Source organism: Candoia aspera, chromosome 4 (assembly GCF_035149785.1).
Source record: "Candoia aspera isolate rCanAsp1 chromosome 4, rCanAsp1.hap2, whole genome shotgun sequence".
NCBI classification, from domain to species: domain Eukaryota; kingdom Metazoa; phylum Chordata; class Lepidosauria; order Squamata; family Boidae; genus Candoia; species Candoia aspera.
Genome location: NC_086156.1, coordinates 2,774,569 through 3,061,726, shown reverse-complemented (window position 1 = coordinate 3,061,726; position 287,158 = coordinate 2,774,569). Strand labels below are relative to the sequence as shown.

Here is a 287,158-nt window from a genome sequence, read left to right as displayed (position 1 = left end):
ATAGAAAAGAAAGGAAAAAAAATAAGAATATAGTAAAAAGAAAGAAAAGAAATATATAAAGAAACGACTTCCCCCTTCATCACAGCAAGTATAAGCAATTTAGCAAGATGATTAAAAGTTAAAGGAAGGAATTTAAAGTTGGTTTATTTGATCAAGGTTAAAATAGATACCTTGTTATCTCTGGTGACCCTTAATGGACTTTTGCTGATCAAGACTGAAACAACAAGGCTTTAAGGATTTAGAAGCTAAGAAATGGGATATGGGAAGAAGAGATCATTTGTTCTATTTTAAGAGAAAGTGATAAGCTACTAAAATTGTTTATACTTGAAGAGACACAAACATTTCCAAAATTATTACCTTATGACTAGCATCTATTGGTGTCTTTGTGATTGTGATTGTTTTTCTTGTTGTTAGGGTAGAATTTTTAATGGGTTTAATCTGGCTTTCATATAATATTCCTCTTTTTAACCTTCATCCCCACTGTCCTTTGGGTTGACTACTTTGGGGTCTCCAAGAGATGCCCCAAAGAGATAAAAAATAATGTGCATGCTTCAGAAATTATAAATAACAAATACAAGGCGCAGCACCATATTAAAGCAGCCACATCTTTTGGGGGTACTCCCTCCTGACTCTGAAAAAAGATGTGGCTGCTTTAAGGACCACATTAAACAAGCTGCTTCTTTAAGGCAGTATTTCTCAACCTCAGCAACTTTAAGATGGGTGTGTCAGCTCCCAGAATCCCCCAGCCAGCGAGAAACACTCCTTCAAGGTGAGACATTAAAGATATGACTCCAAGGATCCACATTAGATGTGTGGCTTCTTTACACCAGTAAGTTACTTTGAAGACAGAACTGTTTTAAGGAGCCACATTAATGACCCAGTTGCTTTAAGCAGCTGCAGTAGAGATGTTGCTGCTTTAATGAGTTGAGTCTCTGGAACAGCAATATCCTATTTCTGATTTATGTGGAAGCCTTAAAAAAAAAAGAGGCAGCTCCTTTAAAGGGGTGCTGCTCTCGTACCCTCCCTCCCCACTTTCTAAGGCAACTTCTCAAAATCAGCTTTGGCAATTTCCTTCAGACAGTTAAATTCCATGCTCCTGCATCATCAGGTTTACTGGCAGGGTTACTGTCCAAAAGGGAGTGATCGGAATAAGATACCTCTTTCTGTCTTTAAGAAACAATGAATCCAAACTATTTTTGAATGTCACAGACAGGTCAGTTGGTGCTGAGATTTCCTCAAAAAGATCCCTCTGTATTTGCTTTGTTCAGAGATAGTTTATTCATCCTTCAGGCAAACACCTCTGAATTGACCATTTGGAAAAAAAAAGGGGGGGGGGATGAATTGAAGACAGAGGAAAGAGTGAACAAGCCAGCAATGAATCAGAGCAATGGATGTACCACTGGCCAATGAATACATTCATTCTCAAACTTAGCCCATTCACCAATCATTGGTTTCCAAGGCAAACACGATGAATTTCATCTCAGAGGTTATACTCAGGTTTGGGCCAGACTTACTGTATTAAACTAAGGGTCCTTTTAACCTACATATGCTTGTCACTTCTTAGGAGCATTTTCTGTCCCTTGCAAGGGCACATTGTTTGAGAATGTAGTCCCTTCATTAGGATTTTTAAGATGCATTTATTGCATTTATTTATATAGCCATTGATGTAATGTGCTTTATATAAGGTGTCCTCGGCCAACACATCCTAAAGAGGGCTATACATTACAGAAATCAGTAAAAATACCCCCTCCCCAAATATTAAAAGAATAGAGCATGATATTCAGGGCTGGGTGAGGCTTACATCAATTTTTTTAAAGCAAATTTTATTGTAAACTGCCCAGGCCACTTCGGCTATTGAGCAGTTTAAATTTTTAAGCAAACTAGGCAACCCGTGCCCCGCTGGGTCATCGTTTCAGAGATATTCCCTTACCAGATTCTTCAATGCCTTCAACAATGGCAGAGCTTCTAATGTCCTGCCTTCCCTGGGAAAGTTCTTAAAAATTCAGGGAGATATCCAGGGATGGATCTGCCTTGAAAATAGCCCCTGTCATTCCTACTGAACTGCATCGCCCACTCAGACATCAGGGGTTGACCACAGGAAATGTCTGATATAATAAAATGTTTTATGATAATTTTTATGTTATAAAATGTTTTATAAAATTTGCCAAATTTCAATTTCATGGGAGTCATGGGTCCTGGATTTTGGATGCATTCTGTAGGTTACCCATTTGAGGTACCTTGGTTCAAAAAATGTTGCTTGCTGGCTGGGGAATTCTGGGAGTTGAAGTCCACATATCTTGACGTTTGCTAAGGTTGAGAAACCCTGGCACAGAGCATTGTCTTCCAAACTTGGCAACTTTAAGATGGGTGGACTTCAACCCTTGAGACTGGCTCAGAAGATAATGAGCAGGGAATGCAAGTTCATGATTATTTATTTGTTTATGATATTTATATGGCCACCCAACTCAAATGACAACCACATTGGGGGGGGGGAGGGGGGAATTATTCCAGAGGCCAGAGTTGCTGCAACAAAGATATAGCCTGTGCATGGCTGCTATATCATTTTCCTACCCAAGTATAAAGAGAGCTCCAGGGGTGTCCTCAAGATATATTCCAAAAAGCCAAGATGGTGGAGCTTCAATCACGCTGTTGTGGCCACCCTGCCTACACCTCTGGGGAGCACCAAACCAAGTTAATGAGATTACCAGTACAAGAACATCTGTCGCCAGCTGTCTTTGCTCTGTTTCTTAACTGAAAAGCTCCCTCGGGCATCCTAGTCCCACAATGGCCTGAATTCAAAGTCCAGATTCAGCTCATAATAAGCGCACTGTTGACCAATCAGCTCTAGGTTGCACTGAAGGTTCTCAGATGACAATGTCTCAATTCCCCTTTAGAGGAGCTTCAAGAGGTCAACCCATACCTTCTTGCTAGTTCTGAGGAAGTCATCCTGGGGCCAAATTCAACCCAGGGAACTGGAGATCTTCTGTGGAAATGGGGCCTGTTTTCCTCCAGGTCTCTCTATAGCAGGAACCCAATGCCCAAGTTTTTGGAGAAGGACAATGTTGGCCATCAGCTCTGACAGCCCCTAGATGGAGATTCAGTTCTTGGTGGGATGGATTTTGAATCTCCACCTTGTCAGTGCACAGAGGTGTTGGCAGGGGAGGGTCAAAAAAGTCAAGATGGCAGCTGTGACCATACAGGCCCCACCCCTGTCTTGCAATTTAATAAAGGGGAAGGTTCTTCATTTGCTGTGGAGTGTCTGTTGCTTTCCTGGCCAATTAGTAGTTAAATGAATCTCAGTGTTTAAGAAAGAAAGAAAGAAATGGAACTTTCTCCCATTTCTCTTTCTCTCATGCATCCCTCTTTTCAAGACATAATTAAGTGAGAAATGAGAGTTTCCTTTCTTTGGTATTTCTTAATGAATCTCACTTTTACTCCATTACATGTCAGCTGGCATTTACTGATAGCTGGATGAAGCCTGTTTTCTGTCTCCAAGACAGCTGTGTTATGCATACATTTCCTCTTAAAAACAAACCTGCTGCTTAACCATTTGGCTTTCTTTTCGCACTCTGCATATACTCAGGAGCATATCCTACAGCAGTGTTTCTCAACCTGGGCAACCTGAAGATGGGTGGACTTCAACTCCCAGAATTCCCCAGCCAGCCATGCTGAGAAACTCTGTCCTACAGTATATCAAGGATTCCTGCAAAATGCAAGTCCCCAACAGCTCATCTGTGTATTTCAGAAGGCAAAAACCTGAATTTCCAAAAAATCTAGACTTCAAGCCATGATCTATATCCTTCCCGTCTCACAATGTATATATCGACTTGTTTAGATTTTAAATTGCCTTCTGATTGGGTGGGGGGCAGTTTAGAAATGGGACAGCACTGAAGTTACTTACCTCTGCGCTGCAGTTTAGAACCCCTCTTTCGTCCAGCGAACACTGCTATTGTTGACCTGAGAGCAAAGATATTTCTGAAAGTCAAATACCCATGACGGGAATATGAAAGAGAGAGTGCAGTGGGGTGGGGAGCGGGAGAGGGCATATTTGACCCGGCTTAAATATATGGAAGGGTTTGGAAAGCACCCGAAATTATATATATATATATATATATATATATATATTCTATACCCAAACACACCCGCCCCCAAAACCCTGATTAAAAGCACATTGTCTCGAAGGCACTGGTGGGTGGGGATATCCGGACTGATTTATAAATAATGAAGGGTAGTTTAATGCAGCTGTTCTTGGATTGTGCAAGATGATCGAGGGAACCCTTGGCTCCTGTAACATCCATCTTGCTCCGGGGATGCCATGCATTCAAAGCTGGGGGCCTGAGCCTCGGTGTGAAATTGCTGGGCAGAACCCATCTCTGGTTATCTCCATTTGGCCCTGCAGAAGCCACTAGGCTGAAGGGAACAAACCAGCATCCTCAGTGGACACAGCTGTGTGGCTGGTCCAGAAAATGCCGTTCATTTTGCTAAAGGCCTTTTTCTCCCAGGAGGGGGGCCATCATTATAATGAGTAGAATTAGAATCAAATGTGCTGGCAAAAGTTTGCACACTTCTCTTTTCTTTCTTCTGTGCAATTTGCGGGCTACCCGTTTTCTGTTTTGGATTTTGGAATATCACCCATGGATACAAAGAAAAGTGTGGGGGGGTAGAGATCGCCTCAGTGACAGCCAAGGGGGTCTGCAGGGGGAGGTCAAAAAAGCCGAGATGGTGGCCACAAGTGGACAATCGAAGCCCTGCCCCTTTTAAAAAACTGCGTTGCAACAGCCATCTTGACTTTCCCACAAACAACCCAGTGGCAGCAAAACCGGGTTTTGGATGGGGGGAAGCTGACATAGGAAAACCAAAATAAATTCTGTTTAGTCCCATATTCTATCTAACAAGTCTTGCCATCCTTGCATTTTATCAAGATTACAAACCTAGCTTTTGAAAATGCATTTCTCTTCTGGGCCAATCTTTTTTGAGCCGAGCCTCTACGGTTAGCTTGCATGCCAATGCCTATAATCCTTAGCTGGTAACTAGGTGGGCTCTGGATTATGGGAATTTAAGTCTGACTTGGTGGGAGAGGACCAGGTTCAGGAAGGCTAGTATGGAAAATGCATTGTGATACGCCAACATCAAGGCAAAGAGCCCAATTATTCCCAATTTTACAAAACCACATTTATCTGGGTGTTAGTTGCTAGAGAGCCATCAATAGTGCTGGAGAACCACCAGCCATCAATAGATGCATAGAGATAAAGCACATTTACACACCATTCAAAAAGACAATAAAAAAGCTAAGAAAGAAACAAAAATACATCTTCTCCAGCAGCCGACACCCAGATAAGCAGGAATTAACACCAGACAAACAATCAAGCAGGGAAAAATACCCCGCCCAAGGAACTACCAAGGAGACAAACAATCAAGCGGACAAACAATACCCCACTCAAGGAATTACCAAGGAGACAATACTGGTGGGGCAACTTACCCTATATCAACAGGGAGCAAACCCCACACTCCCTCGCACGGATGATGTTACCGAGTGGGGTAATGCAACGTCTGCAAGCCAACAACCAAGCTCAGAGAGCACCAAGGACTTCAACCCTGAGCTACAGAGATTCTGTTCTATTGAAAACACGAGAGGTCCTAGGCATTCTTTATTAATAGATCAGGATGTCAGTAAGGCTCCCAGATATGGGCTGTAAACATCTACTTCACCACTAGATGGCAACAAAGAGGTACATAAAACATTATGTCCTAGCTGCCCTCTAGTGGTCATCCAGATATTGCAGCCGATATATGGTAGCCCTAATGTGTCAGGTCTTGTGTGGTGGGTAGCCTGGAGACAATTTGAGCTGGACCACAGAAAAACTCTATTAGAAATGCCATTTGCTGGGCACCGACTCCAATTCAGGGTTAGTACTTTTCTCTTACCCAAGCATCTCCCAGGGCCATCATTAGATCTCCCAGGCCAATTGTTTCTACTTGGGCAATTTCCAGATGTGTGGTCTTCAACTCCCAGAATCCCCTAGCCAGCATGATTCTTGCTGAGACTTCTGGGAGTTGAAATTTGTGCCAAGGTTGGGAAATAACACACTAACTAACTTTTTCAGCAACCAGTTTCAGGGGCCCCGAGTCAGTTGGGAAGGTTATCAGGTCAACCACAATTCTTGCTTTTAGGGGCAAATTTTTGGATGGTTTCCTGACTCTATGCTGGGTGGTGTATTAGAATGACCTTGGCACCTGCTCTACTGTTTTGGTCCTTGAGCCAAACTGATCTCTGTTCCTGTTTGACAATTCAGTTCTTCCCCTCTGGCTGTTCATGCTTGTCTGGAACTTCCCACCACCTTTTTCTGGAGTTACTGGTTGTTCTTGGGGAAACCATGACCCAGGATGGGCGGGGGGGTGGGGATCTTCTGAAGTGAACCTTCTCATCTAAGAAGTTGAGGGACATGCAAAACTCTCTGAGAACACCACTCAGAAATTTGGATGGATTCTAAGTCCCAGGTGTCAAAAGATCTCAATGTCTTCTTGGAAGGAAGTCTCTGAAAGCTATTTGCTGTCAGCTCCTAAGTCGAATTCTGCAAGAACGATGGATTTCACATTTTTGTTTTGGTTTTTGTTTAAATGGCCTGCTTTGCTCTATTTTCTTCTCCAACTTCCACTTTGTGAGGAACAGTTTGGCCAAGACTGGAAGTCTTTCTCCCAACATCGGCTGTTGAATGAGATGGCCTTCTTGCTCCAAACCAAGGGTTCAGTGAAGTTCATTTCCTTCCTACCAGGTCATGCTTTAGCAGCCACGCAGCAGAGTCCTTACTGCAACCTCCTTAGCCCAGCATTTCCCAATTTTGCACACAAGTTTTGTGAAACGATCCCAAAACATAAACATGTTGCTAATGAGGGTTAATAAACTGTTGAAAGCCATTGCCTGTTATGTCATCTGCTAATGGACGACATCTGGTTCTTTCCTCCTAAAAATTATGAAGAGCATGGAAGAAAAGTGCAGAAGCAGTAACAGCTAATGTGAAACTCTGGATGGAGGGGTGGGTGTGAGGTCAGAAGTGTGTGTGTGTGTGTGTTTGTGTGTTGAGGGGGAGTAGTTTTAAAACTGTCCTCATCTGTAAGGCCAGAAGGAGAAGGGTGGAGAATCTTACTTGGAATGGGACTCTCCTGCCCCTGCCAACCCCCCAGCTTCTGATGAAAAGGCAGAAATTGTCCTTCAACCCTTTTGCATTTCTCCAAAGTTTCCTTTTTAAAAGAAGAACAGGAAAAAGGAAGGGGAGGAGAAGAATCTGAACGTTTAATGCAGGAGATTCCATCTCCTACCTTTTTAAAAAAAATGTACCGTATATTAAGAATTTGTTCCCAGTTTCCCTTCGATTTGGGCAATTTTATTGTGTTAGGGATCTCCTTGAACATACAGGAGGAAGGAACAGTGGGGGTGCTAATGTATGAATTAAGATCATTTCAGACGGGACAGCAGAGGGTACACGTTAACTAGCCCATAGGTTCAAAAATCATCTAGCAATCACTGAGGGGTGTTTCTATGTGGAAGCGATTTTTCCACATTTGCTGATGCACAGCAGTGGGGAACAATGTGGAATGTGGAGATGTCCTCACTCTTCATTTTTGAAGGCATCTTATGGTCAAGAGGAGCTGTTTTCAGTGCTTGGAGCAGTGTTTCTCAACCTTGGCAACCTTAAGATATGTGGACTTCAGCTCCCAGAATTCTTCCACCGGCATGTGTGGACTTCAGCTCCCAGAATTCCCTAGCCAGAAATGCATGGACTTCAATTCCCAGAATTCTGGGAAATCACTGGCTGGGGAATTCTGGGAGTTGAAGTCCACGCCTGCTGGTGGAAGAACTCTGGGAACTGAAGTCCACGCATCTTCAAGTTGCCAAGTTTGAGAAACACTGGCTTGGAAACGTCCCCTCTTTTCAGACCTAATATAGGAAGAATATAAGACATATCTCTCTATTTCTGAGGTGGATCCCTCTGTCTCTATCGCTGCCTCCCAAAGGAAGCAAAATTAACCAAGTTAATTTTGCAGTTAAGGTAACTTCCACTTTGATAGTATGATGTGATTTTTTTTCACACACCGATGGGAAATTCTCCACCCAGCACATGTTCCATTACACCATTGCATGTGTCAGACATGTTGACAGCTGCAACCTGACCCAAACTCCTGAACAGCTGGGCCCACTGCATGCATCGCCAGCATTTGGGCAACCTGAGATAAAACTGCCTACAGCTGAAAGATTCCTCACAGTTCACCAACACTGTTAATACCCTCCAAATGACTGCAGACTTGGCAGGCCTCCAATGAAGGCTTGGTTCCCCCAGAAGAGACTTCCTGTTAAAATATCCAGGGGAAGGTCAGCATGAGCAAGCTGTCCATCTCTGAAGCCCTGGAAACTAGTAGGCCCCCTCTGCTGATTCTAACATGAGGCACGTATGTGTTCAACGGCAAGTTGAAGGACACAACCTATCTCTAAATTCCAGTTCAGGTTGGACTTCTCTTGTTCAGCTGCAAGATCAGACCTTGGCTCCCTTTGAATCCAAGGTCCATTAGTATCCACAAAGAGTGCTAAAAATTACTTTTGGAATAAAAATGAAGCAGGATAGAAAGAACATCGATGCTTTTGAACTTTGGGGTTGGAGAAGACTCCTGAGAATACCGTGGACAGCTAAGAAAACAAATCAAGGGATTAGTGAAGAAATCAACCCAGAGTTCTCACTTGAGGCACAAAGGACCAGGCTCAAATTATCCCACTTTGGACACATTATGGGAAGACCCAGCCCTCTGGAGAAGGCTCTGATGCTGGGAAAGGTGATGGGGGTACTGCTGGAAGACCTGAAGGACCAGGTTGGAGGCAGATCAACCTGCAGAAAATCTACGTGGTTGCTAGAGTTGACACCAAGTAGTACATTTACGACGCTTTACATTGATTGACACCATTATCAGTCAATCAGTGCAAAGACCCAGCTCCCTTGAGAAATCCATAGTGCTGGGGAGAGTGGAAGGGAAGGGAAGGAGAGGACAACCAGCAGCAAGGTGGAGGGACTCAGTTACAGTGGCCATGGATTTCCAAAAGGAGAATGTCTGGCTACTCAGGCTGGTGGAACTCAAACCTTCTCCTGATTTTTACAAAATAAATTTTAATTATTGTATACAGTGTTAATTATTGTCTATAATAATTCATGCTCAAATACTAAAATCTGAATATATACAGTAACATAATAGCACAACCTTCATAAGCGTACCAAAAGAGGATAATTTATTACTGCACTAATGCCACATAAAAATGACTAATAAATTACAAAACTAACACAAATATCTCCCATAATTTGCCACGGGCTATTAGGAAATGGATACTCTCACCCTGGCTCCTTCAAAAAGCCAAAACTTTTAACCATATATCAAAAAGGTTATCCTTACAATGAATATTTCTAAATATCTAAATACCAAAGCCAGTGTCCATGCCTTCTGATACCACCACATAATTTTTGCTTGTGACCTGGACTTTCTCTGGAGACAGGTCACCAGTTTTGACAACCTGGAGTTGGTCAGCGTGGTTCTTGAGGGACCTGGAGATGACTCAGTTTGGCTGGTGGGTGAAACTCATTAAAGATGCTGTAGTGTACTTTTTGGCAGGTCTCCTGTTCTGCAGGATCCAGGACCAACATAAATTGGATGTGAAAATATTCTCGAACCTGAGGAAGGGTGTTGCTTTCCAAACAACCACAAGGTCGTATTTGGGACAGTAGCTCATGTGGCCAAGGTCTCCTTCAAGAACAAGAATGTAGAAGCAAATGTTATTCAGAGTTCCGCTCAGCTTTCCAAGCTAAACATGGTGGGATCAAGCCAACATGTAGATGGGAAACCTCCAAGGAAAAGCCATTTGGAAGTTGTATTCATCATTTTGGATCCACAGCAATATCAATAACCATCATGGTGGTGTTAAATCAAGAATCCTGTTGTATGATATGGGAAATGTTATTAAATGAGCTCATTTGCTCTTGACATAAGGTCTGCTGTGAATCTATGAACCATCTCCTTAGTTCAATGACTCTCCTTGGATTGTCTTCATAAAAAGCCTTGGCATTCCTTGGAAGTGTCGTGAGGTTCCTCAGTCAGACTCCACAGAAGCTAAATATCCTCAGCAGCAGGTCACATAAAAGTTTGGGGCCTCTTCCAGAGCTCAGTTATGTTGTTAGTATACTGGGAACACATCTTATAATATCTCCCAAATTCTTCCTTGGAAGATAGAGCTTCACCTTGATAATAGGAGAAATGTGGAACTCGAAAAGGATCCCTATTTTAGCCTGTTGTGCTGCGTATTACACACTCCTGAAGACTGAACATTAATTTTGGCTGAATAACCTCAACTGCATATCCCCTGTATTATGTATGTTGCTCAGAATATCTGGAACAATTTTTGGGGACACAGGAAGTTGAGTTCACATGGAGACCAGCATCACTTCTGAGAAGGAAGGCGCTGGAGCATTTATACTTCCAATCCTTTTTTGTCTATCTGTACGAGGTCCAAAGCATTTGGAGCTGTATAGAAGGCCACAGCACTGATAACTGGAATCCAAACCAAGAAAAGGAAATTAGTGATTTTTTTTTTCTGTTAAGACTCATGCAGACTCAAGCAATCATTACTGTCCCATCATCTGAATCAGTGTTTCTCAACCTTGGCTTCTGGGAAATTGAATGCTGGCTGAGGAATTCTGGGAGTTGAAGTCCACACGTGCTGGTGGAAGAATTCTGGGAGTTGAAGTCCACGCATCTTGAAGTTGCCAAGGTTGAGAACCACTGCCCTACACTCGGCATGTCTGTTTTATCACGAAGTTCACCTTATGTTCTTTTGATGTATACAACTCCAGTTATTCTAAAGTTGCATAGGATTTTAGAAGTCATCTAGCCCAGCTTCTTCCTTAATGGAGGATCCACTTAAACATCCTTGACAGATGACCATCTAGCCTCTCTCTGAAGACCTCACCACTTCATGGAGCAGCCTGTTCCACCAGCTGGCAGCTCATAGAAAATTATTCCTGATGCCTCGTCTGAACCCCCTTCCTTGTAGACTCAACCCAACTGATTCTGTTCATAGGCCAATAAGGAATAAGCCCATTCCCTCATCTGTGTCATAACCTTTCCGATATTTGAACACTGCTACCACGACTCCCCTTAGCTAAGCCCCAAACCAATTGGTTGAAACTGCAAGGAAATAGATGTCAGGCTGTCACATGAACCTATGACCTCTCCTTCACCAGAGGTTTGAAATGCTGGAGTGCCACCTGTTGGAGATGCTCTAGTGGAGCCTGGGCAGAGGTAGGTCAAACTAGATGACCTCCAAGTTCCTGGCCAACTCTGGAATTCTGGTCTTGAATAAGGCAGCTTCCTCTGTTCTTTGACTTAAGCCAGGGCCACCTGGAGAAGTGCCTGGTTGAGGAGAAGACCGCTCCAGAGGGCTGTTTGGAGGAAGGAGGAGAACAGGAAAGGAGCATCTAAGCTTCAGTCGAGAAGGATAATGAATAAGGAAGGTGATGGTGTTGCTTGGCTGCAGAGTGCTGTGAGGTCAGGCTGATGTCAGGTGGGCAGGTGATCACTTTTTCCAGCTTAGCTCAAACGCCAGAGGCCGAAATGATGTTTGCTTTCCCCCCCTTGCTCCGAAAATGCCAGCGAGGGAAAGAGGGGGAAGAAATCTCAGCCGGGCATCGTGTCTGCACAGCTCCCCATGACCCATTCAGGATGAAGAAAACCGGTGGCCTTCATGTTCCATAGGAAGGATTCAGTATGAGGACTCTCCAGGGATGGAGACACCACCACACACACACACACACACCACACACATGCATGCACACACACACACACAAGTGTCTCTTTCCTTCACCAATCTACCAAACAGGCATTTTGGGCATGACGGCGGGCAGGAATAAATGACTCCCAGGTCCTTGAGAAATGCAGGGGCATCCGTTTCGCGTTTAATTAATCCCATGATGATTTTTAAAATCAAAACCAATTGGAAAAAATGAAAACCAAAGACCAGCACCACCTCCTCAGAGTTTCATAAATCTTTCACAAACGAATGTTCCTTGCTTGAACCCACGTGGTGGGAGATGCAGAATGGTGCTGATGCGATATCTCAGCAAAACAGCCGAACTGATTCGTTCCATCTCGCTGCCAGTCTATCCATATATAAAATTAAAAGGGCTGTCTCATTTTTCTGTTCAATCTGGACCCTTATTGATGTAGGCCACCTGGTCATAAACCCTTCACTGGGTAGCCTTACAAGTCCAATGATAGAGATGGTGATAGGTAGACAGGTAGACAGACAGACAGACAGACAGACATAGACCTATCAAAAAAAGGGATGGATGGATGGATGGATGGATATATGGATGGATAAACAGATAATGGATGGATGGATGATTGAAAGATAGATAGATGATAGATAGATAGATAGATAGATAGATAGATAGATAGATAGATGGATGGATGGATGGATGGATGGATAAACAGATAATGGATGGATGGATGGATGGATGGATGATTGAAAGATAGATAGATGATAGATGATAGATAGATAGATAGATAGATAGATAGATAGATAGATAGATAGATAGATAGATGGATGGATGGATGGATGGATGGATGGATGGATGGATGGATAAATGGATGGATATATGGATGGATAAACAGATAATGGATGGATGGATGGATGATTGAAAGATAGATAGATGATAGATGATAGATGATAGATGATAGATAGATAGATAGATAGATGGATGGATGGATGGATGGATGGATGGATGGATGGATGGATAAATGGATGGATATATGGATGGATAAACAGATGATGGATGGATGGATGATTGAAAGATAGATAGATGATAGATAGATAGATAGATAGATAGATAGATAGATAGATAGATGGATGGATGGATGGATGGATGGATGGATGGATGGATAAATGGATGGATATATGGATGGATAAACAGATGATGGATGGATGGATGATTGAAAGATAGATAGATGATAGATAGATAGATAGATAGATAGATAGATAGATAGATAGATGGATGGATGGATGCATTTCAACCTGTTTATCCATCCATCCATCCCACTAAGGCAGCCCCACATACCACGCATGGCGGTCGTCCACAGACAAGGTGACCAAAGCATTCGTGTATCAAGAAATAAACTAATTGGGGTCTGGAGATCACATGACTCATTGTACGGGGTGAAATTTGAAAAGCACATTGTTGTCAATCCTGTATTGCCCTCAGCCTGTGATCTTGAAAATAAAGATTGGTTGAAAAATATTGCAATTGAGAACCAATCTTTCCGATGCTGGAAAAAGTAATTCCATATACATGTAGACCTAAGTTCTTTCCCTTTTTCCTTTTTCCTCCCTCCCTTCCTTCTCTCTTCCCTCCCTCCCTCCCTATTGGAAAATGTTCTACATTACTTCTTGATTGAAGCAACTTAGCAGCATCTGTTCAAGTATGTATTTATGTATTTACGTGTGTCTGTGTGTATACTGTATGTATGTGTGTATGTACGCATATATACACATGTATGTATACACACACACACACACACACACATACCTATTCTATGTTAGGATTAAGTTTTATTAAGGCCAATAAAACTTAATCTTAGCACCTTTCTTAGAGCCCCCCCCCCCGCCCTTATCTCCGACAATTCCTCCTCCCTCCCTCCCTAACTCCCTTTGCTTTGCTTTGGGCCACCCCTTTGCAAAGCAATTTTAGGTACGAAGCCATTTGTCCTTCGAGACAATCCTCCAAGGTGGGCTGATGGGCCCGAGGTTTATTGGTGCCTCCCCGCCCGGGCAGCCGGGAAGGCGGGCGGGGAGGAGAGCGATAAATTCCTGGAAATATGGAATTCCTGCTTCTGGCAGAAAGAAGAGGCCGGTTGGTGTCGTTCGCCCAGAAGGATGTATTTTAAACTAAGGAACTGAACCTGGTGGATCGGCACCTCCGCCTTCCTTTCCTCCCCATCAGCCCCATCATGGGACGAAGGGAAGACGAGAGAGCTGTCCAATGCGATGTCTGAATTGGATTTATTTTTACTGGCTCTTACAATTCTTATTTTCCCCTCTCCGCTGCCATTCATTCATAGGAGAACCAGCTCATTATCCCAATTAGCTGCACTTTTTCGATCCTCTGAATATACCGCATCAAGATTTATAGCTCTCCTCTCCCGCTGGGAGGAACGCGAGAGTGTCTCTTGCACGCCAGGGTTATCCTGGGGGTGTGTGTGGGTGTAGGGAAGCGATTGACTCCTTTGTTATGTCTGGCCTCTGCTGGGCCAAGACCCCGGCGGTGTTTGGCGACGGCTTGTGCCACCTGGAGAAGGGGGAGAGAGAACAGTTGAGCATGTGATTGCAAGGAAGATCCTCTTGACCCGTGCCTTTGGTCTCTAGCAGGCCTGGTTCTTGGAGGGGAGGTGGCAGGGCATGGGGAGGAAAGGCCGAGCCAAGCACAAGTTCTCCTCCTGCGTTCCTCCCACCTCCATCCTCCTAGGTGTTGACTGCCTGGCTCTGAATTTTAGATGGTCAACTCCACAGGGCAGGACCTCTGGGCTTCTCATCGTTCTTGGCCAGGTGCAGTGGGAATGGTAAGTAGAGGCAACTGGTGCTACAGCTGGGGGGAGAAGGAGTTGTGGCTCATGGGCTAGGCAGTGAAAACAAGGAGACAGAAGCCAGGTATGGAAAGAGGTGGAAACAGGAAGGCTGCATATGGGAGGAGGAGGAGGAGGAGATAGACGAAGAGAAGGAGGAGAAGGAGAAGGAGAACGAGAAGAAGATAGACAAGAAGAAGATAGATGTGATGGAGGAGGTGGGGGGGGGAGAAACTAAGTCCGGCAAACATTGAAGGACCTGGAATAGTTTAAACCTGAAGAAGAAATGCTAAAGGGAGGGAGACATGACAGCCCTCATCAAATACCTGAAATGATGTCACGCTAAAGAAGGTCCTGGCCTGTTCTCTCTTGTTCCAAGGTGCAGGACAGGAATAAGAGATTGCATTTACAGGAAGGCAGATTGCCACTGAACGTTAGGAAAGACTCCCTAATGTTAAGAGCAATTAACAATGAAACCAATGAGCCAGGGCGGTGGCGGGGTCCCCTTCACTGGATGTCTTCAAGCAGAGGCTGAACAACCATCTCATGGGGGTGCTTTAATTCCCATGAGATGTGGTGCTGGCAAAGGGTTGGACCAATTCATGGGAGTCATGGCTCTAAGCCTCTAATGGCTCTTAGCCTCTGAAGGCCATCAACTGGGAGACGTCTGGTGGGCCTCCTGGTGCAGTTGGTTGGCCACTGTGAAAACAGACAGGTGCAGTGTTTCTCAGCCTAGGCAACTTTAAGCTGTATGGACTTCAAAGCCTAGAATTCCCCAGCCAGCGCATGCTGGGTGTTGAAGTCCACACAGCTTAAAGTTGCCAAGGTTGAGAAACACTGGACTGGTGGATTAGATGGGCCAGGGCTCTGATCCAGCAGGGCATTATTTATGTTCTTACGCTTATGTTCTTATGTAATTGGGATTCTGTACTGGGCAAGGGGTTGACCTAGATGGCCTCAGTGACCCCTTTTTGCAGAATGAGTCTATAAGAAAGGAAGAGAAGGAGAAACCGAAGGAGAAGAAAGAGAGATCCTTTACATCCAGTTCCTGGACTCATCACGCAAAAATAAATGTTGTGCTTAAGTACGAGAGGCAGGTATGTTGGAATACAACTTCCATTACAAATCAAAATCAGTGGATGTGCTGAGTGGGAAATGTTGAAGTTCAGTTCCTCTGCAGGGCACCAGGTTAGAAAAAGTTCAGGTTTGCTCAGAGGTGCCTGGTAGAGTAATTAAGGCATGGGAAGATAATCTTCTAAACTCCTCTTCCCGTTTTTTTTGGGAGGGGGGTGGACTTTTTTATTGATATTAGATGAGCTGAACCCGAAGCACCAAATCTCCCTTTTGCCTAACTGGTTCTGCAAACCCAGCCTTTTCTGTAATGAAAAGGAGGTTCAAAGGTTTGAATGACCCCAGCAGTTGTCTTAGAGGGCTCATCCACGTTGTTTAGACAGCTTGGAAAAAGGTCAGAATGGGAGACCAGAGCTAAGAACGCAATGTCCAGTCCAGGAGCAACCAATCTGAGCTCATAAGATTGAGTGCAAGGACCACATGATGATCATGATGGAGGCCTCCCATCGACTGCTGATGGAAACAGGAAATGGGGCCAGACAGGTAGGCCTACATAGATCCAGGGAGGTAATTTTGATGTTCCTGATAGAGGGTCGCTCTGAGAAAGGAGTTCCATATTTACAGCACAGACATCTGAACCCTGTTCCCCAAGAGAAAAATATTACTGCAATGTCTGCATTCCCAATCATCTCCATTTTCATCCCCTGGATGATTTTAACTGTAGACTCTTGGTAATAAGGGGAGACATAAGGCAGCTTAAGTGTGGGCTGAATCATGCCCATTATCAAATGCATTCGGGTCAAGGCCCCCAAGGAACCCTAGTCTGGGATCTTTCGGTTGTAAAACAAAATTGCAATAATATCCTGGTGTTTTGGAAGGCAATGATAGGGTATAAATGATTGGGGACCAGTAGATATCCAAGGCTTCCTCTGAACCAGAGCTGTTTGCCAAGAACTGTGGAATTTTATTACCGTGGGGCCAAACTCAGAGGGTGTTTGACTCGGGGGTAAAACATATGGTTTGTATGGAGAAGCATGTACGTTTAACCCAGAAGTAAAAACTGGATTAAGCGGGAAGAGGTTTTTCCTTGAGTTGTGCTGTGCAAACACTTACTTACTCAACCCAGTTTTCTGGCTTCATGTGACACCAACTCCCAGAATTCCCTTGCTGGCTGGGGAATTCTGGAAGTTGTAGTCCACCCGTCTTAAAGTGGCCAAGGTTGAGAAATCCTGCCTTAAACCATGACTTCACTACACATGCCGGAGGTTAAAATGTGGTTCACTGTGCCTAGCAAATACAGCCACTCAATTAGTCTTGAGATAAGATAAGCTCAAAGATGTGCAATCGGAGGGCAATTTCATTCACCTACTTGTTTGTTTAACCAATTTATATAGCCAGCCATCTACCCGAGGGGTTGGGCTGAATAGGCTTTTAAGGCCCTCCCCACATCTTTGACTCCGGCATCCCCCTAGCATCAGGTGCCACATCATGTGATGCTTTTAGATATCATATATTTTGGGCTGCCAAATGCAAGGTGCCAAAGATTGGGGTGCCCCGCTATAGCAAACTCAGTTCTCCAAACCTGTTTCACCCTGTTCTTCTACAGTCTAAGGAACAGCTAGATTTTTATTTATTCATTTTTTTCTTTCATTCAGGGATCAATCTGGAGCAAAGGGTACAGGCTTAAGTGTTGTATGCCACCCAGAGTCACTTTTCTGTGGGATGGGTGGCTATACAAATTTGATAGATAGATGATAGATAGATAGATAGATAGATAGATAGATAGATAGATAGATAGATAGATAATAGACAAATAAAGAGCCATATTGGAAAGCAGGCTTTATCTGGCCTCCGATTGCCACCGTAAAAATAATAGCTCACATACCCCACCATAAATGAAAGATCCACCCACCCCCATCATCTTCCCCTGGAGCTGACAAATCCATTGGCTTGGATCCCTCTCTTCCTAAAGGTAGTTCTCATTTAACGACCACAAATGGAACTGGAATTTTGGTTGCTGAGTGAAGTGGTCATTAAGTGAATCCGACCTGATTTTACGACCATTTTTGTGGCAGTCATTAAGTGAATCCCTGCAGGTGTTAAGCAAACCACATGGTCATTAAGTGAATCACATGGTTTCCCCATTGATTCTGTTTGCCAAAGCCGGCCAAGAAGGTCAAAAATGGCGATCATGTGACCACTGGATGCTGTGACGGTCATAAATGAGAACCAGTTGCCAAGCGCCCAAATCATGATCATGTGACCACAGGGATGCTGCAATGGTTGTAAGTGTGAGAACCAGTCGTAAGTCATGTTTTTCAACACTGTTGTAAGTCCAAACCGTCACTAAACAAATGGTTGTTAAGTGAGGACTACCTGTACTCGATTCCCCGAGAGGTTTCTACCACATCTTCCATTTCCCCTGATTTTCTCCCCTGGCCTCCAAATTGTGCATGGAAAAAGCTGGTGGAGAAAGAGACTGTCTTGAATATCAGCAAGCCCTTTGTCGTCTCCACTTTGGCCCCAGGGAAAAGCCTGGGGCAAGCAGGAGACTCTGTCATCTTCCTAATGGTCTGCCATCACCATTTCTCGTGAGGGCGTTTGGGGAGCAACCCTCTTCACGTCAAGGCTCCTACGAGGAGCTGATGGGGACGGTTGGACGCTCCGTGCCTTTCCCGTGTGTTCCCATCCTGCGCCAGCCAGCCCTTTTGCCAGCAGCAGGAAAGCCCCAAGATAAGGGAGCATTCATCACCCTCCCGCTGTGTTATTCCATGGAAAAACAATAGGTTACATTTAAGGGAGTCCTGCCAAGGAGACTCCCTTGCCTGGAAAGTTTTCCATTTGCTCGAAAGGTTTAGCACCTCTCCCTGTCGTCAAAAATCGGGAAGACCCCGGTCACACCTTTCCAGACCAACCCATCGCAGCAAAAGGCGTTGTAAGCTTTGCAATGTCTTGCACCGGCCCGGCCCTTTCGCACGCCTGCGTTGAGGTGAGCCTGGATTTGGGGATTCTCAGACTGATCCTTTCCCCTGACTTTTCGGACCCCGGTAGATCTTTTGGCCTTCGTTTCTCCATTCGTTGATTTATTAAGTCCTCACACTTCTCTGCAGCTGAATTAGAAACAATTCCTGCAATGAACTGTTAACATTTGTTAACCATTATAAAATACAGGAACACTCCCCAAATAATCCTGAATCAGCAGTAAAAATAGTGTATGGCAGAGAAAGAGAGAGAGAGAGAGTGCAGTGTTTCTCAACCTTGGCTAGTTTAAGTTCCCAGAATTCCCCAGCTAGCAACTCCTCCCTTCCTCCCTTCCTCTCTTTCTCCTTCCTTCCTTCCCTCCCTCCCTCCCTCTGTCTCTTTCTCCTTCCTCCTTCCTCCTTCCTTCCTTCCTTCCTCTTTCTCCCTCCTTCCCTTCCCTTCCTTTCCCTTCCCTCTTCTGCATCCCTTTCCTCCCTCCCTCCCTCCCTCTCTCCCTTTCTCTTTCTCTCTTTCCTATTCCTTTTCCTTCCTTCCCTTCCTTCCTACCTACTTTTCTCTTTCTTTCCCTTCCTTCCTTCCCTCCCTCCCTCCCTCCCTCCCTCCCTCCCTCCCTCCCTCCTTCCTTCTTTTCTCTCTCCCTTTCCTTTCCTTTCAAGAGCCACTGGAGAGTTGGTGGCAGATTGATACCACTGGGGACATCTAACTGGAAATGACACAATATGTATTTGATTTCTAGCAGCCCAATCTTGTGGATACCATTTGTTTGTTTCGTAGACTACGTTCCTATGGCGATCATTATTTTTTCCCTAAAAAATTAGCCGAAAGAGTATGATTAAGTTCCACTCTGTTGCCATGGTTATTAATAATAATGAAGTGATCATTACTGCACACAGAGCTTTCCATGCACAAGCCCAGTGTTTGTTTCGAAAATAAGGACAGGGCAGGGAACAGGATTTTTCAAATAGCGTGTGAGGACTGCGCATGTGTGTCTGTGCGCGCACGTGTGTGTAACACATTTGTCCTTTGCAGAATTCATTCCTGTAACTGGTTTACAGCCAGGGCACAGACAAGGTGGCGCTGATTAGCTTTTGCACAAGTAAATCCATCAATGGGTAACTGGGTTCAATATTAGCCTGGGTCACTTTCCTCTCTCTCTGACTGTGTTCACCTCGAAATCGATTTATGAAGCTGCGTTAATCCCAAGTTTCTGCTTGAGGCTCCAATGATCAACAGCTGTGTGGAACGTGGCCCTTTAAATCTGGTTTAAAAATAGCTTTTAGCAGCCTATGGTTCTGGGTTGTAGGAAACTCTGATGTTCGGAAGGGAGGAAAAAGGACCTTTGTTGTGGTTGGCAGAAGGGAAGCAGGAGAGGTGTAACCCTCGAGGTCTCAAGGACTCCTTGGCGTTTATCAGGATAATTCTCGATCTGAAGCCTGGAAACTCAGTGGAGGGGTGAGTTATGGACCCGTCCCAAACGTGCTCGGTGCGAGCTTCGCACAGTGTTATTCCTCCACTCTAAAAACCCATTTTGACATCAGGTTGAATGCTTCAGTGTGAATGACTGATATTTGGGGAAAGTTGAGGCTCCCTGGGAAGAAACGTTGCTGTTATCCTCGATTCCTCTCCTTGATGTGACAAAGGGAACAGCAACAACCACAGCTGCATTTGCACAATATCTTTCACTGGCTTTGGCATTTTTGTAGCTTGGTGCAGTGTTTCTTAACCTCAACAACATCAAGATGTGTGGACTTCAGCTCCCAGAATCCCCCAGCCAGCCTGCATGGACTTCAACTCCCAGAATCCCTCCGCCAGCTTGCATGGACTTCAACTCCCAGAATCCCCCAGCCAGCCTGCATGGACTTCGACTCCCAGAATCCCCCAGCCAGCCTGCATGGACTTCAACTCCCAGAATCCCCCAGCCAGCATGCTGGCTAGGGAATTCTGGGAGTTGAAGTCCACACATCTGAAAGTTTTTGAGGTTGAGAAACACTGCTTAGTGGATTGGTGAATCCAGGCTATTTGGCTTGTTCAAACCCTGAAAAAGGGTTAAATCAGTAACTTGATTAAGCTGATTATGCAGACAGAGCCAAAGTTGTATTTTTAAAAAAAATTGTGCTGAACTAATTTACAAAAGAAAAATATACACACAGGCAAGAGAGTTCATGAAGTATTGTATTTTCAATACAATAATCATAAGAATTAAAAAAGGGGGGAAAGACAAAAAGGGGGTTGACAAATGATGTTAGAAACAGACCCAAATTTTGACAATATTGGTCAAAAGGCTTCTTCCTTAGCCCTTTGTCACAACAAAAACAAACAAAAAAATTAATTCAAAAGTTGAGAGAGAACCTATATCGAGAATCTATTGCTGCAAACAGATGTGGAATTCTCTGTCTAGTGCAGCAAAATAACTCTTTTCTCCAGCCCCAGTGCCTGAAAAATCCATAATTCTTGATGCTTTGACCAATTCCAAATACTCAAGAAGGAGATGTGCATCTTGAAGAAGCAAGTGATTGATCCCAAATTATATGAAGAAATCTACTAATCTCAATTCAAAATGGGAATAGAAGGACAAGACCAAACTATATGAGCTAATATTTCAACTCCTGAGTTTTTCGTTAACAGCAAAATGACTGTAACCAACTCTCACTCAACATTCTCTGAGGCATCCAGTGTACACAAAGCACTTGTGTTGTGGTTTGTGTTGAGAGTCATAAAGTATCCTAAGCTGGTAGTAATATCACAGCTACTCACCCTCAGTTGCCTTTGACCCAGTGAGCATGTCTAAGCCTGTAAAGAACCTCATGGATTCTTGTGGTCCTCCAGACACTGCTGAGGATTCCATTCTACATTTTCCAACATTTTCATCAGGACCAGGAATGGTGGATCTCTGATGTCCAGGGATCAGTTCTCCACCTCTTACCCTGTAATAGCCATTTCAGCAAGTAGTCATCACCAGATCTTGCACCCAAACAATATGCATGCAAGATGCACCAGTTGAAGGAAAACGTCCTCTTGTCTTGAATGTTCTACTAACTGGTGTAACTGGATGACCTTGAATTCCTATGTAACAGCCAGCTGATAGGGATGACGGAGCCTTTTTCCTCTCCACTTTGTTCATACCATCTGTGCAAGGCTTAATAAGCTTCGAAGAGTTCCCCTCCTCCCATAAGGTTTATATTTCCTTTTCAAATCCCCTCTCCCAAGGTCAAAGAGATAGAGAGCAGTGTGGACTGGGAAGATGAGGAATAGGAACTAGCCAGAAGGAGAATGTTCTCTGGAGAGCTGCTGTGGGATGGGGAGATATTCAACTGCATTTGGCATAGCTACGCCCTGTGGTCTTTTCCATCATCCTCAGAAGACTGAAAAGAAGAAAGAGAGAGCCAGGAGCAAGGAGCTGGGGTGCTCTGGGATGACGGGGTGAAGAAAAGTCGCAAGGTTTTGGAAAGACGCTATGAGGTTGAGAAGCAGCAGAGATCCACAGATGAGCTACAGGTAGAAGCAAGGCCAGGGTTGAACACAGAGAAAGAGGCAGGTTGGACTCCTGGCATCATCTCTTCCTCCATCTGAGAAGCCAGGTGACAGGTAAATTGGGCAAACAGAGAGTCATATTAAGAGAGAGAGAAGAGTAATTTCAGAATATGAGATGATCTGAGAATTCCCCCCCCCCTTTTTTTCTTTTGCAGATTCCAAGATAATTTGACCTAAATGCTCTAGGGCCAATGTGCAGGTCACAGCTTAGGTTTTCATCAGTTTTCATCCTTCCTAAGGGTTCCCAAGTGATCCTTTCTTCAAAAAAATATTTTAAAAGTTTAAAGATCTTGCTTTAAGAGAAAATATATTCAGGAATATATTTTGAGAAAAGATACTATATATGAAATCCTCCTTGCATCCTCCATCTTTCTCCTTCTCCTTGTCTATCCTCCTCCTCCTTGTCTATTTTTTCCTTCTGCCCCTCCTCCTCTTTGTCTATCTTCTCCTCCTCCTCCCCCCTTCCCCTCCTTGTCTATTTTCTCCTGCTTCTTTCCCTCCTTTGTCTATCTTCTCCTCCTCCTCCCCCCTTCCCCTCCTTGTCTATTTTCTCCTGCTTCTTTCCCTCCTTTGTCTATCTTCTCCTTCTCCTTCTCCTCCTCCTCCTCTCTCCTTCTCCTTCTTCTTCTTCTTCTCCTCCTCCTCCTCCTCTCTCCTTCTCCTTCTCCTTCTCCTCCTCTCTCCTTCTCCTTCTCCTTCTCCTTCTCCTCCTCTCCTCCTTCTTCTCCTTCTCCTTCTCTCTCCTTCTCCTTCTCCTTCTCCTCCTCCTCTTCCTCCTGCTCCTCCTTCTCCTCCTCCTCCTCCTTCTCCTTCTCCTCCTCCTCCTCCTCTCTCCTTCTCCTTCTCCTTCTCCTCCTCTCTCCTTCTCCTTCTCCTTCTCCTCCTCTTCCTCTTCCTCCTGCTCCTCCTTCTCCTTCTCTCTCCTCCTCCTCCTCCCAAATGCACAAATTGCACAATCTCATGTTGGCCTACCCTAGCATCTTGTGTACACTCAAGCTTCGAAATGGGACCCCTGCAACATTCCAGGTGGAGAAACTAACATGGATCAGAAAGGGCCTGATTTGTCCCAGCGCTAGGCCCAACCATAGAGTGTTGAATAGCACATGGACTTAATTTGGAGAGAGACACCATTGCGCTCTTTTTTCAGAATGCGACTTAGGAGAGAAAAAACTAGGGTGGAACTTGAAAGCTGTATCCTAGAATTGATGGGTTCTGTTGAATCCAAATTGTTCAACTCAATACATTCACAGACTGAAAGAGGTCCAAATCCTCATTTGCTGATGCTCCTCCAAGATCCAAAGGTATATTTACTCAAGAGCAAAACAAGAGTAAGAGAGAGAGAGAGAATATTAGCCATCCTGCTTGTCCTCCGCTCCCCAGTCATGGAACACCTAATGCACAAAGTGTGACAGGGTTGTGGTATATCCTTGGCAAAATGAAAGATGACTGAAGGGGGTGAATATGTTTAACTTTGAGAAGACTAGTGATATGGTAAACCTCTTCCTTAGGGTGGAAAAGCTAGTCTACAGAAGGTTAAGATCTGGTCTTCAGTGCTCCAGAGTTCAGAAGAGGAAATAATGGGTTTAAGTTACAGAAAGGAAGATTCTGATGGAGAGTTAGAAGAAATGTCCTCCAGTATTAGTAAAAGCAGTTCAGCCGTGGGACCAAAGAGGTAGAGAGGAGATGGGTTCCCCTGCACTGAGACGCTGAAGCAGAGGCTAGATATTCATCCCTCTGGGATCCTTTGATTTCAGTTCGGGGACTGGATATGGGGTTGACGTAGGTGGCCTCAATGGAGCCTTCCAACTTCAGGATTCTAGACGCAGTGACAAATTGGAGTAAGGTCAGAGGAGGGCTACCAAGATGCGAAGGGTCTGGAAACCAATCCCTACAAGGAATGGTTCAAGGATCTGGATCTGGTTAACCTACAGAAGAGAATAAGAGGAGATAGGATAGCAATCCTCAAACATCTGAAGGTCGTCCTACAGAAGAAAGAGTGGAGTTATTTTCTGTTGCGCCAAAGGACAGGTCCAGAACTAAGGAGTGAAAATGTCAAGGAAGGAGGTTCAGGCTAGATATCACTAGGAACTTCCTGGCTCCAAGTTGTTAATCAGTGGAACAAGCTGCCACGAGAAGTGTGAGGACCACTTCGGAGGTCCTCAAACTGAGACTGAATGCTCATCGGTCAGAAGTACACCACTGGATCCTGCAGTGAGCAAGTGGTTGGACTGCTTGACCTCCAGAACACCTCTCAACCTGATGATTCTATGAAATCTGTGTTGCCTTTTCCTTTTCAACCTGTTTTCCCCAGAATAAGAACACAGCATGGTTCTTCTCATTTTGGAACATCTTTCTATAGCTAGCTTGGTCCTGCTGGCTACGAATCCTAGAAGCTGGAATCCCAAGACCCTTGTGGAAAGCAAATTGATGGCTGTTAAATGATGGATGCCAGGAGCCATGATTCTGTTCCGCAAATCCTCTCCCACCCTCCCACCAGCCAGAATATTCCCCAGTTCACCTCCTGGGAATGAAGTGTGAATTTTGGTGGGTGGGACACACCCTGTAACTCAGGCTATTTCCTGGAATAAACTTAAAATAAACTTCCACTTAAGGAATTGCAAGCTGTGGAGGATTTCTTCCCTTCAAGTGAGTCGGGTGTGCAAAGCAGTGTCTGTTTTTCTCCCTCGCTCTCAGACACCGTCTACAAATGATGAGATTATTAGAAATGTGATCCGTTCTCTTGGTCTCCGAGCTGGTGGCAAAGCACTCCGTCCAAGAGGGAGAAACATTTGCGGTGTTTTGCATGCCCGGGAGGGGGGACGTCTTCGGAGCAACATCTGGCACGGTTACGGGGAGTGGGAAGAGCAAGCAATGTGTTCCCAGACCTGCTTGGAGGGGTGGGGGGGAGAGAACGGGGACAAAGCCTGTGGCTTACTGAATTCCACCCAGTTCCTTTCTGGGCCCTTCCCAAAGCGTGCTGAGAAAGCCAAGCCAAGCCAAGCCAAATCAATGCTTGTGAGAGCCTGCACTCTTTCCTGCAGTTTGGGAAGGGGAATTTTCTTTTGGGGAAAGTGTCAATGGAGGCTGTAGAAAGCATTAAGGTGCAAGGAAAAAAATCAGGAGGCCTTGGGCAGAGAAGGACCATCTTCTCCTCTGCTCCCTTGGAAGGAGGGGGTCTCTTATGGGACGGTGGTGGTGGGGGGAAATTGCAGGCAGAGTGAGCGAGATAAGGTGTCCGTCTAAGGCTGAGGATAAGCAGGCTGATCTAGAGAAGGACCCATGGTCACAGGGAAGCGAGTAAGCCGCACACAGATGTGCACAGATGCATGGCGTTTTGCCCTGAGCAGATGGCTACATGGACCTCTTATCTCCAGGCCTTCAGCAGATCTTCTTGAGCAATGTCCAGGATTCTCTGGACAAACAGGGGCCTTGGGGAGTTATCACCAAATACCCTTACGAGTATTTCCCCTGGAAAGCAGAGGACGAACACTGCTTTTGACAAGAAGGCAAGGGATCCTTGCAAGAGAAGCCATAGGTGGAAGCTCAGCAGAGGGAGATCCAACCTGGAAACAAGGAGGATATGCAGAGATTAACACCAGAATTAACACCAGATGAACAATCAAACAGTACATTATACCTCAATCAAGGAACTGTTAACTCAGGCAATCAACGTTGCCTAGTCTGGCAATGAAATGTCTGCAAGAAAACAACAAGGCTCAGGGGGCACCGAGGACTCCAAAGGAGGAATTTCCTGACAGAACTATTAAGCAGCTTGCCTCCTGGAGTTGTGGGTGCTCCATCACCGGAGGTTTTCAAGAAAAGATTGGACAACCTTTTGTCCTAGATGGTATAAAGACTCCTGCCTTGAGCAGGGGGTTGGACTAGAACAGGGTTCCTCAACCTTGGCAACTTTAAGCTGTGTGGACTTCAAGTCCCAGAATTGCTGGCTAGGGAATTCTGGGAGTTGAAGTCCACACAGCTTAAAGTTGCCAAGTTCAAAAAACACTGCTTTAGACCGATCGTTTCTTCCTTAGGGGGGGTCTCAGGGGCTCAAGCCTATCCCTATGTTGGATGTTCTCATCGTCTTCATGTGACATCTACCACTGTTGAAATATGTTCTGATACAGGACAAAGCTGGCTGGGGAATTCTGGGAGTTGAAGTCTGCAGAGCTTAGAGTTGCCAAGGTTGAGGAACCCTGGGCTAGCAGACCTCCAAGGCCCCTTCCAACCCTATGGTTCTATGATTGATTCCATGATTCCATGATTCCATGATTATCTTTAGGACTCCCATGTGGTGGCATCCAATATCCCGAGAAAGACTGGGGATTCATTGCTGCTGGCTGAGATCGGGGAGCACGGCAAAAAGAGAACAGAAGATAAAATGCAGGGTGTCTTTCCTACTGGGAAGGTGGCTGTTTAGGACAGCCATAAAGTTTAAAACTTTGGCCCAAAATTGAGTGGGGTGAAAAAGAAGGGACACTGGTCTAATTTAATTGGTTGGAATTTGTGGGGGAGAACCATCCCAGGCATCTTCTGTTTTCAGTTTTCTCCTATCAGTTTCTCCTACCCGGTAGCAATTATTTTTTTCATTTTTCCACACCGCACCCTTGCGAGGTAGGCTTGTCAGAGGTAGAGTGATGGGTCCGAAGTCAGCCAGAGAGCTTCCCTTGCTGAGGGTGGAATTCAGGTCTCCCTAGTCCCAGTCGGAAGCTCCAAATGCTACATTATGATGCTGTGTGTTTTATTATTTCCTCTGAGCGTTGAATCAGGGCTGTAAGCTGTCCTGAGCTTTATTCGACCCTAAATTAGCCAGTTATCCTTCCCTGAAAAATACAGTGAGAGAGTTTGTTAAGAAACCAGAAAACCATATTAAACCTGGAACTGAAACCATGTTGTGGATGGAATACCTGCCTGAGTGCCTGAAAGGTGTGGAAAAGCATACAGGATTCACGTTTTCCAATCCGTGTGTCAACTGGAATAGAGAGCTTTTTTCAATACTCACAGGGTATCCATGGGCAGGGTGTCAAAGTCATGCGATTGCAACCACCATCTTGACTTTTTTAACACCCCCCCCCCTCCATGGATGTCCCTGTAGTAGTCACCTCTTGGGGAAGTTTTTGGATTCTGCCCTGAGCCAGAGGTTGGACGGGATGACCTCAAGGGTCCCTTCCAACTTTATTCTTCTGTGAGGAAATGGCATTGCTGCTCAGAAATGATTGCTCTGGGTGTGACAGATCTTTCCACAACACGGTTGCTTGGCCTAACCGCTCACCCCAACTTCTGGAGGGAATAAATCGGTTTTTCCACCTGTAGGAGGGAAGCCTCTGAGATGCTGTCCTAGGATGGATCTGGGGAAGATCGTAAAAGTTTGCAGTCACCAGGATATTTCCTGTTCTGCAAGCCCTTCACCCAATATATTTTATGCCAGTGCTGACCCTCCATAACTACGGTGACCATCCGCCCTACATTCCACCTAAAAGACAGTCCTTTATTTCAGAAAGCTGCCCTTTCAATTCATTTAATTCAATTCTTTATTTCCTTGGTTTGGATCTTGAATTTTCTTTTGTAAAGCAAAGTTACAAACTTTTTTTCCCCCCCCCTTATGAACCTCTTTCAGATTTGCCCATTTTTCCGGGTTGTCCTTCATTTTTTCCAGGAAAATAGGGTCACTGTCTCCATAAATCACTTTGTATGCAGTGAACCAGGCTGGGGATGAGATGCGCCCTTGTTCAACCACCCACGTGGAGGCCCAGCCACGGGCCCCACAGGTCTGCCCTGTCTTCCACGGCCAGCAGAGAGAGGGGGAGAGGCCATCATTTGCTGGAAGAACCATCTTCTTGGGGGGAGCAATAAGATGGCCCAGAGAGTGGTGTGACTGATTCAAGCTGAGGACCACCCCAGACCTTTGCAAGGGTGTTAAATGGCTTTCCATGGTGGAACAAGCAAAGCCCACCCACTTCCCAGGGTTGGGGTCATCCCACAAATCTGGAGAAGGGCAAGGGTAAAGTTGTTCCGTGGAGAATCCACTCTTTGCGAAAGAGCCTTGGGTGTCAAAAGTCCTGAGTCAGCTTTGGAGAAAGGGAAGGAGGAGGAGGAGGAGGAGGAGGAGGAGGAGGAGGAGGAGGAACGAAGCAGCTGCTGCCACTGCCAGGAAACCCCAAAATGGACCAAGAATGATTAAACTCAGCAGAACTGAAGAATTTGTTTGGGTGGAACAAAAGAGCTGCTTCTTCTTGTTCTTCCTCCTCCTCCCTACCTCAGATCTGGTTCTCCATTTGTGACCCTTCTTTCATCCCACCGTTGGATCTCTCCATAATTATCTGCCACGCCTCACAAGAAGCAATAAGTTTCAGGGCGGATTCTGAGGGATCTACTTTCCGCTGCGCCAGATCAGTCCTACCTCAGGACTTGGCCGGCAGGCCTAAGTTAAGCCGGTAAGGGCAGAGCTCCAGACTGCACCTCTTTTAACCCTGAGCTAGCCGTACTTCCCACCCCCACTCCATCTGTTGCTTGATGGAGTTGTGGAAAAGAGGTCCAGGCAGATGGCCCAACCTTGCACTCAACGACTCCACCTCTTCTTGTTTTCTTCCTCGGGATTGGTCAAAGGGTATTAGATAATGGCTGATGGGGGCTCATCCAAACTCTTTTCTTCTGAACAGGAAGGGGAAGAACTTCATTCCCCACTGGGCCCACTCCAGGGCCAGCGACAGATTGCCAGCCCATCTCCTTGCAATGCCCTACTTCACAAGCATCCCGGAGGTGCAATGTGTTAGGCTTAAAAACTTATCGGCACAAACAAGCACTCTCGAAGGAAATGGCCAGGAGTGCAACATCCTGCTGAGGAAAATTGTGCTTGTGGTGGCTCTGAAAGGTTGACCCCATGCTTGTTGACTTGGAAGGAAGCCCTTCAGAGTTCACTAACCTGGAGGTTGTTATGATTTTTCATCTCTTATACAAGCACTAATGAACATGTTGGGTTTGGGAAGATCATACGGTTCTGGCCGCATCCATTTTCTTTTCATAACCATCTCCTTCAGCTTGGGGCCTTCAATGTTTAGGGACAACATTTCCTAGAATTCCAAGCCAGATGGCTGTGGGCCACACCGTTTGGGAATTCTGGGTATCATCATCCCAGGACATCTGGAATTTCTGCTTGGGAGAGGATGCCTTGCATTCTGGTGGAGATGCACCAAATCTTTCTTAGGAGAACGTGCTTCTCCGGTGGGATGCTTTGCAGCTTAAAGGTAAAGGTAAAGGTTTCCCTTGACGTAAAGTCCAGTCGTGTCCGACTCTAGGGGGCGGTGCTCATCTCCGTTTCAAAGCCTTGGAGCCGGCGTTGTCCATAGGGCACAGCTTGCGGCCTGCAAAAACGTCGAGCAGAGCTCTCTTCTGGGGAAACAGAAATCACCCACCAACGTTAGTTCTTCCTGGGAGGCAAATCAGTTCTCACAACTGAGAGGCATTGAAAAACACAAGTGATCCCCGGGGAAAATCTTACATTCATTATGAGAAAGTCCTGTTCCCTCACTGCATCTACAGTTTTAGATGGTCCTGCAGAAACAGGACCCAGGAACTGTCTACTGGTTCTTGTGAGCAGGGGCCAACTCATCGGATCGGCCTTCACTAAGGTTGCTTTGCTGCATTTCTATTTAAATTCTGATGAATTCAGCATATACCTAAACATTTGGCAGAAAGAGTTATTTTGTGCCAGGTTACAGATCTGAAGGTGAAAGAGCCCTTGGGGCACATAAGGACACATGTGGAAGGATGCATACGGGCCCATGCACGCCAAAGGATTGTTTACGATGAATCTGAAACCCTGCACGGGGCTCTTATTTACAGATTTTAAGCAAATCTGTGCTTTCCTCCTTTTTAATGACTTTTTCTGCCCCGCCCCCCGCCGCATCCCCCTGCAATTCACAGATGTACAAATATTTTTAGAAAGGGCGGGGGGGCACTTTTGGCTTGTCAGTGGCATGTCAGGAGCAGCATTCCAGGAAGTGGGCAAAATTAAACTAATTGCAATGCAATTTAAATCAAATCGACTACACTCTACTAATATGACTACCTTCCCCCTCCCATTATTTCATTATTGCTCTATTCTGTCCTATTAACAATTACAATTTGTTGGTAGATTTTGGACAGAGCCCAATCTCTGGGGTGGGGTGGGTATGTGGAAAGCTGCAACCTATCACTGGATTGTCTCTGCACACTTATATTTTAAAGCCTTTCAGTTATGGTCTTCCATAACTTTCCACTCTGTTGTACCATAACCTTTGGGATCAGCGTGTGCCTTTGTTTTTATTTTTCCCCTTTTATTCATTTGCAGCTGGGGTGCCTCTTGCTTTCATCTTTCCGAGATGAAATTTAAACTCTGGACTAAAATGACAAGGAAGGAGGTTCAGTTAGACATGAAGAAATTGCTGGAGACTTTCAAACAGAGGCTAGAACAGTGCTTCTGAACCTTGGCCACTTGTGTGGACTTCACCTCCCAGAATTCCCCAGCCAGCTTTGTCCTGTATCAGAAGAATCACATATTTCAACAGCGGCAGATGTCACATGAAGACGATGAGAACATCCAACATTGGGACCTTCTAGCCCAATGTTTCTTCACCTTTAAGCTGTGTGGACTTCAAGTCCCAGAATTCAACTTCCCCAGCCAGCAATTCTGGGACTTGAAGTCCACACAGCTTAAAGTGGCCAAGGTTGAGAGGCACTGCTCTAGCTGAGTGTTTTCTTGCATTTCCTCAAAACCTTCTGCTGGATCAGAACTTGGCATTCAGCTCTCAAAGGTTACTTGAAGTCCACACAGCTTAAAGTTGCTAAGATTGAGAAACATTGGGCTAGAAGGCCAACTCTCAGAATTCTGGGAGTTGAAGTCCACACTTCTTAAAGTTGCCGAGTTTGAAAAACACTGTTTTAGACCGATCGTTTCTTCCTTAAGGGGGTCTCACTGGCTCAAGCCTATCCCAATGCTGGATGTTCTCATCGTCTTCCCGTGACATCTACCACTGTTGAAATATGTGATTCTTCTGATAGGTAAAGGTAAAGGTTTCCCTTGCAATGAAGTCCAGTCGTGTCCGAATCTAGTGGGCGGCGCTCATCTCCGTCTCAAAGCCGAAGAGCCGGCGTTCGTCTGAAGACACTTCCTCTGTGGTCATGTGGCCGGCATGATCTGGAAACTACTTGGTGACAGGAGAATTAGAAGCTTCGTTCTCCCTGTGGATGGCAGATCTCTTTACATTTCTTTCCCTTCCTCTGCATTTTGATTGGAGTTGTGCAAGGGAGGTCAAAAAAGTCAAGATGGCAGCCACCACCATGCGAGGGAAGCCCTACGCTGCGTGTTAAAAAGTGGCAGGGTTCTTCACATTGAGAAAATCATGATGCGCAATTTTTTTGACCCCCTCTCTGCAAACACTCCTGGAGTTGTGGAATGCCTGCTGGAATTTTTTGCTGAGATCTGGCGCATCAAAACTGTTTGAACCACACACACTTTTATGTTTTATTTGCTTGCCAGTGATGCTGTAAATTCCACTTTGGAGGGTTTTGAAATTCCTTGGCTTTGTAGAGCTGAATTTTTTTCTCTTGGCCTATGACTGAATGCAGACCATGTCTCCATTGCTGATCTTTGCTCCTATTAATTAAATTTGGTTTGATTTAGCCATATATCCAGCTTATAGGCTACCTGGATTTGCCCAAAGGCCTGGATCCAGCCCTAATTCCCAATTATCTTAATGAGCCAGCTGGTCCCAGCCCTTCCCACATTCACCAAGCCCCCTCCTTGTCCTGCTCTCCTCTTTAAGTAGCAGGAAACGAGAAAGGGAAACAGGGTGGAACTTGGCAGTGACTGAAGTCCAGAGCCCTGGAAAATGAGGATGAGGTCACTGAACAAACCTGATCTCCTCCTGGCCCAATCTGGATTAATTTGTTTGGATACATGTTCTATATCCAAGGAGGTCCTCGCTTTCCCCATCCACTACAGAGAGAGATGTCTGTGCATTGAGCTGCAGGTTCTCAGTTTTGGCGCAGTTGCTTCCGATTATTCTATTGTTTTAATCCTACCTAGAATGGATTTGTTGTAAGCCGTTCAGCGTGTCCAAGATTGGAGCAACATATAAATGGGGGGAAGGGAAGGGAAGGGTCAGCCCTTCAAGGTAGACCAGCCTAGGACACCGATGCCATGTAGGTCGCGACTACTTTCATTGTAAAGCTATAATAACAGAATCTTGCAAGTCAGAATGTGCTTTCCCTCCCTCTATCTTTGTGTGAACTAGGAGGGGCTTGGCTGAGATGCGTACTCACACGGCATTCTTGGCCTGGCCTCAAGCTCCTTTTATCTGCCTGGTGCCTTCGTAGTGGCTCTTCCTCCTGTCCTTCAAGGCCATTCCCTATGCCCTTTATGGGAGGGGAGGGGAGGGGAGGGAGGGAGGAAGTTGGTGTTGACCCTTAGTGACCACATAGATAGAACTTTAAAGGAAGGAGGGAGGGAGGGAGCTATGAGATAGCCATCAGTCCTAATCCACGTAGCTATGAAGATGTGATGATCCATCATTTCTCCTGCCTGTCACCACCATCCATGTGCCGAAGCCAAACAGTTCTCTCACTCCAGTTTTCCTGAGGCTTTCACCATCTTTCATGCTCCATCTCAGGGGTTTTCACTGCTCCCCTTTCATTTTCTGCAACTCAAATCCCGTTTTTAGCCCAGAATGTCACCCAGGTGGCCCATCTGCCCGAGTTCATTCAGCCAAAGTGTTCATCCCCCCCTCCACTTCTTTCCTTGCTTCGGCCTTCCCACTTGGGGAGCACCTGTTCTTGGAATAATATTAAAACCCACATCTTGTTCCCAGGCCTCTCCTGTCCCCCTCCGCTCTGAGTCAGCTGGTGAACACCTGAATTAGTGAAAACATTGTGGTTGGTATTGGCCACATTTATTTCCTCTTCTGGGCTATGGAGCAGTTGGTTACTTCATTTGAGAGCTGAAACATCCTCTTTAGCTGGACTCAGACAAGAACACCTTTCATAGGCTGCCTAGGAGGTAAGAAACATCCGTGGAGAAGAACCTGCACTTGCTGATGTTTCTTGAGTAACTCTCCTACAGCTCTTTCAGTGCCCTGATAAGGAAGCAAGGAAGGAGCTGTTGGAAGGAATGACGTTGTCTTCTTCCATTCCTCCTTTGCAAAAATTTGTCCGCTTGCACAAACCAGCTTTATGTCCCTGGAATATAGGATGGAACAAACGTGTGATTGATGAGGGCCTCCTGCAAGTAAACGAATACATATTCAAAAAAAACATAGTGTGAATCAAAACCCAGCATCTTAGGGAGTTGGGTGGCCTTCTAAATCAATCAATCAATCAAATTTATCTTCTTTGGGTAGATCTTCCCTAAGCAATATCCCACGTTCCTCTACTTCAACACTTTTTGATCATTTACATTGACATCTCAAATAAGCAAGGACTTTTGTTGCTTTCCACCTATTGTCTGGAAGCTATAGCTCAGCATTTCCCAACCGTGACATTTCCAGATGTGTGGACTTCAACTCCCAGAATTCTGCAGCCAGCATGGCCATTGATGGGAATTCTGAGAGCTGAAGAACGCACACCTGGAAGTTGCCAAGACTGGCACACGCTGCTTTAGCTGGATAGATGAAGCTCAACAGAGTGTAGTGAGAAGGCATGACGGTGCTGATGCTCAATCTTCTGGAGAAGGTTCCTTGTCTGTGACAAATGGAGTGGCATCTGTTCCCATGAGAACACACACAGAGCTTGAGTAAGCTCTTGGATTCTGAAGGTGGGGCATTGCACAGGGTTGTCTTCCATGGATGTTCTTCTCAAAATTGCTTCTTTTTGCCCACCTGTCCTTTATGTGTGTTGTGGAGCTCTGATCATACCCTCACAGCTGCCATCTTGACTTTCTGGACCACACCTTGTGGACACCCCTGAAGCCACGATTGGTTGGCCTGACATTTTTTTAACTAAACATGAAGTTTGCAAGATCTTATGGTTGGGTTCACAGTGGGAGAAGATGACATAGGCCTAGATGTAAAGAAGTTCTTCTTTTCATTTGGCCACAAATATATATCTGTTTATAAATACATTTCTTACTTTCATATCCCCCCTTTTTTAGGAAACAGTAAAATAAATGATGAAATGATGGTCATTTGTTTTCTTGGAGTAGATGATTTCTTGGAGAAAAATCCATCTATATGGTCACTAGGAGTAAAAAACAACTTGGTGGCACGTAATCAGTCATAATCAAAACAAATAACATCAAAATAAAGTTATTATCATTATTTATTATTGATTGATTGATTGATTGATTTTTATCCCACCTTTATTGTTTTTATAAATAACTTCAAGGCGGCAAACATACCTAATACTCCTTCCTCCTCCTATTTTCCCACAACAACAACCCTGTGAGGTGGGTTGGGCTGAGAGAGAGGGACTGGCCCCAAATCCTACAGTGGGATTCCATGGTCACAGATACACTTGAACCTGGGTCTCTCTGATCCTGGTATGAGACTCGAACCACTATCCCATGCTGGCTCATATTTTGGGAAGTATCTCAACTTCACCTTTCATCAACCTGGCCAGATTAAGCCGGGGTGTTCCAGTTTCCCTATTCCGTTAGAAGGCTGGTAAACACATTATGCCTAACTGCCTTTCTCCAACTAGTGCCTATCAGGTACGTTGAGCCATATGTTGGGTAATTATGGGGTTGAAGCTTACCATACCCCATGGGCACCACTTTGGAGGAAATTAAGCTGCCTGAATTTTGAGAAGGAGCTCTGGAGCTGAACTGTCTACTGGAACGTGGTCCTTTTGATTCCTTCAGTCTTTCAGTGAACCTCTCCAGATGTTCCATTGTCTACCCACATTCTCCGTCCCTGTTTCCTAGCTCTATCCTGGTCCCATTCATGGTAGTCCATCTCTACTCTGCACTTGATTCCATCCTTGCTTTGACCTTCTCTTCTCTCACCTCCCACTTCCTGATTCTCTTCCCGATTCCAGCTGGATCTGGAACCTAAGGTCTCCCGCATTCTCGTCCAAGCTAACCGCCCCTAAATAAAACCATTTCCCAGGGCACTGTCCATTTCCAGTGTGTACACTGGAGCAGCTTCAGACTTTTTCACTTTGAAGAAGGATGCAGTAAGGTCTCCTCCAACAGATGCCCAGTCATTTTACTAGGGAAACATGCCCTGTTTCCCTGTTGACAGCCTGAGATCCTACCCTGGTCCGATGAACCATCTATTTCCATTCTTGGAAGGTGGAAAGGTTGACCTCCTTCCTTTCCATGGAAGTTCCCACCTCGACGTTTCTCACACAGCACAGCTTGCCCTCCAGGCAAGAGGAAAGGAGGAGTCGGTCTTTCTGTTTGACTTCCCTGAGGTTTGTTTTGGCTTTTTAAGCGAGAAGTTGGATGCTCCATCCAGACCCTGTCATTCGGGGACTTGCCACCCCTGCAAAGTTGCTAAGCCAAACTGAAACCTTTCAGGCAAAAGTGTGTGGATTCCAATCTGGAAAAGTTTCCAGCACGAAACTCCAATTAGAAGGAGTGAGCAAAACAGGAAGAGCATTTAGGTGTGAATACTGGCAATTCCACTGTCCTGATACGATAACTCATGGAAGAAACAAGACTTTAATGCACTGCCCTTGGTGGAGACCATGGTTCCCACCCATTTCTTATTAAGGTGGTCATTCTTTTCTATTTGGAGTAACTTACTACTAGGAGTAATTTACTACTAGGAGCAATTTACTACTAGGAGTAGTGCATTAATGCCTTACTGCGAGGGATTCATTCGTTATTATTCTAGACTTAGCAGTATTGGAGCTGAATGGCTGAGCAAATAAATCTCTAAAACGAATAAAAATAAGCATTAGTATCTGCTAGAAATTGTAAAAAAAACATGGAAGAAGAAAAGCAGTCTCCCAAAGAGAGGAACGTGTGTGTTACTTATGTTACTATGGTTACTGTATGTGTTAGTTAAAGTTTTGTATTACTAAGGTCACACATTTTGCTGCATTTCACACCCCAGTTTTCCCTGATGAGTATAGCGTGTTGCACAAAGTCGGCCAATGTTAGTCTTTCGCCAAAGGGCCTTTTACTAAAGGGAGGAAAAAATAGGATAATAAGAATCAAGCGACCCCATACTTCCCATCGGTGCTAAGCAATGGCTGGATTCACCCACCTTCCTAAGCCATGATGGGATTTGCCTGAATTCTGGTGATGCAAATTGTGTACACCTGGCTGTTTGGGTTTGGAAAGCATGGTTTACGGTTGAGCAAGTCGTGACCTTCCCGAGTGTAGTTTACTCAATCAGCCTGGTTCAACAAAATCTGGTTCAACAAAAGCTTAGCATGTAGTGTGAGAAAGGCCACGGTACAGAACAGTGTTTCTCAAACTTGGCCACTTTAAGAGGGGTGGACTTCAACTCCCAGAATTCCCCAGCCAGCATGGCTGGCTGGGGAATTCTGGGAGTTGAAGTCCACCCCTCTTAAAGTGGCCAAGTTTGAGAAACACTGGTATTGAAGATGATCGTGATGCAACTCTGTCTCAAAATCATAGAAAATGCTTGGAGGTCATCTAGTCCACCCTGCCGCCTAGTACAGGAATCCATCACAACAGCATCCTCCAGAGATGGTCCTCCAGCCTCTGTTTAAACACCTCCTGGCAGTCTTTTTTCAGGGCCGAATAGCTCTCTCCACCAGGATCTCCTCCCTGCTCTCCAACCCAGACTTACTTCCTTGTCATTTAAGCCCATTGTTTCTTGTCCTGCTGAAGAGCAGACATCCTCTGTCTAACTTGCGGTCTGGCAGCTCCTCGAAGCCATCGTCTGCGTGGGCAAAACTTCAGGTCATTTTCAGCTGATCCAAGCCACCTTTGCAAAGTACTCTACAGGCAGTCCTCACTTAATGAGCATCCATTTCGTGACAGTCCAGAATTACAACGGTGCTGAAAAAAACGACTTACAACCGGTCTTCATACTTACAGTTGTCACAGCGTCCCTGTGGTCATGTGATCATGATTCGGGGGATTGGCAACCCGTTTGCATTTATGACCATTACAGCATCCCACAGTCATGTGATCACCATTTTTGACTTTCCCAGCCAGCTTCTGGCAAGCCAAATCAATGGGGAACTGCGTGATTTGCTTAACGACCATGAGGGTTGCTTAATACCCACAGTGATTCGCTTAACAACCACCACAAAAAAGGTCATAAAATCGGGTTGTATTCACTTAATGACCGCTTCGCCTAGCAACTGAAATTCTGGTCCCAATTGTGGTCGTTAAGTGAGGACTACCTGTATTTGCAGCCCTCCGAAAGAGGCATCAGCAGAACCATGTTCAAGGGCTACTCAGTGTCCCAGTCATTTGCGTATGCTCCTGCTTAGCTCTGAACAAAATCCATGAGTCTCCTCTCTGGTGGGAAGACTGTGACCCTGTGCCCAGCATGAACTCCGTGAGCCAAAGGCTACTGTCAAAATTTGGGCTTTGCAAGCAAGTTGGCCCCAGCTGTTGGGCCAGTCAGCTACGAACCTATTAGCAGAAGCTGGTTTCTCCTTCCAGTTGCCTGGTGAGGCTCCGAAGGGGAAATTCTGTCCTGCAATGACTTCACCCTAGGGGAGCCTTGGCGAGCCCCTTGATGGAAAAGCAGTTTTGGCACCAGTCTTGGCAGAAGGCTGCTGCGCTGTGCCAGGACAGCTCCAGCCGCCGATATGGAGAGGATCTGTGTGAAATTGGATCCCCGGTTCTCGCAACTGGAGTGAAAAGAGGACAGCTCGCAACTACGTGGGGTGGAATCAGCTGCAGCCAAGGGTGTCGTGATGCTAGACTTAGGTGGCCCGGGGAGCAGAGCGGTGGGATCTGAGAGGAAGCTGGCTTGCTAGCCCTGGGTAGCATTTACTCACGTGATTGTGCATCTAACAGACAGCGATGAGGACAAGGTGACCTGTTGCCCAGGTGAAGGCCATGCCTGATCGAGAAACTTTGATAGCCTCAAATTGCTGAGGAGGACCTCAGTGATCTTCAGGCTTTGACTGAGTCCAGGAATCCAGAAACCTTGGAATCCAGAAACAGTTGCTAAGCATCCAGAATCATCCACCATGCAACCCCAAGTGCAGTGTTTCTCAACCTTGGCAACTTTAAGGTATGTGGACTTCAGGTCCCAGAATTGCAGCATCCTGGGGCCACACAATCGCCATTTGCCACCTTCCCAGCCAGCTTCCGACAAGCAAAGTCAATTACAGAAGCTGGATTTGCTTAATGACCACATGACTTGCTTAATGACTGCAGCAAAAAGGTCGTAAAATCAGACATGACTCACTTAATGACCACCTCATGTAGTGATAGAAGTTCCTGTCCCAACTGTGGTGGTAAGTCGAGGACTACCTGTAGAATGCTGTGATCCTGCTTTCCCCCTTTTGACAAAGCCATTGGATCCTGGGTCACCAGGGCTGCATCTAACCTGAGGACTGCCAGTTGCTGACCTTTGCCTTGGATTCAATGGCAAAAGCACGGAGACACCTGAAACCATTGTGAAGCATGCGTGATGCACATAAGAAAGGAGCTGGGCCTTGATTGCATGGGCTGATGGGTGTTAGAGTTGAACACCTTCTGGAAGGTCAATTTTTCCCATCCTTCCTTGACACATCAACACAATTCTGGTTGAGCCATTGTGTCCTACCAGGAATGCCCAGGAATGCCACTGCACTGGCATGGTCATGACCACCCCTCTTTTGTGGGAGGTCTTGGAAATACCATTCTTGCCTAAAGTGACATTTTCCTTGATGCCTGATGCCATTGTTTGCCACATTCTTGTTGGTCTTCTGGCTGTTTTCCAGAACATCCATTTCAACATAATAATTACGGTTTCTTTCGAGCCTGGGTTGATCTGCGCCAGATCATACCTCCCATTAAGAATCTGTCCCTTTATATGATAGTCTTTTGCACCACTAAGTGTATCCAATTCCATTAAAAAAGAAAAAGTTCTGGACCAGCTTCCCGTAATGCAGAATCCATATTTATAGTCTTCTTCTTCCACAGGGTTGGCGCTCAACCCTGGCACATCTCGCACTAACAAATAAACATTGAGGTGTTGTTGAACGAGTGATCAAAGCCTGTGTGTGGCCATGGCTGTAAGAGTTTCCATTGCCTCTTGACACGATGGGTTGAGTGTAGTTCCTTGAATAATGGGGTGTTGGTGGAGAGACAGTGATTAAGAGAAAGAGAGGGAGATGAATGGAAACTAGGGTCCAACCAACCCACCACCAAATGTTTAGGTTAATTACATCGCAAAGAAAAATAAATGCCAATCATTAGAACAGATGCCCTCCTTGCAGCCTAGGTTCTGGCTAATGGGCCTGTTGTTACGCTGCTCACTTTCCACATGCATGTTTGACACTTGGAAACAACAAAAAGGGCCCAGACATTGGACCACCAATGCAAAATGCACCCCTCCTGGTTCCATGTCTCCAAAGCAACTGTTCAGGCGGTGGGTTGTTTCTTCAGCACAGGCTATGAGACATGGTCAACGGGCAAATTTAAGGGACACCAGATAGGTCAAATAATTCTTCCACCCAAGGGGCCTACTCCACTCTATTAAAGAGTAGGTGCTGGGACAGAAATAGCTTAGCCATTTTATTCTTCCATCCTTCGGTAACATCTCTTGGAGACTAACGTGCTGTATATGGAGCTGGCCCTGGAGGAACCCTGAGAGAACTTAATTCCAAAGTATAATATGAAATGCAAGTTTGAGGCCTGAGTGAGTTTGGTAGTTAAGCATGGTTAGCCTAGTTAGTACTTGGATAGGAGAATCCTAGGAAATCCCACAGCCATAATATAGGCAGGGCAGTGATGACGACATCTGGAAGAAAGTGACAAACGATTTCTTCGTCTGTATTGTTGCCCAGAGAACAACCTGGACATCTCTGTGAAGTCATCTGGAGTTGAGTTTCACTCAAAAAATCTTGACCTTGCCCACAAATTATCACAAGTGCATCTGTTGCTACCCTACATGTCTCAATCATAGAATCATGGAATCGTGGAATCATAGGTTGTAAGGGACCTTGGAGGTCTTCTAGTCCCACCCCCTGCCCAAGGCAGGAGTCCTCCTGATACCATCTCAGACAAATGGTTGTCCCATCTTTCTTTGAAAACTTCCAGCGATGGAGCACCCACCACTCGGGGGGCCAGCTGTTCCCCCGCTTCATAGTTCCCCCAGTCAGGAAATTCCTCCTCGTTTCCGGGCTGGGTCTCCCTCTCAGGAGCTTCCACCCATGGTTTCTTGTCCCACCCTCAGGTGCCTTGGAGAATAAATCGATGCCCTCTTCCCTGGGCAGCCCTTCAAGCATGGGAAGACGGCCACCAGGACTCCCCTCCGTCTTCTCTCCGTTAAGCTAAACACACCCAGTTCCTTTAGCCGTTCCTCGTAGGATTGAGCCTCCAGACCCCTGACCCTCTTCGCTGCTCTTCTCTGCACTCTTTCTGGGACCTCGGCATCTTTTCTGCATTGGGGTGACCAGAGCTGGACGCAGGATTCCAAGTGTGGCCTCACCAGTGTGGCATAGAGCGGTACCATCACTTCCTGTGACCTTGATACTGCCCCTCTGTTGATGCAGCCCAGGACTGCGTTGGCTTTTTCGGCTGCCGCAGCACACGGCTGGCTGATGCGTAGGCCGTGGTCCACCAGGACACCCAGGTCCCCCTCGTAGGCACTGCTGTTGGGCCAGGCACTGCCCATCTTGTACTTGTCTCAAAATGTTTTATCCCATCTCTCCCCCTCCTTATGCATCTCAGGGATTCATGTCTAGTGAAACAACTGAATGAAATATGGTGTTCTTGTCCTTATTTGGTGATTGGGCCAAGTGAAGGATGTATGTAGGTGCCCTGCCCTCCCATGTACCATCCTCTCTGCATCAATCTGCATTAGCTGGCTGGGGAATTCTGGGAGTTGAAGTCCATACATCTTGAAGTTGCAAAAGTTGAGAAATGCTGTCCTATACTGTCTTCTCTTTCTTCCAAAGTAAGGAAGGAGTTACCGTTTTCAGAGTTGCTTCCAAGGGGGAATTCCTCCTAGGTGGCCTATTTCTTTCAGCACTTCATTACTGGCAAGGCAGCCAAAGCAGTCGTGTGAATAGTCTTGTCTGCCATTTTAGTCCTTCTCCAGGGATCTCCAGCCACCCCAGCTTCCCTCACCTCTATTCCATCTCAGGGAAGGCCCTTCCCATGAAGCTTTCTCAGGAGAGGTTCAACCCTGACACCTGAGCTTGAGAGAACATCACTTTCAAAAAATCTGAAAGGAAGTGGTGTGTGGTGGCCTTCTGGTGCATCTCAGGAAGTCCTTGTGTCATTCCAGGTCACCGCATTACAGGCAAAACTAATATTCTGCAGGTAACAAGGTGTCCTTGGAGACCACCACAACTTCTCCAGAACATGGAAAAGAGGGAAGAAGATGGTTTGTGGGTAGACCTCCAAAGGAAGGAAGTATTCCTCGTGGGTGTTATATGGCTCTGGAGTTCAACGGAAGGTGGCTCATGGGAAGCAAACATGGATTTAACTGCATCTAGTTAATCCTTGCTTGCTCTGACGATCACATAAAAGAATAAAAAGAATGGATAGGCAGGGGAAAGGCCTTCTATTAACACACAGCAATTTACACTTCCATCCAGATCGTAATTCTTGGCTTGTATGCCTCCACACCCCAGGATTTATGACTGAGAGTCCCAATGTGGTCGAGAAAAGGCATGGCACTGGGACTTTGTGGTGGAACGGGCTGATGTTAGAAAAAACAAAACATGAGTTTAATTTATGGGAAGGGTTCTTGGACAGGAATTCCAGGCCACATACAGCTCCCTTCTACTGCGCAAAAAAACCTTGCAAATCATTCTGTCTCTCACTCCCATTCAGAGTATGATTTGGAAGCTTTCTACATCTTTCCCAATTCTGTTACTGACAGTAGTAAAGTCTCGTTGATGGAAAGAAACGGTTGGGGTGGGGTTCGTTATGGGGGCATCTCTGGGAGGGGGTCAAAAAAGTCAAGGTGGCAGCCGCAGTCATGCAGTCAAAGCCACACCCCTTTTTGACATGGCCATAACTGTCCAGAGTTTATTGTAACCTCCCAGTGTCCCCTGATCGGAGGAGACGGCCGGGGACAAATTGACTAAATAAATAAATAAATAAAATAATTCATACTAACTAATCAATTATGATTCTTTAAATAAATATGCAATATAGTCAACCTTAGGTTTTGTCCTAGCCCAAGCTATTAAAATTTTAGAATGCATATTTAATATTTTAGAATGCAGCAAAAAGTTTTGCACTTATGACTGATGGTGCCTTTCAAAAGAGGGATGTGTGGCCCATCCCCAATATATTTTGACAGGACAGTGTTCAGTTGTAGCTCTGAAGTGGAATTGTTGCTGAAAAACGTAGGTTCTTCTATGACGCTTCCTGGAATGACCATGCAGCCTGCAATATTATATGGTTACATGGTTATTCCAGGAAGCATTAAAAACCTTTCTGCAAAAAAATCAGAAAGCTGCTTTAAATAGACCAGGTTGGGGGCTTTTTAAAGTCCAAGCCAAACTGGACGTGACCTTTAGCCATTCTGTATATTTTTTTAAAAGGAAATGGAATCCTTCCAGGACTATTGTGAATATAATTTTGAGAGGGGAAAAACTACTAATTATACTGCACTTAGGGATGCAGTGGTGCTGCGGGTTAAACCGCTGAGCTGCTGAGCTTGCCGATTGGAAGGTCGGTGGTTCGAATCCGCGTGACGGGGTGAGCTCCTGTGGCTAGTCCCAGCTCCTGCCAACCTAGCAGTTCGAAAACATGCAAATGTGAGTCGATTAATAGGTAATTGGCGGGCGGGCAACGGCGTTCCGTTTAGTCATGCCGGCCACATGACCACGGAGGAAGTGTCTACGGACAAACGCCGGCTCTTCGTCTTTGAAACGGAGATGAGCACCACCCCCTAGAGTTGGACACGACTTGACTTCATGTCAAGGGAAACCTTTACCTTTACCTACACTGCATTTGCAAATAAGATGCGTCCTGCTATGGCTTTCTGTTGGGGAATTTTTTCAGATCTGCTTCCAGGAGAATTTATGGCAAATATTTTTGACATAGCTACTCGCAGACAAAATATTCTTCATCGCTTGCTGAGATTTTGGATAAAAAGTTAGTGGCTCTGAAAGGTGGACTTTTCTCTGCAGTGAATGTACTACAGGATATTGCTCCAGTACCGTTTCTATAAGGGCAAACTCTCTGTTCCCTTTCAGAAATACTTATTTTCCATTGATCTCTATGGGAGGAAAAGATCAAGCTGTAGTTTACAAAAGGGGTTTAGAGCTGAAAGTCCCAGGGCCAGACCTTGTCAGTCTCCTGGCAGACACTTGCCACGTTGAGAACCTTTTCTGCATCCTAGAGGGAAGCCACCATAGATGGTTGATCCCCCTATTTCAGTCCAAGAAGGCCATCCTCTCTAATTCCCAACATAGTTCAAATCTGACCTGAGTTCGGTTCTTCTCACCTTTCCTGCAGCTAAATGGATTTCTGGCCTTGTGCTTTTCACCCTTGCCGCCAGGCAATTGTTGGTTGTTGACCAAATGGGCATTGCTGCCCTGAGGAACTTCGCATAGGTCCTGCATGGCTGCCCCCGTTCTGTATTTTCAGGATGTGGAGAAGGAGGAAGGATAAAATACAAGGCAAATCACCCCGGGGAAATGCCATTTCATTGCAATGAGCTTCAAATGCAAATTCAACGAAATTACATGCAGGTTGTTTTGTTTATTTGTTGGCTTGCTTGTTTGTGTTTGCTGACCCTGCCAGATTGTCTTCTTGGGCAGTTTGGAGGCCTCTTGTAATGGGCAGTAGGAATAACCCAGAGGAACAGGAGGAAGAACCCCAGCCAAGGCAACAGTCAGATAAAAGAAACCCGAGTCCGGGGCAGAGCTATAATCTGAAAAAGCATCTAAGATACGACCCTCCCTAGTTCTCACAAAGATAGAGGGAGGGAGGGGGGCAGCACATTCAGACCTGCCAGATTCTGTTACTGTAACCTTATAATAAAGTAGTATTAGCATTCATAACTCTGGTGTCCTACTCTGGTCTACCTTGAAGGGCTGACAGCCATCTCCTGACGTATCATTTCAAGTCAACTGCATCCCTAGGCCAAAATTATTTATTTATTTAATTAATATCCCGTCTTTGTTATTTTTATAAATCACTCAAGACGGGGAACATACCTAGTACTCCTTCCTCCTCCTATTTTCCCTACAGCAACAACCCTGTGAGGTGGGCTGGGCTGAGGGAGAGCGACTGGCCCTAGGTTGGCCCACCCAGCCGGCTTTCATGCCTAAGGCGGGACTAGAACTCTCCTACCACGCCTGATTGGCTCTTGGGCTGGGAGAGAGCGACTGGCCCTAGGTTGGCCCACCCAGCCGGCTTTCGTGCCTAAGGCAGGACTAGAACTCACCGTCTCCTGGTTTCTAGCCCGTTGCCTTAACCACTAGACCAAACTGGCTCAGCTGGTATGCCGCACACCTGTGTTTAGGATGCAAGGCACAGTAGCAAGGTGGAAGAAGCCACGATCCATCAGCTTTCACCGTGCTCCCCAATGAAATTCCTTACCGCATTCCAAGAAAATAACTGGCTATGATTCCTGCATGCGAACCGTCCAGCCTCCCCTGTCTGCTTATCTCAAAACATCCCCTTTGCTCTTTCTCAGGTCATCCCTCTGCGGAAGATAACCCAAAGGGAAAATGTCAGTTGAGGCGAACACTGGGTGTGTCGGCGTTGACACAACCCTCGCGTTGCCCCTCCCTGCTGGTGAGAAAAAGGCCTATCAGCGTGCCTCCAGATGTCTCGGTGGAAAGCGACACCCTACAGATAGCCGTTGTCTTTGTTGGCGTCCGGATAGGGCTGCTCCCTGGGAGTTCTTGGAAGAGAACGAGGGCCAGGAGAGGCGTTTGGCTCCAAGGTTGACCCCACTGAACTCCGGCAAATATTTTTGATCCTGGGAGAGGTCGACCCGAGGATCCGACGACCTAGGAGGGCTCAGCTGAGGCCACGGGGCAGAGCCAAGCCGCAGATCGGTTGGCAGGATTTCAAGGCTGTTTTCAAGCCCTGTGCGGAGGGCCAAGATATCCCGGCATGGCTGCGGGTGGGACATCTCTCCATGTTGCTGGGAAGCATCCTCGGTTCAGGCAGGGCAGAAGGAGAATTTCCAGTCTCAGCTACTGGAAGGCGTGGCAGGAGGTGGGGTGGGGTGGGAGTTAGAAGACAGCAAGGACCCCACAACTTTATTGGGGGGGGGAGGGTTGCCTTTGAGGCAGAAAAGCCAGAGGTAAGGCTGATTTCTTTCTTCTTTTCAACTTCACATCGTGGGCAAACACTGAGCACCCCCGATCACTGAAGTCTGCGCCACCCTAACCCACAGTTAAGCAGGATTTTCTGAACGAATTGTATGGCCCCAGCTCAGGAAATGTGCTGAAGCATCCAATCGTTTGGTATATTTTGCAGCCATTTTGGCTCTGAGCAAAGAAAAGGTGGAGGGTTTCGGCTCAAACGTGAGGGTTTCAGTGGCAGAGGAGGCCCAGCGGTCATCTTCCACCTGTGGTCTCAATTTAGGGGGCTGCAGGTGGGACCCTGAGGAGCTTTGAGCTCATGGAGGGGAACACCTGAGGGATTCCATCTGTTCGCCAGGGCAGTGCTTAGAACAGTGTTTCTCAACCTCGGCAGCTTGAAGATGTGTGGACTTCAACTCCCAGAATTCCTTGGCTGGGGAATTCTGGGAGTTGAAGTCCACACATCTTCAAGCTGCCGAGGTTGAGAAACACTGGTTTAGAAGGTTGGATCATGACCAGGAGCCTCAGATTCAGATCTACCTGTGGGAACCTTGAGCTAACCACTCCTTCTCTCAGGATTGAAGACAATGTAGGCACTGACATCAACCATAAGTGGAAAAAGTTTGAAAAATCAAACTTCCCTCAAGTTGTTCTGGATTTCTGGTGACTAGAACATATATACAGTACATATCAACACAAGTAAATGTGTCCATGCACTTTTCTTGACTGCAAGAAGGAAATGACTCGTTCTCACTTTCTTCCATGATGGTTCCCCCTCCACCCCAAATGGCTCAGTCTAGCCCGTGATTTCTTGGGTGGTCTCCCATCCAAGTAGTAGCCAGATCCAACCCTGCTTAGCTTTCCTAGTTCAAGCCAAGGGTAGTTCGATGGTGCTGGATTGCTGGCCAGCGTGGGTAGAAATTGATGTCTGCAGACTTCATGGGACACATCTGGGTAGTTTTTTTGAAAATGATACAGAATTGGATTGCTGAGGCCACCTTCTGAGAGGTTTCATTGACTTCCCTGTCTAACCTAGTACGCTGGAATTTTCTGGTGGTCCCTCATCCAAGTATTAATTCCTTCTAATCCGCTGTAGCTTTTTGGAACTGAGGGCTGTATACATACAGGAACACCTCCTCCTTTTCCCTCATTTTTGCCAAGCATCATCACGTTTTGTACCCCATCATCAGCTTACAGCACATGCCCAAAGTATATGAGTTCCTATTCCTGATCACGGCCTCAAGAGAGCAGACCATATTATTTGGGCCAGAACTATCATGGAGTAATTGTTCTTGCAATCCTTGGTACTCTTAGGAACCATCTTCAGCTCCAGGATCCAGTGCTGTTCCATCAGACCTTAAGAGTTTGAATGTTAAGACTACTACTTCTGGCGAGGACCAGTATTTCCATTTTGGGTCTGGTGATTGTAGCATTCCCATCCCCCCACTTTTTTCCTATTGTTATTGTTTATATTGCTAGTTTTAATTGTTTTTAATCTAAATTTATAAAGATGGGGATTATACACCACTCTGAATCTGCTTCTCCTGGAGCCCCTTATAAACCACATAACTGTAGGGTAAATAAACACAAAGCCACTTATCTTAGTTCTGTGTGTCTCAATCTCCAGCTTTTGCAGCTGTCCATTACCACTGAAAAGACCATTGTTTTAAGCATTCTATTTATCCTAACTAACCAAATATTATTCCCCCCAAAATCTCTGTTGAAAAGAAATGCCCTGCACATGTGGCCAGTTCTTTGCATCTGGAGAGCGACGATATAGCAATATCTTGGCGGTACCAGATCTTATTTCACCAAAGGGACCACTCACCCACAGGCTGATATTTCATTCTCCTTGGCAGGGGACATTGTCTTATGTTTGTGACATCACAGAGGGTTGCCAGGGGAACCAGTGATGATGACACAGAGGGAGAATTAACACCTATGGATGCAAAGCTTGGGGTGGACATGACTAATGGCAGAAAGACCCACTTTGGGCCCACATCGCTAGGGAACATTTCTGGACAGGAAAAGGCCTTGCAAGGTAAATGGGGATTTTTACACGGAAATATTATGCTTGGACAGTGAACAAAAGTGTGCATTTGAATAATAGAACTAGAAATGTCAGAGCAAGAACAGCTGTAGGTCAGGAAGGGTGTTTCTCCCCTGTGCAAGGGCCGAGCCAAAAGGGATGATGATCACTTCTGCCGTGCATGCAAGAGAAACCTCCTGCAGGCTTTGAGAGTCTTAACTACTTTATATCAGGAGCGTTTCTTCGAGGCCAGGTTCAAAACAGCAGCGGTACCAAATCTGATCACCTCCCTTGCCCCAATGTCCAGCTTTATGTTGATAGGGTTGGCCCACTAGCAGAGAAAGTTAGATGAAAATCTAGTTTGCTGAGATCATGGATTGCACTCGGTTGTACCTTCCCAGATCCTTGGGCTGATGCTGGGGATAGGCAACCAGGGGGTGGGATTTCTTCCAAACTTGTCCCGTTCCCATCAGCAGAGCCTTCTCTTCATCCATGCAGTGGCAGCATTGAGAAAAGGGCTGCCACCCTGGAGAACTTGACAGAATGGGGCCAACGGGAAATTTTAGCCTCCCCACAGTGGTGAAACAACTTGCTTGCATGTGTGAAAGAGGAATCAGGCCTATCTTTGATGTATTTATTCACCTGTGTCTCTCTCTGCGCTGGTGAAAGCTTCGATCTCCAAGGTTACTTCTTCAAACCGAATCCTTCCAGGTGGTTTACGTCACATAAATGTTCAGAATAAAAACTGAGGAACTAATGAAAAGAGACAAGGAACAGCTGAGCCAATACTAAATAATGCTAGAGAATGGGAAGGGGCTGTCTGAGCAGAGCCCCCCCCTACCCCCCCCTTTTTTTTGGACAGGAATGGAAATGAAAGTCATCTCAGAAACAGCCTGTCTGGATTCTGCTTGCAGGAAAGCCCTCTGCTTTCTTCACAGATGGCTTCCAACGTCAAACAGCTCTTGCCATTAAAAACTTTTGAAGTGAAAAGTAAAATGATCTCAGTGTGATCCCAGCAAACAGGAAGGTACCAGCATGTATTTACGATGCCACTGAAAATTAAACATTTACAACTGGAAATTACTCAGCTAAGTGGTAGTCAGATGCAGGGCCATGGTGAAGAACTCCAGGGAAGTTCATGAGAAGTTTGTGAAGATCCTCAGCCATAGATCAAAACTTTGCTGAATCCATTTGCCTGCTTCTGAGAAATTAAGCCATGGAATGCTGCTAGGTGTGGGGACTGAGTTGCAAGGAACATCCCTGAAATATCAACCGCTGGCAAGGAAGAGTGAAACAGCATGCTCACTTTCTTCTCTTTGCCAACAAGATGCCCAAGGACTCTTGGTTGGCCACCATGGGACACAGAACGCTGGACCAGAGGAGGCCTTGGCTTGACCGAGGAGCGATCTTCTTAAGTTCTGATTTTTTTAATCGTATGGCTAGCAGTTTGGTGTTCATGCTGCTTTTTTTCTTGCTGGGAAATCCTTGTGGGGTCCAGCAGCCAGATGTGTGGACTATTTAGCCGTGACAAGTCACGTTGCCCGGGGTGCACCACGAGGAGGCTGGTCCACATTGCACTGAGTTGGGCTGAGAGAGAGTGACTGGCCCAAGATCAGCCAGCCGGCTTCATGCCTCAGGCGGGACTAGAACTCTCCTGCCATGCCTGATTGGCTCTTGGGCTGAGAGGGAGGGACTGGCCCAAGGTCACCCAGCCGGCTTTCATGCCTAAGGTGGGACTGGAACTCACGGACTCCTGGTTTCTAGCCCAGTGCCTTCACCACTAGACCAGACTGGCTCTCTTAAGTTCTGATGACCATGTGCCACCATTAAGAAGAGTGAACGGACTGGGACAGCTGGGTTTTGAGTGACGGTCCTGCAATGCCTGACTCGCCAAGCACTTGGACATTTTTCCTTGTGCTGAAATTCCACACTGGTGATGTCGCGCTAAGGCAACGAAGGAGGCTGAGCTCACTGGTGTGACTCAACGGCTGTGAATGTTGCAGCACCAGTGTGGCCAGAGAGGGCTGATGAGGGTCAGGAGGGAGCAACAGAAGCTACTAGAATCCATGTTCAGTTTTGGCTCAAGGGCAGTGCCAGCGGTCAGTCTTGGTGGGGTGGAAACTGGCCGGTGAGGCGCAGGCAGAGGTGGTGAAAGGCGCATGAGTCCTGATGGTGGGAGCATGGGGTTCACCAAGAGGTCAGAACAGTCAGTGACTGTTTCTTGAGGCAGCGAGCAAGGGGCTCTGCATGCCGCCCAGCTCACCAAGAGGGTGAAAAACTTTTTTTTAGAGACTTGTGCCCAACCTTCGACACGGTTTGGAGTTGAAATTTCCACCTAGGAGAGGCTGCTACCCCTGGTTATCCAGCTTCCTTGCATAAAGCAAGCTGGAAAACCTCTTTGCCCAATCAAAAAATCAATGCATTATTTATTTACCTTAATTGGACCAGCGTTTCCCAATCTGCTTGAGCGCCCATCCTATGAAACACTCTCCCTCTGGATATCAGGATGGCCCCACACCCGGTGGCCTTTTATAAGGCCCTAAAGATCTGGTCCTGTGCCCCGGCCCATTTTTTCGGGGGGCACTAGTGATTATTTATCTATTTATTTGTTTATTCAATTTAGAGAGCCAGCCATCTCCCATTCGTGACTCTGGGTGGCTTACAATTAAAATACAAGCAGTGCCAAAAGAAAAAACATGAAAAAATAGAACAGCCATGCCCATAATACAAAAATTAAAAACAATTAAACAAAGAAAAGCCAGACCATACGATCACTGGGAGACCCCTTCCATTCAAGAACAGCACAGCCATTTTATGGGCTCCACACCGTTATGGGGTATGCTTGATACACAGGAGCTGGCTAACCAAAATGCAGATTTCTCTTTTAGTGAAGAGAGGTACAAGTGGAAACCTGTCGGCCTCGCGAGGTAAACCAGGCAGGAATCACAACCAGATGAGCTAATTCTACTTTATTGCAAGGCTAAATTGACAGCATCTTGCAACTCTGAAAGTACAGATCTCCCGCCGTCTCCTTTACAGCCCAAGAAACTAGGGAGGGTCCCTCCTGAGCCTCTTTCTCCACCCGTTATGCAGCTGTGGGCTCTGCCGTCTCTTATCTGACCCTTCCCTTGGCAGTATCTCTTCGCCCCATCTCCCGAGGTCTTTCCCACATACCATTACAATTATGGAGAGGGCTGGAAGCCAGATGACGTTCACGTTTGAAAATGGTAGGGCAGGTTGGCCAAGATGACACCCAGGCCCTAGACAAATAGGACTAGCCATGGTTGAAAAGGCAGTCAGGGTTGCTCCATTCTCAGGAGGGAGGGAGGCTGTTGTCCATTGTCAGCCTTCCCAGGTAGACCAGACAGGAAACACGCCCAGATGAGCTAATTCTACTTTATTGCAAGGCTAAATTGACAGCATCTTGCAAGTCTGAAAGTATAATTCTACCCCCCCACCCCTTCTCCTTTACAGCCCAAGAAACTAGGGAGGGTCCCTTCTGAGCCTCTTGCCCCACCCATTATACAGCTGTGGGCTATTCCCTGATCACTCCCTTGGCAGCATCTCCTCGCCCTGTCTCCCAAGGTCTTTCCCACATACCATCACAAAACTCTTAGGTAAACCTGGTTGGTTCTGAAACATTAACAAGAGCTAGACCTCCTAAGTGGGAGATGATCAGGAAATCCTGAGGTTATAGGTGAGGTTGGAAAACTGAACAAAATACCATTCTTTCATCAGATGTGTTCAAAGAGCAGCTTGGACATTCATTGACGTGAGATGCCTTCAGATGGATCCAGTCACTTATGGGGCCCCTTCTCACTCTATGAGTCTCTGCTTCTATAAAGTCACCCTGAATCAAGGGTGACTTAAGCTTAGCTACATCACAGCCCTGAGCCAGACTTGACTAATGTTGAAAATTAAACAAGATGGGACTTTGGATGGGAGATCACCAAGATAGGCCTTGTTTCTTGAGCGAGAGGACACAGCAGATGGTTATTTTTCCGACCCTTTGGTTGAGTTTGAGAAAATGATGGAGGTGGGCACAGTAATCACCTTAGATCTTCTGATTTGGAGAAGAAGATTTCATGCAATTTCTGATTTGCTCTGAAATTTGAGAGCTGAATGACAAGTTCTGATCCAGCAGAAGGTTTTGAGGAAACGCAAGAAAGCACTCAGCTTCTCAACCTTGGCAACTTTAAGCTGTGTGGACTTCAACTCCCAGAATTCCCCAGCCAGCATGGCTGGCTGGGGAATTCTGGGAGTTGAAGTCCACACAGCTTAAAGTTGCCAAGGTTGAGAAACACTGAGCTAGAGAGTCAACATTTCTCAGGAAGAGGGACTGGGACTTGCCCGTTCTTGAGCATTTGGTTCTCCGGTTGAAGTCCATCTATGTTACTTGGCAAGCCAGTTCCAGAATCAGACTGACTGCCTGTGGCTGAAGCAGTTTGCCAATGCAACTCAACAGTCCACTAAAACACCTATAGTAAAGCACCTTCCTCATAAAACCTCGGAGCCTAAATTGATCCAGATTTTGTAAGGAGCAGGGAGGAAAGAACAGAAGCAAGCAAGCCGAGCAGACAAGCCAAGCAAATCCAAACACAATTTGGCTGTTTGCAACATCCCGGCTTATTTTTCCTATTGGATATTTCCACTGGCGCAGAAAGTAATTGGCGGGCCTCTCCTGGGATCCACTTTGAAAGAAATGGAGCATTTCAAAACGGCCTCGTTTGCTTCCCACTGAAAGCAACAGGCCCGGCCCCCCTCCGTTTGGATCGTGCCCCGGCCGGAGCTGCCCTGTCGATGGGACTGTAAACTTTTCCCCACGAAATGAGCTCATCGTGAACTCGCTGCTACGGCACTGAAACCAACAAAAACAAGCTTGTGCTTTAATTTCCCTGAACCACGGTGGGGCGATTTCCAAAATGCCAGAAGCAGCAACGTGTGAAATAAGATCAGGCGAGAAGAAGATCCGAGTTAGCCTTGTCTGAATGGAGAAACGGGGATTGGATGTGAAGCCAGTGGTAACCAGGAGCTGAGGAGGACACGTTGCAGCCCCAGAGCTGCAGTTTGGTACAATGTAGACAAAAAACACAACCAAAAGCAGCTTCCAGAAGACCAGGCCACGCCAGGTGCAAGATCTCTGGTCCCTCTGCTGAGCACGTTAGCTGGGCTGATGCCAAGAAAACCGAGCCAGAAGTGATGTGGGATCACCACTGGCCATCAAACGTCCAGAGAAGGTCCTGAGCCCAAGGCTCCATTAGCTAGACTCCAGCATTTTCATTCCTGCACCATTACAAGGAGCACAGGAAGCCGCTTCAGTCCAAGCTCTACCAGCATCAAAGTCAGTATTTTCTTTGTTGATTGACAGCAACTTTTCTGAGCTTCGGACTTCCTGAGGCTGGGACTAAACCTTTTCCGTACAAAGCAGGGTCGGGTCCCACCAGCTCTTCAGCAGAGAAGGTGAACAGAATGGTGGAAACAGTCGTGCAAAAAGCCCAACTTTTTGCACGGGCATTGTGACCTTCCTACGGAAGGGGCGTAGCTTGCAACACAATGATGCAACGGCATGACAGTAGTCTTGTCGTCCGGAGGGAAGCAGGAAGATTCTGCAGATGCTGGTGACCCACCAGCCCATCAGGCGCTCACCAGCCTCCTTGGGTCTTTCCTACGCCTCAGCAAAGGTTGGACTAGACGGGGGTTGGACTAGAAGACCTTCAAGGTCCCTTCCAACCATATGATTCTATGACCGGGAGATCAAATGTGAAGCTGCATGAATTGAATGACCAAGTCAAATCAATCACAGCCTCACACTGTTGGAAAGATTTGCCAACTTCGCACCTGCGGCTTTTTGGGAGCCTGGACTGGCCACTCAAATCAAAACCGCTTGAGATGATGTTGCGAGTTGAGGTTCTGGATTTTGACATTTTAGACCAGTGTTTCGCAACCTCAGCAACTTCAAGATGTGTGGACTTCGACTCCCAGAATTCCCCAGCCAGCCATGGGAGTCGAAGTCCACACATCTTGAAGTTGCTGAGGTTGAGGAACCCTGTGTTAGACTGTGGCACCCTTCCACATGAAATCATTTTGATGATTTGAATTGGAGGCTGGTTCCAAATGGGATTGAGGGTGATTTGTACCCCCATATTAGCTCTGCCACAGATGCCAAATACTACGTAGATCCACAGTGGGGTCAAGGGAGGTAAATTTGCCCACAGTTGCTAGGAGTAAATTTAATAGATAATAATGATGCTGCATAGTGGACTTTATCACACAAAAGGCACAGCTTGTAGAACCAAAAGTCTATTTCTTTCCAAGCACAATTCTTAGAGTTCTCTTTAGCAAGATTTATTGTGATGAAACTTACAAGCATTCTAGCAACTGACCCATCTTCAGCCATCCAGAGTCCCTTTCTTGTCAGATGGGTGGCTATACAAATATGATCAATCAATCAATCCATCAATCCATCAATCGAACCAATCTATCAAAGGCAGAGACGTCTTGACTCTCTTTCCCACAGCCTTACAGGGCACAGGAAGAGAGGAGGGGTTTTCCCTGATAATGTGGAAGGCTGCAGCTGGTTATTGACGTATTGGTCCCTCGAACCCAAATCAGGAAATAGAGAAATGATTGAATAGAAATTCCCAGCAGTCAAAGAAAATGACTTTGGTGCCTTCCATGGAAGTGTGGACTAACACAACGGAGCCTCAACAGAAAAGAAAGAGCAGGAAGTGCAGATGTGAACAAATAATTCCCTGAGTATTTGATATTAATGGGGAGAAATGTCAAAAGAATCTGGTCTTTCCAAAATCTGATGCACTTTTCCTGGACTAACACAGAGATTCAATTACAATTAACCTTTGGATTTCATACAAGTTTGGGAAAATGTCCTTTTTGAAAGGTATGTTTCAAGATAAAATTCTATTTATCTGCGCCAACTTTGCGAGGCATTCAAAAATCCATATGACAAGCAGTTGTTTTGTGCTGATTTTTTGAACAGTTGCAGACGAATGCAGAACACTTTTATGCAAGCAAAATGAACATTGACCAAAACTAGACTAATTCACCTGTTTCTACCCTTAGCTCATTAATTCTTTCTTGGCAGGGCCCTTGGGGACATAGATCCACCCTATTCTTGGTGGGTCGTGATGGGAATTGTAGTTTTTCAAAAGGTTGAACTCTTGATCTCCCTTTCTGCTCAAGGGACATATGAATAGTGATTACAGGTCAGTGTAATATCTGTATTTGGTTGGGGGGATTACAGAAATTTGGATCATGAAAATATAAAAAATATGAATTGAAGGGACTTTCAAGGTCATCTAGTCCAACCCCCAGTCAGTGCAGGAATCCACAAATTATCCCCAGCAGGTGACTATCCATTCTCCATTTGAAAACCTCAAGTAAGAGGGAATGTACCAATATTTGCATCAGACTGTTCCTCTTTTTAGATGCCTTTTCCGTTAAGATACTCCTCAAAGATCAAAAATTCCTAGTGACACTTTGGAACAAATTGGCTCGATCCAGTTGGGGTAAAGCAACAACGTGCCTTCAAATACGGCCCCTTCTGAGTTGAATCTGACCGGCGTGATTTTGGGGTGCTGGCTTAGAGCACAAATGGGGGGCATGAGTTGCCCACTATTGGACTAAACTCAAGTGGGAAGAGAGCAGTTTTAGGCTGAAGGAGACCCGATGCCTTCCCTTTCAGCACTGATTGGAAAGATGAGAATCTGGTTGAGATCTTTCTCCTTCCTCCCCGGAAGAAAATGTGAAGGAGGACGCACAACTTGCTGCAGATCGACAGCCGTATCTCTGAAGTCCAGAGAAATCCTTAGGAAAGATGCTTCCTAGTTGCTGCATTACCTTAATAAGTTCAGTGGGGAATTTTCAGAGCCCAAATCTGCTAGCAGAGATTTTTGTTTTTCCACGTCGGCCTGACCGTTTTACCCTAAGATGGTGCCTCACCGCAAGAGCGAATCAGAGCTTCACCACTTTTCCTGTTTTCTCCTTCGACAGGCCTGAGGCGGGTCTCAGCAGTTTTGGCATCCATTCCAGCGCAGAGATCTTTCTGTCTGTCTGCTCAACTTTCCTTTTAGGCTTACCCGTTGCCCGTGGAAAACTTCTCTGGTTATTCCTACTGGCCAAGTCAAATGTTTTTGGGGGTTCTCTTAACCACAGTAGCTGGAGAGAGAGACAGAGGGAAAAAACCCTCCCTTTAAACAGGGGAAAAAACAACAACCAGCCATCCCTGTTGACGGTAATCGGAAAAGTCTTGGAACACGTCGTTCTGCAGCTCCCCCTACTAGGCCCGTTGATAGTACAGGTAGTCCTCGACTTATGACCATTCATTTAGCAACCATCTGAAGTTACAACGGTGCTGGGAAAAGTGACTTACAACCAGTCCTCGCACTTACGACTGTCGCAGTTTCCCCACAATCACATGATCAAGATTTGGGCACTTGGCAACCAGCTTGTATTTATGATGGTTGCAGCATCCAGGGGTCACATGATCGCCATTTGCAACCTTCTCAGCTGGCTTCTGACAAGCAAAGTCAATGTGGGAAGATGGATTCACTTAATGACCATGTGATTCACTTATCAATCATGGTGATTTGCTTAACAACCGCAGCAAAAAAGGTCATAAAATTGGGTGTGACTCACTTAATGACCGCTTTGCTTAGTGACAGAAGTTCTGGTCCTAATTGGGGTTGTAAGTCGAGAACTACTTGTAGCTACTGTCACCTTGTAACAAGATGGAAATGACTAGAGTGGTGTTTCTCGACCTTGGCAGCTTGAAGATGTGTGGACTTCCACTCCCAGAATTCCCTAGCCAGCAAAGCTGGCTAGGGAATTCTGGGAATGGAAGTCCACACATCTTCAAGCTGCCAAGGTCGAGAAACACTGGACTAGAGGCTTTCCATGTCCACAATGTACTTCTTGTCCATGCTTAGGGAAAGGGTGAGTCATCCCTCAGCTCCTGAGAAGACCTACAGATGCTTCCAACTGTTGCCAGGGGACACTAAGACAGTCCCGCTTACCGGCCTCTTCTCAGCGAAAACAACCCTGAGTCTTATCGTGCCTCCACTCCAAACATTTCTGCGCCATTTTCTGAGTTATAGCTGCTGCAGGGCTAAATAGGTTTGCGTGGAGTTGGATCCTTCTACTTAAACCTTCCCTTAAATTTGGGCTTCCATCCCATCCTCCTCACGTTCCTCTTGACATCCCAGTCTGCAGGTTCATCTTTCCATAAAATCATTAACCTGGAGAAATGTGGTGGGGGGAGAGACCTTTTTCATTGCACTGATGATGTGACCTAGTTGGGTCAGGACCATCTGCAAGCAAACCATGGAGCTCAGAGAACACCAAGGAACCCACCTTCTTCATTGCGTAGTAAGGTGGGGTGCCCCATGGACCTGCGGTCGGGTTCACCCCTTTTGTGGGGTTCTGGACAGCAATTCTGTACGTTGTGAGTGGGCTGTATATCATCACAAGGACATAGGGAGATAAATGTGGGTTCATCAACAACGTATATTACCACCATCCAGTGAAAATATGATTCTTTTTTTTTTTAAAGAATTTGATTAAGTTTCGAGACAAGAATACAAGCTACGAAAAAACAAAACAAAAAAGAAAAAAGAAAAAAAAGAACTAAAAAGGTGTGCAAACACAAGAGAATGTTTTTTTCTTTTCAAAAACACAGAAAGATGTGACTTCCGACTTTTAACAGCAAGGATATACAAACATTTCCATAAGCAATCTCTCACTCTATATTAAACCAAACCCACATTATTTCTATAAGTCATTTCACTTTAGCGCGTTATAAAAATCACCAAGTACAGTCACTCCCCCCCCTTATATTAAAATAAAGGGGAAAAAATCATACAGACCCCCTAAACAACTTTTACCCCCCCTCCAAAAAAAGATAACACGCGTGTAATTATTCCCTTCCTACTTCTATACATTCCTGTATAGTTACATTTCTTTATGTGCTTTTTAGTTTGATTCTCATTATAGCAGACAGAAATGTATAGAATAGTAACAAAAATACATTTCGTGACACGGATGCCAAGTTTGTACTATCTGAAATGATCACAATGGGAAAAGAAGAGACGTACATATGTTATACGGCTTTGGGGCCTTCCTTCCTTACGATTCTTTAGGAATATAAACAGATGTGCCTTTGAATACGGTGATTCGCCTTTTGCTTGTGTTCCTGTTTCGGGAAGGGAGAATTACAACCCTGATTGGGTGAGATGGTGCCACAAACATGGAACAAAACTGTCCAGGTCTGAACCGTCAGCATCTACACCAGACTAAGCTTTTTCACCGCAAGAAGCATCATATTCCAGCTCCGGGTTTCTCAACCTTGGCAACCTGAAGATGTGTGGACTCCGACTCCCAGAATTCCCCAGCCAGCACGCTGGGGAACAAGAGCGGCCTCTGCATCACAGCCTCAGCCGAAATTTATCGTGGTTGCTCAGCAGTTATTGTTTTATTTCTTTCCCTTCTTTTTGCCAACTTGCAACAAGAGATACTGAAAAATTGCCCTCTGAAACTACGCTTCTGTCCTTAAATTAAGGAAATAAGATTCCTTTTGTTCCGTGGGATGTACCTCCAAAACGACTGCAGCTTTCTTGGAAAGAATTGGAAAGAGAGAAAAAGAGGGGAGGGGAGGTGGAAAGATGATGATGATGATGATGATGATGATGATGATGATGATGATGATGATAGGATAGATAGAGATGGATGACAGATGACAAGACAGATGAGAGAGAGAAAGGAAGGGAGGGAGGAAGGAAGGAAGGAGGAAGGGAAAGGAAGATGGAACAAAAGCTGGGTGGAAAGAAACTTGGTCATAATAGCATGCCCTAAATTTTCTGGGTAAGGGATAAATATCACACTAGCAGTAGCTTTTGATAAGCAGTGGAAAGCACTGATAGTTTCAACTTGGTAACCTGAGATGGTGGAGCTGTGAGGATTTCACTTGGCTGCTCGTTGGACAAGCCCGGTGGGTGTGAAATCTGTGTTTTGGTTCCCCTGCCCTCCTGATAACGCAGAAGGAGGCGACAGCGCATCAAAGGCTGAGGCAGAGAGGCATCCCAGTGCTCGTGATGCCCTTTGTCCCATTGACTCCTGCGACAACTCTCTCTTGCCTTGTTGCGCTCCTCCAACACACTTAACCCTAAATCCAGGGTAAGAAAGCACAGTTTCTGTGAGCTTATCACCTGTGTCTTCCAAAGAACTAAAACCAGCAATGATGGAACGAAATATCCTGATTCACGCAACATGCAAAGAGGACGGGTGGGTTCCAGAGCACACTGATTCCCGAATTGCGCACTGCTTGTTTGCTAAAACCAGGGTGCATATCTAGCCAATGAATGAATATCTTTTACCAAGGTGGTGGGGGGGGGGAGCCATTTAGAAGACACATCTTGTGTGTCCTTTTTTAAAATTTATGCTGAACCTTTCTTTAAAAGCTTTCATTTTTATTATTATTCGTTTTTGTATTATAGAAAAACTAAGTTACGATACAGCTGTTTTACTACTATATAGAAGGCCTTATATTTAAGGAAGAAACCTAGCTTAGGATATGAAAAACTATATGGTAAAAAAGAAGAAAAAGCATCCTACTTTCATCATGTTTCTGAAGGAACAAGAATCGGGGTAGCCAAGGAGTAGTTCACCCAATCTTTTTCATCACTGTGGCGCCGATTCATCTTCTCTTCGATGTGGGTTATTTCCAGTGATCAGGAGAGAGAATTGTCAAGGTCAAGTTTCATTCCAGTGAAGATTGTCCTCTTGTTCAGAAAAGATACCTATGGAGTGTGGCTGATACCCCAACATCTTCCTTGGTTCCTGTGGACAGATCTTTTATTCTCTTAAGCTTCAGCAGATGGCAGAATCTGCTATTTCTCCCTTGGCTTGGGATCTAAGCAGGGTTAGGCCTGGATGTGAAGCCACCACAGAACCTCAAGGATATACAGTAGACCAGGTTGGGTCCATACCTCAGAAGAAGGCAGTTGCAATGACAAACTACAGATAGAAGCAATTGCTGAGAAAGCTGCCTGGTTTTGCCCATCAAGATGCCAAGAGTTGAATGCACCTCCAAGGAGACATGACCCTTACTCGTCCTTGTTAGGAGAAATCTGGTAGCCCTTTTCCCAACTAATAGATTTTATTAAAAGGCATCAGCTGCGGCTCCATCAGACACATAAAGGAGCTAGACCGACATAGGATTTAACTTGGGGTGGGGAGGAAGAAAGAAGGGGAAGGCAGGTTGGTTAGGAATGACGTTGTTTTGTCTGCATTGAAAACAAGTTTTGTTTGCATAGAAAATGATATCCATATCTGTGCCAGTTTCTTTGAACGTTTTAGGAAGGCCCACTCAATCTGGCTAAACTTGGTGCTTCTCATTGTAGATGTTGTAGGAGAACCATCATCCCACTTTAAACCCTACATCAGTCTGGCCCATGCTGGCTGGGGAATTCTAGGAATTGAAGTCCACCCATCTTCAGGTTGCCAAGGTTGAGAAACACTGGGCTAGCCCTTCTATGCATCTGATGGATGCACCTCACAAAAGGTGATGCCTCTTAATAAAATGTGTTAGTCAGAAAAGGGGTGACCAGGCGACTTCTGATTCTTTGCCATCAAAGGCAAACACAGCTTTCCTCCCACCTTGTCCCTGTTAGACGTTCTGGAAAAAATGGTTCTCTGCATCGTTCTTCAGAACATACCCTGGGATTACAAACCCAGAGCTTTCTCAGTGGTATTCTAGATTTCTATCACGCCATAAGCTGACCTGGAGTTTTGCTTTTGCCAGAGATAAAAGCCACTGAGCCCATTGAGAGCCCCATATGTTTGTTTGTTTGTTGTTCAAATTTCTATTACTGCCCATCTCCCCCCCAAAAAGGGGTACTCTGGGCAGTTGGGGGGGGAATGTTGGGCTCCATTAGGGACCCAAAGGGGTTGTTGGGCTCCATAAACTGGTAGTCCTCAATTAATGACCACAGTTGGGACCGGAATTTTGGTTGCTAAGTGAAGAGATCATTAAGCGAATCCAATCTGATTTTATGACCTTTTTTGCAGTGGTCATTAAGCAAATCACTGTGGGTGTTAAGCGAACCACGTGGTTGTTAAGCAAATCACGCAGTTCCCCATTGATTTTGCTTGCCAGAAGCTGGCCAGGAAGATCAAAACCAGCAATCACGTGACCATGTGATAAATGTGATGGTGGTAAATGTGAACCAGTTGCCAAGCACCCAAAATGATCATGTGACTTCAGGGAATGCTGAAATGGTCATAAGTGTGAGGACTGGTCATAAGTCATTTTCCCCAGCACTGTCGTAAGTCCAAACTGTCACTAAATGAATGGCTGTTCATTGAGGACTACCTGTATTATTCCTTCCTCTTTGATGCTTGGCATGATCCTGCTAAGAGCTACTGGCCATGAAATCTCTTTTTATGTAATTAATTGACCTTATCAATGACTTCATCATTGCCACTAGAGAGAGAAATCATGGATATTTACTTTTTGAGTCTTATATATTACACACACACACAGAGGAGGCATTAATTGAATGGTGCTATACTTATTATTGATGGATTCTGTGTATATTTTTCTGTTTTGGTTGCCATGGCCATGTCTGAAGCACGAGGTGAATACATAAAATACGGGCCTGCCCAAAAGTCCCCACCCCCCACCCCTCTGGAGGTTCATCGCTTGCTTCAAACCCTGTCTAAATGTTCTGGGTCCGGAGGACTCTCCTTAATTTTTTCCTTGGACAAATCTTCCAAAGAAATCAGATGCCGGCCGTTAAACCAGGTGAACTACAGAGGGATTTACTCTCTGCGGAGACCCTGCCTTTCCTTCTAAATGTCTGGCAGGTATTTGCTGGCACAGCCAGTGAGGAATTGGCGTCTACCTGGTTTGAAATGTTCCTTCTTCGCTGCTGGAAGTGCTCTGGACCACAACAGGGGAATCTGTTTGGTTAACATGGCAACAGCGTGGCCCACCAACGCGGCAAAAAGATTAAAATAAAGAAAGCGGAGTGGCAGGCAGGGAACGAACAGGCAGGCAGCTCCAGAGGGTTCAACACGTCGTGCAAAGTTGTGTCCTCAAAATGCAACCCTACCTGCAAGTAAGCAAAGTTACCAAAGTGGCAATGTTGCCAACCACGATTGTAAAACAAATACCTTGAAGTATGCTCTTCCTTCCTTTTTGTCATTTCGCTATATATTCATTGCATTTAATTCTGAAGGAAAGTCAAGTAATTACAAGCACTGTAACGTTAACATTCAAAACCGTAATTAATATTGATGGAATGCCCACTTTTTTCTTTTCTTTCCTCTTTTTTCTGCATTTACTACTCCAAGGCACTTCCATAATAGAGTATCAGGAATTTAAGCATATTCTATAAATACCATTGTATCAAAATAGCATATGGTACTAAAACCGAGAAGATGGAACAATAGATGGTTTATATGGTTAGTTTTAATAATATGCTAAGGGATTGAGCTAGTTCAATTATTAACATTTTATGGATACACTTTTAGTTTCTACAAAGTCAAGTTCCCAGCTTGATGCAGATCAAGCTGAGATTCCACCGATTGATGTTGGATATGTATTTGTTTATTTATGTATTTATTTATATTTTGAATTTTGTTACTGCCCATTTCACTCAAAGAACAACTCTGGGTGGTTTACAATAAAACTAAAAATAAATACTAATTAAAATACAATAAAAACTACAATGTAAAATGTAGAATGTAGAATGTAGAATGTAAAATGTAAAATCCAAGATGGAAATATTAAACCCTGCAAGGCTGCAAATTGGATTCCAAAAAGCAAATTCAGATTGGAGTGCACAAGCGGGCAAAACTTAGCATCTGTTTGCCATGCTTGGAAGTGTGCACTTGCAAGCAAAAATGCTGATAAATGCTACATTCACAGCCCTGTGCAATCCAAAGCACCTTCTGAAATCCACCGAAGCAGTACACGGCCCTAGTGGGTTTTTCTAGGGCAGTGATTCCTAAACCTTTTGCTCTCTGGACCCCTTCCCACTTTCAAAAATGACGGAGGGCCCCCAAAGAGCTTTTGTTTGTCTGCTGTATTGATTGATATTCACCATATTAAAAATTAAAATGGATGCCTTTGTAGGATAGTTATTGACTCATGGAAAAATAACAATATTGAACCCATTAGATGTCAACCTCGACAAAGTATTTTTCACGCAGTAGCCCTCTATTTTTTAACAAATAAAAAATAATAATGAGAAGAGTGACGTTGGTTTAAAGTTTTGCAAATATCTTCAATATCTGGCAAAGGGTTTTGATTTCGCAGACCCTTGAGAGGGTTTGGGGGAACCCCAGGGGCCCTCGGACCCCACTTTAAGGAAGGCTGTTCTAGGGAATTCCATTGCAGCCCTCAAAGTAAAAAGGACTTCCTATTGGTTTGCAGGTAGAAACGGTGATGCGTTCTCTCCTTCCCACATCACAGGACCGGTATGTCTTCCTTCTGCAGGGCAAACACCTGGGACTCTGTCAGGAGTGCAGATTACAGATCCCTGTTTACTTACTGGGCCAGTCTGCATATATATTAATCAGCTGGTTCAATATTGTGGTTCTGTGGTCACGCATACTTGGCAAAGGGGCTGTTGACCTAGTTTGCCACCACGGCTTTATAACCGCCCTCCCATTCAGCTCCTTCAGACAAAAGTTAGCTCCCTCTGGAAAGGTCTCACTTCAAGGCGCTGGAGCTCAAGCAAAAACTGCTTTCTATAGGCTAAAACGGGTGCAAAGCTCGAATTCAGGACCGAGACTGCTGAGGCCGAGAGCTAAATCAAGCATGCATTTGAGAAAATAATTCCAGCTCTGCCAAATAAATAAATAAATAAACAGAAACCATCCAGCACAGTCATTATCTTCAATTTTTTTAAAGATTTGCCCCCATTACACTATTGGTCCATCCAACATTTTTCTTCCATCTGCATCTGTAGAAATTCAATGAGGAAAGGGAATAGCAAATCTTTGCCCTCTGAATTTTTCGCCAGGCTGTTTTGTCCACCCCGTGGATTGTAAGAGGGGGAAAACATGCACAAAGTGCTGTGGTCACCCCCTCAGACCCATCCTCCTGGGGCCCTTGCCCCTTTGTTCTCAGATCTCTCAAAAGTTTTGCAAAGTGGCCTGAAAGGCAGTTCTAGCTGACGTCAGCCAAGCTCAAAAAGCTAAGCAGGGTCAAAGCTGGTTAGTGCTTGGATGGGAGACTACTAGGAGTCCCAAAACCATATGCTAGGCTGGGATGTGCAAAAAGTTTGGAAGTTTGGAAGTTAAGAAGGAGCTGGTTCCTACTTGGATGGGAGACCACCAGGAAATAGAGGCTAGCTGAAGAAACAGCTAGAGGGGAAGTTGAAGAAACAGCTCAGGAGAAGGTGAGGTGAAACCAGCTCTCTATCACAGCCACAGAAGCAACGTTGGTGTCCTTGGCATCACCACAAACTGAGTTTGAAACAGGAGAGAAGCCAACCCAATGGCTTCCAGGTTAGCAGTAAACCACATTCTCCACATACCCACAACCAGGAAGCATGTGTAGAGTGTGCAGGGCAGCCACACAGCACCCAAAGATTTGCTCTCTGCACCTCTAAGCAACAGACAGTTGTACCGGCATCCTTCCTGGGCCTCCTGGTAGGGCCAGCTCGGCAGGAGGGAGAAATCGCAGCAAGTACTGAGTGCTGTTAGAGGGAAGGCATTTCTCAGTTCTTGATGTTGGGCCAGCAAATCTGTTGCCCCCGGACGTATCTGACCATCTGGGGAATTCAGAGCGTCCATGGTTTGCCAGGGATTGGAAACAAGAGGCAGGTGGAGAAATCGGTCTCCCCTTTTCTACTGTTCTCGTTCAGCTTGCTAGAGAATTTCTTTCAAAGGAAGAGGGGTTTGGTGAAATTCTCCCAGGTGGAATGCAAAGGCCCTGCACCTATGTAGTGATAAGGAGGCTGAAGGGTGTATGGCAATCTTCTGCCATTTATGATAGTGCTCTGCACCCTCCCTGGCTTCCCCTCCCTCCAGGCTCTGCACCCTCCCTGGCTTCCCCTCCCTCCAGGCTCTGCACCCTCCCTGGCTTCCCCTCCCTCCAGGCTCTGCACCCTCCTTGGCTTCCCCTCCCTCCAGGCTCTGCACCCTCCCTGGCTTCCCTTCCCTCCAGGCTCTGCACCCTCCCTGCCTTCCCCTCCCTCCAGGGCTCTGCACCCTCCCTGCCTTCCCTCCCCTTCAGGGCTCTGCACCCTCCCTGCCTTCCCCTTCCCTCCAGGGCTCTGCACCCTCCCTGGCTTCCCCTCCCTCCAGGCTCTGCACCCTCCCTGGCTTCCCCTCCCTCCAGGCTCTGCACCCTCCCTGGCTTCCCCTCCCTCCAGGCTCTGCACCCTCCTTGGCTTCCCCTCCCTCCAGGCTCTGCACCCTCCCTGGCTTCCCTTCCCTCCAGGCTCTGCACCCTCCCTGCCTTCCCCTCCCTCCAGGGCTCTGCACCCTCCCTGCCTTCCCTCCCCTTCAGGGCTCTGCACCCTCCCTGCCTTCCCCTTCCCTCCAGGGCTCTGCACCCTCCCTGCCTTCCCCTCCCTCCAGGGCTCTGCACCCTCCCTGCCTTCCCTCCCCTTCAGGGCTCTGCACCCTCCCTGGCTTCCCTTCCCTCCAGGCTCTGCACCCTCCCTGCCTTCCCTCCCCTCCAGGGCTCTGCACCCTCCCTGCCTTCCCCTCCCTCCAGGGCTCTGCACCCTCCCTGGGCTCTCATGCCTCCATTTAATCCTGAGATGTCTAGCTGGAGAAGAATGCGACAGCATCCTGCCTGTCTACTCCTTCCACAACCCAGGTCAAGATCTGTCACTTAGTTTGCAGGGAATACTCAGATGCTCCCAGGAAGATGGTCGCTTAAGGCCAGCCAAAGGGTGATAGGTGATTGCATAAGGTGTAGTACCTGCCTAGCTTTGAACATCCCTGGAAGCGTTTCTTCAGAGGAACCACCACCAATCCCCTGGGCTGATTCCGAAAAGAATGGTTCCTATGTCGTTCACGCCATCCATCTCCCCAATCTCAAAAACCCAAATCCACCTACATCCATTACTTGCAGGATGGGCAATGACCCTTTTGTTCTGCCACCCTGGGCTACCGTCCCAAGATCTGGAGTAAACAAGGGCCTCCCGTGGATTGCAACACCCCAGCAGTCTTCCTGTGTCCCACCATGAACCCAGACAGGAAATTCTGGCCCTCTATCTTCAGCCCTAATTAAGCACGCAGCCCAGAGACCCCGTTCACCCCCAGGAAGTGGGAGGTTTCAGTGGCTGTTCTGGTCTCTGTCAACAGACATGATGGGGTCACTTGTGGCGGAAGGCTGAAGTGGCTTCTTCAGCCTGCAAGCTTCCAGAGCCAAGATAATGGTATTTTAGGGACTCCTGCCAAAGATTAGCTGCTTAATCAATGCAACTTCGTCCTGACAAGCGAAAGCTGCCATGCTCTGGGCCCTGGGTGTTTTTGGCTGCTCTTTCTCTCGATGACGGATGGGGACCTGTCAAGACCAGCTCCACCAGGAATGGAAGCCTTGTTTTCAGCCTGAAGACCGAGGAGTTGTGGCTGAGAAGGACCTTCCTGGAAGACAAGTATCAGGAGCATCCTGTTAAATGCTGATGCTGTCAAAGGGGTGGAGGGGAGGGATGGATCCCCACTGTTTGGGGGACTTTGCAGGATGGGGATCATCTGCCGGAGCTTAAGGTCAATGACAAAGCTTCCTTGGATTAGCAAATAGAGATAATAACATGTCAGATTGGATTATTGATTGGGAGCTTTTAACATCAGGGGAATGGAGAAGTTAATTAAGTTTAGGGTCCCCTCTCCCCTATCTTTCGGCGGAATCCGTACTTGGAAGTAGCAACTTAAATGATGAACAACTTTGCGAATTCCTATGAATGTCTAGTTCAGTGTTTCTCAACCTTGGGGACTTTAAGCTGGGTGGACTTCAACTCCCAGAATTCCATGGCCAGCATGGGACTGGAACGTGGCCATGGAATTCTGGGAGTTGAAGTCCACCCAGCTTAAAGTCCCCAAGGTTGAGAAACACTGATCTATTCGTTCTTCATGGCATTTCTCCAGCTTGACTGCAACAACCGCTTGTTGGCACAGTGTCCGCCTAAGTCGCACAGTGAAGCCATCAATGCATGATTGATTGACTTATTCATTGTATTTATGTGGCCACCCATCTCACAAAATGTGACTCTGGAGGGTGTAGAATAAAAAGCTATAAAAGAATAATATAAAAAACAATCAACAACTTGAAAAAAAAACACATTCTGGCCCCTTCTGGCACTGGCCCAAGGTCACCTAGCCGGCTTTTGTGACTTAGGAAGAACTGGCATCTGGGTCTCCCTGTTCCTCATTCAGTACCTTCACCACCAAACCACCCTGGTTCTTGGGCTTTTTTTTTTTAATCGTATGGCATAGCAGTTCGGTGTTCATGCTGCTCTTTTGCTTGCTGGGCAATCCTTGTGAGGTCCGGCAGCCAGAGGTGTAGACTATTTAGCCGTGACGAGTCACGTTGCCCGGGGCGCACCACGAGGAGGCTGGTCCACATTGCACTGAGTTGGGCTGAGAGAGGGACTGGCCCAAGGTCACCCAGCTGGCTGTCATGCCCAAGGTGGGACTAGAACTCGCAGCCGCCTGGTCTCTAGCCCAGCACCTTAGCCACTAGACCAAACTGGCTCTTGGTTCTTGGGCTGATAGGGAGGGACTGGCCAAGGATCCCCTGAGGACCTTCCATGGCTGAGGGGAGACTAGAACCTGGGTCCATCTCCACCACCACCACCACCACCACATCACCCTGATTCTTGGGCTGAGAGAATCACTGGGAGGGGCCTTTGGTGGCTCCAGGTGGACTAGAACCTGGGTGTCCCTACTCCGAGTCCAGCACCTTCCCCACTGGACCCCTCTGGCTCCTGGGGGGGGGGGGGGAAGAGCGAATGACTGGCTCAGTCTCCCAGGGAGTTTCTGTGGGTCTCCCCTCTCCTAGTTCAGGGCCTTCACCACAAGTCCACACTGGTTTTAGTGCTGGGAGAGGATCACTGGCCCGAAGTCCCCAGGGATCTTCTGGGGATGGAGTGGGACTGGAACCTGGATTCTCCATGCCTAGTCCAGCACCTGCGCTACTACCTCACCTGGTTCTCTGGGCATATCTAGTTAAAAGGCCAACATTGCCACTTGCAAGATTGGACTTTTGGAGAAAACTCCAACTTTCAAAATGAAAATTGACACATTCGTAGAATATGCGTTTATTGAACTGTAAAAATACAGGTAGTCCTTGCTTAACAGCCACAGTTGGGACCAGAATTTCGGTGGCTAAGCAAAGTGGTCATTAAGCAAATCTGACCTGATTTTATGCCCTTTTTTGCTGTGGTCGTTAAGTGAATCACTGCAGGCGGTAAGCAAACGATGTGGTCATTAAGTGAATCGCTCAGTTCCCCATTGATTTCGCTTGCCAGAAGCCGACCAGGAAGGTTGAAAATGGCAACCATGTGATCACAGGACGCTGTGACGATCATAAATGCAAACTGGTTGCCAAGTGCCTAAACTGTGATCATGTGACCACAGAGATGCTACAGCGGTCGTAAGTGTGAGGACCGGCCACAAGCCTTTTTTTTCCAGCATCATTGTAAGTCCAAACCATCACTCAATGAATGATTGTTAAGCGAGGACTACCTGTACCCTTATTAAACCCATGAGATGGTAACGTAAATAAAATATTTTTCATGGAAAGAATCCTATATTTTTTTAACAAGTAAAAAATAACAGTGAGAAGAGTGACGTTGTTTTAAATGTTTGCAAATATCTTCAGTAACTGGCAAAGAATTTTGATTTTGCAGACCCCTGAGGGGGTTTCGGGGACCCCCTGGGGTCCTCAAACCCACTTTAAGAAACACTCTTATAAAGGATTAGAACACCCTCTTCCCTGTCTTCATGTACATCTGTAGTTTTTTATTGGTTTGAACGTTTTTTCCTGACTTTGTGTTTCAGTGATTGTTGCCCAGAGTCGCATATGTGAGGTGGCAGCTATATAAAAGTCATAAATAAATAAGCAAGCAAGCTTCGGTGGGCATTTCTCTTTCAAACTGGGTTGCGCTTTTGCACTTTTTTCTGTTCTTTTTTTTTTTTTGTCACTGCTGGAAGTGCAGACAGAAGCCTCTGATTTGACTCCTGAGTATTGAAAGCTGAGCTGGGATGGCTCACTTGCGGGATGCCAGCAGCCTCGCGCTGAGCCTCTGAAAGCCTGGAAGGTCTCCAGAGTGCCTGGAGACGCCACTGCATCGCGATGGCCAACGTGGGCAGCTGGCAAGCGTTGAGCCGGAGGATTTCCATTTCTGGATGGGTGAGTTGATGGAGGGAGGACGGTTAATATACTTCCTAATTCTGGGTGACTTGCATCGGGATTAAATTGTGACAAACGTCAGCAATGGGCTAAGAGAGGCCTGAACTGTCCGCAGAGTTTGCCAGCCAAACTGGTAAGCTTCAGAGCACGGATTTAAAGTCACGGAAGAAAGGAGGTGTCTTCTGACACGATAGGAATCAAGTATCGAACGGCTTGCGAAAAATTAATCTCTGATACGCTGCTGAGCACCAGTGTTAAAGCAAAGTAAATTCAGCCTTTTTGGGGGGGGGGGGAATGGTGAAAAAAAAGTTTTCTCCTGAAACTCTGGTTCCAGCTGTTCCAGACGTTACGGGGAAAGGGAATGTGAAAAGGTGCAAAAATATAATTTCATTCACAGCTCAAGCAGAAACAATCAGGGTTGATTTGAGTGGGCTCTAATATTTACGGTTGTGGGGTGTTGCAATTTTGTCACACTGGGTGTGCGATCCCTGATTGGGGTTTTGTTTGCAAGAATATGGAACTTTAAGAAAGGGGAAGAGGTTGCAAAATCAAAGGATGGGAGAAGATTATATTGAAGGATACAGGTAGTCCTCAACTTACGACCACAATTGGAACTGGAACTTCCATTGCTAAGCGAGGCGGTTGTTAAGTGAGTCACACCCGATTTTACAACCTTTTTCACTGCGGTCATTAAGTAAATAACCCCAGTTGAGAAGTGAATCGCCACGGTCATTAAGCAAATCCAGCTTCCCCCATTGACTTTGCTTGTCGGAAGCTGGCTGGGAAGGTTGCCAATAGCAATCATGTGACCCCAGAATGCCGCAACCATCGTAAGTGTGAAGTCTGGTCATAAGTCACTTTTTTCAGCGCCATTGTAACTTCAAACGGTCCCTAAATGAATGGTCATAAGTCGAGGACTACCTGTATTCCCAGTCCTCTCTGAAAACCCTTACATTTTCACATGGAAATATTAATGACAGAAAATTTGGCTGAACTCTGATTCAACCAGGACTTTTAATTAAACAAGGCCTCAAACCTCAGATGCCTGACTCTCCCCGCACTCCTTCTTTGCCTGCTCAGATATCTGGTCACCCTATTCTCAGGGAGGTGTCAAAAAGATCAAGATGGCAGCCAAGACTGCAGAATGGAAGCCCCCTCCCCTTTTCTTTTTTACACGCAGTGCCTGTGGGGCTTTGATCATGCAGTCCCAGCTGCCACGCTGACTTCTTTGACCCTCTGCATACACCCCTGCCTCTGTGTGCTTGCAACTTCGGAGGTATTGATTTTACCCAGGCACTTTTTTTAGAACTTTCTCACTAACCTTTAGGGTCTTGCTCTCCAGCACATGGGATCCAGCCTTGGAGAACAATTTCAGCCGTGCTTGCTCATACGTAAAGCCCACTGAGTTCCATGGGGCTTCCAGAGAAACGAATGGCAGCTGACTTTCCCATCTTATTCACATTTGCCCTGCATTTTGTAGTCCTGGAAATACTGAAAGAGTTTACTTTTCTTGTCTTGTGTGCATCTCAGCCCCCGTCAGTGTTAACGGGCCTGCTGAGACTCCTGCTGCACAAGGTTTTAACACGTTACAGCCCCTACTGTACTGTTTTATAGACAGTATTTTTCATGGCGGTGAAGCATCTGATGATTGACAGTTCAGCTGGAGTCAGGCTACGGAATGCCCATAAATATTCCAACATCTCCAGGAACAAAGCTAGCCAAACAGAATGTACATAGTCCAGTTTCTGTGGGGAAGAAGACGGTCAGCTGGGATTAAGCTGAGATTAAAAGCATGTGCTTGTCTTATGAAGGAGGGATAATATAAAGCAGATTGATCCTGGGGACACCGTCATGGAAAAGAGCTCCTGTGATTTAGAAGCTTCAGAGACAGGGACCAAGTCAGTAGTAGAATAAGATGCAGGAACTTCATGGAAAGTTGCAAACTATTAAAATGTTTGGAGAACCTACCACTCAGACCGAGTTCTGAGGATTTCTAAAAATTGTTTGTTTATTCTAAAAATAAACACTGCCAGCTAAATACTGTTAATACGGTTAATCGTGGAATCTGGGTTTTGCACCACCAGATCAACCCAAACAGTAGTCATTGTACTGAAACTTTCTTTTTTCTTTTTTCTTTTGCTTGGGCTTGTTCAGTTATTTCAAAGTGCAACAAGATGACCGGTTTGAGACAATAAAGTCATTGTCTTATATGGTAAGCTATGAAGAAAGTTATCGTCCTGGAGAAGATCTATCTGGGTGGTCACTAAGCACTGACCCCACCTTGATGGGACGTAATCAAGGAAGAAAGTTCAGAGTCAAAAAATTAAGAGATCGAAAGAGACTTTCAGGCCCATAATCATGTCCGGTCAGAAGATCTGTGGAAAGCGTCAGGCTGTTCTCTCCTTCCTTGCTTTCCACAAATCTTCTGACCAATTTGGAAACCAGATCAGTCTTCTATAAGTCTTTTTATCGGTTTTCAAGATGCAATTTGAAAATTGCCAAAGATGAACAGGTTGAGCATCAGTTGTACAAAGTTCTCCTCAGTTGTGCCATTATGGCAGTGTTTCTCAACCTTGGCCGCTTGAAGAGGTGTGGACTTCAACTCCCAGAATTCCCCAGACAGCCATGCTGTCTGGGGAATTCTGGGAGTTGAAGTCCACACCTCTTCAAACGGCCAAGGTTGAGAAATTGCATTAAGGCCTTCTCTTCTGAATGGAAAGAAACAATGCCGATATCTTTTTGGAAAAAGCAACTTCCATAAAATGAACTGGGATGGGAAAGTGCTGGATGTATTATGATTCCTGTGGACGGTTCTGCTGCACGTTCTGCCTTTTCTTCACTCAGGGTTCCTGAGAAGGTAAGACCAAGTCCCCAGACCACACACGGAGGCTGGCTGGCCCTGCCCTGCTGGCTGTCTCTTCATGGATTACTTTCTGCTTCCCTCTGGTGGCTGAAAAGCAGGGCAGTTGAATATTTATGCAAATATTTCCATCTGGTTGTGGGTAAACATTTCAGAATCACCTCCTCCTCCTCGTCTACCTTCTCCTCCATCTTCTCCTCCTTCTCCTCCTTCTCCTTGTCTACCTTCTCCTCCATCTTCTCCTCCATCTTCTCCTTCTCCTTGTCTAGCTTCTCCACCTTCTCCTTCTCCTTCATCTCCTCCTCCTCCTCCTCCTTATCCTTGTCTACCTTCTCCTCCACCTTCTCCTCCATCTTCTCCTTCTCCTTGTCTAGCTTCTCCACCTTCTCCTTCTCCTTCTCCTCCTCCTCCTCCTTATCCTTGTCTACCTTCTCCTCCATCTTCTCCTTCTCCTTGTCTATCTTCTCCACCTTCTCCTTCTTCTCCTTGATCTCCTCCTCCTCCTCCTCCTCCTCCTTATCCTTGTCTACCTTCTCCTCCATCTTCTCCTCCATCTTTTCCTTCTTCTTGTCTATCTTCTCCATCTTCTCCTCCTCCTCCTCCTTCTCCTCATCCTTGTCTACCTTCTCCTCCACCTTCTCCTCCATCTTCTCCTTCTCCTTGTCTATCTTCTCTACCTTCTCCTTCTCCTCCTCCTCCTCCTCCTCTGCATTCACCCAACATGTTTTACTTGCTTTCAGAATTGTCTTGGTTCACAGAGAAGGAAAGAAAAACCTATCCAAGTTTAAAACTAAGCAGCCTCAGCTTATGTGAAAGCAGCCATTTCGTCTTTACCTGATGTCATTATGAAGAAAGGTGATTTTTAGTTGGATATTTTGAAAAGACAGCTCAGCATTTCACAAATTAGCACTTGAAGAAGGAAATGCTTAGACAATTCTTTTGTAGTTCCTTTCATGGCCTGCGCTACATAGAGCCGTGCAGATTTCAGTCGGAATTGCAGAACCAGGAGGCCGCCACCACAAAGGCCCTGTCCTTGGCAGTTTACTAGCCTGAGCCCATAGAGGACTTTTCTGCCGCAAATCCTAATAGAATTAATAAAATGGCCTTTAGGTAACCCTACCCCAAAGTTAACGCCTTGTAGCTACTACCTGGACTTTGAATGGAGTCTAGAAATGTAGCGTTCACTAGCACACTGGGTGCAAAATGAAAAGAAGAAGAGGAGGAGGAAGAGGAGAATCCTGTTCTAGAAAAGAGGGAAATAAGGGATTTAAGTATATATTTAATAGATGCTCATAAATCAGGAAGCAGACTAAGCTGGAGAAAGCCATCGTTAGACAAAACAAAATTCCCAATACACGCAGAGCATAAAAATGCTTTAAATACTACGCAAAAATGCCTTCAAACCTTGGGAGGCTCGTCTTCAAACGGGCTGTGCGTTATCTGCCAGGGATGCTCCAGTGGATTCTGCACTGAGCAGGGGTTGGACTAGATGACCTCTAAAGTCCTTTCCAATTCTACAATTCTATAAATTTATCGTAAACCGCCCAGAGTCCCTTTTTTGGGGGAGATGGGCAGTAGCAAAATCTGAATAATAAATAAATAAATGTATGGAAAAGCACGGGGCAATTGAGGAGGACACCTCGTCGTTGTTTTGGCTTGTGTTTTGTTTAAATAGGGATATGAATCCAGGCAGAGGGTGGTGCTCATAAGAGGCACTGTGCTTTTATTTAAGACCAGCGAGGGTCATTGATCGAGGATGGCGTGGGATCAGTTTGCAGGGAATATCAGCATTTTTCCTTTTTACCCGAGGAAAGCATCTTGCAGAAACTTCTGAAGTTTTCCAGTGAATCACATTGCCTCCTGCCGAAAGATCCAGGCAGATTAAGACACCGTGCAATGCGGTGACCTCTGCAACGCCCGTCACAGAAGTCAAGTTTATTTTATTTTATTTTATTTATTTATATTTCAAATTTTGTCACTGCCCATCTCCCTCCTTATGTTTGTGCTTTCCTTTTTTTTTTCTTAAGTTTGTGCTTTCCTGATTGTTCCTCCCTACGGAGACGCCGTCTCGTGGGACAGACAGCTCCCCTCCAGGAGAACACACCAAATTAAAAACAATTACAGAGATAAATGCATATTTGGAACGAGGGCCAAAATGGCAGCGACCATTAAAATCCTTTGACTGCAGCCCAAGGTCATTCAGGCAATTAGAAACAGCTTCAATTAAAGGGCGATTGCAAACAAGCAGTGCTTAATCACTGTCGGAAACTCTGTATATCCAGGATCAAAATAAAACAATTAAAACCCCACTGAAAGCAATGGATAAGAAACTGCAATGAAGGTCTGATAAAAGCCGGTTTCACAGACATGCAAGCATCTTCCATCTCTCCTACTTGCCCATTTCATGGATCTGTGGGAAAATTCACAGTGCCTGGGAAAATGCCGTTTCCCAGAGTCCTAAACACAAACATCAGCAGGTGTTGTGCAGCACAAAAACCCTGGATTTCTAGGCAGAAATCCCTCGCTACATCCACACAACCCAGCCTGTTCCATGTCAGGAGCAAAACAGTTACAGCCAAAAGTTTGGGCAAAGCCACCGGAGCATGGAAGAAAGTCCCTTGGCCCATGTTCCAAAAGATGCATTGCTTGCAAGGGCTCTCTTAACCATTCTGCTGATGAACATCCTAGCAGAGTTCCCAGTCTGGTATCACAAGCACCAAGGTGGTGATGTGTCAAGGGCCAAGGAGGGATAACATAAAATTTTCCCAGGGCACCAAAGGAGGGAAGTAGAAAACCTAGGGATCCAGGAACAGAAACTTTTCGAAAATGGATTGTCCATTTTTCATGGTATCTACACGCTATGAAACTCTTGTGTCTGTTTGAATGTGTGTAACCTTTAACTGGGCGAAACGGGGCATCGTAGGGCAACGATTTTTGAACCAAGGCACCTCAGATGGACTAACTTACAGAATGCATCCAAAGTCCAGGGCCCATGACCACCACAGAATTGAAATTTGGCCAATTTTATAAAACATCTTATGACATAAAGATCATCATAAAACATTTTATAATACAAAATGTCATAACTCTTCTCCTGTGATCAGCTCCTTATGTCTGAGTGGGCTATACAGTTTGGTAGGAATGACAGGGGCTATTTTCAAGGCAGATCCATCCCTGGATATCTCCCTGAATTTTTAAGAACTTTCCCAGGGAAGGCAGGACATTAGAAGCTCTGCTGTTGTTGAAGGCATTGAAGAATCTGGTAAGGGAATATCTCAAATGATGACCCAACGGGTCATGGGTTGTCTAGTTAGTTAATAGATGCCACCTTAAGTTCACCCACTATAAAGGTGAGATAAGCCACTTCAGCCCCTCAGATTCCTGAAATGCATTGCTCCATTCTTGGCCATTGGGTAGGATTACAGCACAGAGCCTCCATATTCAGGAGCAGTGTACCTGAGCACCAGAATCAGGGTGTGTGTGTGTTAAAAAGTGATCAGCAGAAGGTGGTCATTTTTGCATCTTAATCGTTAGGTTGCTTCAGCAAATTGGCCAGGCTGTTCTCGAAAACAGAATCGTTTCTTCTTCTTGATCGATTGATTATTAGATCTGGAGACTGTCCGACTCAGCTGAACTGCCCACCAGATCCTCAGGGAAAATCCCTAGCTCCCTCTGCAACCCAAAAGGGTCTGTGCATTTCTGAACGGCTTGGATTTGACTGAGCCTCATTCCAAAAGGGGCTCCTTTTTGGAGCAAGGTCCTGTGGGAGTTGTGGGTCCTGGATTTTGGACGCATTCTGTAAGTTAGCCCACTTGAGGTAGGTTGGTTCAAAAAACTGTTGCCCTACGATGCACCATTTTGCCCAGTTAAAGGTTACACACATTCAAACAGACACGAGAGTTTTAATAGTATTTAGATACCACGAAAAATGGATGATCCATTTGCAAAATGTTTCTGTTCCTGGATGCTCCCAAGATACTTCTTCCCCGCATCCCCAAAAAACCTTGAGCAGGGCTCGCTGGGAATCTTCCCAAAAGGCTTGTTCTGTGGTTGGTGCTCATGGGATAAAAGCTGATTAAGGCACTGACTTGATTTAGGGCAGATGCAAATTTGCATGAAAGTGGGGCTTGGCCCTCAAGTGCCTCCCACAATGCCAGCGTGCCCTTGGCTTGACAGTGCATACTATTCTTAAATAAACCAGATTTTGTTAAGCAGTTGCTTGTGAGTCTGAGAGTATTTTAGGATAGGCAACCAGTACATTGTGCATCCCTGATTTGGGTAGAGGGTTTGAAGGTGAATCATATTCTCTCCCTTTTGACTCTCTGAATCCATACTATGAAAAACTTCCCCGCAAGTAGAAGACTAGGGTATCAGGCATGGAGTTTATTCAGCCTTTTCCCTGCCATGCTTGTTTTCTACATTTGGGGATTTATTTATTCATCTATTTATTTATTCCCCAGTGCATGCTGACAATACGGTGAATTGGCCCCATTTCTTTTTATCTCCCCCAGTGTAAATGAAGCACCAATAAATCCTCCGCCTTGCATGGGCCGTGTTTGGTCGCTGTCTGCTTTACGCTGCTGGGGAAAGAGAAGAAATGGGGGGGGGGAATCTCCTGGGGAAGAAGGACAGCCTTGAAACAAGGAGGTCAAATCCAATTGCTTGAGGAGGATCTTTTCCAGACAGTGAACACAGATTCTGGAATCAAAGTCCTGAAATTCTGGACTAAATTCCACCCTCTGCTCAGAAGCACTGGTCCTTCTTTAACCATGTGGATGGCCAAAACTTTTGTGATTTATGGCGATGAGGGCTCTCTGCGGCCCAGAGCAAAGGCAAACAGGTCCCAGAAGATAAATGAGATGCCATCTGCTGTGTCCAGTTGCACGCAGATGTACTGGGGGACCTTTTCCAACAGAGCCCTGGGGATGCTTGCTGCAAAGCAAGGAACTGGCTGAGATCTTTGGTCCAAAAAAGTCAAGATGGAGGAAGGGGAGAAGCTAGGACCCAGGGGGTGCTGAGCAGTCACCTGAGTTCTCCATAGGGGGCAGGCCCATGGCCTGGGTATAAGAGACCCCACCTCTGGCTATGGAGTGGGACAGAGGGGGATGTGCTGCTGAACGCCTTGGCAAATGGGGCTGGCTGTATCTCCTTTGGACCAGTGTTCCTCATCCTTGGCCACTTGAAGATGGGTGGACTTCAACTCCCAGAATTCCCCAGATGCACATGGTTATCATAGCAACCACGGAGGCAGAACGCATCACAGCTCTCTGAATTTTATTAGCGTGCTTCGTTCTGCTGCACACAGTCCATTTGCCCAGGTTCAGAGTTTGTCCTGGGGCTGAGGAGCCTTCACCAGCTTTAGCACCATGTCAAATGTCCACTTTTGTTTCTAGCGTCCGAGTGGACTTTTCTGTTGGGGTAAGGGGGCTGGGCCCAGTACTGCTGGCTGTTTGGGCCCCATAGTGACAGGAGCAGCTACTGCAACTAAGACACCCAAGAAGAAAACAGCACAACACAAGGGCAAATGCGGGAGTGAGGCCAGGATGGGGTTGTGATGGGAAAATCCTTTGGCATGCTTCCAGAACTTGGGCGCAAGTTGACTATGCTGGCAGAAATCACATGATGTTGGTTTTTTTGCACAAAGTGAATTCTTGCAGGAAAGTAATTAATTGTGTAGCAGGGAATTTGCACAAAGCGATGGAAATCTGTACTTAAAGCAAACACCTTCCTGAGATGGCCCTGCAGCAGTAGATAGGGATAGTCCTAGAGACCTGGGAAAAGGCTACGTGCCATCAAGCTGATGCTGACTCTTAGCAACCAAAGAGATAGACCTTCCCCAAGATGATTTGGCCCTTCAGCTCTTCCAAGGGTGCCCCATCGCCGCTGTAACTGAGTCCATCCACCTTGTTCCTGGTCATTGTCTTCTTCTCTTTCCTTCCAACTTTCTCAGATACTTGAGTCTTTGCTGTGATTGATCAACTGATTGTTTGATTACGCTCCATCAGTTTGGTGTCCACTCTTAGTGACCACATGGATAGATTTTCTCTGTGACCATCTGTCCCTAACCTGGTCCTTCCGGTCTTCCAACGGTGCAGCATCCCCACTGTCACTGAGTCCATCCACCTTCTGCTGGCCGTCCTCTTCTTCTTTTTCCTTCCAACTTTCTCAGCATTAGACTTCTCAAGGGAATAGGGTCTTTGCACTGATTGATTGATGGTGAGCCACCAATTTGGCATCAACTCTTAGTGACCACATAGATAGAACATCTCCAAGGCAACCTGTCTCCAGCCTGCCCTTCAACTCCTCCAATGATGCAGCATCCCCACTGTCACTGAGTCCATCCACCTTCTGCTGGCCATCCTCTTCTCTTTCCTTCCACCTTCTGCAATATTATGGACCTCTCAAGAGAGCTGGGCCTTTGCAGAACGTGTCCAAACAAGGAGGGGCCAGCAAGGGCTGTCCGAGTGTCCCTGCACACTGCAGGATCCCCACCCATGATGATGATGATCATCTTGCAATGCTACACTTAGGTTCTTCTGTCCCCAAGTTATTTTCCCTCCTGCTTACCCTTCCGTGGACACCCATCCTTGCATCCAATAAAGCCCTTATTTTCCTTTGAAGTCATAGTCCTGCCCAACCCGCAAAGATGCCAAGTGAGATGTTTTTCAAAAGAACTGAGAAGAACCGATGGAGAAGGTGCAAGACAGTTTCTTCCACTGATTTTCCTGTAACTTTCTGGCCGGCCCTTCTGGAAAACATGGCTGGATTGCTGCTGAGCTCTGAACTTCTTCTAGGCTCTTAAACATTTTAAATGGATTTTGTTGAGTGCCTTATTTTTCCTAGCCACAAGGCGTGGGGGCATTTGGAGACTTTAGGATGCAAGGAGGCATCATCTTACGGGTGAAAATCCCAGGAAATCTGTCCTGGGTTTAGCCAAGCCTGTAAGAATGCTGTCAGTTTTAAAGACACCTTTCTTCTGCTTTTGAACCGTTGAGCCAAGTCTCCGCTTTATACTGAGGTCCTCTCAGATGGACCTTCATGCTTGCTGTTTGCTGCCAGCATTAAGAAACCAATCACACCGAAAGAAAACATGGACCATCACAAGCAACCGGCTTTTTCCACCCATTTCTCCCTGCGGGGCATTGGAGGACCGGATGGCTGCCTGCCTCTCCGAAGTTCATAAATACCTCAAAGTCTGGATCTCCTCCGTCTTTGCGAGTGCGTTTTGCCTCCTGCCCAGCCTTGATTCATTTCCTGTTGTTGGTGCAACACACAAGCGACACCTGCAGAGGACAGATCACAACCCCGCCAAGCTATGCGCAACTTTCCAGCAAAGGAACATCAGGAGGCTCAGCCGGGAACGTGAAGCCACCGAGTTCCAAGTTCCTGGCATAGCTGCCAACGCAAACGGTGGCATGACCGGACGGTGACGGCACCGATACTTGAGAAGTTTGTAAATCTTCCTGGGCATGTCATAACTTCGCTGAGCTTCCATCATTTCTTCCCCCAGCCCTGAACAGGTGTGGCAGGCAACGTTTCACCCCCGTTCTGCCTTATGTAGAAAGTTTGTCCCTTGCTCTTCCTGGCAGCAATTCTCAGAGTTTTGTGTGAAGGCAGGTCACAGCTCAGGGTTGCAATTCAGCTTCGCACAGTTGTTGTTCTGGGTGTCAAAAATTTTTTAAAGCATTTGCCCCCCAAATATTCCAAGCTTCTTATTTTAACAGTGTGTTCTCAATTGGATCATTCTTGGGCTGCAGAAAGAAGGAAATGGGTGGTGATGACACCATACTAGGCAATAGGTGCCAACTTAGTCTTGGAGCTACAATGTGGAGACTTAATGCCTCCAAAGTGACCAATAAAAAGGGGGGAGTTTATGAGTTGAGTCCTGGTGGTCAGGAAAAACTTGCATTTGTTTTTCCTGCAATGCCTCAAAAGTCAGTGGGCAGAAGAACGAAGTCCTGTGCCCTCTTTGGAGGAGGTTGGTATTGACAGCTTTATGCAGGCCTGCACAGAATATTTTTAGCCGTGATTTCTCCGGTTGGTATCTCCAACATGGATTAAGGAGTTCAGAGTAATATTGTGCAGGACATTTCCCCTGCGGTTTTTCAATCAATTCTCATTCTTCTTAGTGAAAGAGACGTTGGTTGTGGAATTTCTTTCAAAGGGGAAGAGAGATTTGCTGACATTCTTCTGAGTGGAGGTGGTGTTCCTGCAGTTATTTAGTGATGAATGGGGGTTGTGTCTGAACATCCTTTCTATCTATAATCCTCTCAGTGTCTGCACCCTCCCTGGCTCCCCTCCCCTCCGGGCTCTGCACCCTCCCTGCCTTCCCTTCCCTCCGGGCTCTGCACCCTCCCTGCCTTCCCTTCCCTCCGGGCTCTGCACCCTCCCTGCCTTCCCTTCCCTCCGGGCTCTGCACCCTCCCTGCCTTCCCTTCCCGCCGGGCTCTGCACCCTCCCTGCCTTCCCTTCCCTCCGGGCTCTGCACCCTCCCTGGCTCCCCCTCCCTCCAGGCTCTGCGCCCTCCCTGGCTCCCCCTCCCTCCAGGCTCTGCACCCTCCCTGGCTTCCCTTCCCCTCCAGGCTCTGCACCCTCCCTGGTTCCCCTTCCCTCCAGGCTCTGCACCCTCCCTGGCTCCCCCTCCCTCCAGGCCTTGCACCCTCCCTGGCTTCCCCTCCCTCCAGGCTCTGCACCCTCCCTGGCTTCCCTTCCCTCCAGGCTCGGCACCCTCCCTGGCTCCCCCTCCCTCCAGGCTCTGCACCCTCCCTGCCTTCCCCTCCCTCCAGGCCCTGCACCCACCCTGGCTCCCTTCCCCTCCAGGCTCTGCACCCTCCCTGGCTCCCCCTCCCTCCAGGCTCTGCACCCTCCCTGGCTTCCCTTCCCTCCAGGCTCTGCACCCACCCTGGCTCCCTTCCCCTCCAGGCTCTGCACCCTCCCTGGCTCCCCCTCCCTCCAGGCTCTGCACCCTCCCTGGCTTCCCTTCCCTCCAGGCTTTGCACCCTCCCTGGTTCCCCTTCCCTCCAGGCTCTGCACCCTCCCTGGCTCCCCCTCCCTCCAGGCTCTGCACCCTCCCTGGCTCCCCCTCCCTCCAGGCTCTGCACCCTCCCTGGCTTCCCTTCCCCTCCAGGCTCTGCACCCTCCCTGGTTCCCCTTCCCTCCGGGCTCTGCACCCTCCCTGGCTCCCCCTCCCTCCAGGCCTTGCACCCTCCCTGGCTTCCCCTCCCTCCAGGCTCTGCACCCTCCCTGGCTTCCCTTCCCTCCAGGCTCGGCACCCTCCCTGGCTCCCCCTCCCTCCAGGCTCTGCACCCTCCCTGGTTCCCCTTCCCCTCCAGGCTCTGCACCCTCCCTGGTTCCCCTTCCCTCCAGGCTCTGCAACCTCCCTGGCTCCCCCTCCCTCCAGGCTCTGCACCCTCCCTGGCTTCCCTTCCCTCCAGGCTCTGCACCCTCCCTGGCTCCCCCTCCCTCCAGGCTCTGCACCCTCCCTGGCTCCCCCTCCCTCCAGGCTCTGCACCCTCCCTGGCTTCCCTTCCCCTCCAGGCTCTGCACCCTCCCTGGTTCCCCTTCCCTCCAGGCTCTGCACCCTCCCTGGCTCCCCCTCCCTCCAGGCCTTGCACCCTCCCTGGCTTCCCCTCCCTCCAGGCCCTGCACCCTCCCTGCCTTCCCTTCCCTCCAGGCTCTGCACCCTCCCTGCCTTCCCTTCCCTCCAGGCTCTGCACCCTCCCTGGTTCCCCTTCCCTCCGGGCTCTGCACCCTCCCTGCCTTCCCTTCCCTCCGGGCTCTGCACCCTCCCTGACTTCCCTTCCCTCCGGGCTCTGCACCCTCCCTGCCTTCCCTTCCCGCCGGGCTCTGCACCCTCCCTGGCTTCCCCTCCCTCAAGGCTCTGCACCCTCCCTGCCTTCCCTTCCCTCCAGGCTCTGCACCCTCCCTGCCTTCCCTTCCCTCCAGGCTCAGCACCCTCCCTGACTTCCCTTCCCTCCAGGCTCTGCACCCTCCCTGCCTTCCCTTCCCGCCGGGCTCTGCACCCTCCCTGGCTTCCCCTCCCTCAAGGCTCTGCACCCTCCCTGCCTTCCCTTCCCTCCAGGCTCTGCACCCTCCCTGGCTTCCCCTCCCTCAAGGCCCTGCACTGTCCCTGGCTTCCCCTCCCTCCAGGCTCTGCACCCTCCCTGCCTTCCCTTCCCTCCAGGCCCTGCACCCACCCTGGATTCCCCTCCCTCCAGGCTCTGCACCCTCCCTGGCTTCCCCTCCCTCCAGGCCCTGCACCCACCCTGGATTCCCCTCCCTCCAGGCTCTGCACCCTCCCTGGCTTCCCCTCCCTCCAGGCTCTGCATTCTCCCTGCCTTCCCTTCCCTCCAGGCTCTGCACCCTCCCTGCCTTCCCTTCCCTCCAGGCTCTGCACACTCCCTGACTTCCCTTCCCTCCAGGCTCTGCACACTCCCTGGCTTCCCCTCCCTCCAGGCTCGGCACCCTCCCTGACTTCCCTTCCCTCCAGGCTCTGCACCCTCCCTGGCTTCCCCTTCCCTCCAGGCTCTGCACCCTCCCTGGCTTCCCTCCAATATCTGCACCCTCCCTGCCTTCCATTCCCTCCAATCTCTGCACCCTCCCTGGCTCTCCTTCCCTCCAAGTCTCCTGTTTCCCTGGAATCTGGATGAACCTCTGGAATTTTTTCCTTTTCCAGCCGCCGAGTAACGTGGCAGCAGGCGGATTCATTAAATCTGCTTCCTCAGCTTCATTATTCAGCACTGATGCTTCCGACAGTGTTTCCTTCCCCTCCTCTGCACCGGAGTTTGGTCAAATGCACCCCGACGCTTCCCAACAGCACAAGACAAGGGGGCCAACTCATTAGCCGAAATCAATCGGTCCGGTGGCCTGAGCTTTCCTTCAAAACGCAGTTATGAAGAAGAAAGGAAACAGCTGAGTTAAATGAACAGGAAAAGTTGCTCGAGCTTGCCAGAGAAAGAGTTCCAGGAACACCCTTAATAAGCTTTCAAGTTGGGGGGGGGGGTGGGCAAGAGGCAGCGAGGTCAGCCATGTGGCTTGCTAATTCTTCACATCCGTTGGAGGCCAGGTGATTCTGAGCCGCAGAGGAGGGCGCGCAGAGCTTGCAAGTGAGAAGCAGCCTTCGAGGAGGGGGTGTGGCGGGGGGGGGGGGGAAGAAACAGCTGTTGCGTTATAAATCAGGATAAAGGAGCATCGCAGAGAAGACTTGGGGGGTGAGGTGTGGCTGTCTCCAGCCAGGAACGTCTAGAGGTCTTGCAACTGGTTAGGGTGCACTCAAAGGCTTGATCATCCGATCATCCGAGCCACTGGGGTCTATTTGGAAGGCAACCCTTTTCCTCTTTCCACAAAATGACTCTGGTCATTTTCTTCCCACATCGGTGGTCCCTCTCATCCTGACTGCCTGGATGAGTCCCTGCAGTTTGCTTGGCAAGATTTCTGGAAGTGGTTTGCCCTGGCCACCTTCTTCCCAGAGCTGAGGGAGAAGGACCGGCCCAAAGTCACCCAGATGATTTTGTGCCTAGGGCAGGACTCGAACTCAGGGTCTGCTGGTTCCTAGCCAGGTGCCTTAAAATCTGTACCAGACTGGCCCTCAGCAGCAACAACAATAATAATAGCAGCAAAAGGCAGCTTTGCTTGGAATAGCTCACATCCTGCGACGAGGATTCCAGTTTAACGCCATCAAACCACAACATCTGCCCAGCTGAGGTCCTTGGGAAGGACTCAGTAGGTGGCAAAAATGCCAAATCCAGTCTATACATCTGGCTGATTGTGCGATCAACCGTAATAATGAAGTTCCTGCAGTTTTCTTGGCCAGATTTTTCAGTTTGCCCTCTTCTTCTCCTTCCCAGGCCGGGGCTGAGCGAGAAGGACTGGCCCAAAGTCCCCCAGCTGGCTTTGTGCTAAGGCAGGATGAGGATCCACAGTCTCCTGGTTTCTAATCCAGTGCCTTTAACCACTACACCACACTGCTTCTCTCCGCTGCCATATCCTATGCTTTTCCACCCAGTTTCCACATCCTCTGCCCTCCATCACCACCACCGTGCTCCCTGCAATTGAGAAAGGGCTCTGCACACATGCAGAACAGATGTGAGGAGGCACCAACACATGCATCCATAGCCAAGCAGGGTTGGTTCAGCAACTCCGATGCCCCCATTGGAGTCTTCTTCAACTTGAGCCCACCTTGAGATGCCTCCCTATCTTTTTTTTGGGGGGGGGCAGGCCGCCATCTGTCCAATCAGGCATAGACAAGCCCTTTTCCCCATCCTCGATCCCGTTCTCCCCCCAGAATTCCTCGGGGACCGTCATAAATTTCAGTGGCATTGTTGCCAGCTCTGCCAGCCAAAGGCAATGTTCCCTCCATGGGGCCTCACTGCGAGGACATGCATGCTCACCTTGCATTGCTGGAGTTTTAAGAAGGCATCGCGTTTTTGCATGGCCTGTTTTATTTTAATGCCCCTAAGATGGGAGGTGAGCTGAGTGGGCAGGTGGGGAGGAGGAGAGGGGCTTGGGTTTCCTTGGGGGGGGGGGAGGCTGGCATCTTTTAAAGTCAGATGAAAATAAAGACCCTTAGGCCAAACTGGACTGCCATTTCAGTATAGGTCTGGCACTGGGTTCAAGGTACCACCAGAGTATTCCAGTTGACTCCTCCCTGCACCAGAAGGATTTCATAGAGCCACAGAATGCTAGCATGGGATGGGTCCCATGAGGTCATCTAACCCAACCCCCTGTTCAGTCTGGGTATCCAAATCGAGGCATTTCCTAGAAATAGCTGCCCGGCCTCCACTTGGACACCCCCAGTGAAGGGTAACTCCTCTCCTCTCGGGGTCAGTGGTCTACCGCTCGCAGAATCAGAAACCCTAGAGATGAAGGTTCCCTTGAGGCCATCTAGCCCAACCCCCTCCTCACTGCAGGTGTCCAAAGGAAAGCGTCCCAGCCAGGTGGCTGTCCGGTTTCCATTTAAGCCATCCAGTAAAGGCCATCTCACTGGATGACTTTTCCTGTTGAACGGCTTACATTTCCTGACATTCAGACAGATTCTCCCTTTCAGTACCTTTAAACCACGATTCTGTGTCCTGAAGACTGGAACGGCCTTGTTCTACAGGACTCTCCTTCAGGAATTGGAAGAATCCTATCATATCCCACCCTGGGCCCTCTTCCCAAGCTCAGGATACCATCTCCTTCCATCTCTCTTCGCAGGACTTCAAGTTTCCAATCTCCTGCCCATCTTCATGGCTCTTCTATAACTTATTTCAATTTCTCGAAGGCTGTTTCTTCAAACAAAATGCTGGATGGGCCCACACAATACCCTAAACCATTAATCCAGGTTAGGAAAACTCAATGACTGTGTTCAAGTTCCAAGCTACAGGTAGTCCTTGCTTAACAACCACAGCTGAGACCAGAATTTCAGTGGCTAAGCAAAACAGTCATTAAGTGAATCTGACCCAATTTTACAACCTTTTTCGCAGCGGTCATTAAGCGAATCACTGTGGTTGTTAAGTGAACCATGTGGTCATTAAGCAAATCACACAGTTCCCCACTGATTTTGCCTTGCCAGAAGTCAGCCAGGAAGGTCTGCTTTTATGACGGTCGCAAGGTCATGTGGTAATCGCCATTTTTGAGCTTCCCGGCTGGCCTCTGGTAAGCAAAATCAGTGGGTAACTGTGTGATTCGCTTAATGACTGCCACAAAAAAGGTGGTAAAATCAGGTTGGATTCCCTTAATGATGCTGAAATTCCGGTCCCAATTCTGGTCGTTAAGTGAGGACTACCTGTAATGAAGTTAACATCCTTGTCAAAGGAGTACATTAAAAATAGATCAACAGGTTTTGCTGGATCAAGATGCTGCAAAGTTGGGTATGGAGTTGCTCTGGGTTTTCTGCTTTGCAGTAAAACAGCTCTCCCTTCTGCGCCCATCCATCCTTCTCCCTCTTGAAGACCAGCTGACCCATCTTCCTACAGGAGAGAATAAATATTTCATTTGCACTTCCGGGTTAGGAAGAAGAATGCTAATCCGGTTAACTCAGCGGCAACAGAAACAGCAGCTAAAGCAAGCCCTAAGCGATTCCTGCCTGCGGACTAACCATGGGGAGAATGATTGAACTGGATGCTGCTGGAAAACAATTGGAAAGGAGAGGAGGCAGGATAAATCCAGAGATTATGATCCTTTTCCAGATCTGGGCAGCACGGCGTAATCTTGCACAAGGGCCCGAATATTCCCTGCAGATCCCTGCCATGTTGTAAGATATCAGGGAATTCTAACACAAGAGGCCAATGTTGCATGACATTTCGATGCCATCTGATAGGACGGTGGTGCAAGGCTGTGAAAGGCTGTGTCCAAATCTCTAATCTCCCGCTCATATGTGCCAAAATCTCACAATGTTTCAAGATTTCCACAGTGTCTGCAGGAACAAAGCTGATGGTCTCTCTTAAATTTGCTTTGCCAGTCTTCTGCAAGTGGCTATGAACTGGGCCAACATCTTCCAAGTGTATTTTTATGCACATTCCTTGTAATACACACACTTCGTGCCAGTGATTTCCCCTAGAGTAGAATGCGTGTGCCCATTTTTACATGCACTGCAGGAGTGTGATTGCATGCTTGTGGTCGCCATCTTGACTTTTTTGACCCCACCCCCCTCCCCAGATCCCCCCTGGTAAGACTGACTACCCATCTCAACTCTAAGGGTCTGTCAACAGTGTGCAATAAGTAAAAGGTAGTAACAAAGTAGTGTGTAATAAGAAGGCCAAAACTTATTACAACTTATTGGCGAGCCTGCTTACTCACCTACACGCAATTCCTACTCGCCTGGGGCTGCCCGCCTATAAAACTGCAAACATCATTCTAACAGATTTCTCTGCTTCTTTTATTTTCCTTTTAAAGATAGATCGGCCATGCTTTGTATCAAGCCCGGTACAATATGGAAGATGTATTAGCCAACGCCTTGTCTGCTGTGATTAATGGTATTTGGGGAATTCATTGTATATGGGGAATCTGCTGTAGACGGAGTTTTATGCGGTAAGGTTAAACCGTGGAAAAATAAAGAGGTTGGATGGAGGAAGCCGACTCACCGATCCCACTCCACCTCTTTTATTACAACTTTCCATTTTGTGAAAGCCCAGGTTTTTTTCCCCCTCTGTTGCCATTTGCACACACTTTTGTGGGGAGTTTTCCCTGATACAGGCTTTCGGGGGGGGGGGGGAAGCCATTTTTTTCAAAAGCAATTTCCCCCGATGCTCCCATTTCTGTGCACAATGGTTCCTGATGGGTATATTTGTTTGTGTTTCTTTGGATCAAAAAATATTTGGAGAAATCATTTTAAAACAAAGGTATTTGCATGCTGGATTGCGTATTAGGCTGAAAAACGCAAATTTGTTGGGTTCTGATTCAGAAGTAAACCCAGGCTATTCCTCCTTAAGGTGGGAGGTGAGCTGAGTCCTCTTCCTGCTGAGCAGAGATTCTCAACCTTGGCAACTTTAAGATGTCTGGACTTCAACTCCCAGGATTCCCCAGCCAGCAAGGGAAGGCTGGCTGGGGAATCCTGGGAGTTGAAATCCACACAGCTTAAAGTTGCCAAGGTCTTAAAGTTGCCAAGGTTGAGAATCACTGCCTCTGAAGATGCATGCTGTTTGAGGTTTCTCTGTCTCTTAAAAGGTTTATTTGCTTGGCATTGCTTTTTACTCTTTCTACAAACTTCTTTAATTCCTCCACATTGTGGCTGCTGATCTCTCCCTGACTTGTGAAGCTGGTCCTGTTTGGCTGCCTTAATAATGACATTCCCAGCCAGAGCATTGGGGGAAAAAAACAACAACCAAGGAATTACATCTATATAGATAGCCAAATGTTTTGGCCCTTGATCTCTCTATTTCAGTGTTTCTCAAGCTTGGCCACTTTAAGATGGGTGGACTTCAACTCCCAGAATTCCCCAGCCAGCAGTGCTGGCTGGGGAATTCTGGGAGTTGAAGTCCACCCATCTTAAAGTGGCCAAGCTTGAGAAACTGCTCCACCTGCAATGGGCTTTGTTGCAAATTTTCTTCCTGTATTTCCAGACTGCAGAAGCAATTGGCACATTCCGATGGGGGTGCGCCATTCACACTTTAAATTTAGGGAACCCAATTTTGGCTGGGGGTTGGGAAGGAGAGAAACAGCCGCCCCTTTACAGAGATCCGTTTCCCTTCTAAAAACCCTCGTCTTGCTTCAGAACAAAACCCACTGGCAAAATGGGGAAGGGAAACACAGATTCCTGCGCTGGGCCGGGAAGATGATCTCTAAGGTCCCTCCCTACTCTTACTTTCTATGAAAGGGAGAAAGCCAAGCATTGCCTTATAAGTGGATCCTCTCCTGCTTTTTTCCCTGTCCTTCCAGTTAAGGGTCAAAATCAGAGCCACGGGGTGAGAAAGGAGATTTAGCAAAGAACAAGAGGGCCCATAAGCCACTGCTTTATCTGCAGGGGTGCCTGTAGAGGGTAGGAAAATGTCAAGATGGCAGCCGCAACCATGCGCTCGAAACCCTGCCCCTTTTTTATGTGTGTCATGACGCACATAAAAAAGGGCGGGGCTTCGATCACATGTTGCTGCCGCCATCTTGACTTTTTTGACCCCCATCCCTGCAGACCACCCTGCTCGTGGGTCAGGTGGCCTTTCCAAGCCAAGCTCCCTCTGCACAGCCAAGCTGGACCAGATCCACCCTTCTTAAAGCCATTACAGCCAAGGTCTGCCCCATTTGCACTGGCACAAATCTGGTCTGCACTGGGTTCAAGGGGATTCCCAAGGTGGGCTTCCACCCTGCTCAGCCTTCCTTCGTGGTCTGTCTTTGGAGACCTGGCTGGTTCAGGGACGTCATTTGTCATCGGTGGCGGACAAGCTGCGTGGGACGCCAGCTGTGTGTGGCCGGTGGGGCCCGTCTCTCAGACGGCCCCCGTTCCCCATCCTCCTGCTGGCCACGGCCTGAAAAAAGCCAATAAACTTGTTCGCAGCTTGTTTGTTATCCCTGCAAGAGATAAGCCTGCAGTCCTCCGTTGGGGGCTTGGCCAAGAGGCTGCCTTCCCCCAGCGAATTTATTTCAGCCCAGATGTTAGCCTGGAAAAGCTCTGCCGTCCTGTATGTTTCTCTTTTGGGGAGGGGGAGAGACCACCAGCTCCCCCCCCTTCCCCTTTCCTGCTGGCAGCTGTCTGGTGAATTTATTCCCAGCCTTCATGCCTAAAGGTATCGGAAGGCAGACAAGGAGCAGCTGTGCCCAGCGCAAAGCTGGCGGGGAAGCCATTGCCCCCAGCGTGGCAGAGGCCCTTGGCATCTCACTAGTCGCCAGGGAAGAAACTGGCATTGACGAGAAACCGGTCTCATCCTGCACCGCTCTCCTTTTTTTTTTTTTTTTTAATAATTTTTATCAAAGCTTTTAAACAAGAAGGTTAAAAACTAGCACAAACTAACAGGAAATAGAAAGAAAAGGCGAAAAGAAGGAAATCAAGGAAAAGGCAGAAAGGGCAAGGAAAGGAAGAAAACTTAAAGAAAAATAGAAAAGAAAGAAAAAAAATAGATAAGGAAGTGGCTTCCGATATTCTTCACTGCCGTTATAAGTTCAATATATTTTAACCTCGCTCTCTAGCGCTACATCATATTAATCTTCTTCCTATAATCTGTCCTGTCTAATCATCAAAACCTGAAATCACAAGTTCATTTTTTTTTCATTTTTACTCAAAAAGCCCATAAGAAGCTTCCAGTCACCAATAAATGTAGATAGTGTCTTTTCTCTAATCAAAGAAGTCAATTTATCCATTTCAGCGAAATCTGTCAACTTTACCAACCATTTCTCCAGAGTGGGTAGAGTTGAATCTTTCCACCTCTGTGCGTATAGTAATCTTGCTGCAGTACAGGTAGTCCTCGCTTAACAACCATTCATTTAGCGACAGTTCAGACTTAATGGCAGTGCTGAAAAAACTGACTTATAACCTGTCCTCACACTTACGACCATCACAGCATCCCCACAGTCACGTGATCACAATTTGGGCACCTGGCAACTGGTTCACATTTACGACTGTCACAGCGTCTCACGGTCATGTGATCGCCATTTTCAATCTTCCCAGCCAGCTTCTGGCAAGCAAAATCAATGGGGAACTGTGTGATTTGCTTAACAACCACGTGGTTAGCTTAAAAAAAGGTCGTAAAATCAGGTCAGTTTTGCTTAATGACTGCTTTGCTTAGCAACTGAAATTCCAGTCCCAATTGTGGTCATTAAGTGAGGACTACCTGTAATCATATATTGAAATCCAGCACTGCTCTCCGGATGCTCTCATACGGGGAAAATGACTAGGTCAACCCAAGTTTCGTAAACCAGGACTTGCTGAATCAGTCAGTTGGCTGAGGTTACCTCTGACATGGATCTATACCACAGGCATCCCTGGGGGGTCACCAAAGTCAAGACAGTGGCATGTAAAAAGGGACCGTGCCTTCAAAGGCACAACTGTGGCCACCGTCTTGACTTTGGTGACCCCCCAGCCTGCAGACCACCACCACCAACCCAGATTCAGCCCATAATGAGTCTTGGTTGGCTTAAAAGTGATTGGTTGACTAAATCAGAAAGTGCTTGGTTTGTATGGCACCTCAAGTCACAAACCCTGGTTTACAGACGCCATAAAAACTGGCTGGCCAGCCACAATGGCTGGGTTCACACGACTGGTGAAACTAAAACTAAGCAGGCCACACAATGGCTGAACGTGCTGTGAATCCTGAAGGCAACTGAGGCCCTGGAGACGGGAAAGGGATTAGAGACAAGGTCTAGCCAAGACTATGGTTGCGACTGTGGCATTGATCAGTAACAGAATTCTAGAAGGTAAAGGTTGGAAGGAAACCTGGAGATCATCTAGTCCAGCCTCCTAACCAATGCAGGAATCCATCACTACAGCAAAGATGAAGCCTCCAGACATAGTCGCTTCCACAGCTGAATCGCGTTTACAGCCAGGAAATTCTTCCTGTTACAAAATTGTAGACTGGAAGTCGACCCCCCAATCCGAAACCGATTCTCACAAGCAACAAGAAACAACAGAACTGTGATGCCACCACGGGAACCAGACCCAGATGTCTACTTTGCCCCCACATCTACACCAACAGCACCATCACAGGCCCCCACAGGCCCCACACAAGATAAGAGGTTTCTTCACACATTCCTCCTCTAAGGTGATCTCTGCCACCATCTGCCAGCAAAGTCCCTCTGGATTCTATGTACAGATAGTCCTCGACTTACGACCATTCATTTAGTGACCATTCAAAGTTACAACGGTACTGGAAAAAGTGACTTGTGACTAGTCCTCACACTTCTGACTGTCGCCGTGTCCCTCTGGTCACTTGATCAAAATTCAGACGCTTGGCAACTGGCATGTATTTACAACGGTTGCAGCGTCCTGGGGTCACGTGATTGCCATTTGCAACCTTCCCAGCCGGCTTCCGACAAGCAAAGTCAATAGAGGAAGCCGGATTCACTTAACGGCCATGTGATTCACTTAATGACGGCAGCGAAAAGGTTGTAAAATCAGGCATGACTCACTTAATGACCACCTCACTTAGCAACAGATATTCTGGTCCGAATCGTGGTCGTAAGTCAAGGACTACCTGTAGGACAAACAGGACAGACTTTGTGCAAAAGAATCAACAGACACGCGTTGGACATCAGGACTCTAAATGAGGACAAGTTCATGAGAGCATTCCAACCTCTCAGGACACCCCACAACAGACCTCAAAGAGACTATTTTGGGAAAATGGGACCTCAGCTCCACTGCTGAGTGAGACATTGCTGAACTCACCTACCTCAGAGGGGTTCAGGCTGTCTCTGAAGGGCTCAAAAAACACAATGGCTTTTTAAACACTTTGGCGATTGTCCATCGTTCAGGCACTTGTGATCTGTTTTACCTGTAACTTGGCATTTGCATAACTGGCCCATCTCTTCCCTCCACCCCCACCTCACCCCCATTTAAATCCTCCATCCACCTAGCCATCCTGCGCATCGGATGAAGCAGGCCACAGCTGAAATTTGGGCCTGTGTTCCTTTGTTTGTTTGTTTATATCCTGAATTTTCAGGTAATACAAGATGAATCAAAAGGAAAAAAAGGAAAGAAAAGCAAGAAAAGAGAAAGAAAAGAAAAAGAAAACTGAAGTGAAATATAGGACTTCTGACTTTCTTTCCAACAGATAATTACAATCTTACTGTCCCTCCTCCCTCTGAAATGTTTTACAAATCCCCTTACCCACTCATTTGGTCTGCACCTTCCCCCTTCCTTCCTTCCTTCCTTCCTTCCTTCCTTCCTTCCTTCCTTCCTTCCTTCCTTCCTTCCTTCCTTCCTTCCTTCCTTCCTTCCTTCCTTCCTTCCTTCCTTCCTTCCTTCCTTCCTTCCTTCCTTCCTTCCTTCCTTCCTTCCTTCCTTTTCTTTTTATAATTTTTATTGAAAGTTTTAACAGCCATAATAAGAACTAATACAAACTACAACAGAACAGAGGAAATGAAAAAGAAAGAGAGAAATAAAAGAAAAAGCTGGAAGTGCAATAAGGAAAAAAAAGAGAAAGAGAAAGATGTAAAGAAAAATATAAAGATATAAAGAAGTGGGATCTGATATTCTTCACAGAAATTATAATTATATTTTAGCCTGTCACTCTAAAGTTACAACATGACTCTCTTCTTTCTAGAATGTCTCCTATCTAATCATCAAAGCCATAAATTACAAGCTCATTTTTTGTATTTTTACCCAGAAACTCCATAAGGGGGTTCCAGTCACCAATAAATGTAGATACTGTCTTTTCTCTAATCAAAGAAGTTGGCCTGCTCATCTCAGCAAGTTCCGTCAATTTCACCAGCCATGGTGGGTAATGCTGAATCTTTCCATCTTCGTGCACATAGTACAGGTAGTCCTCGCTTAACGACCACAATTGGGAACAGAATTTTGGTCACTAAGCAATGCAGCCATTAAGCAAGCCATCACGTGACCGGACCTGATTTTACAACCATTTTTACAGCGGTCATTAAGCGAATCACAGTGGTCATTAAGCAACTCAATGGTTCCCTATTGATCCGGCTTGGAAGGTCGCAGATTGCGATTGTGTGACTACAGGATGCTGCAACCAGAAGTAAATGCAAGCCAGTTGCCAAGCGTCCAAATTGTGATCACGTGACCACGGGGTTGGTGTGACAGCTGTAACATAGAGGACAGGTCACAAGTAACTTTTTAGACCCGTCCTATCTCTGAACCGTTGTTAAACAAGTGGTTGTTAAGTGAGGACTACCTGTAAAAATCTCTCCCCTTTTAATATGCATTGCATAATAAGGGGGAAGGTCCCACCATCCATCTTGACATTTTTGACCACCCACTCCTAGATGCTCAAAGTCTGTGTTTAAGGGATAAAGGAAATTTTCTTTTTTTCTCTCTTTCTCTCAGGCTTCCCTCTGTTCAAGAGGTAACTGAAGGAAACCTGAGGCTTTATTTTATTTCTTAATAAATGCAACTTTTTCTCCCTTCCATGTCTTCTAACATGCACTGATTGCTGGATTCAGCCCGTCCTCCACATCCAAGGTAACCGGATTAAGAGCGTTTTATTTTACATTGAACGGGACGTTCTGCCACTCATTTACTTGGCATTGTTTCAGCACTTTGTATATGCTCAGGAGCCATCCTCCAGCAAGGGCTCCTGCTGAATTTGGATCTCACCGCTGTTGCTTTTGGCTTTTGAAAGCTTTTTTTTCCCCCCAGAAAGACACAAGTCTTTTTCAAGAATTGATAAGACTTGGATTTCAAAGATCTTGGCCAATAAAATTCTCAAGGTTGACATTTAACTAAAACTTTTTTCTGATCATAATCCAGTCAGCCTAATCATTAAATGAAAACCTACAACTTTTAGGTGGAGATTTGTTGTTGTTTATTCGTTTAGTCGCTTCCGACTCTTCGTGACTTCATGGACCAGCCCACGCCAGAGCTTCCTGTCGGTCGTCAACACCCCCAGCTCCCCCAGGGACGAGTCCGTCACCTCTAGAATATCATCCATCCATCTTGCCCTTGGTCGGCCCCTCTTCCTTTTGCCTTCCACTCTCCCTAGCATCAGCATCTTCTCCAGGGTGTCCTGTCTTCTCATTATGTGGCCAAAGTATTTCAGTTTTGCCTTTAATATCACTCCCTCAAGTGAGCAGTCTGGCTTGATTTCCTGGAGGATGGACTGGTTGGATCTTCTTGCAGTCCAAGGCACTCTCAGAATTTTCCTCCAACACCCCAGTTCAAAAGCATCGATCTTCCTTCGCTCAGCCTTCCTTATGGTCCAGCTCTCGCAGCCATATGTTACTACAGGGAACACCATTGCTTTAACTATGCGGGCCTTTGTTGTCAGTGTGATGTCTCTGCCCTTAACTATTTTATCGAGATTTGTCATTGCTCTTCTCCCAAGGATTAAACGTCTTCTGATTTCCTGACTGCAGTCAGCATCTGCAGTAATCTTTGCACCTAGGAATACAAAGTCTTTCACTGCTTCTACATTTTCTCCCTCTATTTGCCAGTTATCAATCAAGCTGGTTGCCATAATCTTGGTTTTTTTGAGGTTTAGCTGCAAGCCAGCTTTTGCACTTTCTTCTTTCACCTTCATCATAAGGCTCCTCAGTTCCTCTTCGCTTTCAGCCATCAAAGTGGTATCATCTGCATATCTGAGATTGTTAATGTTTCTTCCAGAGATTTTAACTCCAGCCTTGGATTCCTCAAGGCCAGCTTGTCGCATGATGTGTTCTGCATACAAGTTGAATAGGTAGGGTGAGAGTATACAGCCCTGCCGTACTCCTTTCCCAATCTTAAACCAGTCTGTTGTTCCGTGGTCTGTTCTTACTGTTGCTACTTGGTCGTTATACAGATTCTTCAGGAGGCAGACAAGATGACTTGGTATCCCCATACCACTAAGAACTTGCCACAATTTGTTATGGTCCACACAGTCAAAGGCTTTAGAATAGTCAATAAAACAGAAATAGATGTTTTTCTGAAACTCCCTGGCTTTTTCCATTATCCAGCGGATATTGGCAATTTGGTCTCTAGTTCCTCTGCCTTTTCTAAACCCAGCTTGTACATCTGGCAATTCTCGCTCCATGAACTGCTGAAGTCTACCTTGCAGGATCTTGAGCATTACCTTACTGGCATGTGAAATGAGTGCCACTGTTCGATAGTGTGAACATTCTTTCGTGTTTCCCTTTTTTGGTATGGGGATATAAGTTGATTTTTTCCAGTCTGATGGCCATTCTTGTGTTTTCCAAATTTGCTGGCATATAGCATGCATTACCTTGACAGCATCATCTTGCAAGATTTTGAACAGTTCAGCTGGGATGCCGTCGTCTCCTGTTGCCTTGTTATTAGCAATGCTTCTTAAGGCCCACTCAACCTCACTCTTCAGGATGTCTGGCTCTAGCTCACCGACCACACTGTCAAAGCTATCCCCGATATTGTTATCCTTCCTATACAGGTCTTCTGTATATTCTTGCCACCTTTTCTTGATCTCTTCTTCTTCTGTTAGGTCCTTGCCATCTTTGTTTTTGATCATACCCATTTTTGCCTGGAATTTACCTCCAATGTTTCTAATTTTCTGGAAGAGGTCTCTTGTCCTTCCTATTCTATTGTCTTCTTCCACTTCCGCGCATTGCTTGTTTAAAAATAATTCCTGATCTCTTCTGGCTAACCTCTGGAATTTTGCATTTAATTGGGCATATCTCCCCCTATCACCGTTGCCTTTTGCTTTCCTTCTTTCTTGGGCTACTTCTAGTGTCTCAGCAGACAGCCATTTTGCCTTCTTGGTTTTCTCTTTCTTTGGGATGTATTTTGTCGCCGCCTCCTGAACAATGCTGCCAACTTCTGTCCAGAGTTCTTCCGGGACCCTATCTACTAAGTCCAGTCCCTTAAATCGATTCTTCACCTCCACTGCATATTCCTGAGGGATATTAGTGAGCTCATATCTAGCTGATCTGTGGGTCTTCCCTAATCTCTTTAGTCTGATCCTAAATTGTGCAAGAAGAAGTTCGTGATCTGAACTACAGTCAGCTCCAGGCCTTGTTTTTACCGACTGTACAGATGTCCACCACCTTTGGCTGCAAAGGATGTAGTCAGTCTGATTTCGGTGTTGTCCATCTGGGGAAGTCCATGTATAAAGCCGTCTCTTAGGCTGTTGGAAGAGAGTGTTTGTTATGCAGAGTGAGTTGTCTTGGCAAAATTCTATCAGCCTTTGTCCTGCTTCGTTTTGTTCTCCCAGGCCATGCTTACCTGTAATTCCAGGTGTCATTTGACTGCCCACCTTAGCATTCCAGTCTCCCGTGATGAAAATAACATCTCTTTGAGGCGTGTTGTCCAGAAGGTGCTGCAGATCCTCATAGAACTGCTCTACTTCAGCTTCTTCAGCATTTGTGGTTGGGGCGTATATTTGGATCACTGTGATGTCAGATGGCTTGCCCTGAATTCGAATTGAGATCATTCTATCATTTTTTGGGTTGTATCCAAGCACTGCTTTAGCCACTTTACTATTAATTATGAAGGCTACTCCATTTCTTCTGTGGTCCTCTTGTCCGTAGTAGTAGGTGGAGATTAAATGAAGCAATACTACAAAAAGGATGGGTGGTGGAAGACTGTAAAAAGAAGTTGAATGGATTTTTTGGTATCCATTTAGATAAAGCAACGGCAGTGAGATCCAAATTCATCAGGAGCCCTTGTTGGAGGATGGCTCCTGAGTATACACGAAGTGCTGAAAGAATGCCAAGTAACTGAGTTGCAGAAGGTCCCATTCAAAGTAAAATGATTTAAAGACCATTTGGGACCCTAGTTAAGCTGTAATGAGAGGTTACTTCATTCAGTATAATCAGGACTTTAAAAAGAAATCTGAAGAAAAAAATGCAGACTATATTAGAAGTCATATATTATATATCAGAAGTAAAAGAGAGTGAGTTGCAGAAAACTCCAACGGGTGCAAATATTTTATACCAACTTAGGCTTTTACAGCAACAATTATCCATGCTGACTGTCCAAGAAATGGAGACTAAATTAAAATAAGCAGAGCAGAAAGCCCCACGCAGCGTCCTGTGTTTCCCAGGCATGCACTGTCGTTGACGTGTTCAAATTGCAGGGCTGGCACTCGGCTGCTGGGAAGAGCAAGGGCTGAGCGTTCACGCCCAGTTGTGTCTTTGCACAGCGAGGTCAGTGTCGCCAGCAAAGCACCGCCCCTGACTCTCGCCCAGAGCTGGTTCCCAGCAGGACTAGCGTTGGAGGGGATATATATCATATATCATATATCATATATGATAGATAGATAGATAGATAATGATAGATAATGATAGATAGATAGATAGATAGATAATGATAGATAGATAATGATAGATAGATAACGATAGATAGATAGATAGATGATAGATGATAGATAGATAGATAGATAGATAGATAGATAGATAGATAGATAGATGATAGATAATGATAGATAGATAATGATAGATAGATAGATAGATAATGATAGATAATGATAGAGATAGATAATGATAGATAGATAGATGATAGATAGATAATGATAGATGGGATAGATAATGATAGATAGATAGATAGATAATGATAGATAGATAGATAGATAGATAATGATAGATAGATAATGATAGATAGATAGATAGATAATGATAGATAGATAGATAGATAGATGATAGATAGATAGATAGATAGAGAGATAATGATAGATAGAGAGATAATGATAGATAGATAGATAGATAGAGAGAGAGATAGATAATGATAGATGGGATAGATAATGATAGATAGATAGATAATGATAGATGGGATAGATAATGAAAGATAGATAGATAGATAGATAGATAGATAGATAATGATAGATAGATAATGATAGATAGATAGATAGATAGATAATGATAGATAATGATAGATAGATAGATAGATAATGATAGATAGATAATTAGATAGATAGATAATGATAGATAGATAGATAGATAATGATAGATAATGATAGATAGATAGATAGATAATGATAGATAGATAATTAGATAGATAGATAATGATAGATAGATAGATAGATAGATAGATAGATAATGATAGATAGATAGATGATAGATAGATAGATAGATAGATAGATAATGATAGATGGGATAGATAATGATAGATAGATAGATAGATAGATAGATAGATAGATATATAATGATAGATGGGATAGATAATGATAGATAATGATAGATAGATAGATAGATAGATAATGATAGATAGATAATGATAGATAGATAGATAGATAGATAATGATAGATAATGATAGATAGAGATAGATAATGATAGTTAGATAGATAGATAGATAGATAGATAGATAATGATAGATAATGATAGATAGAGATAGATAATGATAGATAGATGATAGATAGATAATGATAGATGGGATAGATAATGATAGATAGATAGATAGATAGATAGATAGATAGATAATGATAGATGGGATAGATAATGATAGATAGATAGATAGATAATGATAATGATAGATAGATAGATAATGATAGATAATGATAGATAGATAGATAGATAGATAATGATAGATAGATAATGATAGATAGATGATAGATAGATAGATAATGATAGATAATGATAGATAGATAGATAATGATAGATAATGATAGATAGATAGATAGATAGATAGATAGATAGATAGATAGATAGATAATGATAGATAATGATAGATAGATAGATAGCCTGGCAGTTGTTGATGCTCCGAAGACTTTGCTGCAGTGCTCAGAAGCAAAATACCATTTTCCGCCAGGAAAGAAAAAAACATGGAAGAGAACCATGGAATGGTTGGCTTGAGAAAGTTTAGCTGGCAGAGGATGGGAGGGAGGAGGACCAAGGATGGAAAAGTCTTGGGCCATTTTCTGGACCCCAGTATTGTCCTGTCTCCTTGTCCTTCTCTTCTTTCAACTGTCTGGCAAACTCCCAACCGGGAACCAGCAAGAATGGGAAAAACCAGCTGGAAATAGAGCAAGCTAATTTTCAGTTAATAGAGCAAGCTAATTTTCAGCCTTCTGTTGCAGTGATCCCCCAATTTAGTTATATATTCATACAACAACTGCAACACCGTTGTTTTAATTGTTTTATAGTTTTATTGTTGTAAGCCTCCCAGCGTCACTTGCTGAGATGGCCGGCTATAGAAATCAATCAATCAATCAATCAAACAAACAAACAAACACACACACACAGTTCAGAAAAAGGAACTGTTCTAGAGTGACTGCATTGTTTTATTTCATTTCTGAGCCCTGTAGGCCAACTAGCCTGGGAAAAAGTGTTATCTAATCAATGCATAAGGGCCAAGGTCCCTCTCTAGAGGTCTTCAGAAGGGGGTGGAGGTCATCTGTCAGAGAGTCTCCAATTTTTTTTGTAAAAATTTACCATATTTTTGTAAAAAAAAAAAAAAAATTGAGCAGGCTGGCCCCCCAGCATATGTATATTGATTGATTGATTGATTGATTGATTGATTGATTGATTGATTTTGTAAAATTTACATCGTACATTCCCCGGGCTGGCTGGGGAATTCTGGGAGTTGAAGTCCACCCATCTTGAAGTTGCTAAGGTTGAGAAACACTGCTCTAATAAATACAGGCTGTCCTTGTTTAGTGACCACAATTGGGACCAGCAACTCAGTCATTAAATGAAGCAGTCACTAAGTGAAACTGGGCTGGCTGGGGAATTCTGGGAGTTAAAGTCCATACATCTTAAAGTTGCCAAGGTTGAGAAGCACTCGTTTAGATGGCTTGGAGTATTGGAAATTTAAAAAAAGAACAAGAAACATTCCATCAATATTAGTTACAATTTAGGATATTTGTATTACAAGCATGAAATTAATCTTGAATGGCCAGACATCCTTTGATCGGTGGGAGGAATGCCCCAAGATTGTGGCATATAATTGTTGCAACATTAATACTTATTATTATATTATTACTCTCATTATTTTATGATATTATTATCCATATATATATATTTCTCATTCAGGGACTGCCTCGTTTAGCGCCAATTCGCAGATACGACAGTGATGAAAAAGTAACTTTGTAACCAATACTCACACTTATGACCTTCGCAGGTCTGTTAAGCAAAGGAAAGCTGAAGTCAGATCGTAAGCAGAGTCATAGTTTCACTTAGCAACTGCTTCACTTAACGACTGAATGGCCAGTCACAATTGGGGTCGCTAAATGAGTAGTATGTATCATCTATCTGTCATCTATCCATCTCCATCTCCATCTCTCATCTGTCCTTCTATCTGTCATCTGTCTGTCTCTCTGTCTCTCTGTTTATTTACTTATCTGAAGGCAGCGGACATACCTAATACTCCTGCCTCCTATTTTCCCCACAACAACAACCCTGTGAGGCAGGTTAGGCTGAAAAGCTACATTTTTTTTTAATACTTCCCAAATCTGAAGTTGCTAGCTGTCAGATTTTGTGTGGGTTCCACACAATTTTCCATGCAACTTTCCTGATTCTCCCAATGCCCTTTTCCCCCTACTTTGCATCCATAATCCAGGGGGGATGGAAACCTGTGGCTTCCTTTTCTATTTTTCAGGTCCCTTGGAATACCGCAAAGTCCGGTTTTCACAGGCGCATTGTTTTCTTTTGAGGATAAAACTGGAGGAGCGATCAGAGCTTTAAGCTTCTGGGAGACTTGGCACTTTTTGCCTGCTGAAATTTCCCACCAACCCTGCCCCACCCACAAAAATCTCCCTTCACTGACTGTGCCACCCCCCCCCCCAAACACTTAGAGGCAAATTTGCTTTTTTTCAAAAAGCACCCCTCCTCTGTGTCCTAATACATGCTTTTTCTATGCAACCTGGCCTATTCCAGCTTCTTGCATTGCAATTTAGAATCAATTTAAATTTAATTCAATTCCATTTAGTCCTTCCCTCTCTTTCTGCTTTCATACACTTTTCCCAAACAGAAGCTGGGTTTTTTTATATTATTTTATTTTATTTATTATTTTATTTTATTTTATTTTTTCGCAGCCAGCAACAACAGAAGGCAGCAGTGGGTACTGTCTGAGCCAGTGGTGCAATTTGCCTTGGCAGGTACAAGAAACCTGCGACGGATTCTTTTTATGTCCCTCGTGGCTTTGCAAAATGTTAATGCGGGTGTGATTGAAATCTGTGCACACCGTGCTTCTAAATCAAAACTCTCCCTGGGCTGAGAACAGGAGGGGTCTGTGTGGCGAATGGCCTATTTTGTTCATCAAGTTACCTGAGGAAACTCCCTGCTTTTTGCTGTTGGATGGGCTTATGTGCATACAAGTTAGGGAGAGAAGTAAATACATAAATGAAATAATCCATAATGAGGTTTCGGCTTGCCCAAAGAAGGCTCCAGACTGAATGAAGAGACCCAAAACCTTGACATTAACTCCTGAGCCATCTTCCATAGGCATAGACTCATGGAAGGGTCGGAAATGACCTTGGAGATCATCTAGACCAACCCGTTGCTTAGTACAGGAATCCACCACTATAGCATCCCCAGCAGAAGGCCACCTCCCAACCTCAGTCTGTTGAATGAAAGCTTGTGCTTTTTAATAAAATTGAAGATTCCTTCTGCTTTTTGGCTACTGTAGACCAACCCAGCTCTCCTCCTATAATAGGACTTGGCTGGCCCTTGGATAGGAGACCACCAGGTAATCCGAAGCAAGGAAGGAGAGGAGAGGAAGGAAGGAAGGAAACAGAAGGAGGAAGGGGAAGGAAGGAAGGAAGGAAGGAAGGAAGGAAGGAAGGAGAGGAGAGGAGGAAAGGAAGAAAAGGATAAACATTCTATGATGTTTTTCTCATCAATCACTGAGCGCAGTGTTACTACTAATCCTTTCCAGAAGTTTCTTTTTTTTTGGCATGGGTGTTACATTAAAGGTGTTTTTGTTGATATTTTAAATTATTAATATTAACATGATTATTGATTATTACTACCAACATTAAAAACCCAGGGATAGTTTTCAGCTGCCCAATGTACCTTTAGGGTGGCGCTTATGCTTAGACTGCAGGCTGACTTATTACCCTGTAGTTTTTAAAGTTTTTGTATGTTACAGCTCTTGGCTCCCTTTTCTGACTTCCACATCTGGAATTAATTATGCAACAGGGTGGCGAATCAGGAGGAGAAATACAAGTGCATTTGCATAAATTATGCCACTTGCAGCATCCAGATTTTCTCCTGGCGCACTGTGAGAGGTGGTTTAGCGGAGTCCTGCACTGAGCAGGGGGTGGACTAGATGAGCTTGAAGGCTCCCCCCAATTCACACGTTCGAAGAATCTGTGGTTTCACTTCCTGTCCCAGCGCTGAACACTAAGAGAATTGTGAGGAATGTTGAACAGAAATGGGCAATTTCTCTGCTGATATGGAGAGCAGGACGAGGACCAACAGACTGAAATTAAAAGAAAGAAGATTTAGGGGGTTGGGAAGAAATTCTGGGTGGCAAAAGCTGTTAAGAAGTGGGATAATCTGCTGGGACTTTTCAAACCAGCAGTCCAGTCACCTTTGGACAATAGTTTCATAGCTTCCTGCACTAAGCAAGGAGTGGACTTCAACTCCCAGAATTCCCCGGCCAGCATGTGTGGACTTCAACTCCCAGCATGCTGGCTGGGGAATTCTGGGAGTTGAAGTCCACTCATCCCGAATGGCTGAGGTTGAGAAACACTGCTCTACCACACTGCTTGCAAGCCCTTGCCGTCTCCAGACAGGGAGCTGCGTATAAACTGCATAGACAACCAAGCAGAAAAGCAACTGATCAATCGCTCCCTACCGATAGTTCTTCAAATCGTGAAGGGCTTGTGTAAATGTGCCGGACGCTGGAGCGTAGCCGAAGCTTCTCCTTAGAGGGACAGTGTGTGATCCCTGAATTAGAAATTAACAAGCGGAGAACTGTTTCAATCAAAGGATGTGACAGGTGGTAGGTGGGGAATTTTGGGGGAGCTCCATTGCTTAATAAATACTTCTGTACGTAAGAAGATCCCATGCCTGGCGCACTGATGATGGAGCAAAGCAGGAACCCCAGGCTCTCCTGTTTTCACGCTGCACTGGAAAGTGTTGGAAAGCAGACACTTTCTAAAGCAGTGTTTCTCAACCTCAGCAACTTTAAGCTGTGTGGACTTCACCTCCCAGAATTCCCCAGCCAGCCATGCTGGCTGGGGAATTCTGGGAGGTGAAGTCCACACAGCTTAAAGTTGCTGAGGTTGACAACCCTGTTCTAAATTCTAAACTAATCTGAACTCTCTGAATTGGTTTCTCTCCAAAACTGGAATATTTATAGGCCATCTCTGAAATCACACCGGTTCAGCTACTCGCGGGTGGTTTTGGGAACAGGGGACCGGCAACCGCCAACGGTTAGTGTCTTCTATTATCCTGCAGCAAAGGATATTTAGCGAGATGCCACGCCGCCTCGACTGCTTCCTTCTCTCCTTCTCCCGTCCCCCTTCCCTCCCTTTTTTCATATATTCCTAAAAGCAAATATGCCAAATCTTGGGCTACACTTCCCTCTACTGCATGACCCTTAATATTACAGGACCTACATAGACTGGCACATTCTGGTGTGAATCCATGAAGACGGATTCTTTTTCTCTCCTCCTCCTCCTCCTCCTCCTCCTCCTCCTCTTCTTCTTCTATTTCTTCTTCCTTCCTCCTCCTCCTGCTGTTCTTCTTCCTTCTCTCTCTCTCTCTTTCCCCCCCTGACCCTCAGAAGGCTTATGAACTCCAACTCACCACAGCTTTGCTGGCTGATGGATCTTTGGGTCTCTCTCGTCCTTTCTGACTGTCCACAGCTTTGTGAATGGGTGCCTGCCTGTCCTTCTGGTGGCCCTCAAATTAACCTCCTTCCCCGCATTTTGCCCACAGCTCCAACATTGCTGGTCCTTGTCAAAGCTAGGGTTCCATTCAGAGCCAGCCACAGCTTGTAATCTCACGAAGTATCTTACCCTTGTCTCATTTTTCCCCGGTAAGTCCCATGGGCCATTGTGTTGCCATCGGTCTCAACCAGATGGGAGAGATGGAATTGGATTTTGGAACCTATGACATGCAAGGGAAAAGCTGAAAGACATGGACACTTCGAGCCGAAGTCAATCCTGTTTAGACATTCCCATGGGTTTATGTCCCTTGTTTACTTCCTGTCGTCAAACAAGGGTTGTGTGAGGATGGAGCCGACTGCAAAAACGACGTTGGATCAAAGCACCTGTAGCAAAGGCCACAGGGGCTTTTGAGAGTCCAAATGCTCTGAGCTTCATTCCTGAAGAAAGCCATGGTATGGGGTTTGCCCAAGATGCTAAATCAAGCAAACAACAAACCAAGGCAAAACCTGACCAGACCTGGCCTCTTGTGCCAAGGATGCTACTTGATCTTTAGCTGGGTTAGCTAAGCTTGTGCCTACACAGTCAAAAGGGAGGTGAAACCAGGAGAGTTTTCAAAAATCAGCATTTTGGCAAAGGGCAAATCAGTGATAATTTTAGCTACCAGAAAGTTGAATGTAATATAAGAGATTGTCTATTGTATCCACGCAGAAGATGAAGGATGTTCAAGGACAAAAATCTGGCTCAGCTGGACCACTGCTTCAGGCAAATTCTTGTGGACATCTCCTGCCCATCCTTGTCTTTCAACCCAGGGTCAAGACAAGCCAGTTGTTGTCAAGAGGATTTGGATAAGAAACTTGCAAAGAAACTGGTTTGATCATTTTTGGACCTTGCAAGAAATACCCATCATTGAGATCTGAAGAGCACCCTTGCTGACAACAGACTAGCATTTGGTAGAGCAGCCATGAAGACCTTGGAAAAAGTATTCAGATACTGTGATGTGTCTATACCTACAAAGGTCAGAATTATGCAAGCCACGATCTTCCCTGTGACACTCTATGGAAGGGAAGGTTGGACTTTGAAGAAGCAGGGGAGGAAGAGTATGGACACCTTTGAACTTTGGGGTTGGAGAAGACTCCTGAGGATACATGGACAGCCAAGAAAACAAACCAATGGATCATCAAGCAAAGCAACCCAGAGTTCTTGCCTGAGGCACAAATAACCAGGCTCAAATTATCCTACTTTGGACCCATTACAGGAAGACCTGGCAGCTCTCTGGAGAAGGCTCTGATGCTGGGAAAGGTGGAAGGAAAGAGAAGAGGAGGAGGACCAGCAGCAAGGCGGAGAAGGTCTAGGTGGTCACTAAGAGCCAACACCAACTTGATGGAACATAATCGTCCAGTGCAAAGACTTAGTTCTCTGGAGAAGACCATAATGCTGGGAAAGATGGAAAGAAAGAGAAGAAGGGGACGACCAGCAGCAAGGCGGATGGACTCATCTACAGTGGCCACGGAGGCACCATTGGAAGACCTCAAAGACCAGGTAGGAGACAGATCAGCCTGGAGAAGGTCTAGGTGGTTACTAAGAGTCAACACCAACTTGATGGAACATAATTAATCAATCAATGAAAAAACCCAGCTCCCTCAAGAAGTCCAGAATACTGGGAAAGATGGAAGGAACGAGAAGATGAGGATGGCCAACAGCCAAGGGGATGGACCTATCTACAGTGGCCAAGGAGGCACCGTTGGAAGACCTGGAAGACCAGGCTGGGGACAGATCAGCCTGGAGGAAATCTATCTGTGTGGTCACTAAGATTCAACACCAGCTCAATCAATCTCTCCATCAGATCTCAACTGATGACTTTGGGGTCATCCAAGCCATTTAGGGCTTAAGGAGTAAGCCAGGCCCTTTACATGGTGCCTGCCCAGGAATATATCAATAAGGGTTTCAAAGGGGAAAAAAACTCATATCATTGTGTTTCTCTTTTCACCCTGTTCCTGCCTCCTGGACCAGCTGATGCTGCCAAGATTAGTCAAAGACAGCCATGGTGTGTATTACCATAACTCAGCCTCGCTGTAATTGAAACCAAAATGGAGCTTCCTTACTTAGAGGCAGTGTATCGGATGCGCATCTCCACACCGTTCCTCCCCAGCTTCTTAACTACGCTAAGACTTCAGTCTGGTCCTTGCAGAAAACAAGTCCCTGGACTTAAAGGGGTGGTTTCTTTGCTGGGATTACGAAAGGCGACCGGTTGGGAGAGTTCGCTCTGAGGTCATGTGAATAACAGCACCGGCCAAGGTGAGTGAGCCCGGCTTCCTTCTGCAAACAGCTGTTTTCAACACCTTTTGACAAGTTCGCTAGAAGGCCGTGAATTATATTTGCAGAGGAGAATAATGAGATACAGATGAATTTGAATTGCAATCCCGCCCCCCCCCCCCAGCTTCCCCAGACTGAAAGGTAAACATTGAATGAGTCACAGGATCAAACAAAGAGCAAAGAGGTGGCAAAAAGAATATTTATCAAAATTAAATGATTGCAAGGAAAAGACAGTCTAGGGCGGTGTTTTTCGAGCTTGGCCACTTTAAGGTGGGTGGACTTCAACTCCCAGAATTCCCCAGCCAGCCATGCTGGCTGGGGAATTCTGGGAGTTGAAGTCCACCCGTCTTAAAGTTTGCCAAGTTTGAAAAATATTGTTTTAGTTGCTGCTGGAGACCCCAGCAGACCTGGCAGGTGTGAGATGGTGGGAGGCAGATCCGCTGTGGACAAGAACAGCAGTGCCATTGATGTTGGTCTGCAACTCAGAGCAAACAAACCAGGTTTCGGGCACACTCTGTGCTTTGTCAGCCGGCCTCAGCCAGATGGAAGCCAGGTCAGGCTTGGGAAAAGCAGGGCGGTTCTAGAGTCTTGCTTCAGTCATCCTTCGTTAGCTCAATGAGGACTAGAGCCTTAATTTTTCTCAAGAGCAGCCATGCACAGTTTTTTCCAGGCTGCGGATTGCCCTGGGACATTAAGGGACAGGATGGGTGGGAACTCGAGGAACAGTACGGCGGATCTTGTTTCATAGCCGAAAACCACAGGCGGGGATGTTTTATAGCTTTGCTCCTGAGACGATTAATATTTTCCCAGTCTGTTCAAAATCACACTTGGGAGCTTTCTAGCTGAGCTGTTCAGCTGCTCCAGGGAAGGTGTCCTTGATTTAAATGCAGAAGATGCCAGATTAAATCTTGAAGGGTCCAGGACCCTCGGCGTGATTCCCTGAAAGCCCATCTCCCTCAGCAAAGCAAAACTAAGCTGAACGGAGCCATGGACTCATCAGATGCCTTTTTCGCATCTTGTAAGGGGATAAAGTGATCCTAAATTGGTCAGATCAGATCTTTTAAGACAGGAAGGGGGTCAGAGGGATGCACTCCAGCAAGGCAGGAAGGGGACAATTTGCCGCTATTCTTCCCCCCCCTTCAATATTCAGGGGTAGACTGCTCCTGCACTCAGAGGTTCCACATAGCAATCACATCCGATACTTCTCTGTCTTATTATATCAGATACTCCCTGGAGAATGTCCAGGGATTATGCAAAAACCCTTTTCATCGCTTGCTAACCTGTTACACGAAGAGGCGCCTTATTCTTCGTACCGCAGCTTTATGGTTAGGCAGGATGTTCCTTCTCCAGTTTGATGCAGTCTGGATGTCCCGAGGCCTAGCTGCGTGCCAATTTTCAAAACTCCATGTTATTCTACTGTCCGTTTCAGCAAGGCAGGTTGGGAGGATCCTATGTTTGTATAAGTGTGTGTGTGTATGTGTGTGTGTGTCTGTCTATCTATCTCTGGAGATATATTCACAAGACTGAATAGGAACTCCATTTTTTTTAAGGGGTGTTTCAGATTTTTCTATTTCTCTAAAGTCCAGCTTGTCAAGGGCTACAGCAGGCTCTTCACACGGAGGTTTTTTTTCAACAGCACTTCCTGGAATGACCAAGGGATGAAGTCCTTTTGCATGAAATTCTGGAGAAGGGCGGTAAGAAAAAATTAATCCACTGATATTTATTTTTATGCTGGTTCTTGAGGGAAAAACCAAAGCCAGTGTGACCTGAATCTTGGGATGTTGGAGTAGCACCAGGGAGGCTGAGATTCAAGTCTGTTCTAGCTAGAAAAGTTCACAGGATGACGTTGGATAAAGGGAGTGATCCACACAATGAAGGCAAGCACAGAAGGAGTCACATTTTTTAAATCAGTGTTTTCTCTGGACTTTAGATTATTGTGTGTGTGCATTTATCACATCTTTCCCATTGTGTTTTGTAACTGATTGGGGCAACCTATAGACTTCATTCGTTCATTCATTCATTCATTCATTCATAAATAAGAAAGAAAGAAAGAAAGAAAGAAAGAAAGAAAGAGAAAGAAAGAAAGAAAGAAAGAAAGAAAGAAAGAAAGAAAGAAATGAGAAATAAGAAATGAGCCACTTTGAGCCCTTGAAGAAAAAGTGGGGCATCAACCTTAACAGCAACAACAAAAATCGGGGGGCACACATTAGTGGGTTTTTGTCCTATCATCATTTACACTAGGTTGGAATGTTTTGCCACAACTTTTGGGCTTCCCTTCTCCGGACAACAAATCCCAGAATCCCCAGCCACTGGCTGAAAGGATGGGAGCTGTGGCTGAAATGTAGTCTGGAGGCGATATTGGAGAAATATGGCCTAGCAAATTTATGCTGCTCTGGAGGAGATTCTGCACTGCTCTCCAAACTACATATGTTATCGTTTAACTCCCAAGGAAGTCTGTTAACAGATTTTTTATTATTATTATTTCTAATGGAGAGGTTCACAAGCCATTCCAGGGCATTGCCTCACGGAGTGATTTCACTGGAAAATCATCATTGTATTTTCCTCCACTTTTTTTTTCTTTCTGGTTTTCACTTCCAAATTCCTCAGCAAAAGGGGGAAGGACTTGCTGTTAAAAAGGGGAAATATAGACACTCTTTTAAGGAGCGGAAGGGGATATTTTTCACCATCATTATTTCTCAAAGGGAAAATGGACTTTATTCCACGGTGGAACATGGAGGCATCCTGGAGAAGAGGGAAGGGCGTGGGGATTGTGCCATCAGTGACAAAAGCAATGAATTCTCATTTTTGTGTGTGTTTATGACTAAGCTTACCCACCTTTAGAGGAATTCAACACTCAGCCCATGAAGGACAATGAAGATAATCATGTCCTTTTGACTTACTGGTGCTCCTGAATCCCGTAATGAGCAGGCTAAACAGTGTGGGATTCTTACAATCTTTTATTGGGGGAATTTGCTGAGAAAAAGGCCACTCTACCACACATTGCTGGTTCAAGTGCTAATCTCTGTTTTATTTCCTTCCTGGACTATAAACCAAGGTCAGCAGATCTGGGACAGGCAATCTAATGCCCGGCAGGTAAAAGGTGGAGAACCTGGAGATCTCCAGATGTTGCCAAACTACATGTTCCCTTGGAACCAGCCAACATGTAGCAAGAGATGCAGGACAAAGTCATTGAGCAATAATCTGGAGGAATTACCCTGCTGTAGATGTCTTGGACTTCATCTCCCATCAGGCCTAGCGAGCAGAGCCAAGGGCAAAGGACTTGACCATTGTGGGGGTTAAGACATGGACTGGATGGAGCTTAGAACAAATGGGGCAGCACTTGAAGGGCAGCAATGAAGGACATTTTTGACCCTCCAGATGTGGCTGCTGAGGCCACTCCCACATGTTCCCCATCAGCTATATTTGGTGGGAATTGAAGTTCAACAAATCTGAAAGGCCCCCATCTCACTGCTTTGAGGAGGCCTTCAAAGAAAGAGGACACCTGGCCATTCCACCAGAAAGATAAATTTTAAAGATGAAATGGAGGCAGCCAATCAGAGAAGGAAGGTCCAAAATGTGTGGATGCCATTGGGTGCCTTGATCCTGATCATGCCTCTATGTTTCATTCACATTGTTGAGGTTTTTTTGTCCAAATGTTCCTCTAATCCAGGATGTATAAGCACAATTGCTAGCGCGACACAGACCCCAGATCTTTCCAAATGTTGCTACTGCATAATCATTTTTCATGGGGCAGAAAGTGGAAATGGTTAAACATCTGGAGAATCGCCGTACGAATGACGACTCAGAAAGTTAAAGTCAATTTAAATTAGACGCAATTTAGTTTTTCTCCCTGCCCAGCTTCCCCCTGGCCTGAAACACAGCCAAGGCATCACTCCAAGATCATATGTGGCCCCCAGGCTGGGAGCCCCACACTAGCCATATTGTATTGAAAAGAATATGGAAAGTTTATGATCACCTTATGCAAATCCGCATCTTCCTTGGTCCTCTTTGGGGGAGGGACCCATTTATGTTGCATCTGTTCCCCAGACGCCCCTGGGCAGTGGAGGGTTCCCCAACGTTGCAGGTCCACCATGCTGTTTCTTTCCTTCTGGATCTGCTCCATCTGACATCAAGGCCATCCTACCTTCCCTTCCAACCAGCCGTGGTCCTGATGGGTCATGGAGCAGACTTCTGCTTTGGGGATAGGAAGCCAAAGGCTGTTTACAATAACAGAGAAGGATTTGCTGGGGGGTGGGGGGAGGAAAGGAAAAATTCTGCAGGACCTGAGCTTGGCATAAGGGCAAAAATGGGGCAGCTGTGGAAATTGACTGATTCACCTGTCCCTTCTCGAGGCAGCAGATTTTAAGCCTCCCCACGTCCTCGGTTGCCCTGGTCCTGCCTCTCAAGGATTGCTCTGCAACCTGTCTTATGGGGGGGGGGGGAAGTGGCACGTTCTCCCGCAGCTGTTGGCCTTCCGTTGGCACATGCTTGGGTGGGCCCTCCACCGGGGTTTCTTCCCACTCAGTTTGACAGGCAGCAATGAATAATGGCCCAATCCTTTAGCCAGTGCGGGGCAGAGAGGATGCGATGGCAGAGGCTTATTTCAAAGTGCACGGAAAGCTTCTAAGCCACATTTAGGTGCATTTAGGTGCCAATCGTGCCTCTGCTTTGTGCCTCACCCCCTTGCATTCAAGCCTCAGCTGGCTCTTCAGAAAGGGGGGAGGGAGATGGACAGGCAATGGGCTGAGGATTCTGGGTAACGGGATGGGATAAAGAAGGTGCTGAGAATTCTGTTAAGGTAGCTTTACAATAAAGTAGGATTAGCTCAACTGGTCGTGCTTCCTGTCTGGTCTACCTGGGAAGGCTGACATCAATCTTGCAAGTCTGAAAGTACAATTCTTCCCCCCCACCCATGTCTCCTTTATAGCCTGAGAAATGAGGGAGGTCCCTCCTGAGCCTCTTTCTTCTTCCGTTATGCAGCTGCAGGCTAAGCCCTCTCTTATCTGACCCTTCCCTAGGCAGCATCTCTGGGCCCAGTCTCCCAAGGTCTTTCCCACATACCATCACATGTATCGACAGAAAATAATTCAGATTGGTCTCTTGCCTTTGGCAAAACACTAAGTCAAGGGGTGCTCCAGTGGGGAAGTGTCAGCCTTCCCAGATAGACCAGACAGGAATCACAACAGGATGAGCTAATTCTACTTTATTGTAAGGCTCCATTGACAGAATCTTGCAAGTCTGAAAGTACAACTCTCCTGCCGTCTCTTTTTACAGCCCGAGAAACTGGGGAGGGTCCCTCCCGAGCCTCTTTCTCCGCCCGTTATGCAGCTGTGGGCTAAGCCACCTCTTATCTGACCCTTCCCTAGGCAGCATCTCTTCGCCCTGTCTCCCAAGATCTTTCCCACATACCAATACAGATTCTCTTGGCTGGATTAGATCCTGGGACATGCCAGTGAGCCGGAAGCACAGCCAGCCACGTTTGCAAGCTGACAACTGAATGCCATTTTGGAAAGTCATTCAAGTTCGAAATTGGCCAAGGTAGACAACATCCTGCTGCCTAGCTGGGCCCTGTTGCGCTTACCGATAGGAAATGTCCCTGAGAAATATGTGGTGAAATCCGGAAGCTACGGAAGGAATTATATAAAACTGAAAAGAGAAATTGCAAGGCATAATCTCCGCAGGCAACAAGAAACGACTGACGCTGAAGCTGGGAGCCGAGCGTGTTCGTGGACAGAAATGAATGGCAGACAGGAACGATCGCCATGTGCCTTCCTCCAGGTTGGGGTGTGGTCCCCCTCCAACGGATGCCTTTTGTGCAGCTCCCGGGCTTTTCTTGAACTCTGCTGATGGAAAATTCCGGGCAAAGGATGTGCTTTGCTTCTGAGACGCAGCCCCACCCAGAACAAAGGAGAAAAGGCAGATATAAATATTGGCAGCTTTGAGGTGGCGGGGGGAGAGAAGAGGCCCACGGGGCAGCAGACACGGGTGGCCCACAGAGGAAGGGATGGGGTTTCAAAGCCAGCAGGAGACTGTGCCTTTGAGGTCCACCCTCCTCGCCAGCAGCCAAACCGTGACTTTGATGGCCGCTGCGCATCTTCGCCTTGGCCGAGCGACTCTGCCATTTCGACCACAACTCCTCTGCGGTGGCCAAACCCAGCTCTTGAAGAGGAAAGCGAAGACGTTATGTTCTCCAGCCTCAGGTCCCCAGGAAGAAACAAAATCTGGCAAGAGGCTGAGCCGCCATAAGACAGCTGGGGAGGGCCGTAATGAAAGGGGAGCTGATCTTAGGGCGTCTTCAGCTGGCCCCAAGCCTTACCAAGAAAGGGGCGAAGCATCTTGTTGTAATTCCTCTAAAGCAGTGTTTCTAAACCTTGGCAACTTGGAGATGTGTGGACTTCAACTCCCAGAATTCCCCCAGCCAGCTATGCATGCTGTCTGGGAAATTCTAGGAATTGAAGTCCAGGCATGCTGGCTGGGGGATTCTGGGAGGTGATGTCCACGCATGCTGGATGGGTGATTTCAGGAGCTGGTCTGTGCATGCTGGCTGGGGAATTCTGGGAATTGAAGCCCACAGATGTTGGATGGGGAATTCTGGGAGCTGAAGTCTATGCATGCTGGCTGGCCAAGTCCGGGGGCTGAAGTCCACACGTGCTGGATGGGGGATTTGGGTGTTGGTCCGTGCACGGGGAATTCGGAGGGCTGAAGCCCACCCCTCTTAAAGAGAGATGGGCGAGAAACGCGGCTCTGGCGCAGCCCTCCCGTCTCCTCGCGCGCAGCTCCGTCGGGGTAGCCCGGGCGCCGCCGAGCCAGTCCGGAGCTCCGCAGGGGCCGCTTTCCGCACGCTCCGCGTCGGGGTCTCCCCCGCTCGAGGCGGTCACCGCCACCCGTTTCCAGCGAGCGCCGCGCGTTTCCTCCCGCCGGAGCGCAGGGCAGGGGAAGCTGGGGGCGCGCCCGGGCCGGAATGGGACGGTTTCCCCCGTCAGCTGTTCGGTGCTCCGGGTCGCCAGGGCGAGGGCGCGTCGCCCACCACGGGAGGACCGGACGCTTAAAAACAGGCCCAAATCGGGGTCGGGAGGGGAGAAAAAGACCGGACAGGCGCAACCTCCAGTTGCTCAAACATCTGGCATATGGCACAGCTGGGATTTTTCAGGAATCGTGGATTAGGCAGGGAATGGAAGACCTCCCCTACCCCTGCAATTGTTGGGCACCCCATCTCTGCCCCTTAAAAACTCACCTGGCGTGGGCGCCCCGGGCCCCCGGTGAATAGGCTTCACCGGGGGCCCGGGGAACGCGTCTGCACCGGGCGCTGCTCCTCTTCCGTTTCCACGTTCGGCGGGAAGGGAGAGGCTTGGCGCGCCGCGTGATGCGCCCAGCCTGATGCATTTGTGGTGCAGCGTTGCACAAATACAAGAACAGGATTGATTCCCTACCGATTCTTCGGGACGCTCAGGGCTCCGTTTAGCACTTTATATTTATTTATGCTGTTTATATCCCGCCTTCCAAAGAACTCTGGGCAGCGGACACAGCGCTGCCTCCTCTCATTTTTCTCTCAACATCCCAGCAAGGTAGGCTGAACCGAGAGGAACGACTGGCTCAAAATCACCCAGGGAGCTTCCGTGGCTGGGGAGGGGGTGGGGGCTTAGACTGGGATTCTTTGCAGAATTACACTGCATCTACCCATCTTCTACCTACCATGAATATTAGGAGCTGCAAGGAGGAAATAACTAGGGAAGTGTCAGCCTGGATGAATTCATGGGTTGGAAGTATGCTTAAGAGCAGTGTTTCCCAACCTGGGCAACGTGAAGATGGGTGGACTTCAACTCCCAGAAACCCCCAGCCAGCATAGCTGGCTGGGGGATTCTGGGAGTTGAAGTCCACCCATCTTCACGTTGCCCAGGTTGGGAAACACTAATTTAGAGCTTATTTCTCTCTCTAAAAATGGTGGTTATTTCCACTAGGCCAGCCCTATGCACAGCCAGTTACAAAATTCAGCAGGCTCCTGCTGCAAGGGGCTTGCAATTTAAGATTTGACCCCCGGGGAGAGAAATCAATAAATGAGAGGAAGGTAAGAGTTACTTCAGTTGTGTGGCTCTGGCATTTGGGGCCAACGAGTTTGCAAAAAAATTTGAATCGGGAAGTGGGACTTGCCAGGAAGTGAGGCAACAGATGCCCTGACGCACAGCTCGGCACAAAAGGGATGCAAGCCAGCCAGGTTTTGGGGTGGGGTGGGGTGTGGGGGAGAGTGCCACCTAACTCTGAATAAAACACTTCCCTTCTTTAAACTTGAGTTAGGAGAAGAGGTCAAGAGATTTGTCTCGTTCTTTGGCAAAAGAACTGGATCTCCACTTGAAAGCAGCATGGGATGCTGGCGGGGGGGGCAAATTGTTTCTCAGGGCCATCGAGGACTCCTTCTTCCCAGGGGATGCGGGACGTGCGTGCCGGCCAGTTGTGTGAAAAACAGCGCCACCCGCTATTCCAAGGTAGTCACCCAACTTTATTGTCAGAAAAGAACACGTTACAGTGAAACCAATCAACAAGAACATCCACGGTCAGATTTGGAGAGTACATCTCGGTTTGGGATGTCGGACGATGCCCCCCTCCCCCCACCTCCAGGTGGGGAAGTCAACCAGCTGCATTGCGATCGGGTAACTCCAGGTTTGCTACTGTTCTGGCCGTTTTATTCCCTTGCCACTGCCCAGAGTCTCAGCAACTAGAGCGATGTATAAAGACGGTCAAACACATTAAAATATACCGTTTATAAAAAAAATAAAATAAAATTGAAACACAGCTGTGGAAAAAAACGAAAAACGAAATAAAAAGTCCCTCTTCAAAAGGGTGGGGGGGGGGGAAGGCAGAAAGTAAACATTATCCCCCCAAAAAGTGCAAACGCTGCAGAGGGTTAATTTCCTTCTCCACGCTATCCTTTTGTGACCCAAATGGCCGGAACAGGATGAGTAAAACAGGAATTGTCTACCAAAAGCTGCTTCTAACCAAACCTTGATTAGGGAAGACCAAATAAAATCAATGGCATTTATGCTCATCAGAACTGATTGGTCCCAGTGATTTCCAAGGGTAGGCCTTAAGCACAGCTAAGTCTGAATCTGGCCCACAGGTTTTTTTTTTCCCCACATGAAAAGAAACGTGTCTTGCAACGCATCCAGATTGCATCTTTTGCTGCCCTATTTATAGCGTTTACCTGTTGTGCCACTGCAAACAGGAACGGTTCCCAGGTGTGAAATACATGTCAAGAGACCAAGGTGTTTGCATACAAAAGTCTTACCCATCAAGAGTTTGAGAAACGTAACTTAAAGGTTAAGAAATTCACACCATGGTTTGGCTTCAGACTTACAGTCACTGACCACGAAAAGCTGCCTGGCCAGGAGGTGATTTAATGGCTTCGCCACTTAATTAGTAAAACTAGAACAAAAAGTACACAAACCACACTAAACTAATTCACCAAAAGCAACAGCCGTTCCCTTTCTCTCGAGTAATATAAAAAAAGGTGGAATTTCAGAAAAGAGAAGTTCATGCAGGTAGTCCTCGCTTACCGACGGCATCGCTTAGCGACCCTTTGAAGATATGAGTGTAAGAAAAAAACACCAATCCTTGCATTTATGACCATCGCAGTGTCCCACAGTTACGTGATCGCCATTTGCGTGCTTCACAACTGGCTTGTGACAAGCAGAGCTAACAGAGAAGGCAGAAGTAAAATTGTGAGCCGCCGCCATGTGATGTTTCGCTTAATGTCTGAAGGGGAAGTGAGGTCGTAAGCCCATCACTGTCACGTGATTTTCTGCTTAGCGACCAAGCTGCCGGTCCCAACTGTGGCCATTAAGCGAGGACTACCTGTACTTGAAGAAAAGGAATTCCACGTATAACACAACTGGGAAGACAGGATTCCTCCAATCCAGAAGGCAAGGATTTCACCATCCACAATTCTAAGCAATGGTCACCCAGCTAGGGAATTCTGGGAGCTGAAGCCTGTTAAAAAAGGCTGGGTTCGGGCACACACAGTGAATCCCCACCGTTTCTTGCCATCTCATCGTCTGGATATCTGCAGACCAGATTTGGTAGCGTATCTTAACATCTACAGCATGGTGGGGGGGGGGGATATCAGGGATACATCCTGGCATCTAGCAGAAGTGCTGAGGAATGTGCTGCTAGCAGCTGACAGCCCCTGGGAGCGCTGAATGCAGGCTCACGGGCCTGCTTCGTGCAACACGCTCGTCTTGGTTGCTTAATTAACTCATTTTCTGCGTTTGCACAATACACTGAGGCAGGAACTAGCTGCATCGGCTGGGTTTGCGTAGCACACTAAGCCAACAGAAAAACTAAGATTAAAACTAACCAGATTTATATTAGGTGGATGCAGCTGTTGGGCTAACTGGTATCAAGTGTACGTCAACACAGCTCAGACACTTAGAACAAATTACGCCTTTTCCTACGTGGAAAACTGTAATACTTGGGGACTGATCATACGAGCTCTACATTTAATTTATTTTCATTCAATTGGAAGTTCGGTGAAATGAAATCCATTTTAGTTTTTGCCCGCTTCTCTCTCTTGGATCTACCTACGTTTTGGAGTATTTGCTGCTCCAAATGCCACAAAAAGCTCAGCCTTTATGCTGAGAAAAGCAGTGCCTTCTGGGCTCAGAGGGACCCTGGGAGGCATCAAACCAGCCAGCCGTTTGTGCCTATCGGACCTCAATTCCTATCATCCCCAACCCACAGGGCTGAGGGCCGTGCTACAAAGAGGACACGCGTCACCCTTGTCTGGTATGACAGCTGCAAATACGTTTGTGTAAAAATTTGTGTACGCTCCCCCTCCACAAGAACCCCCCCTCCCCTCCCTGAAATTACCTTTTTGTAGTGAAAATAACCTCTGAAGTGTTTAGCACTCCATTTCCTTTTAACTGATCTTCTCCAATCTGCTCCACATCTACAGTAGCAGACAAATGCCTGGAGGCTCTTATTAGAATGGAGCTAAAAAAGATTTCTGCCTGTACTGAAACCAGTGAATCTCACAGGCTGAAAGTAAAGTCAGCTTCCCTTTCAATTCTTCCAGAATTCAAATCCTGCTACCCATAAAAATCTCTTCCTCCAGCTGGGAACCCAAATGTTGCTTCTGGATTCTGATTTGGATGTTTCCGTCGTTAATCATCCTAAATCTGCAAAATCAATTCCCTTCGTTTCATTTCTGACAGGCCGTGTGGCCATGCCAACAAAAACACAAAGTAACAGCATTCAGTCCATTGTGTTAAATACCATGGGGTCTCCTGCCCCACACTCCCACCCCAAGTTTCTCTCTCCCTACTAGGTAACGCCGCCTTTAGAAATGGTTATGTACGGTATTTTTTTTTCCAGGACGAAAGAGCCTGTTAAAAGGCGTTCAACGCTACAGGACTAATACAGTAGATTTCAGCACTACAGGACTAATACGGTTCAAATACTAACAGTCATTCCCTTTTCTGTTATATTAAATAGTTAAAGTGCACAAAGCTATATAAGGGCTATTCAAAGGTGGGGAAAGTCCCCATTTCCCCCCTCTGCTTGGAAAAGGTAGGAGAAGTAAAAGCGTTCTTGCTTTTTCAGGTTACTAGTAGGCCAGTTCCATTAAGTCGCCTAGAAGTCTGCACTGGAAGCAAAATTCTGAACAGATGGAAGCTGGGCCCAATCCAGGGCCGCAAGTCCTCTGCTTGCTTATTTACTTCGTTCTAAAATGCCTTCGCGTCCCCACGGAAAAAGCTCTGATGGTGACACAAATTAGCTTCTGCGCCATGGCTTCTCAGAGGAGCTAGTTGATCTCACAGGGTCAAGGCCAACCCAGACAGGTCGTTCCCCGAAGACGTGGCAAACTCAAGGTGCTACAGAAGTGGTTAAGGAGTCAGTCTGTGGTCCAACAGGTGAACTGAAAGAAAGACCTGCAGACCACACTGCGTTTCCACGTGCAAGTTGAGATTCTCCCTGCCACAAGGCTGCATTCAGCTAATCCCCCTGCGCGGCAGGTCCCACCGAAACACTGCCAGGGAGCGCCCAAAGTAGTACCCTTGGATCGGCTGGAGAACAACAGAAACAACGTTCCTCCTTCCTCTGCAACTTAACAGGACACCCCCTTCATTTAATAATACCCAGTCAGAACCACCTTCCTCGCCCGTGGCTTTGTGGTTTCGCTAATGCAAGCCCCCCCTCTGGAAATCTGGCCCCGGCCAACACAAAGGACGTTCCCAGGGTGCGGCCCAGGCGAAGAACGGGCACCTCTGCTTCACAGCTGCAAAACACCTCTTGCAGGTCCTAAGTTAGTTTCCTGATCCTGCGGTTCTGCCTGTCGATGTTCAGGGTGGCTCGATCCACGGATGAAGAGATGGCATCCAGGCTCTCGTCCTGCTGTTCCAGCTCCGTTTCGGTTTCCAAGGCCAGGCACTTGAGCCTCCGAAGGATCTGTCGAGAGAATCGACGGCAACTGCAGTCACTGAAACGTCGGCCCTCCTTCCCGTGGGACTTTCTACCTGCCAGAAGCAAGCCCCAGGAGCAGGAGGCAGAGAAAGACCGACTGCCTTCCGAAGGGAAGAGGGGCCACCTCGTGAACTCCCCCTCTTCCGGGAACTCTGCAAACGTGGGCCACGCCGAACGAAGGGGGCTTTCTGAGGAAGCGGGCTCCACGTGCTCCCGCTCAGCCTTGGCGAGATGGGAAACACTTGAGCGCGTAGCTGGGACTCTGAGGTTAGGCCAAACCTTCTGGCAGGCAGGAAGGGCGAGATTGAGGATGGGAGGAGGAGGAGGAGGAGGAGGAGGAGGAGGACAGGAAGGAGTAGATGAGGAGAAGGAGAAGACAGACGAGGGGGAGGAGGAGGGAGGAGGCCATTTTGATGTCATAAAACAATAACAACAAGATGTCTAGCTCTTGATTGTGGGACTCTCCAGCAGGCTAAAAGGTTCAGTGCCCTCTGCCAAACTCTAACCCTGAGCAGCATTACAGAATATAAGGACTGGGGCGGACCTTGGAGAGAGAACTACAGAATCGGTAACCAAAGGTGGCGTTTCTGTTTTTTTTTTTTTTCCTGGGGGAGGTGGAGGTACGCGTAAGAAAATCAGACCCCATGCCATTAATCAAAGCATCTTTGCTCTCCAGCCCCGTTAATTAGACGAATTCTCCAAATCTTCCCCTTTTGCGCCCAGGGAGTATGCTCAGCGCTAAATTAAAAAAAAAAGAAGAGCTTACCGCTGCAATTTTATGCATGTTTACTCAAAAGTAAATCCCACCATGATTAATAAAGCACATTCTCTTGCAACCAAGTGAAGCACGTTCTTTTTTTCCAACGTTCTGCATCCCTCTCCTTAGCTAAAGGACTTTTACATTATTTCACGTAACATTTTATACTAATTCCAGAAAGTTAATCCCATTTTACCCCATCTGAACTGTTATAGACCCCTCTGCAATACTGTCAGCTGGCATAATACACTGAGTGGGATGATGGAGGCTGTACTTCAACAAGGCTGGAATATATCAGATTGGAAAAAGCTAGTGAAAATAGCCATTTCAAATCATTTCTCAATACTGTGGGAAGTTACAATTTTTTTTATTTTTTTTTGAAAACAACGAAACAGGAAAAATACTTCTGTCCAATCTCTATGATGAATAGCCAATTCAATTTAGGGGGGAAAAAAAGAAAGGAAGAAATGCTGAGAAACAATACAGCAAAATCTCCCCAACCGAAATGGTACTGGACTTGTGGGCATGTGGAGAAAACTCAGTAACTGCAGATGATTACACATAGGTCGAATCAAATGGATTGGTGAGTCAACATAGATTAAGGAAACTCCACAGGTAACACATAGGTCAAGATAGTGTTTGGTCAGGCTTCATGGCTCTTCAGAGGCTCAGTTCCCTCATTTTGTTCTCTTCACTGGAGGCTTTCAAACAGAGGCTAGTCAGTCATCCAGCTGTAGTGAATCCTGCAGTGTGCAGGGGGTTGGGCTGGATGACCTCTGAGGTCCCTTCCACCTCTATGATTCTATGAACTAACAGCAGAACCCTTCAGAGACTCAGCACAGTTGGAGAGGATCATCAGCCCCAACAGAGGAAGACTTATCTCTGCAGGAGACAGAGGAATCCAGCCACATGGGAGTGTGTCTGTGTGCGCCAGCCCTTGGGCTTTAAATCCTAAGTCCCTCTTTTCCATCCTTCCTGAAGACAGACTGCGCTATGTTTACAGAGAAGTCTGGCCTGGGGCTCTTTGCTTTCCACCTTCCAGCCCACCCAGTTTCAGACTAGCTGGCCCAGTATGGCATGGCTCACATCAATTGCCCTTCACAAGCCCGATCTTTCAGCAGAAGTGAGTGGATCTGAAATAATTGGGCCACCAGGGAAACGAACAGTCCTGAATGAGAGAGAGAGAGAGAAAAGGCTGAGGTTCACCACCCGCCAGCCTCTATGGCCTGCAGATGTGACAACAGCAGAAAAGGATTTTGAAAAGCAGAAATAAGAGCCTGCAGGATGTATTCTGCCAAACCAAATCTAGCAAACAAGATCTCTCCCGCTTTCTCCAACCACAGACTTTAAGCTAATATTATCCCATCTCCTCCCATCTTCGATGACATGATGTCAGCCTTAGGTAATTGGGAACCATCGTGGAAAGTCTACAGCTGTTCCTTCCCTAAATCTATGGACAAGCAACAGGCGCGCATCGACCCAACAGCAGAATACTGCGCTCTGGATGGAAATACGAAGTCAGTCCCTCTGAAGGCAGGCCCAAGCATCCTGATGGGTTTCCAGATCACCCGAGAGCGCCTTCGGCGACTTAGGCCGCTTTGCGTAAACCTGCATGCAATTCCTCCCTGCCCTCGGTCCTGTTTATCAGCAGCCTGCAATGAGTTCATCAGAGCTGGTGGAAAAAGTCTGCTTCCAAGTTCCCCGTACAGCGCGAAGCCAAACTTTCCTGACACACACACAAATCCAGGTATATTGCACTGAATTATTTTCTGATTAGGACATCAGCCCACCCAGCCCGAGCGGCACTCCCCCAATGCATCGCTGCTATTTCTGATGGAGGCGAATATAGTTTAAGTTCAAAAGATACGTGCTTTGACCCCAGTAGGTGACGGATGTATTCTGAACACCCACATCCAACTTAAAGAAAGCAAGGAATGTTCTACAGCCCAGCAGAATCTACCTACCTTCTACTATAGCAGTGTTCCTCAACCTCAGCAACTGTCAGATGTGTGGACTTCAACTCCCAGAATTCCCCAGCCAGCACAGCTGGCTGGGGAATTCTGGGAGTTGAAGTCCACACATCTGACAGTTGCTGAGGTTGAGGAACACTGGACTATAGGAAGTAAGCTTCTCAGCTGAGGGTGAGGAAACAGTGACCATGACTATGGGGAAAATTTCCCATGGGCTCTAGGTACAAAAAGGAGGCTGAGTAACTATCACCTAGGGCAGTGTTTCTTAAAACGTGGTGCTAGGACCCCTGGGGGTCCCCCAAGACCCTCTCAGCGGTCCTCAAAATCAAAATTATTCGCCAGTCTATGCTGAAAAATAATACAACATTAAAATCCCATCAAATAATCATGAGAAGTGGTAGTGGCAGCAAACGCGTCGATTTTAATTTTTAATACAGGAAAAACAGACCTATATAAATCATACAACCAAAAGCTCTTTTGGGGTCCTCCATAACTTTTTCTTTTTTAAATGGGAAGGGGCCCCAAGGGAAAAAAAAAATTAAGAAACACCGATCAGGGTGCTGAGAACGCGGCACGGCAGACAGCTAAGAATGCCCAACCTGCTAAGTGCGGACACTGGCTTGCTGTGAGATGCATTTCACATTAATTTCAGCAGACTAAACTTCAGGACGCCACTTATACTTTCCTTTCTCCTAAGCACACGTCTGAACGCCTTTGGCGAATCTGTGTCCCTCTGCAAGCAGCAAGCATTACTATTTCATTCGCAATTCTTCTGCTCGTTCGTTAAACCAGGCGGACTTTGTCCGTGCTCGGTCAGCACAGCAAAAAAGAAAAAAAAAAGAGATAAACTGCTAAATGGAAAAGTGAATTATTCTATCTAGTCACGTTGCATGCATGGTTGTCTGCCCTCAGCGGCTTTCTACGTACCTGCCTGAGCTCCTGCGTTTCGCTCTCCGAAACAACCTGTCTTTCCTTCTGCATCTGAGCCTGCGGGCTGTCTCCGGTTCCTCGAGAGGAGGAGGGCGTTGCTGATCCAGTCTGCACTAGGCTTCCAACCAGCCCGGTTGCTGCAAGAAGAGGAGGACAGACGGGAATCCAAAAGGCACCGTTCGTGCTGTCATTTTTTTTTTTTCCATGCACCGTGGCACAACTGACCCCTGACGAAAACGTGGGACGTGGTACCATGAAGGGCTTATGTGCTGGCGAAGTGTTTTGGATGTGGCTGCACTTCTCTGGCCAGCTGCACATGCCTGGCTGATAGAGGGATGGCTGGAGCACAGGAAAGATCAGAGCAGGGTTTCTCAACCGGGGCCACGTGAAGATGGGGAATTCTGGGAGTTGAAGTCCACAGATCTTCAAGCAGCCAAGGCTGAGAAACATGGATTAGAGCAGTGGTATCAGGATACAAAGTGGTAACAGGCGGAAGGGATTTTATTCACAAACCTGAGCTGCCTACAGGAGGCAGTTGAGTCCTGGGAAAGATGGCTGGCTCTTTCAACTGGATCTTCTTGCTCGGGGGGGGGGTGGGGGACATGGCCACAGAGTGGCATCTGCTGGGTCTGCTGTGCAATGCCTTCACATGGGAGGGGGACAGGTGAAGCTAAACTCAGCTAAACTACAGAAGCTTAATTTCCTGTTTTGTTTTTTTTAAAGGAGCAGGCTATGGTCATTTGCTTACGGCGGGCCAAGACTTGTTGAGGGAGACCGCCCCATCAGTGAGCTTTGTACAAGGCACCTAAGCTGAGGGCTGTTCAAAAGGGAGGGCTGGCTCGGACAGATCTTTGATTTGCTGCAAGCAGCAGCTTTCCCACAAGCCTCGCTTAGAGGGAACGTGCAAATGTTCCCCTTGCACAGCCATGGAAGCTGGGCCACCCCTTTGCAACCCATGACCCTGCCTTGAAAAGAGGGAGGGCATCTTCTGGAAACCTCCCCACCCCGGGACGTTCTGCGGCATAGTGCGTAACCCGTCAGCAAATGCAAGAAATGCAAATGTGGGTCTGGTCTGTGAATTTTGCAGGAGTATTCCCTGATCCAAGCCTTGCCCGGAGAGGGTAAGACCAAAAGCACAAAGTCTCAGGGGATGATTAATGCCCTCTCTGGGGGTGAGGAGGAAGAGGAGGAGGAAGGGTTGGACTTTCCATCCTGGTGGAAGTCCAGCGAATAAGTCTTTCCCCTGCAAAGTATCCTTCGGCTATGGTTTGGCAAGAGGGAGACACCCTCCCAGTCTGGACATCCCTGCCGGGCCAAATTTGAAACCCTTCTTCCTCTTCTAAAGCCACACGGCAAATGGCTCTCCCCTCCCAACTCGCTCAGGCTCACCCGACTGAGCCATCCGACTGGGGGGGGGGGGAGTTGATTGGGGTGTGTGTATTCTTTTAATATAAGGGGAGGGAGCAACTGTATTCAGTGATTTTTATAATGCGTCAATGGAACCATTTATAGAAATAATGTGATTTTGGTTTAATATAGAGTAAGCGGTTGATTATGGAAAACTGTTGTATATCCTTGCTGTTAAAAGTCAGAAGTCACCTCTTTTCGTAATTAAAAAAAAAATGCTTGTGTTTCCACACTTTTGTAGTTTTTTCTCTTTTTTTCTTTGTAGTTTTTTGTTTTTCTGTAGCTTGCTTGAAACTTAATAAAATTCTTATTTAAAAAAAAAGCCATCCAACCAAACGAAAACACCAGCCTGCGGCTTCCTGGGGATCCACCCGCAATTTGCAGTTAGCCAGTCGGCCAGCCTTGGAACAACAACAACAAAAAACCAAACGGGATGATCCTGGGGCATCCGGAACAAGACAATGTGGTGGCGTGTGGGTGGTGGTCCCGAAGCAGCTACACCGTCCAGGGTTTATTTAAAGCCCTGGCTCTGACGGTGGCATCCAATCCAGGCTAAGTGTGGCAATGAAAGGCCGCTGCTCGCAGTGCGGCGCTGCGGGTGCTCTGCGCCAGGTGTGGCTCACACTCTGCGCACCCTCCTGTCTATCCGAATGGTCTCTGCTGAAGCAGGATATGCTGGGTGGGGGTGGGGGGGAGAGCACACTTTAGAGGGAGCTGTCTTGCCCAAGAGCACCCACCACCTCCACTGCGACAGCTGCAGGGCGCCAGGCCAGGAAGTAGGTTGGGAAGCTGAGGCTTGTTCAGGTTTTGGAGGATCTGTGCCAAAATGACTGGCCCGGGGACAGAGTCTGCCCCGCTGCTCTGGATTGTGTTACTTAATGTAAAAGGCAGACACAAAAGCCAAAGCTAAAAATACAGAGCACTAAATCCCTGCGGGAGTAATTACTGCAACCTCTTAATCCCCAGGAATTATTTGGTTATCGCAGCCTTCGCTCCCAAACTGGGACCCAGGCAGCTTTGCTACAAGGGAGACATTCGCGCCTGTCTAAATTTAACGTCGGCTGAAACCTGCCCACTCGTAGCCAGCAAGCCAAACTGCCGGTACAGGTGCAGAACTTCCAAAGTCACCCACTGAACGCCCCTGATTTGTACTCTGGCTGGGAGCTGCCTGGTTTATGAATTCAGTACGTCAAAAGCACCTTGCCTGTAATTCCACTGGGACCCTGCTTCCAGCAGCTTTCCCAAACTTTCCCCAGCTGGCTGCTTCGGGGTGGCGTTTAAAAGATGGCCGATGGTGGGAAGCAGCCATGAAGCCATGCGAGGCTGGAGAAATACGACAGCAGCCATGCGCCCCTTGCTCTGACCAACAGCAGTGTGCCAGCGCACAGCCTTGAAGCAAACAAGGTGCTTGCTTTTCTAACCTATTGATCCCACCTGCAAGGGAGGATTCTGGGAAGATTCTGCTCTTGGCACTGGTTCTGCGTTTGTGACAAATGGCACAAAACTCAAACATTAAAAACGTTGAAGAATCAGAGCTGGGGACACCCAATGCATGTGGATTCTTTTGCCTAGACTTCCTGGCCCTTTCGCTAGCCCAGCCTTTCTCACCCTTTTGACCCCGGAGGAACCCTTGAAATATTTTCCAGGCCTCGGGGAACCCCTGCGCATTCAGGCTCAAATACAGGCCAGACGTTACGAAATGATTACATTAGTTTCATGGGTAGGCCTGGATAGATGCATTAGCGGTACTCTTACACCAAACGTAAAGAATGAAACTTGCCTCTTTAATGGGAAGTTGCCCGAATTTGAAATGATGTTTGAAATGAATCGTGATCTCCCAGGGAACCCCCAGTGACCTCTCATGGAACCCCAGGGTGCCACAGAACCCTGGTGGAGACATCCTGGTCTAGCCCTATCATCAATAGTTTTGTGGCTATTTGCAGCACAGGCTCCAAGGGGTTCACAGGGTGTGGTGCTTAAATTGGGGGGGGGGTGCGAGGTGAAATAAAACTTATGTCAACCCTAGCAACCCCCCTTCCCCGTCCCTGTTTCAAACCATACTGTCAAGTTTTCAAAAGGCAATCTGGCCCTTTATGCCTGTGGGTGGGTGTGGGTCAAGAACTGCTAAAAGGGGGAGGGGGAGAGAGCTGGGGGGATCAAATGGGCCTGTGAGCTGCTCACTTCTGACTGAGAGGGATCTCAGGACAGCTGGGAAGGACTTCCAACGGAGATCCCACAGAAGCCGCTGATAATACCAGCAGACTAAACAAAGCAACAGTTTGCCCCAATACAATAAGCAGCAGCTAAAAAACTCACTTACAACCCGTCCTTGAAGTTCTGACCGTCGCACCACCCTCCACGGTCACATGATCACAATTTGGGCACTTGGCAACCGGCTCACATTTATGACCGGTTGCAGCGTCCTGCAGTCGCATGATCATGAATTGTGACCTTCCCAGCCGGCTTCAGACAAGCCGAATCAACAGGGAACCATTGGCTTGCATAAAATAACACAACTGAAAGACAGTACAGCGTTGCAGTTAAGTTGTTAGATTAGGTTTGGGAAGATCCAGGCTCATCCCACAGAAACTCACTGGGGGGCTTTGGGCCAGGCACTTTCTCTCTCTGTCTACACACTATACCTCTCAGGGCTGCTGGGAAGGGGATAAATCCCCCTGAAGGCTACCTCAAGCTCTTGGGAGAAAAGGTAGAATATAAATCCAATCAGTCGACCTGGAGGGGATCATGCTGACGAAGAACCTAGTTTAAGTCTCCTAGGTTCCACAGCCTAAGAGATTAAATGACAGTATTTTCCACCTAAAATTGTTGGCCTCTTTCAGAGTGGTGTTCAGCGCACACAAGCCATGCTATTCTTTGTCTGACCAGAAAGGACTCTGGAACTCTAATCGGAGACACCCAATAGCTGGTCCCAGAGCAGCAAGAGTTTGTGCATGTGTTCCTGTGCGCAAGATTCCATTAAGAGCCCCTCACCGGCGCTGGGTGAGGAATAAAAGAAACACATTTTGCTTGCTTCAACCCTGCCCTAACCTCTTTAGAAAAATGGAATATTTTACTTGTGAAATAGCTGAGGAATTAAAAAAATATATATACTGGCTGATCAGGTGTGGTGGTTGATTGCCATCTAGTGGCAAGTCTCAGTGGCAAAAAGACAAGGCTGGCTTTTGGAGGAGCAGCGCAAGCCAACATTTCCATTCTTGCTGGATTTCTGTTCTTGGTGTTTGCTACTTAGAGCACAAAAGCTGGAAGGGAGGAGGAGAGAGAGGACTTCAGACTCCTGTAAGTTGTTAACGCAAAACATTTGATGCACAGTTTAAAAAGGCTCTGATAAAGCAATTCTTTTTATAACTGGTATTGCCACATCACGAACTCGACATTACCTACCAGGATGAACCACACTTAAAAACCAACCGGCTGCTCTGCCTCTGAGGAGCTGGACTAGCATTTTGCCACCTGGTGCCCAGGAGTCCTTCATTTAAAGATTAACAAGGTTTTCCAAGTACCGGACCTCGGCAACCAGCCAAGGAGAGAACGTTCTAATCTCTGCTGAATTTTAATTTTAGAACAGGGTGCAACACAACCCACTTTCTTCACAGGCCGGCTTGTTTTAATTGCCCGAAAGCTCTTTTTAAGCCCAGCAGGCCCAGAAATGGTTTCTTCCTACCTTCTTTAGAAAGGCATTCATCAACAAAAACCAGGTCTTCTCCATGCTCTGTAATAGCCAGACCCCAAAACATGGCAAATTGCTCAAAAATAAGCGATGTAAAATGTATTGTGAGCTCAGAGCATCAACTCTGGGAATTTCCATACATTTTTGGCAGGAAGTGATGGAAGAGTAGAAATCAAGGAAAAACACAGGATTCAGAAGCAAATGAAGAATGGGCTGAGTTACGTATCACAACAGCTTCTTGAAGCAAAGACCTGGTGGACGACAAAGGCACCCCTAATCTCTAAGCAATGGAGAACTGAGCCATTAACTCGGGATGGGTAACCCACGTCCCTCTAGAAGTTCTGAAAGAATAATTCCCATCAATCCCAGCCAGCATGGGCAATGGTGAAGAATGACGGGGGCTGCATCCTATCTGGAAGTCCTGTTCAAGGTGAGGGGGTGTATGCAGGAGCTTACAAACCTGGGCTTGAAAACAAGAAACCCAGATAGTGATGTTACCCACACATTAGGCTGGGCTTTCGTTCCCTGTGTCTGGGAGGCTGTGGATTCAAGGATCAGTGGAGGGGCGCGGTGCCCAAGCACTTGGTAACCCCTGATGGAAACAGGGGACTCGTCCAGCGAGCTTCTTTCAAGATTATTGTAGGAATTCCAGGCGTCCTTCCCCTTGCATCAGCAGCTGTATTGTTTCAGGAGAAGAGTAACCATTCAGCTGCTCCCAACACAAGAACCCTGGTGGTGGCCGAGGTCATCTACGACACAGATCTACCTTAGAAGATGGTTAAAAGGATCTCTGAAGCGTTCTAGATGCTCCAGAGGAGACTGTGCCAATTGGGTACCTTTCTGTTATGTCTGACACTTGGAATTGTGGGCCAAGATATCTGAAAGGCATCAGGCTGGGAAGGAGGCTCTTAAACGCCTATTCCTTTGGTTATTGGTTACTATTTTTAAAAAAGCCTACTCCAATTATCTGAAGGTTTTTCCCTCCTGTCTCTTACCTGCTTGCCAAATGGAGCCGCCAGCCTCCTCTTGAGGAGTCCTCCTAGCCTGCGCAAGCCCCAAGGCATCCTCCAGGAACTGAATTTTCTTGCTGAACTGCATCTCGAGGAAGGGAATGGCTTCCGGCATCTTTGCCGACAGCAGCCGGTAGCAGATGTCTGGCTTCCCGATGAACCTCTGGCGGACGCAGATTTCATAGGGTGAGTGAACTTTCACATCATCCACGTCCTTCTTGTCAAACCAGTGCAGCAGCTGAGACTTGGCGTCGCTGATCTTCAGGCCAGAAACTAAGAGCGTGAGGCTGCCTGGTTTGACGTTAGAATCTGTCCTTTCAGTGATGATAACGGGGATCTGGACTATCACCCCATCCTTGCTCTTAGAACCCGAACCCACGGAGGTCTCCTTCGCCTTCCCTCCTTCAGACGCCACCTTGGGTAGTTTCCCACCAAAAGGCCACCAAGACGGAGATTCAAGTTCTGACAACAACCTGAGAGAAAGAGGAAAGCAACAGGCTCAGAAAGAGGCTTGGCCCCAGAAAAGCCAAGGCTCACCGTTTCATACAGAGATCACCTGGTCAGAATGGGTGAGGGTCTGGCTAGTTGGACCTCCACCATAAGCCTCTGATGTTTGGTGAAGACGGAGTTCAACGTGGAGCAGCTGGGCTACAGTTCATGAAGAGGATGAGTGTTATTCCCTGGGGCCTGAGCACAGCCAAACACCGTGATTGTGCCATACGATATACACCGATTGGGTTAGCTATGGAAGAACATCGGTGTCACACCTGGTAACTGCTGTTTGAATGACAGCGCCCAATAAGACAATTCAGTTTCACGTTGTTATAACTACAGTACGACGGGCCCTGTGGTGCAGTTATAACAACTTGAAACTGAATACACTCAAAACTGTAGAGGTGGTTGTGGATTTTAGAAAGAATTCTTCTAACTCGCCCCTTCTTACCATATTCGATAGCCCAGTATTAGTAGTAGAGTCCTTTAAGTTTTTGGGCTCCATAATTTCTCAAGACCTGAAATGGACGCAAACTATCATCAAAAAGGCACAACGAAGGATGCTCTTCCTGCATCAGCTTAGGAAGTTTAATCTATCTCAGGAGCTTTTGGTACAGTTTTACAGAGGAGTTACTGAGTCTGTTATCTGTTCTTCTGTAACTGTCTGGTTTGGTTCCGCAGCCAAGCAGGACAGATATAGGCTTCAACGGATACTTAAGTCTGCAGAAAGAATTATTGCAATCCACCGGCCTTCTACAGAAGACCTGTACATTGCAAGGGTCAAAAGGAGGGCAGAGGAGATACCTGCAGACCCTTCGCATCCTGGACATAAACTGTTTCAACTTCTACCATCAGGATGGCGCTGCAGAGTACTGAATGTCAAAACTTCTAGGCATTGAGACAGTTTTTTCCCTCGTGCCATTGCTCTGTTGAACTCCTAATTAATGTAGCATTAATATAAGGATTAATGGGACGCGGTGGCGCTGCGGGTTAAACCGCTGAGCTGTCGATCGGAAGGTCGGCGGTTCGAAACCGCGCAGCGGGGTGAGCTCCCGTTGCTAGTCCCAGCTCCTGCTCACCTAGCAGTTCGAAAACATGCAAATGTGAGTAGATCAATAGGTACCGCTTCGGCGGGAAGGTAACGGCGTTCCGTGTCGTCATGCTGGCCACATGACCCGGAAGTGTCTACGGACAACGCCGGCTCTAAGGCCTAGAGTCGGACACGACTGGACTTTACGTCAAGGGAAACCTTTACCTTTACCTTTTAATATAAGGATTGACAATGTATGGTAATACACGACTGCTGAGATGTGACCGGTAATGCTGTTAAATGTGAACGTATGTTAGACGACAGATGCAGTATGCTGTCCCTTAATTCTCCCTTTAAATCCGAGGGTGTGTTAGCTAATAGCCGTAGTATTATTTTCCTTTCCTTCTTTTCTTTCCTTGATTGTATAGTTCTAGTAAATAACGTTGCTACTTTATTATTGTTTATTTTCTGATGTTATGTAAATATATTGAGAACTCTCGCACCAAAGTCGAATTCCTTCGATGTCTAATCATACTTGGCCAATCAAGTATTCTCTTCTCTTCTCTTCCAATTATTACAGTTTGTAGCTTCTACAGTTTGCTCCCCTCTATCTTGAGGGAGACAGTCTTGCTCTGGTATTTTGTACACGTCCCATAAAACCTTGCCATCATCCATGTTCAGTGCTGTTATGCAGCTGGGTGGTTTTAGGGAGGGAGGGAGGGAGGGAGGGAGGAAGGGGATATATATGGTGGTACTAGCTGCCTGCCCTTCCTCAGCGGAACAGTTCATAATCCTTCCTCCCTTCACAAGCAAACCAGAAGTGTGTCTACGCTCCTATTTCAGCATAAAGCTCCGTATCGCCAGTGTAGTCCGCAAAAGCCTCTTGGTGGTTCTTGGTACTCCTCTGGAAATCCTTATTTCCCAGGGAGTCCCATTTGGTTTCGGAATCATGCCTAAAGTTCCCTTGCAAAAGGAAACCTGATGGGAGATTTACCTGGACTTCTTAGATTCCTCCTAAAAGCGCAGTCCCTTAAGCATTTACGTATTAAGTACTGTAGGCTTCCCTTGATGTTAAGTCCAGCCGTATCCGACTCTAGGGGGCGGTGCTCATCTCCGCTTCGAAGACGAAGAGCCAAGAGCCGGCGTTTGTCCGTAGACACTTCCGTGGTCATGTGGCCGGCATGACGACACGGAATGCCGTTACCTTCCCGCCGAAGCGGTACCTATTGATCTACTCACATTTGCATGTTTTCGAACTGCTAGGTGAGCAGGAGCTGGGACTAGCAACGGGAGCTCGCCCCGTCACGCGGATTCGAACTGCCGACCTTCCAATCGGCAAGCTCAGCAGCTCAGCGGTTTAACCTGCCACGCCACCGCGTCCCTTTCATTAAGTACTGTAGAAATACGTAAATGCTTAAGGGACTGCGCTTTTAGGAGGAGTTTATACGCTTTACATTTATATGTTTCTGGGGAAAAAATATTCCAAGCCTTTAAAATGAAATATTTGGCATGCCGTTAGCATGTAAGCTTAAATTGAGAAAGAAGCCATAAGCCTTTGTGCAAGGCTCAAATTTTCAAACTTCTGCTGAAGAACTGGAACAATGCAATTTTCTTTCTACAGACCTTCCTATTGACCATGACCTTTTCTTTCTCAGAACCATTCCCAAGTATTCACTTCCCATCTCCAAAGCTTCGCACGCTTGTGACACACTGATCCAATACCTGCTGAAAGAATTTCAGCCAACAATCTTCTGCCTGAGCTAACATGCGTACTTTTCTGAAGCTGCCACATTGGCCTGATCTCACCCATATTCATCCAGGTGAGATTCTGGCCTGTCACAAATGCTTTCCTTTTTTTTTTTCTCCCCATGGGAAATAGTACAATTCAAGGAAAATCATTTTGGATTTAGGTAATGCTGAATTCAGCTCTAGAGTCTCACCCAGAATCTCCTAGAATGGATTGAGGCAAGAAACTACCTGCCCACCCCATCCACTACTAGGTGTATGCTTTGCCACGAAAACCAGCAAGTATCACGGATCCCAGGAAGAGGGAACATGTCTCCCAGGTGTGCTGAATTGGAATACCTGGCATCTCTCACCACTGACAGTGCTGACTGGAGCAGCTAGGAACTGTAGTTCATTAGTAGTGGAAGACCCCATTCCTACCCCGGGGTACCAAACTTAAGAATTAAAGAAAACTTCGGATTGTGATACTTCCCCCAAAGCAGCTGTTTATCCTTGCTTAAGGAGCAAGCTATCTGCCTTGAATTTAAATAACAATATGCCTCTTCTACGCCGCGGCTATCTACTTGTTCTTGATAACAAGTTCTGTCTGCCAATGAGTGTCCTGTATGATTCCATGCAAAGCAGGCCTCCAGGTGTTATCCTGTGACCCACCAATCATCTCCCTGGGGATCACCAGATCCCACTCCTGCTGTAATCGGAACAAGTTGCAGGTCGCCATACCTGTCTGCCACGTCCATCTCTGATTCAATCTTGTCCAGTCCCTTCATGATGTTATCAAACTGTTCACCCTGGTGCTCAAGCACTTTTGCAGTATCTTCCAGGCGCTTTTGAGATCCCATCAACAAACCAGTTAATTCTTTGCCCTTGGATGTCTGGGGACAAGCCGTCTGTGCCCCAGCTCCATCAGATGACAGCAGCTGTTCTCTCCAAAAATGTTCGAGAACATTGAAGACCACATTTCGGTTAGGCTGAAGGGAACTGAACCAATGCTTGGTATTGTTCTCCAAAAGAGTGAGAGAACTAAAAATGAAGGTGGAAGATTCTTTCTTGATCTCACTGATGCTGGAAAGATGGAAGCTGGCCAGGAGTTCTCCAGATTTGTCAGCTGTAAATCTTACGGAAACTGGCGTCAGCAAGAGTTTGCCGGGAACCCATTGTCTCTCAGAGTTGAGGTAATAGGAACAGGGCCACGTATGGATACGTATGTTCTCATCCATTACTGTATTCCTTGCTTCCTCTTCCTCAAGGCCAAAGAAACAGCCACCACCTTCAAAGGAGCAAACAAATTATGCAATCAGTGATTAACAGTTAACATACTGTTCATTCACCTCTCATGACCTTTACAGCTAACACTTGGGTTCAAAACACTGATGAAGGTATGGTTTGAGACTGTAAGGCATTGAGATGTCAACTCACCCATTCCAAACCCCAGATCTTGAATGTTGAATACATGAAGCTGCATTCTTCTTGGTTTACTAGTCCAGTATCACACCCATACCAATTAATAGCCCTTGCAAATATAACTTCCAGATCTTTCTTCCCCATATATTTCCCAAGCCTTGCAAGATCTTTTTAGCTGCAATGCCTGAAACTGAAACAAGGACCCTACATGAAGTGCTCTATCACTGAACCACGGTATACCAACCGTCACAAAAAAAAGACATTTTCTCAGGGTTACATGACACTTACAGGAGGCAGCCACAGAAGCCCCCCCCCCAAAAAAATACATGCCTTAAGGTGCTCCAACAGGCAGGGCTGCAACTAGGGTCTGTGTCACCCGGGGCAAACATGGATTCCGTGCCCATTTTGGCACCCCCCCAGCACTCATTTTGGCATCCCCCCAGTGCTCACTTTGGCGCCCCACCAGCGCGGCGCCCAGGTCACATGCCCCGGTTGCCCCCCCAGATGCAGCCCTGCTAACAGGTGCAACGTAGGTGGCCAGGCACCCTCCAAATTCTATTTTGCCCTTCAAATCTGGATCTCTGCATAATTCTATTATTAATTAGTCAGATGAAACTAACTCCTTATGTCTTGCACAACCACATTTTACTCCCTTGCTCTACCGACACCCTTCAAAAAAACTCAAACTGAGACATATACATGCAATTTCATTTAAAACAGACCAGTTCTAACTTGCCCTTATCATTGCCATGCACTAAAGGTGCTCCGCTTGAATTTAAAAGCAACAGAAAAGAACATAATGACGTATCAGCGGCTGCACATTCAAAGGGCTCTTCAAGGGGACAGTAAGTTCTTCTGCAGCAAGTTATTGCCACTGTAAAAATATTCTGACAAATGTGACCCTTAGCAGAAAATAAGTCAGCACAAAATTTAACGCAGTGTTCGGCAGATGAACATACTTCAATCTTGAATTCTTGTGCTCCTGTCAAATTTCAAGCATCGTTACTAATGTGACCTCTTTGAGTATTTGACAAGCATTCCCCACCCCCAAATTATCTGGATCCTGAATGTTAGCTCTGTAAGCCAGCACCGTGGCTGTTCTTACTATATCTTTAACCAGTGCACTCAGCTGAGGTTTGCAGAACAGTGATTTACTGAATAATCTACAATTGGCTGGGTTTGCCAAGCATTAAGCCATCAACCATGGCTTACAAACCACAATGGCCGCATTCACATAACATGTTAAACCCAAATCAAACAAGCTTCGTGAAGGCTTAGAGTGCTGTGAACCTGTTGCCTTTAATCTGTGCGTTGGCACTTAATTTTGGATTGGCAGGACGGATACCAAAGAACAAGAATGTCCAGGGAGACACCAGGATGATAATAAACCTTGAAAAAGGTTTATTTAAGAATTGCTCCTGAATATACTTACGGCGTCAGAAGGCCGTGACCCCAAACAGCCAGGAGAGCCCAGATGGCGGGGAAGGTTTCCAGAACACGACTCAGCAAGGGGTTGCTTTTGTTGGGCAAGTTTTATAGCCCTGCAACCTCCCTTTCCCACTCCACCCCCAGAGTTGCTCAGTTTAGGCATCAGCAAAGGAAGGTTAGATATTAACCAGGATTACTAATCTAGCAGGCACTGGGTACCTGCTATGGCAAAAGAGGGGAATAACGATCTGATTGTGGTTAGGGCTGGAAGTTGGTTATCTCACAGCTTGCAAGAGCAAAGAGGAAGAGCTGGCTTGTCTAAGCTGTGTTTCTCAACCTTGGCCACTTCAAGATGTCTGGACTTCAACTCCCAGAATTCCCCAGCCAGCCAGTTAAAAAAAATTAAACCACAAGCAAGCTATAAAAGTCTAGAGGAGAAACGAAATTTCCACTCAAGAACTGTTCTATCCGCTGCCACACAGTCATCCAAGACATTGTGGAAGTGCTGTTTGTCTACAGTGGCAAAAAAAAAATCAGGAGTCTGGCTGCACCTTTCCCAATTAACAAATATTATGTACAGGCGTCAGCTTGCGTAAGCTACCTCTGCGCCTGACGAAGGAAGCTGTCGCTCACAAAAGCACGTGCCTTTTCATAAAGTGCATTAATCCGAGAAGGTGCCACCAGACTTGCCACCAGGCTCCTTCAGAAGTCATTCAAGAAGCAATACCTCCCAATACATAACGCATACAAAGAGTCGGTTCCCATATGGTTCGCACGTGCGCATTTGTGACTTGATAACTGCGTTATCAGCTGATCACATAGAAGAAACAAATTCTAAGCCTCTATAGGTAGTCCTCGTTTAGCGACCCCAAATGGGACTGGCAACTCGGTTAAGTGAAGCAGTTGCTAAGTGACTCTTCTTACGGGAGGACTAGCTGTACAGCTAATCTAAAAGGCAGGGGGTGTTTAATAAAGTCAGTTCACACACTCAGCCCTTCATCATCAATAACAGGTGTCTGAGTAACATTCAAGCATATGTATATGATCGTCTATCTGAATGAAAGACACATTTTGGCCTTGTGCGCTGTTAGGATCTTCTGCACGCACCCACTAAATCTCTTGCAAGACATATCTGACTTAATTAAACCTGCATTTCCCCCATTTACCTGGTCTGTTTGTAGGTGCAGAACCTTTGGGTAGCCTCCAAATGCTCAAAAACAGAGGGTTCTTGATTTCCATGTCCAACAAAAATTGCCTAAAATTGCAGATGAATGAAAGAAAGAAACCAAAGAAAACCTACCACACCGCATAAAATTTACTCCACATCTAAAACTTGGAGAAGAGATCATAGAAAAAAGGATGATCCAAAGCAGGCGTTTGACTGCTGGCCCATAACACAAGAAAATGGACCATCAACAGAGAATACCACATATTATGTTCTTTTGGTTCTCATGATTCATTGTCCAGCTATGAGCCACATGTTTACCATCTGGCCAGTCATTTTCTCACATTACGAAACTGAGCCTATTATTTTTGCCCAGGCATCACCTGCTGACCACTCCAGAACAGTCATCACCACATCATGGAACGAGAGGATCTTACATTGATACTGCGGGTCATGAATTTCTAGCCCCGTGAACAGTTCACTATCCAGGTAGCTCAACCTGGAGGTTGCATCACAAGGAAAGGGTCAGAAAGTTGCCCCTCCTGCCAGCTACTTAATCTGCATGACTGGGGGAGGTGGGAGTCTGCAATTCCTTAAAGCCATCTTTGCTTAACAGGGTTTGTGTACTGACCCAATTCATGTGAGCTGGTGAATCTCCCTCACCGGTGGCCTTTTTCAACGCCTATCAGTGGTGTAGCAGATCTAATAAAAGAAACCCAGGAAGAGTCAAACTGGAAGGTTAAGGTCCATATTTTCCTTTACACGATGCTCAACTGCAGAAGAGCCTCCTGTATTCATCCCAGTATCCTTCAGATGCACTTACAACTGCCACCAGAACAATTTTGAATAATTCCAGAATTTCCAGGTCATATGGTAGAGTCTAAACATTTTGGAACCTGACATTGAAGAAGCTGAGATCCAGCCATCCATCCAACCCAGGAAAGTTTTGCTTAAAATCTCATGTTATTTCTCAGTTCAGCAAACATACAGGATTTTCCCTGCAGGAAGCTAAAAGAGCAACTTGCAGAGGCATAAATATTCACAGGCATATTTAGGTAGTCCTTGCTTAACGGCCGTTCATTTAACAACAGTCCAAATTTACGAAGATCCTGGAAGAAGTGCTTTATAACTGTACTTGCACTTAACAACCGTCACACCACCCCTGTGGTCACGTGATCACAATCCAGGCACTTGGCAGCCGGCTCACATTACGACCAGTTGCAGCGTCATGTGATCGCGATTTGCAACCCTTTTGCCAGTTTCCAGCAAAAAAAAGTCCAGTGGGGAAGCTAGATTCACTTAATGATCACAGTGATTTGCTTAACAACCCATGATTTGTTTAATGACCATCGTAAAAAGTTGTAAAATTGGGTCTGGTCATGTGGTGGCTCACTTAAGCACTGCTTAAAATTTTCCAGTCCCTATGTGGTCGCTAAGCGAGAACTACCTGTATCTCATACACACATGCAAGGCGAATAACATTGTTATCAGTGGAAAGCCACCCAGGGGTGGCCTGTTGGGGGCAACTCTCAATGGTGGGCAGCCGCAGAACCCTAAGTAGGTATGGCCAGTTGGCTTGCTTTCTCCCTTCTCTCCTTCAGAGCATTAGACTGGGACCAAGGAATCTTGCTAGAGGTCTCAATTATTAACCTGTAAGGGGCACTAGAAATTTGGTCAGAGGTCACATGAAGTCCGACTAAAGACTGCAGGTTGCCCACCCCTGATCAAATGGGGAAGTAGAATTGATTTTCACATTTTTAAAATTTGTTTGTGTGTGTGTGTGTGTGTGTATGTGTGTGTGTGTATATATATATTTATATATAATTTAGAAAATGGATATGCTGCCCATTCCTGTAACACTCAGGAGAGCTTAAGGTACAGCAAAAACAACTTTAAAAACAACCATAAAATACAAGTGCTAAAAATACTAAAAGACCTGGAAAAATAAACATATTTTGAGTCTCGTCCTAAGTTGTAATTAGGAGAGTCTTTGCTTCAGTTTCAGGGGCAGTTTGTTCTATCTTTTTTAGTATTTTGGCTTGGTATGAGCTTATATCTAATATACGAGACTCACTTTCTCCCCCGGAAAGAACCCTGTGAGTCAGGTTGGTTTAAAAAAGGATGACTGGCCTAACGCCCGCTAGTGAGCTCCCATGGCTGAGGGTAGTCTTGTTAGCCAGATTCACCACTGGCTATTGTTCTTTATTGCTTTCTTATTCCTTTTTTTAAAAATTACTGTATTTTGTCTGGTTTTATTAGACACTGCCCAGAGTCAGTTTGGAGTTGGGCAGTACCTAACTTGAATAAATTAAATTAAACCTGGATCCCTCCGCTCCTAATCCAACAAGTTAACTCCTCCGCTACAGTGGCTCTCCAAGGTAATCAGCTTTCCTTGCTATAGTTTTTTATATCCCTCTGTCCCAAATTTTCCCCAGAAGAGCAACCCTGTGCTGTAAGCTGGGTGAAGAGGGAATGACTGGCTCAGGGTTCCCCAGGAAGTTTCCATGGCTGGGGTGGGGGGGACCAGAACCTGGGTCTCCCCACTCCTATTCCAGCATCTTCCCTTGGGACCACACTGGCCTTTATGGAATTACAGGTACTCCTCGACTTACAACAATTGGGACAGGAACTTCTGTCACTAAATGAGGCAGTCATTAAGTGAGTCATCTGATTTTATGACCTTTTTGCTGTAGTCAGTAAGCAAGTCACATGGTCATTAAGCAAATCCAGCTTCCGTCATCGACTCTGCTTGTCGGAAGCCGGCTGGGAAGGTCACAAATGGCAATCACGTGACCCCAGGACGCTGCAACCGTCATAAATACATGCTGTTTGCCAAGCACCCAAATTGTGATCACATGACCACAGGGGCGCTGCAACGGTCGTTAAGTGCGAGGACTGGTCGTAAGTCATTTTTTTCAGTGCTGTCGTAACTTCAAATAGTCACTAAATGAATGGTTGTAAGTTGAGGTGTACCTGAATAAGAATTGGAATTGTTTTCTTCACTACAAGGATAACGTATGATGCAGAAACGATGCAACATTTCCAGCAAAATCAATAAATTACACTTCAGACCAGCAAGCACATTTTATCAGTGCTTTTCTGGGTTGGCTTTTTTGTAAGGCTGTAAGGAACTGCCCATGAGATAAAATGTCAACATATTACAGTATTTCCTTATTTACGCTGAAGCAGAGTAGCTTGTTTTTTAAAAACAAATAATTTTAAATTATTTACAGCAAGAAATTTCAGTCCAAGTTGCACCAGCAGACACGTGCAAATACAGACAAAACAAGATCATTAAGGGCAAAACAGCTCACACATTAACCACAAAGATTTTGGGAGATACCTCTCACTCCTCAAAGCTATCCTTAAATGCCACTGACCTCTACAACAACATAAATGCCAAAGGGGGATCCCCAAGATTTTTCCAGTAGTTTTGGTTAAACAACCAGTACTCCTGGAACAACAAAAAAGTTTTTACTGACCCCTAAAATATATATAATATGCTGGAGAAGTTTTCGAGGAGAGCCCGCTTCCACAGATGCACTCAATCAACTGATCTGGATAGAGATTATAAAACAACTGCAAACAGTGGGACCAAAAGAGAGCAAAAAACAAGTGGGAGAAGACATGCACAGAATTTCCACAGATAAATATACGAGAGTAAAATTTCTGTGTAATTTTTTTTTTTAATCCATTCAATTGTTTCTGATTCTCAGAGACTGCCTGGACTAGTCCCTGCAGTTTTCTTGGCAAGATTTTCAGAAGTGGTTTGCCATTGCCTCTTTCCCGGGGCTGAGAGAGGGGGACTGGCCCAGGGTCACCCAGCTGGCTTCGTGCCTCAGGCGGGATTAGAACTCATGATCTTCTGATTTCTAGCCTGGTGCCTTAACCACCACACCAAACTAGCTCTTGTGTAAATGTTAATTCTATACAAAAAGTGACCACAACCACACTAATACCTACAAATTGTCCTTTGCAAGATGTGCAGTCAAACCATCTATTTTGAATTTTGCATCCACTGGGTAAGAGTGCTGATTTTTTCCCACTCTGTGAAGATAGACACATTAATCTGCCAACTGACGAAAATGGAATTTAGTCCACTCTGGCTCTTGACTGTATTTTTTAAGTGCTAAAAAAAAGGATTAATCTCCCTCAAACTGACCTCAACCACTAATGATTTCATGGATCTCATTCATTCATCAGATGAATTGATTGATTGATTGGTTTATACAGCCACCCATCTCACATATGTGACTCTAGCCTCTTACAAGGTTAAAACACAAACAGTACCAAATTATTATTATTATTAATCATCATCATCATCATCATCATCATCATCATCATCATCACATAAGCATTAAAACAATTAAAACCATACCATACAATCAGTGGGAAAGCACAGTCAATTCAGGAACAATATAACCATTTTATAGGCTCCACACCACCACTATCCAATCTCATGTAGTTTCCTGGGAACAACACAACAGTGGCTTGTTTTTTATTTTCTCCTGGGTTGTTTTTTTCAATTTGCTGGTCCAGCTGACACTTCTGGGCTTCCCTGGTGGCCCCCGCTCCAACTTCTGAGGTCGCCCATCACCAACAAGGTTTTAAGCGTTCAGATGCACTTTTCAATGCGGCTTTTTAAAGTGGCTTGCAGTCCTTTCGCTTCTGTTTTTAATTTTTTTGTCAGGTTGTCTATACTGTTTTTTGATGACGTTTTATACTGGTTTATGATCTGCCAAGGCTATGCGCAATAGTTCTGGAGCAAATTCCAGTTTCTAAGCACGAGATTTTAAGATTATCTTCCTTACCAGGTAAGGAAGAAACCAGCACTTCTGAGCCAGCTCCTCTTGTGACCAGGGAGTACCTTCCTCCATCAAGAGAGGGCCTGATTGGGGCAGGAGGGCAGCGGGCAGCCCCCGCTCGAGGTGGGGCTGGGGTCCCACTGGCCCCCCTTCCCCCTTCCAGGTGCTGCCCAAGCGACCAACCTTGGCCCAAGGGCCCCTAGTTGCCGCCCCCTCGCCCCCTCCGGCTTGCCCTGCCCCACAAAGAAGGGGGCGAAGACCCAGGCCTCTCCCCTCCCTCCCTGAAACGACCCTCGGCCTCCCCCACCCTCGGACTACAACTCCCGACAACCTTAGCGCGAGGCAGACGAGGCCCTCACGGCGAGATATTGGGGAGGGGGTCACAGGCCAACGCCAGCCCCCGCCCCCGGGGAGGCCGTGCTGCCCACGGAGACGCCTCTTCCGGGCGGAGGGGGCGGCGAGGCTGGCGCGCGCTCACCGGCCGCTCGTGAAAGGCGCGGCGGCGGCGGAGGAGGAGCTGCAGTCCGCCCCGCCGTCAACCTGCCATCGCTCAGCCACCCCTCCCCTCGCGCCGGCCTCACCGCGCCTGCGCAAACCCGGCGCGCTGTTTCATTGGCTCTCAGTTGGCCGCCGCTTCCACCACCGGCGGCCTCGTGCGCAGGCGTGCCGCCGAGCCGCGAGACGGGCGCCGGGCGCACGCGCCGGCCCGGGTGGGGGGGCTGCCCGAGGGGAGGGTGCGCCCGGGAGCCAGGGGACGGCGCATGCGCCGCGGTTTGGGCGCTCCCTCTGAGGTATCGGAGTCAGCGGCGTCGGCCGGGTCAGTCGTGGGGAGGGAATGTTTGCGCATGCGCGTACTGGGGGGGCGAGTGGGGCGTCGGGGAGAGCTGAGGAAGAAGAGGATGAGGGGTTAATGGGGGAAGCTGAGGAAGGGCAGGGGGAGGGCCGCAGGGCCCCTTTTCGGGCGGCGAGGCGTACTTCCTGAGCCTGGCGGGTTGGACTACAGGTCCCATCACCCCCAGCTAGCGCATCAGAATTCCCGTCCTTCCCAAGCCCGCGTGGACATTTGCGGGAGGCACCGTCGTCGACGTGGCTCTCTGTCCCCAAGCTAGCCATTGGACTACAGTTCCCATCTCCCACCCCTTGTGGTCATTAAACTGCGGTTCCCACGCCCCCAATCCAGAAGCAGTTGACTACAATTCCCATCTCCCGCCCCCTGCACATCCCATGCCTTCAATCCAAAAGGTAATAGACTGCAGTTCCCATCTCCCACGGCTTGTGGCCATCAGACTGCGGTTCCTATACCCTTAACCCAAAAAGTTAATGGACTACAATTCCCATCTCCCACCCCCTGTGGCCAAATAGGTGACTTTAGGCCAGTCCCTCCCTCTCTCAGCCAAACCCACCTCACAGGGTTGTTGTGGGCAAAATAGGAGGCAGCAGTACAGTATTAGATACCTTCGCTGCCTTGCATTGTATATAAAAACGGGGATAAAATTATAGAAATAATAATATCATCATCATCATCATCTTGATGTGAATGAAGGCCAACACCAGCTAAAGAACTGGCAGCTATGATTTCACATGGTCTGTATGATGATGATGTGATAGTAATAATAATAATAATAATATGTGCATACGGTTTGTAATGCTGTGCCAGCGGTGGTTAAAGGGGATAAGCGCATGTCATGCCTTTTTCTAACCAATCTGTGCTTTATATGCTTGCTAGGAAACTGAGAAAACCTGGTTATGTTTGCGAAAACATAACCAGGATCCGCTCCCTTTTGTTACCTCAGTGTGATTTCTGTGGCTGTTCTGGTGTTACACAAGAGCTAAAGAATGGGGCCATGGGTCTGAAGAACGGTTTACATGGGGTCATTTTGCAAATGCATCTCTTTGCTGTGATTAACTCTTAGTAATTTAATGGTTATGCTGCCCTGCAATGAGGCCAGGCAAGTTGGAGATGAAAAGGGGCTGGTCTGTGGGAGTGAGTGCCATTTTCTGTGTATTCTCACCTTATTCATTTTCTAGTGTGATGTTGGCTGTTCATTTCAGAAAAAAAACCCTCTGCTTGTGGTTTATGAAACTTGCTTTCCTGTGATTGACGGTTTGAGGTCACTGCTTGCAAAGTGTTTGTGCGCCCGTGGTCGGTTCAATTGATCTTGCAGCCAAACCAGGCGTTGTTTGGCTTTGTGATAAGTTCTTATCTTTTTTACAAAACAAACACATTTTGAGTGGGAGGCACTTGGATCAGGATCACACTACAGCTGGAATGAAATTAAACCACCCACTCCCCCCAACAGCTGTTTGCAAAGAGCAGTTTGGGGGATACCCTTGGATTCAAAAATAAATGCAGAGAAAATATTCAGCACCCCTCCCCTGGGTCTGGTAGTGCAGATTTTGAATCGATGAAGCTTCTCTCTTGATTCATTTGTACCGACCGTTTGCAGAAGTTCTCCCTAGTCCGAGAAAGAGAAGGACTTCTCCCACCCTGCTCCTCTGAGGAAGGCATCTTCCGCTGAGTAACAGTTTTTCCCCATTTAAATTCCCATTTGTGAGACTCCCAGAGTTGCTTGGAAGGAAAAATATCAGGGCTCTTGCCAAGGATTAATCTTCATGCCTCTTGGCATCCATTTCCATCTGTCTCATCTAACCAAGAAAATGAGGGATCCATACAACCTTGACAGCCTTCCCATAATTGGGTAGCATTGTGTCTCCTATACACAGCCCTCTCTCACATTCTTCCTTGGATGCTGTCAGGCCTAAGCTTGTTGTTTGTAGCAATAAATAGTAATGATTTTGCAGGATGTTTCGCAAAGGTGCCCCTTCAAAGAATTGGGAGCCATTTCTTACAAGCCAGTAAATGACAGCGCATAGATTATGCTGGCTGCTTTTGTTTGATGGAATGACTTGAGTATTGCAGTGGGAGACGGGGAATATGTGCTGACATTTCGCGATCCATGCTGCAGACGTCCTCAAAGCAGAGCTGAACCTGAACTGGGGCAGCAGATACTGCATCCTTAAACTGTCTGGGTTCAGTGGTGGAAATGTCCCCAACCGGTCACTAATCACTGTGGAGGTGACCCTTGTTACGCTTCCTGCCTATTTAAATTATTTGGGTGTTTGTAAATTTTGCTTGCCTTTCTAATAATCCCTATCCCGTTGTGCTGTGGTGTTGGCATTCCCCCAGTTTCTTTCCTTTGTTTGTTTTGTTTTTTGAAATAATTTTTATTGAAAGAAGATTTTACATAGATTTTAAAAAATGACAGAAACGTAAAAGGAAAAGTAGGAAAAGAAAGAAAATACAAAAGGGTAAACAAAAAGTGAAAGATAATAGAAAGGAAAGGCAAATATAGATCTCTAAAGAAGCGACTTCTGATCTTCTTTGCAGCAGTTACAAACATAACAATTACCATCCCCACCCTCCCAAATCACATAATAATGGTTCCCTCCTTCTTCTCGCAAACAAACCTGTCGGCAGTTCGAAACCGCGCGGCGGGGTGAGCTCCCGTTGCTAGTCCCAGCTCCTGCTCACCTAGCAGTTCGAAAACATGCAAATGTGAGTAGATCAATAGGTACCGCTTCGGCGGGAAGGTAACGGCGTTCCGTGTCGTCATGCTGGCCACATGACCCGGAAGTGTCTACGGACAACGCCGGCTCTAAGGCTTAGAAACGGAGATGAGCACCGCCCCCTAGAGTCGGACACGACTGGACTTTACGTCAAGGGAAACCTTTACCTATAAGAGTAATCATAGTTCCCTCCTTAATCGGACAAGGCAACTTAGCCATTTCTGCATGCTCAGACATCTTCACAACCCACCCCGGTCTCTTTTGTGATTTGGCTCTTGTGATGGGGGTCCATTCGCTGCTGGCTGGCCTGTTAGGCTGAAAATGCTCCTTTTTGTCTTTAATTCATATAAACCTCCTTAATAGCTTGCTCAGGCTGGCTCAGGAGTTGTCTTAAATCAGCACTTGTATTTTTAAGTGGGAACTAGGAAGTAACTAACCACAAAAACGGACTCGTGCCAACCTCCGCTTTATTAACTCTGTATTCTCTCTGTAAGCAGAAAACCTAACCCATGTTGTGAAAATTGACATTTGACATCATTACTGGTCAGCATTTATTATACGACTCTATAAATGTTGTTTGTAACCTCCTTAAGTGGGCGGGACCCTGTGTTCTGTTCAAATAAACTTGGCTCAGACAGATGGTTTGGTCCCCGCTCTTAAACGGGGTCACGGGGAATTTTCCCCTTCGGTTACCAGTAACTGATTTTTTTGCTTGCTTGCTGAGGGTGCTGGCACGACCCGGCCTTGAAGTAAACTGCCTGAATGTGTCTCCCTTCCGTACCCTTTTCGGTGCAGTGCCCATTGCTACCTGGCGTTCCTAGAACATCCAGGAATGGCAAACTGGCTACCGTTATTCTCAATCTCTACGGCGGAGTTTGTTCATTTAGGTGGCCTAGAAATTTCATTCGCTCTTCTTCCCCAGATGGTGAAAGTGTCAGTGTGCCTAAGCCAACACTTTGGCAATGTGGTGTTAAAGTGAATGTGTCGCTGTTTGGTCCTAGAAATCGAGAAGAACCTCTCCATGAAATGCCAAAGAGGAAAGGGAACCAAATTAGCCCACTCCTTGCTCTGGCTTTGAAGCGAAGCATCTCTGCTGGGGGCAGATGGGCTGCTGATCAGTCTCTCAAGCATTCCTGTCCTCAGGAACCCCAGCGGTAAAGACCGTTTGAGCCTTTCATTGCACGAGCCAAATGGGAAGATTTTCCAGCAAGGTCTGGAACTGGACCTCTTTTTTCCACCCCCTTTATCGTTCCTGATTTTGCTTTCCTCCCCGACCCCTGTTTTTTTCATCTTTCTGGTATCGTAGTCCAGTTGCTTCGTCACGAATAGTCGGGTTCGATCTGTCCTTGCCTGAATGGACAGGGAGACTTTTGCGTATTCCACTAAGTTTTTCCGTGATTACAGCGGCCCATCCCGGGGCGCCGCCTGCCAGCCCCACGACCATGTGGACTACATTGAGAAGCCCGAGACATTCACTTACGCAGACTTTTTCAAGGATTACCTGATCCCCAACGACCCTTGCGTTTTCTCAGCAAAGTTCACGGAGGGCTGGGCCAGCAGGAGGAAGTGGGTGACGCCGGACGGGAAACCCAACTTGGAGTACCTCCTGCAAACTTTTGGTAAGCCAACTTTAATTGAAAAGAACCGACTTACAATCTTCCTCCTGTTAAGAGGCTGTCTTTATGTGTGCTGCTGATGTTTACCAAAGTCAACAGATTCTAGCTGGTTAAAAATCTGTGGCTGTCCAGAAGGCGCTCCATCGTTCAGTGCAGTCCCAGATTTGAAGTAAGCCTCCTTCTGTCCAGCTGGGTGAATTGCTGAGGGATGTATATGGCGGTGTTTCTCAACCCTGGCAACTTGAAGGTGTGTGGACTTCAACTCCCAGAATTCCCCAGCCAGCTGTGCTGTCTGGGGAATTCTGGGAGTTGAAGTCCACACACCTTCAAGTTGCCAGGGTTGAGAAACACTGCTATATAGGAATGAAGCCTCAGTCCCTGGCACTACACTGTTCCACTGCATTCTCTTCTGAGCTTTCGGAGCTGAAAAGAAGAACCTCGCAGGGCTGGATTATCTGGTGTTTAGTCCTTTAATTTCCTCCCACCCCAACACCTTTTTTTCTAATTTGTAGTTGAAGAGAAGGGACGGATCTGTCTCCGGTCTCTGTCCTATCTTCCAAGGCTTCTCTCCCAGCCCAAAGGTAGAAGGGAGCCCTGGAGGACAACGAGGGTGAACGGCTGTGCAAGCTGCGTAACGCGCTTTGACATTTTACCTGGTCCGTCCTGATGGATGATGCAGTCACGGGTGCGAAATGTGCCCTTGCTTAGGAACGGGCTTCGTTTGAACCCCGTAGTGTTAGCGCAGCTCCCTTCTCGTGGGAGTAGCCGTCCGTATGCCTCTCGGATATTACCTTACTGTGACCTGTAGAGCAGCCCTGTTTTAACCCAAAGGTGCAGGCGGCAGTTGGATTTCCGTTTCACGACCACACGGGAATGCCCGTCCAGGGGCGTCGTAGGTGAATGTCTCGACGGTTTGATCAGCAACCCCAACAGGGAGGCAGTGTTTTCCCAGTGGGCTCAAAGAGTTTATATTGCAGGAGAGGCTGTAGTACCTGTTGCCAACTGTGATGTCAAGGAGTACAATTCTAACCCAAAGGAACATCTTAAACTCAAGGAGTACATAAGCTATTGGAAAGAACACATTAAAAAAAGCTATCGATCCGCCCGGGGGTGCCTTTACCTCAAGGATTGGCATTTGCAAAGGTAAGCAACATCTTGGAACATGTCAGCATGCTCTCAGGAGGTCCTGGCATGCTGCTAAACTGCACCCCCCAAATCCCCTTGGCAGATGATTCAGCTTTTAGAAGCCCCCTTAGGTAGCCGCCCCATGATGCAACGCTCTGCTCTGAAGATTCTGCAGCCCTGACTGTGCAGTAGGAGTTCCTGGAGTTGAATCAGGCTACAGGTAGTCCTCACTTAATGACCACAATCGGGACCACCATTTTGGTCGCTAAGTGAAGCGGTCCTTAGGTGAATCGGACCCGATTTTACGACCATTTTTGTGGCAGTTGTTAAGTGAATGACCACAGTCATTAAGCGAACCATGTGGTCATTAAGCAAATCATACCGTCCCCCATTGATTTTGCTTACCAGCTAAGAAGGTCAAAAATGGTGATCATGTGACTGGAGGATGTTGCGCCGGTTGTAAATGCAAACTGGTTGCCAACCGCCCGAATCAAAATCATGTGACCACGGGGGCGTTGTGATGTCGTAAGTGTGAGGACTGGTCAAAAGTCAGGTTTCAGCACTGTCGTAAGTCCGAACCACCGCTCAACAAATGGTCGCTAGGCGAGAACTACCTGTACTTTAAGTTGCATCTCTCACCATGTCCTCACCTGCCATTTTTTGTTCCTGAATGCGTTGAATGCATTTATTTATTTTTTCTTTCTCCCATATTTGCACGCATCTTGAGTTACACTACAGTTGAGCTGCATGGATTTCTTTCCTTATGTCATAGCATCCTTATATCTGTGTGTATAACAGCACTGGAGAAAGTCCAAGGGGGGCATGGAGACCCCCAACAGGTTATCCTGCCCTGGCTGCTGGTTTGAAGCTGGAACAGGAAAGTGGGTCAAAGACAACTCAACTGAGTTTTATTGTGTCAGCTTTGAGAATGAAAGAGGCCCTTAAAATCCGCCGTGAAACATCTGGGCCAGTGCGTCATACACAAGAGATATCAGCCAAGCTCCCCTTGCAGTAACCTTTTGTGTATAATGACTTCTGTTAATGTTCAGGGGTGTTCCCCAAAGCTACTTGCAAGTTAGCGTATGTAAAATACTGGCATTTTTAGCGGTCCCTGTAGCAGGCCTGTATCCTTTCCTGTTATTGTTGTCTTGCAAACGCTTCACAGATTGCAAAGTCTGTGAAGTAGGAGATGGGGGAGAGGTGTGATTTCTCAAAATAGAATCTGATAATCCAGTTTATCCCCCTCCCCCCCCAATCTCAAGATGCTGGTGGGTGTGCTGCAAGCACTTTCAGACCTTCATTTCAGGGGTTTATTGAGACTGAATCCAACTCCCTGCTCCAGGCAGGAATTCACATTAAAGCATCCTCAACCAACATTGCCTTTCCAGAATTGAACAGAAGTGGTTGTAACTAAAACAGGGGTTGACCCTTCCATATGCAGGGTTTATATCCCACCAGACTTACTGGCATCACTGGGGACCATGGAAAACTCCTTCTTGACCTTACAACAGTGTTTCTCAACCTCGGCAACTTGAAGATGTGTGGACTTCACCTCCCAGAATTCCCCAGCCAGCCATGCTGGCTGGGGAATTCTGGGAGATGAAGTCCACACATCTTCAAGTTGCCGAGGTTGAGAAACACTGCCTTACAGCCTCCCAACCCAAAGCCCTTGCGGTTGTCAAAAAGGGAAACATATATATATACATACTGTGGTGGGATCACAGTACTGCTCCTGCACCCAATATTATAGGCACAGAGTTCAAGAAAGAATTTGGATTTTATTCCAGGGAGCTTCTGTCATCCCTCCCTGGCCTGTGGCTATCTTTGTGTGTGTGAGCATCTACGTATGTAAACCAGGAGTTCAGATCAAAATTGTGCATTTTTTATGATCTCTGAAATGATGAGGACTTTGGGGATCAAAGCTGCTGTTGCAGGTGAGATTCTGGACTTCCCCAAATACCGGCTGAATCAACCCTATACAGTTTTCCTGCACGTTGAGTTCAGCTCTTAGGGATGGCATGAGAGATCCAGGTTGTTTCCTTGGCAACAGCATGGAAGTGCTTGATCTTTGCCTTACTCTGGGGTGTGTCTCTAACTTCCCAGGCTAGCCCATTGCCTTGGGATTTCCTGGTGGCGTCCCACTCAAAACCTAGCCAGATCTTGCCTTGCTAGGTTTTCTCCCCCACCCCCACCCCACCCCAGGCCAGCCAGAGCCAGCTGTGTAAAATTGACCTAGAACTTGGGATGAAATAATTCATTAAAAGTGGGCTAGCATGCATCAACGGAAAAAACCGAATTATCTGTTGGGGACCGTAGTCCTCCTGTAGTTATTAAAGCACCATCTGCCCTTTGACACACTACTGTTTTGTGCCGCTTTCCAATGCTTCCGTAACCCTTTTCTCTTTAAGGGCATTTCCGGAGCAAGAGGCCTATTCCACGCCCATCTATTTCTCCTCCGACTGGCTGAATGAGTACTGGGAGGCCATCGCCGTGGATGACTATCGATTTGTCTACATGGGACCTAAAGGCTCATGGTACAACCAAGTCCTCATCACCCTTTCTGGAAGGAATCGTTTCTTTATACTGATTATGTGCCATCAAGTAGTTGTTGACACTTAGTGACCACATAGATAGATTTTCTGCAGCGGGGTCGTTCCCCAACCCGGCCTTTCAGCTCTTCCAATGGTGCCCCCATCTCCACTGTAGTGTCATGCGCTGCCTACTACTGAGTAAAACACAGACACTAATTTAGGGAAGATCGGGTTCTGGTTTATTTCAGCATAGTGCATAGCTAGAAAAAGCTGAGAGTGAAGGGAGTGCGCCGGTGCGGGGTTTAAATAGCCCGCGCCGGTCAGCGCCCCCCCCCCACCTTGGGTTGTGTCATCCCCCCAAGTCCTGTATGCTTCGTTGCCGGTAGGTGAGGGGTCGCGGGGCCCCTGCTGGTGCCCGGGCTTCTCTCGTAATCTTCTTCCTCCGGCCGGTGATTGCTTTCAGCTGGGCGATATCCTTTGCGTTCCTGCTGACAGCTCCAGGCGTGCCTCGTGATCCGCCCTGTCTTTGTCGCTCTTTCTTCCCCCTTTGCGTTCTTTTGACTGGATTTTCCGGCCGGGGTCGTTCCCTTCTCCTCGGGGTCTGTGTCTGTTGTTGTGCGTCGCTTTGCTTATCTTTTAATCCCTTGCTCTTGTTTCCGTGGTATTGTTATGTGTGCCGTTGTGCTGATGCATTCAGCTCAACGGTGCTCATGACATGTAGGTGAGCCCATCCACCTTCTCCTGGTCGTCCTCTTCCTCTCTGTCTTTCCATATTTCCAAGCATTATGAATTTTTCAAGGAATCTTTCCATTGATTGATTGATCCTGTTCTATCAAGTCCATGTTGACCTTTACCAACCACATAGATAGACCTCTCCATGATGATCTGTCCCCAACCTGGTCCTTCAGAACTTCCAAGGGTGCCCCATCGCCACTGTAGCATTATGGACTTCTCAAAAGGAGGTACATCTTTGCACTGATTGATTGATAATGTGCCATCAAGTCAGTGTTGACTCTTATTGACCACATAGATGAACCTTCTGTGGGATGATCTGTCCTCAGCCTGGCCCTTCAGATCTTCCAGTGTTGTCCCATTGCCACTGCAACTGAGTCCATCCACCTTCTGCTGGTTGTCCTCTTCTTTTTTCTTCCACCTTTCCCAGCATCAGAGCCTTCTCCAGAGAGCTGGGTCTTTGCATAATGTGTCGGAAGTAGGATAATTTGAGCTTGGTCCTTTGTGCCTCGTGCGATTGATTTATTTGATGATCCATCAGTTTGTTTTCTCGGTTGTCTGCGGTATTCTCGAGTCATCTTGAACCCCACAGTTCAAAAGCATTAATACCTTTCTTGTCCTGCTTCTTCAAAGTCCAACTTCCACTTCCATGAAGTGTCACAGGGAAGACCACGGCTTGCATGATTCTGGTTGTTGTAGTTATGGACACATCACGGCATTTGAGTATCTTTTCCAGGGCCTTCATGGCTGCTCTATCGAGTGCTGGTCTGCAGTGTATTTATGCTGGCCAGCTGCAAGACCAGATCATCTTCTCTGGCATCCAGAGAAAGGAGTGGAGTTCCCTCCTTCACACACTGTCAAATCAGAATTTATTTATTGCATGGTTTTATAAACTGCCCCTTTCATGGGGCAGGGTTCAAGTATTGTGTGTTCCCGTTCTTATTATTTGCATCCCCTGTTCTTGTACTCTGCCTCGAGTCCCATGGAACTCTGTCCTCTATCTAAAAGGCAGCCTGCCCACTATTCGATCCCAAATGTTTGGCAGAGTTGCCAGATTTTAAGTAATTTACGGAAGACAAAGAGGTTTAGGGAGTTCTGTACTTTGAGAGGCAAAGTGTTCCCTGGCATAAGGGCAGCTACAGAGAACGAACATCATCAGGCCCCTTTGCCTAGGGTAAGGACCCTCAATCCTTCCCCGCAGGAAAACACAGGGAATGAGCAGTCATGTCCAGGGAGAGAGTCCTGTAGGTTTCTAGACCTTTAAAGGTGACAACCAGCACTTTGAACTGGACCTGGAAACCACCCAGTAACCAAATCTAGGGCTTCTCTAGAAATCTTCTCTTCCTAAGTTGCTAAAAGTACTGGGCGTCAGCCTTGCGAGGTAGTCCAGCCAAGAAGCACAGCCAGGAGTACCAGCTCTAGCTTTATTGTAAGGTTACGTTAACAGAATCTTGCAGGTCTGAAAGTGCATCTCTTTCCCCTTCCCCTTTACAGTCCAAGGGTCCCTCCTGAGATGCTTGCCATTCGTACATTCTTTCTGTGGGCTCAGCTGCCTCTTAATCTGACTGTTGTCTAGTCTGTGGCTCTTCCTCCTGTCTCCCCAGGTCATTCCCACATCCCATTACACCGGGGCACTTTCACAAGCCAGATGAGTTATCAGAAAGGTTAAATTGTATGTACTCATTACATTAAGAACGTGGTAGCATCTCCTTCATTGGAGAGCACACGGAAGATATATGCGGGCCCCCCCCTCCATTTTTAACCCCCAAAGGGCTGCCTTCACACATCCACTCAGCCCCTGCATTTCTCAGGAGCTGAAAGGAATCAAAAGAGCATGGCCGCTGACAGGAATCAGGGGTCTCTGCTCTACTTGACGATAAACACTAGACTATCATAGATTAATCTAGTCCTGAAACAGATCTGGAGAATGAAAAATAGGCCTGGTGTCCAGCCTCTAAGGGCTCAGATGTCCACTCCCAGGCTGGCCCAGGTGATGTCTAGCTTGCAAGATACATAAATCTGCCTTTAGATGGTAGAATTCACTTGCCATCTTCTGAGGCACCACAATTAAGTCTTCCTATTATTCGGTGTGTAATCAGCTGCCTATCCCTAACCTTTTCTGCTAGGACTCCATTCCATGCCGACGTCTTCCGCTCCTACAGCTGGTCAGCCAACATTTGTGGGAAAAAGAAATGGCTGGTTTTTCCCCCGGGCCAAGAAGAGTATCTGAGGGATCGCCATGGCCACTTGCCATTTGACATCACTGCCCCTGATCTGAAGAATGGCTCCCTGTACCCCCGCTATGCTCAGAGCAGCCCACCGGTCGAAATCATCCAGGAAGCCGGGGAGATAGTCTTCATCCCGAGCGGTTGGCACCATCAGGTTTACAATCTGGTGAGAAGCTTCTGAGAACCACAAGCTTTGGACACCTTGTGGATGCTGCTGCCAAATATAATTCAGTGGTGTGCATTTTCCTTTTGGGGGAAGAAGCGCACAGGAGGATGCCACAGCTCAGTTGGCCGCCTTAATTTGCACACCAAAGATTCTAGAGGCTACCCCCAGGAGTCCTCTCCTCTGCCACAACGTCGAGCAATTATGGCTGGTCAGAATAGGTTGTCCCCAGTTTGATTTGTCCTGATATAAGGAAGGAGTAGGAGAGCCACTTTGGTGCAGTGGGTAAAGGGACCAAGCTAGAAACCAGAAGACTCTTTAGTTCTAGTCCTGCCTTAAGCAGAGAAGCAGCTGGGTGACTTGGGCCAGTCCCTCTTGCTCAGTCCGGAAAGGCCAGGGCAAACCACTTCTGAAAATATTGCCAAAAAAGTGCATGGACTTGTCCAAGCAGTCACCAGGGATTGAGACAGACTCAAAGACACCAAAAGAAAGGGAAAAAGGTGCATACGGGCAGTCCTCGCTTAATGAGCACAATTGGGCCTGGAATTTCCATTGCTAAGCGAAGCCATCATTAAGTGCATCTGACCCAATTTTATGACCTTTTTTGCAGTGGTCATTAAGCAAATCACCACAGCTGTGAAGCAAGCCACATGGTCATTAAGCAAATCACGCAGTTCCCCATTGATTTTGCTTGCCAGAAGCCAGCCAGGAAGGTAGAAAATGGCGATCAGATGACCACGGGATGCTGTGACGGTCATAAATGTGAACCGGTTGCCCAGCACCCAAATCATGGTCATGTGACCATGGGGATGCTGCAACAGTCATAATTGTGAGGACTGGTCGTAAGTCATTTTTTCCAGCACCGTCATAAGTCCAAACCGTCACTAAACGAATGGTCGTTCGGTGAGGACTACCTGTATATTCAAGGGCAGTAGCTCAAGATACTATGCCAGATGATTTCCTGTTTGGTCTCCCAATTTCCTGCTTGAAACCTTGACTTCCTATTTTCTTAGCACTGATCCACAACCTCAGCTGAATTCTCTTTTAAGCCAGATTTGATTTCTGTGGTGAAATATTTGGCTTTTGAATGATTGGTAAGCAGAATTTACATCCTGGACCCCATTTTAATCCTTTTAAGAATTCAATCACGCAGGCTAGCGGTAGAGCAGTAGCACCACACCGCCCGCGCCCTTTCCTCCCCCACACATCCTATGCGGGAGGGATAACCGTTCCATCTTCTCTCGCGTCCACCAGGAAGACACCATCTCCATCAACCACAACTGGGTGAATGGGTGCAACGTAGCCATCATGTGGAGCTTTCTCCAGGACGAACTGGCCGCTGTCCAGCGAGAGATCAGAGAATGGAAAGACAGCATGGAGGACTGGCACCTGCAATGCCAGGTAAAATCCACCTGGGAAGGTTCAGCTTTTCACCCGGAATCTGGTCGCTGAAACGATCAAACGCAGTCGTAACTGCAGCGAGTCAGACCAGGTTAAGCACGTTTCTCTTTTAACTGCCTACAGCTTCAGTTGCCTTAATACTGGATTTAGTTTCTTCAGTCTGCGTGTTTAGCCTCACCATTGAAGTTTTTGACTTTTTCCAGATCTTTCATTTCAACAGCACGGATAGATAAAGGGGATATAGGAAATGTCGTGCACCATTTACTGCACATTTTGCACTCCGTTGTGTAATTTATATAAACATCAAGGCAACCTTTCGTAATATTATGTCCCCTTTATCTGTCGATATTGTTGAAATGAAGATCAAATATCTCTACGTTGAAATATGCTGAAAAAGTCAAAAATTTCAATGGGGTGGGCTTACTTTTCCGCATGACTGAGTGTCCCAGAGTATTAGCAGGCTTTTGCAATGACTCCTGTAGTGGGGAGGAGAAACACTGGTGGCTGTCTTAGCACCCAGCTAAAGAAGCCTTTCTGTGCGTTGTCTGAGAAGGGTTAAGAAGGAGAATTTGATTGACTGATTTGATTTGATTTGATTTGATTTGATTTGATTTGATTCGATTCGATTCGATTCGAATTGATTTGAATTGAATTCATTCATTCATTCATTCATTCATTTATCAAACTTGTCACCCCCCATCTCCGATCGGAGGGACTCTGGGCGGTTTACAATATAAAACAATAAATATATAATAAAATTCCAATATAAAAACAATTTCGCAAAGCTACCAAACATAATAAAATCCAGATGGCTGTGGTCTCATTGATTGACTGATTGATTGACTGATTGATTGATTGATATAGCCACCCGCCTCACACAAGTGACTCTGGGTGGCGTACAAGATTAAAACAGACGAACCCACCACACATTGCCCTGCCCAGCTCCCAAGGATAAGCAGTTTTTATTGATTGATTGGTTGGTTGGTTGATTGATTGGATCTTTATCACCGCCCATCTCCCCCCACAAGGAGGGACTCACGATCAGTAACGAAGTGTTCTTGGAGCCCCTGACCCAAAGGCCTGGGGAAACAGCCCGGTCTTCAGTGCCTTGTGAAAGGCTAACGTGGTTAGAGATTCTCTTGACCCTGTGGCCACCCTTAAGAAATGCAGTGTGTGCCCTCCCCTCTCTCTCAAGGCCATTCCTATGCCCAGTAAATGCTCCGGTGGGAAGAATTCACTTCTGTAGGCAACTCGGAAAGGTAGAGGATGCGCTAGGACAGGAAGCCGGGAACAGAACGTAGCTTAGCGTGAGCGAAGACGGAGCTGAGCTTTGAACGCGCTCATTCAGCTCAGCGTAGTCGAGCATCTGTTTTTCTGGGCGATGTGGTGGAGCAGGTGGAACCTAGGACCTCTCTTTCAACTTTTCCAGGTGCTTATGAAATCTTACACCGGCATCGACTACAAGGAGTTTTACAACTTCCTGAAGATCATTGCAGAAAACCGGATTTTTGTGCTCGAACACCACCACTCCGAAGAAGATGCCTCCAAGCGTTCGTACAGGGCGGCCATCTCCAGTCTGGGAATGCTGCACGCGGTTTTTGACCTGAAAAGGACGGCAAAGGTCCTGGCCTCCTTGAACGCCAACGAGGAATTCAGGAAGCTCAACCCTGACACTCTTTCGCCGCCTCCGCAGGCTCTCCTGCACCGTCTGAAAGCAGCCATAGATACCGCACTTCTCTAGCCTTCCCCCACACACCCCTTTTGATTCTTGCCAGTTGCAAACAGCCTTCAGTTGCAAGCTGGGTGCATGCGAATTTTATTTTTCAACCACCCCTTTTAGAAGTTGCCAGCACAGGGAATTTTTCAGAGGGGAACGGGCCATGTGGTGGTAGACTTCTTGGGAACTTAAATGTGTAGGCGATAGCTGCAAAGTGAAAGCATTCCCAAGGTAACATTTGGGGGCGATAATCCATTTGCTCATGGAAAACTAGTTTCATGCAGAATAGGACTACCTTTAGTCACTCCTAGTTATTTCCTTTAGCTGTTAATCCTACGCACTCCTGCCCAGTTGAACTCAATCGAACTTAATTCTGAATAAATGTATAGAGGCTTATACCCTCAGTGCCACTGTTTTGTTTTGCTATTTTGGCCCACGGAAAAGAGCTTTGAGGTAGAGCATGCCGACGACAAAAGGAAAAATCACCGCAGACTCGTTGCTTGCTTCCTGCCCCTTTTCTCGGTCTGGGCAGTGTGTGGATGGGAGGCAGCAGTCAGGAATTCCAGGCTCAGGCTTAGCACCAAACTTTCAGGGACCAGGCAAAGGTGGCCCAAGCTGGCAGCTGAACGCCGGTGCCCTCTTTCCCCACAAGCCATGCTACTTCTCGGCACCAAGGGCTGCTTCCACTCTGCCTTTCTGCTTCACGTTCTTGCGAAAACAAGACGCTTTTGAAATCTGCAGGGTGGCCATTTTCTCACCGAGGATCGCCAAGACGTTCTCAGTCGCTCCACACGTGGAGCACAACCATCCCTGGAGAATCCGAGGGATGGAGGAGGAGGAGGGGGACAACGGTGTGGCCCCCTCCCTCCGACTGGTTGTGGACTGGAGCACCAAATGGCTTTTCAGCCACGGTCGGGCTTGTTCCTCCAGTTCCCCCCGGCGCCCAGCGTCTTCCCTTCCTCCTGGTCAGAGGCAGCGGGTGAACACGGAGCCTGCTCGGGCTATCAGTGGGAGAAAGGAAAGGGAACTGCTTGGGCATTGGAGGAGGTGGGCTTGGGAAAATAAACGAGCGCACTGCGTGCTCCTCCAGCAGTCCCATTTGCTTGGAGCAGTGTTTCTCACCCTCAGCAGCCTCAAGATGTGTGGACTTCAACCCCCAGAATTCCCCAGTGCTGGCTGGGGAATTCTGGGAGTTGAAGTCCACACATCTTAAAGCTGCTGAGGGTGAGAAACACTAGCTTGGAGGTTGAAAAAGCAGGATAGCACAAATTTTAGCGGGTGTTTATTTTAGTATTAACCCCCTTGGGGTTGAGATCAGCTCTTAGGAAGGGAGCACCCCAGGAGCACCCCAGCTGTAGAGGCTCCCTCGCGAATGGGGACTGTCTCAAGAGCTTTTCTTTCTCTTGGCTGCAGCCCGCTCAACTTCCACTCAAGCCTTTCTAGCAGGGCGTATTTTAACCCTGAGCTGAAGTTTATTCAGTCCTTGAGTGTTTTGCCAGAGTGTCTGGAGATCTCAATAAAACTGCACATTGGAAAAAATATAATAAATAAATTAAGCATCCTTGGTTTCTCTGGTTATTTCAAGTGGTTGCTTTGGAGTTGGGGCTGAAAATGCTACAGGGCGAAGAGAAGGTTGCGTGGCGACATTTCAGCAAAATCCCACCGGCTCTCCTCCTTGCCAAGTAAGATGCGATCTGTTTGGTTGATAAGAGCCAGGGAGCGTGGCTCCACTAGTGCGCCATGACTGTCTGCGGAGTGGCAGCAGATTCATGCTGGATCCACCAGGATGGCCAAGCAGTTTTTCCAAAATAAAGTTATTTTTAATGGAGTACAGATAGTCCTCGACTTACGACCATTAGTTAGCGACTGTTCGAAGTTACGACGGTGCTGGAAAAAGTGACTTGTGACCAGTCCTCACACTTAACGACCGTCGCAGCCTCCCTGCAGTCACATCATCAAAATTCAGGCGCTTGGCAACCAGCTTGCACTTAGAATGGTTGCAGCACCCTGGGGTCACGTGATTGCCATTTGCAACCTTCCCAGCCAGCTTCCAACGAGCAAAGTCAATGGGGGAAGCCAGATTCACTTAACGACTGCGGCAAAAAGGGTCCTAAAATTGGGCATGACTCACGTAACCACCTCACTTAGCAATAGAAGTTCCAGTCCCAATTGTGGTCATAAGTCAAGGGCGACTGTAGTTGCCTTGCAGGTTCGTACAGCAAGTCGAGAAAAACTTTCCCCGATGGCGCCAAGCATCCTGAAGATTCAGAAAGCGAGGGCGTATTATACCGTTCTTCCTTAGACCGCTTTCTTAGTTCCCCTTACGCAGAATGATTGTGCATTTGGGGTCGTCAAAGCCACAGCGTGCCGATAAACCAAGTTAACTAGCTAGCAAATTAAAACTGGCGCTTATGACTTGCCCTCCTCAGTCACAATTCCAGGCAATGTATGACAAAAGCCGCAAAGGGGTAGCAGAGCAGTCCCCGGGAGAAGGGTCACTCCCTATCAGCCTGGGCCAAAGGGCCTGGAGGATGCTGTGTGCCACTGGCACCGTGGGGGTGCTGTGCCAGTGTGGCACCCAGGAGAGAGGCCTTAGCAGTTCCATGTTTTGGAGAGGGAGGAAAAAGTAGCTGGGGGTGTGGGCAGTAGGCTTAGCCACAAAGGGGTGGCCGGGGGGCCTCGGCTGGGCCAGGGGCTCCCTTGCCAGCACCAACACGGGCCCAAAGGGTGGCTCAGCTCCCGCTGCCCCAGGCTGCCCTCTTCCTCTCACCCCCGGCCACAATTTCAAAAGGAATTCAGAGCCAAGGCAAGGGTTAGGATCCCTGGTCAAAAAAAGGAACATTCGATTCGACAAACCTGTGATGCAATTCTTTTCAAGCAGATGCCGTTCTTTCACGTCGTGCAAGAACGCCTCCGGAATAAAATGTGGCCATTTGTACTTGTCTCAAGTTCACATCCGCTTTTATTGGGTGTGTCCGATAAACAAGGCTGTGATTAAGAATGTTAGGCAGTTTATTACTTAAAAAAAAACAGCATATAAAACCCATTCAGTAGTTCTATAAAAGACCAGAAATTACTCTTAGATCAACTAGACAAAATTAGCATTGCATTTCTAATCGCTGTCGATTCAGTCCTCAAAAGAAGTTCACTGCGAGGAAAACAGGCTAAAATGTTACAGTGCGTGTGACAATAAACTTGCCTGTTCTCCAGTCTACTCTTTCAAAACCAAGTCTGTTGCAAAAATTTTAAAAAAAAGAATTAAGCATCCATTAAGAGATTTCAATCATTTTAGCCGCATCTCCGGACCTCCGCATCTTTCTTTGCAGCCTCATAATTAAGTTTTCTTCCCTTTCAATAATTCCATCTGTGGATCAACTCAAGATTCTTAACTGCCTGGATCCATAGGATCCTGTTTCTTCTGCTTCCATCACCATCAACATTAGAAGCCACAAGTGATGATGATGAAACAGAATAGAGAAAAATGTGCCTGACTTCTGCTCTCAGTTGGCTGCAAGAAAAACTGCTGCCCTTCTGAGCTGTTAAAAAGGATTGGGTGCAGATCAACCAGCCAAAATAATATCCGCGAAATGTTAGCAGCTTTAAAGAAACGGAAGGTAAAGTGCAAAAAACCCAGAAAAAACAATATTATTTTGAATCTCCTTATTTCAGTGGGATAATAGCAGGAGGGTAATGTTTCATTCACAGTGGGCCAAGGAAACCCAAAATACAGCTTTTTTTATGCGTATAGGTTACATTGCTGTAGCAGGTAGCTGTTGAACCCTTTCAAGACAGGTTAATCTGCAGCAGATTAATCCAGATTTTAACATGTTTGGTTAATTGGTTACCTCGCAAATATAATAACCCAAAGTAATTTGCTATGTGTCGTGAGCCATGATATTGTCTTGTCCTACCACTGGGAAATTATAAACACAGTGGAAGAAATGGATGGTCATTTAAGAGAGAAATAAAAAGGAAGTGTGATGGGTCAAACACGTCATCGACCAAAATAAGGCTGAAGATCTGTTCCTATTAAGCCCAGATTGCTGTCTTGGGTCTGAAAAATTACGCAGATCTTTTCTGGGGAAAGGTACACTGGCTCTCCTGCATTTATCAGACAACGGAAGACACATCAGCCCTTGTCGGTCTGTATCTATTTTTGGTCAATTGCAAACTATCTCTGGTCATTGACTCAATTTCAGAGAAACTGCCAGCTAAAAGAATGAACATGCTTCCCATAGGAAAGACAAATATTAATTTTAAAAAAAACCCAACCAATAGCAGCAACCATGTCCACTCCAGTCTTTTTGCGTTATCAGAATAAATTCTCAAACTGCCACCGGTGGATGACCTCAGATCACTCTGGTGTGTAATGTTTCGGGAGTCACACAGCGTTCACCAATTCTGATGCAGTTTTAGCTCCTGGATAAGCTGGTAGCATGACTAGAAAACAAGGGGAGGGAGAAGTCCATTGAGCAGTTTAACTTGTCAGCTTTCCTGGATTGGCAAAAGCTAAAAACCTTGCATTAATTCTGTGTTCCTCAACTTAATCCCAGCTTCCAGCTTCCACTTCCCCATAGCTGCTGAAAAGAAGCTCCTGCAGCTGTCACAGTGTAAGGAAAAACTTGAATTTTGCCATCATCTGAAACCACACTTTTTGGAAAATGCAACAGACTGAGTTGAAAGGGCTCCAGTTCAATCTAGCGGTGCAGGAGTTAAGAGACCTGCTTTGCATATGAAGGATTATAGGTCCCGCCTAACTATAGATGGATAAGGATGTCATTGCAAACGGAAAGTAGAAAGACACTAGAGGTAGTCCTCACTTAACGACTACAATTAGGACCAGAATTTTGGTTGCTAAGTGAAGCAGTTATTAAGCAAATCCAACTCGATTTTACGATTTTTGTGGCTTTTGTTAAGCAAGTCACATGGGCATTAAGCGAACCACTTGGTCATTAAGCAAATCATATGGTTCCCCATTGATTTTGCTTGCCAAAAGCCAGCCAGGAAGGTTGAAAATGGCTGCGACAGTCATAAATGTGAACCGGTTGCCAAGTGCCCAAATTGTGATCACGTGACCGCAGGGATGCTGCGACGGTCGTAAGTGTGAGAACTGGCCATAAGTAGTTTTTTCCAACACTGTTGTAAGTCCAAACTGTCACTAAACAAATGGTTGTTAAGTGAGGACTACCTGTATTTTTGTTCTGAGACATCCCATATTCAGAGATCAGAGTCCACCCCCCAGAAATGTGAGGAAAGGAGACAGGAAGACACTCCTGAGACATCCCTTAATCAGGTTTGTAAATAATATGTCTTAAACTCCTTTGGGAGAAAATCTGGACTTCGCTCTTCCTGCAGAGCAAAGGTAATGCTAGGATCAGTCTGGTAGCATTGCAGGGAGCGCTGCAACAAGCAGGCAACTCCAGAGGTACCTGTTCTTGACCCAGAGACTCAGGACATGTGGAAACGGCCGAGGACTTTGCGCGTCGCTTTCTGAGCCAAAAGCTCCCCTCGTTCTCACCCAGGCACGAACAGGCCCACCTTCCCAACTCAGTGAGTTGGCCAGGCTGGATCGGAGTCCAGACGAATCAAGGCCAGATGCCCACCTCTTTCTCTGCAAAGGGTCCAAAGGACTACAGTTCCCATCCATTTGGATAACTTCAAACCAGGGCTGGCCAGTCACTGTTGCTGCTGTTGTTTTGTTCAAGGAACAAAAGCAGAATAATGTGCATTTTTTAAAAATGGAGTTGGGGCAATCGAAGTTAATAAATTAGGGAAAGATGTCTGAAAGACCCTGAATATCCATTCGCCTGCCTGCCTGCCTGCCTGCCTGCCTGCCTGCCTGCCTGCCTGCCTGCCTGCCTGCCTGCCTGCCTGCCTCCCTCCCTCCCTCCCTCCCTCCCTCCCTTCCTTCCTTCCTTCCTTCCTTCCTTCCTTCCTTCCTTCCTTCCTTCCTTCCTTACCTCTAGTGCTGTGAGGAGGAAATCATGCCTGCCACCTTCGTTTGTAGGATCCATCAAATCTCTAATCAGATGGATTTCCGCTCCCAAGTGCTGGATGCTAGAAGAGAGGAAAATCGTGTCTCGGGGCAGGGAGACCAGGGACCTCAGGGAAGAACAGTGAGGACCGTCTGCAGGGTGTGGTCCAAACCGTCAAGAGTGGGCAGAGCTTCGATCGCACCAGTGCGGCCACCATCTTGACTTTTTTGCCCATCCCCTGTGGATGCTCTTGAGTAAACTTACTGTGGCACAAACAGCGGGAAAAAGTCTATTTTTTCGTGGTCACCCTGAGACTCTTAGTGCTTTGCTCTCGATTGCCTTGCCTGACCGTAAGCCGCTTAGAGTCGGCCAGATCGAAGCGGAGTAAAAGTCACGGTAATAAATAAATTTTTAAAAAATGCAATAATGAGCCAGTAAGTTGTTAAGTAAGCCAATCACCTCACCTAATCCTGCCCCTGGGGTTGTTTTAGGATTCAGGGGGTCAGCCGAGTGTGTTTTAGGGACGGGAACCGAACTGGCAGTCGTTCAAGAGACAAATGATCCCGTTCCCACTTTTAAAACCATCAGAAATTCCTAAAGTAGTCCATTTTTAGTTTGGGTGTTTTTTTTTTCCCAGGCTGACCCTTCACCATTTTGCACCCACTTTCAGCCGTGTGACCCCAGGGGGGCAGGCTGCTCCACGGATGGGGTGCTGGGTGGCCATTGGTTGTCCCCCGCCCTGCAGTCCGCAGAAGCACCTCCTCACCTGGCCCGAGTGACCACGTACGCCAGCAGAGGGAGGAGGTCGTCCATCGGCAGGTTATATTCCTTCCCCAGGAGTCGGTTTATTGTTTTCTCGATCTCCTCGTACGTCCTTTGGAGAATGTCCAGTTTTTCCTGGGGGTCAACGGTAGTGCTGCAAGGGAGGCCGGGGTGCTCATTGCACAAAATTCATGGGAAGCCAAAAGACACATTCGTCCTGCAATTCTACCCTCAAGGACCACTATTTAGACCTGGTGCCGAATCCAGAGTCTTGGTGATCCTAATTTTCATGTTTACAAGCAGGCAAGTCGCTAGTCCCTATGATGTGCACAAGGGAGAGTTTTATGGGAAAACTTAGTGAGACCTTAGAGATTTCTGGGGGGGAAGGGAATTTTGTTTATTTGGCACTCAGGAATTCATGTTATTAGACAGCACAAGTTACACAATTTATACAGGTCCAACCTCACAGGGCTGTTATGAGTATATAGAGGCAAAGGACTACGCGCTAAAGTAAAACTAAGACTGTGCTCATATGCCATCCAAAGCCATAATGCAGTTTGGTGCAATGTACGCACCAGAATATTCTGCTTTATAAACCATGGTTTGGAACTAACGTGGTGCAAACCTACCCCATTCTGGCTTCTTCAGCAAGTCTCCTGTTTTAAAAAACAAGTCACAGATCAAGTGAATGTATGAACCTAACTGTAGAACAGGTTTTACTGGCCACTTACATCAGCTTCTGTAGACATTCAGTAGCAGAGAGAAAGCAATGATCCTTCACCAGGGACTCCCTCTTTGAAGGAAGAACAAACAAAATGTTAGCATGCCTGGTGGCATTTGATGGCAACCTAATCCAAGTCTTTGGGGTGTCTGAAATGTCCGGTACAGGTAGACCTCGCTTAACGACAATTGTGACCAGAATTTCAGTTGCTAAGTGAAGTGGCCATTAAGCAAATCCAACCCAATTTTACAATGGTCGTTAAAAGAATCACCATGGTCATAAAGCAAACCATGTGGTCATTAAGCAAATCACGTGGTTCCCCATTGATTTTGCTTGCCAGAAGCCGGCAAGGAAGGTCAAAAATGGCGATCACGTGACCATGGGACACTGTGGCGGTCATAAATGCAAACCAGTTGCCAAGCGCCTGAATCGTGACCATGTGACTGTGGGGATGCTGTGATGGTCACAAGCGCAAGGACCGGTCATAAGTCGGGTTTTCCAGGACCACCATAAGTCCGAACCATCACTAAACAAATGGCCATTAAGCGAGGACTACCTGTACCTGAACAGGGGTCTGTCACTCATGCAAAGACCTTGCTTTTTGGAACTTGCAAGAATTCTAAATATTTGTAAGCACTGAAGGAATCCTCAAATCAAGGGAGACCAACTCTCCAAAAGGACAGAACTAGCAGCGCAAGGCCGAATTGTTGTCGTCGTCGTCGTCGTTCCATGTTCAGCCATATCTTACTGCATATATTTTGAGAGCTGCTGGGATAACATGTATGCTAATAATGCAAGCTTCCTCTCTGCATCAGGCGCCGTGACATCCTTACGTAAGATCCGGCAGACGGGCATCGTTCTATCAGATGCCAGGACTGAGCTGGAATCCACAGAAATAAAGTTGAGATGCTGCGTCAAAGTGTTTTGAAGTGACCAGGCGCTAGCCCACGTGCAAAACGTGTAGGATTTATTAAGGAGGGAGATTTTAGTCTACTTCTCTTTTGCTCAGAAGAAGCATTCCTGCAAGGAGGCACTCTTCTAAAATGTAAGTAGGAATGCATGTCTGTACGTCTGCCTTCCTGCACCCGTGTGTACTTACTTGGTTATTTGTGAGCGTGAGATCCTTGAGTGGCCAGAAGTGTCTGAAAAGAGAAGGGAGGTGGCGGGGGAAGAATCAGCCATTTCAAATAGGTGCAATAGAAGGAGATCAGATTGCAGTCAGGAGTTCCTGCTCTAAAGACGCTTGCTTCCAAACCAGGAAAGTTTGCCAGAACTGGGAGGGAGGGAGGGGAAAGGGGGGGAAGGACAGGGAAGGAGGGAGGGAGGGAGGGAAAGAAGGAGAAGGAGAAGGAGAAGGAGGGAGACGAAAGGAGAGGAGGGGAGAGGAGAGGAGGGGGAAGGGGGGAAAAGGGGGAAGGAGGGAGGGGAGGGGAAGGAGGGAGAGAGGGAGGGGAGGGGCATTTCTGAGATGACCACTCACTTCTGGACATCCAGGTATTCCAGTAGCTTCATGTCGGACAAGCAGCTGAGCTGGACAATCCCCTGGCAGTAAACTTGGTCCTGCTGCTCGTGGGAGACCATGTAGAGCATCAGGAGCTCCGGATAGAAGGACGGGAGGATGAGAGGCAGCATCAGGCAGCCCCCGTCCGGGCCCCTAATCAGAGCGGGAGTGTTATATTAAAAACACACAAAAACTATTTTCAGTGTCGCTGCCCAGAACCCTATGGAGATGCGCCCATGAGGTCCCCAGAAGCGGACCTCGACTTTAGCTTTTGAATGTGTGAATTTATGCAAGATGGTTTATGGGTTAGTATTAAATGTCCCCCAGGTGACTGTGGCTTAGCTAGCAAACCATGGTTCGAACAATCAAGGACTTAGCAGAGTTCTGCGTCAATACCTCTGTTCTGTATCTTGGGGGGATGTGTGTCCTTTGACCTTGAAGGCAAGTTGCAGCAGGCCCCTACAAGAGAAGGAGAGATTTCAAACATTACCCCTGATCATCAGAAGACGCTCAGAATAAGACCCATGCGCCTCTCCTGGCAACTGGTAATGGGCGGGCCTTGCACAGGTAGCGAAGTCTAAAATTATTTTCAACAAAGTTCTGGAGGGGGCAAATCCAGTAAAATGGAGGAATTGCTGAGTTTGTTCTCCCAAAGGCTTGTCCTCCTTGGCTGTTCCTTAATCGGGGTGTTGTTTTCTGCCTGATCATTTGCCTCCTTGGTAGTTCCTTCATGGGGGTATTGCTTGTCTGCCTGATCGTTTGTCTGGCGTAAATCCCTGCTTATCTGGGTGTCGGCTGCTGGGCAGGGTGTGTTCTGTTCTTTTTGTTTCCTTCTTAGCTTTTTTATGGTCTCTTCTGAATGGTGTGCAAATGTGGTTTATCTCTACGTGACTTCAATGCCACACATTAACTTCTCAAGATTGCTTTCTTCAGGCATTTAAACCAGGGGTTCTCAACCTCGGCCACTTTAACATGGGTGGACTTCAACTCCCAGAATTCCCCAGCCAGCATGGAGTTGAAGTCCACCCATCTTAAGGTGGCCAAGGTTGAGAAACACTGATCTAAACTATGCTTTAGCTCAAGATTTGGGCCTCCCACCTGTGGGCTTGAGGGGGAAAGGGAGAGGAAAGTGAAACTTAAAAACAATTAGTATTCCCCCATCCAGGGTCTCTTACAAATGAAGGAAGATTTAAGGAGGACAGTCCGGGAAGGAGGGGAAATGAAAGACTTGATGGGGATGCACGATGTTCTAAAATAAGGCTTCTCACTTCCAAAACCAAGAAGACTCCAGAGATGTGGCTGATGGCCCCAAATTAAATTTACTTGCAGTTGCTTAGAAGGGAAGCTTTCCCAGAGATGAGATGCAGGAAGCTGTTGTGGAACAAAAGCAATACGTACTGGTAGAATTCCCAAATTTTCTTGGCGTAGTGTTTGACCTCTTCCTGGGCCATGCTCAACAGATGCTTGTTAGCACCGATGCCAGAGTAGGTGGACTGAAACACCAAGGTCAGAGCTTTCAGCAATTTCCCTAAAGGATGCAGAGAGGACTCCAGGGACTGAAAAGCAAGAAAATAATCATCTTAAAATCAAGGTAGTTCCCAAACTTGTGTAGTACAGCTAGATAGATGTGGCAAGTGCAAACAGGGTTCATTCTTCTATTAATGAAGCGAGTCACATATACAACTTTCCAAAGTTGTAAATTGAAGCAGTGTTTCTCAACCTCAGCAGCTTTGAGGTGGGTGGACTTCAACTCCCAGAATTCCCTCGCAAGCATGCTGGCTGGGGAATTCTGGGAGTCGAAGTCCACCCATCTTGAAGGATGCTGGCTGGGGAATTCTGGGAGTTGAAGTCCACCCATCTTAAAGCATGCTGGCTGGAGAATTCTGGGTGTTGAAGTCCACCCATCTTGAAGCATGCTGGCTGGGGAATTCTGGGAGCTGAAGTCCACCCATCTTGAAGCATGCTGGCTGGGGAATTCTGGGAGTTGAAGTCCACCCATCTTAAAGTTGCTGAGGTTGAGAAACACTGAATTAGAGGAAGAGAAGAATTCAGGAACCCAGTCCCACTCAAGGAAGATTTTTTAAAGCCTATTTGAAATGCAAATCTTAAAAATTACCGTATAAACATTTAAAGCAATGCTCTAGGATTAATGCATAGCCTAGTGGACCAAACTGAGAAAGCCACCAGGGCTTTCCACCGGTGCAGTGGAACCAGAAATCCAACGGTCCTTTCTGCTCAGACACATCTCAGGTCAATACCTACGTCTTTCCTGCCTCCATACTCCTAAATATAAGGAAGAGGCCCTTAAGACTTGAAAAATGGATGTCCGCCATCCTACTTCCAGAAATGCCAAGCACCAGCATTCACGCCACGCCCACCCGGCTACACCATACCTGTCGCAAATGCCGTTGTCGAGCTTCCGGTTCCTGGCGTGTTACAAGTTCTTCAAGAAAGTCCGTTTCCTTGGAAGCTTCTTCAGTTCCTCTAGAGAAGAAAGACCGAGGAGTGAGACCATCCACAGCTCCAGCGAGAAGGACCATGGCTGCCCTGAGGCTACATCTCAGCTTCCACATCAGGGCCGGCCACTAACTTTTGTGGATTTGGTTATAAGGGAGAAATACCTTCTGCACGTCAAACGTAAACCCCCCACAGCTCAGCCCCCTCTGGAAATCCTCTTCTCTGGTCCATCCCACCTCCAATCCTGAAGATGCCAACCTGGCTTTGCAGGGCTACCTGCAAAGTTTAAGCATAAGGCCACCATCTTCTGGCTGAACCGGATTTTGGATCCAACCCCACTGAATAAGAAAGGGATGGTGGCAGATGGCCCCGACCCTGCCATTCAAGAACAGCAAGGGCGTCTTGCGAGGCACCGTTTACCTGTGGCAGAAAAGGTGTTCCTGAGACTTGCGCAGCTCCCGACTTGTCTGCACGTGGAAACCCATGAAAAATTCTTCCGTCTCTCCTTGGCCTCCTGCCCGGATGAACCCCAGGAACTGGTCGTAGAGGTCTTCCCATCTCCTCTCCACCGGGAAGTCTTCCTGACCCAACTGGCTGGACAAGGAGAGCGTGCCGTTCACAAGCTGGGCCTTCCCAAGGCAACCTTCCCTCCCTTGATGGCTACCACATGCGAATGCAAGTCGGGGCATATCTAATGCCACAGGTAGAAGGGGCTATCAGCCCGGGCAATGCAGGTCTGCCCACATGGATTGTATTAAACCTGTATTTTCCCCCAAGCAGCCAGAGTCAAACAGCCTCAGCAGAACAACTTTGCTAAGGGGACGAAGCTGAGAGAATGCCTCGCTGGCTGCAGGATATGGCCAAAAAGTCAAGATGGACGCCACCTTGGCACGACTGAAACACCAACTGTCTTCTACGTGCAACACTTCCAGGGCACTGTCACGGCCACCATCTTTTAACCACACCTGGAGGACACCCCTGGGTCCACGTCTCCTGGTGAGCATCATGGCTGAGCAGGGTCTCCAGATCCTGGTCTGATCATCTAACCATTGCCCCGGTTGACTCTCTACTCCACATGTCAGATCCAGAATCAGACATGACCCCTGAGAGTTCTCCCTCGCAACTTTCTGGGGGTGTTGCTCCAGCAATCAACCAGCAGGGAAATAAATCCTGTGGGCCTTTCCGGGCAAAACATCAGTGGGAACAAAAGTGGGATTTCCAGATATTTTTCTCCAGAATCTCAGCAAGCCATCGTCTTCTGACTTACACGGCAACCTTGGTGACAGGCAGCTGATCTCCGGAAGAGTTCAAAATCCCTTGCATCTGTAATCCCCGTCTAGGTTTGTTGGTGAACACACCCTCCAGGACGAAGCCATTGGAAAAGGTCAGTTTCCCCTGCAATGATGTATTGATTTGTTTAATAGATTTATAAAGCTGCCCATCTCAAACACATGATCCCAGGCCACTAAGAATATTAAAAAAGATAAAAACAGACAAACAAACATAAAACGGATAGCAGCCGGGAAGATGATAAAAACAGCAATCAACGTCCAGCATAACCAACACACCTGGTTAATATTAATGTATTAATTATTAGTTTATTCTCAATTTAATCAATGTTTCATTGTTAGTTATTAGTTTACAGTGTTGTTGTTGTTGTTATTTTAACCTGTTCAATCGTGTCTGATTCTCAGAGACTGCCTGGACCAGTCCCTGAAGTTTTCCTGGCAGATTTTTCAGAAGTGGTTTGCCCTTGCCTCCTTCTTCCCGGGGCTGAGAGGGAGTGCCTGGCCCAGGGTCACCCAGCTGGCTTCGTGCCTAAGGCGGGACTGGAACTCATGGTCTCCACTTTCTAGCCTGGGGCCTTAACCACCACACCAAACTGGCCCTCTCTCTCTCACACACAGTATAATTAATTAATTATTCATAATTACTAACATTTCCTTCAACTTCAGCTAGCAACTTCACAGGCACATCCATGCCATTTTCTTGGCAGCAGCAGAGAAAATCCCTTTTTAAAAAAAAATAATTTCCCAGTATTAGTCTATGGACCTGGGATTTCACTGTGGTCTCCTGTCCAGGGACTCATCCAGCCCGATCTTAAGAAAACATTCTAAGCAATCCGAGCTTTGCAATAGCCTGAGTCTTCCAGACTTGGAGCTAGATTCAGCAGCTTCCCCATGTCGGTACTTGCCTTTCCAACAAAACTCAAGTTGTTTGTGAAATTTCCCTCGAAGACAGAATTGTCCTCTAGAAGGAGAACCCCAGATCCCTTCAAGACCAAGAGAGAAAAAGAGAGAGACACCATTGGCTGAGGTCATCATAAAAACCTTTTTTTAATTGTAATGTTTCCAACTTTGAAGATGTAGAGTGTGTGGCTAACGTTCAGGGTTGCTTCTACTAAAAAGCCAGGCCAGGAGATGGAGGGACTTTCAGACTTGCAAGATTGATTCAGCCTTCCCAGGTAGACCAGGCAGGAAACACTCCCAGATGAGCTAATTCTACTTTTTGTAAGGCTCCATTGACAGAATCTTGCAAGTGTGAAAGGACAAATCTCCTGCCGCCTCCTTTACAGCCCAAGAAACTGGGGAGGGTCCCTCCCGAGCCTCTTTCTCCTTCCGTTACGCAGCTGTGGGCTAAGCCACCTCTTATCTGACCCTTCCCTAGGCAGCGTCTCTTCCCCACCATCTCCCATGGTCTTTCCCACGTACCATTACAATTACGGAGAGTGCTGGAAGCCAGATGCCGTTCACGTTTGGAAACGGTAGGGCAGGTTGGCTGAGATGACACCCAGGCCGTAGACAAATAGAACTAGCCATGGTTGAAAAGGCAGTCAGGGTTGCTCCATTCTCAGGAGGGAGGGAGGCTGTTGTCCATTGTCAGCCTTCCCAGGTAGACCAGACAGGAAACACGCCCAGATGAGCTAATTCTACTTTATTGCAAGGCTAAATTGACAGCATCTTGCAAGTCTGAAAGTACATCTCTCCTTTAGTGCCCAAGAAACTGGGGAGGGCCCCTCCTGAGCCTCTTTCTCCACTCGTTATGCAGCTGCAGGCTAAGCCGCTTCTTATCTGACCCTTCCCTGGGCAGCATCTCTTTGCCCCATTTCTCGAGGTCTCTCCCACATATCGTTACCTCTACCTTACAAGGATGCTGTGTGAAAAGTTCCCATTAAAGTGGCAAAGACTGTCTGAGCAGCCGACCAGGGTCCTTGCTCCAGGTAGCTGAGCAAAAACTGAGTTTCCCTTAGGTTTACATGGAATCCAAACCTACTCGGAGGAACACATGCAGCCACGGGATGACTGTACCACGCTGTGAACTCCTGGCTCACGTGAAGCAGCTTGGATCCCCTAAATGGGACAAAAACGGTCAGGGAAAAGGATCCACAACAGCCTTGAAAGCTCACTTACCACCATTTTATCCAGGTGGAACATCCTTCGAAAGCAGACGCCGGACTGCATCACCACAATGCCCGGCCCGTGCCTCTGGTCGCTTTCCCACATCCCGATGTACCTTTCTCCTCTGAAATCCAGCAAACAAGAAATGGGAAAATGAGGCCTTGCGCAAGGAGAGACCATCCCAGCCGAGGCAGACACAAGGCTAGAGGGCTCGCACGACACCCCAGCCTAAACAGGATTCTTGCAAAGCACATTGAATGGGACTGTCTTCCAAGCCAACTGAAAACCTGAGATCGGTTGCTCGCTGCAGGACGGCCAACTTGTCTTGGGGCCCAGTCCTTCCAGCGCATCACAGGTTGACAACCCCATCCTTTTACTCCTGCCACAAATAAGGTAGAGACAACATTGATCGCTGTGGAGTGTCCTTGGTGCGCTCTGAGCCTGGCAGTTTCCCTGCAGGCGTTTCATGGCCCAACCAGGCAACGTCCTCAGGGCGAGGGAGGGTGGCATTTGCTCCCTGTTTATAGGCATTCGTACAGAAAGAATCGCACTAGCACTGATGATGTGACCCAGTTGGGTCATGAAACGTCTGCAAGGAAATCACCAAGCTCAGAGGGCACCAAGGACCCCACAATTCAACCCTGAGCTACAGAGAGCCTCTTCTGTTGGAACATGGATAATTGCCTGCCTCCCCAGACTGGTTGCCAAGTGCCCAAATCGTGATCACGTGGCTGCGGAGACACTGCGACGGTCGTGTGAGCACCAGTTGTAAGTTGGTTTTTTCAGCACCGTCATAAGTCTGAACCGTCGCTAAGTGAACGGTCATTAAGTGAGGACGACCTGTATTTATGAGACACAATCATCTCACCTCTCCTTGTCATCCCAGACGCCGTAGCCAGTTTTCTTGTCCTTTTTCCAGTGTCCTGTGTATTTAAAGGGATGACCAGTAGCCGGAGGACTATCCAAGACGCCAAAACCTTGGCGCATGTTGTCCTTGAAATACCCTTTGTAGACCATCTCATTGCCGTATCTGGAAAATAAACACGCTTGAACAAAGGACACACACTTTGACCTCTTCCAATGGAGAGCAGATTTTATTAGTATTCTCCTTATTCAGTGAGAGGGCTACCCAATTTATGAAGTGGGCTAGTAAATCTTTATTCATCTCATGCGTAGGGCAATCCAGCTTTCTCGGAATTATTTATGGATCAAAAAATTGGTAGTCCTTTCCTCAAACCAAAACCTGAGGAGCTTTGGTACACCCTCCATGAAACGAAGCACCACCTCCTCTCAGGCTTGGAGAGCAGTACGAAAGGAAAACACGAGGAGGAGGGAAGAGGAAAACTGCAGGTTCAGATACCAATTTTTGAACAGTAGCTCCAAGTGATTTGGGAAGTCATGACTATGCAAAATTGATGTTAAAATATAATGTATAACTTGGAGGTGTGGAATATCCAGGACTTGTTTGGCCTAGAACCTTTCTACCAATGGCTAATCCAAAAGAGGCAACAGGTGATCTTTCAAAAACAGTGGTTCAACGATGGGCTTACTCGCAGATCCCGTAGCCGTTCATCCTGCCTTCCCGCCAGTGGCATTTGTAGCAGTCGTAGCAGTCTTTTGATCCTTGGGGGATCAAGCAGATCCCGAACCTGAAGCCCAGAAGAAAAGGTGTTAGAGCAGTGTTTCTCAACCTTAGCAACTTTCAGATTGGGTGGACTTCAACTCCCAGAATTCCCCAGCTGGTTGAGAAACACTGCATTAGAGAGAAAAGTTGATGTTGACAACTGCTGTAGTCAGGAAATCACACTATCCTGGAATTGGGAGGAGCCCTTGAGGTCATCCAGTCCAACCCCCTTTGTACAGGCACCCAAATTAAAGCATCCCCAATGCTGGAACACATCCAGAGAAGGGGAGCCCACCACTTTTCTTGATCCCATTCCACTCTTGAACTGCCTGTACTCTCAGGAAGGGTTTTTTTAAACTTCCAAGTTGAACTGAATTGGCATAAGTGATCTGCAGGGTCACACATTCACACACACTTCGAATAAGAACCTGCAGAAGCCCTTTTGTAACAAGGAAGCCTTCCAAAACCTGCACCTAAATCTCCCCGCCCAGGTGGGGAAGCCAGAATAACTTGCCCTCCTTTCTGAAGTCAAGCACCAGAAGACTGCGTGAGTGGGGGCTGGGCTAGATGACCTCTAAGAGCCCTTCTAACCCTATTCTTCTATGATTCTATGACTCTCCCATCTTGTGCTCAAAGTGCAAGACACATTTAAGGGGCCACCTCTTCCAGGTAGGCTTTCTTCCTCTTTATTAGCAGGATGTAAGTGGGGAATAATTCAGAAAAAAAGATTTCAGGCCAAAGTCGACTCTCAGAGACACATCAATGATGTTTTCCTGGCACCATCCAGAGGCAGTTTGATTTTGTCTTTATCTAGTGGGAATTTTTTACTTCCTAGCCTTGCCTTCACCCCTGGGATTTCATGGTGGTCTCCCATCCAAGGCCTAATTTGGCCCAACCCTGCTTAGTTGCCAAACCCTCCCAAGGTCAGGATGATTTCCTGCCTGGATCTACCAAACAAATAAATCTGGGCATGGCACATTGGGACTTGAAAGAGATCTCCTGAGAAACCTGCCACCCCCTTGGAAGTTTGAAATTGGCATTTCACCAGGCAGGCACACCCCATTACCCATTTTCCAAGCCTGCTTTGAAATCTCCAACGTAGTTCTGGCCATTGGGCCACGTCAGTGTCCCCCTGCAAAGAGAAGAGACTAATTAAAGGATGATGTAGCCAAACAGACTCACGACGGAAGCTTAAAAGTAAAAAAAAATCACTCGCTGGAAAGAAAATCCCAAACCAGAGTTCACAACAGAATAAGCTGCTGTTGCTCACTTGATTTTACAGATATCTGGCCCTCTTCCTCCTCATTTTACCTGCAACTACTTTGGGTATATTTGATGGCAAGGAAAAAAACATCACAGTATCTTATGACAGTGTACGGACTCGATAGGAGAATACCAAGAATACAGAGGGCCCCTCTCCAGTTTAAAATAATGCCTCATCTGTCAAACCCCCTCTTTGAAATCTGAGTTTTGCAGCTGAATCAGGCCCGTACACGTACAGGTAGTCCTCGACTTATGACCATTTGTTTAGTGACTGTTCAAAGTTACGATGGTGCTGAAAAAAGTGACTTGCAACCAGTCCTCACACTTACGACCGTCGCAGGGTCCCTATGGCCGCATGATCAAAATTCAGGCACTTGACAACCGGCATATATTTATGACAGTTGTAGTGTCCTGGGGTCATGTGATTGCCATTTTCAACCTTCCCAGCTGGCTTCTGACAAGCAAAGTCAATGGGGGAAGCCAGATTCGCTTAATGACCATGTGATTCACTTAATGACCATTGTGATTCACTTAACGACCATGGCAAAAAAGTTGTAAATTCAGGTGTGACTCACTTAACAACTGCCTTGCTTAGTGATGGAAGTTCCGTTCCCAATTGTGGTTGTAAGTTGAGGACTACCTGTATTTTTGAGTTTACCTTAGCAGCCATGAGGGCTAGTAACTGAAAAGAGGTCAAAAAGAGGTGGATTGCAGGAGGTTAAATTCATGCTCCAGCAAGGTTCAACAATTCCTCAATTCCTAGAGCACAGACCTTGCGATCGCTGCCTAAGGATCTAGAACAGGGGTTTTCAAACCTTTTCAGACCCGTTAAAAACATAAAATTCCAGGAGCCCCTGATTAAGTGGCAAAGATAGAAAAAAAGATATTTTCCCCTTAGTAGTTCGCAGAACCCATTAAGTTCTCATGAACGCCTGGGATTCCACAAAGCACAGCTGGAAAAACTCTGATCTAGGACATCTTAGAGCAGTTTCTCAACCTTGGCCACTTTTAAGGTGTGTGGACTTCAGCTCCCAGAATTCCCTAGCCAGCATGCCTGGACTTCAACTCCCAGAATAGCACTTTGACCTTAAGCAGAAAGAACAGATGCCAGAGTCCATCCCATTAGATCAATGTTTTTCAAACTTGGCCGCTTTGAGACGTGTGGACTTCAACTCCCAGAATTCCTCAGCCAGCACAGCTGTCTGGGGAATTCTGGGAGTTGAAGTCCACACATCTTTAAGTGGCCAAGTTTGAAAAACATTGATTTAGTATGGTCTGCCTCAACTTAAGGGGAATCAGGAGGTGAGGCTGCAGATGTTACAAAAGCCCCATGTTCCTCCCTCCCAACCTAACCATTACCCAGAAGCCAAGGTTAGCCCACCTACCCAGTGAGTTTGGTTGGCATCTGAACTGGAGAATGCCACTTTATTAATTAATTTTTTATTAAATTTTGCCACCGCCCATCTCCCCCCAAAGGGGGACTCTGGGCAGTTGACAACAGAAATAAAAGCATTAAAATACCATAAATAAGCATAAATATAAACACAACAGTGAGCGCTTTTCTTCAGAGATGCCCCTTATGCCCACAGGGCACAGACTTACTTGCCGTGCGGCTTCCCCAGGCACCACTCTCCCTGGTAGGTGGCATTCTTGAACCGCCCCTCGGCCTTGAAAGCGAAGGTGGCGAAGCGGCAGAGCGGGGGCTCGAAGCCTTTGCCAGCGTCCCCCCACAAGGGGAGGTCTGTCTTCCCCACCAAGGCCTGGCACACCGCTCGATTTGTCTTCCATTGCCACACGGCCTGGAGAGGGAAGAGGAAAGAGAAGCAGTTGGAGAGTGGGGCGTCCCTAGCAGCCCTGCAAGGTAGGCCAGGTGAAGAAACAGACATTCTAGGACGGATTTTTATTGTTGTACGCCAGAAGAGCAGAATCTTCCATGCCTATCAGAGTTTCTCGTTGCTTCAATTAACCCTAAACCAATCAAGGAAGACCATTTTGAGTTTCTTTCTGATGCTTCCCACTTTTCCAGAACTGAGTGGGGGGTTCCCTGCCCCCCAGCTTTGGACTGTTCTGGCCCCTCCTTGTCTGATTTTCTAATTGAAATGTTGTTCTTGTTTGCAGCAAGATTATTGTATGCCGAAAGATGGAAAAGCAGTTAAATACCTACAAAGGAAGACTGGATTATAAAATCAACTGCACTTATGGAAATGGCGAAGCTGACCAGTTTGGTCAGGGAAAAAGGGATAAAGACTGTTTTGAAAGACTAGAAACCTTATATGGACTTTTTGTTGAAAGAAGGAAAGACTGAACTGATGATTTGGGGGTTGAAAAGGGACAAATAGCAGGGGAGAATAATAATCCGGCAATTACTTGATAGAAGGAAGGGAGGAAGGCATAACTATAACGCACATTTTCTTCTTTCTTCATTTTTTTCCCTTGCTTCTATTTTTAACTTTCTTTTTTGTTTTGCTTTGTGTACTTTTAGTGGATTGAAAAAATCTAATTAAAAACATATAAAAAAGAAATGTCTTGGTCGTTTGCAACAATACGTCAAGGGAAAAAGGAAAAAAGTGAAACCGCGGCAAGACACAAAACAGCAGAAAAAAGCAAAAACAGAAATAAACGCTACGAAATAAAAAATATGCAGCAGAAGGACCAAACAGTGACCCGGTTTTAAAAAGCAAATGAAGCCATATCCACAGACTCATATTGATCTGTTTTTCCGTCAGAGGGAAAAAAGAGTCGATTCAAAGATTGGGAGGAACCAAGTTTCTTCATTGTGGGATTTCCCACCCTGCACAAAGGATCTTTTCAGGCAGGCTATGATTTCAGTCACTACAAAGAGCTTTCTAAATGCATGCATTCCAGTTTTTGAGGCTATAATTCAACTTCCCATGAAGGTATTTCAACCTTCTTTCTCCAGCATTAACTTCACTTCCCCAACTGCTTCTGGGCTTCACCTAAGTCCCATTGGCGTTCTTCAGAAATAGTATTTTACCTGAAAATGTGTCCGTCCGTTCAGAAAAATCATGAATTTATTACCGGCCAGGGCAGCTGTTTTGTGATACATGCATAATGGACATTCAGGAGTACTTGTCGTATGTCTAGAGCAGTGTTTCTGAACCTCGGCAGCTTGAAGACGTACGGACTTCAACTCCCAGGATTCCGGGAGTTGAAGCCCACACATCTTCAGGCTGCCAAGGTTCAGAAACGCTAGCCTAGAGATATAAAATTGCACTTAATTCCACAAAAAGAGTTATTTCCTCTTTATTGGACACCAGCGTCTTTAAGGAAGACTGGTGGGTTCAGCTAATCGAGGGAAGTGTGCTATTTAGACAGCCCTACTGGTTCTCAAGAGGTGTTCTTCTGTTGCAGTGCCTCCCTCTTGGACAGGTGGTGTTTCACATACTCATTTCATGGCGTTATGGGTGAGAAGGGACCTTGGAGGTCATCCAGCCCTACCCCTGCCCAGGGCAGGAACCTTCAGACCGTCTCAGGGAAACGGCTTGCGACCTTCCCGTGATGGAGCCCTCGCGACTCTCCCACCACTTCACGGCTCTCGCGGCCAAGACATCCCTCCTTGTTTCGAGCCTGGTTTTGGATCTCCACCTGTAGAGCTCCCATTGCCGGTCTCGTCCTCTTGGCCACGTGGAGGGTACGGCCACACCAGCCTCCCTGGGACATCCCTTCAAGGCCTGGAAGGTGCTCTCATGCCTCCCTTCTGCCCTCTCTTCTTTATGCTAAATACAGAGAGTCCTCACTTAACAACCATTTGTTTAGTGATGGTTCAGACTTATGGTGGTGAAAAACTGACTTACGACCAGTCCTCACACTTACAACCATTGCAGCATCCCCATGATCACGTGATCACGATTTGGGTGCTTGGCAACTGGTTCGTGTTTATGACCACCGCAGTGTCCTGGGGTCACGTGATTGCCATTTTCAACCTCCCAGGCCAGCTTCTGGCCAGCAAAATTAACGGGGAACCGTGTGATTCGTTTAACGACCACCGCAAAAGAGATCGTAAAATCAGGACAGATTTGCTTAATGACCGCTTCGCTTAGCAACCAAACTTCCAGTCCCAATTGTGGTCGTTAAGCAAGGACTAACTGTATACCCAGCTGAGAAGACAGACAGCAGTTGAGTTGGATAAAAACAGAACTGAAGCATCAGAAAGCCAAGAAGGTGATCCTGGGGGTGAGGGGAGAAAAAGACAGGGATTGATGACGCTTGTCCCTTGACAGGGAAAGAGGAACATGTGGCTGCTCCATCATAAGTCACCTCCAGTAAACCAGGCCATCAGCCACTTACTCGTGATTCTGGTTCTTTGGTCAAGAGGAAGAATTCTTCTTCTGGAGCAACAATGCGGAGGGTGTGCCTGGAAAGAAACGCCACATGTAAAAACTCTGCATTAAAAATATTTTTTCTCTTTCTAACCCTGTAACAGCAGAAGAAAACACCAGGATCAGCGATAAGGACCTCTCCATTTGCCCACCAGCTTTCCGGCCCCAAGTACCCAAAGTCACTTCCTTCTTTAAATTTCTCACCCAGCAATGAAAGCATGCACGCCATCAGGGTGTCCGAGGGTGTGGTCAAAAAAGTCAAGATGGCCTCCACGCACATGAAACAGGTGGAGCTTCAATCGCACTGCCGTGACTGTCATCTTGACTTTTTTGACCATGCTCTGTGGACACCCCTGCATGGCATATCTTCAGAGGGAAATAGACAAGATAGAAGATTTCGAAGGAAAGCCTCCAACCAAGTTGGAAATTCAGGAAAACATGTCCTGTTTGGAACAGTTGAAGGAATGTAACCTATTAAGCCTCTGGAGCAGTGTTTCTCAACCTTGGCAACTTTAAGCTGTGTGGACTTCAACTCCCAGAATTCCCCAGCCAGCCGCCGCCTCCTCCTCCTCCTCCTTTTGAGGCTCATTTATGGTTAGAGAAGGTCCATGACTGTCCTATTTCAAGGAAACTTTCCCCCTTGCCTTGATTTTGGTTCTCAGTGTGCACATAGAAATATTCTCTGCACTTCATGACAAGCCTGTGTGTTTAGCAACACTAAATGTGCTAAAGTTTACTGGGCAATCAACGGGAAAGGCAAAAAAACCCTTTTCCCCTGCTCTGTTTAAGCCACAGAATCAACTTCACTCACTGTCCGGTTTCTCTGGAAGTTGCATCCACCCACAGAAGCTTCAGATCAAAACTCTGGAAACTGTTCCCCTAGAATATTTCAGGGTTCAAAAAAGAAGAAAAAAGACAGCTTCAGAACAGTTAAAAGACCACAACTGAAACAAAACACACAATCACAAGCTCACTGTTCCTTGCTTTAGCACCAGCCAACGTTTGTATTTCTATTGCTGGTCGTTTTAAGAGTGTAATAGGTAGCTGAGCAAAGTCCTTGTCTGATTCCTGTGATTTCCAAGGCTCAGGAGGGGAATTTGAATGGCTGAGGTGTAATTCTCTTCACTTCTGATCTTGAAGCTGTGAGTGACAGGGTTTGTTGTTGTTGTTTATTCGTTCAGTCGCTTCCGACTCTTCGTGGCTTCATGGACCAGCCCACGCCAGAGCTTCCTGTCGGCTGTCAACACCCCCAGCTCCCCCAGGGACGAGTCCGTCACCTCTAGAATATCATCCATCCCCCTTGCCCTTGGTCGGCCCCGCTTCCTTTTGCCTTCCACTCTCCCCAGCATCAGCATCTTCTCCAGGGTGTCCTGTCTTCTCATTATGTGGCCAAAGTACTTCAGTTTTGCCTTTAATACATTCCCTCAAGTGAGCAGTCTGGCTTTATTTCCTGGAGGATGGACTGGTTGGATCTTCTGGCAGTCCAAGGCACTCTCAGGATTCTCCTCCCACACCACAGTTCCAAAGCATCCATCTTCCTTCGCTCAGCCTTCCTTATGGTCCAGCTCTCGCAGCCATGTGTTTTGTTGTTTATTCGTTCAGTCGCTTCCGACTCTTCGTGACTTCATGGACCACCAGAGCTTCCTGTCGGTCGTCAACACCCCCAGCTCCCCCAGGGACGAGTCCGTCACCTCTAGAATATCATCCATCCCCCTTGCCCTTGGTCGGCCCCTCTTCCTTTTGCCTTCCACAGGGTTTACGGAATGAAAAACGGCATTAACCCTGTGCAACAGGCTTGGAAAATCCCCAAGGTTTGGAGAATTACAACCAATCTTTTGGGGAAAACACTTTAAAGCTGGAGAACCGCTGAGATGTCTGTGTCTGTGGCCACGCAGATGGCAAGGCTCCACGTCCCATACCACCTGCGCCCAAAACCTGTCTTGCCGCCTTACCTGGATCAGCACTAGGGCATCGTTGAAGAGCAGGATGCGATCTATTCGGCCTATGCTGGCAAAGATGGAGAGGTTTTGGCTGTCTTCCAGCAGCCGTCTCTCGGGCGTGCAAAGGACGTCCTACAAGGGGGAGATACGGGGGTGATTTTTTTTTAGAACCAGCTTGGTGCAGGGGTGAAGGTGCTGGGCTAGAAACCAGGAGGCTGTGAGTTCTAGTCCTGCCTTAGGCATGAAAGTCAGCTGGGTGACCTTGGGCCAGTCCCTCTCACTCGGCCCAGCCCACCTCACAGGGTTGCAGTTGTGGGGAAAATAGGAGGCAGGGGGATTGAGCATATTCACCGCCTTGAGTTGTATATACAGTGACCCTATTTTTCTTGGAAAAAATAAAGGACAGACCTGAAAAGGGGCAAATCTGAAAGAGGGTCATAAGGATTTTAAGAAAAATTGTTTATGACTTTGCTTTCCAAAGGAAAAATTCAAGAGCAAAACCAAGGAAATAAAGAATTAAATGAAATAAATCTGAAGGACAGCTTTTTGAAATAAAGAGCTGTCCTTTATAATAAAGGACATATGGTCACTGTAGTTATATATATAAAAGGTAGATAAGATGATGATGATGATGATGATGATGATGATGATGATGATGATGATGGAGGAGGAGGAGGAGGAGGAGGAGGAGGAGGAGGAGGGGGAGGGGAGGGGGAGGGGGAGGGGGGGAGGAGGAATCAAGGCCAGAACTGAAAACTCATCAGCCGATTCAAAGTGCAGATTGTGCAAAGAAGCAGAAGAGACCGTAGACAGTACACTCAGCTTGTGCAAGAAGATTGCACAAACTGACTATAAACAACGGCATAACACAGTCACCAAAATGATTCACTGGAGCATCTGCAAATTATCATGTGCCAGGAATGAAAAATCGGTGGGAATATATAGTTGAAAAAGTTGTTGAAAATGAGCAGGTTAAAAATACTGTGGGGGCCCTGAATACAAGCTGATAAAATCTTGGCACAGAGGCTGGGTGGTTAACATCTGATGAGTTTTCAAGTGAGAGCTTGGGAACGAGATGACAAGCAGCCCCTTGGTTCTCCCTCGGTGGGGGTCCTCAAACAGAGGCTGAGTAGTCATCGATCAGAGATGTCCTAGTGAGCCGAGGGTTGGACTAGATGACCTCTACAGTCCCTTCCAACGTTAGGATTCTATATTCTGTGACTCTTTCACCTCCTTCCATTGAATTCTAACTCTTCCTCAATTAGGAACAAAGCCTGGCCGGCTGGCCACCATCTGTAGATAGCTGTATTCAAACAGCTGCTGGGTTGTCCTGCACATACAGGAAGTCCTCGACTTACAACCATTCATTTAGTGACTGTTGAAGTTACAACAGCACTGAAAAAAGTGACTTGCAACCAGTCCTCATGCTTACAACCATCGCAACGTCCCTGCAGTCACATGATCAAAATTCAGGCACTTGGCAATAGCATGTATTTACGACGGTTGCAGCACCCCAGGGTCATGGATCGCCATTTATGACCTTCCCAGCCAGCTTCCGACAAGCAAAGTCAATGGGAGAAGCCGGATTTGCTTAACAACCACTTGATTCACTTAATGGCTGTGGTGATTCACTTAATGGCTGTGGTGATTCACTTAGCGACCATGGCAAAAAGGTCGTACAATTGGGCAAGACTCACTTAACGACTGCCTTGCTTAGTGGCAGATGTTCCAGTTCCAATTATGGTCGTAAGTTGAGGACTACCTATATCCATCCTTGCCCCAGAGGGCAGGACCAGAGCCGAGGGGTTTAAATTGAGAAAGAATGAGATTTGGGCCAGGCTACTGGTGGCCAGCCCACTGGGATGCCTTCCCCTCCCATCTCGCCACCCTTTCTCAAGAGCCCACCGTGAACTTCGATCCCAGAGATTTCCACAAACTCGCGGTGAGGCAGGCTTCGTCCAGGACTTGGCTGGCGAACGAACGCAGCTTTGCAAACTTTTCTGAAGCATCAGCAATCTTTTCTTTCTCTAAGCCCTGTGAAAAGACAACCACAACTTTTTGGCCCTTTGAAATTGAGCTGGCGTGCCTCCCAACCCCTTCTAGTCAACGTTGATGTTGGCAAAACAGGTTTAAGCTGCTTCTGGAATTGACCCAGGTTCAGATTCACACAATGCTGTGAACCCTGAGCAGGTCCAACAGGCATTGTCTGGACCAGTGTTTCTCAGCTTTGGCTGCTTTAAGATGGGTGGACTTCAACTCATGGCTGGCTGGGGAATTCTGGGAGTTGAAGTCCACCCATCTTAAAGCAGCCAAAGCTGAGAAACACTGCTTTAGTGGACTAGGTGGCCTCTAAGATCCCTTCTGACTGTACGATTCTATGATCTGGCGGTTCTCTGCTTCTAACAAAGTTAAAACTAACCAGGCTTAGCCTGTGTTGTGCGCGCATCTGCCACACCTTGGCCTGAACTGAATGTACCACTAGAAGGCTCAGCGCCATGGCTTTTCCACACAATATTTCAGGCAGGTCACACAGCACCCCAGTGGAACAGACACAGAAAAATTGCACCCCCCCCCAAATTGGAAAGCCTTGAGCAACAAGTAAGGTTGTCCGATCCAAAGCACCACTTTTAACTCCCAAAGTAAAAATCCTTGAGTTGAGACGACACAGCCGTGCAAAGAACGTGCCGTCGTTTTTCCTCCCTGCCTCAATGACGGACAAGCACAGACAGGGGTGTCCGGCTGCAGATGTGCTACCTGGCCAGCTGCTTTCTTCAGCCTGGAGAGGACAAAGGAATATTGCTGAAGGTGGTCTTGGAATGGCTTCTGCAACACCGTGTGGAGAGCTACCGCCATGGAGGTATCCCGAGAGAAATCTGCAAGAAATTCCTGCAGGGAGGATCTGCACAGCTTCCAGACCTCGCTGAAATTGTGAAGAACCAGCAAGATAAAAGACGTGTCAGATGAGAAGTGACCCTAAGAAGGTTCAGGTTTCTCTTCTTTTAAAAAGGCACTTTTCTCCCTAATCTCATGGGGGAAGAGGTTCCGCCAATACAGGTAGTCCTCGCTTAACAACCATTGATTTAGTGATGTTTTGGACTTACGACGGTGTTGAAAGATACGACTATGACCAGTCCTCACACTTATGACTGTTGCAGCGTTCCTGCGGTTTTGTGATGACAGTTTGGGCGCTTGGCAACTAGTTGCATTTATGACCATTGCAGCATCCCATGGTCACCATTTTTGACCTTCCTGGCTGGCTTCTGGCAAGCAAAATCAATGGGAAACTGCGTGATTTGCTTAACAACCACGTGGTTCACTTAACCCCATGTGATTTGCTTAATGACCATTGCAAAAAAGGTCATAAAATCAGGTTGGATTTGCTTAATGACCGCTTTGCTCAGCAACCAAAATGCTGGTCCCAATTGTGGTCATTAAGCGAGGACTACCTGTACTTTCAAATTGTTCGTGGAGGCATTGTTTTGCCAAAGAAGTACTAATAAGAAGCATCTGATACTCAAATCAGTGAAAGGATTCCTTTGTGCCAACCTACCCGAAGAAGTGTTAAAAGACAGCAAGGCACCCAAAACTGAAAAAGGAAAAACAAGAAAATAGCAACTTTAACGCCATTATCATACTTTGGCCTGGAAATGTTTTGGATCACAACCCCTTTCTCTCTTTGGCTTAAAACCACTCAAGCGACATTAGGCATGCCAATCATTCCCAAGATACCCCGTTCCTGCCGAATAAGATTTTTGCCCTGCCACTTTTCGATCCCTGCGGCCAGAAACATGCTGCTTTTCAAATACAAAGAGCTGCAGAAAGATTCCAAACAGGTGCGTTTTTCAGTGGCTCGCAGGGCCAAATTTGTCAACAACTGTCAGTGCTTTTGACAAGGGTTTTTGATTGAAAAAGGGAAGCAAGATACCCCCAATTTAACTTAACTTTATTAATATGCAGCCAGACCAAAAAACCCGATCTGTATGCAATGCATAAGAGGAGTCAGGTTCACAAGTCTGTCGGTGGCAACATTCTAACCCAGTGTTTCTCAGACCTTGGCAACTTTAAGACATGTGGACTTCAACTCCCAGAATTCCCCAGCCAGCTGTTCTAACAGCTTTTTGTAAGAATGGAATGGAATGGAATAGATATATGGAAGTCCAGTGTCCTTAACCAACGGAAGAATCAAACCCAGGACTTTCTAATAATAATTACGACTGAGCCACATTCCTGGAAATGTCAGTGGAGAAGTAAGCAAGTAAAAGGCAGATGTAAAAAGTTGTGTTATTAGTTTTGCACACCAAGTAAACAAGGGGGCAATGTATCCAAAATACTTTTATTAGCTCACTTTGTTCACTGGGAGCGAGTTGTCTCCCTCCCTCCCTCCCTCCCTCCCTCTTTCCCTCCTTCCTTCCTTCCTTCCTCCCTCCCTCCCTTTATTCTTTTCGCCTTCCTTCCTCTCCCTATCTCTCCTTCCTTCCTTCCTTCCTTCCTTCCTTCCTTCCTTCCTTCCTTCCTTCCTTCCTTCCTTCCTTCCTTCCTTCCTTCTCCTTTTTCTCCCTCCTTCCATCCATCCATCCATCCATCCATCCATCCATCCTTCCATCCTAATCCCACCCCTCCCCCCTTACTGGAAAAGATTCTGCAAACGAAGCCAGGCTTCAGGGGGCCAGCTCTGTGGACATCCCCTCCCTGCAATCTCTCCTTCACCGCAGAAAAGATTTCTCCTGCCCTTCTCTCCTTTGGCAAGGATCAGCAGGATCCACGGGGTCAGCCATGGCAATCTGGTGTGTGTGTGTGTGTCCGTGTGCGTGGGGGGGAAGCAAGGTTTTCGAGCCAAGGCAGAGGCATTCTGCAGCCTTGGCCCCCTTCTGCAGCCCAGTGTTCCAGCCTCCCACATTCCCTGGACCTGTTCCCAAGACCAGCTTCGGGCGGATCTGGAGCCCAGCTTGGTTCTCAAACCATCCCTTAATAGGGAAACCATCATTCGCAGGGGAAGCTCAGGCACTGCCGCTTGGGGCTCACTGAGACCCCCACCCTATTTCGATTCATCAGCCTCTCTTCTTGCCCTGTCCTCCATTCACTGCATTTACATTGGGGGGCTCCCCTGGGAAGGGGGCAGCCCCACAGCAGCTCCTTGATCAGGCCCTCCCTCTGCATTAAGGACCTTGCCCTGCCTGCCATTCCCAAGCCTACGATTCCTTGCAAGAAAGAGGAGACCTCGGGATCTGCCACCGGATCCCCTGACCTCCTCCTGTCGAGTACTGCAGAGAGAGGATCTCTCTTTCAGCCCTGCAAGGTGGCCCTTTCCGACCTTTTTTGGACAATGACTCGGATTGTCAAGTTGGCTGGGGGCCCAGCTTTGTCGGTTCAATCAGTCCGGGACTGTCCCATTGGGAGACTGAGGACAAGTATCAGCCCTGCGGGATAGGCCAGGTCCAGAAACCGATTCCACAAAAAATATTACAACTCTGATTTAGCAATATAAGCTAGAACAGAATCTGGAGAGCCTGTCAGCATTTCTTCTTCCCTCCCTCTTAGATCAAAGAAAATCAAGGCGGGGCAATCTTCAATTTCTTTCGCACACTTTCCTGTATGCCTGGACGAAATCCACCTTTTCCTAAAGGTAGCACCATATTTTCTTCAAGGCCATCTCTGTACTGTACCGTGGGAGGCAGTGTGGTGTAGTGGCTAAGGGGATGGATTAGGGCTGGGGACAGCTAGGCTGAGGTCTTTCTTCAGCCATGGGGACTTTCGGCAGGGGGTTGGGTTGGTCTAGATGACCTTTTAAGATCCCTTCCACTTCTATCATTCTCCAACCCAGCCTGCCTCTTAGGGTGGTTCTTGGGTGGAATTTGGAGCGGCTAACACCATTCATGCCTTCCTGAGTTCCTGGTGGGAAGGAGAGGTCTAAATCTAACAAATCTATCTTTAAAAGGCCATAGAGTAAATATCCCTGAAAGGCTAAACTCAGACCAGAAACTTTTTAGGTTCACAGCTCAGTTTGCTAGCTGTTCTACTCCATCACTCACCTTTTAATCCTGGCCACATCTTCAAAACCCCGGACCACCACGCAGGTAGCAAATGCAAAAAAGTACCTGTGAGTTATAACAGCAAAAAAGACATTGGGCCATTGCTCTTAGCCAGTGTTTTTCAACCTTCCCAACTCTTAAGGTGTGTGGACTTCACCTCCCCGAATTCCCCAGCCAGCACGCTTCAAGATGTGTGGACTTACAAAATGTGAAAATCATCCTTTAATCCTAATGAGCAGAAGTCTAATAACAGCTACCATGCACTTTCTAACCTTAATTTTTTTTAAAAATCCATTTGATAATCCAACCTATCACTTTCTCTAAGAAATAAAACAAACGAACAAAAATCTCTCTCCGCTTAGAAGGTTAAAAAGAGCGGATTTTTTCCCATTTTCGCCCTCGCCAAACACGATCACGCTCTCGCAGAAACCTAGTCCGCAAAACCCTGGTCTAGAGGTTTACCTGGCGCTTCAAAGTGGCATTCCAGCATTAAAAGAGGGCCCCCGTCCACCCACACCGGAATATGCGCACCGCTGCTGGACTCACTGGATATAAGCATTCAGAAATGCGTCCGCTTTCCAGACGAGATAGACGTCGGGGAGGCTGACGGATTCAGACGCGCCGTATATTTGCCTCAATGTCCTATCATTCTCCTCCGTCAGGTGCCAGATAACTTGGAAGTGGTCATTTAACAGGAGAAAGACCTTTATATTCTCAAAGGAACCTTTTAAGACAGAAATCGGGACCCTCGTCGGTGAAACGATCCAGTTAGAAAAACTGTAATCATCCCCAAGAAAGGGAGAAAGGGAAATTTGGGGATCCAGGATATTTTAGCGATGCTGTGGTTCATGTGCGGCAGGGGACATTACCCTGATGGGCGTGGGTGATCTATTGGCCTCAGAGTTAAAGGTTTTTTCTTTTTCCTGTGTGCCAAAACCAGGCTTAGTGTCACATGCACACCGAGAAGCTTTGTGCCTAATTAAAATTAAACACCTGGATGCAGGCACGTCTGCCTCGCAAGTGAACATACGGTTAGTCCTCGGGTTACGATGGCAATGGGTACCGGAATTGCCATTGCTAAGCGATGAGGTCATAAAGCGTGATGCCACGTGACTGTGTTGCTTAGTGATGGCAGTTCCGGTTGCCACTGCAATATTGTCATCACGAGCTGGGTGCCAAGCTCCCGGATCATAATCACGTAACTATGAGGACACTGTGACAGCCAGAGCTCTGAGGACCAGTCATAAGTCCCCCTCGCTCAGTGCCGTTGCAAGTCTGAACGGTCGCTGAATGAGTGGTCATAACCCGAGGACCATCTGTGTTTGAAAAGGCAGAAGGGTCAAGCGATGGAGAAGGGGTTCTTCGATGTGGTGGGCATTGTATTTGTATGATGTGGGTGGAAGATATTCTGGGCTGCAGGAGGGTGACGCAGAAGGGAAAATGTTGAAAGAAGCAGAGTGGGTCAGGGAGGGAAGGCAACCTTATAAACATGGATTTAGAGGGCTAAAAAATGCCAGTTTAGCCCTCCTTTGAAAGAGCACTATATCCATGCTCAAACATAGCTTGGCTGGCAGGTTGCAGGTGCAAAGGAGGGGCACGACATGAGGGGGGGGGCTTCTTGGAGGCGCCCATGGAATCGAACTTGGCTTAAAGAAAACATGCTAATACTTGAAAGTTGAAAGGCAACAAAAGACAGCTGTTCTAGGAGTGATACCCTGAGGTTATGCTCGCTTTGTCAGCTGAAAGAAGGCTGCTGTTATTCTGTCATTTGTGTATGGGGCAGGGTTGTTTGTTTAATATGGAATAACGCAAAGGTTATTCCATATTAAACAAACAAAGTGAGAGAGTCTAGCTGGCCTTGACCAATCTGGAAAAGCGAAACAGGGTCAAACGTGGTTCGTACAGGGATGGGAGACCACCAGGAAATCACAGGCCAGACTGGGAACTTGAAGAAACATTCTGGAAGAGGGACAGTGCAAACCACTTTTGCATGCCAGCCAAGAAAACCACACGGGCACAGACACTAACAGCTTAGTGCACCCTGACAGCGTCCTTAATTTTTATCTTTAATTTTCCACGGGCGAATTAGAACCACTTGCCACCCGCTCCATTCAGATGTACAGATTGGGAGCCACCCAGCCTGGCACCAAGGCAGGCTCCCCCGTCCGTTCTCACCTGATTGCAAGAGGGGCTTGAGGACCACGGTGTTGATCCGTGCAAGACACGCAGAAAAAGTCTCCTCTGCTCTTAGCAATGAGGACGCCACTTCCTCGATGCTCATGTCCTGTGCCGATGCCGTTGGCCAAGGGAAGAATGCGGAGACTCTGGTTAGGCCTGAGTTACAAAGCTTGGACGCTTAAAAAGGACATCTGAGTAAGAGCGTAAGAGATGCGTTAGATTTTTCCTTTTTCTTTCTTTTGAGATGGTCTCAATTCTTCTTCTTATGGTTACTATGGATTTTGGTGATGAATACCCAGGTTGTTCTTTTTATTTCAGATAATGCTAATATTGATAATGGAAATACTACTTAGGTTAAGGAGGTTTTAAGATATATAAAGTGCGGTATTTCTTTCTTCCTTTCTTTTTAAGAATCTTAAGAACCACTGGGAAAAGATGAGTATTGCAGTTTTGAAGGTTTTTAAATTGAATGTATAATAGAACTTATCCCCTGTAATATTTTGTTTTAAATAATAATTTGATTGTATTAGAAGAGTGAGATTTTTTTATAGAGAGTGGTGGAAGGTACTGTTAGGGGAACAATAAGATAAATTTAATGGATTTGGCAGGGAAGTCTAAACTGATCATCGGGATGAGAGATAATATTTAGTTTAAATTTGTTTCTGGTGAAAAACTGCTTTCGGGTCTTTTGTTTTTAACTGAAGAAAATGATGTTATTGTTAGGAATTTTGATTAATAAGCTGAAATGGATTATAGAAATAATGTTTACTATAGTTAAAATTGAAGTAAGCGGTACATATTTTCTATGTATATCTCTGCTGTAGAGTCAGAAGTCATTCCTTTTGCATCTTTTTCTTTTTATGTCTGCATTTTTTTGTTTTTTTCTTTAGTTTTCTTCCAATCCTTTTCTATCTTTTCGTGTTTTACCTATACTTTAAAAACACAATCAAGTGTTTTCAAAGAAAAAAAGAAAAGAGATCGGGATGAAACTGCTCCCTCTGAATCCTGTTTCACACCGGAATGCACCTAATGATCCAGGAGAGAGGAACGGAAAGGATCCATGCTTAAGAAGTGAATGGCTGTGATGGCAACATCAGCCCTTCGGGGTAGGACAGATCACGAGGTAGACAGACTGTAGGAATGCTGCTTTATTGTAATAGGCCATAGCAACAGGATCTTGAAAAACAGCCCAAGTTTATCCCTGTTCCCTCTTACGCTAAACCAAAAAAGAGCAGGGAGAACAGCTGGCACGCTTGGAAATTTGGAGGGCCCTGGATTGTGGCTAGACCTGTGGGATTTTCCATGGAAGATTCACACAAGTGCTATTCTTCTTCTTATTATTCTTATTTCCTATACGTGGGCCTGTTTTATTTTCTCTTCTGCAAAAAGCTCCTGTAGAACAACAGTCAATGTGGAGGCAAAGGGCAGAGATTAGATGAGTCAACGCTTTCCAGGGCTGCAGCCTCCCACATGCTCTAGAATTCGCCCCAATTCCTGAAATATTTCTGGTCCTGAAATGAGCAAAGAGCATAGAATGCCAGAAGAATGCCTTAAAATTTTTATAGTATATATTTAATCGTATTTATTTAGCCACTCATCTCACAAAAGTGACTCTGGGAGGTGTGCAATAGTCCAATTAAAACAGGAAATATTGAAAACAATGGTTACCTAAAATCAGTATATAATAATGACTAGAAACATTAAAACAATAAAAAATAGATTAAGTCCATCCTTTCTCCACCGTGCTGTGAGCTGAGAGCTTGGATAAAACCATCTGCACTAATCAGAAGCTACAGGAATCAGTTCCAAAACAATCTTTTTATTTAATTGAAAACAAAGGTGGATTAAAAAAAAAGATAGTATCTGTAAATGGAGAGATAACTACTGAAGTTTATTTATTTTTATTTGTTTATATATTTGGTTTATACGGTCAGCCATCTCACATACATGACTCCGGGTAGCGAACAATGGTAAAAACAATAAAAACATCCAGAATTAAAAACTACGGAAACAGGATAAAAATAGCAGCTGAGAACACGCATAATACTCATTACATTCATAATGCTAACCATGAAATGGGCTCACCCACGCTATCAGGGCCCCAGGCTTGATGGCAAAGCCAGGTTTTTGGGATGATATACAATTAATGCTCAATATAAAAGATACCAAGCAGAGCTGTTTTCATGATATTAAAAAAAAGTATGCATTTTTGAGTAGAATGCCAAAACCTCCACCAAAATATTATTTATAAACATTAGAAGAGAAAGAAGAAAAGGGAAAAGGGAAAAGGGAAGGGAAGGGAAGGGAAGAAGGAAAAAGGGAAGGGAAGGGAAGAAGGAAAAAGGGAAGGGAAGGGAAGAAGGAAAAAGGGAAGGGAAGGGAAGGGAAGGGAAGGGAAGGGAAGGGAAGAAGGAAAAAGGGAAGGGAAGGGAAGGGAAGGGAAGGGAAGGGAAGGGAAGAAGGAAAAAGGGAAGGGACGGGACGGGACGGGACGGGAAGAAGGAAAAAGGGAAGGGAAGGGACGGGACGGGACAGGACGGGACGGGACGGGAAGAAGGAAAAAGGGAAGGGAAGGGAAGGGAAGGGAAGGGAAGGGAAGGGAAGGGACGGGACGGGAAGAAGGAAAAAGGGAAGGGAAGGGAAGAAGGAAAAAGGGAAGGGAAGGGAAGGGAAGAAGGAAAAAGGGAAGGGAAGGGAAGGGAAGGGAAGGGAAGAAGGAAAAAGGGAAGGGAAGGGAAGAAGGAAAAAGGGAAGGGAAGGGAAGGGAAGAAGGAAAAAGGGAAGGGAAGGGAAGGGAAGGGAAGAAGGAAAAAGGGAAGGGAAGGGAAGGGAAGGGAAGAAGGAAAAAGGGAAGGGAAGGGAAGGGAAGGGAAGAAGGAAAAAGGGAAGGGAAGGGAAGGGAAGAAGGAAAAAGGGAAGGGAAGGGAAGAAGGAAAAAGGGAAGGGAAGGGAAGGGAAGAAGGAAAAAGGGAAGGGAAGGGAAGGGAAGGGAAGGGAAGAAGGAAAAAGGGAAGGGAAGGGAAGAAGGAAAAAGGGAAGGGAAGGGAAGGGAAGGGAAGGGAAGGGAAGGGAAGGGAAGGGAAGGACTGCTAAAAATAATATAAATCAATATTTCTTTGTACTCCAACCGATTTCTAGTACCTGTTGGCGTAAACTTTAGAAACCATACTCTAAGGGTTTGTATTGACCTTGCTACAAAATAAATAATATATATGGAAGCTATTCTTGCTTAACTCTAGTTTAACCTCTGTTCTATTATGTGAACTGAGGTTAAACTAAATTTAAGCAAGAATGGTTTCCGTATATATTATGTACAGGTAGTCCTTGACTTACAATCATTCATTTAGCAACCATTTGAAGATATAACGGCACAGAAAAAAGTGACTTATGACCAGTCCTCACACTTACGACTGTTGTAGCATCCCTGCAGTCACATGATCAAAATTCAAGCACTTGCAACTGGCATGTATTTATGACAGTTGCAGCATCCCAGGGTCACGTGATTGCCAAGTGCGACCTTTCTAGCCAGCCTCTGACAAGCAAAGTCAATGGGGGAAACCAGATTCGCTTAATGACCGCATGATTCACTTAACGGCTACGGCAAAAAGGTCATAAAATCGGGCATGACTTGCTTAACGACTGTCTTGGTGGTCGTAAGTCGAGGAATATCTGTATTATGCAGCAAAGTCAATATAAATCTTTACAGCATGGTTGGTCCAATTAGTTTCGCCCTTGCTGCATATTCTCCAAGTTTAAGGTCCCAATCGGGTCTCTCTGGATCCTCTTTCTTTGGGAATAACGCACTCATTTTTTGCAAATAGCAACCAATCTTTCTCTAGGCTGCCTTTGAATCGGAAAGTAGCCCTCTTTCCAGGAAGTGCCTGAACTTAGCCTGTTGCTAGAAAAATGAGTAAGATGGGAAACAGGACGTCAGAGGGGTTGGGGCGGGTGATAAGCGTCCTGTCTTTTGCCGTCAGAACTATACCGGGAAGTTTTTTGTGATGGGAAAAAGTTGCTGAGTGCACAAAGGCTTCTCTGGAAATTGACAATTGCATAAGAACAACATTTTTCTGGCCAGGGTGTGACGGTGCATCTTCATTAACGACACAATCTCCTGCAAGGTTTTAGTCCGGCATTGCATCTGGGCTGACCTGGTTTTGGAAAACTCCAATATTTTGGTTTCTTTCTTTGTGTGTTTTTTCCCCCCCTGACAGCCTCTGCAGGCTTTTGAAATCACCCTGCCCATGTTTACCAACAAGTGGCAAATAAACAGAGATGTTATTTCCTGCTTTTCTTCTGAAAAACCAGTCACAGCCATCCGCAAAAGCTATAAATGGAATGAATGCACCCTAAAAAAAAAAGGCGTGAAAAAACACCTTTCAGGAGGCTTGAAATTCTGTCTGTTTGCATGGCATGAGGACATCTTTGCCACACGTGTTGCAGCCCCAGTAATAACAACAACAACAACAACAACAACAAAATTAATAATCTATATTATATTTGGTTTTATTCTCTCCGAAGACACCGTTTAACGTCTAGGCATCAAAAGGCTGCCCATCCTGCAATTTTTGCACTCTGTTTTCCCTTCCTCTCCTTTTTGTTGGCACCCTGGTGCCGTTGCAGAAACCAAAGCCAAAAAGTTAGAAAAGCTTTGAAAAAATTTGAAACCCTACGACCCAGTGACAAAACAGGGCGCGATGCACTAGGAAACGTGCAAGCCAATTCACACCGAATAAAAGAGGAAGGTTCCCCTTTGGGTACTGATTGAGCGAAAATTTGTTGGCTGCTCCCTGTTCTGGAGCCTGTCGATACGGAATCTGCCCTTATAGTCTGCCGAGGGATGATGGGAATTGTAGTCCATGATATCTGGAGGTTGCCAAGGTGGGGGAACGTGCCCTTACACAACCCTTTAATTATGCAAGGTCTTTTTTAAGCTTCTCAACCTCGCCCTTCCTGTGCCTTAAAATGATATCAGTGCCGCTCCTTTCTTAGTGATTAATTCCTCTGGCATGTGTTTACAATGCACAGCGTGTCTTGGGGCTTTTTTGCAGGGCAGCATTCCAGTGCCGTCCACCAGCCCTTGAGCCAGCTGCATGAATTGTTCTCGTCCCTGTGGCTGATTCCTGACCTGGAACAGCAACTCAGCTAGCAAATGGGGTTGCCCATATTTTGGGGAGCAAAAGGAAAGGGGTGGGTGCAATTTTTGGCTTCGTTGCCCCTCCCACCAGCTGGCAGGAAAACAGATGCCCAACTCTCTCCCTGACAGGCCGTGGGGCAGAGTTGTGGGGGTGTGTAGGCAGGTGCACAGAACACCAGGTTTAGCCATCTGACCAAGTTGCTCCACTAACAGGTTGCAGGTAGTCCTCGACTAACAACCACAATTGAGACTGGAACTTCCGTTGCTAAGTGAGTCATGCTCGATTTACGACCTTTTTTGCCACGGCCGTTAAGCGAATCACCAGGGTCATTAAGTGAATCCTGCTTCCCCCATTGACTTCGCTTGTCGGAAGCTGGCTGGGAAGGTCGCAAATGGTGATCACATGATCCCGAAATGCTGTAACCGTCATAAGTATGAGCCAGCTGCCAAGCACCTGAATTTTGGTAATGTGACTGCAGGGACGCTGTGACCGTTGTAAGTGCGAGGACCAGTGGTGAGTCACTTTTTCCAGAGCTGTAACTTCAAACGGTCGCTAAATGAATGGTTGTAAATTGAGGACTACCTGTACAGGCATGGAGGGGCCCAGGGGTTGAAGCCCCCACGCTGCTCTGGCTTGATGCAACACCCCCTCCGTGCTTTTGACTGGCCAGTCAGGCTGTTCCTAAACGTGGGTTTAACGCTTGTCTGAAAAAGGCTTACATCTGTATTCAGAAACAGTCCCACTGATGGGTCATAGGCCAAAGGTGTGGGGCAGAAGGAAAGAGTCCACTTAAGACCTAAGAAATGCAAGGACATCCCTTGAGACTGAGAATTTTAAGGATTAATATTCAAGGCGGCATCCCCCCAAAGGGTCAGACGTGACTCGGTGCTTGCCCAGGGGACCTTTCGCCTTTTTCACAATATTCAGATGAGACCAGAACTTTTTCCTATCGAGACTTACGGACGGCCAGTTAGAAAAGGCCAATGGAAGACCAACTTTGTATCTGGTGACGGCAGCGAGTTTATTATACGCCCAAAGACGGAAAAACACCGAAAGAGAAGAAAGAGGAGGAGGAGAACTGCGTTTCCCTCTAAGCAAGGCGATACCATTTTGCTACAGAATCACGCGCGCTTTCTGCCCTTCAGTCCGACTGGCTGAAAAACTTGTTTCCGACTCCAGTTTTGGCGTCAAAAAAGTAAAGCCACCGAATCGCATCACCGACACTTGGGCAGGGCTGAATTCCTTGGATTTTGGAAACAATCTCCCGGCTGATACGCCGTCGGCAGGAGGGGTGGAAATGCTTGTAGGTGACTGGATGACGCCCCCCCCCCTTTTTTTTTCATAAATCACTTGAGATGTCAGAGAAAGAGGGCAGGGAGGACAAACAGCCAGGGAGCACCCTTGCACGCACCCTGGCAGGTCAACGTGTAAGTTTTAGCTCTCGCCAGTTTCGGATGGGCAACAAGATGTGAATAATAATAATAATAATAATAATAATAATAATAATAATAATAATAATAATACTATCGTTAGGTAGACAAGGAGGAGAAGGTGGAGTAGCTGAAGGAGAAGATAGACAAGGAGAAGGAGAAGGTGGACAAGGAGTAGGCGGAGGAGAAGGTAGACGAGGAAGAGGAGGAAGAGGAGGGGGAGATAGACAAGGAGAAGGAGAAGGTGGACAAGGAGTAGGCGGAGGAGAAGGTAGACGAGGAAGAGGAGGAAGAGGAGGGGGAGATAGACAAGGAGAAGGAGAAGGTGGACAAGGAGTAGGCGGAGGAGAAGGTAGACGAGGAAGAGGAGGAAGAGGAGGGGGAGATAGACAAGGAGAAGGAGAAGGTGGACAAGGAGTAGGCGGAGGAGAAGGTAGACGAGGAAGAGGAGGAAGAGGAGGGGGAGATAGACAAGGAGAAGGAGAAGGTGGACAAGGAGTAGGCGGAGGAGAAGGTAGACGAGGAAGAGGAGGAAGAGGAGGGGGAGATAGACAAGGAGAAGGAGAAGGTGGACAAGGAGTAGGCGGAGGAGAAGGTAGACGAGGAAGAGGAGGAAGAGGAGGGGGAGATAGACAAGGAGAAGGAGAAGGTGGACAAGGAGTAGGCGGAGGAGAAGGTAGACGAGGAAGAGGAGGAAGAGGAGGGGGAGATAGACAAGGAGAAGGACCACCACCACCAACAAACTGGCCCAGAAGACTCACCTCATATTAAAATCCGCATGGCTCACTGCGGTGACTTTGCCTAGATCTGGATGAGTCTTTTCTGAAAGGGAGCGCTTAAGACAGCCCCGGGTGAGCCACTCCCTCCTGCCTTCACATAGCCAGTTCCTCTTTTCTACAAAGGCGGATCCAGACACGCCGCATTGCCCAGTTCCCTCACCCATGCGCCCCTCTGTGAGCTGGACCCACAGCGCGATCCTGCTCAAAAGCCCGGCCCAATGACCCTGGTGCCACAGAGACAATCTGGACTGATCCCAGCAGAGTCAGGCCTGGATAGTTCTTGGATGGGAGACCACTAGGCTATCCCACGGCCATTACCTAGCATGGGAAAATGGGGGGGGGGACCCAAAACAGCCACCTGGTTGGACCCCAGGAGTCGAGACAGACTCAAAGGCGACCTAGAGCACTTTTTTCCCCATTTTTGTTTGGGTTCCCCACCCCACTCCCCAAAGAGGAAGCCGCGGGAACATCGAAGCTGTGAAAACCTGGTCCGATGAAACCAGCAGGGACATTGAGAGAATATTTTAGGATTCAGGAATTTTATTTGGCACACTCTTACATCCAAGAGCAGTACAAGCCCATTTTTTTCGCACTGCAAAAGAGGAGAAGGAAAGATGCCAAGGTGGCAGCTGCAGTTATGCCATTTAAGCCCCAAAGGGGGTTGATGCATCTTGATTTTTTCAACACGCCACCCCGTGGATGGCCCTGAAGAACAACGATCCTGCAAGGTAGGCTGGGCTGAGAGAGAGTAATCTGGCCCTAGTCCATCCGAGGGTGGGTGAGGATTTGGGTCTCCCTGCATCGTCACCACTGCACCACACTGCCTCTCCAAGATAATCAGCTTTTCTGTCTTTACATATCTATATTCGGAAAGATTTCTCACTCCCTCTGCCAAGTTTCCTCACAACAGCCTTGCGAGGTAGGCTGGGCTGAGAGAGAGGGACCGGCCCAAAGTCCCCCAGGAATCTTCTGTAGCTGAGGGGTGCCAGAACCTGCATCTCCCTAGTCCAAATTCCAACAGCCTTGCAAGGTAGTCCTTTGCTAAATTAGTGGCAGTGCAAATCTGTATGACAATCCATTGTTTTTCCTCCACAGTTTTTCACTTCGGTTTGCCAGCCACGTGACATGCTTTCTCCCATGGTTTTCCCATCAAGGGGATGGTCTCCAGGTACAGCCACGCCGATGGAGCACACCTCCGGGTCTGCAGCCATGAGGTCTGCTGTCTAAGGTTCTCGGGGCCTATCAGGCTGAATTTGGCAATCCCACCACATTTTGATCTCCTCCTTTTGCAAAACTTTCTTGGTACTTTTTGCAAACAGAAAAGCTAAATTTCCCAATGGGCCTGTTTTGCAACCCCGCCGTGGCCTTGGTTATATTCCGTTTAAGGCTACTTCTTTCGGACAAGGACTTGAAAATATCCTCCCAAGTTGTCCAGTGTTGTGCTGCACGACACGCTGCACCATTATGATTTTAGGGTTAGAATTTCTTAAAAGAGTCTTTTATTTTGATTCATTTTAGTATTTTTATTCTTAATTATTTTGGGATCCTATCATACTTATTTTGTCTGTGTGTGGGTGTGGGTGTCGATATATGTCATACTGTTCTTACTAGATATTTTGATTGTATCTGGCCTTAGGGCTGTAATAAACTTGATTTGTTTTGCTACAGCTGCTAATGAGACAGTTTCATCCTTTATTTTATATAATTGGCATTTGGGATGATGATGATGATGATGATGATGATGATGATGATGATGGAGGAGAAGCAGCAGCTTTTATATACTGTCTGTTTTCTAAGCCATCAAAGTGTGACTTGTTATCTTTCCCTGAGTCAGCCACATCATGGGGACATAAATCACTCCCCCTCAATCCTCCCACTCCTAATTCCAACGGTTTTATTTCAGTGATACTGATATTAGTTTTGGGCTTTGATCGGAATCATACCATCATGCCAATGGTATTTTCTTAAGCTGTTGCAAACCTCCCCACATATTTCATAAACAGAAACCTAGGGGATTGTTTCAGTAATAAAGAAAGTAAATCAAAACTTAACTGCGCCGTGACACCCATTTCCCATGCAGCCGAAACGCTGATCCAAGGTTGGTGGCCGAAGGTGCCAGCCACAACGTCACGGGTGTCGTGAAACCATCATGCAAATACTGTGGATTATGTCACTTGCATCCGGGATAACGCAATTTGCATGGAGATGCTCTTCCCCTCTTGAGGATGCCCATAAGTAGGAGTGTCTGCTGGGGGGGGGGGTGTTGTTAAAATATCCAAGATGGCAGGTGCAGTGCACCCCTTTTGACATTTGTGAGAGGTTGATGCCCTCACCAAGGGGGCAAGGACTCCCAATCTTGCAGATGTTGACACCTCCCCCCCCCAATTCTTACGTTTGAAGGAACGTAAGAATTCCAGCCAGCAGATGACTTTCAATTGAGAATATATAGGGAAATTCAGGACAGCAAAATTCATGCCCGTTTTCTTAAGTTTTTGCAAAGAAGGGGGCTGGAAGCTTGATGCTTTTGCAAGGAGGGCACCCTGGTTTGATCAGTATCTCTTACCAGTATGAAAAGTCCCTTTTACACAGTTTCTCTTTCTTCATCCTGGCAGTTCCCCTTCTTCCTTTTTCAGCATTTTATTTTAGAGTTCAGCATTAAGGATTAAGTTCAAAGATCAAAACCTTTCCCACATTATAAAATAATTCAATGCATTTTTGCAACATTTTATCCATGTCAATTGTACCTTAAGTGTACAATTGAAGCAAGCTTCTGTTCATTAGCATGTTAGAAATCATACCTAGTATGGAGATAAACTTTTTTTTCTCATCTTTAAAGGTTTAATTTATCGAAATCATCACAGTGTTGACAGTTTCTAGTTTCTATAGCATAAAGACTACTGGGTTCAGTTACAATCTGTATTCTATCCTGTATTCTTTGCAGTGTACAATGCAATACAAGAATTAAGTTGGGAAAATAAAATAATGAAAGAACGGAAGAACGGAAGAACGGAAGAAAGAAAGAAAGAAAGAAAGAAAGAAAGAAAGAAAGAAAGAAAGAGAGAGAGACGGAGGGAGGGAGGGAGGGAAAGGGAAGGGAAGGAGGGAGAGAGAGGAAGGAACGAAGGAAGGAAGGGGGAGGGAAGAGAGAGAAAGAGAAAGAGAAAGAAAGGAGGGAGGGCGGGCAAAAGAGAGAGAAAGAGAAAGAAAGGAAAAAGAGAAAGAAAGAAAAAAGAAAGGAGGGAGGGAAGGAGGGAAAGAAAAAGAGAGGGATGGTAAAAGAGAGAGGGAGAAAGAGAGAAAGAAAAAGGAGGAGGGAGGGAAGAGAGAAAGAAAGAAAGAAAGAAAGAAAGGAGGGAGGGAGGGAGGGGAAAAGAGAGAGGGAGGGGGAAAAGAGAGGGAGGGAAAAGAAAGAGGGAGGGAAAAAGAGAAAGAAGGGAGAGAGGGAAAAAAGAGAGTGATCAAGAAAGAGAGAGAGAGAGAGAAAAGGGGAGGTGTCACTGGGCCTTGGTGCCATCTTCCAGAGCCCCTTTATGGGCAGCTCTGCCATTGCCCCCACACCGTGGCCAGCCAAAATCTTCCTTTAATTTTGCGTCATCACCCCCGGGAAGAACAAGGATGGGCTACCAGCCAGCTACTGTTTTTCTGCCCCCCACCTTGCCCCGCTGGAGCCCGACCCGACTGGCAACTGGAAAGGACGGAGCTCAGCAATGCTGCAAAATTGCTTCACGGAGGCAAGAGGAGGCGAGACCAGAGGCGGTGCAGAAGTGTGAGGAGTCAAACATGAGTCACCCCCCTTGCAAAGGCTGACGGACTTCCGCGTCAAGAATGTCCTACCTCAAAAATAGCAGAACCCCCCAAATTCCCCCAGCAGGACCTCAGAAATGTCAGTGACAGGACCTCGGTTTCCTTGCAAGGTCCCAGACTGCCAAAACGGCAACGTTGGAGCTATGAACGAGGGTGCCGCCCCCTGTTATCCACAGACGCTTCAGGAATTCAGCCTTCGCTGGTGCAGGGCCAGGAAATTTCTCTTGCATTTTTCCCCGTATCTGTCTCCCCTCCGTTGAAAGAAAGAGAACTTGCTTTTTCCAACCAGGTATTGGTAGTCTTGTACTTACTTGGTACTCTGAGTTCCAGGGAGGGTCCAAAAGGTCAAGACGGTGGCATGGTTGCACCCATCATCTTGACTTTTTGGACCCCCCCCCCATGGGCAAAGCTACTTAGTTTTTTACAAAATAGCCAGGGGCGTTGATGCCAATAGCCTCTCTTTCCTTGCACAATCAGCTCTCCTTCCGCAAACAGTGGGTTCGCGTTCTCTCCGTCCTCGTGCAAAGGGCAAATCCCCGCTCCCATTTGATCCTAAGGGACGCTCTTACGAAAGGCCTTAGTCCCCTGGGATTTTTCAGACTGGAAAGCGAGGGAAGCTCCAGAAGAGGGGGAAGATGGGTCAAAGAACCCCAGACTATCAACCATTCTGCCAGCACAGAGGCAGCCTCAAGAGAACTGCTGAAGGAATTCTCTATGGAGCATGAGGTAGAAAAACGGAAGCCTCTGCCTTCTGGCTTCTCGATGGAGAATTTCTTCCGCAGTGAAGCAAATGCTGGCCAAACCGCCAAGCAGCCATCGATGAGCGACCTTGGAGGCTTACAGAAGGGAAAACTTACGGGGAGTGCAAAGGCAGGCAAGCTCATCCCCCACGTATGAATAACTGCCCTCGTTGAGCTGTATCACGCCTTATGCAGCTCCTTGTGAGTTCTTTTCTTTTTCGGCTATTTTTGGTTGCAATGGAAAACAAGGAGAGAGGAGAACAGCTGTCTATTTTATCACGCAGCAAGACCACTTACCCACTCAGAGGGAAGCTAAGCTGTTGTGATGGGTCATCAGCCAAGCAACCTTCCCGCTGGATGCAAACCCTTCCTTCCTTCCTTCCTTCCTTCCTTCCTTCCTTCCTTCCTTCCTTCCTTCCTTCCTTCCTTCCTTCCTTCCTTCCTTCCTTCTCCTCCCTCCTTCTTTCTTTCCTTCCTCTCTTTTGCTCTCTTCTTCCCTTTTCTTTCTTTTTCTTGCTTTCTTTCTCCTTCCCTTCTCTCTCTCCCACCCTTCCTTCCCTCTTTCTCCTCCCTCCCTTTCTTTCTTTCTTTCTTTCTTTCTTTCTTTCTTTCTTTCTTTCTTTCTCTTTCTCTCCTTCCTCTCTCTGGTTCTCCTTCCCTTCTCTTTTTTCTTTCTTTCTCTCCTTCCTTCCTCCTCTCACTCTTTTTCCTTCCCTTCCCTTCCCTTCCCTTCCCTCTCTTCTTTCTTTCTTTTTCTCTTTCTTTCTCTCCTTCCTTCCTCTCTCACTCTCTTTCCCCTTCCTTCCTTCCTTCCTTCCTTCTCCTACAGCAAAGAAACGCCACCTGCCTTGAGGCAGGGATCAGGTGACTGACTCTTTTCAGCGCTCTCCTCTCGCCCTTCCCGGTCACAGCCCACGGCGCACATCCTTCCCGCTCACGTGCTCGCCTGGCTCAGATGTTGCAGGAACAGCAGCTCAGCCAGCCTGTTGGCCAGTCTCGGTTTCGAGGGTTGGCCCAGCTCCCAAGGAAAAAAAAGGAGGGGGGGCTCGGTCCCACAATGCACTGCAGTCACATTCCTCCTGGCCCTCCTAGAAATTCTTTGGGGAGCAGCCAAGCCTTCTGACAGGGAGCCTGACGGCAGTGGGAGGGCAGGCGGACGGGGTCACCAGCTGGAGCAGAGAACACTGCCCACGAGGTTCCCCTGGTCTCTGCCCAGATCCGTTAAATATGTGCAGAAAGGAGGAAGCAGGAAAGGAGGGGAGTTAAATCGGGGCCAAGAGGAAGGCAAGGGAAGGTCCCGTGCTTCGCATTAGGAAGTGCACCCGAAAATACAAGGCTTAATTATCACGAGGTGGGAAAAAGCTCCTGCGGAGCAGCCCCCTGCCTTCTTCGAAGCTGAGCTGGGGACCTGCCCAACCTGATGAGCTGTTGGCAGCATTTGTGCAGCAGGTTCTTTTCCTGAGATCTGCAGCCGGAGATGAGATGGGCCCATTTGCCCAGATTAAAACTCAGCCGCTCCCTGTTCCACTCCGCCATGGCCTTCCAGAACCACCTTGCCTGTTCCTTGCGGAGAAAGAGAGTGGACCCCCCCCACACACACACACCCCTTCCCTCCCAATCTGGTCGCCTGGAGGACACGGCAGCTCACCCTAGGCCATCAAGGGCACCCCTGGACTGAACAGCTGCAATTCCGGTCGCTCTAAAACTTTTCCCAGGAAGCGGCTGATCCGGATCCTGCCATCCCTTTGAAAGAAAGCAGGCCTGGGCTAACCAAATCACCTCCTCTCCAGGGAAAATTCTCCGGGCTGAGCAAGAACAGCAAAAGAAAAAAAAGAGGTCCCTGCCAGCAAGATCAGCACCCTGACTTCCTGGCAGCTCAGCAGACCGAGTCTGGCTGTAAGCGAAGCTGCCTAATGAATTAATGAATGGCTCCCCGGGCAGTGACAGGGACAGGGACGGCGTGGGGTGGGGACACGCTGTCTCTCCTGCAGCCAAAGCAGGCTCCGGTTTGCACAGAGGCGAGTGGAAAAAGATGGCGTGGGACCCAAATACTCGAAGCCCCCTTTGTCCGTTTGGAGGGTCCCCGTCTGTCCTGCTCTGTTACTCCAGCACTGCCTGGAGTCAGCTAATCCAGGTAAGGAAGGGGATGGGAGAACGATGGGGGGAAAGGGACTGGAAGGCGCCTGGGAGAGAGACAGATGGACGGATGGATCCCTGTTTCTGCATCCAGGCAAGGAAGGATCCGTGATGGATGCAAGACATCCAAGACTATTGCTATTCCTTGGGTGTCCTAGCAAAGAAGCGACCTGCAGGATGATCTGATCTGGGGCGCAGATACCCAGAGGACCAGTGAGTTAGAGCTTTGAGGGGTCTTCTACCAGCCACCGGCATTTGGCAACCCAGATCTGGTGGTCCAAGAGGCTAACCTGGCTTTGTGCCCAGGCCTGGGGCCCCGAGCGTGGGAAGGGGCCCGATGCACGGTTATGTTAACACCATGGCTTTTAGATCGCTCGGCTGTATTTGTATTTATTTTTAATTTTTCGTTATTGTTTTTATTGTTTGATATCATGACTGTTTTTATTGTTATTAGCCACCCAGAGTCACTAGTTTGAGATGGGCGGCAATATAAATTGAATAAACAAACAAAGAGATGAACTAGCCTGCATATTAGGGCTCCCCAAACGCTTAATTTTGGATTTTAAAAAAACCCATCTTTCCACCAGTCAGAAATCCAGTCTACTGGCTGTGCTGGCAGTCTGTCTGTCCTAAAGGGAATTTGCAGAGATCCCATTGCAATGGGGTGTTATTTGAGCTAGATTTAGGCCAAGAATTTTGGAAACAGAAGATGAAACCCCTAAAAACAAACTCAAGGTATTTGCTTCAGTGTCAGATAACCTGCAGCAAATCTCCCAGATGGATTTTCTCCAAATCTCCAAGACAGGTACAGATTTTCAGGTGGTTGGAACTTCTGGATAGGTTTGACTCTCAGCTCTGTGGCTACGGGGCTTGAATATTTATTCATTTTAAGGTTTGCAAAAGCCCCACAGACTCAGAGGAATAGTTTTTATCCCTCTTTCTTTTCAGCAGACATTTTTTTCATTCTAGACCGAAGGAGAAATGCAAAAAGTTCAGCAATTACAGTTATTTCCCTCTGCTTGCAAATACATCATTTGCAGCTATTTAAGAATCTCTGATCTTAGAGCTGCCGTAATTAAATTCCACCGAACTCAATAGTTTTATTTCTGAGTAAAGGGGTATAGTAGGTTGCACAGCAAGGAAGTAAGGTTTTCCTAAGAGTAAGGTGTTGTGAATTTTACTGCTAAGCAAACTCATCTAGGTTCCAGTTAGGAACAAGACTGGGGCAGAGACAAAATTGTAACATAAGCAATCTATTCATAGAAAAAGCTTTCAGTCAGCAGTAAAATTATGCATTAAAAATAATCTTGGCTGTTTGATTGAGTCAAGAGAATCCTAGAATCATGACCTTGAAAGGATCTCAGAGATTATCGAGTCTGGCTGTTTTCCCAGAGTGGGTTTGAGATGTAGAAAGCAGCTACAAATCTCTTGAAAAATGAGCTATCACATTCTGCAAAAATATTTAAGAATGCTAAGGCCGCTCAGTCCAGCATTTTGTATCTCATGATGGCCAACCAGGTGCCTCTGGAGGGTTCACAAGTAGGAGATAGAGACCTAGGACCTTTGAGAGATGATCCTCAAAGGATAGAGACCATTTCCCACCTTTGGGAGATGATCCTCAAAGGATAGAGACCATTTCCCACCTTTGGGAGATGATCCTCCTCCAACTGGATCTGGAGTCATGACCTCCTTCTACTAGAGGTAACTTGGAGTCTTCAAGACTGATGGCCTTTGATAGACCTGCTCACCATCAATTTATCTAACCCACCTTTGATAAGAGTGTAAAACAATCCCTGCTGGATCAGGCCAAGGCCCATCTTAGTCCAGCATTTTGTTCCTCACAGTGGCCAACCAGATGCCTCTCAGGTGCTTGCAAGCAGAAGGTGGAGACCTACCCCCTCCTGTGTTGTTCTTCTGCATCTAGGATTTGGAGATAGGCTGCCCCCAACCCAGAAGTAACATGGAGACTTCAAGACTCATAGTCCTCAACAGACCTGCCCTCCATGAATATATCCAATCCCCCTTTAACCCAAGCCAAGCTGCTGGTCATCACCACATCTTGTAGGAATAAGTTCCACTGAATGCATGTTGTATTTTCTTTCCTCTGTCCTAAATCTTCTTTCAGTATAAATACAAAAAGAGTTCTGCTGGAGCAGGCCAAGGATCTCTTAGGCCAGCATTTCTCATGGTGGCCAACCAGATGCCTCTGGAGGGCTCACATGTAGGAGATGGAGACCTAGGATCCATCCCCAATGGTCAGGAGATGATTCTCCTCCAACTTGCATGGTTGTTTCCCTATAACTGGAGTCATCCCTCCCTCATCCTAGAGATAATATGGAATCTTCAAGACCGATGGTCCTCGATAGACCTACTCCCCATCAATTTATCTAACCCACCTTTGATAAGGATGTAAAACTATCCCTGCTGGATCAGGCCAAGGCCCATCTTAGTCCAGCATTTTATCTCCCCCAGTGGCCAACCAGATGCCTCTTAGGTGCTTGCAAGTAGGAGGTAAAGATGCACCCTTCTCTCATTGTTGCCCTGCAACTTTGAGCTTCGTGCCTCAAATCTAGAGGTAACATGGAGTCTTCAAGGCTTGTAATCCTTGATCGATCCATTAATTTATCCCTTTTAATAAGAATTTACAGAGTAGCACCACTGGATCAAGCCAAGGCCCATCTAGACCAGCATTCTGTTGCTCCTGGTGGACAATCAGATGCTTCAGAAGTTCTCACAAACATGGAAATCTATGTCTCCCCCACCGTTGTTCCTCGGCAACTGAGATTTGGAGGCATAACATCCCCAACCCAGCAGGAGTGCTGGATCTTCAAGACTAACAGCCCTTGATAGTCCTTGTGCTCCGTGAATTTATCCAGTTCCCTTTTAAAGTCCTCCAAGTGAGTAGCCGTCACCCTGTCTTGTGGCAATGAATCCCACAGAGTCGTAATGCTCAGTGTGAAGGAGTACTGTCTTTTATCTGTTCTAAATCTCCTTTCATTCAACTTTTGGTGTGTGCAGGGAGCAGGGGGAATTATGGGACAGATTTTTCTCACGAGGCCTCCGCTGATGATGCTTGCAGAGAAACCAAGCCTTTGGTAACCACTGGAGATCAATATGCTGCAAAAGATGCAGTTACGTGGGGTGCATTAAAAGTTGGCAACTCCCTAGGTCAGGGTTTCTCAAGCTTATCAACTTTAAGATGGGTGGACTTCCACTCCCAGAATTCCCCAGCCAGCCATGCTGGCTGGGGAATTCTGGGAGTGGAAGTCCACCCATCTTAAAGTTGGTAAGGTTGAGAAACCCTGACCTAGGTTCTTGTACAAGCTTGGTTGGACTCAGAGATCCAGCACATTCAGACACTGAGCATGGGGGATTTTAGGCATCACAATGCAGAGTTTAGTTGTTGTCGTTTTTTAAGTGCAACTGTGCACCTTAACAAGAGCCAGACTGAAAGAAGAGACAGGGCAAAAAATGTAATTCCCTGGAAACAGATTGTAAATAGAGCCTTTCAGGAAGAGAGCAGGCTCTGTGGGTGCACAGGAGTGGCTCGCGTGGGTAAAAGGCCTGGTTTCTCTTTCCCGCAAGTGCCTTATGAATTTGCGCACAATCGGCGTGACTGTTCCTCCCCCACTTTACGGCCAAGGGATTAGAAGGCTCGTTGGCTCCGTCCCAAGAAATAAAGATAAAACAGAAGTTCAAATAACAACCTTTAGAAGCTCTTAGAAAGGAGCTGGTTTCAGCAGGCTACATCTGCCATGTCTGAGCAATGCTCGGTCCTCTAGTCTTTAAAAAAGGCCCAAGCTGCTAGCCCTCAGGGTTTTGCAAAGAAAAGACCCCCACACGTTCTGATAGCCGCCACAGCTGAGAAGAGGGGGCAAGGTTCCTATGATAATAACTTTTGTGGCAGAAGATAGGTGGAACTACAGACAAACTCATGCAATGCTTTCCTTCAGAGTCCACTGGAGTTGGGGGGCCAATAAATTTAAATAAATAAGAAAGCAAATAATTAATAGTCTAGAGTACGAAACAAACGAGCAGAATGTGCAATGATTTATTCGTGCACAGAGGAAACTACTGTTGTTCCTTGCAAAGTTCTTTGAAAAGTAGCCTGTGATTAGGACATCCTGGTCAACTACAATACCCAGCAGCCACAGCTAAGCAAAGCCCAAGATGGAGGATGCTGGGGGTTATAGTTCATCAACATCTGGCAGTTACAGGGTCCTCCACATCCCCTACATCTGTGCTTTTCAACTCTGGCAACTTTAAGATGTTTGGACTTCAACTCCCAGAATTCCCCAGCCAGCATTGAAGTCCACCCATCTTGAAGCCTGCTGGCTGGGGAATTCTGGGAGTTGGAGTCCACACATCTTACAGGATGCTGGTGGGGGAATTCTGGGGGTTGAAGTCCGCACAACTTAAAGGTGCCAAGGTTGAAAAAGACTGCCCTGGATGGTTAGTATAGTTTTCAAATGTATGTATCACAAACTTTGCAATTAAGGGAAGTCCAACTTGGCTAGGAATTGCCATCGTTCTCTTTCCCACCAGCTTCTCCGCCTGTTATGGCTGCTTAACCAAAGATTAGAGCCAATTCCCAGGGATGCATTTCCCTTAAACCCCTTTTCTTTCATGTCTTTGTTTTTGCATAGGCTACCACAGAACCGCCCAAAAAGAAACCAGCTCCTGTCACGTCGGAAACCGTGGTGATCTGGGGCCTGCGCCTTTGGCAAGTGGTTGGAATTTTTGCCATTTTTGTCCTGAGTGTTAGTAAGTGCCGGTTTCTTATTTCCATCCTCATCTGGCTGAGCACCAGACTTGTCCCTGGCAGGGGGGGTCAAAAAAGTCAAGATGGTGGCCAACACCTGTAAAAAGGGGTGGGCTTTTGATTGCATGGTTCTGGCCACCATCTTGACTTTTTTGACCCCCTCCCTGTGGACATCCCCATTGAGAACCATGAGTGGAGCAGCTTTAGTCTCCTCCAACACAATGTAATAAAATTCCCCAACAGGGTTCTTGAAGGGAAATCTTAAATGCGTTCACTCAAAATAAAGTGTGCCCTATTTGTGCCTCAGATGATTAAAAATAAGGAATGATCTCCCCCATGAATTGTCTTTGAATTTGCAGCTCATTCAGTAACAGAACTATGATGATATTATTAATAATAAGTTTATATGCCGCCTGTCTCCCAAGAAATGGAGGGGGATGTAAGGATTGCCTATTCTAAAACACTCTCAGACTCATGAGCAGGAATGCAAAGATATCTGATTTATTAAAGAATAGTAAGCAGGATCACAGAGAAAGCTGAGAATGATAAAAGCACGCCAAATGCAAACTAAAAACCCTTGGTGCAAACGAGATCCCTCCCCCCGTAGAATCTTCCCAGGCTCATAATCCCAGGTGCTCCCAACGGCTTCTGATGGTCTGCGGGAAAAGGCCTTGAACAGAGAACATAACCCAAACACATTCCATTGAAATGAACACAGATACAGAGCTTGGCACAAGGTTTCACAGCAGCTCCCTCCCAAACAGAAATGCGCGCCAGCGCCATGGCATGGGAAACGTTACGATGTATAAACTACATTGAAACAGTGAACATGACAGGGGAGCTTGTCAAAACACAGTTCTTATTTCAGAGCCAGGCTGTGATAATATCACCTGCCAGCAGAACTGCGAAATTGTTCTTCCTTTGCACCCTTCTTTAATCAATAGCCAACCAAGTTGGCTGCTCACCTGGGGTAATCTCTTGCTCGCCTGGGGTAACCCCGTGTGCCAATCTCATTCAGTGCAAAAAGAGAACAGGCATTTCACACACACACACACACACACACTTGCAAAAGTGGTCAACACTTCTCAGAGCCTCCAATTTTGCGTGGAAGGGTGTGGATAATCGGGGCAGGGATTACCCACCTCCACTCTTCCTGTGGGCCCTAACCCACCGGGTGACTGGGGAGGGCAACACACAATGAGCAGTGAAGCCATGTTCCTAGAGGGGCCCCTTTCTGAGAGGGCACTCTAGGACTTTGGCTCCAGAGTAGTAGTCAAGCCACTGGACGCTAAACCTAATTCCATGTAATGCTCCCCTTGCTGACCAAGTTTAGATGTTCATACAATATGCTGTCCCCCAACAGATGAACCCAATTAAATCTGTTGTGTGAATGGAGCCACTTGTCTCCTTGGAGAGCAAAGAGAAGAACATTATAGCAGTAATGGAAAGGCCTGAGCAGTAGCCACAGAGACAACCACGATAGGGTTCCATCTTTCACCTTAGCACTGCACCAAGTCTAAGAACTAAGACCGTGATGTCAATCACATTTGAGCACTAACATAAGAAGGATGCTAACGAGCTGGAAAGAGGCAGAGAACAGCAATGAAGATGGTGAGGGTCATAGTCCAATGAAAACCAGAGCAATGTTTCTCAACCTCAGCGACTTTAAGATGCGGGGACTTCAACTCCCAGAATTCCCCAGCCAGCATGGCTGGCTGGGGAATTCTGGGAGTTGAAGTCCCCGCATCTTAAAGCCGCTGAGGTTGAGAAACGCTGAGTCAGAGGAACTGGGTGTGTTTAGCGTAAAGAAGAGAGGGCAGAAGGGAGGCATGAGAGCATCTTCCAGGCCTTAAAGGGATGTCCCAGGGAGGATGGTGTGGCCTTATTCTCCACGTGGCCAAGAGGACAAGACCGGCAATGGAAGCTCTAAAGGTGGAGATCCAAAACGAGACTCGAAACAAGGAAGAATGTCTTGGCTGCGAGAGCCGTGAAGCAGGGAGCAGTCTGTCTCCTGGAGTCCTGAGGGCTCCACCTCTGTCTGGGATGGTCAACTATTCCTGCCTTGGGCAGTTTTGGGCCAGAAGACCTCCAAGGTCCCTTCCACCTCCCACATTCAACGATTCTCGCTCCTGACTAGCAGCAGGGAGACCCAGGATCTAGTTCCTGCTCAACCCCAGAAGCTCCCTGGGGGATTTGGGGCCAGTCCCTCCCTCTCAGCCCCCCAGCAGGGTCATCCAGTGGGGAAGGGGCTGGGCCACCCCTAACCAGTAAATGCAATCTCACTCACCTCACCACGCAAAGGAGGAGAACCCATTTTCTTTCCAGGAGCCCCAGATCTTCTGTTCCGGGGAGGGAGAAGAATTCACGGATCTGGAGAGAGCAAAGGGAACTCTTGACGGGAACTCTCACTCCTGTGTTCCCTTTTGGACCCTGAAGCCCACCGCTTGCCCAGGGCGACTCCAGGGGACTGTCCTAGCAGTTGCAAAGACAGAGGCCCCTTAGGTTTTCAAGAGGAGGGAAACTCTTCCATTGGCTTTGCTGCGATAAGGGGGGAAACCCAAAGGGGACAGAATTCCTGTCTTATCTTAATCTTTGAAAGCAAACAGACCTTCCTCCCCAAATACTTTACATTTTCGCTCAAGACTGGGACCCCGGCTCAGGGTTGCTCCTTGCCCCCCTGGCCGGACCTAATTTCAGTGGAGAAGGGCAAGGATTTCTCCGGCTGGAGTGGAAACCAGGAATTTGTTGTTCTTCCTAGCCTGCTTTGCTGGATCTCCGGTTGCTGATCATGGAAGAGGGTGCTGGGCTCCACATTGGCAGGGATGTAACCACAGATAGGGCCCCTTTGTGCTCCAGCTGTTTCCAGGCACTCTTACAACACTCCTGAAGAGTAGGCCATGTCCTCCTTGACAATGCTGAGAAGGTAGAGCCATCCAGTGCATCCAGTTTTAGAGCCCCGGAGGAAAATATTTTGTGCACCCCAATCCAGTGTCGGTTTCCTTGGGGTTGAAAACACTGGCATGTTCCCAAATAAACATCATTGCTTAAACGTCAATTTAAAACATTTCAAAGCTGCTTTGGGGGAGCAAGAACTGTCGTGCCATGATACCCCGACCTCTGTGGATTTATTCCAAATTAAATTCAGTGACTTTTTCTGAGTTGGGGATGCAGAACACCCCAACTTTCAGTCCTATTCACTGCAGGATAGGTGCGGGGTGGGCAACAGAGACCAGCTTTCGAAGTGTTTTGCCAGTCCCAGAAAGGACTCGAGGACTATTGCTGTCTTCTACAACAACCAGGAGACCAGGATTGCCCCGGCTGCAAGTCTCACAAAGTAGGGGACATGCAATGAATGCAAAAAAGATAAATGCGTGGATTTTGCAACACAATTCCTAGCTGGCCAGCCGCTTCCTCACAGCCTTCAGCGTTCCCATCTGCATCGTGGGAATGGTGATTTACCTTGTAGGAGCATTGCACATACTGAATTCAATAATGCATATGAAGCACTTCCTCCTGTTCTTCCTCCTCCTTCTTCCTGGGGTTGCATATTGCTATTTCTTTGTATTTCTCTATTTTTGGCCCCGGTATGTCTCACTGACCTGATGGTGCTCAGGTGCCAAATCATTAAATAGCAATGCAGAGCTGTGGATAACTTATTCAGGGATCTAGAGCAGTGTGTCTCACCTCAGCAGCTTTAAGAAGTGTGGACTCCAGCTCCCAGAATTCCTTAGTCAGCTCAGCAGCTTTAAGATGTGTGGACTCCAGCTCCCAGAATTCCTTAGTCAGCTCAGCAGCTTGAAGATGTGTGGACTCCAACTCCCAGAATTCCTTAGTCAGCTCAGCAGCTTGAAGATGTGTGGACTCCAGCTCCCAGAATTCCTTAGTCAGCTCAGCAGCTTGAAGATGTGTGGACTCCAGCTCCCAGAATTCCTTAGTCAGCTCAGCAGCTTTAAGAAGTGTGGACTCCAGCTCCCAGAATTCCTTAGTCAGCTCAGCAGCTTTAAGAAGTGTGGACTCCAACTCCCAGAATTCCTTAGTCAGCTCAGCAGCTTGAAGATGTGTGGACTCCAGCTCCCAGAATTCCTTAGTCAGCTCAGCAGCTTGAAGATGTATGGACTTCAACTCCCAGAATTCCTTAGTCAGCTCAGCAGCTTGAAGAAGTGTGGACTCCAGCTCCCAGAATTCCTTAGTCAGCTCAGCAGCTTTAAGAAGTGTGGACTCCAACTCCCAGAATTCCTTAATCAGCTCAGCAGCTTTAAGAAGTGTGGACTCCAACTCCCAGAATTCTTCAGTCAGCTCAGCAGCTTGAAGATGTGTGGACTCCAGCTCCCAGAATTCCTTAGTCAGCTCAGCAGCTTGAAGATGTGTGGACTCCAGCTCCCAGAATTCCTTAGTCAGCTCAGCAGCTTTAAGAAGTGTGGACTCCAACTCCCAGAATTCCTTAGTCAGCTCAGCAGCTTGAAGATGTGTGGACTCCAGCTCCCAGAATTCCTTAGTCAGCTCAGCAGCTTGAAGATGTGTGGACTCCAGCTCCCAGAATTCCTTAGTCAGCTCAGCAGCTTGAAGAAGTGTGGACTCCAGCTCCCAGAATTCCTTAGTCAGCTCAGCAGCTTGAAGATGTGTGGACTCCAGCTCCCAGACTTCCTTAGTCAGCTCAGCAGCTTTAAGAAGTGTGGACTCCAACTCCCAGAATTCCTTAGTCAGCTCAGCAGCTTTAAGATGTATGGACTTCAACTCCCAGAATTCCCTAGCAGGGTGGGGAATTCTGGGAGTTGAAGTCCACCCATCTTCAAGCCGCCAAGGTTGAGAAACACTGCCCTAGACAGGGGAAGATCAATCTTGAAGCAGAAAACACTTTTTTGGCACACACTTTGCCAGGCTTCTTCAGCACAACTGTTCACAAATACGAGAAACATCTGCAAAAAACCAGGATTTCTTCCTCGGTGTTGATCCCCCTGTACTTGGAGAACCCTGGTTCAAAGTATGCGTCGCCACCTTTTTGGTCCGTGGAAAAAAGGAATCTGTAATTGGATAATACAGTACCAGGATTGGGGCTTTAAATGCAAGTCAATGATGTGCCCATTTTGGACTTCAGGCAAGGTGGTGCCATCAGCAACAGGCAGAAATGCTTCCATGGTCGACAGACGGAGCCTGTTTGCAGAGGAAAACTGTCAAAAGAAGCAGAAATAATGTGTATAGTGTGTGTTGGAGACGAGGCATCAGAAGAAAATCAGAGGAAATTATATGTTCAGTTTACAAGATGTACCCCACTGTGTTTTTTAATACCCTCCCCCAATTGCAAACAATCAGGATGTTAAAAGCAAATGTGACCGGAAGCAATGCTGTGTAGCAATTGTGAAAATTAAAAATACTCGGGTTATTTAAAGTACAGGGGGAGACTCAGTTCAAAATAATAAGGACCACATCCGGCCAGGAGCACGTGGTACGTTCAAGCACGCTGGTAGAAGGGGAGGAAGACACTGGATGATGCTAAAGGTAGGTTCAGGAATTTAAAAAAAAAAAGATTGGGGTGTGTCATTAGGGAGTTACGCTACAGGGTGCAGCTGCTCTGGGGCTGGATTGTGCCTCTTACAGAATGGAGAAGTTAAAAGGGAATTTAGAGGTCATCTAGTCCAACCCCTCGCTTAGTGCAGGCCTGGAAAAAATTGCATTGGCCGTTTCAGCTGCTGCATCACTTGGCTTGCTCATCTTCAGCCAGTGCTCCGCTGGGACCCATGAGATCCTTCTCAAGCACACTGCTGCTGAACATGGCCTCCCTGATCCTGCACCTGTGCATTTCATTTTTCCTACCCACATGAAGGATCTTACACTTGCCACCCACAGAAAATGCCAGTAAAATGTAATTTGGGCCTGGAGTACCTTCCTTCCTTCCTTCCCCTCTCCCTCCTTCCTGCTTTTTTCTCCTTCCTTCCTTCCTCTCTCTGCTCCATCCCTCCCTCCCCCTCCCTTCCCTCCTTCTTCCTCTTCCTCTCTCTTCCCCTCTTTCCTTCATTTCCTTTCCATTTTCCCTTTCTTCTCCATTCTTGTTGTTTGTTGTTTATTCGTTTAGTCGCTTCCGACTCTTCGTGACTTCATGGACCAGCCCATGCCAGAGCTTCCTGTCGGTCGTCAACACCCCCAGCTCCCCCAGGGATGAGTCCGTCACCTCTAGAATATCATCCATCCACCTTGCCCTTGGTCGGCCCCTCTTCCTTTTGCCTTCCACTCTCCCTAGCATCAGCATCTTCTCCAGGGTGTCCTGTCTTCTCATTATGTGGCCAAAGTATTTCAGTTTTGCCTTTAATATCATTCCCTCAAGTGAGCAGTCTGGCTTTATTTCCTGGAGGATGGACTGGTTGGATCTTCTTGCAGTCCAAGGCACTCTCAGAATTTTCCTCCAACACCACAGTTCAAAAGCATCCATCTTCCTTCGCTCAGCCTTCCTTATGGTCCAGCTCTCGCAGCCATATGTTACTACGGGGAACACCATTGCTTTAACTATGCAGACCTTTGTTGTTAGTGTGATGTCTCTGCTCTTGACTATTTTATCGAGATTTGTCATTGCTCTTCTCCCAAGGATTAAGTGTCTTCTGATTTCCTGACTGCAGTCAGCATCTGCAGTAATCTTCGCACCTAGCAATACAAAGTCTTTCACTGCTTCTACATTTTCTCCCTCTATTTGCCAGTTATCAGTCAAGCTGGTTGCCATAATCTTGGTTTTTTGGAGGTTTAGCTGCAAGCCAGCTTTTGCACTTTCTTCTTTCACCTTCATCATAAGGCTCCTCAGTTCCTCTTTGCTTTCAGCCATCAAAGTGGTATCATCTGCATATCTGAGATTGTTAATGTTTCTTCCAGAGATTTTAACTCCAGCCTTGGATTCCTCAAGCCCAGCTTGTCGCATGATGTGTTCTGCATACAAGTTGAATGGGTAGGGTGAGAGTATACAGCCCTGCCGTACTCCTTTCCCAACCTTAAACCAGTCCGTTGTTCCATGGTCTGTTCTTACTGTTGCTACTTGGTCGTTATACAGATTCTTCAGGAGGCATACAAGATGACTTGGTATCCCCATACCACTAAGAACTTGCCACAATTTGTTATGGTCCACACAGTCAAAGGCTTTAGAATAGTCAATAAAACAGAAATAGATGTTTTTCTGAAACTCCCTGGCTTTTTCCATTATCCAGCAGATATTGGCAATTTGGTCTCTAGTTCCTCTGCCTTTTCTGAACCCAGCTTGTACATCTGGCAATTCTCGCTCCATGAACTGCTGAAGTCTACCTTGCAGGATCTTGAGCATTACCTTACTGGCATGTGAAATGAGTGCCACTGTTCAATAGTTTGAACATTCTTTAGTGGTATGGGGATATAAGTTGATTTTTTCCAATCTGATGGCCATTCTTGTGTTTTCCAAATTTGCTGGCATATAGCATGCATTACCTTGACAGCATCATCTTGCAAGATTTTGAACAGTTCAGCTGGGATGCCGTCGTCTCCTGCTGCCTTGTTATTAGCGATGCTTCTTAAGGCCCATTCAACCTCACTCTTCAGGATGTCTGGCTCTAGCTCACCGACCACACCGTCAAAGCTATCCCCGATATTGTTATCCTTCCTATACAGGTCTTCCGTATATTCTTGCCACCTTTTCTTGATCTCTTCTTCTTCTTTTAGATCCTTGCCATCTTTGTTTTTGATCATACCCATTTTGGCCTGGAATTTACCTCCAGTGTTTCTAATTTTCTGGAAGAGGTCTCTTGTCCTTCCTATTCTATTGTCTTCTTCCACTTCCGCGCATTGCTTGTTTAGAAATAATTCCTGATCTCTTCTGGCTAACCTCTGGAATTTTGCATTTAATTGGGCATATCTCCCCCTATCGCTGTTGCCTTTTGCTTTCCTTCTTTCTTGGGCTACTTCTAGTGTCTCAGCAGACAGCCATTTTGCCTTCTTGGTTTTCTCTTTCTTTGGGGTGTATTTTGTTGCCGCCTCCTGAACAATGCTGCGAACTTCTGTCCAGAGTTCTTCCGGGACCCTATCTACTAAGTCCAGTCCCTTAAATCTATTCTTCACCTCCACTGCATATTCCTTAGGAATATTAGTGAGCTCATATCTAGCTGATCTGTGGGTCTTCCCTAATCTCTTTAGTCTGATCCTAAATTGTGCAAGAAGAAGTTCGTGATCTGAACTACAGTCAGCTCCAGGTCTTGTTTTTACCGACTGTATAGATGTCCGCCACCTTTGGCTGCAAAGGATGTAGTCCATCTGATTTCGGTGTTGTCCATCTGGTGAAGTCCATGTATAAAGCCATCTCTTAGGTTGCTGGAAGAGAGTGTTTGTTATGCAGAGTGAGTTGTCTTGGCAAAATTCTATCAGCCTATGTCCTGCTTCGTTTTGTTCTCCCAGGCCATACTTACCTGTAATTCCAGGTGTCATTTGACTGCCCACCTTAGCATTCCAGTCTCCTGTGATGAAAATAACGTATCTTTTAGGCGTGTTGTCCAGTAGGTGCTGCAGATCCTCATAGAACTGCTCTACTTCAGCTTCTTCAGCATTTGTGGTTGGGGCGTATATTTAGATCACTGTGATGTTAGATGGCTTGCCCTGAATTCGAATTGAGATCATTCTCTCGTTTTTTGGGTTGTATCCAAGCACTGCTTTAGCCACTTTACTCTTAATTATGAAGGCTACTCCATTTCTTCTGTGGTCCTCTTGTCCACAGCAGTAGATCTGGTGGTCATTTGATGTGAGGTGGCCCATTCCAGTCCATTTCACTTCACTGACGCCCAGAATGTCTATCTTTAACCTTGACATCTCACCAATCACCACATCCAATTTGCCCTGGCTCATAGATCTTACGTTCCAGGTTCCGATGGTGTGTTGATCCTTAGAACATCGGATTCGCCGTTCACCACCAGCACCGTCGGCCGCTAGCCGTCCTTTCGGCTTTGAGTTAGCTGCGTCATCACGTCTGGGGCTAGTTGAACTCATCCTCTGTTCCTCCCCAGTAGCATTTTGACCATCTTCCGACCTGGGGGTCTCATCTTCCGATGGTATACCGACATATCTCTGGTTGTACTGATCCATTTAGTTTTCACGGCAAGAATACTGGGGTGGGTTGCCATTACCTTCCCCAGGGATCGCATTTAGTCTGACCTCTCTGTCATGACCTTCCCGTCTTGGGTGGCCCTTCACGGTTTAGCTCATGGTATCATTGAGGTGCTCAAGCTCCAGCACCACGACAAGGTAACGATCCTTTGCTGAAGCTTCTCCATTCTACACACCCACATTTTCCCCTTGCTGTGAACCACCCGTTTGTAATTTTTAAAATTTAGGCAGGGAACTGCGGGTTCCAGCAGGACCAGCGGTCCCCCGTTTGGGGAAGCCCCGAGTCTGGAGGCCCAGCCTGCTGCAGGGGAGTTCTACTGAGTCTGAAGCCAGTCCCTTCCTTCTCTCCAGCCAATTCCCCATTCTTTCTCCCATGCCTTTAGTTATCACCCTGTGCTGCATCTTCAAGTGCCGGATCCCCAGGACCAAGAAGGAGATTGAAGCCCGCTACGCCAAGCGGCAGGCTGCGAAGATGTACGCAGACAAGCTGGACACGGTGCCGCCACTGAATGAACTGACTGAGATCCCAGGAGGTAGGAGGTTGCTTCTCTTCTGGTGATGGTGAGGAGGGAGGAAATTGGGGCATGAGGCGTATGAATTGGGGGGAAGGCACAGTCTCCTATCTGAAGACACGGCACCTCCAAATTTTCTCAACTTCTGTTCGGATGCTTGCAAGCTTTCCTGGAAAGGAGACACTTCGAAGACACTTAGAAATGAAGATTTTTTTTCCAGCTGCTGCTATTCCCAATCTTATTGCTGAGAGACTGTGATCCAGCTTCTAAACTTTGTTGTTGTTTTAAAAAATCAAATACAGGTAGTCCTCAACTTACGACCATTCGTTTAGCGGCCATTCGAAGCTATGACAGTGCTGAAAAAAGTGACTTACAACCAGTCCTCACACTTACAACAGTTGCAGTGTCCCTGCGGTCACATGATCAAAATTCAGGCGCTTGGCAACCAGCATGAATTTATGATGGTTGCAGCATCCCTGGGTCACATGATCGCCATTTATAACCTTCCCAGCTGGCTTCCAACAAGCAAAGTCAACGGGGAAGGCCAGATTTGCTTAATGATGTGATTCGCTTAATGGCCCCAGAAAAAAAGGACATAAAATCTGGTGTGACTCACTTAACGACCACCTCACTTAGCGACAAAAGTTCCAGGCCCAATTGTGGTCATAAGTCAAGGACAATCGTCAAACTCTCACAAGATAACTAACAATTTATTTCATTTCATTAGGCTAAGCTAAGGACCGCCCCCCCCAAATAAAAAATCCAACACATTGAAAGAGTAAAGCAAACGCAAAGGGATAAATGTAGATTTTGTCTTTCTTCCATTTTGTGTTCTACTGTTCAGCTTTTTTTAAAACTGTTTTTAACTCTTGCAAGCCACCCAGAGTCATTGGTAAGTAGGCAGCTGTAGAAACCAACTGACTAGTGGTTAGTTAATTAAAAAAAGACTGGAAAAAAAAGGTTAGGAAAAATGGTCCAGAAATTATGTTATAAACAGAGAAACTCCAAAAATGTAGACCATCTCACTTGACACCCTTCTTTGTTGCGTCTTTCTTGAAAAAAGACTCATTGAAATGCGGGTAAGTAGCACATAACAGTCCGTTCCTGCGACTTGAGTATATATTTCTCTTTCCAGCTTGCAGGAGAAGTCTTTTAGCCAATTCCCCCATGCCTTAAAAAAAAAGGCACTGTATGAAATTTCACAGGGGTTTGAAACAGAGCTGCAAGAGTCGGCTGTTCTTGTTTGAAATACTGGGAGGATTGTGGGTCCCTGCTTTGATGCCCAAGATCTCTGCATCTCTCATCATTCTGAATGATTTTTTAATTTAATTTTGGAGGCCAGCAGGCACCATCCAAAGCAGATCGCCCTTCACCATGGGGAGGCACATGAAAGCCAACTCAGGAACTGCTTGCTTGACTCATGCATTAAAAGCCCATCTGGCCTGAGCTTATTGTTTGAGTGGCAGGCAAAAATCAGACTGACAATTTGTATTAAAAGGTGTAAGCTTTCATCAGCTCCAGCTCCGACTTCTTCAGGTGCAAGGATAGGATAACGCTTGGAAATGCATTTGTTTCGCTCCTAACTTGATGGATGCCGCCAGGCATGTCAAAAGAGTCAAGACGGCAGCTGCTGCAGGATAATCAAAGCCATCCATATATCCATCCATCCCTCTCCTTTTTGATAGATCTATATCTATATCTGTCTTTGATATATCTATCCATCCATCCATTATCCAGAGAGCAAGGCCCCCTCCCTCTTCGCACTGAAGATGCTGCCTAGTCTGGCAATGAAATGTCTGCAAGAAAACAACCAGGCTCAGAGGGCACCGAGGACGCCACATCCATTTTCTGTTTATCCACCCATATATCCAACTATTCATTCATCCATCTTCACTTCCTTTTTCTGATAGATCTATATCTATCCCTCCCTTCCTCCCTCCCTCCCTCATGTTTATCCATCTGTATATTCAACTATCTGTCCATCCATCCCCTTTTTTGATACATTTATCATCTATCTACTGTATCATCTATATCTATCCATCCATCATCTGTTTATCCATCCATACATCCAACTATCCGTCTATCCACCCCTCTCTTTCTTTTGATAGCTATACAGTCTCTCTGTGTATGTGTTTGTGTTTGTGTCTGTCTGTCTGTCTGTCTGTCTGTCTCTCTGTCTTCTGGAAGACCTTGCATTAGCGGCTGGCTGTTCCCTGCCTCTCTCCTTGTTCAGGGTCCACCAAGTGCGCCCCCAGGCCTGGCATTCCAAGGGAGTTGCCAAAGAGAAACGTCCTCTCTCCTGTTCTGGCAAAGGCAAAAGGGGTGCAAAGATTTGATCTGAAACTAAGGGGGTTTCAAACAAATGTCCTAGGAAAGAAGGCTGTAAAGTGGCCCTTCCTAACACCCAGGCGTTAGCCCAGAGGAGCACAGAATGAATTTAATTTGGACCTGATGCCTATCTGGGCGCCTCTTTGCCAAATTGGTACAGATTGGTCCTTCCTTCCTTCCTCTCTCCTTCTCCCTTTTCTTTCCTCCCTTCCTTTTCTTTCTTCCCTCCTTCCCTCCCTTCCTTTTCCTTCCTTCCTTCCTCTCTCCTCCATTTTCCTTCCTTCCTCTCTCCTTCTCCCTTTTCTTTCCTCCCTTCCTTTTCTTTCTTCCCTCATTCCTTCCTTCTCCCCTCCCTTCCTTTTCCTTCCTTCCTCTCTCCTCCATTTTCCTTCCTTCCTCTCTCCTTCTCTTTTCTTTCCTCCCTTCCTTTTCTTTCTTCCCTCTCATTCCTTCCTTCTTCCCTCCCTTCCTTTTCCTTCCTTCCTCTCTCCTCCATTTTCCTTCCTTCCTCTCTCCTTCTTTTATTTCCTCCCTTCCTTTTCTTTCTTCCCTCTCATTCCTTCCTTCTTCCCTCCCTTCCTTTTCCTTCCTTCCTCTCTCCTCCATTTTCCTTCCTTCCTCTCTCCTTCTCTCTTTTATTTCCTCCCTTCCTTTTCTTTCTTCCCTCTCATTCCTTCCTTCTTCCCTCCCTTCCTTTTCCTTCCTTCCTCTCTCCTCCATTTTCCTTCCTTCCTCTCTCCTTCTCTTTTATTTCCTCCCTTCCTTTTCTTTCTTCCCTCTCATTCCTTCCTTCTTTCCTCCCTTCCTTTTCCTTCCTTCCTTCCTCTCTCCTCCATTTTCCTTCCTTCCTTCCTCTCCCCTCTTCCTCTTCCTTCCTCCCTTCTTCCTCTTCCCCTCCTCCTCTCTCCTTGTCCCTCCCTCCCTTCTCCTGGCGAGAACCCAACCCCGGGTCCGAGGCGGGCGGGGGCGCTTCTGGCTTTCGCCCCTTCCTTCGTTCTTCGCTCCTCCGCCGAGCCCCGCCCGGGCGCAGCTCCGCCGCTCTCTGCCCCGCGAGCCCGAGCCCAGGCCCGGGCCTGCCGCCGCCCGCTCCGCCTCGCCTCGCCTCGCCCCCTCTGACGGCCGTCCGCTTCTCTGCCCCTCCAGGCTCCGCCGAAAGCCTCCCGACCCTCTCCGGCCAGGTCGACGCGCGGCTGCCCGCCCCGCCGCTGCCGGCCGTCCAGGAAGAAGAGGAGGCGGCGGGAGACGCCCGCTAGGCGGCGCCCTCCGCCCACGCTCCCCGCGCCGCCCCCCGCCCCGCCGGGCCCCCCGCCGGGCCCCCATCAGCCCCGACCCGGGACGCGCGCGGAGGCGCCGCGGGCAGCGCCGTCCGGACCTCGCCGGGGCCATCCGGATAAGCCGGGCGAGCCCCGCCGGGCCCCTCCCGCGGCAGGAGAAGCCGGATCGCATCGACCGCTTTCACGCCAGAGCCTCTCTGTGGCCGGCCGGCAATCCCCCCGCAGCTGGCCCGCCTGCTTCGCCGGTGGCCCGGCCGCCGGTCTGCCCTGGCTGTGGCCGGAGCGCCGCGCCTGGCCCCGCGGCGACTTGGCCACCCGCGCTCCCCGGCGTCCCTCCCGATCTGATGCTCTGGAGGGCCTCAGAAGGCGGATTCCGAGCAGGTCCGCCTCGCCTGCTATTTCCATTCTCGTGGGGGAAGGCAGCGTTCAAAAAAGTCAAGATGGTGGCCACGCCGGTGCCGCTGAAGCCCCCCGCCTGACTGTTTATGTGTTGCAGGTGGAGCTTCAGTCACACCATTGGGGGCCACTAGTCTGACTTTTTTGCCCAACCCCTGAGCGCCCCCGATGAAGAGTACATCCCCTGGTGCCTTCTGGATGGCTGGGGTTTTGGACAGACCTCCCATAGATCTTCGCTGTGGGTCGCACTGCCTGTAACCGAGGCTGCTTATTTACATAAATATGCATACATGTAAACTGAGCGCGCACACCCATGCAGGATGGTGGGATGCTGAAATCTGCAGGAAAAAAAACAAACCCCAGAACAATAGTTTGTTTATTAGAGAGCTAAAGCACATCGGGGGAATCAGCATGGGACGTGAAATGCAATAAACACGAAAAAGGCTGTATTTCAGCCAGATTTAATCAAATGAGCGCTGGTGTTTATAAGGGCTGGGCCGCAACAGGGGTACAAAGCGGGGAGGCTTGGGGGGCATGCAGACGTGGGAAGGCCCAGCTGCAAAGTTGGCTGAAGTTGGCCTGGGCTGGAAACTTAAGAAACAAATGGGGAGCGGAGAGGTGAATTGATTTAGGGAGCAGAGAGAAGACTGACGGGAGAATTAGGATTAAAGCTTCGGGTCTTCTTACCTGCTGACCTGGGAGGAGGCTGGAAGACAGCAAAAGGCGGGGTTGAACTGAGCTGCAGACCTACAGATCCCTCCCCAGAGGAGAAATCCTTGTTCCCCCTCCAAATCCTGAAATTAAGGAGGGCTTTTCAATTTCTCTGTTAATTAGCAAATTAAAAGAAAGCAAAAATGAGTTCTCCCACCAGGGGGGCCCATCTGGATGGGGGGAAATTGTCAACAGGGAGTCAGTCAGAAAGAAGGACAGAAGAGAGGTCCTTCTCCTCCTTCCTGGTGCAGGGGGGAAAATGAGGAGATGCTTGGGCTGTGCCAAGGGTCATCCTGAACATAACAGCTCTCCCGACGTGATTGGGGTTGGTACCCTCCACAGATGTGATCAACCGAGCCCTGGCATGCTAATGACTGCAGCGTCTCAAGATTTGGTTTCTCCCTTTCAAATTCTGCTTTGGATGAAGAAAGGAAATAGGCTGAATCTGCAGAGGCGGTAAAAAGCAAATGAACGCCAAAGGTGTGTGTGAAATGGAAAAGGTGTTTGGTTTGGAACGGGGGCGGGGCCCACAGGGAGGTCAAAGAAGTCGAGATGGGGGCCACAACCAAGTAATCAGAGCCCCGTCTCTGTTTTATGTGCAACTTAGCTGCATCATTAGAAAAAGCATTTACAGGCAGTCCTTGCTTAACGACCATTCGTTTAGTGATGGTTCGGACTTACACCGATGCTGGAAAAACCGACTTACAACCAGTCCTCACACATACAACCATTGCAGTATCTCCATGGTCACATGATCACGATTTGGGCGCTTGGCAACTGGTTCTCAATTTATGACCGTCACAGCGTCCCATGGTCACGTGATCGCCATTTTTGACCTTCCCGGATGACTTCTGGCAAGCAAAATCAGTAGGGAACTGTGTGATTTGCTTAACGACCATGGTGATTCACTTAATGACCACTGCAAAAGTAGTAAAATAGGTTGGATTCACTTAATGACTGCTTCACTTAGCAACTGAAATTCCAGTTCCAATTGTGGTCATTAAGCGAGGACTACTTATATTCTTTTTCTTTCTTCTTGCTCAGTCCAGTACCTCTCTCTTTATAAATGTTTAAGGTAGGTATTACCATCAGGGGGTTGTTTGGGGAATAACATTTTATAGTTTTCTATAGGGTCTAAATCCTCTGAGGGAAGCCTCCGCATAGCAACAGGAAGGGTGAGAAGCACCCCCTGTTGAATTTCTGACTGCTGGGTACTGGACGTTGACTGGCCAGGGGAAAGTCCGCCCAGCGAGGGCTGCAATGCCTTATGCACACACGTAACCATGGCAAAACACACCAAAGGTGTCAATGCAAGTGGACCCTTCTCCGTTGAAGCTCTTTCAAGCACGTCCCTTGAGTTCCTTCAGGCTCTCGTGTGATGCAGAAAAGCCGGCTCAGGCTGGCTTCGTTGGGAAGGCTGAAGGTCAGCACCCTCCTGTGCATCAGGCCAGTGAAAAAGAGGGTGCCACACGGGCACCCCAAAGGTGATGTGAAGCCCAGAGAAGACGGTATTTGGCTCATTAAAGTATTTCGGCACCGTTTGGTGGCCCAAGAGCCTCAGGGGATGCACATGGCACATGGCGCATCCTTTTGGCCATTGAACTACCACCCGAGGCCTCCAGGTTGTTAGAAACCTACTGTGGGGCCATCTCCGGTTTGCCCAGCCCACTCCCGGCCAGCCCTGGATCGAGATCAGAGCAAGCATTCCTTACCACTTGGTCCAGCTGGCAAAAACTATGCAGCTGGATGTTATTTATTACCCATCAGCAACTAACAAAACAGCTAACCGGCAAAAAACGATAACAGGCAGGCAGAAACAGGAGAAAGAGAAAGAGATGGAACAACAGGCGAGAATTTGCATTATTTCTATATCTATCAAAAAGGCACAGAACCTTCCAGAGCTGCTGGAAACAACACCGTGGGTAATTCACATGGAGAGCCCTGAAGAGAGTGGCCTTTGGTTATTCCAGCTTTCACTCTTTTATGTATGTAGCAATAGTTGAATAAAGATGGAAAGTAGGCCACCAGGTGATCTCTCCTGTATTCTGCACCATGAAGGAAACAATTTGGTGGATGGGGGTGATGGAGACCTCAAAAGTGATGGGAAATGAAGCGATATTGCAGCTTTGCTTTGCTTCTGGAATGTGGGGGGGAGAGAATAAAGACAGCTTCCTGAAACAGCTTTGAAGATTGTAATTAGATTCACATGTTGCACTAAGCCTTGATGTTGCTTGTTTGGCTTAGTGGGCTGTGCCTCTCCAGTATATTGAGCTGAAGTCATATATCAGTGACAAGAGGCAAAGGCACAGATGTAGGATGGGGTACGCCTGGTTTGGAAATAAAAAAGACTTGGAAGTGCAATAGTTTGCAGAGAGAACACGAGCCAGCCTTGTGATGTAGCTGCAAAAAAGGACAAGTACGATATACCAACAGAAGCACTGTTTTGAAATCATGGGAGATAATCATTCCATTTCTCTTTCATTAGCCTGAAGTCGTCTGGATGGTCATCTCTCAGGGCTCCATTAGTGGATCCTGTACTAAGCAAGGGGTTGGACTGGATGACCTCTGAGACCCTCCCAACTCAGTGATTCTATATTCTTACGCCTAGTTCTGGGCAGGACCCTTTAAGAAGCTGCCCAGAGTCGTCATGATATAAAAGCATTGGCAAGAAATAGATAGATAAGGAGGATTCAGACAAACTGGAACTGGGTCCAAGGGGAGCAACAGGGATGATCAGAGGAGTAAAATCTAGTCCAGGGGGAAGAGGTTGAAGGAGCTGAGTGTGCTTTTGCTTTGAGAAAAGATGACTTGAGAGGGAAGGTGATTTCCACTCGCTGTAAAGATTTTGCAGAGAGTCAAACGTCTAGGAAGCAGGAATGTGTCTGTTACAGCCATCTGACAGCAGAACCAGTTCCCCAGAGAAGATGTGGGCCTCTCCTCCACTGGATGGGAGCCTTCAAGTAGAGCCCAGACAACCATCAGTCAGGGATGCTTCAATCTGGGTTCCTGCAATGAGCAGGGGGGTGGACTAGATGACCTCAAGGAACCCTTTCAATTCTAGGTTTGGACGTTATCGCATAGGCATCAGAAATGGGATGCTAGTCGTTAAAAGCTTATTTAAAACTCTGGAGGTTTTGAAGAAGCATCCGAATGCTCACCTCTGGAGGATGGCTGAAGTGGCTTTCCTGCATGTTCCGGGGGGTTGGACTAGATGATCTTTGGGGTCCCTCCCAATTCTGCAAGTCTATGATTCTCTGGGAAGGGCTCTGGGTCTTCTGCAACGGGACAGCTCTTCTGTTGAGCCTGGGATGAAGCTTTCTCCCATATTTAAAACTTCTGCCTGCGTGTGGCAGGAAACAAGCTGTTCTTGGTTTCTATAGCAATCAAAACCCAGGGATGCGTTTTGGATCGAGGCCTCCAGAAAACATCTGGCCAGCTGGTAATTAAAAGAAGAAAAACAGCTCCAGGTGATGAAATTCAGAAAGCCAGACTCTTTACAGAACAAGTCCCTTTGCAAGGCAGCAATTTGACGTCTTTGCAAAAGACAGGGAAAGGACTTAACCCACCCACTGCCTTTCACTTCCAGACTGTGTTCCACAATTTCCAGGTGAACCCCCAAAGGAGGCAAATTTACCCTGGAATCTTCAGTGAAGTTTGGGGGGAGAAAGTTTTCAACCTTTCCCATCAGCTAGTCTTTAAATCAGTGTTTCTCAACCTTGGCCACTTTAAGGTGGGTGGACTTCAACTCCCAGAATTCCCCAGCCATGCTGGCTGGGGAATTCTGGGAGTTGAAGTCCACCCACCTTAAAGTGGCCAAGGTTGAGAAACACTGATTTAAAGGCAAAATAGCATGCTGTTGTCCAGTTCTGTCTTAAAACTATCTAACTGGGGGACCACCTTCATATCTGGTGCAATGAATTCCAGGAATGAATGAATCCCATCTCCCCTCTTTTGGGGGAGATGGGCGGTAATTAAATTTGAATAATAAATAAATAAAAATCAAAAATCAAATCAGTTTTACATAAGGAAATACCTCTTGGCCTTGAATCTCTTCACATTTCATTTCCGTGGAGGACCTAAGCCCTAACGCTGTGAGGGAGGGAGCAGAACAGTGAGGCTGGGCTGCTGCAGTGTGCTCTTCCAGGGGCGGCCCTTGGAGATGGCCCAGATATTGCTCCACTGAGTCAAAATATGCTGACGCGGGTGCAAGCGTTCCACATCTTCTCGGCTGCTTTCTGGACCGTATCTAAAGCGGTCACTCTGGTATTCCAAGTCTTACACAATTTAGATCTTCCACGGGCACCTTTTGCAGGTCCCGCACCACAGAAACACTTCCAGCGATACTTTCAACACATTGCAATTAATAAATCGGCATTTAAATCAATACAATTTAAAGAAATAAATGTCAACAGTTACAACTTGCTTTTCATGGTGGCTCCTCAATTTCTCCTGAGTTGTCTTTTCTTCTGCCTTGTAGGGTGGCAGGTTTTCATGCTGGATCCCTTTAATGTTCTCCTGTTTCCCTTCCTGTCAAGGAAAATCCAATTTAGGTTCTCAAAGGCACTTTAAATTCTCCAAATGCCTTTGCTCAGGGGGGTAAGATTCTAACATACCAAGATTTATACTGTGGGCATTACAAAGATTTCTGCAAAGAACTTACTGGATTCTTTTTATAAAACATTACTTTTGTCTTCGGCCAGCATAAATGCAAAGTGTACAGACTATGCAATTAAAAGCTATAACATAAAACAGTAAAATTTATTATTTATTTGTTATTTATTTATTTATTTAAATTTGTATCACCATCCCCAACCCGGGACTCAGACACACAGGACAATTACTATAGCGGTATTTTCTAACCTTGACAATTTTAAGGTGTGCGGACTTCAACTCCCAGAATTTCCCAGCCAGCATGCTGGGAGTTTTGAAGTCTGCACATGCTGGCTGGGGAATTCTGGGAGTTTTGGAGTCCACGCATGCTGGCTGGGGAAATCTGGGAGTTTTGAAGTCTGCACATGCTGGCTGGGGAAATCTGGGAGTTTTGAAGTCCGCACATCTTAAAGTTGCCAAGGTTGAAAAACACTGTACTATAGAGTTACAACTTGGTAAGCTTATAAAAGCAAAAAGACTGCTATAAAATCCAGATCTCTAAAAGCTATCCGGTTAACAAAAAATAAAAGTTGAATTAAAATCCAAGGGTTGAATACAGTAGTAATTAAACTTCCAGGCAGGCCAAATGAATTTTCCGTACATTTTCTTTTAGGTGATCAATATCCAGCAAGAAGGACAAAACAGCAAAGGTTTGCATATGAGCTTCCTTTGTTCCCCATCCACCTTGGCTCTTCAACCTTTAGAGTTGAAGTTTCAAAGTGATTTTCTTTTGCTTATACAGGTATTGTAGAAAGTGCGCCCCAGATTACCTTTCTGAAACATCATTACTCATGTCTTTGTTTTCGGCTGCGCAGAATAAAATCTTAGAACGTGGACGCTACAAAAAAGACGAACAAGAACACATTGCAGAGATATTGTGTTGCCGTGTGCATCGCATGTTTCTGCATTCAGAAGTATTTACCCCAAAGGGAGATGGGGGTTGCCCTGAATCATTCTGCTGATGGGATAAGGGATTATTTTACGTTGACAGAGAGGAATAAAATGGGTTATTGAAAATGAATGAGTGGGCAGACTGCACATGGCTGCAGACACATCGCTCCTGGAAAGCAAGTTTGCCTGCTGGGCCTTTCGGAAATCCTGCTTGCCCGGTGAATTTAGCTCCTTCTGTTTGGTATACTGTTTTCTGCTACAGATTAAGATTACTATAGTAACTAAGCATTCTGGCCGGGTGAAGAGGTTGAATTTAATTGTCCTCTTTTCAGGTGTTAATAGTTGAATTGCCTGAAGGGAGGGCAGTTAGCTTGTTTCGGTTCCTTCTCTTTAGGCATGTGGAGAGTAAGCAGCTCTTGCTGAGAGCCTGTAAGAATGCAGAAGCCTGTAAATATGTTTTTGTGCTTTCTGTAAATAAATTTATTTTTATAGAAATGCCTGGTGTGCGACTTTTCTGATCTCTCCTGGGCCAAATACTTTCTAGCACTCTGCCAACACTTTCCGTGACCCCTGAGCAGGGTTTCCAAGCCCTTCCCTCTCTGCTTCACCTCTTCTCCATCCATTTTTGCTCCAGCTGATCTCAGGGCAGCTTCTCTTTCTTTCTCCTTCCCCCATTTCCACCTTCTTTCTTTTCCTTTATTATTTCTGTTAGTAAAGACTTCTAACCATCTCTATTTAATATCCATGTAAAGATGACATTTACACAGCCCTGGATAACCTGTTAGAATATAACCGATATATAGCCATTGACTAAATTTATCCTTATGGAAGGATTTTTAATATCTCTCTTTAGTATTTCCGTTAGTAGAGACTGCTAATCATCCCTATTTAATATCCATGTAAAGATGACATTTATATAGCCATGGGCAATCTGTTAGAATATAACCGATATATAGTTATTGACTAAATTTATCCTTAGGGAAGGAGGTTTCGTAACTCCCTGTAGTCATGTTAATTTTCCTGCCAACACAGTTCCCTGCACTTTTGAATAGCAAATGAATCTGATCTTCTGAAAACTTTTTGAAAGAGGGTTCTGAAATACCAAACTTAGCAGCCAGCAAGTAAGAAATAAATTTAGAAGCAGTAAGGACCAGGGTCAGTCAACCAACCGTTGAAAGGATTCCTTTGAAAAGACTGCTAGGGATGTTTCCCCAATTTATTCAAGAAGTTTCAGTGAAGGCACAGGAAGCTTGCCCTGGTGATATGTACCAGTTGGCTTATCCCCCACCAATACTGTCTAGAAAAGCTGTGATTTCTACAGCTCGGTTTTAGCAAGGCGTCCGGCAAATCTGTGGATTAACGTCAAAGCTGGTGGCTTCCTGGAGGAGATTTGAGAGAAATTTGGTGCCATGGAGCGTTGGTCCGTCTACAAGCTCCCTTGGGGCAACCAGTATCCATAAGTATTCTGTTCGGCTGGCATGCATGCCCATGCCAGCATGAGGAAGCTGGCCCCGCCCCAATGGCTGGACATTTTGTCCTGCCCCAAACCCACCAACGCCATTGTTCGGTGCCTGTTCTGTCGGGAGGATGGGGGCATCTCTGCACACCATCTGCAGGGAAGATACCCGAGTTGTTCTTATTAAAGGCACCCTTCATTTCTCATCCTTCCGATCCCTTTTCCCCTCCCCAGCCCCAGGTCCAGAAGAATCGAAGGAAGACGAGGAAGAAGTGCCCACTGTATCTGGGAAGGTAGATGCCCAGAAGAAGAAGAAAAGATCCAAAGATTCAAAGAAGGAGAAGACGGAGAAGCAAGAGGGAAAAGAGGACAGGGAAGGGCCCGAGAAGGAAGAGAAAGAGGGGGCTAAGAGAAAACAAGGCAAGAAGCAAGGGAGTGAGATAAAATCAGAGGGGAAGAAGAAAGCAGAAGAGAAGGGGGGTGGCCAGGAGAAACCCAGAAGCCGTTCCAAGGCGGCTGGGAAGGCGGCTGGGAATCCCAGGTCTTCCTCCCGGAAGAAATGAGTGGAGGTGCCAGAGAACTGCAGGATCCAGCAGAGCAAAGGAGAGAAACAAATTGGGAGGGTTTAAAAAAAAGGAATCCCTCATGCCACTTTTGGACCTTCCTAAGTGTTTGTGTGTGAGAGACAGATCCCCTTTGCACTAATTTAAGAAACCAAACTGGTGCTCAAGAAAGAAATCCCAGGCTTGTGGACTAGACTGGGAAGTCAAAACGAGTATCGTGAAAGAAGCAATGAGCAGCCTTTTCCATCCCGTTGCCAGGAAAGCTGCACGGATGCCGTCACCGGGAGCGGAACTCAGTTTCGGAGTATTGAACTCAGTGGCACAGGAGGAGGCAGAATGCAGAGGATCTTCTTAGCCTCCATCTTCGTCCAGTCCACTACCTTGACCCAGGAAAGTCCTGCCTGTTTTTGCAAAAAGAACCTATTTGGGGGATAATTATCAGCTCAATAATGCACACGCCCACATGCATACACTAGGAGAGGTTGCACACAAAAGCCTCACTCACAGGTGGTGTGACGTGGCAAATAAACACCAATGCAGACTGGTGAACGTATCTTTGGAAAAAACCAGTTAAAAAGACGGACTGCTAATTAGGGCAAAGAAGCGCGATTCTGCTTCGAAGGCCTGCGTGGGTTGAGATCATTAGGAGGGCCCAGTTCATGGCAACACTCGGGAAGTAAAATGCTTCTGCCGTGAATCAAAGGGCTGGCGTGGGACTCAGCCTCCTGCTTTGCTCCGCCGAAAGGGTGCCTCTAGGCATACACAGAGGCCCTTTTAGCATTCTGGCACCCAGAGCAAGAGGGCTCATCTGCCCCAATCAAGGATTCCAAAGGAAATTGTCTTCCCTTCTTTTGAGCCGGGTCACGGCTGCGAAGGGGAGTTTCAATTCTGGTTTGCAAAAAGAAGATACTAAGTCATTAAGCAGGGGGACGGTCTGCTGAGAGCCGGGATGGGTTCCCCCTCGGTTCGCAGATGGGGGCCAGAGGGCTTCTTGGCAAAGTTGCCGGAGTGGATTCCTGCACTGAGCAGGTGGTTGGACAAGACAACACATACCTTCAGTGAGTCTGCGGTTGTATGGATCAAAAGGCCCTTTTAAAGATCGGCGTCTTGCATTTAGACATTTCCAACATCGGCAGCCACAGCCAGAGCCACAATGGTGAAAAACACCACTCTCTTGAAAGTGTCTCTTCAACATCCCCAGAGGCACATTTCCTCCCCCCATTTAAACACAGAGGTACTTCTTGACTTATGACCATTCGTTTAGCGATCGTTCAAAGTTACGACGGTGCTGGGAAAAGTGACTTATGACCGGTCCTCACACTTACAACTATCACAGCATCCCCATGGTCCTGTGATCAAAATTCAGGCGCTTGGCAACTGGCATGTATCTAGGATGGTTGCTGAGTCCCAGGGTCCCATGATCGCCATTTGCAACCTTCCCAACTCGCTTCTGACAAGCAAAGTCAATGGGGGAAGCCAGATTTGCTTAACGACCACATGATTCACCTAATGATGGTGGCGATTCGCTTAACAACCACAGTAAAAAGATCGTAAAATGGAGCACGATTCACTTAACAACTGCCTCACTTAGCAATGGAAGTTCCAGTCCCAATTGTGGTCATAAGTTGAGGACTACCTGTAATCCAGCAGCTACATGAGTCCCAAACCAGGCTTTGCATTCAACTGTCATTGGTTTCTCTCAATTCTTATTTGTGCAACATTAAGTTCATTTTGGCCCATTGCTAAACCAAGTTGTGTTTTTTTGTTATTTTTTGTTTGTTATTCTCTTTTATTTTTTTAAAGAGACATCTATAAACTGGAGTGGTTTTCTCCTAACGCTGACATTTTTGTATGCACTTTTCCTATTTCTTACAAATGTCTTCCCCCTCCTCCTCCTCCTCCTCCTCCCCGCCCCTGCCAATACAGTGTGATTTTGTGCATATTTTTATGACCCTTTTCTGAATTACAGACACATTACAAAAGTCTGGAAAATTTCCATCTGGAGAGCTTACTAATAAATCAGGGAGGTGAATACAAGTGTATAAATTCTGAAACGGAAGGAACTTTCCAGATTTCTCACCCATGATGCGAAGCGTTTTGTTTTTATTTTTTGTTGTAATAAAAATCGTGTTCCAAAATACAATGCTAAGAGAGTCTGCTGCAAAATTCTTCAGTCCAGGTTTGAAAAGCACAATTTTGAGGTTAAGCCCCTAACCTGAGTTTTTGCGCCAAAGCCTGAATAAACATTCAGAGTTGTCTTTTTCTTTTTTTTCTGCTTTGTTCTTAAGAACATTTTTCTTCTTCCTTTCGTAATAACTTCATTCAATTTCAAAATATAGAGTTAATTTTCAAAGGGTGGGCAGAATTTTTATTTAAAAATGGTGGGTCTGTGTGGGAGAAAGTATTGCTAGAGCTACCAAAATGGATTCCCCCCCCCCTCCATCAACACAACTTCTGTGGTATTTGGAAGGGAGGAATCTTAAAGCAGATGATTATATCCCAACGTATTTAAGTCAGAAAACTTAATGCATTCTTTCAAAAATCCTCTTCTCCCCTGAGATGAAAGTCTTTTCAAAAATTTATTTTGCTTTCAGGTGACGATAAGTATGCATGTCTTTATCGCCGGCAAAAACGCGCATCGGGCATAAGAGTTTGTGTTCTTTTGAAGGCACGCCGAGATAATCAGCCTTTGCCCTTTTTCCTGGCTGCGCAAGAGAAGTGAGTGGAAGAAAAATCGTCTTCGGTTGTAACGCTCAGCAGCTTCCCTGATGCTCAAAAGCCCAGGGAAGCTGTTAGTTTGATACTCAGCCTAGGGCCTGAATGGCGGAAGGGGGGAAAAAAACCCTTTTCATTGTCTTGAACGTGCCTGGCAATTTCCAGGTCAGAGATAAAGGTTCTACTTTATTCTGTTTTGGCCAGACCCTGCCTTGAGTCCCATCTCCAGGTCTTTTGGGCTCCATGCTTTGAGACTGGTGCAGAGAAATTGGAAGCAGGGTGGAGAAGGTCCATGAGGAACATCAGGGACCTAGAACTGAAGTCCTACGGAGAGAGATAGGATAGGGCTTTGCAAAGACCTGAAAGGACCTCTCCCAGAAGATCTAGACATCTTCTCTCATGTTCTAGGTGCAGGACACAGAAGAATGGAAGACAAATGTTGGGCAAAACGAGTTCCTTGCAGGAAGAATAACTCAACAGAGGAACCACCATCTTAAAGTTGCCTAGTCTGAAAAACACTGATTCAAACCATCTCACCGCGTACGAAATGAGGCCGATCCTCCTGCAGATCCACGTTCAACGGGCCTTATGTGGTGGGTGACCCTGCCAGAAAAAAGGTAAGGAGAGTTCTCTGGATTCCTAATTTCTCGCCAAAACAGGCTAACCATCTTCGGATTCCGTTCCGCCACCAGTTTCACAAGCTCCCTCTCTTCAGCGACTTGGCCCCTTCCTAATTAGGAATGTTTACCTGTTTAATTGCCGGAAATTCCATCAAAGATGCAGACCAATAAAAACCTTAAGGGGGAAAAGTCCTGGAGGAGCATCAAACCAGGCAAATATTGAATTAGGACTCAAACTGGATTCCAAAGAAAACTGGGCTGCATCTCATTTTGGAGCAGAAAAGACAGAGCCGACAGTCAGATCCAGTATTATGGTGACGCTAAGACTCTGGAGGAAAAAATCTGCAGGGCAAAAAGCAGGGGAAACCGAAGAGATGCCCACTTAGGTGCCCAGTCAGCAAAATGTAGCAGACTGGCAGACGCAGGCAAGCAATACTGCCTGTTTCAGGTAATAAATCAATATTCCTCTAAGAAGTCTTTTATTAGATGCTGAAGAAAGTTATCAACAGTAACCAGCTCCCCGCAAATCTCTTAGAATCATTTGGCCAGGGGTATCTGCAGGGTGTGGTCAAAAAAGTCAAGATGGCAGCCAAGACAATGCAATCAAAGCTCAGCTCATTTGTTTACCCGCAATGAACAACAGGCGGAGCATTGTGGCCTCCATCTTCACCTTTTTAACCAGACCCCATGGACACCCCTACATCTGGCTGAGTGTGGTTGGCAATAGTTTATAGAATTCCATTGCTACAGATAGTCCTCGCTTAATGACCATTTGTTTAGTGATGGTTCAGAGTTATGACGGCGCTAAAAAGAACTTGTGACTGGTCCACGCACTTAAGACAATTGCTGCTTCCTCACGACACGTGATCGCAATTCAGGCACTTGGCAACCGGCTTGCGTTCACAACCATCGCAGCATCCCGAGGTCAAGTGATTGCCATTTTCGACCTTCCCAGCTGGCTTCCAGCAAGCAAATCAATGGGGAAACTGTGTGATTCGCTTAACGACCACATTGTCCACTTAATGACCAAGTGATTTGCTTAACAACTGCAATGATTTGCTTAACAACGGCTGCAGAAAAGGTTGTAAAATCAAGTCGGATTTGCTTAATGACTGCATCACTTAGTAACCAAAATTCCAGTCCCAGTTGTGGTTGTTAAGTGAGGACTACCTGTATATCTTTCCAGGGTAAATATGCTGTCAGGAGTGCTCTAATCTTGACCTGAACACATGAGAATACAAGCTGGAGCGTTGCATCTCCACCCAGACCCATCAGCCATCAAGAGACACACAGAGATAAACCACATGTGCACACCATTTGCAAGAGACCATAAAAAAGCTAAGAAGGAAACAAAAGGACCAGGACTCATCTTCTCCAGCAGCCGACACCCAGATAAGGAGGGATTAACACCAGACAAACGATCAAGCGGAAAACAATACCCCATCAAAGGCTTTGGGTGATCTAATTCAGGTGTCTTCCAGGTTAGTCCTACAGAACCTCTTGGCATAAGGCATGGAGAAAAGGGCCCCAGCATCTCTACTGTTTAGGGAAATAGTTTAGCAAGTGGGGAAGAAGTTTGCAGCAGTTCTTGGGTTCTTTATGGCATGCAGGAGTGCTTAAGCCAGCATTCAACCATCTGCCGCTTAGAAAACATCTAAGCATAAGAGGCATGCATGGTGGAACACAGCGGTGACAGCCGGAGAATAAATTACCAGGAATTTGTCACTGTACCAGACTTGCTGAAATGAATTTGAGGAGGGGTGTGTGTGGGTAATAAGTCAGGGATGCCGGTTGTGTGGTGTAGCAGGAGCGGAAAGATTTGTTCCCACACTGGGGGGGAAGAAGACGTCTCAAGAGATGCAGATGTATAAGCAAATGCAAAAGAAGGTAAGGTGTTGAGCTGGTTGTCACTGGAAGTCTCTCTGAGAACCTTCATTCCCCAGCTGAAAGGCCACCATGGCATCAGGGACAGATGCCAAGGCTCTCTTTTCATGCCCCATGCACGGTAGTCGTGCAACGGGCAGAAGGAATAACCTTGAGGTGCAAACAACACAACGGTCAGATAAAAGAAATCTGAATCCGGGGCAGAAATGCCCGTGCTCATGGAAATTCACAGGCTGACCATGGTCCTTCAGCCCAAAGTACCTCACAGGATTTTTTATTTTGGGGGAGGAAATGGGAGAAGAGAGGGTCATGAACGCTTGCCCTGAGCCCCTGGAGGAAAGATGAAATAACGCTGACAAAGCCAGCATTAAAAAGAAGTCCCGTCAATGAGAAGTTCTTAAGAACTTAGGAATCCAAACCATCACCCCCTTTGGAAGTTCAGCCTGATATGGATGGTGTTTCTTCTCTCACTTGGCTCCAACCCAGGCTAAACAGCTAAAGTGATGTTTCTCAACCTTGGCAACTTTAAGATGTGTGGACTTCAACTCCCAGAATTCCCCAGCCAGCATGGCTGGCTGGGGAATTCTGGGAGTTGAAGTCCACACATCTTAAAGTTGCCAAGGTTGAGAAACACTGAGCTAGAGGGACTGGATGTTATTGGCACAGCTGCTGGAAAAATGTTGGGATCAGGGACGGGACCCTTCCTGGACCATGCAGCCTGGGGAACCAGAAGGGATGGACTGCTGTGGTCCCAGGCGCCCCCCTTTCTTCTGGGTTTCTGGACTACATTCCGTCAGACCACACAATGGCCCAGCCTTCCCCAACTGCACACCTTCTCAACATGCTGAGGTCCCATTGGAGGGCACAAGCTACTCTTGGGCCTTGAACTGTGAATCTGGAGGGGTCCACGGGGGGTTCAAAAAAGTCATGCAGCTGAAGCCCCGCCCTTTTTCGCATGCATCACCTTGACTTTTTTCACCCCCTCCCTGCAGACACCCCTACAAGTAGTCCTCACTTAACCAATCATTTACTGATGGTTCAGACTTACGACGGTGCTGAAAAAACTGACTTACAAGCAGTTTTCACACTCACAACGGTTGCAGCATCCCCGTGGTCACGTGATCATGATTTGGGCACTCGGCCACTGGTTTGCATTTATGACTGTCGCAGCGTCCCAGGGTCACATGATCACCATTTTCAACCTTCCCAGCCGGCTTCTGGCAAGCAAAATCAATGGGGAACCACTTGATCTGCTTAACGACCACGTGGTTCCCTTAATGCCCGCAGTGATTCGCTCAATAATCGCCGTGATAAAGGTCCTAAAATCGGGTCAGTTTCCCTTAATGACCACTTTGCTTAGCAACCAAAGTTCCAGTCTCCGTTATGGTCATTAAGTGAGGACTTTCTGTACTTGATTCCTTCTGGCTTGAATTCTGATCCTTCCTCTCTGATCCTTGTATTCCAGACCCTCTACTAGGACCTGAGCAGATTTGGCTTATACCTCCTGGACTAGCTGATGGATTGCCCTTTGCTGAGTCTCTCAGTCGGTGAGTAACTGTGTTGGACTTTGGATTTAAGAAGTGTGTTTTTGCCTGACCCTGACTGGGACCCCCATTGGTCCCAGCAGGAGTGACACCTGCAAAGGAGGGACATGGCTTCAACCCCAAGGTCATGGCTGCCCTCTGGACTATTTTGACTCCTCCCCTTTCCCACAGATAGCCTGATTTCCACCCAGTAACTTGCCCACGTTGACTGAAGTGTTGCAGAATCATAAACTGATGAAAGAAGAAGATGCTGAGTAAGGCAATCTTTTCTAGCCGAAGCAATTTTCTGTGATAGTGTCGGTTGTTCTCCAGGAAAAGTCTGCTGAATTTACATTTAGAAAGCCTGCGTTAGAGAAATTTACACACCCAAGAACCAAACAAGGGAATTTGCATTTTTTCTTTAAAGATACCTTAACTAGAAATGTGTAAGTTAGGGAGGAACATTTACAATCTTTGCATGGGACAAGACATTGCAAATACAAATGCTGATGAAATTGGCTTAGCTCGCATTTTTTTTTCTCTATTCGTGTCAATCAGAGAGGATGTTTTAGCAATTTTTCTGTTTCAATTCCTCCTTCCTTCCAAAAACTGACTGCTCAATTGTGAATCTCTGGGACATTTCCTTCTTGTTCTGCAGCACCTTCTGTTGACCAGGAACGAGGAAGAGGTGAATGTTCAGACTTCTGAGGAGAATTCAACCCAGCTTTTTAGCTATGCTAATAACCTGCAATCAAACCAAACTAGAATTATGCACAGCATCCTAAAAACACAGATGCTGCTCATCACCACCACGACGGCTTTCATCCCACGGCAGCCAAGGGCTTGAAAGAGGGAATTGGAATGCCGGTGGAAACGGACATTTGCGCAGATTGATTCGGACTCTGTGCAAACTCATAAAGTTGAGATTAGTGACAGACTCAAGAGCTGTTGATGTGTAAATAAAGCCAGACTGTTTTAGTCACAGTGCTTCCCAATTAAATCTAAAAACGGGAATCGAGACAATTTGTAATGGGGGTGGGCCTTGCCTCAGCTTCAAGCGGCGAGTTATTAAAATTCTTTGTAGGTTCTGCAACAGATGACAGAGAAAATGCTAATTGGGTGGCTAATAGACTTGCAAATTAATCTCCCTCCTGCTTACGGCATAAATTTTGAAAAGTTGACTCTCAAATGCCAGCCGAGAAAATGAGAGGAAAGGCATTTTCCCCTCTTACAGATGGTTCCCAATGATTGCACTCTGAGCCTGTCCAAACTTCCCCAATAACTTAAGTTTGTGTTTAAAGATGACTGTCTGTGTACTCCAAAACCCATGGTGAGCATTTGAGGAGTCTCCTTAAGATTCCGCCTTTGGAAAGCAGCTTAATTTTATTATTTTATGGTAAACTGCCCAGAGACCTTGCTATGAGGTGATTATGGCAGTGTTTCTCAACCTTGGCCACTTGAAGATGGGTGGACTTCAACTCCCAGAATTCCCCAGCCAGCCATGCTGGCTGGGGAATTCTGGGAGTTGAAGTCCACCCATCTTCAAGTGGCCAAGGTTGAGAAACACTGGACTACGTCAAGTATTAACAACAACAAGAAGGATATCAGGTGAATAAGAGGTATCTTAGCCTTGATTTCTGATCTGACTTTTCTAAAACAACTCTTGAATAAGGACAATGCTGTCAAAATGCTTCCTATTTTGCTTCCAGCCCTGAAGAGTTAGTCTGCTGTAAATAAGACTGAAGAACGGATTTTAAAAAGGAGGGAAAATTACAGTATTTCTTGGTCACCTTTCAAAGTCTGTCACCACGGCTAGGAGAGAAGATGTGACTACAAATTCTGGCAATCCAGTACAACTTTAACGGAAATTTCAGTATAGCAAAAGTTCCTAGTCCTCATGGTGGTAAGTGCATTTACGTTTTAATCTGTGGCTTGAATCAACTGGCATTGCACTAAATGACACTCCAGAAATTACAGCAAGGAAATTGGTTCATGTTCCCCTTGCTTATTTGAAAAAAAGAGTCTTACATCGTCTCTTTCTTTCTTTTTAATGAAAAACCTCTTTAAATATTTATCCAGAAGCCCGGTAAGTACAGTATGCCCTGAGACTAGTGATGCTGTCCTTTTTAGTACTGACAGCCTAACTCTCTTCCCCACCCCACCCCCCAAAAATAGAAGTTTCTGCAAAGTTATCTGTTCAGAACCTGGGGAAAACATGGACGCCATTTCCTAAGCACCACTTAATCTTCTAACAAGGGAAATAAAAACAATTGTATGGTTTTACGAATCAGGTAAAAAAAAAAAGGCATGGCAGAAAAGAAGAGGGAAAAAATTAATTAAGCCTGGGAGATCTGGACCAGCAGGTGGCGCAATGTAGCTGAACTTCAGCGATTTCAAAAACCTCAGCGGGGCCAGGCTTGATGAATCTTTGGGAGAGACACCAATAAAAAACCCTGGGGCTCGGGTAGAAGTGATACCCTTTGTTTTGCGGGCCCTTTGCATGTGCACAGAAACCTCCTGCAGGACTGGGCACGCTTGAGGGGGGCATCTCAGTAACATGAGGCTGATTTGGCAGCTCCCCTTTCAGATGGAGGGCATCTTGGAGTGAGACCTCCGAGGCTTGCCAGGAAGAAGGATCCCTGCGAAGAGGCGCGCAGCCTGACTTCCTCCCCTTGTGGGTGTTGGGAAATGCAGCTGGGTGCCTGACTCCTGGGAGCTCTGAGAAGTGCCCAAGAGTTTTGCCTCCATCTGCTCTGGAGAAGGAGGGAGGGAGGGAGGGAGGGAGGGAGGGAAGGAAGGAAGGAAGGAAGGAAGGAAGGAAGGAGAGATAGGAGGGAGAGGAAGGAAGGAAGGAAGGAAGGAAGGAAGGAAGGAAGGAAGGAAGGAAGGAGAGATAGGAGGGAGAGGAAGGAAGGAAGGAAGGAAGGAAGGAAGGAAGGGAGGGAGGGAGGGAGGGAGGAAGGAGAGATAGGAGGGAGAGGAAGGAAGGAAGGAAGGAAGGAAGGAAGGAAGGAAGGAAGGAAGGAAGGAAGGAAGGAAGGAAGGAGAGATAGGAGGGAGAGGAAGGAAGGAAGGAAGGAAGGAAGGAAGGAGAGATAGGAGGGAGAGGAAGGAAGGAAAGAAGGAAGGAAGGAAAGAAGGAAGGAAGGAAGGAAGGGACTCCCTTCCTTCCTTCCTTCCTTCCTTCCTTCCTTCCTTCCTTCCTTCCTTCCTTCCTTCCTTCCTTCCTTCCTTCCTTCCTTCCTTCCTTCCTTCCTTCCTCAGAGCAGATGGAGGAAACTTCTCCTTGCTCCCAGGAGTCAGGCACCTTCCTCCCTTTCTTAGAGAAACTTAAGATGGAACCATTTCAAAAAACGGCAAAGGACATTTCTTGCATCCTCCGTATCTCACATGGCCCCAGCAGGACCCAAGTCTCTTTTCTGCCCGGTATCCGCTAAAGGGGAGGTTTTCATGAAAGAGGATTTGAATGCCCATTTTGCTTGATCGATCTCGCTGCAGACAGATGAATCTGGAATCCGAGGGGGGAAGGTTCAGATGCAGCAGATGAAGAGACGGCAGGGTCTCTCCTCATTAGCTCTGCGGCCTCTTTCAGAAGGGCCTGGGTATAGCTGGCCAAAGAAGGGGAAAAACGGGAGAGACCATAAAGAAGAGTCGGGTGAATTTAATTATTTGTAACATTTTTTAGCCTGCTGTTCGCTAAAAGAATCCCAAAGCTGAGTGCAGCTACCCTCATTCCACACCATCCTACAAGTTAAAACCAGAAAACAGGATCTGGAGAAGGATGTCAGAAATCTTTTGCCAACTTTCCACCCCAAGTTTGGGCCAAGAGCTGGGATGTCCACAGCATGGATGGGGGTGGGTCAAAAAGTCAAGGTGGTGGCCACAGCTGCATGCGACTCATGTAAAAACAGGGTGGGGCTTCAGTGGGATAGTGGCAGCTGTCATTTTGACTTTTTTGACCCCTCTGGGGAATGCCTCTGGCCAAGGAGGGGCTCTTGAATTTATGCCAATGGCTAACTTGAGTCGATGGCCCAGTGAGGTAGGGAATTCAACAGGGGAGGCCCAAGAATGAACAGTTTGATCCCAATGGTTGGTCTGGGCAGCTGCTCTGGGAAGAAATAATTAAATAATAATAATTTATTACATTTATATGCCACCCAACTCCCAGCAACTCTGGGAGGTTACAAGTGTTAAAAACATGTTTTTGTTGTTTATTCATTCGCTTCCGACTCTTCGTGACTTCACGGACCAGCCCACGCCAGAGCTTCCTGTCGGTCGTTGCCACCCCCAGCTCCCCCAGGGACGAGTCCGTCACCTCTAGAATATCATCCATCCACCTTGCCCTTGGTCGGCCCCTCTTCCTTTTGCCCTCCACTCTCCCCAGCATCAGCATCTTCTCCAGGGTGTCCTGTCTTCTCATTATGTGGCCAAAGTACTTCAGTTTGGCCTTTAATATCATTCCCTCCAGTGAGCAGTCTGGCTTTATTTCCTGGAGGATGGACTGGTTGGATCTTCTGGCAGTCCAAGGCACGCTCAGGATTTTCCTCCAACACCACAGTTCCAAAGCATCGATCTTCCTTCGCTCAGCCTTCCTTATGCTCCAGCTCTTGCAGCCATGTTAAAAACATGTAAAAACAAACAAAAAAATATATACAAAAATACAAAAACAGCACAAGACAAAAACATGCTCCATTAGGGAAGGCAGATCTCTGCAAGTAAGCATTCCTCTATTTCACTGGACTTTAAAGGATCTTTTTTTAAAAAAACTTTAATTTCTTCCCTGTTTCTCTCTTTTCTTTTATGTTCTTAGTCCCCTTGTTCTTCTACACATGGAAAGGCAGGTTGTAAACAAAGGAGAAAGAGAAGGAGTCATTCCGGTGTGCCTGAGTGGGCCATCTTTTAATCATTTCTCCTGCCAATCAATCTTTGTGCTTTTCTTTAATTCCACCCCTAAATCATGCATGATGTTTGTTTGTACTTTTCAGCTCTATCTAAGTGTGCGCGTGTATCTGGTCACTGCCTGAGCTGAGCTGAGGGGGAGGAATTCCAGAAAAATCTATATTATTAATTAAAAAAGAGAGAGAGCTTAGCCCCTTTCTCAAATGCCCGGAGGGGAGGGGGGATTGTGGTGGGAAAACTGCTGGACCATCACTGCCTTTTCATTTCTTTCTCGTCCCTGATCTGCTGATTGAAAGTGGAAGGGGATGGGAGGCAATCTCTTCCAGAGTAAAATGGAGAATCGGGGAGCAGAGAAGAATCTGGAGCTGGGAGAATTTTTGAGCAGTGACTTCCTTCTGCCTTGGGTTTCTGTGTCCTCACCTTATCTGTTTGAGATCAGGGGGTGGAGGCCAGGTGCTCAGCAAGCAAACCATGAAGTGGTCTGGAGCAGAAGAAGCAGGGTGAAGGTGGTGCCATTCTTTGCATCCCTGGCTCCTATTAATTAGGCTGACCGTATTTCCTTGAGACAAAAACGGGACGTTGGGATGGCCAAACGGGGCAGGGCTGGGCGACGGGCTGGATCGGCAGGCAGGAACTTCTCCGGTTTTCTCTGGCTGGGAATTGTCGGATTCCTCCGTTTGTGAGAGGCAAGGCTGGGCTGGAGAGTCTAGTGAACGGTTGTCCCCAACAAGCTGTTCCTCCTCTGGCTGTGCTTTTATGTACTTTCTTCCTGCCCTTTCAAGGCAGGAGCTGATCAGCTCGCCCTTTGATCACCGCCTATCAGCCGATCCTGTTTTTTCCTTTTTTAGGTTTCCCGCCGGGTTGAGCTCTGCGGCTTTTTCCCCGCTGTTTCTGCTGAGCTCCCCCTCCTTCCCCTCAAAGTCAGACTGCCTGCTGAAAGGTTCGCAAGAACTTTCACATTTTTAAGTGAGGTTTTTAAGAAAACAGGACAAAATGGCCATTTATATTAAAACGATGGGACTGGAAATATTAAAAAACAGGACTGTCCAGTTCAAAACGGGATGTATGGTCAGCCTACTATTAATGCTATATTATATATATATATATATATATATATATATATATATATATATAGGGCGGTTTGGGTGCAAGGGAACGTAGAATCCTGGAGCTGGAGGGTACCTAAGAGGTCAACTGGTCCAACCCCCTCCTCAGTGCAGGATTTGTTGGAGCCTCTCTGACCAAGGACCGTCCAGCTTCTTCTGGAGACCTTCAGAGAAGTCAGCACTTCATGTGGCAGCTTCTTCCACTGGCTGACAGTTCGTACAGTCATGATGTTCATGTCTACTCTGGATCTCTTTCCCTGTAGCTTTAACTCCTGGGTTCTGATCCTGCCTTTTAAGGCAATAGAAGGCAGCGTTTCTCAACCTCAACTACTTTAAGATGTGTGGACTTCAACTCCCAGGATTCTGGGAGTTGAAGTCCACACATCTTAAAGTTGCTGGGGTTGAGAAACACTGCAATACAAAGTCCACTCCTTCTTCTGGTTGACAGCTGTTCTGATATTTAAAGACTATATGATCTCCTTCAAGTAAACCTATCTAGATCCTTTAACCATTCCTCTTAGAGCGTGGTTTCCAGACCCTCGGTAAGCCTCCAAGGTGTTGTAGGCCTGATGTTGTTGGTAGGCCTCCAAAGGACTTGCTCCAATTATTTGAACCAGTGTTGGAGTAACACAGAATATTCAGTTGGAAAAAATTGTGGGAGACATCTGTTCTAACCTCTCCTAACCTTGCAGGATCCCCCAAAACATCAACAGATGACCTTCCAGCCTCTGTTTGAGGACTTCTAGAGATGGAGAACTCCCCACTTCATGTGGCAGCCTGTTCCACTGGCTCATAGTTTATATAGTCAGGAAGTTCCTCCTGACAGCCATCTGAACCTGCTTCTTGTAGGTTCAGCCCTTTGCTTTGGAGAAGCAACGTCGATCCTCAAAATTTCTATCTCACCTTTCCACCAGGAGCAAAAGTGACCTACTGTCATGAGTGCCGTTGAGCTAAAGTCATCAGCGCAATGGCACTCATGACAATGACAAGGAAATAAGTGAAGGGGCACAAGTTAAGCAGCCATCAACCCACAACGACTAACGGCTAACAAACAATAGCTAAACGAATCACGGAGCCACCCAAGCCATCAGCGGCAATACAACGGGGATCGCCCAGCTGAAAGCAATCAGCAGAAGAATGGAAACCTGAGGATGGGCGATCCTGGAAACCCTCAACCAATGGCAGGGCAACGCATGGGACAAAGGGGGGTGACGTGACCGTGAGCGAGGGGGCGCTGACCGGCGCGGGGTATTTAAACCCCGCACCGGCGCGCTCCTGTCACTCTCAGCTTTTTTCTACCAACGTTGTACCTACCCTGAAATAAACCAGAACCTGCTTTGCAAACCAGCGTCTGAACGTTATTCAGAGGTAGGCAGCGCATGACATAAAGCTGAGAGTCATAAACTCAGCCTCGCCGAGCCCCACCGGACGACAACGAGCCGCGGGAGGAGTAGACGGCGAGAAGACCAGCAAGATGAGGCCGGAACGGCGCGGGCAAGGAGGGCGAGCCGCGCGGCAAGAGACAGAGGAGGACCGACCGAGGCCAGAGGCACCACGGACTCCCGGAGCCATGGACGCCCACCCCACCCGACCCGAGCCTCAGCTCCAACCCCAAGGGGAGATGGCGACGGAGGCAACCCGACCGCGGGAGGGAGCAGCACGACTTCCGAAACCAGCGGAGGACCCCGCGCCCCACATCGCACCCCAGCAACGGGCGTGGAGCGACAGCCCCACGGTGCTCAACACGGAGGAGGACGACGGAGACACCCATCAGACGGAGGAGGAAGCGGACCCGCGGCGGAGGGACGATGAACCCCACCGGCAACCCACCCCCGAGGACGCGCCAACGGAACCGGCCCCAGCGGCGGCGCGGGCTGTGGACGAGGAGGCACGAGCTGAACTCGCGGCCATGCGGGCTCAGCTGACGGAACTCCGGACCATGCTCCAGGCGCTTATGCCCCCCACGCCACCCAACGACGCCCCCGCACAAGCCCACACCCCGAGCGAAGCACCGAACCCACACGGGCCAGCGGAGAGCCAGCAGACGGCACAGGCGGCCGACACCACACCCCGGGAAGCGAGAGGCGGGGCCGCACAAAACGCCCGGGCCCCAAAGGACTTCCCCATCTTCTTCGATGGGACCCCCTCAAAACTCTCGTTTTTCATTACCAACGCTAGGGAGTTCATGGGGAGGCACGGACACTCCTATGACTCCGAGACCGACAAGATCGCCGCCGTGGCGATCAAACTCCAAGACAGGGCGGCGGACTGGTACGTCCAACTGTACGAGTCCAGCTCCCCCGCCCTCGCCACCTTCCCTGCTTTCATCAAAGAGATGAAAGACTACTTCGAAGACCCCCTAGCTAAAGTACGGGCGAAAAGCGCACTCCAGAGACTTAAACAGGGCACACGCACGGTCCCTGACTACGCCCTGGAGTTCAAAGCCCTCGCGGGAAAGGTCTGCGACTGGTCTGAGACCACCCTGCTGGAAATCTTCAAAAGGGGGCTCAACCGCGACGTTCTCCAATGGGCCCTCTACCGCGACGACCCAGAAACGTTACACGGGTGGATCCACCTCGCGGGGAGAGCCGAACACGCGCACCGCACCTTCCTTATGACAACCACGGAAGACACAAACTATGTCGGGAAAAAGGTACCCGCACCACACGGGGGGATGGCCGGCCCCATATACCCAAAAAAGAGGTTCAACCGGGAGCCCTGCGGGAAGTGTGGCAAATTAGGGCACAAGACGACGGATTGCTTCGCCAACCGACCGCCGACCAGCGCGCCCAAGCCCGCCCCGAAAATTAGCCCCAAACCACCCAACCCGGGGCCGCCCCCTCACCGCCGAATGACCGTGGCCACAGCGACACCGGAAGAGGGCTGGGACGCGTACTGGGGGGAAGAGGACAATACCGACCCCGACCAGCCGGCGGGAAATGCTCCCCGCCTGCTCTGAGACGCGTGGCGAGGCAGGCGGTGGGACAGCAACGCGGACCACCTCAACGAAACGACAAAAGCTCCGTAATAATGGCAGCAATCCAACTCTCTGCCGGCAACGGAGTCACCACGGCCGCGGCACTAGTGGACTCGGGGTGCTCAAAAAACCTCATCCACCCCGACCTAGTCGCCAAACTCGACCTCCGCTGCTTCCCCCTCCCCACGCCGCTGGCATTCCACCAGCTGGACGGCTCTACAGCGGGAGGGAAACCAGCCACGCTACAAACCGAGCCGGTCACCCTGCAAATGGGCACTCACACCGAGCGCACATCGTTCGTAGTCACGCCCATCGGACGGCCCATTGCAGTCCTGGGGATGCCATGGCTCGCGAAAAACAACCCGCGGATCAACTGGGCGACCCGCACCTTCACATTCGGCGACGGCGAGTATCGAGCACCAGCACCAGCTGGCAAAAGCAACCCCACGGTAGGACGAGCGGAGGCGACCACACAAGACAACGCCGCTACCACAGCAGACCTACCAGAACAATACGCCGACTTCTCCGAGGTCTTCGGAGAGGCAGAGGCAGACCAACTACCCCCCCACCGCAAGACGGATTGCCGGATCGACCTACTGCCCGACGTCCCCCTACCTAGACCAAAGATCTATTCGATGACCCCGAAGGAGATGGCAACCCTCCGGGAGTTCATCGATAAAAACCTAGACAGGGGATTCATAGAGCCAGCATGCTCACCGGTCGGAGCCCCCGTCTTATTCCGGGAGAAGAAAGATGGGACCCTACGGCTCTGCACCGACTACCGGGGCCTAAACGCGGCTTCCCTGTCCAACAAATACCCCTTACCCCTGGTAAAGGACATGCTCGCCCACCTCTCCACGGGCAAAGTCTTTTCCAAATTGGACCTTCGCGAGGCGTACTATCGCATCCGAATCAGGGAGGGGGACGAATGGAAGACGGCGTTTAACTGCCCCCTAGGCGCCTTCCAGTACAAGGTACTGCCCTTCGGACTCGCGGGGGCCCCTGGGGTGTTCATGCAGCTCATCAATGAGGTACTGCATGAACATCTGTTTAAAGGGGTCCTGGTCTACATCGACGACGTCCTCATTTACACAAAAACACACGAGGAACACGTAACCTTAGTCAGGCAAGTCCTCGACAAGCTCAGAAGGGCGCAGCTCTATGCAAAGCCTACAAAGTGCGAGTTTCACAAAGAGCGCCTAGACTATTTGGGGTATCGAATCTCCGGGGACGGCATCGAAATGGACCCCGCAAAAGTCGAAGCGGTGCTAAACTGGGAGCGGCCCCGCAACAGACGGCAACTACAGAGCTTCCTGGGATTCGCGAATTTCTACAGGTCCTTCGCCCAGGGGTTCGCTGAGATAGCCCTCCCCTTAACAGACCTCCTCAAAACCAAAGGGGTGGGGGACACCCGACGCGCCAAGAACCCAGGCACAGTGCTGAATTGGACTCCCGCGTGCCAGACCGCATTCGACAAGCTGAAAGCGCTGTTCACGACGGAGCCAATCCTCGCGCACCCGGACCCAGAACGGCCGTTCGTGGTCCAAGCCGACGCCTCAGACTTCTCCCTGGGAGCCATCCTGCTACAAAAAGACTCCACGGGGCTCCTGAAACCATGCGCCTACCTGTCAAGGAAGTTCTCCGAGACAGAGAGGCGATGGCACGTCTGGGAGAAAGAAGCCTTCGCGGTGAAATCGGCACTAGAGACATGGCGTCACCTACTCGAGGGAGCCACCCAACCATTCGAGGTCTGGACGGACCACCGGAACCTCGAGGCCCTACGAACGCCTAGACGCCTTAGCCCAAAACAGGTCCGATGGGCCCAATTCTTCAGCCGCTTTGATTTCCAGCTGAAGTTCATGCCGGGCAAGAAGAACTTCCTGGCCGACGCCCTCTCCCGGCTGCCCCAAGACGAAGAGCCCGCCCCAGACACCATTGGGACGGTCCTATCCGCCTCGCAACTGGGGATGGCCGTGACCACCCGAAGCGGCGCACGGAGGCAGCTCGACGCTACGGCGCAGCCGACGGCGGGACAACCGGCGACGGAAAGAAGCCAACTGCAACTACCAGGGGGAATGCGCATGGACCTCGCCGCCGCCCTCAAAACCGACCCCTGGTTCCTGGCAAACCCCGACAAGGTAACGATGGCGCAAGACCTGGCATGGGGGGAAGGCAGAATCTACGTCCCGGACTCGCAACGCCAGGCGATCTTGCATAGGTCACACGACGCCAAGCAAGCGGGACACTTTGGGTTCCTCAAGACCCTACACCTAACACGGCGCCAATTCTGGTGGCCCGCGCTCAGGCGAGACGTAAAAACCTACGTGGCGTCCTGCCCAACGTGCGCTAGGGCCAAACGGGCACCAGGCAAACCCGCGGGGCTATTGCAACGGGTGGCAGAACCCTCCCGCCCATGGGAGGAAATCTCTATGGATTTTATAGTGGACCTCCCACCCAGCCAGAAGAAAACGGCCATTTGGGTGGTGAAGGACTACTTCTCAAAGCAGGCCCACTTCATCCCCTGCACGTCGGTCCCATCCTCACAACAACTAGCCAAACTCTTCCTCATCCACGTGTACAGGCTACACGGATGTCCCGCACGTGTGGTGACCGACAGGGGCACACAGTTCACCTCCAAATTCTGGCGGGCCTTCCTGAAGCTGACGGGGACCCAACAGGCCCTATCTACGGCTTGGCATCCGCAGACGGACGGAGCCACTGAGGTTCTTAATGCCACCTTAGAGCAATTTATACGATCATATACGAACTACCACCAAGACGACTGGGCTGAACTGCTCCCGTTCGCCGAAGTCGCATACAACAACGCCGTCCACACGAGCACGGGGAAAACCCCGTTCGAAGTAGTCTCGGGGCGCGACTTCGTCCCCATACCGGAGCTACCTCAACCCCCGGAACCCCAGGTGGACGCCAGCGACTGGGGACGGAAGATCGCGGAAGCATGGCCAGTAATCACGGCGGCGCTGAAGGAGGCACAGGCTGCTTACAAAGAGCAGGCCGACAAGCACCGGCGCCAACAACCGACGTTCCAGGCGGGGGATATGGCCTATCTCTCCACCAAGTTCCTAAAGTCAACCCAACCCTCGAAAAAACTGGGGCCTAAGTACATCGGGCCGTTCCGAGTCACGCAAATAGTGAACCCGGTAGCAATACGCCTGGACCTGCCACACAACCTCCGGAGACTCCACCCGGTGTTCCATACCAGCCTCCTAAAACCGGCAACCACCTCCCGATGGCACCCAAGCACGCCACAGCCCGCACCGCTAATGATCGACGGGCAACACCACTTCGAGATCAGGGACATCCTCGACTCCCGAAAGCAACGAGGAACTCTACACTATCTGGTCAGGTGGAAACACTTCCCCCACCCGGAATGGGTGGCGGCGCACAACGTTAACGCGCCTGACCTGACCAGAGCATTTCACCGGGCATACCCCGACAAACCGCAATCAAGGTCAGCTAAACCAACCCCCCCCCCGCAGGCCCCCCCCCGCCTCCCGTGCCCCAAGGGAAAGGGCCCCCCCCAAGCCCGCGACTTGGGTGGACCTTCCCCCCCCCGGGACTCACTCCCCCCGCCCCGGGCCCACGGGGTGGTGACAAACGATCGCCAGCACCCTCCCCCCGCCCCCCGGCCGCGGGGGAGTGGCAAGCAAGTCAACAGGGCAACCTGGGGGCAACGCCCAGGAGACACAACAAAGGCGACGCACTCTAAATAAGAAAAGAAGGGCCCTACCTGGAGCTGAGCAGCACCCGACCAGCCACGCCTCTCGCCTCGCCGAACTGAGCCAAACAAACAGGGTGTGGTTGGAGCATGCGCACGCCAGGTCAGAACCCGAGCATGCGCACCATGGACACACCCTGGGAAGGCACGTGGTAGAGGGAGGAGCAAAGGGAGGGGCGACAACTACTCCGGCGGGAACTTTGAAAAAAAAAAAAAAAAAAAAATGTGGCGTTTTGACAGCTCCACGGGGAAAACCAAGAAAACCGGGGGAGAACACTATTCGAAAAGGGGGCAGTATGTCATGAGTGCCGTTGAGCTAAAGTCATCAGCGCAATGGCACTCATGACAATGACAAGGAAATAAGTGAAGGGGCACAAGTTAAGCAGCCATCAACCCACAACGACTAACGGCTAACAAACAATAGCTAAACGAATCACGGAGCCACCCAAGCCATCAGCGGCAATACAACGGGGATCGCCCAGCTGAAAGCAATCAGCAGAAGAATGGAAACCTGAGGATGGGCGATCCTGGAAACCCTCAACCAATGGCAGGGCAACGCATGGGACAAAGGGGGGTGACGTGACCGTGAGCGAGGGGGCGCTGACCGGCGCGGGGTATTTAAACCCCGCACCGGCGCGCTCCTGTCACTCTCAGCTTTTTTCTACCAACGTTGTACCTACCCTGAAATAAACCAGAACCTGCTTTGCAAACCAGCGTCTGAACGTTATTCAGAGGTAGGCAGCGCATGACACCTACTGTTGTCCTTTCTGTGATCCCTATAGTAGGGATCTGCTGATAGGTACTACTAGTCCAATCTATCTACCGGAGCTTCCATTCCTGAAAGCGAACATGAATTTATGTCTCCCCGCTTTTGGTCCAACCTCTCAATCACGCCATCCCTTTGGCTAACGTTCACCCAGGTTTTTAGTGTCACACGGATGGACGAATTCTCCCCTTCTTGGCCAGTGGAACAGGTGAAATCTAGAATTCTTTTGGGCAGCAAAAGATGTCCTTCTCTGCTAATTTTTTTGTAAACAATGGAGGAGCCTGGCTTATCTCACAGCGTTTTCCCCAACCTATTGGAGCTGTCCATGAAAACCAGGGGGTTGGAAAGCGGTTGAGATATGTCAAAATCAATGCCTGCTTCTTTCTTGGAAGGGCCAGCTTTAATTGACATTCTCCAATTGCTCGCTTCCTTCTTTTTGCTTCTCCTGAATTGCTCCTGAATTGCTTAATTGTTCTTTCTTATAAATTTGCATCAAAGGAAGGACACTAAGGGCAAAACTGAAGGAGCCGCTGCAGGAAACAGAGGTTTGGCAACCCAGCCCCGCTACTCAAAAGGGAACTGGCATTCTTTGTTTTCCTCTTTTATGTTTTATCTGCTTCTATTATTTCTGTTATTTGCTATTATATTGGTGTTTTAGTTCTTCAGCTGCCCAGGATAGCTTTACACGACGGGTGGCAACGACAACAAAATGCACCCACTGAAAAAGAGAATATATGCCCTCAAAACTCAGGACAAAGAATGAAAGACTGATTTGGGTTTTGATGATTAAACGGTTTGATTTTAGAGAAAGAATGTTACTAAATGTTTAATTAATAGTAAGAGATTAACCTTTCATAATATGCTTTTATACCTGCACGATTTTAGTTTTTCTTGTTTCTTTTTAGTCTTCTATGCTATCTGTTCTGTATTCTGTATTTTTGTATTTTAATTATACTTTGAAAAAATTAATAAAGCTACGGAGAGGACATTCCAAGTGGAAAAATTAGCACAGAGGCAACCATGGAGGGAGGTGGGGGTCAAACAACTCAAGATGGTTGCCACAACATTTTCTATGTGCATCACCTATGGAGCTAGACCTTGGGAGCCACAGATGCTTCCTTCTCCCAGGTTGAAGCACATCTGGTTCACTACTGGATGAAGTCCTAATCCGTCTTCACCTTGGTTTACTGAACAAGTTGCAAGCACCTGGCTCACCTTAACTCATAAATCCTGGTTTATTAATCCCAGTGCCTGGGTTCATACAACACACTTTACCCAAGCCAGAAAAACTCTGTTGTGAGACTGCAAAGCATGAAGCAAGCCGTTTATCCACTGTAATGGTATGTGGGAAAGACCTTGGGAGGCTGGGCCCAGAGATGCTGCCTAGGGAAGGGTCAGATAAGAGGTGGCTCAGCCCACAGCTGCATAATGGGAGGAGAAAGAGGCTCAGAAGGGACCCTCGTGTTTGGGCTGTAAAGGGGACGGGGGGAGAACTGTATTTTCAGACTTGCAAGATTCTGTTAATGTAGCCTTAAAATAAACTAGTATTAGCTCATCTAGTTGTGTTTCCTGTCTGGTCTACCTGGGAAGGCTGACATCCATCTAGCTGAGTTTTGCAGCTTCTGAGGATCACACATCCTGGAAGTTCTTTTCCATCACTTTCTACTTAGTCTTTCCCTACGAGATGGTAGAGAACAGATCTTCTTATACTGAAGTCCTGCCTTTGTGAGGAACCCAACCTGGTCCTTGGAGAACCCTTGTCAAGGAAGATGTTTGGGGTTGTACAGAAAATGCTATTCCACAGAAGGACTGAAAATGCTTGTGTCATGCCAGAATCCCTGCCAAGATCTCATCACATTGAGATACCTCCTCTGGACACCTCCAATGATCCCTATGATCCTACTTGCTCTGGGCCAAAAATTCAGTTGTCCTTCTCTGTCCCTCAGATCTCACGATCAAAGAGGGCAACTGGGGAATTCCCAGGTGCTTCTTTATATACCCACTGATGTGGAGAAAAGGTCCACAATAGGTCAGGGCAAGCTACTGTATGTGAACAGGGAGAAAACTCCACACCCACCAGCACTGATGATGTTACCTAGTCAGGTCATGAAACGTCTGCAAGCAAACAACCAAGCTCAGAGAGCACCAAGGACTCCAAAGGTCTACTTGGGTGATGGAGATGCTGAAGATGAAGGCAGTGAATGAGCAGCAGGCCAAGTAGGAGAGAAGTTGGCAGAACTGGTCCTCTGTCTCCTGCAGACATTTGCAGAATTGAGGATATCAGATGAGAGCACAGAGGGCCAGCATTCATGCCACCCTCTTAACTTGGTTCCTAAATTAATCCCTTTTCTGGGGTGGCACAAAACACTGAGCCACTAACTAACCAAATGGATCGGACTCACACAACACGCGAAGGCCTATGAGTCCATCTGCAGGAGGGGCCAGAAGAGGCAAGATGTCAGTTGTGATGGTGCGATCAAGGCCACCATCTTGACCTTTCTGATCCCCCCTGGACACCCCCAACCCCGTGGTTCTCTGCAGACAGATGGTGGCAACCAGCAGCTTCAGGGAAAAGTCAACATGTAATTGGCCATGTCTGAATTAGTTTTGGGGGTTTGGAACTCGGAGTTTTCCCTCAAAAGTGCCTCATCTGTTAAGTTGCCCAATGTTCTCCAGAAGCTATCTCAATTTTGCGGCAAAGAATTCCATGCGTTGATTATATGTTGCATGAAAACAAAAACTAATGCGCCCTGTCATTTGTCCTGATTACGCTGTCAGACCCTCCTTTTTTGTCAGCTTGCATGAACACATGGCTGAGCTCTCAAATTTACAAGAAAATTACAAACTTGAGCTCTTCTCTGTCCAACTGAAACCTTGTTTACACTGAAGACCTCAGCTCTGTTTCTCCGGGAATGTCACCCCACAAAACCATCCATCGCAACTTCCTGGATGCGTGTATTACGAGCAGAGGCTGCTGCTCACCGCTGCCCAGGACCAGCTGAAGCAGCCTTTGGGATCTGCACTCCTGCAGGGCCTGCTCACGGGGGAACCACGGGTTCCTCTCTTGTCCAACGTTAGAGCGTGCAGACAGGCACTAGCAATTACCCCTGGGGATGAAAGGATCCAGCTGGAGTTCGCAATGGAAGTACGGCGCTGGGAGTTTAATTCAGAAAATCTGCTTTAAGCCTTTGCACTCATGTGGGAAAAACAGCAGATGTGTGTATGCGTGTACACGTATGTGGGCGCCTGTGCATCTCCTTCCCTCAGATCAAGAACTCTGAGACTGCCTAAAAAAGAAAGTTGACTAATTTTGTGGGGAAGAGTTTAATGCAAGGGGAGGGAGGGAGGGAGGAGAAAGATTAAGAGAGAAGGGAGGGAGGGAGGGAGGGGAATGATTAAGAGAGAAGAAAGGGAAGGAGGGAGGGAGGAGAAAGATTAAGAGAGGAGGGAGGGAGGGGAAAGATTAAGAGAGAAGAAAGGGAGGGAGGGAGGAAGGGAGAAAGATTAAGAGAGGAGGGAGGGAGGAAGAGGAAAGATTAAGAGAGAAGGGAGGGAGGGAGGGAGGGAGGGAGGGAGGGAGGAGAAAGATTAAGAGAGGAGGAAGGAAGGGAGGGAGGGAGGGAGGGAGGGAGAAAGATTAAGAGAGGAGGAGGGAGGAAGGAAGGGAGGGAGGGAGGGGAAAGATTAAGAGAGAAGAAAGGGAAGGAGGGAGGGAGGGGAAAGATTAAGAGAGAAGGAAGGAAGGGAGGAAGGGAGGGAGGGAGGAGAAAGATTAAGAGAGGAGGAAGGAAGGAAGGGAGGGAGGGAGGGAGGGAGGGGAAAGATTAAGAGAGAAGAAAGGGAAGGAGGGAGGGAGGAGAAAGATTAAGAGAGGAGGAAGGAAGGGAGGGAGGGAGGGAGGGAGGAGAAAGATTAAGAGAGGAGGAAGGAAGGAAGGAAGGAAGGAAGGAAGGGAGGGAGGGAGGGAGGGGAAAGATTAAGAGAGAAGAAAGGGAAGGAGGGAGGGAGGGGAAAGATTAAGAGAGAAGGGAGGGAGGGAGGGAGGGAGGAGAAAGATTAAGAGAGGAGGAGGGAGGAAGGAGAAAGATTAAGAGAGAAGGAAGGGAGGGAGGGAGGGAGGAGAAAGATTAAGAGAGGAGGAAGGAAGGGAGGGAGGGAGGGGAAAGATTAAGAGAGAAGGAAGGGAGGGAGGGAGGGGAAAGATTAAGAGAGGAGGGAGGGAGGAGAAAGATTAAGAGAGAAGGAAGGGAGGGAGGGAGGGAGGGAGGGAGGAGAAAGATTAAGAGAGAAGGAAGGAAGGAAGGAAGGAAGGAAGGGGAAAGATTAAGGGAGGGAGGGAGGGAGGGAGAAAGATTAAAGATTAAGAGAGAGAGAGGAGGAAGGAAGGAAGGAAGGAAGAAGAAAGAGAAGGAAGGAAGGAAGGAAGGAAGGGAAGGAGGGAGGGAGGGAGAAAGATTAAAGATTAAGGGAGAGAGAGAGAGAGAGAAGGAAGGAGGGAAGAAGAAAAATTGAGAGGGAGGGAGGGAAGGAGGGAGGGAGGGAGGGAAAAAAATGCTACCTGCCCTTGGCTCATTGGGGAAGCTAAGCAGGGTCAGCCCTTGTTTGTGCTTGGATGGGGCACTGTTTTGGAATTCCAGGGATGGTGACTAGAACTGGGGGGTTGAAAAAGCTTCTTGGAAAAATGCAACAGTCAAAGCACTTTCACCCTGCTGCCAAATACATGCATCCAGCAGGAATCGTGCTTGTAATGCAAGATGCTAATACTGTCGTTAGTTAGATAATTGCTTTGAATCCTCTTCCCAAAACATTAAATAATTCACTATGAAAGGTATGAACAATCAAGCGGAGCTGGAGGTGGGGAGTGTCGAAGAGCGATAATGTCTCTATCCAAGAGGAAATGAATATGCAGTGCACATTAATTCCCAGGTCCTTGTATTATATTTCTGTCCCTTCCGCGACACTAATCCGTTTAATTTGATTTCTTCGCAGGAGGCCCTTGCCAACCAGCAAAATGGTGCTAAGGGGACAGTTAGAAATGAACGAATCCCGAAGCGCATTGCTGCTGCAGCCTCGAACGCTCTGTGTAACTGCAGCTTCAGACAATGGGAATAGCCCACGCACTGGCAAAAACTCTTGCTTGTTGCAAGAAGCAATTGTTTCAGAAGCACCCAGCAGAAGTTCCAGTCCTTAGCAATGGTTTTGACATTTCCTTCCCTTGACAGAGCCTTTTCCGAGCACACCTCTTTCCTCCAGTTCAGCTGGACTTCAAGAATCCGTTGCGCATGATGTATACCGTGGCCAGAGAAGTGGCATCATGCATGAGATTTTTTTTTTCTCCTCTAGTTTTGCCAGGGCACCATCAAACCCCTTAACTGCACAACATGACCAAGCAACCAAGATTCACGCAGAGTTTCTTTCATTAACTGAATGCCAAGAATTAGGGGTTTCGGCGCAGAATCTTGAGGGCTGAGACAGGGACCCTCTTTTATTAGGGAGTTCATGAAGGCAGGATCTCTTTCAAACTTTTAAATCTCTTTTTCTTCAGATGCTGGTCTTCTCCCCAGTCTGTCTCAGCCCCAGCCCCATCTTGTACACAGGTTTCTGCAGGCATTTTGGCACGGGGCTGGGTGGAAAGATTGTAGTCTAGTAATACTGCATTTATTCTATGGCTTAAATGGTTTGAATGATTTACTTATTCATTAAATTTTTACTGGCTGCAATCAACCAGGTTTGTAGTGGTTTACGGTAATTCACGTTGCTTGAGAGTAAGTAAGAGCAACGCGACTCTTGAGGGATCCACGATAAGACTAAAACGGATCCATAAATCCATCACACATAAAAATTAATATCAATCCATCCTGGCCAGTCTCTCTTCCAAAGAATGACAGGAGACATTTGCTAACCATAAATTGCATTGTTGAAGGAGATACTAGGGTCCTTGGGAAATGAATGAATGAATGAGTGTGTGTGTGTGTGTGTGTTTGCAGTAAATCTGCTGCTTTCCGAAAATAGCAGGAAAAGGCAGCCTGCAAAGTGTGCAAATAAACCATCACCTGAAAAGTTAACCAGTGGTTTTGTGGTCAAGATTCAACATGGTTCAAAAAGCAAATTGTTTCCAGAGTGTCTGTAGGTTAAACCCTGCAAAAATGGAGGGTGTGCGAAAAGGGGCGAGGCCTTGATTGTGATGCCACGCCCACCACCTTGGAGTGGGGCTTCAATTGCTTGCGTTGAGCCCACCATCTTGCAGAATTTAGCCACCTCCTATGGACGCCCCTGTGGTCACTTGATGGCATATTATGCCTACCTTGGAATGTGCTTCGTTTTAATTTAGTTTCTCTTTCCTTCCAGTTTTCTTTCCTTTTTCCTCTTTTTCTCTGTGCTTGAGCAATTAAAAAAAAGAGGATTCAGATTGTATAAATCTTTTGCCTTTTACTAAAAAAAAAAAAAAGATTTGAAGCCAAACCTAAATGGTTTAGTTTCTCAACCTTAGTGACTTTAAGATGTGTGGACTTCAACTCCCAGAATTCCCCAGCCAGCCATAGCAGAAGTTGCATTTCAGTTTTGCTGGGAGCTGAGCACTTAATAGCACGTTGTGGGCATGTTTAGCGTTCAGAGACATGGCCAGGACATTTTCTTACTCCACACCTACCTTTCTAGCTTAGATAGTGCTTCGAAACACCAAGCTGACTTACCCAATTCAGGCTGGTCTCTTGCCACCTTTTCCCATGGCAGGATGTACATCCAGCCAGCAGGGTGTGAGATGAATGGCAGCCTCCCTTGCCCCCCAGTGCCAACAAGCCACAAGGCATTTGTGCCAGAACCTTCCCAGAAGAATGACTAATTCAAAGAAACGGGAACGCCCAGCGCCAAGTTCTAGGCCCCACCATTGCTGGAAATTAGGAGACGTTACAGGCTGTTGCAGAGAAGAGGCATCCCCCAGTGCCCACGGAGGGGCTTGGAGACGTCCTCGGAATGGCTTCGTATTCAACAGGTGCAGAGAAGAGCAGTGAAGATGGTGAGGGGCCTGGAGGCTCTACCCTACCAATACAGTTAATGCCGTCTTTCTCAACCTCAGCACCTTTAAGGTGTGGACTTCAACTCCCAGAATTCCCCAGCCAGCACGCTTTAAGATATGTGGACTTCAACTCCCAGAATTCTCCAGCCAGCATGCTTTAAGCTGGGGAATTTAAGCTTGCTGGCTGGGGAATTCTGGGAATTGAAGTCCACACCTCTTAAGGTTGCTGAGGTTGAGAAACACTAGGTTAAAGGACCTGGGTATGCTTAGCCTAAAGAAGAGGAGGCGGAGGGGAGACATGAGACCTGTCTTCTAAGCCTTGAAGGGCCGTCCCAGGGAAGAGGTGTTGGATGTGTTCTCCATGGTGCCCGAGGAGACCAAGCACGGAAGCTTTGCAGATGGGGATCCAAACTCAAAATAGGAGGAATTTCCTGACTGCGAGAGCTATCCAGCAGTAGGACAATCTTGTCTCCTGGAGTCACAAGGGCTCCACCACCGGAGGGTTGCAAGCCCTTTGTCCAGAGTGGCCTGGGAATTCTGTCCTGGGGGGGGTCAGATCTGATGGCCTCCAAGACCCCTCCCAGCTGAAGGTCTGACAGTCAAGGGGCAACCTTGTTGAAACCCAGGGGGACCAGACCCATTCTGGGCCTGGTGGATTTGGTTCACTACCGAGGCTGTACTCTCTGTGTCAACCAACAGAGCATCCAAGGCCTACCCAAAAACCCATAATCCAAAGGCACCCTTGATGGCATCAAGGGTGCATCTCCATCTACCAAGAACTGGGAGGGCTGCATGAATGGATCACACTGTTACTCTGTAGTAAGGTGAGAAGGGACCTCTCCAGTTTCCACATTCCTTCGAATTACACCCTTATTTCTTTTGGATGTTTCCTTCTCTTGGAAGCTGGCACTGCCGGCCTTCCTCGAACCCAGGCAGGCCTCCCAAGAATTCCCAGGCACAGACTGTCTCGCTGCAGATCTTCTCCTGGGATATCACCAGTGGGAATCCTTTTCCTTGTTTGGCGCAATCCTTCTTTCCTACATTCCTGTCAAGAACTCTTTCTGAAATGGAAGTCTCGTTCCAAAGCTGTAAGAACCTGGTCTAATTTGCAGCATATCCGTGTGTAATGGTCTGCGGGAAGGACCTTGGGAGACAGGAGGAACAGCCAAAGCCAGGGGAATGGTCGGATAAGAGGCAGCTGAGCCTGCAGAAGGAATATGGACATGGCAAATGTCTCAGAAGAGATCCCCCCTGCCCAAGCTTCTTGGGCTGTAAAGACGACAGGAGAGAGAGATACTTTCAGACTTGCAAGATGCTGTTAATGAACTCTTACAATAAAGTAGAATTAGTCCATCTGGGTGTGTTTCCTGTCTGGCCTACCTCGCAGGGCTGGCATCAACCTTGCAAGTCTGCCTCGATAACCCAGTCCTAACCCACCCCATCTCACTCCTTACATCTTTGTCTCCCCCATTAAGTTCCCCAGGAGCAGACCCCCACCGTTCAGCTGCTCGAGGCCAGCCAGTTAGCCATGCCACAGGCATCGCTTTAAGGGGTCTTTCAAGCTGGAAGGAAGTGATTGTAGAGTCTGCCTCTGCAGCTGGATACCATGCCCAACTTGCAGTTCATCCTCAGCCCATCCAAAGGAACTCGTCTGCCCAAATGGGAGTTTGATCCCAAAGATAAACCGCCAGGCTTCCTTTTCAAAGGGAAAAGAAAAGGAAATAAGACCAGAGAAAGACAGAAAGAAAAAGCTTTATTGATGGAGATACTTTGCTGTGCTGAACCAGCTTTGCCAGTGGCCAAATAAGCTGCATATAACTGCAAAAGCCATATTAGAAGTCAAGTTGTGATGCATTTTCTGTTGCGTTTGGCAATGAGACGTGGATGGAGAAATATCATTTGTCTCACCACACAAGGGGAAATTTTGTGCAGATGACAGCCCAGCATTAAGTACTTTGAAGAAAATTCCTCTCCTCTCCTCTCCCTCTTCTGCATCCCTTTCCTTCCTCCCTTCCTCCCTTTTTCTTTCTTTCCTCTTCCTTCCTTCCCTCCTTCCTTCCTTGCTTCTTTTCTCTCTCTTTCCTCCCTTCCCTCTTTCCCTTCCCTTCCCTTTCCAGTATTTTCTGAATGAAATTGGACTTAGTTCACAAAAGAAGTTCCTGGCATGTATTTTTGGAGGAAGAAATAATTCACCAACTTTATTGTCCAATAGTGTGCATGTACACTTGTTTTCAAAAGATTTGTAACTCTCTCTCCCCTGTTTTTCTCACCTCACCCGACCCAGGAAGAATTTCAGCCATGCCTTTGTGCAGTACAATAACAGACATTTTTCTGCTAATGAATTTTGGCCATCTCTTTAAAAAAGCCTGTTTTTCACTGCATCCTGGTCATCATCCCAGCCAGCGACGCTGTTTCGTCTTACAAGTTGGACACAAATATGAATGGGCCGAAGAATGATGGTCTGCAAATCAAAGGCTCCGCAAAGGAACTGATGAGTGGCACAATTGAGAGGTGTTTCTTTACCATTAATGTTGAAAACCCTCTTTCTTGGGATGTAGGCAAGGCTGCTTCATCAGACATCTCTAAAGGAAGATCACACCTAACATGCAGGAGGAGGAAGGGAAAAGGAGGGAAAAGGAGCAGGAGAGGAAGAAGAAGAGGAGGAGAAGGAAGAGGAGGAGGAGAGGAAGAGGAAGGGAAAAAGACTATTGCAATGTGGTCTACAGGGGGCTACCCTTGAAGAGTATCCGGAAGCTTCAGCTGGTCCAGAATGCGGCGGCGTGGACAGTTATGGGTGCTGTGAAATCAGCTCATGTGACACCACTGTTATGTGAGCTGCATTGGGTGCCAGTCTGCTTCCGGGTCCAATTCAAGGTGTCGGTTATCACCTTTAAAGCCCTGCATGGACGGGGCCAGGCTACCTGAGGGACCGTCTCATCCCCGTTACATCGACCCGCCCCACCCTGTCAAGCAGGGAGGGCATGCTACGGACCCCATCGGCAAAGGAATTGCAGCTGGCGGGGTCCAGGAGGCGGGCCTTCTCTGCAGTGGCGCCCGCCCTTTGGAACGTCTTGCCCCCGGAGTTGAGACGGGTCTCCTCGCTCTCGGACTTCCGGAAGAAACTTAGGACCTGGTTCTGCCGCCTTGCTTGGGAGGGGGAGAGTGATAGCTCCACCTGGGGGTGGTTGGCGCCATAGCAACCCCCATTCACTGGGATTCCATCTCCACTTGGATTTTATCTTTATTATCTTATTTATGTTTTTAAACTGTGACTGAGGCTTAGATGTTTTTACTATCCTTTTGATTGTAAACTGCCCAGAGTCCCCCACTGGGGGAGAGGGGCGGTAATATAAATCTAATAAAGAAAAGAAAAGAAAAGAAATAAAAGAAGGCAGAAAAAATGGGGGAAGAGAAAGACACAGCAGCTGAAACTCTTTGGCAGCCACTGTATTCACATTCAGCTTCACCTGCCCAGCTTTCATTCTAAACTTTAAATCAGGCTGCAATGGGGGTGGATTGTAGCCAGAGACCACCTGGACTTGAGTGCTGCTTGAAATGGGGACTAGCAGTGAAGGTCTTCACCAGCGTATTCTGATATACTGCCTCTAAACATGGAGGCTCTGCTTAAATCACACCCAGCAGCCGCTGGTAACCCAGCCCGCTGTAGCTTCATCTCCTTTTAGGGAAATTGAACACGTAGCTTGCAGCTGCTGCACGGCCCCCAACTCTCTATTTGATCCAAACTGGGCTGAAACACCAGAAGCCTTGCAGAAGGAATCTTCTCGCAGGTTCAGCTAGCTCAGAGACCTGCTGGGGAGAACCCATGCCCATTTCTTTTGGTTCCTGGGAAGAACAGGAGGATCTAAATGTAAAAAAAGGAATAAGTTAAAAAACAAAACTCTCTTCTTTTCTAACTCAGTTAATGGCTACTGCCATATCTCCGGTCTGTGATCGTATGAAGAGTGGGGAGGAAGGGGGGTACCTTCAACCTTCTGGCAAAATTAGGAAAGAGGGGAGAGATTTTTCTCCCTACTTTGCAAGCGATTAGTAAATATGGAAGCAGCGGACTTCTGCTCCAAGCTTCCCGTATATAGCCTATTTGGGATTTATAAAGTCCCAAGCCACAAATGTCACCCAAAATAATCTGTGTGCCTGTGGGGGTGTGCGTGGGGGTGCGTTCCTCTCCTCCCTAACCACAACGAGCTGGGAATCTTCCCAGGTCAGCAATCTATCAGCCAGCTTTTGCAAGCTCACTTCCAAACCACTTACTACCATTCAGCCCCCCACCCACCACCCAGAAAGATTCAGCTGACTTTCACTGTTTGCAATCTCATTCGCCAGTCCTGCTCAAGACTTTGAAGTGCTTTCTGTCTCAAGGACCTTTCCATCTTTCCCAGACCCCTGGATACCAGCAGGGCTGTATCTGTTCTGTGCAAGTCACAAAAAGACCTGAATATGATCCTAAAAGTCCAACCCAGTGTTTCTCAACCTTGGCCACTTTAAGCTGTGTGGACTTCCACTCCCAGAATTCCCCAGCTGGCCTTGCTGGCTGGGGAATTCTGGGAGTTGAAGTCCACACAGCTTAAAGTGGCCAAGGTTGAGAAACACTGTCCCAAATTATGACTAGCTGGGCAAGCCACCTTCATGCCGCATCCACAGACGAAAGGGAGACTTCAGCTTCTCGCTCCAAGGGAAAATTTGGACCCCAGGCAGACACTTGAGATGCGGACCTTCAAAGTGCCTGAAATAGCTCCATGCATTTCACATGCAACAATAGCCCAGCTTTCCAGCAATAGCTGGATTGGCTATGTCAGCTGCAGAGAACAAAACATTCAGAATTCACACACCCCCACCCCAAGTCTCTAACTCACTTTCCTGTCAAAAGATTCAATAGGCTTTTTAAAATAATTGGAAACGAATTGTCTTGTCGCATTCTCCAAAAACAGGAAACAAAGAATTCGACTCCATTAAAAAGAACGAAGGTTTTGTTTCAGGCTCACTGAAGTGCATTGTGTGTGTACAGACACATCCCACTGATTCCAAATTAAGTCAGAACACTGGCCTGTGTGATGAAAGTTCTGGACATCCTCTTAAAATATTTTTAGGTTTGGCCAAAATAATCCAAGCATGACACCCTCAAGAGCGTCCTATATTTACCAAGTTAAACTTCATCTTGGCTTCGGAATAGAGTTTGCATCATTTGTGGATCCAGGTTTTACACACCCACTGTCCTTGTTCTCAAAGTTAAATACTTCCACAAGTCCCAAAGAGATGGTCTTTGGTCTCCTCCTGGATGTTAGTTCCACCCATTCCCTCAAACCACCCTGGATTTTGATCCAAATGTTGGCTTTTCCACAATGGGCAGGATTATGTGATGCCCTAAAATAAGATTGTTTTGGTAATGACAAAAGAACTTGACCCTGTAAAGTCTATTTTTGGAGACCAGCGTGGCTTGAAGTCACCAGGAACCAAATGTCCTGCTTCGCACAGGACCGATTGCAAAGCTCGTGAGTTTGGATCCAAGATATTGTAAGATAAGAATGTTTACAACTGCCCTAACTCACTCCAGACTAAACCACAGACTGGCCAGTCCATTCTGGTGCCCAAGATTTGGGAAAAGTTATTTTTCTCCAGCAAGCTAGCGTGGGAAAACCAGAAGCAGTTGCAATGTGTCACTTTGGTGAAGAAGAAGACAAAAGTAGCAAGAAAGGGGATGAACTGTACCTGATTGGTACAGGTGTGTGCAGGTGTGTGCAAACACACCTAAACTGCCCTTAACTCGGTCATTTTGGGAGAGAATCAGGCACCTGTAGTAGCCACCCTTGGGTGGAGCACCTGTGCCAAAATTCTCGTGAGAAGCTGGGGCGTGGAAAGGAGTTACGTGTAGTGTGAACTGGGTTAGAGTAAAGGAGAATCACCTCCCACCTTTGTGATGCCGGGCTGTGCTCAGCTGGGCCCCTGCTTTTTCAAGCAGCATGGCCACTCTGGCAGGGGATGATGGGATATGTCTCTAAATGTACCTGGAGGGCACCAGGCTGGCACAGAGTCACTTCACAGCCCAGAGTCATTAGTTTGAGATGGGCAGCTATATAAATTGAATGAATGAATGAATGAAAGCACAGCATAGAGATCAACACCCCCAATCCAGTTGTGAATTACTTATGCCTTAGATCAGTGTTTCTCAACCTTGGCAACTTTAAGATATGCGGACCTACTCCCAGAATTGTGGGGGCCCTGTCATATTTTATTGTTATAGTTAGGATTGTTTTTAGTCTGGGATGTCTGTTTTGCTTTATGTTTTTAGCAGTTTTATCTGCTTATTTGGATTTTGTAAGCTGACCAGAGTCTACTGGAGTCAGTGGCCATCACACATTTGAATGAATGAATGAATATCTCCCTCAAGTTCATCTTCCTTACTCTCTACAACGCCCCCATTTTCTACACCCTTAGGACACCATCTAAGGCAACGTGTCTCAACCTTGCAACTTTAAGTTACGTGGACTTCAACTCCCATAATTCAAGCTGAGGAATTCTGGGAATTGAAGCCAAAACATCTTAAAGTTGCCAAGGTTGAGAAATACCGTTCTAGCCAATCTCAACCAAAGTAGATTTAATCTTTCTGTGGAGTTGATTTCCTGGTCTGGCCTACCTAGTGGGGCTGACAGGTGTTTTCTTTCCCTTATTTACTAGTTCAGGAAGGGCAGAAACAGGGAGATAAAAAGCATGGTCTGGATATAGTTTAGGCATCAGCCCATCACCGCCACCAAACTGGGGGAATGGGTTTTCTGAGGCTGGCGTTGGCTTCCACCTGATTTACACACACCTTAAGGCTGCAGGGTGGAAAAGCCCATTAATACAGCTCGTTCCTGGCCGAAACCAGGAACCAGAGAGCCAGTCTGGTTTAGTGGTTAAGGTGCTGGGCTAGAAACCAGGAGGCTGTGAGTTCTAGTCCTGCCTTAGACATGAAAGCCGGCTGGGTGACTTTGGGCCAGTCCCTCTCTCTCTGCCCAACCCACCTCACAGGGTTGTTGTTGTGGGGAAAATAGGAGGAGGAAGGAGTAATAGGGATGTCCCCCACCTTGAGTTATTTGTAAAAATAATAAAGGCGGGATAATTATTAATTAAATAATAATACATGTCCTCCACAACTGTCCATGGAGACTGGAATATGTTTGCTGCAGACCTTTGTTGAATAGCAGAATTCTCTGTAGAGAATCCATTTCCAGAGCCAGGCCCCATGCAATTGTTCTAGTGCAGTGTTTCTCAACATTGGCAATTTGAAGGTGGGTGGACTTCAACTCCCAGAATTCCCCAGCATGGCTGGCTGGGGAATTCTGGGAGTTGAAGCCCATATATCTTCAAGTTGCCAACACTAGCAATTGACTTGCTAGGGAGACAGCAAACCGCATCGTTTTCAGCAGCAGCCCAGCGTCGCTGAAATTGGGTGAGAAAGAAGATCCTTCTTCTCTAAGCTGGGGCTGAGTTTTATGGACCGTCAGGTCTCGTAAGGGCAAAAGCACCATGTTTTATCTCCTTTCCTGACTAGCCTGCATTTCATGTTGGCTGCTGACTAAATTTCCTCTCTGCCAGTTTTTTGCTTCTAGTTTACTGGGGTGCAAAACGTTGTGGGGTGTCTTTGTGGCTCCGATGAGCCAGGTTTAGCTATTTTAGCAACCTGGAGTCAAATTCCAACAGCTGCGAACTGTTATTTAATAAGTTAGAATGGGCTGTTGTGTCTGCTCAGCAAGGCACAGAAAATGTTTCTGTTTTTCACAGCTTCGAGGAAAGGAACTCTTTAGTTAACGATCCAGTGAATCCTTCAGTCCAACATCAACTGGACTCAGCAGCCAAAAAGAAGTGTGTCAAGATGCAATACAACACAGCAAACACAGACCGTGAATACTGGTTTGAGTTATTTACAGGCTTAACTCCATCATCATGGTTGTGTTACTGTTTAATATGTCTTTACGATCATGTTCTGATGTTATGAAACAACTCCAGGGGTAGTAGACTCGAAACAAACAACATGAATAAAATGTAAGACGTTAAACCACAGCATATATTTAAAAGGGCGGGAGGGAAAACCACACGCACATTTCCATAGGGAAGGTTAAATCCTGCATTCTTTTCATTCAGCGACCACCACATGCACGTGTGCGAGAGAGAGAGCTGAGAATCAGGAATTCCTGCTCTAGATCCCGTGTCACGTATGACAGCCTGACAAACCAGATTTGGGGATCTGGGGTTCAAATCCCGTTTCACCGCAGACCTCTTGGGTGACCTTGGACAGTGACTCTCAGAGAGTGCCAAGATCGCAGGAAGAGTCCGTTACACTCTGCACCGTCTTGGTCAGGCCACGCTGGGAATACCGTGTCATGTTCTGGTGGCCACAAGAGAAGAAAGATGTGGGGAGCTGTAAGGAGGCTGGAGCAATGAAGATGGTGAGCGGCTTGGAGGCTCAGTCCTGGGAAGAACGGTGAAGAGACCGGGTATATTGAGCATAAAGAAGAGAAGGCTAAGAGGACACATGAGAGCATCTTCCAGTCCTTGAAGGGATGACCCAGGGAAGGTGGTGTGGATTTCTTCTCCGTGGTGCCCAAGGATAGGACAAGACCCAGCCATGGAAGCTTTACAGATGGAGATCCAAACTCAAAATAAGGAGCAATACCTTGACTGTGAGAGCTCTGTTGCCATCTAGCAAGATCTACACAGTGTACCTTCTGGTAGGGGCCCCTTCCCCCGGAGATCCAGCAGACCTCTACTCCTCTAGCCTCCTCAAAAGTCTTGAAGATCTGGCTCTTCCCACAAGCGCTGGGGCGGTGTGAGGCTGAGCCCAGGAAACCAGGGCGCGAAGATGTGTTTGGGGTGCCGGACTTTTCTGTGTGTGTGTTTTTTAAGGCTTGCATTGTGTTTATGGTTGTTTGTGACCTCAGGGTTATGTTGCTTCAGATGGGCAGCTCTGAAGATCTTCTAAATAAATAAATGAAGCAGTGGAACAGCCTGCCTACTGGAGTCACGGTGGCTCCATCATTGGCAGTTTTCAAGCCATTTGTTGGAATGGCCTGAGGAGTCTTGTCCTGGGCTGGGCTAGAAGATCTGCAAGGTCCCTCCCAACCCCAGGATTCAGTGATTCATCCATCAGCCTAACCTGGTGTTTCTCCACCTTGGCAACTTTAAGACATGTGGACTTCAACTCCCAGAACTCCACAGCTCTGTGACATCACAAGCTCCTTCCTCATTGGCCAGGCAGGGACCAACCTCAGGGCTGCAGCCAATTAGAGTTTGAGAGGGGGAAGACCAGGGCAGGACTAAAACTTCTACCTTTATAGCATGCTGGCTGGGGAATTCTGGGTATTGAAGTCCACATGTCTTAAAATTGCCATGGTTGAGAAACACTGGCCTAACCTTTCTCACAGGCTTGACGCAAAGCTGAAATCAAAGCAGAGAAGTTCACCTCTATATTGTGTTGGGGGTTTAGGCAAGATGCTCCAGCTTTGCCAGAGTGCCAGGCTCTTTAGCAGCTGAGCTGCCTCACATGAAAAGTGACTTTTTTCCCATCCCAATTCTCACCGAGTTCTCTCTAGCAACAGGCGTGGGACACATTTCCTAGAATTCCAAGCAACAGAAATATTCCCTGTATACAATATAGGTCCTTCTCTATCATGGTGGAGACTTCCTGATTTTCTTCCTAACAAAAATAATTGCCTTCCTGTCATCCCACTAGGAGGCAGGTCTCTTCTCTGACAGCTGGGAAGCTGATGGCAAGTTTTTTTACCTAACCACCTCCAGAGTCTTTATCGATCTGAGAACCAGGTCAGGCCGAAGCTGAGCAAACGTCTGATGGATTGTGATCCAGGTTGGATGAAGAAGAGTTTTCCATCTTGAACAATGAAGAAACCAGATCCATGTGCCGCTCTGCTTTCTGCCAGATACCATATAAGCACAGAGGGGGAAGTGAGCCGACTTTGCTTCATAAATCAGTTCCTATTTTCTGAAAAGCAGGCATTTCAGTGGGTGCACACCTTCAGGAGATAGGAAATCCATCTCTGTGATCATGGCTTGATCCAAGAGGCACCTCTTTCCTCGTTCCTTCTAAACAGGTCCTCCAAGATGTCTTGGCAGGTGTCAGAAAAGATGGGACAGAAGAAATGAATTTTAAAAAAAAAACCTTGGCTCAGTTGACTGCTTGGAGTTCTTTCTCGTTCCCTTGCAGCAGGTACAAAATGCCTTTTCTCTATGGGCCCCAGTCCTGCACACTGTGGCATTTTAATTTGCAAAACGCTACCATCTGGGGAAGAAGACAGAGCAACCAATGATCATCTTTCCCTCTGGGCAAGATGGACCTTTCTCGTGCATTCTTTGTTTTCTTGGCTTGGTCCACGAAATGGCTGGTTATAATTTCTAGGGTTATCGTGCAGATTTTGTTTCCAGCTGCCAATTTTGGTGGTTTGCAATTAAATTTTTTTTTCCCAAGCTCCACTTTGGTTTAGACCCCAAATTCAGTCATCTCTGGCATCTCCCGTTAATATGATACGGGATGAACAAGCCAGAATAGTCCCTCTGCTTGAGCATCTTGAGAACCACTAGGAATTAAAATCAACAACATGAGAATACTTTGACCCCATGATTTCATTCCACATAAACAACTTCATAGTTACATATGAAAACCCTTCATTTTTTGGAAGGGCTCACCAGGGGCACCCGACTGGTATGCAGTTTCCCACAATGGGAATGCTTTGCTTGAAGCAAAACGCCATCTTCAAGCTGTCCCATCCTGGGATGCTGATTATTCCAGGTGCAAATGAATTAAAAAACGGAAACTGTCTGGGGAAATTCATCTTTTTGGGCAGGGAGAAGGAGCTGCCTGCTGAAATTAAGGATGGGCCAGTCTGTTGACTATGACTCATAATTTCCTCCTTTTTCCAATTTTGTTTCATCGAGGTTTTACCAAAGTTTGTTGCATGTGTGTTTAAGAAAAGTCTGCATGACATTTTCTTAAACATTTCAGTTCATGCCTTTCAAAATAGGCACACTTTTCCTATGATATGCATTTTTTTCCCTGTGCACTGCCCCTAACGTAATACATTTTTGTACATCATCGACATGCCCAAAATGCTTGGAAATTTCTGCGCAATCTTTCAGCTAGTAGGGAGCCCTGATCACAAGTTTCTGTCTAGGCCCTAAATCAGAGAGATTTGGAAAATAGGACAGTTGAGTTGAAACAAGAATTGCACTAAGGGGCTCTAATTTAGGAACATCTCTCCGCTTTTTAAACTCTTTGAACAAAGTGGGATGAAATTTTCAGGGAATTTCCTAAATCCTGAGCTTACGGCTGTGTGATTGTGCTAGCCATAAAGAAGTGTAATGTGCAGAACTGATTTTTTTAAAAAAAATAAGCAACCGATATCTTGGGGATTAGAGTAAGGATTTTCATTAGAAAAGGCAGGTAATTTATTGTTGTAAGCTGCCCAGAGTCACTTGCTGAGATGGGCAGCTATAGAAATCAAATAAATCAAATAAAAATAAATAAAAATAAAATAATTGGTGCCTGATGCTTGAAGAACGCTTTGCAAAGGGGGACAAGGTATGGCAAGCAGTCGCCCCTTTAGTGACGTCACTGGGCGGGCCCTTTCTTTACATACCTGCATACCTCTGCAAGCTCAGGGTGGGCCGGGCATCGTGACATCGTTGCACCTGCGCAGAAGGCACGTCTTCTTCCTTGCTTACGTAATGGGCTGCAAGAATAACCTTGAGGGACAGGAGGCAAAGCCGCAAGCAAGACATTGGTCAGATAAGAGAAATCTGAGTCTGGTGCAGAAATGAAATTTGAGAAAACGGCTCAGGCTTGACCCGGCCTACTTCTCTTGTAGTTAAAGGCGGGCGGGGGGCGGGGGGAGGCCCTTTCAGACTTGCAAGCTTCTGATACTGTAACCCTAAAATAAAAGTAGTTTTTGCATTCATAACGTTGTTTTCCAAGTGTAGTCTACCTCGAAAGGCTGACAGCTTGCCGGCCGAAACAGGGCAGACGGCTATGTTTTGCCAGTTATCTGCAAGAGCAAACTGGTTGCAGTGTGTTGCTTCTGGCCTGATTTTGCTAGCAAGGAATAATTAAAGCACCAATGTCTGTCTGTCTGTCTGTCTGTCTGTCTGTCTATCCATCCCCTGTTGGATTTTTTTTTTTTTTTTAATTTCTGGGAATCCAGCTGCATCAGTTGACTTCCCTGGCCGTCGTGCAGTCAACAAGATAGGTCCGTCAATGGCTGTTTGAGAAGGAAGGGACTTTGCAGAAGCTGACAAGCTGCGTCTGCTGTTGTCTTTCATTAAGTAAGATTGGAGCAGCCTTTGACACCCGCGCAGCTCTCGAACTCTGATCCTTTGAGGAAAAAGTCTTTCTTTTGTGCTGCTGCCAGACGTCAAGTAGCCACCCTTGGTCCCTTCCTCCTACACCTGTTATGCATTAACCCACTGGACCCAGCTTTCACCCAGCAGATGTGAGAATGCCGGAAAGCCCAGCTATGGATGAATTTCCACCTTATTAACTTTTATGAGCAGCAGCAAGCGCCCTTTGTATCTTTGCTAGTTGGAGGAGAACCAGCCTTAAAATAGAATGTCCCGTTGGTGCATCCATGGAGAGGCCGAAGGAGGGGCTGGTCCTGGGTGCAGAGATGTTTGCAGGATAGAGTCAAAAATATCAAGATGGTGATGCACATAAAAACACGGTGGAGCTTGGGTCACATCATTGTGGACGCCATCTTGACTTTTTTGACCATACCCTGTGGACACCCCTGCTCGCATCCATGCCTCTTGCTTTTAAGAACTGAATCTGGCCCCAAACCCAAAGCCAGGGGAGCAAAATTGTAAGCTGGAAAAAAAGAGACTCATGACTTTGGGGCAGCCTCCCACAACTTGGGCACCATCCAGGTGTGTGGACTTCAACTCCCAGAATTCACTTGGAGGTGGCCCAGTCTGTGGAAGACTCTTAAAGAGACACTTTCAGCCAATGGCTGAACTGAATTTAAGCCCAAGTGTAATGAATATCCAGTCCCAACTGGTAATGCTCTTCTGCATATTACCAGAAACAAACCCTGATAAGACATTTCCAGAATATTATCTGCAAAGATGCTAGACCAGTGTTTCTCAACCTTGGCAGCTTGAAGTTGTGTGGACTTCAACTCCCAGAATTCCCCAGCCAGCATAGATAGTGACTGGCTAGGGAATTCTGGGAGTTGAAGTCTGAGGCCATTTTAGTGGCCTGCTAGAACCGCTGAAATGGAGCAGAGCTGAGAAGCGGGCACAGAAAAAGAATATTATCTTAGATAGCTTCAGTGAGCATGCCAGAGAAACACAGGTTATTGATCTTACACACTCAGCCCTCCCAAGCATAAAGAATCACACGCTTAGACAGATTAGGTTAAGATAAGTAAAAGAATTTCTTACTGACTTTATTGCTGCTTCTGTTACATCCATCTTGGTGGAAAAGATGAAGTTCCTTTGTTCTTCTTTGCTTTCTAAATACTTAGTTTGCCCTAAACCCTCAGCCCTATTTGCTGCCAAGGGCTGTGTGGAAGAAAGGGGCAGAATCCTTCATCAAGGCCCAAGTACACGGCTCTGATGAATGGAGAGCAGAGCAGCATGCTTGCTTCTCCCTGGGTGGAAGAAGGAGGAAGAGAGAGAGAGGAAGTGGGAGTGGGAGTGGCAACAAACAGCTTCCTCAGAGTCAGATTGTGAGACAACTCAATTTACATGCTAATGCACATACCAATGAGGCATGCTGGATTTGCCAGGACTTCCAAGCAAGTCCATACATCTTCAAGCTGCCAAGGGTGAGAAACACTGTGCTAGACCAGTGCTGCCTTAGGTTATGGATAATTATATTTTTCTTGTTCAAGATACAGCCATCTTCTTCGCATTCAAAGATAACTTGAGATAAGACGCTACAGCAGGCCGCTCTCCCATCTGCCTGAACGGAGATATCTGCTGTTAGACCACCGTAGACATTCCAATTTCACGGTGTTTTAAAATCTACCCTCCCCAGACCCATGCTGGCAAACAAATGCTGAAAGGGGAGCTTTTTTGCCACAAGACCGGCATTCGCTTCACATTGTAAAACGGTCCCTTTGCTGCTTCGGCTGCTCTGCCTGCAGTTGGCCTCCGGAGCCAGAAATGAACGCTGATTGCATTTCTGGCACGCTTGTCCTCTCCGATTTCTTTAATTTCCCTTGCATTGGATTACAGGATGTTGCAAGGCTCGTAAGGTTACCAGAGTTTGCAGATGGCTTCTGGCTTGTTCCCCCCTCCCCTCCATTAGCACTAACAATTCAGACAAGCAGCTTGCTCAGAAAGGAATTAGCAGCTGTTTCGCTACAAATCGCTCTTGGAACTCCTGTATACTACCTTTTAACTGCTTGGACATCAGGCACCTTGAAACACCTTGGCTTGGCTCCAGGGTATAATTCCCTCTTAATGCACTTATTGGAAATGAGCGTTCCCTTAGCACACATGCTCTGTTTTCGTCATGATTAATAGATGTTAGAATGAGCAGCACTTTTCAGTAGCTGGAACCGTGTTATGGCCCCCTCCTCCTCCTCCTCCTCTCCAATTAAATTGTTTGGATGACTTTTTTCTTCTAAGGAGGAGGAAAACATCCGGAATGGAGAATGAGGTTTTGCCTCGTTTGGCCTCCTGTGCAGAGCTGAGTGTCTCTTTTCCCCCTTAAAGCAGATGCAGCTTCAGTTTACAGCCCTTTCAACCAAACATGTCTTGTCCCAGGATGACCCATCAGAAAGATGCAGCTGCTTTAAAGAGCTGAAGACGGACATCGCCATCCACTCGGGCAGGAGGGGTCAAAATCAGCAAGGTGGCAAATGGAGCCTTACAATGCCACCTCTGCTCATTTGGAATGTGCATCGCAGCTCTCTGATCACTTCAGATAGTCCTCGCTTAACAACCATTTGTTTAGTGATGGTTTGGACTTACGACGGTGCTGAAAAAACTGACTTGTGACCGGTCCTCACACTTATGACCGTCACAGCATTCCCCACAGTCATTGGATCACAATTTGGGCACTTGGCAACTGGTTCGCATTCATGACCGTCACAGCGTCCCACGGTCCCATGATCACCTTTTCAACCTTGCCAGCAGCTTCCGGCAAGCAAACCCAACAGGGAACTGCATGCTTTGCTTAACAACCCAGTGGTTTGCTTAATGCTGCGGCGATTCGCTTAACAACCACCACAAGAAAAGTCATAACATTAGGTCAGATTCGCTTAATGACCGCTTTGCTTAGCAACTGAAATTCTGGTCCCAGTTGTGGTCATTAAGCGAGGACTACCCATATGTTGCAGATTTGGGCCAGGCACCTCCTATGGATGCCACAAGAGACAGGCGCTATGTTCATACTCCCAGGGGCTTATTAGGGTCAGCCTTTCAAGGTAGACCTGGGCAGGAAACAGACACCGTAAGGATTACAGAAATGCCAAAATTCACCATCTTCCCCCCTCCCACACACATTTATTGCTGTAGAGCAGGGCTGCAACTAGGGGGGGGGGGGCAACCGGGGCATGTGCCCTGGGCGCCGTGCTGGTGGGGGTGCCAAAATGGGCATGGAATCCATGTTTGCCCCGGGTGACACAGACCCAAATTGTAGTCCTGCTGTAGGGTGTAGTAAGAGAACCTTAAAAACATGTTTCTTCTAGTCCAAGTTTCTTTCTCATGCGTTCCCCCTTCTCAGCATGTCGAAGTCCAGAATCAGAAGTCCAGAAACTCATCGGAGGCAAGTTTCCGATGGCACAAGGCATTGTCCCCACCATTAAAAGTCTTTGCTCACCGTATGCCCCAGGAGTTTTTCTGATCTCCTTTTCAAGCTTCCCAAGTTGGTAACCACCAAGACATCTTGAGGTTACTCAGTTGCACAACTGAACTATCCCCATGAATTGAACTATCCCCAAGAAGAACTTTCTCCTCCAGGTCCCAATCTATATTCTTCATTTTCTTTGGATACTTTTGCTGAACCATTTCATGAAAAGGTGTAAAGTCACTTAGTTCTCTCTAGTTCTGTAGCGCATCTCTTCAACTACTTTTCATCTAAGCCAGTGTTTCTCAACCTTGGCCACTTTAAGACATGCTGGCTGGGGAATTCTGGGAGTTGAAGTCCACACGTCTTAAAGTGGCCAAGGTTGAGAAACACTGATTTAAGCTAAGACACAAGCATTGTCCATGTTCCATTATTCCTTCCCATTCCCTCTGTCGGTGTCTTTTGCAAGTTTCCCAGTTCTCAAATGTTATCTCCCTTGGCTTTGTCTACAAGCCATCATAGGCTGGGAATGTCATGCAAGAGACAAGGCCTCTAGGTCATTTGCACTGGACACATGGGAGCCACAATGGGAGGAGAAAAGGGGAAAAATAGCAAACCATAATCAGCCCGAAAAGAGCAGCCAAGCATATTTTAGATTAAAATGACAGTTTTGATCATAGCGGTAGAATTAGAACAGGAGACTGGTCTGAGAGATGGAACAGATTAGCTATTGTATAAGGGGGAAGGGACAGTATGTTCCTTCCCCAAAGACCCATCTTGATCCTTTCCCAGACACACTGGGAAATAGGCAATAGTAACCCTGGTATGTCCAAAATCTTATAATGGCCCTGACTCTGTCCAACAGCTACCAATCATAGGTGCTACCTTATCACCTCGATCACCTTGATTGACCAGGCTGTCACTGGACAGAGTCCTGCTGGTCGCAACTCACTTTCCATTCGTCTCGAACCCTGGCTTTCCTTCTCCAGGTTCGGCCACAGTCCTTGACTATAGTCAAGGTGCTACCTTATGTACTTTATTATTGATTCTGTCTTTCAACTGCCAAGGCTGCTTGCTCGGAACATTTTTGCAGTGTCCTCAAAGCTCACAGTAATCTTTTGCATGAGCAAGTTGACTGAGACCTGCCCCTGCCTTGCTGATTAGGGATCTCTCCAGTCCAACCAGTGTCTTAGTGGCCTTGTTCCCATGATCTTGCAACACCTCCAAAAGACTATGATTGGGGCAACTAATAAGAACCAAATTGCAAGGGTCATTCTGTATCATGGACAGATGTCTTGATTCCCAAATCCAAAGCTGGATTTCTTCTCCTCTGTAAAGACCCTTACATGGAGAAGATCCCACATTCATTTTCCAGCTCAGAAGATTATTACTAGGATAAACAACGTGAAAGGCTTTTCTGGCATGGACAGTCGGCCTTCGTATGAAGCAGTTTCTTACATTCCTAGACTTTCAAGTTTGCAAACAGTCTCCAGATTACATTCCATGATGTGTTGCTTTGGCAAATCAGTACCAATTTCCCCGACCATGGCCTCTGTAATTAATCCCAAATATGTATTTAGTTAAGCAAATGTCTAGGGAACGCAGCAGTAAGCTTAACTGCTTGCAAAAGTTTGAAGAGCCATCCTGTTGCATTTGGTTTTTGACTTGGCTGACTTCAACAGCTGGTTCCAAGGTTTCTGCTGAATTTTTGCTGCCTTTGGAATCCCCCCTTCCCACTTTTTATTTGAAAATACAGCAGAGAATGTGGCTTTTTAGCATGGTCCTGTTCTGTTTTAAGATGTTTAGGTCTAAGAAATAAGGGAGGAATTTGCATAATTTCAGATTTTCCGGTATGGGATACTGAAAGGGACAGTCTATGGCATAGCATGATTCGCTTAATGACCACAGTGATTCGCTTAACTGCTGCTGCAAAAAAGGTCGTAAAATCGAGTCAGGTTCACTTAACGACTACTTTACTTGCAACTGAAATTCTGGTCCCAACGGTGGTCATTATGGCCCTGAGTTCACTACCTGCTCCTCTGCCTCCTTCCTCCATCATGTGGGAACCATCAGCACCAGTCTAGGGTTCCACAGACGGTTCCATAGTGGTGCACTCACTCCACCACAAGCAGAAGCTGGGCTGAGATCAATGGTGTCTGCAACAAACCACGATGATAACGAAATTAGAACACCGGCTTCATGACGTCATTGTGCAAATAGCAGATTATGTGACGATGTCGTGACCCCGTCACAAGTATGTAAGGCACATCACTTCATTAATTATGCCACGATGCACATGTGGTTAATTGCCCACCATTCATGCCACCCAGTGGATGCCCATGGTTCAGATGTCAGGTGAAGGTCCAAATGGATCTGGGATTGGGGCTGGGAGACAGGAAGGGCTGAACTGACCATTGGGAACTCTGCACCTTTAAGTTTTTACACCATGAACTTTTTACGACTTTGATCAGTCTTTCGCAGACACCATTTGGAGAATCAGCAAGAGTAAACTCAATGAGGGTGGTGGTTCACCAAAGACACAGTATCTTGTGGGAGATCATGTTTGGTCAACCCATGGTTTTGGGGAGTTATGCAGACACAGCGCTTCAGCTTTGTTAAACCAAGGTAAGCAGGGTTGTGTGGACTTTGCCCTGCGAGTTGCAGAACAGGCCAAGAAAGTAGAGAAAGCAAGACTGAAGTGAGTCTATATACTGGGTTCTCTTCCTAACCACGATGATGCCAAAGTAATGAAACGTGCATTGGGATGTCACGATGCAAGCGGTGTCCTTCCAAATATATCGCAACATCGTGACAGGACTTGCACTGCATCTTTTCTCCCCGCTTGAGCCCCCGTAGACCAGTAACTCTGCTTAAATTGTGATGAGCCATTTTATTTTAGGAGAAATACGTTTCTCAGTGGGAATGCAGAGTGAAAAGTGATCTAGAAGCTCTAGTAATGGAAGTCGAGGACCGCAGTGAAAAAAGTGGGACTAAGATTAAAGAAAAAGAAGACTAGCAACCAGCCTTGGAACTGACAAAGAAGACATTGAAATGGTGGAGAGCTTCCGCCTTTTAGGATCAACCATCAACAGTAAGGAAATACGCTGAGGACTAGTGCTTGGCAGGGTAGCAGTGAAGATCTTGGAAAAGATATTCAGATGCCGTGATGCATCTACATCATCTACAACAATCAGAATAATTCAAACAATGGTTTTCCCTAAGCTATTCTACAGAAGCAAAAGTTGGACTTTGAAAAAGCAGGAGAGGAAGAACATTGATGCTTTTGAACTTTGGGGTTGGAGAAGACTCCTGAGAATACTGTGGACAGCCAAGGAAACAAGCTGATGGATCATTGAACAAGTCAACCCAGATTTTTCCCTCGAGGCACAAAGGGCCAGGCTCAAATTATCCTACTTTGGACACATTATGGGAAGACCCAGCTCTCTGGAGAAGGCTCTGATGCTGGGAAAGGTGGAAGGAAATAGAAGAGGAGGATGACCAGCAGAAGGTGGATGGACTCAGTTGCAGTGGTGATGGGGGCACCCTTGGAAGACCTGAAGGACCAGGTTGGGGACAGATAATCCTGGAGAAGTTCCATCTATGTGGTCACTAAGAGTTGACACTGACTTGATGGCACATAATCAATCAATCAGTGCAAAGACATACCTCCGCTTGAGAAATCCATACTGCTGGGAAGGTTGGAAGGAACGAGAAGAAGAGGACGACCAGCAGCAAGATGGATGGACTCAGGTGCAGTGGCAATGAGGACACCATTGGAAGACCTGAAGGACCAGGTTGGGGATGGTTCATCCTGGGGAAGGTCTATCTATGTGGTTGCTAAGAGTCAACACTGACTTGATGACACATAATCAATCAATCAATCAATCAAGTGTATTTTAAACAAAGGTACTGTCACTAAGGGACTTGTGAGTGAACAACACAATAGTGACATGGAACAAATCTCCTCTGATTCAACCATCTCTAGAGACAGAGATAAAACTTTAGACACATGTTCGAAGCATGTGATTTGTCACCCCATTCATCCTGGCCAGAGTTGTAATCCTAGCGCATCCAGACACCACAAGCTTGGGGAACATAAATGAAGATGGCTCAGGAACAATGGGAACCTTTAATGGAACCCATTTGCAGAAGTTTGCTCTCTGGCATCCTAACTTACACATTTTATTGCTTCTAGGAATATCATTTACAATGACAAATGATGGTAAAACCATCTTGCAACTCATAAAATGTTGAAGGAACATAACAAATGCTGCCTCATTTCCCCCCATTTCCTCTCTAGCAGAAGAAGGGTCTGTCTGTCAAAGCTAAGCAGTAGCCACAGAGACAGAATCTCACTGGAAATTAAACTCAGAGAGCAAAATTGGAGCCTTGGTCGTTTTGCAAAGATTGGCAGCTTTTAAATGGATCTGAAGATGGGATGGGCAGTTAGGCAAAGGAGAGACCATGTCCGCACTGCTCGTGAGATAATGCACCATGCTGCCTTCAAATCCAACAATGTGTTCTGTCCACCCCAGTTCTTGGAAACAGAGAACGATAAGAAAACAGGATTGCAGAGGATGGTCAGTGTGTTTCATGGCTCTGAAATTCTAGCAAAAAGCATTTCTTTGCAGAAGGGGTATCTTAAAATTTTGACAGAGGAGTTTTTACTAGGCATTTGGAGATCCGTAGCTGCCCCATGGTTCCCCAGGCCAGAAGGATGATAAGAGGTTGACCCACAGTTGAAGTTCACTATCTTTTCAATGGAGAAAATCTATCTGTGTGGTCGCTGAGAGCTGACACTGACTTGATGGCACATCATCAATCTTTTCAAGGTTAGGGGTGGCCCTATTTTCTTGGTTGGCCTATAGGTCTTCTCCTGGGCCTTGCCTTTTGATTGGTTGATCAGGATAATTAAAGCTAATTGGATAGGGTCCTAATTTCATTCTAACTGGATATCCTCTGGCTCATCTTTCAAAACCTGAGGATAGCAAGAAAATGTATTTTTATTTTTTTAATGATTTTATTAAAGATTACAATTGCAATAGTAAAATGAATACAAATGAAAGAAAGAAAGAAAGAAAGAAAGAAAGAAAGAAAGAAAGAAAGAAAGAAAGGACAGTAGAAAGAATGAATAAAAAGTGCAAGGGAAAAGAAAAAATGTAGAGGAAGGAAGGAAGGAAGGGTGCAAATATAGCAAAGAAAAAGAAAAGAAATATATGTAAAGAAGTGACTTCCAACCTTCATCACAATAAGTATAAATAATTTTGGTAACTTTTCACATCCTCTTAATTTAGAACCAATGATCTTTCCATATCCCACCTCTTATCTAAAACAAATGGTTAAAACTGTCACTTCAGTCCTGGTGTCAGGAAAAGTCCATTAAGGTTGCCAGAAATACCAACATATCTATTTTAACCTTGATCAAATAAACCAACTTTACATTCCTTCCTTTTACTTCTAACAATCTTACTCTTTACTCCATTCAAATAATGTTAAACTTGATTTCTTTTCACTTATTTTTTACCCCTTCTCACCAGATTCATCCAAGCTGTAACAAACTTCGTTTGAAAATCCAATATAAAGTAATTATCCAGGTTACCCTCTTGATTTATGAGTTGTAATTCCCTTTTGATTTTTAAAGCATCAACCAATTTCTTTTGTATGTCCCATGACGCATCTTTTTCCATCTCATTCTTGTAGCCTGTCATTTGTAGATCCACTTTCAGTGGCAACTCTGCCTCTGCCTTGTCAGATAAAAACTTGTCCAACAAACCTTGTTCCTCTTCTGCCATTTCTTCCAAAACATCTTTTGGACACAGTCTATTCATAGAAGCAAACATCGCTATTGACATGGTTGATAAGAAGAGAATAGAAGAGAATAGAAGAGAATAGAAGAGAAGAGAAGAGAAGAGAAGAAGAGAGGAGAGGAGAGGAGAGGAGAGGAGAGGAGAGGAGAGGAGAGGAGAGGAGAGGAGAGGAGAGAAGAGGAGAGAAGAGAAGAGAAGAGAAGAAGAGGAGAGAAGAGAAGAGAAGAGAAGAGAAGAGAAGAAGAGGAGAGAAGAGAAGAGAAGAGAAAAGAAGAGAAGAAGAGAAGAGGAGAGAAGAGAAGAGAAGAGAAGAGAAGAGAAGAGAAGAGAAGAGAAAAGAATAAGAGAAGAGAAGAAGAGAAGAGAAGAAGAGAAGAAGAGAGAAGAGAAGAAGAGAGGAGAGGAGAGGAGAGGAGAAGAAGAGAAGAGAAGAGAAGAGAAGAGGAGAGAAGAGAAGAGAAGAAGAGAAGAGAAGAGGAGAGAAGAGAAGAGAAGAGAAGAGAAGAAGAGGAGAGAAGAGGAGAGAAGAGAAAAGAAGAGAAGAAGAGAAGAAGAGAAGAGGAGAGAAGAGAAGAGAAGAGAAGAGAAAAGAATAAGAGAAGAGAAGAAGAGAAGAAGAGAGAAGAGAAGAAGAGAGGAGAGGAGAAGAGAAGAGAAGAGAAGAGAAGAGGAGAAGAGGAGAAGAGAAGAAAAGGAGAGGAGAGGAGAAGAAGAGGAGAGGAGAGGAGAGGAGAGGAGAGGAGAGAAGAGAAGAAAAGGAGAGGAGAAGAGGAGAGGAGAGAAGAGAAGAGAAGAGATTAAATCACAAACAAACCAACCAACCTAGCTATCTGTGTGGCATGCACATGAGTCAAGTTAAAAGGCGGTCGCAACATTTCTGGTTGGAGATGTTGTGATAACCCAGCAATTGTCTTCATGTGTGGCATTAACCAGGCCCATCACCTTAGCCCGTAATATGATTTATTTGTATGGAATGAGCCCAGGACACCCTGCACACAAAGCCAGTGCATTCTGTTGACCTGGGTACATGGTTTAGCAGGTTGTGTGAACCAGCTACAGACTCACAACCACAATTGGGACCAGAACTTCCATCACGAAGCAAGGCGGTTGTTAAGTGAGCCATGCCCAATTTTACGACCTTTTCTGCAGTGGTTGTTAAGCATATCATGTGGTTGTTAAGCGAATCCAGCTTTTCCCATTGACTTTGCTTGTTGGAAGGTCACAAATGGTGATCATGTGACCCTGGGATGCTGCAACCGTCGTAAACACATGCCCGTTGCTAAGTGCCTGGATTTTGATCACGTGACTGCAGGGATGCTGCGACAGGTGTAAGCGTGAGGACCGGTCGTAAGTCATTGTTTTTCCGCGCCGTCATAACATCAAATGGTCGCTAAATGAATGGTCATAAGTTAAGGACTGCCTGTACTGTTTAGCTGGTGGAAGAGGAATTGATACGAAGAATACATGCTGGCTGGGGAATTCTGGGAGTTGAAGTCCCCGTGTCTTAAAGTTGCCAAGGTTGAGAAACACTGATATACAATAGAAGATTTTTTTTTAAAAAAGCCAGTTCAATCTGGTTTTGGAATGATTCAGGTCGAGATCTCTGGCATTGTAAGAACATGCTCCTCTCTCCTTAAAAAGAGCAGCAACTTCATGCATTTTTGCACAGGAACATGACAATTACTATGGCTAAGAGGCCTGTAAAAGTATATGACTGCTAAGCTTGACTCCGAATGCAGCTTCGCAAATCCGGATAAGCAGGCTGGACAAAAACAGGTCCCTTAGGAATGTCATCTGCACCGTGTTTTCAGCATTGATTTGAACCGTGCCCCAAAAATGCTAAGGAAGAGACATCTGTGCAGAGTGTCTCCGGCCTCTTGCCTCTGGTTAGGGGAGAACAATCTGGAAAGGGATTCTGAACAGATGGGACCCTTCAGCGCTGAGAGGCTTGTCCCATAAATTTTTCCAAAGCTATTTTTGTAACCTTGAAGGCCGATCTTCTCCTCTACGTTCCATTCCAGAAACCTCTAGCTGTGTGGTGAGAGGCGCCATCGCTGGACCACAAACCCTTGAGATGACATCTGTCCCACCAAAAGAGGTCAACCTGCCTCTCCCAGCTCAGTCCCCAAAGAGTTTCACAACTCTGTCAGACGCCTGCCTCTTGGTGCTTCTCTCTGTGGCCTACCATCGCTGTTCCTGCCCACCACCGCTCATGAGAGCATTGATGCAATCAGAAACAAGAGGAACAGCACATAAACTGCGTTGGCTGCCCACCACCCAGGAACTGAAGTTGCAGTGAAATGCTTCCGCTCATTTTTCCAGCCAGCTGTGCTTTGCCACAAGGTACATTCACTCTACTTTTCCAAACAGTTGAGTCCGCTCATTCCTTTTGGATTCGTTTTGGGTCCCTTCTGACGACCCCCAGATTGGAGGAGGGTTTTTTTCTTCCTTCCTGAAGATTGGTTGGGCCTCTACAAACATTCAGGGTCTACAAAGAACATAATCACATAAGCAGTGCCCTGCTGGATCGGACACCTGGCCCATGGAGTCCAGCAGTCTGTTCTCCCAGTGGCCCATCAACCCAAGGAAGCCCATGAGTCTCCCGGCAGGTGGCCTTCAGAAGGGGAAGAAGAAGGAGAAGGAGGAGGGGGAGGGGGAAGGGGAGACATTAGCAGTGCCCTGCTGGATTGGACTCCTGGCCCATCTTGTCCAGCAGTCTGTTCTCCTAGTGGCCCATCTACCGCCCAAGGAAGCCCATGAGTCTCCCACCAGGTGGCCTTCAGAGGCTGTCCCACTGCCATCAAAGCAAGAGCCATTGATCTCTAGGACTTCCATGAATGGGTCCAACCTGTTTTTGAAGCCAGCCTAGCTGGTAGTCAGTGCCACATCTTGTGGTAGTCAATTCCTACGTTTGATGATGTATGGTATGCTAAAAAAATTCCTTTTGCCTCTCCTGATTCTTCTAGAATTCAGTTTCATTGGGTGACCTCTGCTTCTAGTATTTGGGGACAGGGAAAATAGCTTCTCCTTTTCCACTTTATCCGTATCATGCGCAATTTGGAACTTCTGAATTATGTCTCTTCTTGTTGGCCTCCTTTCTGGACCAAAAAGCTCCAAATGTCTCAACATGTCCCCACATCTCATCACCGTTGTCCTCCTCTGCATCTTCTCTAGCTCCACTACAACCTTTTTGAGGTGTGGCGACCAGAACTGCACACAATATTCCAGATGTGGCCCCACCATTGATTTATGTAAGGCCATTATGAAATTGGCGTGTCTATTTTCAATGCCGTTTCTTATTACCCCTAACTTAGGGTGGACCTATTTTGAAACAGATGCATGCTGTGTTGACACCTTCGTTGAACGTCCTCCTGAAACCCAAGGGAAAAAAAACACCTTGCCCAATGTCCCATCTTCTTCCCTCTCCACGGTGGCCCTTGGGCTTCAAAGAAATGTTTAGTGCGGCCTTTGGGGGCCGAAAACCCAGGAACGTGCGGGAGGCAGGTCGTAGAGAAGATCGGTGGTGGGACACAGACTCACATCACTGTGACAATGGTCCCACTTAATTGTCCCTGGAACCAGACGCAAGATACCTCCAGATATAGACAGGCTCATGTCAACTCCAAGCTTTATGCTTATTTTTAGCTTCTTCAGAGAACAACTGCCTCGGGCCACAAGTCCAGGGCACGAGTGCTTTTTCTGAGAACGCTGAGGATGGTGCGCAATACGCATCACCCTGCTGCCCTGTCACTCCACAGCTCTGAGTATTGTCCTGACTTGGCCATATGGGGGCAAAATGCACTCCAGCTTCTGTCCTCGTCAGGGGCCCTGGGCTACAATTGCTGCTTTCTTAGGGACAGCCCAGTAGGTGCTATGATGTCATAACATCCACAAAGGCTGGCGGATATTTTTAAAACAGGGGTCTTATGTCAACTGCCCTCCTGCCCCAGGAACAAAGCTTCTCTAAATAACTCAGGTGTCAGGTTGGGAACCTGATCTAGGCTAGTTGTATTTTCCCGAGTGATCTCAAGTTACTGGAACATGAATGCCTGGAGGACAGAAGACGAAGGGAGTCAAACAATTCAGAGAAGCTGCCAAGAACACCCAGTTCATGAGAGCTAACAAGAATTTTGGGAATCCTTAAGTGAGTTTTGCTCCCTTCCCCCACCCCATCTCTCCCTCCTTCCCTATCTATCATCTCTTTCTCTCCCTCTTATCTATCATCCATCCATCCATCCATCATTCATCTATCTATCTGTTTACCTACCTACCTCCATCTTCATCCATCCATCCACCATCTACCTACCTACCTACCTACCTACCTTAAGAGGATTTATATGGCTGCCCAACTCAAACATTGTAACTCCAGGAAGCATGCAATTGATCCAAAGACCGAAACAAGATGAACAGTTTCAGCTAAAATCCAGAAGATTAATAGGCAACCTGGAATTCACGCTGATAACGTGCCACCAAGTCGTCGTTGACTCTTGGCAACCACACAGATAGATGTTCTCCATGAATCGTCCATCGTTTTATAATTTCTGTCTCTGTGGCTTTCTTGGGAAGAAGACAGGAGCGGCGTCCCATCGCCTCCTCCCGCACAGTGTGAATCGATCCGTTCGCCCCTGTCACCCAAGCAATCATCTACCTCCAGCATCTTCCTCTCTCGCTGCTGCCCAACAGAGGTGCCTGCTGGCTTCCGATGGGCAGCGGGGATGAGCGACCGTCACGCCTTGGGTGACCCCGCCGGGAATATATACTCTTGGGCTACCCTCCCCTGACGTTCTTCGCTCGTCCCTCCCAGGGACACTCCCCGCCACAATGAGGCAGCACAGCAGGACAGCAGGACTCACATTCTTACTCCTTTCCAGATGCGGGGTGTGGAATGGGCAAAATCACTGGGGAGAGACAGCCCCACAAATTACACAGAATGGCCAAACTTTGGGAGGAAAGCATGTGGTTTAGATCGAAAGCTCTTAAGAAATAGCTACTGCAAAAGTCTGGGAAGGGGTTGCAGCCCCTGGCAAAACTTTTGCAACTTGCAAATGAAATGCATGGTGGGACTCTCGTTCCCGGTCCCTCCCCATTTCCCTGTGGAATCACAGTAGTGGGAGTTCAGGGTTTTAAAGACTACAGGGTGGTTTGGAAGCCTCTCTTAACCCGGGACCCCCAAATTTGTGGGACCGTGGGGTGGGGGAGGAGGGTTCAAAATCAGCAAGGCGGCACGCAGAGCTTTGTGATGTCAGTGGTGCCACTTTTGAACATCTGCAGGCACAAAATCATGTTGCTGATTTTGACACACACACACACACACGCCTCCTCATTCGCCAACTTTTGCACTGAGTTTGCCAGGCTTTTCCAAAAGAATCTCCCCACTTGGCCAATCTGCAAAAATAGGGAGAAGCGAGAAACCCGAATTGGCAGATTCGGCCCTCGCTCGTGGCGGACTTGCAAAAAGAGCCCTGGTTTGTATCTCGGTGCTTAGTCCCCAGCCACGAACAGGGGTAGCACCACCACCCTGGGAAAGAGGCCGCCCCTTGCCCAACCGATTCGGATCCGTCCCTAACCGGGGAGCGCCAAAGAAGGAGAAAAGCTTCCAGAAGTGAGAAAAGGGATCACTTTAATGAGAACGTCGTTGGCAATAAATATGGGAACGTCCTTGAGAAAAGGCGGGGGGGGGGGATGTTCAGCCTGCTCCAGCCCAGCCTTTGGCCTCCTTTTCTCTCCTGGGTTTTGGAGAGATTTCCAGCCCCTCGCAGGACACCTCTGGCCCCCCAGACGCCCCCCCCCCATTTCCGTCTGCATCGAGAGACGGTCACAAAGCCGGCAGCCGCCGCCTGAGTCCTGCCCCTCTCCTTGCCCAGAAGTCGGATTTAGCACTGCAGCGCAAAATCCAGGATGGGCCACGATTCCCGTGCCTATTTCCTCCTCCCTGTCCCATGAGTAGAAGCAGAGCAAGGCTGGGGAAATAGGGCCTGCAGGGCAGCTTGCGGTTTCCGTCTCCGGTAGGAGGCTAACGGTGGCTTGGCTGGGACAGGGTGAGCAAAAGGGAGCATCTCCTGTGCTGTGGGAGGCTGCTGGAAAGACCATGACATACAGCCTAGGCAATACCAATCGTGCTGGTTAGTTACAAGCATTGCTACTTGTAGTAGTAAACTACTCATTTATTACTACTGGTAGTAGATATAAGCAACATATAGGTGGATCATTGTTGAAACTATTAATAGTTACAAGGATTATTACTTGTAGTGGTAAAGTACTCATTTATTACCACAGGGAATCAGTGTAACCTACGTATAGGTGGATTGTAGTTGAAACTATTAATAGTTACAAGGATTATTGTCCATAGTAGTAAACTACTCATTTATTACTACAGGTAGTAAATGTAATAGATCTGTAGGTGGATCGTAGTTGAAACTATTAATACTTACAAGGCTTATTATTCATAGTAGTAAACTACTTGTTCAACTACTTGTTTACTACTACAGGTACTAGGTGTAATAGATTTAGGTGGATTGTAAATATTATTAATAGAAGAAATGTTACTCAGAGTATATTCCTTTACTACTGCAGGTAGATCATGTATAGGTAGATCATTTGCTACAGAGATTGTTTATAGGTAGATCATTATTCATAGTAATAAACTATTCATTTACTACTACAGCTGATAGATATAACAGGTACATATTATTCAGAGCAGTCAGCTGCTCATTTACTACTACAGGTAGTAGATGCAGTGTAACGGCAAGCTGTGTCCTGCGGAGAACTGGGATGTTGCAAGGTCCCAGCGTGGAGCGGCAAAGTCCTCCTCAGGCCACGATTGGCAAACCAGGGCCACAGAGGAGCCAGGCTGGGGGACCGGCGACTGTTGTGAACAGGATGCAACGCGGGAAAAGGGACCAGGGTTAGGGGCAGGAGTAACCAGGCGGAGTTTAAAATCCAGGACAGAAATACACCGGAAGACGTCGAAACTTCCGTCCCGAATGGAAAGAGGCAGTCGGCCGGTCCTGCAAACAAAGCAGACAGTGAAGAGTTAGAAGCCAACTCCGACCACGCGGACTCCCCTCTGCGTCTGCTCGCTCCCCGGAGCCCCGCGTGGTTGGCAGCGGTGGAATCCCACCGGATCCAGAGCCCCTTGGTCCGCGTTGGATCCTGGTCCTGCGCGGTCTCAATAGAGCTGCAGCCTGCTTCCCCCAGACTCGCCCCAGCTTGGAATCCTGGGAGCCGCGGTCCCAGTGCACGTGAAGAGGGCTCGGTGCTGGAGGAGATTTCGGGGCATCACTCAGAGAGTTCCAAGCACGGCTCTCATTTCCCACTGCCCATAAAAAGACTCACTCGATGCTTGCAATGCCGCTGGAAGCATTCTTGGAGTAACTGGCACAGAACTACTCGCCAGCAAATAAGTAAGATAAAAATCAGCTGAGCAAAGTCGGTCAAGGGGTTCCTGGGAACCTCCTCTGCGTAGGTTTTCCCCACCGACTCAGACTTAATCAGTACCTAAAGTCCAGAGTTCCTCAACCTGGGCAAGTTCAAGATGGGTGGACTTCAACTCCCAGCTATGCTGGCTGGGGAATTCTGGGAGTTGAAGTCCACCCATCTTAAACTTGCCCAGGTTGAGGAACACGGAAATCAGACACAGTCCAAAGAAGGCCATTTCTAACCCTGAGGATCCATCTTTGAAATCAGTCAATGAATCCAGGATCATCAATGCTCCATAAGTACAGGTAGTCCTCGACTTATGACGGTTCGTTTAACAACGGTCTGAAGTTACGACGGCCGCAGAAAGGGTGCTTTCCGGCCTGTAAAGCACTTCCAAGCATCTCAAAACATCTCACCCCCTCCCCTGCAGTTACATTTCGGGTGTTTGGCAACCAGCTTGCATTTACAACTGGTTGCAGAGTCCCGTGGTCACATGATCGCATTTTGTGACACGTTTTGCTGTTTTCTGGCAAAGAACACCCATTGGGGAAGCTGGATTCACTTAACAACCACGGTGATTCATTTAACGACCACGGTGATTCGCTTAACAACCCATGATTCACTTAACGAGTGCCCTAAAATGGTTGTAAAATCAGGTTTGGTCACATGGCGACTTGACTGACGACTGCAACAACTTACAATGGAAATGCCAGTTACGAATTGTGGTCGTAAGTCGAGGACTACCTGCACACGATTGTAAAGATCCGATGAAAATTATTCTGGAGGAGAGGAAGGGAGAGAGAGAGAAATAAAACAGTAAGCTGGCGTCTCCTTCGAATTGCTCCCAGCCAGTAGTCAAAGAAACCTAAAAACTGGGGAAATTGCCAATTTCTACGCTGGACGGTTTCCAGCCGGAACGGGCTCGGAGCCGTGCGAGCACTTGACCCACCGGGGTCAAGAAAATAAACTAGCGCGGAGGAAACAAATTGCTCCCTCTAATCATGTTGTTGCAACCTGTGCAGAAATAAGACAGAGGACTCGAATCTGTGGGTGGGCTGGGGATCAACCCCTACCCCCTTGCACACACACGGGCACGCGCACACACACAGATGCACGCCACTTTGCAAAGAGCATCGGAAAAGACGGAGTGACTGGTGCATAAAGGACGAGATTCCTCAAGTTCAAGACGGAGAACAGCCATTCACCCAGCAAGAATGTCAGCTTCTCTGAGCCACGCAGACCTGATTTCTTCCTCCTCTTTTGATTTTCCAGGATGTGTGCGGTGGGGGGGGGGTCGAAAAAGTCAAGAGGGCGGCCACCACCGCACAATTGAAGCCCTTCTCTTGCCTGTCGTGAGCCGTGTAAGGAAGGGGCGGGCCTTGCATCGCGCGGTTTGGGGAAAGGGGAAAGGAAGTGGAAGGGTTTAACGACGGTCCGAAGTTATGACAGCCTCGGAAAAGGTGCTTTATGACCTGTACTCACACTTACGACCGTTGCAAAATGCAAATTTGGGCAGTTGACAGCCAGCTCGCCTTTACGACCAGTTGCAGCATCTTGCAATCACATGGTCGCGATTTGCGGCCTTTTCTGCCAGTTTCCAGCAAAAAACGTCCATTGGGGAAGCTGGGATCACTCAACAACCGCGGTGATTGGTTTCACAACCTGTGATTCGCTTAACAATCATTGTAAAAATGGTCGTAAAAGCAGGTCCAGTCACGTGGTGACTCACTTAATGACAGTACCGCTTAACAACCAATTTTCTGGTCCCTATTGTGGTCGTTAAGTGAGGACTACCTGTACTATAACCTGAGGCTACTTTAAATGAGGAATAGCCTGAAACAAATTAGTAATAAAATTGAAGATAGGGCATGTGCAAATAGTTTTAGTCTCTTGATGCACTCTCAGTCTCTCCTTTCCTGGAATTCATTAATGGCACCAGAGAACTCTACCTGGTGCCCTTCCAGGTGGGTGGGAAGCCATGATTCCCAGAATGCCTAGCAGGCACACTGCTACTCAGGACAGCCAGGGGGCTGGATGGGATGATCTCCCAGTTCCCTTCCAACACTTCCATTCTGTGATTCCACAAAGCAGATGGTGAAAAGGGTGACCTTTAAAGTCCCCTACAACCCTTCCGTGTTATGAGTCCGTGTCACAGATTCCTGCCTTGGGAAGGGGGTTGGGCTAGATGATCTCCAAGGTCCCTTCCATTTTATGATCCTATGGCTTGGTTCATCCAACCTGAGAAACTAGAAGTCTGGTTCCGACAATGCACTGAGCCACAAACTCACCAAGCCCATTTCCAACAAAATAAATTTGCGCAAAAAAGAGAAAAGTCAGCCAAAGCTTAGCCCTGGATTTAATATTGTGCGGCAGTCTGGATTGACTCTGCCGTGTTCCTTCATTCCCTGAGGGTTTGGGGGGACAGATAAGGACCAAAAGAGGCCACTGTCCCACCGGTCTGAGGCCATATAAACTCGGATAACTCCAGATTTTACTAAGCAAACAAGACCAGGAAGCAGGAGAGATAAATAAACCAGAGCAGAGAAAACAGGAACTGATAGAGCAAAGTTTGAATTGTTTTTCTCTCGTTTATCTAGGGAATGTACCCAGACATTTTTGCAGGAGGAAGCTTGGTCAAACTTTTCTCAGGAGGAAGAAATACATCAACATGGATTTTTAGTCATCACAGTATTGGGGCAAGCAGTTTC

General features: G+C 47.1%; 4 protein-coding genes across 5 annotated transcripts; 2 read left to right on the top strand and 2 right to left on the bottom strand.

The window, feature by feature from the left end:
* Positions 1–116,870: 116,870 nt before the first annotated feature.
* On the bottom strand, positions 116,871–140,798 carry SNAP47 (synaptosome associated protein 47). Of its 2 annotated transcripts, none has more exons than XM_063303262.1 (5): positions 140,558–140,798; positions 132,172–132,718; positions 128,169–128,656; positions 122,076–122,215; positions 116,871–118,406 (listed from the first exon to the last, which is right to left on the bottom strand). In XM_063303262.1, the coding sequence occupies exons 2-5, from the start codon at positions 132,666–132,668 to the stop codon at positions 118,260–118,262; spliced, it is 1,272 nt and encodes a 423-aa protein (XP_063159332.1). In that variant the 5' UTR covers positions 132,669–132,718; positions 140,558–140,798; the 3' UTR covers positions 116,871–118,259. The 2 variants fall into 2 exon arrangements, with proteins under 2 accessions (XP_063159332.1, XP_063159333.1); XM_063303263.1 differs by having other exon boundaries at positions 140,729–140,794.
* A 230-nt stretch (positions 140,799–141,028) lies between these two features.
* Positions 141,029–268,768, top strand: JMJD4 (jumonji domain containing 4). The gene is made up of 8 exons (XM_063303274.1): positions 141,029–141,067; positions 144,819–145,436; positions 146,411–146,576; positions 148,967–149,092; positions 151,948–152,215; positions 153,467–153,613; positions 155,043–155,783; positions 268,758–268,768. Exons 2-7 carry the CDS (start codon positions 145,172–145,174, stop codon positions 155,352–155,354), a joined length of 1,284 nt encoding a protein of 427 aa, XP_063159344.1. The 5' UTR covers positions 141,029–141,067; positions 144,819–145,171; the 3' UTR covers positions 155,355–155,783; positions 268,758–268,768.
* ALS2CL (ALS2 C-terminal like) lies at positions 158,976–199,776 on the bottom strand. The gene is made up of 26 exons (XM_063303278.1): positions 199,707–199,776; positions 187,516–187,624; positions 185,887–186,064; positions 185,341–185,406; positions 182,066–182,231; positions 181,217–181,345; positions 179,324–179,443; positions 178,183–178,250; positions 177,340–177,406; positions 174,634–174,830; positions 172,835–172,900; positions 171,695–171,793; positions 171,013–171,174; positions 170,157–170,268; positions 168,941–169,018; positions 168,014–168,141; positions 167,167–167,340; positions 166,683–166,773; positions 165,688–165,845; positions 164,686–164,748; positions 164,269–164,442; positions 163,888–163,930; positions 162,799–162,860; positions 162,072–162,221; positions 161,291–161,387; positions 158,976–159,770 (listed from the first exon to the last, which is right to left on the bottom strand). Exons 2-26 carry the CDS (start codon positions 187,619–187,621, stop codon positions 159,723–159,725), a joined length of 2,802 nt encoding a protein of 933 aa, XP_063159348.1. The 5' UTR covers positions 187,622–187,624; positions 199,707–199,776; the 3' UTR covers positions 158,976–159,722.
* Positions 201,028–219,499, top strand: TMIE (transmembrane inner ear). Its single transcript, XM_063303145.1, has 4 exons — positions 201,028–201,543; positions 206,192–206,309; positions 215,790–215,939; positions 219,390–219,499. Exons 1-4 carry the CDS (start codon positions 201,331–201,333, stop codon positions 219,497–219,499), a joined length of 591 nt encoding a protein of 196 aa, XP_063159215.1. The 5' UTR covers positions 201,028–201,330.
* Positions 268,769–287,158: the final 18,390 nt, after the last annotated feature.

Bases quoted from the DNA above. Each gene is read 5' to 3' on its own strand.
- JMJD4 (XM_063303274.1), top strand. From the start codon at position 145,172: ATGGACAGGGAGACTTTTGCGTATTCCACTAAGTTTTTCCGTGATTAC. The intron at 146,577-148,966 runs GTAAGCAACATC...TTTCTCTTTAAG, and splicing joins AAGGATTGGCATTTGCAAAG to GGCATTTCCGGAGCAAGAGG. The intron at 149,093-151,947 runs GTACAACCAAGT...CTTTTCTGCTAG, and splicing joins ATGGGACCTAAAGGCTCATG to GACTCCATTCCATGCCGACG.
- SNAP47 (XM_063303262.1), bottom strand. From the start codon at position 132,668: ATGGATGAGAACATACGTATCCATACGTGGCCCTGTTCCTATTACCTC. The intron at 128,657-132,171 runs GTATGGCGACCT...TCTTTCTCTCAG, and splicing joins GAGATGGACGTGGCAGACAG to GTTGTTGTCAGAACTTGAAT. The intron at 122,216-128,168 runs GTAAGAGACAGG...CTCTTCTTGCAG, and splicing joins CGGCTCCATTTGGCAAGCAG to CAACCGGGCTGGTTGGAAGC.
- ALS2CL (XM_063303278.1), bottom strand. From the start codon at position 187,621: ATGAGCATCGAGGAAGTGGCGTCCTCATTGCTAAGAGCAGAGGAGACT. The intron at 185,407-185,886 runs GTGAGTCCAGCA...TATAACTCACAG, and splicing joins TTTCTGAATGCTTATATCCA to GTACTTTTTTGCATTTGCTA. The intron at 177,407-178,182 runs GTGAGTGAAGTT...GTTTCTTTCCAG, and splicing joins ACTTCCAGAGAAACCGGACA to GCACACCCTCCGCATTGTTG.
- TMIE (XM_063303145.1), top strand. From the start codon at position 201,331: ATGAATGGCTCCCCGGGCAGTGACAGGGACAGGGACGGCGTGGGGTGG. The intron at 201,544-206,191 runs GTAAGGAAGGGG...GTTTTTGCATAG, and splicing joins CCTGGAGTCAGCTAATCCAG to GCTACCACAGAACCGCCCAA. The intron at 206,310-215,789 runs GTAAGTGCCGGT...CCATGCCTTTAG, and splicing joins CATTTTTGTCCTGAGTGTTA to TTATCACCCTGTGCTGCATC.